The 215,704-nt window shown below is 41.5% G+C and overlaps 6 protein-coding genes and 1 pseudogene across 22 annotated transcripts; 2 read left to right on the top strand and 5 right to left on the bottom strand.

Annotated features, from left to right (window-relative positions):
• Positions 1-21,955: 21,955 nt before the first annotated feature.
• Positions 21,956-55,518, bottom strand: EXD1 (exonuclease 3'-5' domain containing 1). Of its 5 annotated transcripts, none has more exons than XM_064570644.1 (12): positions 55,087-55,518; positions 53,672-53,857; positions 48,500-48,568; positions 45,874-45,931; positions 45,446-45,567; positions 43,274-43,332; positions 39,401-39,487; positions 35,725-35,829; positions 35,568-35,648; positions 31,692-31,835; positions 30,824-31,015; positions 21,957-25,192 (listed from the first exon to the last, which is right to left on the bottom strand). In XM_064570644.1, the coding sequence occupies exons 2-12, from the start codon at positions 53,802-53,804 to the stop codon at positions 24,587-24,589; spliced, it is 1,656 nt and encodes a 551-aa protein (XP_064426714.1). In that variant the 5' UTR covers positions 53,805-53,857; positions 55,087-55,518; the 3' UTR covers positions 21,957-24,586. The 5 variants fall into 5 exon arrangements, with proteins under 5 accessions (XP_064426718.1, XP_064426714.1, XP_064426715.1 ...); XM_064570645.1 differs by having other exon boundaries at positions 55,317-55,518; XM_064570646.1 differs by lacking the exon at positions 55,087-55,518 and adding an exon at positions 54,313-55,067.
• A 260-nt stretch (positions 55,519-55,778) lies between these two features.
• Positions 55,779-127,289, top strand: CHP1 (calcineurin like EF-hand protein 1). 6 transcript variants are annotated; one of them, XM_064570657.1, is made up of 11 exons: positions 55,779-56,078; positions 65,207-65,279; positions 75,480-75,560; positions 78,963-79,090; positions 93,727-93,788; positions 97,023-97,145; positions 97,306-106,624; positions 108,331-108,411; positions 114,194-114,377; positions 117,359-117,478; positions 119,799-127,289. In XM_064570657.1, the coding sequence occupies exons 1-7, from the start codon at positions 56,012-56,014 to the stop codon at positions 97,357-97,359; spliced, it is 588 nt and encodes a 195-aa protein (XP_064426727.1). In that variant the 5' UTR covers positions 55,779-56,011; the 3' UTR covers positions 97,360-106,624; positions 108,331-108,411; positions 114,194-114,377; positions 117,359-117,478; positions 119,799-127,289. The 6 variants fall into 6 exon arrangements, with proteins under 6 accessions (XP_064426727.1, XP_064426725.1, XP_064426726.1 ...); XM_064570655.1 differs by having other exon boundaries at positions 119,654-127,289; XM_064570656.1 differs by lacking the exon at positions 114,194-114,377.
• NUSAP1 (nucleolar and spindle associated protein 1) lies at positions 106,572-183,599 on the top strand. Of its 6 annotated transcripts, XM_054513603.2 has the most exons (12): positions 106,572-106,624; positions 108,331-108,411; positions 152,106-152,174; positions 156,476-156,619; positions 157,525-157,684; positions 162,188-162,289; positions 167,356-167,465; positions 171,753-171,940; positions 173,986-174,143; positions 176,374-176,490; positions 177,596-177,704; positions 179,253-183,599. In XM_054513603.2, the coding sequence occupies exons 4-12, from the start codon at positions 156,518-156,520 to the stop codon at positions 179,344-179,346; spliced, it is 1,140 nt and encodes a 379-aa protein (XP_054369578.1). In that variant the 5' UTR covers positions 106,572-106,624; positions 108,331-108,411; positions 152,106-152,174; positions 156,476-156,517; the 3' UTR covers positions 179,347-183,599. The 6 variants fall into 6 exon arrangements, with proteins under 6 accessions (XP_054369578.1, XP_045756270.1, XP_045756269.1 ...); XM_045900314.3 differs by lacking the exons at positions 106,572-106,624; positions 108,331-108,411 and adding an exon at positions 145,791-145,924 and having other exon boundaries at positions 157,570-157,684; XM_045900313.3 differs by lacking the exons at positions 106,572-106,624; positions 108,331-108,411 and adding an exon at positions 145,791-145,924.
• Positions 129,465-130,250, bottom strand: LOC123861323 (large ribosomal subunit protein eL34-like; annotated as a pseudogene).
• On the bottom strand, positions 131,732-145,463 carry OIP5 (Opa interacting protein 5). 2 transcript variants are annotated; one of them, XM_045900319.3, is made up of 5 exons: positions 145,142-145,463; positions 144,827-144,893; positions 139,975-140,097; positions 137,020-137,101; positions 131,732-132,313 (listed from the first exon to the last, which is right to left on the bottom strand). In XM_045900319.3, exons 1-5 carry the CDS (start codon positions 145,461-145,463, stop codon positions 132,218-132,220), a joined length of 690 nt encoding a protein of 229 aa, XP_045756275.3. In that variant the 3' UTR covers positions 131,732-132,217. The 2 variants fall into 2 exon arrangements, with proteins under 2 accessions (XP_045756275.3, XP_045756276.3); XM_045900320.3 differs by lacking the exon at positions 131,732-132,313 and adding an exon at positions 132,335-134,254.
• Positions 161,983-167,357, bottom strand: LOC123861322 (heterogeneous nuclear ribonucleoprotein A1-like). Its single transcript, XM_054513605.2, has one exon. The coding sequence runs from the start codon at positions 166,621-166,623 to the stop codon at positions 165,949-165,951; it is 675 nt and encodes a 224-aa protein (XP_054369580.1). The 5' UTR covers positions 166,624-167,357; the 3' UTR covers positions 161,983-165,948.
• On the bottom strand, positions 181,226-197,276 carry NDUFAF1 (NADH:ubiquinone oxidoreductase complex assembly factor 1). 2 transcript variants are annotated; one of them, XM_045900318.3, is made up of 5 exons: positions 197,121-197,276; positions 192,981-193,629; positions 188,137-188,322; positions 182,163-182,237; positions 181,226-181,459 (listed from the first exon to the last, which is right to left on the bottom strand). In XM_045900318.3, the coding sequence occupies exons 2-5, from the start codon at positions 193,551-193,553 to the stop codon at positions 181,310-181,312; spliced, it is 984 nt and encodes a 327-aa protein (XP_045756274.1). In that variant the 5' UTR covers positions 193,554-193,629; positions 197,121-197,276; the 3' UTR covers positions 181,226-181,309. The 2 variants fall into 2 exon arrangements, with proteins under 2 accessions (XP_045756274.1, XP_064426722.1); XM_064570652.1 differs by having other exon boundaries at positions 181,341-181,476.
• Positions 197,277-215,704: the final 18,428 nt, after the last annotated feature.

Below are 215,704 nucleotides of genomic sequence, written 5' to 3'. Positions count from 1 at the left end.
CCAGAAAACCGTTAACACCAATCTGGCAAGGTCCACTATTTATAATTCATCACTGCTGTTGATTAGTCAGAATTCCTTCATCCTTTAGAGGCTACATATTTTTCTTTTAAAATATTTATTCCACTATTTTATGTAGTGTTGAGATCATGTTTGCATGATGGTGATTTCCAGAAACATTTTTTGAAATTCATGTATTTATTCCTCATTCTTCCCTAATCCCTATTATTCAGTCAGCACCTGCACCATAGACAGAGATGAATGAAAATAACCATGATATATTGTTAAGATTTTAGAAAAACTACACTATAATATTTAACTGACATCAGGGTGACTGGGTGGCTCTGTCGGTTGACCGTCCAACTCTTGATTTTGGCTCAGGTCATGATCTCAGGGTCATGAGATCAAGTCCTGCGTAGGGCTCTGCACTTAGTGGGAAGTTGGTTTGGGATTCTCTCCCTCCCTCTGTCCCTCTCTCCACTTCGGTGCACGCACGTGCTCCCTCTCTCTCTAAAACAAATAAATAAATCTTTTAAAAAAAGAACATTTAACCAAGGTCATATGATGAGAAGTGGTACTAATGCACAATGCTTTGATTTCCCTGTTGTCCTTAAACATGAGCAATGAGTCACACAATATTACTGCTGCTTGCCTTCCATCACAACTGGGCCTTTTTTCCTTCTTACTGAAGGGAGATTTTCTTTTCTTTCTTTTTTTTTTAAGATTTTATTTATTGGGGCGCCTGGGTGGCTCAGTCATTAAGCGTCTGCCTTCGGCTCAGGTCATGATCCCAGGGTCCTGGGATCGAGCCCCGCATCGGGCTCCCTGCTCCGCGGGAAGCCTGCTTCTCCCCCTCCCACTCCCGCTGCTTGTGTTCCCTCTCTCGCTGTGTCTCTCTCTGTCAAATAAATAAAATCTTTAAAAAAAAAAGATTTTATTTATTTATTTGAGAGAGAGCATAAGTGGGGGTGGGGGGCGGGGCAAAGGGAGAGGGACAAGCAAACTCCCTGCTTAGTGGGCTTGATCCCAGGACCTTGAGATCATGACCTGAGCCAAAGGCAGACACTTAACTGACTGAGCCACCTAGGCACCCTTGAAGGGAGATTTTCTTTTCTTTTCTTTTTTAAAGATTTTATTTATTTATTTATTTATTTATTTATTTATTTATTTGAGAGAGAGAGCATGAGCAGGGGGAGGGGTTGGGGCAGAGGGAGAAGAAGACTCCCTGTTGAGTGCAGAGCTTGACCCAAGGACCCTGAGATCAAGACCTGAGCCCAAGTCAGACGCTTAACTGACTGAGCTACCCAGGTGCCCCTGAAGAGAGATTTTCAATGTACATTTAACTTTCAGTCATCTGCCTGACTTTGACTTCCTAATTCCTCTTTGGTTATCAAGTTTCTTCTGATTTCATTTATAGGCTATCACTCCAAAGACCACTTCCTTTCCATCAGTTACAACTCATTAATATACCATTTTCTAAAATATCATCATTTTGGGGCACCTGGGTGGCTCAGTCGTTAGGTGTCTGCCTTTCCTCAGGTCATATCCCAGGGTCCTGGGATCGAGCCCTGCATTGGGCTCCCTGCTCAGTGGGAAGCCTGCTTCTCCTTCTCCCACTCCCCCTGCTTTGTTCCCTCTCTTGCTGTCTCTCTCTATCAAATAAATAAATAAAATCTTAAAAAAATATATCATCATTTTAAGTTTTCGTCATCTAATTCCAACTGCATATCTGAAAACAGGGTTTCCCTTATACCCTCAGGCATGACATGGGTGGCAGGGCACAGATAACACAAGATAAATCCATGCAATATCATTTCCCGTCTCTGGAAGAAATCACACATGCTTGTGATAAACACTACAGGTACCCTCTTATGATATATCTCAAAAAGTATGTGGTATACCCCTATATCAGTCAGGATCTAACCAGGAAAACGGAAACACTCTAAGTATTTGAAACAGATGGAATTTAATGCAGGAAATTAATTACATACTGATTGATGGAGGAGATGAGAAGTTAACAGTGGATGGTGAGGTAGTCCAGAGATGATCAACAGCAGGAATGCTCTACTACATCTAAGCTGGAGGAACAAAGAGAACAAGTGGTATTCCTGAGGCCAGGATCATTCTATAGAAACTGAAACCATGGCAGGCCTGGCAGGCTGGCAATGAAGCCATGGGTCAATGTTGGAGATACCACCGAGGGTGCAAAGGGGGAAAAGGCTGTGAATATCTGCGACTCTCCCTCTCTTTATCTTCCACCAGTGCTTCCCATTAGCCAGCACCAGCTGTAAAAAAAGCACAAGCATGGGGCGCCTGGGTGGCTCAGTCGTTAAGCGTCTGCCTTCGGCTCAGGTCCTGATCCCAGGGTCCTGGGATTGAGCCCCACATCAGGCTCCCTGCTCAGCGGGAAGCCTGCTTCTCCCTCTCCCACTCCCCCTGCTTGTGTTCCCTCTCTCTCTGTGTCTCTCTCTGTCAAATAAATAAATCTTAAAAAAAAAAAAAAAAAAAAAGCACAAGCAGGAGAACAGGGAAAGGGCAAGAAATGGGGGGCCTGGGGGTAAAAGGAGATTCAGAGAAGTCATAACACGTCCAAAAAGTCAAAGGGCTACCACTTGGGAGAAGGAAAGGATTTATTCTCCATGGCACCATGGGAGGATCAACATATGGAAAATTCAGTAAAATGAAGTTCAACTCAAAATAAAGATGAACATTTAAATAAACAGAACTATCTAAAAAGGGGAACAGTTTGCCTTGAAAAGTGGCAAACTTGGAATCCGTAATTCTGTAAATATTTTGAACTATTACAGATAGTATGTTTTCCTACAAGTCTATATGATGTCATTAAAAGCCACAGAAAAATGTTGATAGGATCTAGGTGGTAGGTCTATGGGAATTCACTGTAAAACCTTTTGACTTTGTTGTATGTTTAAACTTTTCTATAATAAGATGTTAGAAAAACATCCCTGAATTCAGTAAGATATCTAGGCCCACAAAGTGAGATCATCTTTGTTTATAAGTATATTTGTTATCCATTACTAGATCACAAATTACCTCAAAACTTAGAAGCTTAAGGCAGCAAACATTTATTACTTCACAATTTCTGAGGATCAGGAGTCAAGAGTCAGTTTACCTGGGTAGTTACGGTTCAGAGTTTGTCATGAGATTTCAGTCAGGCTGTTGGCTGGGGCAGGTTATCTGAAGGCCTGACTGGGGAGGATGCACTTCCAAGGTTACTCATGTGGTTATTGGCAAGATACAGTCCCTCACAGGTTATTGGTGGGAGTTCTAAGGTTTTTTTTGCCAGGTTGACATCTCAATAGGGCTGCCTGAGTGTTCTGACAATGACAGCTGTCTTACCTCAGAGCAAGTGACCAGAGAAAGAGTGCACCCAAGAAGGAAGCCACAGTATTAGACTTTTCAGTGAAAACGAATGTATACCAAGATTCTGGGAAGATGGCAGCAGCAGCTGTGGTGGCATAGTTTTTAGATCTGCCCAAATTCCCACACAAAAACAGAATAAATGACCTCGGAGCCTTGAAAATATTTGCAATAAAACTCGGTGACAAAGTATCCTGTGAACCTTACAAGCTGGTGAGGACAAACCAGCAAGAGCTTTTGGGATCCATGTAAGAAAAAATAGAAACAATGGGACATGTGACAGACCTAAAAAGAAACCCCTAAAATAGCCAGCAGTTATTCCTTAGAAAGCAAGGGCCAATTTGAGAACAATGACTGAAACTGAGAGGGTTTTGCCCACTCCATTAGCAAAAGAGTGTAAGGGACCCATAATGTAAAGGTTTATGTTGGCTGGAACAGCCTAGACCCTATATTCCAGAAAATAACCAACCATGCCTCCCTTCCTGGATAGGGTCACACACTGAGGGGAAACCGCTAGAAATGGAGTCAAAACTGAGCAGGACACGGACAACAAAAAAGAAGGAAAGAGAAGCTCAAGATCGAAGTGCGGCAGAAAAATAGAGTCAGGAAACCTCAGAAAGAAAATCACAATAGTTTTAACATGATACAGAAACAAGAAAAGAGGGAGCTCTGTGAAGTTAAAAAACCAATCAAATCAAGCCTCCTACCAAAATTTTAGGAAAACTACTTTCACGTAAATATGGGCAACAAAAAAGCATGCCACTCAAATCCCATACAAGTTCATTATAAGGAAAAAGAGAATAAAAAGCAGAATAACATCCCAATGAAATTATGAAAAAGAGACATACTCAAAAACAGAACAACACTCAAATGTAGCATTGCATAACAAGCTAAAAGTCATTAAAAATATTATACAAGAGGGGCGCCTGGACAGCTCAATTGGTTAAGCGATCCACTCTTGATTTTGGCTCATAATCTCAGGGTCATGGGATTGAGTCCTGTGCTCAGCACTGAGTCTGCTTCAGATTCTCTCCCTCTGCCTCTCCCCCTGCTCTCTCTCTCTAAAATAAATAAATTAAATCTTAAAAAAATATATATTACAAGAGGGGTGCCTGACTGGCCCAGTTGGTAGAGCCAACTCTTGATCTCAGGGTCTTGAGTTCAAGCCCCACATTGGGCATAGAGCCTACCTAAAAAATATATTATACAAGATAAAAAAGAACATAATATGAATTAGAAATATTTAGAAATGAGGGGCGCCTGGGTGGCTCAGTTGGTCTCTCTAATAATTAATAAATAAATAGACAAATAAATAAATAATCTTTTTCAAAAAATTATTTATCTTTAAAGAAAAAGAAAAAAATACTTTGGGCTTCCAGGCAAGAAGACTTTGTGACATAAAATTAGAAATAATGTTAGGGGCGCCTGGGTGGCTCAGTCAGTTGAGTGTCCAACTCCTGATTTCAGCTCAGGTCATGATCTCAGGGTTGTGAGATGGGGCCCCACCTTGAGCTCCACACTGTGCATGGAGACTAGTTAAGATTTCCTCTCCTTCTGCCCCTCTCTACCCCATGAGCATGCATGCATGTGCTCTCTCTCTTTCTCTCTGTCTCTTTTTAAAGACTTTATTTATATATTTGAGAGAGAAAGAGTGAGCAAGAGAGGGAGAGAACATAAGCCAGGGGGAGGGCAGAGGGAGAGGGAGAAGCAGGCTCCCCACTGGCAGGGAGCCCATCTCGGGGCTTGATCTGAGGACCCTGGGATCATGACCTGAGTCGAAGGCAGATGCTTAACTGATTGAGCAACCCAGGCATCCCTCTTTCTCTCCAAGAAAGAAAGAAAGAAAGAAAGAAAGAAAGAAAAAGAAAGAAAGAAAGAAAGGAAGAAAGAAAGAAAGAAAGTTAGATTAGTATACTTAGACTTTAACAGAAACATTTTGTTCCAGAAAAAAATGGAGTAATATATTTAAGATACTAGAAGAAGGAAAATGCAAATTAAGGATTTTATATCCAGGAAAACTGACCTGTAAATATAAAGCACAGATAAATTTTTTACATCATGCAAGAATTCAGGGAAGGTTGCTTCCATGAGCCCCCGCTAATGAATCTACTCTAGAAGAGCTTCAGACAATCAAAATGACTAGAAAGTCATTGACATAAGAGCTGGTAGTAAACATTAATTATATGGTTTCTTATAGAACTAAGACTAAATGAAGGTTACAGTATGTAATAGCTACATGATCTGACAGTGTAGATATAATACAACTATTAAAAAGAAGGGGGAGATTGGGAAATACATGCAGAAAAATATTCTTTGATTTTAGTAATCATAATTTGGTGATGGTAGTGGTACTGGTATCAATATCATAAAACTTGTGCATGTGTAAAGTTGATAAAACAAATGAGTAGTTACAGGAGAGTCTCATTCTAACATCCCTCATGCCCTTAGGAACCAGAATTCTTTATGTGGAAGAGATACAGGTGTAATATAATTATCAGAATGGTGCTTACTTTTGGAGAGAAGTTAGGGACTGTGATTGAGTTGGGGCATGTGGGGGATTTTCTGAAATGTCTGCCAAGTTCTTTTGCATGACCTGGGTGGTTGCTACAAGAGTGTCCACCTTATTTTACTATGCTATAAAAATACATACCTCCTAGGGGCTCCTGGCTGGCTCAGTTGGAAGAGCACGCAACTATTAATCTCAGGGTTGTAAGTTTGAGCCCCACGTTGGGTGTAGAGATGACTTAAAAATAAAATCTCTTTTTAAGATTTATTTATTGGGGTGCCTGGGTGGCTCAGTCGTTAAGCGTCTGCCTTCTGCTCAGGTCATGGTCCCAGGGTCCTGGGATCGAGCCCCACAACGGGTTCCCTGCTCAGCGGGAAGCCTGCTTCTCCCTCTCCCACTCCCCCTGCTTGTGTTCCCTCTCTCGCTGTGTCTCTCTCTGTCAAATAAATAAAATCTTTTTTTAAAAAAGCTATTATCTCCTAATTTAAAAATAAATAAATATTTATTTATTTATTTGAGAGAGAGAGAGTGGGGGGTAGAGGGTAGAAGGGACAAAGGGAGAGGGAGAAAGAAACCCAAGCAGACTCTGTGCTGGTCACGGAGCCCAATGGGCTCGATCTCGAGACCCTGAGACCACGATCTGAGCCAAAACCAAAAGTCAGACACTTAACCAACTGTGCCACCCAGTCACCCTTAAAAATAAAATCTTAAAAAAAAAATGCATATCTCCAGGGCACCTGGGTGGCTCGGACAGTTAAGCATCTGCCTTCAGCTCAGGTCATGATCCCAGGGTCCTAGGATCAAGCCCCAAGTCAGGCTCCCTGCTCAAAGGGGAATCTGCTTCTCCTCTCCCTCTGCCCCTCCCCCACGCTCATGTTTTCTCTCTCTCTCTCTCTCTCTCAAGTAAATAAATAAAATCTTTTTAAAAAATGCATATCTCCTGGGGTGCCTGGGTGGCTCCGTAGTTAAGCGTCTGCCTTCGGCCTAGGTCATGATCCCAGGGTCCTGGGATCGAGCCCCGCATCGGGCTCCCTGCTCGGTGGGAGGCCTGCTTCTCCCTCTCCCTCTCCCCCTGTTTGTGTTCCTTCTCTCGCTGTCTCTCTGTCAAATAAATAAAAATTTTTTTAAAATCTTAAAAAAATGCATATCTCCTACAGTAATTATACATCTAAAATATTGGTTAAAGAGGGGCACCTGGGTGGTTAAATCAGTTGAGTGTCTGTTTCTTGATCTCAGCTCAGGTCTTGATCTCAGGGTAGTAAGTTTAAGCCCCAGGTTGGGCTCCAGGCTGGGTGTGGAGCCTACTTAAAAATAAATAAACAAATTTTAAAAATAAATAATAAAACAAAATATTGGCTAAAGAAATGTTTAAAATAATTTGTGGTTAATGATGTGCTTTGAAAAACACTGGCAGTTCCTCAAAAAGTTAAACATATAGTTACCAAATGACACAGCAATTCCACTCCTAGGTATATATACCCAAGCGAAATGAAAACTGTCCTCATAAAAACTTGTACACAAATGTTCATGGTAGCATTATTCATAATAAACAAAATGTAAAAACAACCCAAACATCCATCAGCTGATGAATGGATAAATAAATAAATAATATGGTACAGTGTGCCTGGGTGGTTCAGTCGGGGGAGCATGTGACTCTTGATCTTGGGATGGTAACTTCGAGCCCCACATTGGGTCTAGACCTTATTTTAAAAAATAAATAAATAGGGGCGCCTGGGTGGCTCAGTTGGTTGGGCGACTGCCTTCGGCTCAGGTCATGATCCCGGACTCCCGGGATCGAGTCCCGCATCGGGCTCCCTGCTCAGCGAGGAGCCTGCTTCTCCCTCTGACCCTCCCCCACTCATGTACTCTCTCTCTCTCACTCTCGCTCTCTCAAATAAATAAATAAATAAATAAATAAATAAATAAATAAATAAATAGGGTGCCTGGGTGGCTCAGATGGTTAAGTGTCTGCCTTCGGCTCAGGTCATGATCCCAGGGTCCTGGGATCGAGTCCCGCATCAGGCTCCGTGCTTCTTGGGAGCCTGCTTCTCCCTCTGCCTCTCTCTCTCTGTCTCTCATGAAAAAAAAATCTTAAAGAAAATAAAATAAAAATATGGTACATCTGTATGATACAAATATATATATGACCCTTGGAAATATCATGCTAAATGTAAGAAACCAGTCACAAAATACCGCAATGTGTATGGTTACATTTATATGAAATATTCAGACTGGTGATCGCTTATTGTTGGAAGAGAGGTACAAGAGAGAAATGAGGAGTAACAATTAATGGGTATGGTGTTTCATTTAGGGGAGACTAAAATTAGATTGTGTTAATGGTTACACAACCCTGAGAATACACTCAAGAGTGAATTGTATACTTTCAGTGAGTGAATTGTATGGTATGTCAATTTTATCGAAAGAGTTTGTGGTGGATATATTCACAGTAAGTGTTCATCAAACCATAAGTGAGTTATCTTCTGGTTTCATGATCCTATTCTAATTTTCTTCCTCTTTGTCTGCTCCCTCTTGGTATCTGTGTGTTTCTTTCTCCTTTTTGAATGTGATTCTCATTCCCTTTCTCTTACACTCTCTACTCAAACCCTGGAAAATATGGTACATGTCTATGACTTCAAAGGCTATTTACATGGTGATATCTTCCAAATCTTTCTAGCTCAGATCCTTTTCTTGCTCTGTATCCCCATATATCCAACTGCCCATTAAACATAGCCATTTCAAAATCCCAAATGCATCCTAAATCGCAAACATGTAAAATCCCACTTACCATCGGGTCACCATTCCTTAATCTGCCCTCTCAATGCATTGTCTGTAATGGCCAACTTTCAAAAAGATGTCCAAGTAAGAAACCTGGGAATCAACCAAGAATTCTCCCTCTCCTTTACTGCTCATATTCAATTGGTCATTTGGCTCATTCTACTATTCATTCTTAAATGTCTGTATCCCTATAAAAATTCAAGCATTCACCATCTCCCACCTGAAACAATGCAAGAGTTTTTATATGATTCTCCCTTATACTATTTTTGACCCTTTTCAATCCATCCTCCAATTTAAACCAGGATGATCTAAAATCTACTTTTCTAATCATCTTGGTTTCTTGTTCATAATTCTTCAATGGTTTTCTATGGTCTACAGTAGGATAAAACCTAAATTCAACAAGGCATATCCTCAATTTCCCCTTCCTTTGGCAGCGCACTTAAGATTTCTTTTGGGAATTACCTTTTCCCAAGTGTTGGCAATGTTGGTAGGACAATAAATCAAAGTGACCTGGATGGGTTGACATGAAGTCAATTATATTCTCTCTCAGGATTTTGAATCCTGAGTCAAATTATGCAGGGAAGGGGGAAAAAATGCATTGGCACTTATTCCCTTAGACAGTTGAATAGTTTCTGCTGCCCAGAGTTCTGCAGCTGTCCTTGATCTAATTTCCAACCCTGGTTCTCCAGCTTTCCCGTCAATTCTGTGAACCACTAATCTTTCCAATAAATTCTCTTTTTGTTCACAGTAGCCAAGTCAGTTTTTTTGCTTATGACCAAAAACCCTTAATGGACACATGGACCCCGTTTCTCAGCCTTACCTCTGACCAGTATACCCTATATGCTTTCCCCTCTCGCAATAGTGAACTCCTTGTAGTTCTCTTATCCAAAAAGCACCCTTCCCTACCTCTTAAGAAGCCTGTTGACACACATCTCAGTTCCAGGGCAAGTACTATCTCCTCTCCAAGGCTATTCTGTCTCCCATACTCCCACCCCCACCACCCATGCACTGGTACACCTTGAACATAACTATTATTTCAATTATAATATTTGGTACATGTCTCCCACGAGACTGTTCCTTGAGACTAGGGACTTTTTTTTTTTTTTTAAGATCGATTTATTTATTTGAGAGAGAGAGATTGAGGGAGAGAGAGTATGAACGGGGGAGGGACAGAGGAACAAGCAGACTCCCCACTGAGCTCAGGGCCCCAATGCAGGGTTCAATCCCAGGACCCCCCAAGAACACAACCCAAAGTCAGACGCTTTAGCGACTGAGCCACCCAGGTGCCCCAGGACTGTGTCTTTTTATCTCTGATCCCCCAAACCTACCCAGTGCCTGGATCCAAAAAGGCAGTCCAAAATGTTTGCTAATGAATGCAAAATGCAAAAATGAAGCCTGCTGTGTTGAACACCACAGTTCATATGGGTTTCACAGTGCGGTGTTCAATATTGTAGAGGCAAGTGGGTGTATGAGCTACTCATACGTGTAATATTTTCATTCATATTGTACTTTTTTTACATAACTATACCTTCTCAGAAAGAAGGACTGAGGAAGTTTCCTTGCCTCTATCAAAATTTGCCATGTTAATGGCTTCTTAAAAAGCAAACTATGGATGGCATCCGGACAAGTTACACAATAACTAAGAGAGCTTTTTCCCTGATCTCCCTCATTCCTGGAACTTGCCGCTTTGGCTCTTCCTGAGGAATGTTTTCATTAGAACTTGTTTCCATTACAAAGCTTTTATTTAAAACATTCAGGGTTTAGCCATCAGGTGGCTTTCAAGTTATAAACAATAAGCACTCTGGGGAATTTGAGAACTCCAGAATGTGGAACTTATCTCATCCAAATCAGACAGCCTACTGTTGCAATGTGCAGAGATGAGCAGCATCAGCCTGTTATTGGCCCTTCTGGTTTACATCACAATTAAGTGATCAACTGTTCCATATCTACCAGTTTACATTCTAGTTCATTGGGGAAAAGCGGGGGGGGGGGGGGGGGGGGGGTATTAAAATATTAGAAGTGGATGCCTCTGGGGAGAAGTGCTGAGGCTGGGAAAGGATGGGCAGGGGGATATTCATTTTCACTATAAGTTCTTCTGTACTGTTTATTTTATAACTATGTGCATATATTACTATTTCTTCTTAAATTTTGTTTTGATTTTATCTGATAATTCTAGCAACATATATTTGCTTCTGTTCATTGACATCATTTAACAGAATGTTATAATCCTAATGATTATTTCCCCCTCTACCCACTAGACCAGTGGCTTCTAAATGTTTTTAAAATAAATTCTTTTTTTTTTTAAAGATTTTTTTATTTATTTGAGAGAGAGAATGAGCGAGAGAGAGCACATGAGAGGGGGGAGGGTCGGAGAAGCAGACTCCCTGCCGAGCAGGGAGCCCGATGCGGGACTCGATCCCGGGACTCCAGGATTATGACCTGAGCCGAAGGCAGTCGCTTAACCAACTGAGCCACCCAGGCGCCCCCAAAACCATTCTTTTAATTTTTTTTTTTTAAGATTTTATTTATTTATCTGAGACAGAGAGAGAGCACGAGAGGGGGGAGGGTCGGGAGGGTCAGAGGGAGAAGCAGACTCCCTGCCGAGCAGGGAGCCCGATGCGGCACTCGATCCCGGGACTCCAGGATCATGACCTGAGCCCAAGGCAGTCGCTTAACCGACTGAGCCACCCAGGCGCCCTAAAATAAATTCTTGAGGCACAGTATATGTACAATAATATTAATACATGTACAGCTCAATGGGTTTCAACAAATGTATACGCTGGTGTAACCACCACTACAATCAAGATAAGTAACACTCATTCACCTGAAAAAATACCCTATACCTCTTTGCAATCAATTCTCAACTCCATCTTCTAGTCCCAGGCAACCACTGATCTGCTTTCTGTTACCTTAGATTAGTTTTGTTTTTACTAGTTTCATATAATGGAATCGTGTAGTATGTATTCTTTTGCATCTGGCTTCTTTTGCTCAGCAAAATTTTTTGAGAGTTGTTCAGGTTATGTGCATTGTAGTTTGTCCCTTTTTATTGCTAAGTACTAGTCCATTGTACGGATGTACCACTATTTTTTTTATATAGTTGCCTGTTGTTGGAACTTTGGATCCCAGTGTAGGGCTAAGAATAAGGCTATCAGGGCACCTCCGTGGTGCCGTGAGTTAAGCATGTGACTCTTGGTTTTAGCTCAAGTCGTGATCTCAGGCTTTTTTTTTTTTTTTTTAAAGAACGGGATGCTTCTTTTTTTTTTTTTAAGATTTTATTCATTTATTTCAGAGAGAATGAGATAGAGAGAGCATGAGAGGGGGGAGGGTCAGCGGGAGAAGCAGACTCCCTGCCGAGCAGGGAGCCCAATGCGGGACTCGATCCCGGGACTCCAGGATCATGACCTGAGCCGAAGGCAGTCGCTTAACCAACTGAGCCACCCAGGCGCCCAAGTCCTGATCTCAGGCTTGTGAGATGGAGGCCCAAGTCTGGCTCCGTGCTTAGCACAGAGTCAGCTTGAGATTCTCTCCACTTCCCAATTTGCTCCTCCCACTCATGCTTTCTCTCTTAAATCAATCAATCAATCAATCATTTTTAAAAATCAACTTTATTGATGCATAAATATCTAGGAGCTGAATTTCCTGGTTGTTTGGTAAGTGAATATTGGACCAGAAAATAGCCAGAACTGGGGCGCCTGAGTGGCTCAGCCGGTTAAGCATCTGCCTTCCACTCAGGTCATGATCCTGGGGGTCTTGGGATTGACCCCCTCATTGGGCTCCCTGCTCAGCAAGGGAGCCCGCTTCCCCCTCTCCCTGCTGCTCCCTCTCTCTCTGTCAAATAAATAAATAAAATCTTTAAAAAAAAAAGGGCGGGGGAGGCTCCTGAGTGGTTCAGTCGTTAAGCGTCTGCCTTCTGCTCAGGTCATGGTCCCGGGGTCCTGGGACTGAGTCCCACGTCAGGCTCCCCGCTCAGCGGGGAGCTTGCTTCTCCCTCTCCCGCTCCCCCTGCTTGTGTTCCCTCTCTCGCTGTGTCTCTCTCTGTCAAATAAATAAATAAAATCTTAAGAAAGAAAGAAAGAAAGAAAGAAAGAAAGAAAGAAAGAAAGAAAGAAAGAAAGAAAGAAAGAAAGAAAGAAAGAAAGAAAGAAAAGAAAGAAATAGCGAGAACTTTCCCAAAGTGCTTGTACCATTTTACATTCCCACCGGCAGTGCGTGAGCTCTCTGGTTGCTCCACATCCTCATCTGTATTTGGTGGTGTTAGGTTTTTTTTTCTTTTTAATTTTAGCCACTGCAGTGAGTGTGTAGCTTAATTTGTATTCTCTGATAATGAATGATAATGAGTAATACAGTGCTTACTGGCCATTCTTATTATCTTTTGTGATATTTCTGTTCTTTTGTCCATTTTTAAATTAGATTGTCTGAATGAATTATAAGATTTCTGTATATATACTGAAGGCAAATCCTTTGTCAGAATACATGTATGACAAATACTTTCTCCCAGTCTGTGGCTTGCTTTTTCTTTTTCTTTGAAGAATCTTTCAAAGAGCAGAACTTTTAGATTTTATATGATATCCAACCCATATTTTTTTTTTCTTTATGGTTTGTGCATTTTGTATCCTAAGAAATTATTGTCTAGGGATGCCTGGGTGGCTCAGTCGGTTAAGCGTCTGCCTTCGGCTCAGGTCATGATCCCAGGGTCCTGGGATTGAGTCCCGCATCGGGCTCCCTGCTTGGCGGGAGGCCTGCTTCTCCTGCTCCCACTCCCCCTGCTCGTATTCCCTTTCTTGCTGTGTCTCTCTCTGTCAAATAAATAAATAAAATCTTTAAAAAAAAAAAAAAAGAAATTATTGTCTATCTCAGTGTCATAACAATTCTCTGTGTTTCCTCTGACATTTTGGATAATTTTAGCCTTTATTATTTTTTTAAGTTTATTCATTTTTAAGTAATCTATACACCCAATATGGGGCTTAAACTCATGACCCTGAGATCAAGAGTCACATGCTCTCCCAACTGAGCCAGCCGGGCACCCCCTATAATTTTCGCTTTTACATTTAGGTCTATGATTCATTTTGAGTTAAATTTTTGTATGGTATGAGATAAGGATTGGCTTCCTTTTTTTATATGGATACCTACTTGTTTTGGCAAAGTTCTGTTCAAAAGACAATTCTTTCCCCCATTGAATTTACCATGGCACCTTTGTCAAAAAGAAAAAATAGCCTTATATGTGGGCTCTGTTTCTGGGTTCAATATTCTCTTTCATTGATTTTATGACCACCTTACACCAATACTACACTGTTTTGATTACTGTTGCTTTCAAGTCTTTTATTTTTTTTTAAGATTTTATTTATTTGAGAGAGCGAGAAAGAGAGAGCATGAGCAGGGGGAGGGACAGAGGAAGAGAGAGAAGGAGACTCCCCACTGTGCAGGGAGCCTGATATGGGGCTCCATCCCAGGACCCTGAGATCATGGCCAGAGCCAAAGGCAGCCCTTTAACCAACTGAGCCACCCAGGTGCCCCACCTTCAAGTCTTTTAATCAGTTATGCAAATCCTTCAACTTTACTCTTCCTTTTCTAAATTGTTCTAGCTTATCTAAGTCCTTTGTGTTTCCATATAAATTTTGCAATCACCTTGTCAATTACCACATAAAAACTTGCTGGATTTTTACTGTTACGTTAATAAATCCACAGATCAGGGGCACCTGTGTGGCTCAGTCGGTTAAGCATCTGCCTTCGGCTCAGGTCAAGATCTCAGGGTCCTGGGATCGAGCCCCACATTGGGCTCTCTGCTCAGCAGAGAGCCTGCTTCCCCCTCTGTCTGCCTGCCTCTCTGCCTACTTGTGATCTCTCTCTCTCTGTCAAATAAGTAAATAAAATCTAAAATAAATAAATAAATAAATAAATCCAAAGATCAATATGGAAATAATCGACATCTTAACAATACTGAGTCTTCCACGGTATATTTTCCATTTATTCACATCTTTAATTTCTCTCAGCAACATGTTGTAGTTTTCAATATACACAGGTCTTGCACATATTTTAGTAAATACATCTTTAAGGATATTTGTTTTTGGACATTATAATAAATAGTATTGTTTTTTAAATTTTAATTTCTGATTGTTCTTTGCTAGTATCTTTTGTATATTCACATTTTTGTATATTGACAGTCTATCTGTGACATTGCTAAATTCACTAATGGGTTCTAGTAGCTTTTTATAGATCCTGTAGTATTTTACATGCACCTGATCATGTCATGTAAAAATACAATTTTACTGGGGGGCCTGGGTGGCTCAGTTGGTTAAGTGTCTGCCTTTGGCTCAGGTCATGATCCCAGCGTCCTGGAATTGAGTCCTATGTCAGGCTCCCTGCTCCGCGGTGTAAAGTCTGCTTCTCTCTCTCCCTCTGCCCCTTCCCCTGCTTGTACTCTCGAGCACATGCCCTCTCTCTCTCTCATGAATAAAAAATATTTAAAAAAATATAATTTTACTTTTTAAATTTCTAATCTATATGCTTTTATTTTTCTTGCCTTATTTCACTAGTTAGTAACTATAGTATATGTCGAAGTAGTGAGATCATATATTCTTTCTTTGTTCTAAATCATATGAGGAAAACATTCAGGCTTTCAACATTGTAAGTATGATGTTAGTAATGGGGTTTTTTTGCCCCAATTTTAAAAATGTGGTAAAATACATATATAATTTACTATCTTGTTCATTTTACATGTTCAGAGGACTGGTGTTAAGTACATTCATATTGTTGTAGGCCTATGACTACCATCAATCTCTAAAATTCTTGGGCGCCTGGGTGGCTCAGTTGGTTAAGCGACTGCCTTCGGCTCAGGTCATGATCCTGGAGTCCCTGGATCGAGTCCCGCATCGGGCTCCCTGCTCGGCAGGGAGTCTGCTTCTCCCTCTGGCCCTCCCCCTCTCATGTGCTCTCTCTCATTCTCTCTCTCTCAAATAAATAAATAAAATCTTAAAAAAAAAAAATCTCTAAAATTCTTTTCATCTTGCAAAACTGAAACTCTAGAGCCATTAAACAGTAGCTCCCTATCCCTTCCTCTCCCCCGTCCCCAGCAACCACCATCTACTCTCTGACCCTATGATTTTGACTACTCTAGGTAGCACATACTTGTTTTTTGTGACTGGCTTATTGCACTTAACATAATGTCCTCAAGTTTCATCCATGTTGTAGCATATGTTAGAATTTCCTTTCTTTTCTTTTTTTTTTTTTTTTTTTTAAGATTTTATGTATTTACTTGAGAGAGAGAGAGCATGAGCAGGGGAGGGGAGGAGGGAGAGGGAGAAGCAGACTTCCCTGCTGAGTGGGGAGCCCGACCTGGGGCTTGATCCCAGGACCCTGGGATCACGACCCAAGCCAAAGGGAGACACTCAACCAACTGGGCCACCCAGGCGCCCCAGGAATTTCCTTTCTTTTGAAAGCTAAATCTTATTCCATTGTAGGTGTATATTACATTTTGCTTATCCATTCATCTGTCAATGGACACTTGGGTTGTTTCCATGTTTTAGCCATTGTGAATAATACTGTTATGAACATGGGGTACAAATATCTATTCAAAACCCTGTTTTCTTTCTTTCTTTCTTTCTTTTTAAGATATCTTAGAGAGAGCGAGCATGCACATGCAGAGGCAAAGTCTGAGAAGTTTGAGAGTCTCAAACAGACTCTGCTGAGCATGGAGCCTGACGTGGGGCTCGACCTCACAACCTGAGATCACGACCTGAGCTGAAATAAAGAGTCAGGCGCTGAACCAACTGTGCCACCCAGGCGCCCCCAAAATCCTGTTTTCAATTCTTTTGGGTATATACCCAGAAGTAGAGCAGAAGGATGATTTGGTAATTCTATTTTCAACTTCTTGAGAAAACACTGCACTATTTTCCACAGCAACTATACCATTTTACATTCCCATCAATATTGCACAAGTGCTCCAATTCCTGTACATCCTCACCAATACTTGCTATTTTTGTTATTATTTATTATGATTTTTAAAAGTAAACTCGAACTCACAACCCTAAGATCCAGTCACACAGTCTAGCAACTGAGTCAGCCAGGTGCCCCTATTTTCTGCTTTTTGATAGTAGCCATTCTAATGGAAATGAGGTTGTATCTCATGGTAGTTTTGATTCACATTTCTCAATAATTAGCAATATTGATCTTCTTTTCATGTACTTACTGGACATTTATATATTTTCTTTGGAGAAGTGTCTATACAAGCCTGTTACCCATTTTTGAATCAGGTTTTTGTTGTTGTTGTTGAATTTTAGGAGTTCTCTATATATTCTGAATATGAATCCCTTATCAGATATATGATTTATAAATATATTCTCCCATTTTGTGGGTTGCCTTTTTACTCTCTTTTTTTTTTTTAAAGATTTTATTTATTTATTTGAGAGCGAGAATGAGAGAGAGAGAGAGAGCATGAGAGGGGGAGGGTCAGAGGGAGAAGCAGACTCCTCCCTGAGCAGGGAGCCTGATGCGGGACTCAATCCTGGGACTCCAGGATCATGACCTGAGCCGAAGGCAGTCGCTCAACCAACTGAGCTACCCAGGCGCCCCCTTTTTACTCTCTTAATAGTGTCTTTTGATGCACAAATTTTTTAAATTATCACAAAGCCCAATTTGTCTATTTTTTTCTTTTGTTGCCTAGACCTTTGTTTGTTTAAGACCTTTGTTTTTTTTAAAAGCACCTTATTAGGTAAAGGAGTACTTTCCTAATCCTAGTTTGTTGAAAGTTTTTTTTCTTGCCATGAATTGATGTATAATTTGTCCAAAATATTTTTTAGTAGCTATTGAGATATTAATGTGATCTATCTCTTTTATTCTGTTAATATCATGGATTTAGGGGCACCTGGATGGCTCAGTCGTTAAGCGTCTGCCTTCAGCTCAGGTCATGATCCCAGGGTCCTCGGATAGAGCCCCGCATCGGGCTCCTTGCTCAGGGGGGAGCCTGCTTCTCACTCTCCCACTCCTCCCTGCTTGTGTTCCCTCTCTCGCTGTGTCTCTGTCAAATAAATAAAATCTTTTAAAAACAATATCATGGATTGTATTTTCATGTTAAACTACACTTGCATTCCTGGGATAAACTCCATCTAGCCATGATGTATTTCCTTTTTATATATTTCTAGATTCTATTTGCTAATATTTTGTTAAGGACTTTTGCATTTATGTTTGCAAGGAATATTGGAGTATAGTTTTCTTTCCTTGCAATATTATTGTCCAGTTTTGGTATCAGAGTAATATCATATTTATGGCCTCATAAAATGAGTTGAGAAGTGACACCTCATTTTTTATTTCCTGTAAGAATTACTAACATTGCTTCCTTGGAAATTCACCAAACTATCTGGGTATGAAGTTTGCTCTAGGGAAAGCTTCAAATTATGAATACATTTGTTTAATTGATTTAGGGCTATTCAGGTTTTCTATGTTTTATTTGTTTATTTTTTTAAAAGACTTTATTTGACAGAGAGAGAAAAAGAGAGAACACAAGCAGGGGGAGCGGGAGAGAGAGAAGCAGGCTCCCCACAGAGCAGGGAGCTGGATGCAGGGCTCGATCCCAGGACCCTGAGATCATAACCTGAGCCAAAGGCAGACATTTAACAGACTGAGCCACCCAGGCGCTCCTAGGTTTTCTATTTCTTCTTAAATCAATTTTGGTGATTTGTGTTTTTCAGTGAATTTGTGCTTTTCACCCAAGTTGTTCAATTTGTGGGCACAGAATTGTTCATAGTAGTCCCTTATTATCCTTTTAATATATGCATTATCTGTATTAATAATCTCTTTCTCATTACTGATATTGGTAATTTATGTTGTTTTTATCTTGCTCAGTATAAAGGTTTAGCCATTTTTTTAAAAAGATTATTTATTTGAGAGGGGGAGAGGGAGATAATCTCAAGCAGACTACCCCTGAGTGTGGAGCCTGATGCAGGGCTCAATCCCACAACCCTGAGATCAGGATATGAGCAGAAACCAAGAGTCGGGTGCTCAACCAACTGAGCCACCCAGGCACCCCAAAGGCTTAGCAATTTTTTTTAAAGGTTTTATTTATTTGAGAAAGCGTAAAAGTGAGAGAGAGTGAGAGAGCACAAGTGGGGAAGGGGGGAGGGGAGAGAGGGAAAGGGAGAAGCGGGCTCCCCACTGAGCAGGGAGCCTGATGTGGGGCTCAATCCCAGGACCCTGGGATCATGACCTGAGCCGGGGAAGAAGCTTAACCAACAGCCATCCAGGCACCCCAGGTTAAGCAATTTTATTGATCTTTTCAGCCAGTCAGTTTTGGTTTTATTGCTTTTCTCCACTTTTAATTTTATTGATTTCTACTCTTAACATTATTCATTTTATCTTCTACTTACAAGTTTACTATTCCTTTTCTAGCTTAAGGTAGAAGCTAAGATCATTGACTTTAGATCTTTGTTTTATTGTATAAGTATTTGAAGATATAAATTTCTTCTACGCTTAACTTTTTTTTTTTTTAAGATTTTATTTATTTATTTGACAGAGAAAGACACACCGAGAGAGGGAACATAAGCAGGGGGAGTGGGAGAGGGAGAAGCAGGCTTCCCGGCGAGCAGGGAACCTGATGTGGGGCTCGATCCCAGGACCCTGGGATCATGACCTGAGCCAAAGGCAGACGCTTAATGACTGAGCCACCCAGGTGCCCCATCTTTTTTTTTTTTTTTTTTTAACTGCAACCAACAGTAAAAGTACACCTACCCCAGGCACACAACCGAGGAAAAGAAAGTTTCACAAAACAAAATTTTCCCTTACTATGTGCAATGCACTCTGATATTTTCTATTCCGTCCCATTGTTTAAGAAATGCTGCTCATGATTGACTGAACTGAAGCATAAGGCTTTTTTTTGCAATGACTTATGTTAAGATCAGATTGCTGATTATGCCTTGATTACAGTTTGACAGTTCTGCCTGTTTGAGTAGGTGTATTAAATTGTAGAGTCACAGGCTCAAATCCCAAGAGTATGTGAAACAGAAGGTATCAAACTGTGTCTTAGGGTGAACCTACCAATGCCACTAAGATTCTTGTTTCATGTAACAGTAAACATCACTTTCCATGATATCCCTAAAGAGAGCTCTGAAGACATTTCCAAGATACACTTTATCATGAGTATATAGACTTTCATTTTATTTTAGGGTTTCTATGATTTAAATATTTTACCTATAATGTCCTTACTTAGAGATCGGGCACATTTATTGGGTTTCAAATGTCCCCAATATTTATGTTCTCATTAATCTTCATAATATCCAATGCAGGTAAGTTATAAAATATGACAGGAAATCTTTCAGATGTATAAATGAAGAAGTTAGAATTTTGAAAGTCAAAAGTATGCCATGTCTCTCAAGAAAAAAATCTAATGCTCTCAATGGTACATCATTATTACAAAAATTGGAGGTGGCAATATAATTGGTTAACACTTCTGGAAAGTAACTTAGCAAGAGCTTTAAAAAATTTTTTTGTAATAACAGAAACAAGAAAACCTCTATGACCTGCTGTTTCTATTTCTGCAATTTCACTCTAACAGAATGATTCAAAACATGGAAAAAGGTTTGAGGTAGCTTTGAAAAAGCATGAAATAAGGAAATGGAAACAAGCTGAATGTACCACAATATAGTTAAATAAACCATACAGCATTCTCTTAGAAATATTATACAGTCACTGGGGTGCCCGGGTGGCTCAATCAGTTAAGTGTCCAGCTCTTGGTTTTGGCTCAGGTCATGATCTCAGGGTCCTGGGATCGAGCCCCACATTGGGGCTTAATGGGGAGTCTGCTGGAGATTCTCTCTCTTTCCTTCTGCCCCTCTCCCCACTCGTGCTCACTCTCTAAACAAATAAATCTTTTTTTTAAAAAAAGAAATATTATGCAGTCATTGAAAATCTTTTTTTTTTTAAGATTTTTTAATTTATTTTTCAACAGAGAGACAGCGAGAGAGGGAACACAAGCAGGGGGAGTGGGAGAGGGAGAAGCAGGCTTCCCGCTGAGCAGGGAGCCCGATGTGGGACTCGGGATCATGACCTGAGCTGAAGGCAGACGCTTAACGACTGAGCCACCCAGGTGCCCCAGTCATTGAAAATCTTAACAAAGGTTGTGCAACAGCATAGAAGAACACTCATAGGGTAGAATATATTCACACATGTATGATTACAACGATATGGGGGGAACCTAGGCATAAACACTGGAATTAACAAAAATGTTACCTTTTTCTGTTGAGTTAGAGAAATAAGAGTAAATTTTTTATTTTCCTGTATTTTCTAAATTCTATTTAATAGTATATAAATTTTAAAATTAAACACCTACATAGTAAAATTAAATTCCAAATTAAACACCTACTGTTGTCTGTTAGGATAATGAAATGGAAAAATACATGATATAAAAAGCACAGTAAGTGTATTTATGTTATGATATGACTGTTTCAAGTGTGGGGGAGCACAGAGAGAAGAGGGAGGGAGGGAGGGAGGAGAGAGAGAGAGAGAAAAAAAAGAAAGAAGATTGAAAGAAAAATGCCAAAATACTAGGAAGGGTTGTATACTGTGGGATGATAGTTATTTTTTTTCTCTTTATTCTCTAAATTTCCTGTAAAGTATTTATTTGTGTTACTATTATAATAAATGCCTTTATGATAAGTATACCTCACTAATCACCCTGAGGCTCCCTACTTTGACCCAGGCCTCATCTCAGCTTGCTACTGGGACTTGCCTTGTGTCAAAACAATGAAAGGTCTGTAGGGCATTGAAATTCTATTGTGTCATGTTAGGATTTATCCAAGCCCACAGCGAGATTGGAGGCAAAGCTGCTGCAGTGACTTTCCATCATAAAGTTGAAAGAACACTGAATGGACCAAAAAACAACACTGGTTCTATTCTCTGCATTTTTGCCCAAGGAAGTCATTTAACTCCATTTCCTAATTCCCAAAGTAAAAGGGTCAGATTACTTGTAAGAAGCTCTAATTGTAGGTCATGTACATAAAGGTGATACCAGAAAAGTCAGACCGGAGTAGAAGAGATGCATGAAATTAGTGTAGACTGAAACAAGACCCCAAGAGCTTGGGAAACGAAGTAGTGTGGTTTATTAACTCTCAACTAGAAAATACAAAGTAAAGAACTCAGTGGTGTGGGGCGCCTGGGTGTCTCAGTTGGTTAAGTGACTGCCTTTGGCTCATGTCATGATCCTGGAGTCCTGGGATCGAGTCCCACATCCGGCTCCCTGCTCATCGGGGAGCCTGCTTCTCCCTCTGACCCTCTCCCTCTCATGCTGTTTCTCACTCTCTCTCTCTCAAATAAATAAAATCTTTAAAAAAAAAAAAAAAAGAACTCAGTGGTGGATTGGGACAAGAACCTAGGATTTCCCAAAATTCTGGGCAAAATTTAGAAAAGAAGTCTGCATAATCGCACAGAGTACCAGCAACAGGGCTTGAACAATGCATGAATTTTTCACTCTAGCTAAAACAGAACTTCATGGTAGGAGCTGGGTGCATACATGGGGTTTAGGTTGGCACTCCAGCCTAGAATGAGGATATGGAGCCCAGGTATATGAGTGTTTCACTGAGAAAATACTGTGAAGAAACCCAAAAGGCTCATTTAGTTCTGGGAATCAAAGTACCTCTCAACTAGCACTGTCCAAAAGAACTTTCTCAAACAATAGAAATGTTCTTCACCTGTGACATTCAATACTACATAGCCTCTGGGCACATGGGACTATTGAGTACTGGAAATACGGCAAGTGCAAATGAGGAATTGAATTTCTAATTTTAATTAATTTAATTTTAAATTTAAATAGCTACACATGACTAGTGCCTACCATATTGAGCAGCACAGCAAAGGCCTAACACAGTCCAGTGGTTTTTATTTCTTTTTTTTGTGTTGTTGTTGTTGTTGTTGTTTAAGTAGGCTCCATGCCCAGCGTGGAGCCCAACGTGGGGCTTGAACTCACAACTGTGAGATCAAGACCTGAGCTGATATCAAGAGTCAGTTGCTTAACCAACTGAGCCACCCAGCACCCTATATTCTCAAATATAGCCAACATACCTAATGAAACAAGAATTCCTTTTTTGAATATGAAGAATATTTTGTTTTTCTTTTTTTTTTTTTTTTTAAGATTTTATTTTATTTATTTGACAGAGAGAGACACAGCGAGAGAAGGAACACAAGCAGGGGGAGTGGGAGAGGGAGAAGCAGGCTTCCCGCTGAGTAGGAAGCCCGATGCGGGGCTCGATCCCAGGACCCTGGAATCATGACCCGAACTGAAGGCAGAGGCTTAACGACTGAGCCACCCAGGTGCCCCTATTTTGTTTTTCTTTGTAGCCTTTATGTATATATGTTGTGTATGATAATGTAATGGTTCCATAGGAAGTTAAATCAACTCTAGAAATTTCACAAGAATTCATGCCCCTTCCAGAGTAAGCCAAGATTAACCACATTCTGGGCTCAACCTGAAATGTATTCACCCAAGATGAACCACAAACCACCTTGGCCCCAAGTGACCTTCTAAACTAAGGACAAAGTGAGACACCACAACTGCACGGATGAGCTGACTGCTCTTGGACCCGCCCTCAACTTTAGTTTAGACTAGATCTGCATCCTGGAGTTTGGAAAGGCACAGCTATTTTTTCAGTGCACTCAGAATCGGCTAGTGCAGACAAGGATGTTCCTAATTGTAGGTTGTCCCAAAGTTTCCCATAAGTACAATAAATAATAGAGTCCTGTATGGGAGTCAACTTATACATTTTTAGGCTGGGCTCTAGACCTAGAAATCTATACATATTCCACCTTATTCCTACTGTGACCTAATGAAGAAAAGAGATAATCCAGTAGCACAACAGGTTTATTGGTTATTGTACACAAAAGAATGTGAGCAACTTGCAAGTATTCAATATAAAAAGGGCTTAGTACAAGTTGCCTTCCCTTCACCCTAAGAAAGTATACCAAACTGGGGCACCTGGCTGGTTCCATCAGTAGAAAATGCAACTCTTGATCTCAGGGTCATAGGTTCAAGCCCCACACTGGGTGTGGAGCCTACATAAAATTAAAAAAAAAAAATTTTTAATAAAAAAATGAAAGAAAGTATGCCAACTCCAAGAAAATAGAGGGGAATCAAACTTCAAGTTTACATAACAGACATACTCAAAAGAAGTACCTGCTTTGTTACAAAAATGGACAAAACTTTCTAAAAATAAATGGAATTAAAAGAAATTAAAACTGGGATATTGATTCCTGTAATAACATTAATTAGTGTTTGTCTATGACATAAGACAGACAAAACATCAAAATTCAAGACTAAAGTCAGTATTTTTTCAGCTTTTTTGATGTATAATTGACAAATTAGAGTTAGTATTTTAAAAAAAGAAAAAAAGTACTAGTAGTTATCAGGTGCCAATTTTTTTAAACTTACCCATACAAGTTTTACCAGTCCCTTTCAAACCAAAAAATACAACAAAAGTTTAAAAGTAGGGGCACCTGGCTGGCTCAGTTGGTAGAGCTTGCAACTCTTGAACTTGGGATTGTGAGTTTGAGCCCCACTTAGGGCATAGAGCTTACATTAAAAAAAAAAAAAAAAAAGTTTAAAAGTATAGATTCTTCCAGATACTAAGCCCAGGAATTTTCCCCTCCTCAAATCCTCTAAACCCAAATTATGAGAAATCATTCACTCTGACCACTCTGACCACTGGGAACATTTCTGCACAGTGACATAATCAAAACATTTACTTCTTCCATTATTTAAGTTATTCATTCCCTTCTAATAAAATTCTAGGCATGTAGGAGTAAGCAAAAGGATATAATTTTTGCTGAAGCCTTCCTTTCTTTGTGATTGAGGCAAAACTAAATTTACAACATGACAAACTTAAGCACTGAGGAAGGCCTTATTGGTAGAGGAAATGAGCCACCTTCATGGTCTCAAGAATAAGTCGCGCATCTCTAAGATAAATTTGGAGAGAGATTTATCCAAGATTCCGTTTTCTCCAAGGCTGGACAGGGAGGAAGTGTGGGAAGCACAGCTTTTCTAAGAGGATGAAAGGTGTCACTTGGAGACACTCCAGTTTCCTGAGGAAGGGAAAGAGACACTGAAACTTCTTGTTTTGTGCATTTTAGATCTTCCTTGTTTTCCACCATCAGTAACTGTTCTATCTCCTCTTTCAAAGATAAATTTGTCTGAAACTGCTGTCTGGGTATCTCTGACTCAGAGCAAATGAGTTTGTTGTTACAATCCTCACTGGTTTCTTCCTTCATGGAAGGTAGATGTTGAGGTTCTGTCGGAGTTTGTTTATTTTTAGATTCTTCTTTCAGCAAATTTACATCCTGATGAGATGTAAAACTTGGAGTTTCATCTAGCATAGAGTTTTTACAAAGTAAGGAAACCCCTACTTTCCCCACGGTCTCTGTCACTGATTTCTTTGGATGTAGCACTGTCCTTATTAGGAGGCCCCGTGCGTTCACCCTATATTCTTTTGCAGCTCTCTCTCTGCGCTGCTTCTGGAAGTCCTTGAGTTGAAGCAGTTCTTCTGGAAGCTCCATACATGTAGGCTAAGAAAAGAACAGGAAAATAAGTCTACTATAACTAAACTTCTGAATATGGTCCTTAAAATCACTTCTGCTATACTTAACAGTATTTAGCAAAGTGAGGATCAATTCAAATGTGTTCTTATGGCTCCCTCTAGCGTATTCAACTATAGTAGCATTATTTTCGATTAAGTTAAATATTTTGAATCCACAGTTTATGTGTGTGTGTGTTGTGCATTGCGTGTTAAAACATGTGTGTATGCATGTGTAAAGATTAACAATGAAAAGTAAGTGTCCCTTCCAACCTGTTCCCAGTTGCCTTAGCGAGTGCATCTTCTAGAAAGCAGTTTCATACGTAGCCTCCCACAGATAGTCTATGCATCTGTAATCATGTTTGTGTATATACATCCGTTACTAAATGTTTATCTTTTCATTGCATTGCATTTTTCAATTTTAGTTTTCCCCCAACCATTTATTTTTATAACTCTTTCTAAAAATTCTTTTACACAAATGGTAACATAGTATTATATATTCTTCTGCAGCTTGAATTTTTTTTTAATTTTTTAAATTTTATTTTTTTTAATTTTTTTATTATGTTAATCCCCATACATTACATCATTAGTTTTAGATGTAGTGTTCCATGATTCATTGTTTGTGCATAACACCCAGTGCTCCATGTAGAACGTGCCCTCTTTAATACCCATCACCAGGCTAACCCATCCTCCCACCCCCCTCCCCTCTAGAACCCTCAGTTTGTTTTTCAGAGTTCATCGTCTCTCATGGTTCGTCTACCCCTCCGATTTCCCCCCTTCATTCTTCCCCTCCTGCTATCTTCTTCTTTTTTTTCTTAACATATATTGCATTATGCATCTTGAATTTTTAAACTAAAAAATGTGTCTTGGATTTTTCCCTGTTAGCATTCTTATAGGCTGTATGGATATGCAATAATTTATTTAACTAAATCCATATGGATGGATAGTTAGTTGTTTCCAGTATTCTGTCATTACATAAATGCTATAGTAAAGAATATATTAAGAAAATATCCTCTTGGGGCGCCTGGGTGGCTCAGTTGGTTAAGCGACTGCCTTCGGCTCAGGTCATGATCCTGGAGTCCCTGGATCGAGTCCCGCATCGGGCTCCCTGCTCGGCAGGGAGTCTGCTTCTCCCTCTGACCCTCTCATGCTCTATCTCATTCTCTGTCTCAAATAAATAAATAAAATCTTAAAAAAATATATATATACTCTTTGTTACATGAGGCAAATAATTTTTCCCAGGTTGCTTGCCTTTTGACTTTCATCATAGTACTTTCACCACAGAAACATGTTAAGTCAAGTTTATTAATCCTTTATGAGTTCAGAGTATCTCTGAATTGCATAGAAAGGCATTCCCTCATACAACTCCATAGCAAAAACACAAATGGTCATCCAGTTTAAAAATGAGCAAAGGACCTGAATAGACATATTTCCAAAGAAGACATTAAAATGGCCAATAGGTATATGAAAAGGTGTTTGGGATCACTAATCATCAGGTAAATGCAAACCCCAAACACAATAAGTTATCACTTCACACATGTTTGGATGGCTATTGTCAAAATAATGGCAAGAATGTGGAGAAAAGGGAACCCTTATTCATGGTTGGCGGGAACAGAAATTGGTACAGCTACTATGGAAAACAGTATGGAAGTTCCTCAAAAAATTAAAAATAGAACTACCATGCAGTCCAGCAATTCCACATCTGGGTATATATACAAAGGAAATGAAATCACTATCTTTAAGAGATAGCTGCACTCCCTTTACACTGTAGCATTACTCACAATAGCCGACATATGGAAACAACCTGTTTACATCAACGGATGAATGGATAAAAAAGATGTGAGATAGATAGATAGATAGATAGATAGATAGATAGATAGATAGATAGATAGATAGACAGACAGATCTCACACACACACACATATACACATATACCCACAATGGAATATTTAGCCATAAAAAAGAAAATCCTGCCAGAAAATCCTGCCATTTGTGACATGTATGCACTTAAAGGGCATTATGCTAAGTGAAATAAACCAGACAGAGAAAGACAAATACTGTATGGTATCACTTATATGTGGAATCTTTAAAAAAAAAAAAAAGCTGATTTCATACGAACAGTATAGAATGGAGGTTGCCAGCGGCTAGGGGGAGGCGAAAAGGGGGAGATAGAGGTCAAAGGGTACAAACTTTCAATTACAAGAAAAATAAACTGTAAAAAAATAAATAAATAAATTCTGAGGATTGAATATATTGCATGTTTACTATAATAATTTGGTATTGTATACTTGAAAGTTGCTAAGAGCAGATCTTCAGCATTTTCACCACACACACAGAGTTAATTATGTGAGATGATGGATATGTTAATTACCTTAGTCTTGATAATCATTTCACAATGTATATGTATATCAAATCATCACAAGGTACACCCTATACACAATTAATTTTGTCAATTATTCTTCAATGAATGTGGGGGGGTGGGAAGAAAAGCATTCCTTACTGTGAAATAATTTTCTTTTAATTGTTTTTTCTAATAATTTTATAATCCCATTATTTACATAAATACTTGATCCGAGGAATTTATTTTGGTAATCCAACTCTGACTCTTCTCCCGTACAATGGTTAGTCAATTACCTATAGCCATTTTTTGATTATCTTTTTCTCATTAATTGGAAATTCTACCTTTATCCCAACGATATTGGCAGATATTTTCTTTTAAAGATTTTATTCATTTATTTGACAGAGAGATAGCAGGGGAAATCACAAGCAGGGGGAGCGGCAGGCAAAGGGAGAGGGAGAAGCAGACTCCCTGCTGAGTAGGAAGCCCAATGCTTGATAACCAGGACCCTGGGATCATGACCTGAGCCGAAGGCAGATGCTGAACTGACTGAGCCACCCAGGTGCCCCCATACTGGCAAATGTATATTGGATCTTTTTTTTAAGATTTTATTTATTGGGGCGCCTGGGTGGCTCAGTCGTTAAGCGTCTGCCTTCGGCTCAGGTCATGATCCCAGGGTCCTGGGATCGAGCCCCGCATCAGGCTCCCTGCTCTGCAGGAAACCTGCTTCTCCCTCTTCTACTCCCCCTGCTTGTGTTCCCTCTCTCGCTGTGTCTCTCTCTGTCAAATAAATAAATAAAATCTTTAAAAAAAAAAAAGATTTTATTTATTTATTTGACAGAGAAAGACACAGAGAAAGAGAGGGAACACAGCAGGGGGAGCAGGAGAGGGAGAAGCAGGCCTCCCGTGGAGCAGGGACCAATGAAGGGCTCGATCCCGGGACCTTGGGATCATGCCCTGAGCCAAAGGCAGACGTTCAACGACTGAGCCACCCAGGCGCCCCTATATATTGGATCTTCTGCTGGGTTCTCTACTATGTTCCACTGATCTGCCTACAGATGTACCAGTCACAAACTGTTGTTTTTTGTTTTTTTTTTTAACTAATCTCTGCACCCAGCATGGGCCTCAAACTTACAACCCCGAGATCAAGAGATTCATGATCTACCAACTGAGCCATCCAGGTGCCCCACAAATGATTTTTATTTAATGTACCACTTATATGACTTAATATCTGACAGGACTATTCTTATTTATATATATTTATCTTTATAAACACTATAATCACAGTTTGCCAAAATAATGCTGGTGTTAGTATTTTTCTTGGAATAGAGTTAAATTCAAAAGTAAATTTAGGAGTAATGTATAGCTAAAAATGCTTAGTGTCCCCATTCATTTAAGTCTGCTTTTATACCATTCAGTAATATTTTAATGTTTTCTTTGTATCTCACATTTCTTGTAAGATTTATTTCTAGGTAATTTATCTTTTTGTTACAATTATAAACAGATGTTTTCTCCCATTATATTTTCTTGCTGTGTATATGGATGCAAGAAAACTATCAATTTTCATGTTATATTTGTACCCATTTTATTAAATTGTTCTTTTGTTTGTAGTAATCTTTTCCCATTGATTTTCTACAGTTTTCAGTTGTATCATAGGCAAGTCATAATTTTGATTCCTCCTATTCATTTTTTATAGTTTGCCTTTTTTTTTTCCTTCAAATTTCATTGGCAGGATGCCTGGGTGGCTTAGTCGGTTAAGCATCTGCCTTCGGCTCAGGTCATGATCCCAGGGTTCTGGGATCAAGCCTCACATAGGGATCCCTGTTCAGGGGGGAGCCTACTTCTCCCTCTGCCTGCCACTCGCCCTGCTTGTGCTATCTCTCTCTGACAAATAAATAAATAAAATCTTAAAAAAAAATTTAATTGGCTAATAGCTTCAAAAAATGTTAAAGTGGTAGTGGTAATCACAATTTTTGTATTTTCTTGATACTAATGGGAATGCTTTTAGTGCTTCCAATCAAACTTTATGTAGACTTTTTTTTTTTTAAAGATTTTTTTTTATTATTTATTTATTTGAGAGAGAGCACATGAGAGGGGTTAGGGTCAGAGGGAGAAGCAGACTCCCTGCCGAGCAGGGAGCCCGATGCGGGACTCGATCCAGGGACTCCAGGATCATGACCTGAGCCGAAGGCAGTCGCTTAACGAACTGAGCCACCCAGGCGCCCAAACTTTATGTAGACTTCTTGCTTGCGATATGTTTTATCATGTATTCCAACTTTAATCAGTAATGTATATAGGATATTATCACATTTTTTTCAGCATTAAACAGTGAGAGCAAAATATAAAAAGTTATAAAACTCCTTGGTTTTACAATGATAAATAAAAGACATTTAAATTCTCCAATTGAACAAGGTATGCAAGGATTTTTATGTTGCTCTTTTTTTGCTAAACAGTGAGAGCAACATACAGAAAGGTTATATTTTTTTCAGCATATATGAGATAATAAGACTTTCTTTGTTCTAGGAAAATGGAGAGTTTCCTAACACTGTACCATGCTTGCAAGTAGAAATCAGCAACACATTAAAAGAAAAGTATAATACATCTAAGTAGGGATCGTATCAAAAATGCTATTATTTTATTTAGGATTTTGCTTCAGTATTCCTAAGTAAGAAGGGCTAATAGCAGCAATAGCAGCAGACTGCAACCTTTTTTTTTTTTTTTTGAACGATTTTACCTTTAAGCAATCTCTACACCCATCACGGGGCTCAAACTCATGACCCTAAGACCAAGAGTCACATGCTCCACTGACTGAGCCTGCCAGGTGTCCCCAGATGGCAACCTTTTATATAAGGGGCCAAACAGTAACTATTTTAGCTACAAATGATCTCTGTTGCATACTTTTTGTTAAAAAAAAAAAAATCCTTTAAAACCATAAAAAGCATTCTTCCCTTGTGAGCTGTACAAAAGCAGGCTGCGGGCCAGATGTGGCCTTAAGGCAATAGTTTGCCAACTCCAGGTCTATAGTTCTGTTACGTTGTGCTGGCTTCTTATAAATTAGTAATGAAATCTTAAATTTATCCATTCTTTGACAAAATACAACTTAATATTGTGAAAAAGTACTCAAGGAGATGAATGAAGCCCAAGCTATAGCCGCTTCAAAGATTTATTGCCAAGTCAGCCTCGTGATTTGCTGTAGCTGTGAAGAGGGGGTATCACTGTGCCCTCCACGAGCAATGGGGCAGGAATGGAAGTCCTAAAAACACAGCCACAGAGAGCCACACCTACCTCTGTGCCTCCCAGGCGATCTGCAGACCCTTCCCGGTAGGTGTTTAGGTACCCGTCCACAAGTGTGGTTAGGTCAGACATCATCTCATCCAGGAGTACCAAACGAAGGGGTAGTAGGTAGGTAGATTCCAGGGCCAAAATTTTCAGTAGGGAAGGTGAAAGAGGTCGTGTGAACCACACTTCTGGATTTTCCTAGAGATACCAAAACAATTTTCTCTGAATAATAATCAAAACTTTAAAGATAACTGTTTATCTAAGAGTTGCTTAACTTAAAACACTATTACCATCATTTTCTTCAATGACAGTATATTCTGAAAACACACACACACACACCCCTTATGTATGTATACATTTAGTGTGCTTACGTGAGAGGGAAAAGACAAGGTGACAGGGAGGGAGGGAGGGAGAGAGAGAGAGAGAGAGAGAGAGAGAGAAAGCTCAATCCATCGATCAATCGATCAGGGCTTCTCATTCAAAACTGAAGAGAGTAGACTTGATTATAGGACCAAAACTGTAGCCAATATTGTCATGACCTAAGTGTGCAGGTGAGGCTATTAGGAGCTAAGGAAAATTTATCTTACTTTGAGAGAAATAATTGGGATGGTTTTTGTTCCATCACCTTAAACAACGATCCCAACAAAAACCTCCCCTGGAGAATTGTAAATTTACTCCAGAGTACTTTCTGATAACCACTAAATCTGTATCCTGGCTTTTATCCACTTGAAATCACAAACAAACTTACCATTTGAACCAGCTAAAATTTTGGCAATGCTCATATGCTTACATACTAGCATATGTCTATATAATATGCTGATGATCCTGCTCACAAAACCCTTGGAAAAATTAATGGGACATCTTCAGTACTCACCTGAATCAATTTTTGTCTTTCTTCCAGAAAGGAGAGATACTTAGGGGCTACCTTAAGGTGTCTGATTAAACTCTCCTGTAAAGAACTGATGCAGTTTGGAAGAAAGCCACCTGTTTCCATGGAAAATTGAAGGACATCTGCTACCTGTGGCATAAAAAACAAAACAAAACAAAATAAAAACCTGTCTGTAGAATACATAGCTATCTCATGGCAGAAATAGCAGAAATATATTTAGAAAAATGTCTTTAAATACCATTCTCCCCAAGGACCCACATGATAGAAAATGCCATCAGAAAAATCGTTCAGTCAACTAATTCCGAAAAATTAGGAAAGAAAAAAAAAAGGATCATCCAACTTTAATGTATCTTTGTCTATTTTCTCTTCCACTCCTTTTGTTTGCCTGCCTTATGGTTATCTATTACTCTTTGGTGCCTTTAGGCAATGGGAAAAAGGAAGATAAATTTCAAGAATTATTTGTATTACTTATCAGCAACTCTGGCAAAGTTTTGGTAAGGAAAGCTAATACAATTAAGAATTGGAGGGGCACCAGGCTGGCTTAGTTGGTAGAGCATGCAACTCTTGATCTCAGTGTTGTGAGTTTGAGCTCCATGTTGGGTGAAGAAATGACTTAAAAATAATAAAATCTTGGGATGCCTGGGTGGCTCAGTCAGTTAAGCATCTGCCTGTTCGGCTCAGGTTATGATCTCAGGGTCCTGGGATGGAGCGTCACATCGGGCTCCCTGCTCAGAAGTGAGTCTGCTTCTTCCTTTCCCTCTGCCCCTCCCCCATGCTTGCGTGTATGCTCTCTCTCTCTCTCAAATAAATAAATAAAATCTTTAAAAAAATTAAGAATTGGACTAATTATTTATCTGTGTATGGTAGGCTAAATAATGCCCCCAGAGACACCCACATCCTAACCTCTCGAACACGTCAACATTGTTTTATAAGGCAAAACGGACTTTGCAGGAGTGATTAAGTTAAGGCTCTTGAGATAGGAAGATTATCTTGAATTATCTGGGTGGGTCCTAAATGTAATAACAGGGAGGTTCAGGGAGATTTGGCTACAGTCACTGGAGGTGATGGGGTGATGGAAGCAGAGACTGCAGTGGTGCTTTTTTTTTTTTTTAACAAACGAACAAACTCTTTATTTGAAAACAAACAATTCAGAATCAACTGACCACCTTTTCTAAAACTTAGAGGTTTTTTAAGGGGATTCTTTCCCAGAAAAAAAGAAAATTATGTCATTCCCCAAATACAAATACAATTTTTATCTTACTTTCTTTCTTGCATACACATTCACACTTCTTTATGCCAATATCATAGTACTATTAAAAGACAAATGTGGGGGCGCCTGGGTGGCTCAGTCGTTAAGCATCTACCTTTGGCTCAGGTCATGGTCCCAGGGTCCTGGGATCGAGCCCCACATCAGGCTCTCTGCTCCTCGGGAAGCCTGCTTCTCCCTCTCCCACTCCCCCTGCTTGCGTTCCCTCTCTTTCTGTGTCTCTCTCTGTCAAATAAATAAAATCTTTAATAAATAAATAAAAGACAAATGTGCTGTCACAACACTTCAACTTCAGGGCAATCAGTGGGCAGTCCTCTCTTACTGGGACCAATAAAAAGGTTTCAATAAAAAAAGTCAGTACTCTAGGGGTGCCTGGGTGGTTCAAATGGTTAAGCATCTGCCTTCAGCTCAGGTCATGATCCTGGGGTCCTGGGATCGAGCCCCACATCGGGCTCCTGGCTCAGCAGGGAGCCTGCTTCCCCTTCTCCCTTTCCCCCTCTCCCCAGTTCATGCTCCTCTCTCTATATATATCTCTGTCAAATGAATAAATTTTAAAAAAATCTTAAAAAAAAAAAAGTCGATACTCTAGAAAACATTCATGCCAACTCTCCTCATTTCCATGCAAAACTCAAAGTTCTCCAGACTTCTTGATTCCTTTAGCCCTCAATACTGCTCCTTCTTAACCTTCTACCCCCACGCCACTGCCACTGAGCAAACACCAACAGGGTCCTAAGCACTTCAGGAAAAATTAGTTTTGCCAAAACTAAACTAAAATAAAAAAGAATTCTATATACTAATATAACTATCTATCTCCCTCTAGTTGCTGGCCAGGGCCAAATGTCACTGGGTTTATGTGTGTTTTCTTGGTCCAGCCCACCAACTGACTACCAATTTGTGATTGCAAGCAGTGGTACATTTTCGAGTTGGCAGGAGCCACAAGCCAAAGAACATAGGTAACAGCTGAAAAGGCAGAGAAACAGACTTCCCTCAAAGTCTCCAAAAGAAACCAGCCCTGCTGACACCTTGATGTTAGCTCAGTGAAAATGATTTTAGAGCTCTGACCTCCAGAACTGTAAGAGAGTAAATTTATGTTGTTTTAACCTACTAAATTTGTGATTTGTTACAATAGCAATAAGAAACGAATACACTGTGTTAAAGGAAAAAAATTGGAAAAATTCTGAATTCTTGCTTCTTGTAATATGGAAATCTGAAAAGTGAATATGGAAAGATGTGCCAACGTGTTCATATGGGGTCTAATCAAGAAACCTAACGGTCTCAGGGAAACAATGAACAATTCTCTTACATTTTGGAGTAAGCTAGAAATAATATCTATATAGTGAAAAATCCTGAAAGAAGGCCCAAGAAACATGTCAACAAGAGAAGTGGCATAAAGTTCATTATGGAAAGATACATAAAGAGCAAACTTGAACTATATTTAATGACATAAAGTTGAACTTTTAGGAATTTCTGCTCAAAAATATTGGCGAGGGGTATAGAGATCACTTAAAATAATAATAATAAAAAAAAATAACTGGCTAACTCATTATTTTAACCCCTCTCCAAAGGCTCTAGACTTGTGTATTCAACATGTCCCCTTTGACTGGCATAAACCTAGAAGACTAGAAGAACATAAAGAAGACATAATGAAAGCTAGTGGTTTTACTATTCTCACAGCCAAACCAGAAACCCACATCAGCTCTAAGAGCTAGTTAGTATAGACTAAGGACTTCTCATTTCTCTAGGATTCTCTAGGGCAGAGAAGAATCATAGATAATCAGACTATTTTGGCCCAGAATAGGCTTTGGGGCGTATCTAAGACAACCTGCATCTCTGAGCTAGATGCTAACTAGCTATTAGTCTTAACTGATAAATATGAGCTAAAGGCACAGATTGTGACTGTTCACTTCACACTAACACTAAACACACAGATTGTGACTGTTCACCTCACACTACCTCATGTCAGACTTCTGAATGACCCAAGTTGTTCAAGTTTCTGAATGCTATAGAGTATGGATCTTGCTGCTTCTTTTTTTTTTAATTTTGAGATTTTTTTTTTTTTTTTAAGTAATCTCTACACCCAGTGTGGGGCTTGAACTCACAACCCTAAGATCAAGAGTTGCATGCTCTACTTACTAAGCCAGCCAGGTGCCCCAGAGCTTTCTTCTTATTTGACAAATTCCGGAGCAAAATGAGGGGAAAAATCCCTAATACTTTCTTTTTTTTTAAAGATTTATTTATTTATTTATTTGAGAGAGAAAGAGCATGCAAGCAGGGGGAGCAGCAGAGGGAGAGAGATAGGCAGACTCTTCGCTAACACAGGGCTCCATCCCAGGACCCCGAGATCATGACCAGAGCCTAAATCAAGAGTCAGACGCTCAACCGACTGAGCCACCGAGGCACCCCCTAAATACTTGTAAGTAACTTTTCTGTAGTGCTTTTATAGTTCATCAAATGTTCTCACCTATTGTATAGACAATTTACATGAAGAAGAAGGCAGGAGTGAGGCACACACACACACAAAGACTCAATCACTCACCAAATGAGGCCTATTTTCTATAAGAGCCACATATGCTGGACTGAATCCCTGCTTGTACCTGTGTGTCAAAGACATTATTCAGCAAAATTCCATACTGATGAGAGAGGCAATCAGAAAGCCAACGACAATCATGGATAACCTAAGGAATCAGAAGACAGAGTAATTAGATCCTGATTGCTAATCTTACTAGTGGGGGAATCAGCCTACCCACTCACCTTCAAAATTCTCTTGTCTTCTAATATCATCTGAAGTCCATTGTTGAAAGCACGACTTCCCAGAAGGAAAATGTCAAATAAGTAAACTCGGCTATTTGTGGCCACCTACAATAGACCATTTAGACACATATATTATAGGATATAAAAGAACTAAGGAAGGGGATCTGAGGATCAACAAAGATATGTGATAAAATATTTCACACCCTCACTTTTAAAGAAAACGATAGGCGAGCGCCTGGGTGGCTCAGTCGTTAAGCGTCTGCCTTCGGCTCAGGTCATGATCCCAGGGTCCTGGGATCGAGTCCCACATCAGGCTCCCTGCTCGGCGGGAAGCCTGCTTCTCCCTCTCCCACTCCCCCTGCTTGTGTTCCTGCTCTCGCTGTCTCTCTGTCAAATAAATAAATAAAATCTTTAAAAAAAAAAAATTAAAGAAAACAATAGGCATTCAGTGATTCGTAGGGAAAACAAGTTTAAATTGATCTTAAGAAAAGAAATTATCAGGCACCTGGGTGGCTCAGTTGGTTAAGCGACTGCCTTCGGCTCAGGTCATGATCCTGGAGTCCCTGGATCGAGTCCCGCATCCAGCTCCCTGCTCGGCAGGGAGCCTGCTTCTCCCTCTGACCCTCCCCCCTCTCATGTTCTCTGTCTCTCATTCTCTCTCTCAAATAAATAAATAAAATCTTAAACAAAAAAAAAAAGAAAAGAAATTATCATTTGTGATCTTTTCTTTCTTCTTTTCTCTTTCTTTCTTTCTTTCTCTCTCTCTCTTTCTTTCTTTCTTTCTTATGAGAGAGCATGAGCAGGGGGAGTGGGAGAGGGAGAGAGAGAATCTCAAGCAGACGCCATGCCAAGTGCAGAGCCTGACACGGGGCTCAATCCCACGACCCTAAGATCATGACCTGAGCTGAAATTAAGAGTCAAACGCTTAATCAGCTGAGCCACCCAGGTGCCCCTCATTGTGATTTTTCAATCACAGAAAGAGACAAGCTGGTGGATATAGCCTTTTGCTTTTTACAGTCCTAAATTTAATGTTTTACATCTCACCCATGACATTTTAATACTCAAAGGATTATAGGTTTAAGAGGAATGAACAGCATTTCATTGTTGATAACACAACATGCTATTTCTCTGAGTCTCATAATATGCAGGGTTGTGTTGGGTGTTACATAAAATTACTCATAAGAGAAGATCCCTGGGCGCCTGGGTGCTCAGTTGGTTAAGCGACTGCCTTCGGCTCAGGTCATGATCCTGGAGTCCCGGGATCGAGTCCCGCGTCGGGCTCCCTGCTCGGCAGGGAGTCTGCTTCTCCCTCTGACCCTCCCCCCTCTCATGTGCTCTCTCTCAAATAAATAAACAAAATCTTTAAAAAAAAAAAAAAAGAGAAGATCCCTGCTCTCTAGCAGTTTTTTTTTTTTTAGAAGATTTTATTAATTTATTTGAAAGAGAGAGAGCATGAGCAGGGGGAGAGGAAGAAACAGACTCCCCTGCTGAGCAGGGAGCCCAACTCAGGGCTCCATCCCAGGACCCTGGGATCATGACCTGAGCCAAAGGCAGATGCTTAACCGACTGAACCACCCAGGTGCCCCTCTCTAGCAGTTTTCAGTAGGCAACAAATAAACTGACACAAATGGTAGGATGTGAGACACTGTTTTTTTAGATCAATTTTATATAATCATGAGAATTTTCGATTGTTTCTGATCATAAAATTCACAAAGGCAGTACTATAGCTGGATCATCTACTGAGTCAGGGAATGAAGGCAAAGAGACCCTAATAGGTCTACAGAACCAGCGACAGGGCAGTCTGATGTCATCTTTGTCATTTTAGGAGCTAAGTGTTGATACAGCTACAATTGCCAGGTCTACCTGACACCCATTCTTGGACCTTTCATGTTGTTTGCTAGAACAGGATACCTAAAATAGTTACTCCTTGCTCTTTTTCTCTACCTCCTTAATTATAAAAACTTAATTTTTTCAGATTTTCAAAAAGTTTGAAAAGTAATTCTCTGCTAGATTGCAAACTCTGTGAGAGGAGAGATTATGCGGGATTCACCACTGCACATGCATCAACTAGAACAGAACCAAGCCCATGGATGGCTTAGACATTTCTTCAGTGAGCCAAGGCATGCCATACAATACTCCCTTCCATTTTTCATATGCAAACAATGTATATGGCTCTGATAATATGCATTCCAATCTATATCCTGCTTTCTTCCACTCAGAACTTTGCAAACATTTTTCTACATTGCACTCGTCATCAATTTTTGGCAGCTGCATAAGATCTATCAAATCTACAGTAATGTTTCCTACTGTTAACTACTTAAGTGGTTTCTGATTTTTTGCCAGAAAATGATGCCAAGATCACTAGGTTCTCACATATTTTTTTTTGTATTTTGAATTATTTAGGGTAGATACCTCGATGTAGCCCTGAGAAGTGGGCAGACTGCCAATCATAATAAAATATAGTCTCTCAGTAGGTGGAGGTAGGTCCCAATTCAAAGAACAGAAGACATTGGTTGGGGATTCAGTCTGCTTTCTTGGCTCCCCCACCCCCCTTAAAAACTGATGCTACTGAGTTTGATCCAAAGGTGGCTGCCCAACCTATAGCTATTTGAGGCTCACTACAAACTTCTTTTGACACAATGGGGACCCTCACCCGACAACTCCCAGGCCCAGGAAAATGAAAATGATGTGGCAGAATCCTGCTGTGGAACGCTACCAACCAGAAAGAAAGATAAAAATTCTTCATATATAAAAAAAATCTTCATATATATTTTTTTAAGATTTTATTTTGGGGGCGTCTGGTCATTGGTAGAGTGTGCAACTCTTTTTTTTTTTTAAAGATTGTATTTATTTGACAGAGAGAGACACAGCGAGAGAGGGAACACAAGCAGGAGGAGTGGAAGAGGGAGAAGCAGGCTTCCTGCGGAGCAGGGAGCCCGATGTGGGGCTCGATTCCAGGACCCCGGGATCCCAGGACCCTGGGATCATGACCTGAGCTGAAGGCAGACGCTTAACGACTGAGCCACCCAGGTGCCCCTACAGCATGCAACTCTTTTTTTTTTTTTTTAAAGATTTATTTATTTATTTATTTGACAGAGAGAGAGACAGCTAGAGAGGGAACACAAGCGGGGGAGTGGGAGAGGGAGAAGCAGGCTTCCCGCCAAGCAGGGAGCCCGATGCGGGGCTCGATCCCAGGACCCTGGGATCATGACCTGAGCCGAAGGCAGACGCTTAACGACTGAGCCACCCAGGCGCCCCCAGCATGCAACTCTTGATCTCAGGGTTGTGAGTTCAAAATCAATAAAGATTTTATTTTTAAGTAATCTCTATACCCAACATGGAAGTTGAACCCACAACCCCGAGATCAAGAGTAGCAAACTCCACTGACTAAGCTAGCTAGCCGCCCCTAAAATTCTTCACATATCTAAGGTGAGAGAAAAGAGCTGGGAAAGACCTCAAGCAGAGCCTGTGAGACAGCAATGATGGTTATAAAAGTGAACCTATGAACAGACAGAAGCTCTTTCCTCTTGAAAAGAATAAACTCAGTACTAGAAGAGTGAAAGACATTCCAAACAAGTTATAGGATAGTGACACTGAGGTGACATAAAGAAGACAAAATCAATTTGTCAGTGAATCCACAATTATTTCAAAATAAAAAGTTGAAAATATCTTTTACCTGAAGCCAACATAGTTTCCCATGACGACACACATTAGCACCTTCGGCTGCCACACTCAGGACACTCTGCTTCTTGATGTGGAGCATCTGGTGAGAAAAAGGAAGGAAAGCTCCAGAGAATAAATGTTGCGATTATGACATCATGAATGGCACAAGTAAAATGGCTAGCAATTAATAAAGTGGTTAATAGGGGCACCTAAGTGGCTCAGTTGGTTAAGCATCTGCCTTCAGCTCAGGTCATGATCCCAGGGTCCTGGGATCGAGCCCCACGTCGGGTTCCCTGCTCTGCAGAGAACCTGCTTCTCCCTCTCCCTCTGCCTGCCGCTCTGCCTACTTGTGCTCTCTCTCTGTCAAATAAATAAATAAAATCTTAAAAAAAAAAAAAAAAGCCCAAAGTGGATACTATGTTTTAAATGTACAAAACTGGACTAATCCAAAACACAAGTCAGCTTCTCTTTTTCACACACACACACACACACACACACACACACAGAGCACACTGAATATTTCTAATTTCTTTTTTGTTTTTGCAAAATTATAACACAACTGGAAAATAAATCATTCATATCCTAAATGCTAATAGAAGTTGAAAACTCAGGTACCTTGTGTTACCACTGATGCTACAGCAAAAAATTTCTATCTTTATGACCAGATTTTTATCTTTATGATCAGATTCCTCATGCAAAGAACAGTGCCCTAACACAGGGCAGTTTACTGTACCTGAAGGGAACTCATGTAGTGGCTGATTCCCACAGTTTATACTATTTAGAATGAGAGACACAAGAACTCAACAGGTCCCTTAAAGTCGTAGGTTCATTAAGTTACTCAAAACTGATATAGTGGTATTACAGGAACACATGCTGATCTTTGATTATAATCTTATCCTATTTCAAAACATTATATCATTCTAAAATCCTTAACCCATAATCTATGAAAATACCTACACGATACAAGATTCTCCCCATTTTACAGGTAGGTAAATTACTCGAGAAAGAAGGGCACGGTAACTTTCACTAGCACGATATCTTCCTTTAGTGAGCACAGAATATTTCTACATTGAGTATTTTCCATCAATGATGAAAAAGGGGGATTGAATTTCAGTTCTACCCTCAACCAACAGCAAGAAGGCTGTGGAACTGGGAACAAAAGCTGCACTTCTCTATTGACAAGAATTTCCAACTACCTCTTCAAATTTCCGGTTTCTTATCCCATTTTTCGTTGTTGTTGGGCCCTTTGAAGAATCTGTTGATATATAAAGAATTCTTACAACACAATTTAAAAATGGGCAAAAGGGGCACCTCGGTGGCTCAGCTCGTCAAGTGTTTGACTCTTGATCTCAGCTCAGGTCTTGAACTCAGGGTCATGAGTTTAAGCCTCATGTTGGGCTCCACGCTGGGTGTGGAGGCTCCTTAAAAAAAAAAAAAAAAAAGGCAAAGGAGGAGCACCTGGCCAGCTCAGTTGGTAAAGCATGTGACTCTTAATCTCAGGGTTGTGAGTTTAAAGCCCACATTGGGAGTAGAGCCTACTTAAAAATGGGCAAAGGAATAGAAATTTCTCCAAAGAAGATATATAAACATCCAACAAGTACATGAAAAATACTCTACATTATTAGCCATCAGGGAAATGTAAATCAAAACCACTGAGATACCACTTCACACTACTAATGTAGCTATAATCAAAATGACAGATAACAAGTGTTAGTGAGAATGTGGAGAAGTTGGAATCCTGCTGGTGGGGATGTAAAACAGTGTAGCAGCTTTGGAAAACAATGGCCAATCCTCAAAATGTTAAACACAGAGTTATTATATGACCCAGCAATTCCACTCCTAAGTATCTATCCCAGAGAAATGAAAACTATGTGCTAACAAAAGCTTGTACATGAATGTTCATAGCAGCGTTATTCATAATAGCCAGAAAGTAGAAGAACCCAAATGGTGAAAGGATAAAATATGGTATATCCATATAAAAGAATGTTATTTGGCAACAGAAATAAGTGAAATTTACTGATACATGTTATAACTCAGATCAACCATGAAAACATGCTAAGCAAAAGAAACCAGTCACAAATGACCACATATTGTATGATCCCATTTATATGAAATGTCCTAGGGGCCCCTGGGTGGCTCAGTCAGTTAAGTGTCTGACTCTTGGTTTCGGCTCAGGTCATGATCACAGGGTTGTGAGATGGAGCCCCTCCTCAGGCTTTGCACAGGGCATGGAGCCTGCTTAAGAGTCTCTCTCTCCCTTGCCTTCCGCCCCTCCCCCGCTCACATGTGCATGCTCTCTCTCTAAATAAAAATAATATGTGAAATGTCCTAAGCAGGCAAATCCATAGAGGCAAAAAATAGATTATTGGTTGCCAAGGGCTGGGGGACGGTGGGGGGAGGCATGGAGGTGATAGTTATGAAGACTAGGGTTTCTTTTGTTGGTATCAAAAATGTTCTAGGGGGGCACCTGGCTGGCTCCGGCAGTAGAGCATGTGACTCTTTTTTTTTTTTTTTTAAAGATTTTATTTATTTATTTGAGAGAGAGAATGAGAGAGAGCACATGAGAGGGGGGAGGGGTAGAGGGAGAAGCAGACTCCCTGCCGAGCAGGGAGCCCGATGTGGGACTCGATCCCGGGACTCCAGGATCATGACCTGAGCCGAAGGCAGTCGCTTAACCAACTGAGCCACCCAGGCGCCCGAGCATGTGACTCTTGATCTCAGGGTTGTGAGTTCAAGTTCCACATTGGGTGTAGAGATTACTTTAAAAACAAAACAAAAATCTTAAAAAAAAAAAGAAAGAAAGAAAATGTTCTAAAATTCATTGTGATGGATGTACAACTCTGAATATGCTAAAATCCAGTGAACTATACATTTTAAATCGGTGAATTTAATAGTATGTGAACTGTATCTTACTTAAGTGGTTAGAGAAAAAAGAATCTGTGGAAAGCTAACTCTCCCTTAAAGAAATGCATAAGCTTGCGTCTAGAAGCTTAATGACTCCCCTGTGAACTGTATGCTGGGCTGAATAGTTACTGTCATGTCTGAAATTCATAAATGATTATAGAGAAATTGCCTAAACAGAGCATGTAGAATGGACTTTTCAAAATATAGTAAAAATATTTCAGACTCTCCTCTAAAACTGCCAATGGCTTTCCTTCTTACTCAAGTCAAACTCAAACTCCTTACCACGTCCAAAAAACCCTACCCGATCTGCCTCCTGACCACTTCCATTTCCTACCACTCTCTTCACCGTGGTCCTGCCTCCCTGCTGTTCCTCCACACAAGTTAAGTGTGCTTCAGCTCAGGGCCTTTGCACTCGCTAATCATGCTTTTTAAAAGTTCTTTAGCTGAATATCTACATGACTAGCTCTGTTACTTCTTTCAAACGTCTGTTCCAATGTCACCTCTTCACAGAGATTTTCTCTGTCCACCCTACATAAAATAGGAACTCCTTGTTCCTCTACTCTTCAAACCACACTTTATTTTTCTTCATAACACTTATCACCAGTTGATAGACATTGTTTGTTTATTTTCTTGCAATAAAATGTAAACGCCTTGGGGTGCCTGGCTGACTCAGTCGGAAGACCATGCAACTCTTGATCTTGGGGTTGTGGGTTCATGCCCCACACTGGGTGTAGTGATTACTTAAATACATAAATAAATCTTGAAAGAAAAAAAAAACTCCTTGGTGGCTAGAACTTTGTCTTTATTATTATTTTACCCTAGACTTCAGAACAATACCTGACATTTAGCAGGCACTCAGATATTTTATTGGGAATTTATTAGGGAAAGCACTAATGATCTTATAGTAACAGAGAAATTTATGAAATATAAACATGATACCCATATGCAGACAATACTCGGAATGATCAAGGGCAATACTTACTGCAGCACCAAACTTCTGCTGGAATTGATCAATGACTGTATATGTCACCTCCTCTTCCTCTGCAGGAGAATGATGGTAATAGACACATTTGTCTTCCTTGGCAATAGAATAACCCTCCCACTCATTTTAGCCATCCTCATAAACTCCTCCTCTATTGCAGCTCAAAGGTCTAGTGTTATTTCATTATCACCTGTGTCAGCCCAACACACAGTGAACACTCTAGCATCCTGTTTCTCAAATGAGAATAAATAAAAGCCCCACCAATGATAATCTTATGAATTAGACTATTTAATCATTTCCTGTGAAAATCCAGTAATGTTTCCTTCCTCATAGATTTATGTCTTAAATATTTCAAGACATGCACTTTTAAAAGGATGTTCATAATAAAAGCAAATGGTTTAAAATAAATCAGTCCTGGAGATGGGCCATAGTTCACACTTTTGGAATTCTCTGGGTCCTTAATTATGGTTTTAAATCATGTAATTTAAGAGATTAGAAGTATAGCATACCATATAGTTTCTCTTCATCTCCAACTTCTAAAACTTAGGAGTGGCAGAGGACACAGTCCACGTACCTCTTTTTCTCTATCCATACTCACTCTCCTAGTGATCTCATCTAGTCTCAAGACTGTAAATATCATCTACTGGCGAATTCTTACATTTGTATCTCCATCTCAGACCTTTCTCCTCCTCTCTAGGCCGACATTCAAACTTCGGTGGACCTAAACTCCTAATCATCTTCCCAAAACCTGTTCTGCCCAGAATGGTTCCCAGGTCAGTTGAATAGCACTCCATACTTCAGGCTACTCAGACCCAAACCCCCAAAGTCACTCTTGATTCTCCTCTTTCACATCCACATCTAATACACGAGTACACTGTGTTGGCTACACCTCAACATACATCCAGAAGTCCACTACTTTTTACCAACCATACTGCTACCACTACGGTCCAAGCTACCATATCAATTTGCCTTAAAATTATTTCAATAGCCTAATAGGTATTCATGCTTTTACCTTCCTCCTCTCTCAGTATCCATACAGTATCTAGAGTAACTTTGTTAAAACAGAAGTCAGATCATGTTACTCTTCTGCTCAAAACCATGCAATAGGAAGTAGAAGTATTTTTTAAAATACCATTGATAATAGTATAAAATATGAAATACTTAGGGATAAACACAGCAAAAGATGTATAAGACTTATACACCGAGAAGTACAAAACACTGTTGGGAAATTAAAGATCTCATAGAGGGATATACTGGGTTAATAGACTGGAATACTCAATATTGTTAAGATGCCAATATTCCCCAAACTGATGTATCGAGTCATTGCAATCCCAGTAAAAATTCCAGTGGATTTTTTTTTTTTGGTAGAAATTGGCAACCTGATTCTAAAATTCATAGGGAAATGAATAGGGAAAAAATACCAAATAGCCAAAACAACTCTGAAAAAGAACAAAGTTGGAGAACTAACACTACCAGATTTTAAGATCTATCATCAATCAACAGTAAACAAAAACAGTCTAAAAAAACAAAAGAAATAGTAAACAGACAGTCTAGTATTAGACATCTACAATGACCTCCATGGTATGCCTACCCCACTTCATCTCCAACTACCTCTTTTTGCTCCAACTGCACTGATCACACTGATCTGGCTGTTCCCTCAAGATCCTGGCATGTTCCTATCTCAGGGCCTTTATATTCATTCTTCTTTCTGCCTAAAAAACATTTCCCCCAGATATCCACACAGCTCGATCCCTCATCTCCTTCAGGCTTTTGGTCAAATGTCACCATTTTTGTGAGGCCTGTCCGGCACACCCTAAAACTGTAAAACCACCCTCTTCACAGACTTCTCTTCCTTCTATTTTTTTCTCCTTAGCAGTTGGCACTAGCATATTATATATTATTCTCCTTTATCTTATTTAGTGTCTGTTTCCTGCACCAGAACTCAATGAGGGCAGAGATACCATATTTTGGTATCTCCAATGTCTGGCATATAGTGTGCTCTCAATTATTAAATAAATAAATGAATCACAATATTTTAACTTAATTCAGAGCCTAGAAGCAATGGCCTAGCTGAGTATTCCATATAGAACCTTAACCCAGAGTTATGCCAACTCTAAAGAGTTGTGAACCACAATGAAGAGAGACTAAACAATTCAGAGCCCCAGTACTCACCTGATGGGCTGTACTTGAGGTCACTCAGCGGAGAGGTGGTTAGTGCCTCAGAGGCAGGAGAAAGAGGCTCACGTATGTTCAGGTCTTCACCTTCACCCATCCTGGTTCTTTCTGTATTTAGACTACACTTACAAAAAACAACACTCAGATGAACTTGTTCTTTGTTGCTGATGCTTACACAGATTTTGCCACACATCGGTGGTAAAGAATCTGGACCTCCATTTCATAGAGGACCCACTCATCCACTGCTTTTACACTGATTTGAAGATAACATCTAAAGATGGAAGCAAATATCCATCTATTTCTTCTCATTTCTATTACCTTAGGTCATTTGAGGAATTACACAGCTAATGAATTAGAGGTAAGTCTTTCTACCCTAATGTGTACACTTGAGTAAAATCATCATTAAGGAAATTATTCCACCATACCTGACAGAAGATGCCTTTTCTCTCATCACACCTTGTTCTACTTCATCCAGTAGTTCCACTGTAAAATAACCAAATGGCTTCCAACAGTTTCCAATCTGAACCCAATTAACCACTCCCCTGTCTCCCTCTACCACAGTCTGACTAGGTACCACACACAGTAATTGGAAATGAAATGTTAGTCCATGGAGGCCTTCACTGGCCAGCAATAAAGAGCAGAAGAGCCTATCCAAAGTACTGAAGATGCCTAACATTATGTTCCTACCTAGCTTCGCTGGTCATTCAGGGGGATTAGAAAGCTCTCTACATGTTCCAAGGCACCTCGTAGTCACACAGATTGGTTCTAGAGATAGATTTTCTTTCCTATTCATTCCCACCCTGATGCATCTTCCCTCACACCATGTACTGTTTGGGGGTTTTCTCTCAGATCCTTCCCAGATCAGTCCCTTTCACTCTCACAGGCTGGTGCAGTAACAGCTCAGTGATGTGAGTTTTGCACAGTGGCAGTACCGTAGCCAATGAGGTTTATCCGAGGCGCCATGGTTGCAAATTGAAACAGTTCAGCAACATGAAAGGCAATAGCAGCTAGACTAGAAGTCACCACAGAAATATGAAACATTCCACAGATTCTGAAAAATTTTATTTTTAACCTAACAGTGCAGGGAATGTAGGGCAATATTGCGTATCATTGATTCTAAGATGCACATTTTAAACAACTCTGAAATCAGATATGATTTACAGTAAGTGCACGACAGTTTAATTGGCAGCTACTTTTTCTTTCTTGGGATGTAAAAGGTAATAGTATAATTTATAATTAACAGCATTTTAGAGTCAATTAAGTATACTTAGGTACTACTCAGAGAAGATCCACTCAGGGGCCACTATATTTCCAAATGTCTCTTTCCCCTGCATTATTGGGGTGTTGAATCTGGGGCAGAGAAAGTGAAAGTCACTAAAAATACTGACTAGTCAATTATTATTCTTCATTTTATTTATTTAATTTATTTTTGTTTCAAGGTTTTATTTAAATTCCAGTTAATATTCTTCTTCATTTTAATAATTCTAATTCAAAGTGCTTTTCAGGGAGAGTGGAAAAAGTCTCAATCCATGGCTGATTGAACCACAGGGCAAAGAAGGAGAAGGCTGTCCTTTGAACTAAAAATTATGAACAAAGGCCAAGTTTTGAGAGTCTAGAAAGAGATGAAATCCATGTATACAGTTCACAAAGCTGGCCTTCTTTGAAGTTAGGGAGATGGTAGTAGTGATTCCTTTGCTTCTCTTTACAAACCCATCCACAGCCTAGCTCTGATCCAGTGCAAAGGCTAATAGCTAAAGCACAATAAGAATTCCACTATGGGGGGGGGGGGCAGGGTGCCAGGTTAGCTTAGTTGGTAGAGCATGGGACTCCTGATCTCAGGGTTGAGTTTGAACCCCATGTCAGGGGTAGAGGTTACTTAAAAATCTTAAAAAAAAAAAAAGAATCCCACTACTACCACCACCCTCAAAGCCATTATAAAAAGGTGTTAAGGGACAAAGAGTGTTTATAGTAGCATACTCTGTGAGAAGGGACCCTTGGATAGCTGTCTGGAACTGTCTGCCTTGAAATAAGTCTGGATTGGCAGTCATTAATTTGGTGAGACTTTCATTTCTCTCTCAATTCTACCTCCCTCACAAAACAAAGTAATCTTTCAAGCAGCAGTAGACCTTGGTCTACAGGAGTCCTTTCCTTTCCTCTCTATCTGCCCCGCTGGTAAGAAATGAACAGCTCTAGAAGGTCCCAGATCTCCCGCTCTCCCCACTCCTCCACCCCACACTGATCTTTACTCCTTCTTGGAGGGCTTTCTGCTTTTGAGTTCTTCAAAGTAAGAACAGTTCTCGCTCCCCTTTTCTTTTATCCTATTTGGCTTGGCTGAAGCACGCTGACCAGAAGAGCTTCCATATCTACTCTTCTTGGCAAACAGTTGGACCTACTCTTGTTAAATGGTTTTTGCTGGTAGAAATGAAGAAGAGAGCTGCATCTTGCAATTCCAAAATTCAAAAATCTCTGAAAACTAAAAATTGTCTGTACCTCTTTTGGCAGCAAAACTGACATACTATTTATAGTCCTATTTTATTCCATTTATAATGATTATCCACGTTTCCCTGTAAGAAATGTGTTTTATTAGAGTGTTTCCCAGATCTGCTTGAGACGTTATATAATATAAAGAGTATACATTGTGTTAGATTTTCCAAAAATCCAGATTTCTGAATTCTGAAACATTTGGCCCCCAGGGTTCAGATAAGGTACAGTGAATGTACCGTGACTCCATAGTGTCAAATTCAAAAGACAATTCCTTGCTGTTCAGATTGCTAACTACCCACTGGCTGAGTCTCTAGTAACGAGTACCAGCAGTCCTCACACTGTAAAACAAAGACGATTAAAATTCTCTATGACTATTCTGCTCATAGTACCCACTGAAAAAGTAAGATAAAGGTCAATTCTCAAATACCAACTTAAAGAGTTTGTAAGTGCAATATTAAAGGCAATACAACATCTCATATTTTTGCAAATACTGGAATGAGGCAGAGCAGTGAGTTTACTATTACTGTAAATCCCAATACCCACAGTCATGGAACATGCAGCTCTCACCGTTCAGAATCTCATGCCCAAAAAACATCTTCACTCCTGGAACACTTCGACCAGTCTCCACATTCTTCACTGTGACAGAAAACAATTCATTCAGTTAATAAAAAGTAGTATTTCCCTAAAATTGTAAGAGAATAATGCCTCTCAAAAGTGCCATATCTAGGGGTGCCAGGGTGGCTCAGTTGGTTAAGCGTCCAACTCTTGGTTTCGGCTCGGGTCATGATTTTAGGGTCCTGAGATCAAGCCGTGTTGGGCTCTGCACTCAGTGCAGACTCTGCTTGAGGATTCTCTCCCTTTCCCTCTTCCTCTGCCCCTCCCTCCATTCACTGACTCTCTCTCAAATAAATAAATAAATCTTTTCTTAAAAGTGCCATATCTTGAGTTTTATAAAAAAATCCCCAAATTATTTTCCCCAAGAAATGAAGAGTCAATAATAAATTACAAAGCTATAGCCTTGAAACAAGTAGGATAAAGAACAGAGAGAAGCTCCGAATGGTCCGAGATGAACTTAAAGGGCAGGAGTATGAATTTAAACTTATCCCAAGACTATACTAAGGCCCTTGAGGCTCAGGACTACCTATTATATTTCTATTGATTTTTACTCCACCTAATTCCAGATAAAATTTTAAGGCAGCTGACTACTTCTAGAGTCCATACCCTGTTTCATGCCATGCTACATGCTCAAAAATACTGTCAAGGACAATAACCCAACTCCTGGCCCAAATATAGAGGCTCTTCTGTGAACAGGTAAGAGGTTAGGAGAAGTTTAGATGTCATATCTACAATATGGTGTCATTTCTCTAGATGTAAGTGCTCCCAGGGCTGTATATTTCCATATCACTCAGCAATCCAAAATAATTGTTTCACCCTCACTGTTCCACTGAATATATTCTTACTGAGGTCAAAAATCACAACTGCCTAGTTTTCTTTTCTTTGTTTTTTTTTTTAAGATTTTATTTATTTATATGACAGAGAGAGAGGGAGAGAGAGAGCATGAGCAGGGGGAGGGGCAGAGGGAGAAGGAGAAACAGGCTCACCGATGAGCAGGGAGCCGGAGGTGGGGCTTGATCCCAGGACCCCAGGATCATAACCTGAGCCTACGGCAGAGGCTTAACTGACTAAGCCACCCAGGCACCCCACAACTGCCTATTTTTCAAATCCAAAAAGAAGTTTATAGTCTTATCATCCTTGGCTCCCATGTATCCTTTGACAATACAGTTCTTTCCTTTCTTCTTTAGCTTATAGGACATATCTCAAGTTTAGTTCTTTTCCTACTAATTTCCTAGAGTTACCATACTGAGCACCGACTCAGAGCTAGGCACCATGCTAATTATTTGCCTACAATTAATTCTCCAGTAACATAACAAGAGAGGCATTTCATTATCTCTGTTATGTAGGAATGTGAGACTCAGAAAGGTTGAATAACCTTTCAAGGTTACACTGCTAATAAAAGACGGAGTTAGGATTCAAACCCAGGCCTCAGGTATTTTAATACGCAACTGTGAACCAATGTTACATTGTCTCCCTCGTTTGCTCCTTCCTGTCTCTTCAACTGCCTCCACCACCTCTGACATCCTGATCTCCCCATTTCTCCTTCCCTTTTCCTTTTCCTTCCTTCCTTCCTTCCTTCTTTCCTTTCATGTAAGTAATCTCTACACCCAATGTAGGGCTCAAACTCACCACCCTGAGATCAAGAGTCACATGCTCTTCGGACTGAATCAACCAGGCACCCCCACATCCACTATTTTTACAGCACAGATTATTTCTCTGACCTCTACTCATATTTCCAGCTAATAGCAGACTTACTCTAAGATTTTCAAATTGAAATCATTATCTTCTCCCAGTAACCAACAAACTTCCTCTTCCCATTTCTATCAACTAATAACTAATATATACCTAATCTTCTGAGTCATAAATGTAGTAATCATTTTCCATTGCCATTTATTTATTTAAGAGCACATGTTGCGGGGTTGGGGAGAGGGAGAGGGAGAGAGAGAATCTTAAGCAGGCTCCACATTCAGTGTAGAACCTGATGCGGGGTTCAATCTTATGACCCTGAGATCATGACCTGAGCCAAAATTAAGAGTTGGATGCTTAACTGACTGAGCCACCCAGGCACCCTTCCATTGCTCTTTAATTATCTAATTGATTACCAGGTTACTTATCCCATCTCTTACGTATTTCTAAAATCTGCCTTCTCTTTTCCATTCCTTGCTGAGCCTTAGCTCTGACCCCCATCTGTTCCCTTTATTGGATTCCTTGATTGTCAAAATAGTTCCATCTATGCTCTTTGCCTCCAGTTTCTCCCTACTTCAGTCCTTCTTTCACATTGCTGTCATAGTGAAAATACTCCCTGCCTTGTCCAAATAGTACCTAAAATTCGTAAACAAGTATAAAGAAATATTTTCAACTTCTTTACGAATATTTTTTAATCATGCCAAGATGAAATATCATTTTTTACCTATAAAACTAGCAAAAATTTAAGAAAGATACACATCAGCATTTTTTTTTTTTAAATCCAATGGTGGGGGCACCTGGATGGCTCAGCTGGTTAAGCGTCTGCCTTCGGCTCAGATCATGATCTCAAGGTCTTGGGATAGAGCCCCACCTCAGCTCTGCACAAGCATGGATCCTGCTTAAGATTCTTTCTCCCTCTGCCCCTCCCCCTCTGCTCACGTGTACTTACTCTAAAAAAAAGAAAAAAATTAAAAACATAAAAAGTTTAGCCATTAAATTGGAGTTTCAAGTAACATGAGAAAATGCTTTTTATCATGTTAAGTAAAAAAATACATACCTAACTGAATATGTCAACTATAAAAAATCTATGTAATTAAAGACTAGAGAGAAATACACCAAAATATTTCATTTAGACTGAATGCTTTGTTGAACAAGCATGTGGCATATCTTGTTTTCAACTCAATGCCATTTATTCAGGCTAGCAATGAGCTTAGTCTCCCCACAGACAGTGGTGGTTTCTTGGACCTCCAGGGCATCTCTTTAAGGGGACTGACTCAGCCGGGGGTAACACCCTCTTACCCCTCTTTCCTCTTCCTCCTATCTGTAACATGATCTTTAGGTTTGAAGCCATGAAGATGGTAGAGCAGGAAGATGGATAATCCTGAATCTCTGCCAACTCTGGGGAGACTCACAGCAGCCCTGGGACGCCTGCCTTCTTTTATATAACAGAATAAACTCCTACTTTGTTTAAGCCACTGGACGTAATCTGTTTCCAGCAGCTGAGCATGGCTCCTAAAAAACACAGCATTAACAATTTCAGGCAACGAGTTTTAAAACTTAGATGCCTTCCACTTAAAAATCTTTCAAATTGCGGGGTGTCTTGCTGGCTTGGTCAGTAGAGCAAGCAACTCTTGATCTCATGGTCATGAGTTCAGGCCCCACACTAGGCCTAGAGCTTACTTTAAAAAATATATATCTTTCGGGACACCTGGGTGGCTCAGTCCTTAAGCATCTGTCTTCGGCTCAGGTCATGATCCCAGGGTCCTAGGATCGAGTCCCACATTGGGCTCCTTGCTCAGTGAGGAGCCTGCTTCTCCCTCTCCCTCTGCTGCTCCCCCTGCTTGTGCTCTCTCTCTCTCTCTGACAAATAAATAAATAAAAATCTTTAAAAAAAATATATCTTTCAAATTGTTCCTCATTGCTTTCAGAAGTGTCCAAATGCTACAATATGTTAAGGCCTTCTCATCAGTCCCATACCTACTTCTCCAGCCTTAAGTCTCACCACATCCCCAGAAGGAAATTTACTTAGGTTTTCTGAATGAACCAAGTTTTCACGTCTCTACATTTTTTGTACATGGTGCTACTTCTGCGTAAAACTATGGTTCTCTCAAAGTGCGGTTCTCCAGCTGAGCGTCAACATCACCAGGAAACTTGTTAGAAATGTAAGTTCTTGGGCCCCACCCCAGACCTTAAGAATCAGAAACTCTTAGAGAGTGGCCCAGCAAACTGTTTTAACAAGTCCCCCAGGTGATTCTGATACACAGATAAAATTTAAGAACCACTGGCTTAAAACACTTTCTACTCTTTTTCCATCCAGTTAAATCTTACTCACCTTTGGGACACCTTCCCCACTATCCTAACCCTACCACTCCCAGATCTAAATTAACTGAAATTTTGTGTTTCCATAGCATCTTGTGCATCTCTCTATCAGAGAGGATATCACACTGCATTATACCTTTCTACTTGCTTATCTGTCTCTTTACCAGACTAAGTTTAAGGACAGGGACCATGTTATTCTTATCTATATCCCTGGTATCTATCACAGTGCCTGTGATACAAAACTATCAATAAATGATTACTGAATGAATTAATATTTCAAAAGTCTGGTGTAGTCCCACCCTGGCCCACAAAGGTCTATTTTAACCTATAATATGGCTTAACAATAACACTAATCTCTCAAATGCCATTTATACATGTTTCAATTGTGAACTTGAAACTTTGCCAGGTAAACAACTACCCTAGCAAGTCAATATTCTAGATGAATAAAAACTATATATTGGATCTTAAAGGTGAACACATGTAGGAACTAGGAGGATGGTACACCCAGAAGAGGCACGGAAACTCTGAGCTCCTTCCCATAGACCTTGACCTATGCATCTCTTCCACTTGGCTGTTCCTGAGTTGCATCCCTTACAATGAACAGAATTGAAGCTGGGAGGTGTAGAGGTTACCTTGTGACCATGAAGATAATGCATGATCCCTGAAGTGGCAAAAACCACAGACACCTGGTCCCTCCTGGCATCTTTGAGCCACTGCACTATTCCTTAGCAGCCTACCTCTGGACTTCTTTTTGCATGACAAAAATTAAACCCTGTCTTTGTGACTCTGTCTGTTGAAGCCAAAAGTAATTCTATCTAATAGAGCGGTTATTTTTAATTTCAATATGCATATAGTAAGAAATTATAAGAAGCACCCAGTAAAAAGAATCTATACACCGAAAATTTCCACTATCATGTCAATAAAAGTATAAAAGTGGGGACAAGCCCGCAGATGCAGCTATGTTTTCTGTTAGGGAAAACAGTATTCTAATCTTCCTCTTAACTCTTCCTTAGAATAGGAATGTCTCCCTCCCAGTTGCTAATGAAGCCCCCAGAGCCCTCACCCAAACTTAACTATTAATTTCTTAAAGGCAGAAGATAATGACAAATAAAATTAGACCTTTCTTCAGGACAACAATCTTGTTAGGGTCCACATGCTGGAGTACTCCCTCAAATATGCCACAAACCAACGTGAGTTTCACCCTTCTCCACAAAATCTGATTGAGGAAATGGTAGTCACTGCTGGGATCCATGCTATTTGATTCCAAAAGCAGTCTTCAAATAATCTTCTTTAAGTATCCAAACACTTGAAAATAAAAGAGATCTAGGATTTAAAAAATATTTTGGGGGAATGAGGTTATTTTCCCTTTCCCCATACCTGGAAGGGACAAGAAAAAGAAAAATATGAGAGTAATTCAGTTTTGCTCATCTTTTCAGAACAATAATGAGAAAAGGACTATTGCAAGCATCAACTCTAATTTATACATGGGAAACTGAAAGCCGTAAAACTTCAGGCACTGTAGGTTTGACTTCTTTGTCTATAAAATGGGGTAATACTACCTTTCATACCTTAGCTAAATGGAACAAGCAGAACATTTTAGAGGCCTTTAAATGGTACATTCATATATCTTTTTAACACCAACCAACAAAAAAAAGAGAGAGAGAGAGAGAGAGAAAGAAACTCTAAAATAACAAGTGAAAAAAAAAAAAACCTGATGCTGGCAAAATATTTGCCAATACTCGCTACCATAAGCTGCTCACCCAGAAATATCTACCATCTAGGGGCGCCTGGATGGCTCAGTCGGCTAGGCGGCTGCCTTCGGCTCCGGTCATGATCCCAGGATCCTGGGATCGAGCCCCGAATCGGGCTCCCCGCTCAGCGGGAAGCCTGCTTCTCCCTCTCCCTCTGCCTGCCACTCTGCCTACTTGTGCTGTCTCTCTATCTCTCTGTCAAATAAATAAAATCTTCAAAAATAAAAAAATAAAATGAGCAGGCTGTTCCTGACAGAGAAAAAAAAAAAATCTACCATCTAAATTCTTCTGGCCTCTTCTACATTAGTAACATTTCCAGAAATTGACACTGTTACCAACCAAAGCATAAGTGACTTAGAACTATCACAATTTATGCATGACCAATCCGGCTGCCATGTCAGTGCCTTTGAAGGGGGACAACACTAGATCAGACAAGAGCCGGTCAATCATGACAACAACTTAGTGAGACTAGAACCTTGGCCTCATGCTAAGTCGTCAAGACCGTAGGTAAAGCTTAAAAGTAGTTTAGGCACAAAATGACCGTTGTTAGAATTTGATTCTTCCCTATCTCAAACCCGTTATGCATAAAGCAACACTCAGAAGGGTGGGGAGGGGGTGAAAAGGCATTGAAGCCACAGGAAAGAACTGGTTCACGGAGGGGGCTGAATTAGTTAACGGGTGGCGTTTTAAACATTTTCAAGAAAACAAAAATATAAAAATAAAATGCAAAATTCCTCATTTTTAAGACAAAATAAGAAACTCCAAATAAACGGTGGGCCATACGCTAGGAATTCAATCTCGTCCACCGTCAGGTTATTTTTTCCCGAAGGAAGTTTGCGAAATCCTGTCCCAGTTTCAGCCAAATGGTGACTTCCTCGAGCTTCAGTACCGAACTAAAAAAGGAGGTACTGCTGTTAAGGAAGAACTGTCCGGTAGTTCCAAGCCGGCGTTGGCGGTTATCAAAGGACAGAGACGAAAGAACGGGAGAAAAGTACACGGCACTGAAAACCCACACCGAAGAGCGGACGCCAGCCTGGCGCAACCAGAGGTACCGGCTGTTTCCCGAGGAGCCAATCGGCGCGCGCCCCGGAGGCTGGCTCCCGAGCGCCCCCAGCGGCCAGGAGGACGGAGGACCTCCAGAAAAAAGGAGAAGGTGTAACTCCCGGCATGCAGTTCCCAAGAGACACACCCTAGAGTTGCCCCAAGAGACATTTGCTCTATTTTTATGGCTTCTCTCCGCAATCCCTGCCACCTGTGGGTGGGGTTTCCACTTTTAGAGTTCTGTGAGAAACGGGTTGGCTATGCTGCCTGCCTCAGGTTAGTTCGTTATAAAACTGTGGGTCGATGGCGTTTCCCTTTTAATTGCGGTCGCTAGAGCCAGAGTGGCATTGCCTTTTTAAGGCCGGTGGCATCACGCTTCCGGGGGCGTGGTCCGTTCTTAGGAATACCCGGCCCTGCGCTGGGCTGATTCATTCGGGGGCTGGAGCTGGAAGCGCCGACGTCGGCTCCTGCGCCGGGCAAAGCCTCGCTCCTCATTGGCTGGTTCTTGGGGACCGCCCTCCCCCTCTTGCCACCCCTGGGTTCCCTCCCGGGTCCGCAGTAGGAACACTGCTCTCTCGCATCTTGACCCCTGGGCCTTTTTCCTTTCCCTCCCGCCGCCGCCGTCGCTTCCGACGCCCCTGCTCCCGAAGGAGCTCCCGGTTCGGTGATGGGGTCTCGGGCTTCCACGTTACTGCGGGACGAAGAGCTCGAGGAGATCAAGAAGGAGACCGGCTGTGAGTTCGGGTAGGGGGTGGGAAAGCGGCCGGGTGCCTCTGGCTGGCCTCAGAACCGACGGCGGCTGTCGTTGCGGTCCGGAGTTGGGGTGCCCGGCGGTTGTCGGGTACTGGGCAGCCCCCAGCGCTGGAGCTTCGTGGCCGAGGGCTGGAGGACCTGTCCTTACGGCTACTTGGAGCGGGGCTCTGGCTCCTGTGGGGCTGTCCTTCCCCTCAGAGGCAGGAGTCGCGATCACCCTTAGAGCACAGGCACCGCTCTTTTCTCTTCCCCCTGCTCATGAAAGTCCCCGAACTCCTTTCTTTTATTTTCCTTCTCACTAACCTTGAATTCAGGAGCTCTGGATGGATCCTGTAGAAAACATAATCCGTTCCTGTGACGTTTCTGGGCAAGCACTTAAAATCACTGTCAACTGCGGGAAATCACAAATAAATTCTTTCCGCGACTGGAAAAATAAATCCAGAAAACAAGATCCTATATAGTAAGGCTTTGGAAGACGTGACCTGGTAACAGGAGACCTTTAAAGAATGAGGGGTCTGAGAATATGAGACTTCTTTCATTCTGAACCTATGGAGAAAAAAAAGCACGGATACTATGACCACCAGTTTTTTACTTACACTGAGGATGCTTGCTGCCCTAATTTCCGATCTATTGATTTCTACTATGCTGGCGTACTTTATGCAGTCGCTATGGAAATTGGATGTGCTCCAAAATCTCAGTGCAAATTTGTACTAGGAACTGATTTTTTATAGTCCAGTCTCTTCCTCGTTCACCTGAACCTAGGGGCCACAGGGCTTTGGGAATTCAGAAGCTCTGTGTAACATCACACAGTTTTGTATAGCCCTTGATAATGAATACACTATTTTCTCAGTAATCCATTATGACTCTTGTATTTTACATAAGTTATGTAACTGTTTGAGCTCTGTCTCTTCGTGATAACCTGTCTTTAATGTGATGAGGTGACCAGTAAGTAACTCAGGGGCCCATATGCAGGTAATGTTGAAGGGTGCTGGGGGAACTACAGAATTATACAGGCAGTGGTGGCCTGAGAGAAACTGAATGCTGTCCTGTGCTTTCGGACAAATTTAACTTTCTAGAATCTGCAATTTGGAAGGGATGTTAATCTAGCCCCACCCTTGTCAGATTGGTTTACTGCTTTTAGCATCCCCTAACAGATGGCCAGTAGCCTCTCCATAAATACCTTTAAGGATGATAAGCGCACCACCTACTGATTTTGGATGAAAGACAGAAAGTAGTTAGCTGGTTATAATGTATAATACTTGTTTGGCCACTTGATCTTATGGTCAATTGATGACTCATTCTGACTCTTTAAGAGTAGAAATATAGGCAGTTTGGAGTCAGCAAGCATTTTGTTAAATTTTGTGGTCATGACCTCTGGCCACACTTGTAAATATAAGAACTACTTTAGGTCTAAGGTGACACCAGAGTTAAAGCATTCATACTTAAAATAGAAAGTCACATAATGAAGTGCAAGCCATAGTGAGGATGGGAAAAAGCTGTTTTTGCCTCAAGATGAAGGGAGCACCAATCCCATTTGGGCTTATTTACATTTGACAAAATGGAAAGACCCTGGACTCTATAGGACTGGAGTTATTTTACTGTGGCTTGTGAAGGAACAGACCTACATACTCCTGGAAGACCTGTTTTCCTAGTTGCCAAAAAGTGCATCAAGCCTGAAGAAGATTCTCAACCACAACTAGTGCAAATGGATTTGTTAAGCCAGAAAGCCAAATGAGCAAGTAGTTACTGAATTTTTGCATTGTCTGTATTTAGTACTATGCTAGGTACTCAAAGCAGATGGTGACAAAAGATGCCCATAGAGATTAGGATTCGCATTATGACATAAGGTAGCTGAAATGGTGTGCCATGCACCTTAAGACTCTGGAAAGACTGAGTCTGTGGGCTGGTCTTGGAGAGGATAGGAATTGGGCTCTGATACAGGCATGGATGAATTAGATAAGTTAACCTAGGGCATTTTGGGTGGCTTCCAGGAGCATTCTCCCCCAGCCTGCTACAAAGTCATTCCTCTGCCCTGGTTGTTGAGCCAACCCTTTATCTGGTTAGTGTCCATCAGCAGAGTTGATTTTTTTTTTTTTTAAGATTTTTATTTATTTATTTGACAGAGAGCGAGAGAGGGAACACAAGCAGGGGGAGTGGGAGAGGGAGAAGCAGGCTTCCCGCTGAGCAGGGAGCCCTATGTGGGGCTCGATCCCAGGGCCCTGGGATCATGACCTGAGCCGAAGGCAGACGCTTAATGACTGAGCCACCCAGGCACCCCAGCAGAGTTGATTTTTATTTTTATTTTTTTTTTAAGATTTTATTTATTTATTTGACAGAGAGAGAACACAAGCAGGGGGAGTGGGAGAGGGAGAAGCAGGCTTCCCGCTGAGCAGGGAGCCCGATGTGGGGCTCGATCCCAGGACCCTGGGATCATGACCTGAGCCGAAGGCAGACGCTTAACGACTGAGCCACCCAGGTGTCCTCAGAGTTGATTTTTAAAGCAGTAATTTTAACACGATGCAAAAGGTTTAGAAGACTAAAAACAGATACCTGAGGGGGAGGTGGAGAAGTGGAATTTGTCCAATTTTCATCTGCTTCTTGTTCCATTAAGAGTTTAGGGAACTATCAATCAGAAACACTTCAAGTTAAGAACAAGTAATATGACATCTCATTACTCCCTTTGCCAGTAAGAAAATGTGGCATAATTGAGGAAAACTGACTTCATAGTCAATATGAAAGCTTTGCATTGGAATTGTTGATTATATTTAAACATATTTTCCGTAAGTCTAAATTGATTAGAATTCTTGCATGACTGGTTTAGCCAGTATTTGAAATGTAATCTCTCAAGTATTTGGCAGACTAATTCTAGGTAAGAATTACCTGTAAGCCTCAGTTTTGTCATCTGTAAATGGGAATAATAATAGTACCTACTTCATAGGATTCTTATGAGGATTAAATGAGATAAATCATTTAAACTACCTAGAATAGTGCCTGATATATAAGTATCAGGTAAGTGTCAGCTATTATTTTGAGCCATAGATAAGACTCATCTTACTGGGAAAATATTTGTATGTGCTAGTTATAAAACTGTCTAGGGCTATATAAGTGGAGAGGTGACAGCATTTTATACTTTTCCTATTTTCAGGGAGCATCGGACTAGAAATCCAGTCGTTTTCCCAACTCTATAGAAATAAAGCTTTTAAAGGAGTAGACATCTTAATGTTTTTAACAGTTTAAAAAACATTGTCTTAAAAAAATATTTTTCTTTTTTTTTGAGAGAGAGAGACTAACAGCGTGGGGGAGGGGGAGGGGCAGACGGAAAGGGAGATAGAGAATCTTAAGAAGGCTCCATGCCCAGCTCGGAGCCCAATGCAGGGCTTGATCTCACAACCCTGAGATCACTTGACCTGAGCCAAAATCAAGAGTCTGATGATGCTTAACCACCTGAGCCATCCAGGCGCCCCTCAAAACATTTTGTGTTGCATAAAACATTTGCTATATTGTCTTTGTTCTGTTACTTTCTTTCACACATCAGCATTTTCATATATTAAAGCCCAGCTGAATAAGTTATCACTGGGGGAAAATCACAACGGTCTTGGGAGTTTCTGTAATCTCCACTCTTAGTTCACTTAACTGTAGCAATAAACTGGCTGTGAATTACTTAAAACCATTTTTTAAAAACAGCCGCTTAATCTGTGAGAAACAATTCAAACCAATGGAGTAGTAATGAATGCCCATTCATTTAATTTAATTATTATTATTATTTTTTTACATTCATTTAATTTTAGTCTCTAGTTCTGGTGTGTGTCATGTGGTACAGGGATGGTGTTGAACAGGTTTAGGAAGTAAGTTTTACAGGCTGGTGAGGTTTTGTTTGTTTGAGAAGGTATAGTGATGATAGAACTAGTGTGGGTTTTTCTAGTTTCGACAAAGAGCACAAGCCTGGCAAAGGCAATTGCTTTGAGAATAATTTCCTGGACTAGAATGTACCCGGAAGTTCAGCTTCAGGCTCCTGCTATCTCAAAATGCAAGAACCCTTCATGGCCCTCACCTGCCAAGCCATGTTGCCTGAAGGTGCTATCTTCTGGCTCCTCTTGAAATGGAAATGTACTTATAACTAACACCTTTAGCTGGTTTGGGGTTAAGTGATTTGTAAAGCTATGTACTTTTCCCCCCAAATTACTATGAAAAATTTGAAATATATAGAAAAGTTAAAGTAGTGTATGAACATCCATATACCTTCCACCACAATTCAGCAGTTAACATTTTGCTTTATCTACATATAGATAAATATATATAGCTTTAGCTGTGTATTTACTTTATTTATATGTGTATATATATTTTTTGGTGAACCATTTAAATGGCAAATAACAGAACTCTTCACCTAAATATATCTGCATGTATCTCCTGAGAATAGGGGTTTTTCTTCCTACATAACCTCAGTACTATATTACACCTAAGAAAATTGACAATAATTTAAAAATATTATCTACCATTTAGTCCATATTCAAATTTCCCAAATTATGAGAAGGTGGTTTGTTCTTGTTGTTTTAATGTCTTTTAAGTCTCTTTTAATCTATAGCTTCCCTTAGAGACTAGGCCAGCTCTTGAAGCCCTAGGCCAGGGGAAACAGGAAGTGTTGGAGTGTGGAATGGTTGGGATTCAAGACTTCAACTTCTCAATCTTTTTTTTTTTTTTTTTAAAGATTTTATTTATTTATTTGAGAGAGCGAGAATGAGAGAGAGAGTACATGAGAGGGGGGAGGGTTAGAGGGAGAAGCAGACTCCCTGCCGAGCAGGGAGCCCGATGTGGGACTCGATCCCGGGACTCCATCCCGGGACTCCAGGATCATGACCTGAGCCGAAGGCAGTCGCTTAACCGACTGAGCCACCCAGGCGCCCCTTCTCAATCTTTTATCTGGAGTTACCTTTGGTTGTAGTAGTATGCTTTACCCTAGGTTATCAGTCTGTTCTTCTGTATTAAGATGTAGGATAAAGGCAAGGGAAAAATAACTTTTTTCTTACTCCCTTTTCATTTTATTCTTCCCTCAGTCATTCCTGCCTAGTGCTTGGTACTTCTCTGAAATGCCTTTGTCCTCTGAGCATGAGGCAGTGATACAGAGAGTTTTGTGGTCAGATTGGCAGGGTCTTTCAAGTAATCTTTCAACAGTATAAAATAATTATTTGCCCATTAGTGGAGAGAAATATAGCTTCATTCAAGACATGACCATGTCCACAGCCTTTTCTGTGAGGTCAACTCCAGAGACTTCCTTTGGGTTACGGAGAATTGGTGCAGGCTTGGGGCACCTGTCCTGTTAGCCTAGTACCTTTTGGTGAGAAGAGTTTACTGGAAACTTTTCTTGCCTTCATTTGTGGCAGTTCCAATATCTTTCTGCTCCTTGAAGTTGCTCTGAGCTCTACACCTTGGAGATTGCTTTATATTCTCTGTCATGGTGGATTTAGCACCTAGATTAAAGCTTGCTTTCCTCCTCCTCTTTCTCCTTTTCTTTCTTCTTTTTTTTCTTTTTTCTTTTTTTTTTAAATGTTTTATTTATTTATTCATGAAAGTCAGAGAGAGAGAGAGAGGCAGAGGGAGAAGCAGGCTCCCCGCCTAGCAGGGAGCCCGATGTGGGACTCAATCCCAGGATCCTGGGATCATGACCTGAGCCGAATGCAGACGCTTGACCATCTGAGCCACCCAGGCGCCCCTCCTTTTCTTTCTTCTTAATAAACATTAGTTCTGGGGACGCCTGGGTGGCTCAGTAAGTTAAGCGTCTGCCTTAGGCTCGGGTCACGATCCCAGGGTCCTGGGGTCAAGTTCCCGCATCGGGCTCCCTGCTTGGCGCAGAGCCTGCTTCTCCCTCTGCCTGCTGCTCCTCCTGCTTGTGGGCGCGTGCGTGCTCTCTCTCTCTGACAAATAAATAAATAAAATCTTTAAAAAAATAAACATTAATTCTGAAGTTTAGGACATAGATTGAGATTTGACCATATTGAGTTGTATTAAAAGTTGACATTTATTTGTACATTTGTCTACTGATTTCCATATAGCCTCCTTCCTCCTGGAAGATAGCAGGTTTATGGTTCATGAAAATTTGTGAAGCATTCCGTATGTTTTTTAAAAGATTTATTTATTTATTTATCTATTTATTTATTTGAGAGAGAGAGAGCGCGTGTGTGGTGCAGAGGGAGAGAAACTTCAAGGAGATGCCCCACCCCAGCTTGGAGTCTGATGCTGGGCTCTATCCCACAACCTGGGAGATTATTACCTGAGCTGAAACCAAGAGACCCTTAACGATGGAGCCATCCAGGTGCCCCAGGCATTCCATATTTTTAAGGAAACCAGCCATAAGCTGATCTTTTTTCTGAAATATGGGATGTAATACCATACCAGTACTTAGGGAATTTTTAGAATCATACTTTAAGAGGTTCTTTGAGATGATCTAGATTAGAAAGAGGTCTTATGGCTCATTTGTTGGTTGAAGGGGTTGGACTAGATGACAACATCCCTGCCAGTTTTAAAATTGTATCAATAGCTATACATACTTATATATACATATATGGGATTTCTAGAAGGATTCACAAAAAGCTGGTAATAGTGTTTGCTTCTGGCAAGGGAGACTAGGGAACTTGGTTGTTAGGGAGACTTTTTATTGTGTACACTTTTGTACTATCTGCATTTTTACAATGTGCATGGATTATTTTCTCAAAAAAAGGGGCGCCTGGCTGGCTCACTCCATAGAGCATGCAACTCTTGCAGGGTTGTGAATTTGAGTCCCATGTTGGGTGTAAAGATTACTTAAAAATGAAATCTTAAAAAAAAAAAAAACCTGGTATAAAAAGAAATACAATTCAATGTTTTCCTTGTTAAAAGGAAAGTAATCTGGGCGCCTGGGTGGCTCAGTTGGTTAAGCGACTGCCTTCGGCTCAGGTCATGATCCTGGAGTCCCTGGATCGAGTCCCGCGTCGGGCTCCCTGCTCGGCGGGGAGCCTGCTTCTCCTTCTGACCCTCCCCCCTTCATATGCTCTCTGTCTCTCTCATTCTCTCGGTCTCAAATAAATAAATAAAATCTTTAAAAAAAAAAAAAAGGAAAGTAATCTGAATATATAATAGTCTAAGTACTAAAAACTGAACCAGTGGACTAAATATCCTGCAATTATTAAAAAGGACTCCAAAGCAACACAGAATAATTATGAGTGAATAAATGAGAAGCTGTTCCAACTATGGAAAGTGTACAAGTGGCTGATATTAGGTGGTATATAAAGAAATGAAAACAGTGGTGTTGAGACTGTGAACAAGTTTTGTTCTTTCAAAAAATCTTTTGGGGAATGTTAGTCATTCTTTAACTGACTTATTTTTGTTAAACTAAAGGGAACTTTAGTTCTAGAGCATCCTTTGAGGCCAGAGGCCAGAGCCAGGCTAAACAGGTCAGGTTCCTGAAGAAAACGGCTGTAGCTGCCAGAGTCAGGAGAAAGGGAGAGATTAATTGTAAGTGCAGCAGTGAAGCTGCACCTTCCGGCTCACAGTGCCAGGATGATGACCCTAGTGGCTAACCTGGAGTGCTTCCCCGGTACCAGACGCTCTGTCAAGTGCTTTCTTCTCCTGGACTCCCGTAGTTCTCTCCGCAGCCCTTTGTGTTCATCCCTCACTAGGTAGGCGGTGGTGCCATGAATGGGATCAGCCTGTTACCTGACCCCCACCAGAGAGCACTGGCTGGCCCTGAGTGGGTCCACAGCTGCCTCCTCAGCACCTGGCACCTGCCGGCTCTAGGCTGGCTCTGGGCTGGCTCTGGGCTGGCTGAGATTGATTCTTCTTCTCCGCTCTCTTTGGAGAGCTAGTACCCAACAGCCCAGCTTGGGGTGAAATCTGATGCTGAAGAATTCACTGCTGCCCCTAGTGTGTCCTCTCATCCTAGCTCCAGGCCATTCACTTCCTGCTTCTCCTGCTGTGCCCCGGTTTACTTTGTCCCATTGTTTGTAAAACTGCGAGTAGATTTGGTTGAGCTGGGGGAGGAGGGCTACTATCAGAAAGCCTTCAGCCACCCCTTTAAACCCCTGAAGGTACAGCCTAGGACAAAGTCCACACTTACCACACCCTTTTTGGCTCTTGTCTTTTACCCTTTGATAACTCTCCTTTTTCTCCCCTCCTACTTCCCATCAGCCGGGAAACTAAACTATTTCCCAGAAATTCCTTTACGCATTTTCAAATTCTTACTGTGTACCTGCTGTTATTACCTCATTTTAATTGCCAGCTTGTGCTTGAGTTAAAAAATTAGGAGGAAAATAGCTTCCTTGTAGATATCATCTCGTGACAACCTGATCTTTTTACAGATTGCCTAATTTGCTTTCTGGGAGCCCATTCCTTTACTGGGAGCTCAGTGGAGCTCATGCAATCACAGAAAAGAGGCTGACCTGACCCTGTGATCTTTTACCTAAATGTCAGTCCTGAGGGAAAAGAAAGCCACGAAAGCTTGGTGCAGGAGCAAGCCAGATTTTAAAAATAGAATCTGTCCCAGGGCACCTGGCTGGCTCAGTTGGTGGAGCTTGTGACTCTTGATCTCAGGGTTGTGAGTTCAAGCCCCACGATGAGTACAGAGATTACTTAAAAATAAAATCTTTAAAAAGATAAGATAAAAATAGAATCTGCCCTAATCTGTACAAGTTAACCAGCCTGGCATTGCCAACCTGAAACATCAAACTAATTAATAGGTATGTGTTTTTAATCAAAGCATACATTTAATAGCCTCTAAGGTGACAAGGTGAGAAAAGTAAAAAAGGTTAGTTTTACAATTTCCTTTTAAACTAAATTTGGCTTTGTTTTGGTAAATCTTAACCACTTGACATTTAATACATAGTCCTAATGAAGCCTAGACTTCATTCCTGAGAGTCAATTTTGATTACTCTCAGTTTATTTATTTTCTAACTCCTTTCTTTCTTTAGCTTTTAAAATTCCTGTTTTGACACTCTAGAAATGAGTTAGAGTTGAGACATCTCCCCATTTTACTCTCTTTGAAGTGTATGGTGGGCTGGGGACCAGAAAGGCAGTTGACTTCTGAAGGGCCGTTTGAGTGGAGGGTGACTTCGCCAGGTGGGACTAATTTTGTGTTCTTTAGTTTCCCACAGTCAGATCACCCGCCTCTACAGCCGGTTCACCAGCCTGGACAAAGGAGAGAACGGGACTCTCAGGTAGGCAGTTCCCATCTTTATTTTCGGGCAATATCTGAACAGGTGCCTTTATCCCCAGGGCAGAGGTGATAGGCATCTAGAGTGCAGAGAGCAGGGACCAGTTCTTCACTGTCTTTGAACATCATGGATTCACAAGGAAGTTAAATAAGCGGAAGAATGGCATTACATTTATCACTAGGTACTTTCTGCCTTTACTCTTAACTCCGCTAAGTTTGGGTGGCCATTGTTCTGGTCCTTTTGAAAATCTCAGCTCTCTCTACTTGAGGTTTCCCATGGCCCTTTCCCAAACACGTTAGCTTTCAGGAAGTCGACCCATGGCAATCCAGGGTGGTCTAGATTGTTTTGCCCTCTCCTCTCATTTTCCAATCCAGCCCATAACCCTAAGGTACACCACTTTGTATGTATTAATGTTAGATAAGATGTTCAATGTTTTAGTCTACTTCTAAATTGAGGGCTCTTCTGCTCCTAGACAACAAAATATCTGGAGACGTTTTTGATTGTCATGACTGGGGCGTGCGTTGATGTCTGGTGTGTAGAGGCCAGGAATGCGGCTACATGTCCTATAATAGACAGGACAGCCCCCCCACAACAAAGAATTATTCTTCCCGGGCGCCTGGGTGGCTCAGTTGGTTAAGCGACTGCCTTCGGCTCAGGTCATGATCCTGGAGTCCCTGGATCAAGTCCCGCATTAGGCTCCCTGCTCAGCAGGGAGTCTGCTTCTCCCTCTCCCGCTCCTCCCTCTTGTGCTCTCTCTCTCTGACTCTCTCTCTCAAATAAATAAATAAAATCTTTATAAAAAAAAAAAAGAATTATTCTTCCCTAAATATCAAACATGCCAAAGTTGAGAAACTCTTGTCTAGAGTTAATTATATGACTTCAGAGTAATGTGATATTGTACCACTTCATATTTGTAATTGTCTTGTCATAGTCCAATGAAATCTCTCCTTACCATCACCTCCCACCCTAACTCTCAGTAGCAAGCTCAGCTTTAACTAACTAATATAGAATGAAGCTGTTAGCTTTTCTAGTGGCTGGCAGGAAAGCAAGAAGTAGTTTGGGAATTATTTAGAAGACTTAGCACAGTTGTGGGATGTGGTATAAAGGGGGAAGGAATATAGTTGCTATGCCTTTGTACATAATCCTCAGACAGAATAACTAGAGAATGCTGATAAATCCATAGGGCCATGTTTGTACAGGGCAAAATCTGCTGTCACTGGAAGCTGGGATGGACTCAAACCATGCTGTATAGTCATTAATGTCAACAACTATGGAATACCTACCATGTGCAAAGACCACACTGGGTGCTTTTTCTTCTTTTTTATATTGAGGCAAATATACATAATATAAAATTTACCATTTTAAAGTATACAATTCATTGGCATTAAGTGCATTCACAATGTTGTATAACCATTACTACTATCTAGTTAGAGAACATTTTCTTTTTTTTAAAGATTTTATTTATTTATTTGAGAGAGAGAATGAGATAGAGAGAGAGAGCATGAGGGGGGAGGGTCAGAGGGAGAAGCAGACTCCCTGCCGAGCAGGGAGCCCGATGCGGGACTCGATCCTGGGACTCCAGGATCATGACCTGAGCCGAAGGCAGTCGCTTAACCAACTGAGCCACCCAGGCGCCCCTAGAGAACATTTTCATCACCCGGATGGAAACCTTGTACCCAGTAAGCAGTCACTTCCTATTTCAGGGGCAGGGGCAACCACTAATCTACTTCTTTCTCTCTCTGGACATTTCATATAAATGCAGCCATACAGTAGGTGGCCTTCTGTGACTGGCGTCTTTCATTTAACATGGTGTTTTCAAGGTTCTTCAACAATATAGCATGTATCAATACTTCATTCCTTTTTATGGCTGAATAATATTTCATTGTATACATATACCATATTTTGTTTATCTGCTGATAAGTTGATGGGCATTTGGGTTTTTTACACCTTTTGGCGATTATGAATAGTATTTCTATGAACATTTTTGCGTGGACATACGTTTTAATTCTCACCGGACTTAGGAGTAGTATTGTGGGTCATATGGTAATTTTATGCTTAATTTATTGAAGAACACCAAATTGTTTTCCACAGAGGCTGCACTGTTTTACATTCCCACCTTCAGTGTATTGAGGGTTCAAACTTCTCTACATCCTCACCAACACTTACTGTCTTTTGATGCTAGCTATCCTGGTAGGTGTGAATGGTGTATCATTGTGGTTTTGCTTTGCAGTTCCCTGCTGGCTGTTGATAGTGAGCATCTTTTCATGGTTGACCATTTGTATATCTTTAGAGAAATTCCTATTTGAATCCTTTGCCTATTTTTTAACTGGTTTGTCTTTTTGTTCTTGAATTGTAAGAGTTCTTCCTATATTCTAGAAACTAGATCTTTATGAAATACATGATTTGCAAATATTTTCTCCTATTCTGTGGATTGTTTTTGTACTCTCTTTGTAGTATTCTTTGAAGCACAAAAGTTTTAAATTTTGATGAAGTCTAATTTATCTAATTTATTTTTTGGTCCATGTGCTTTTGGTATCATAGCTAAGAAACCATTGCCAAATCCAAGGTCATGAAGATTTTACCCCTATATTTTCTTCCACGAGTTGTATAGTTTTAGCTCTTCTATTTAGGTCTTTGATTCATTTTGAGTTATTTTGTATATGTATATATGTAATATATATATGTATATATATATGTATATACATATATAGTGTGAGGTTAGAGTCAAACTTTATTTTTTTTGCATGTGGATATCTACCTGTCCCTGTACCATTTGTTGAAGAGACAATGTAGATTTGCACTTGAAAAATTAAAACAGGGGTGCCTGGGTGGCTTATTTGGTTGAGCGTCCGTCCGACTCTGAATTTCGGCTCAGGTCATCATCTCTGGGTCATGAGATCAAGCCCTGCGTCTGGCTCTGGGCTCAGTGTGGAATCTGCTTGTCCCTCCCCCTCTGCTTCTCCCTCTACTTGCGCTCTCTCTCTCTCAAATAAATAAATAAAATCTTTAAAAAAAGAAAAGAAAAAATAAATCAGACTAGAAATCTTTTTTTTGTTTGTTTTGTTTTTAAGTAATCTCTGTACCCAATGTGGGGCTCGAACTCACAACCTCGAGGTCAAGAGTCGCTTACTCTATGGACTGATCGAGCCAGGTGCCCCAGAAATCTTTTTTTTTTTCTTTCAGCCCTAATACTTGAATAATTTACTTGAGTTTGGGGTTACATCTTCCTCATAAATTCAGATTTAACCATTGAGTAAAGATACAGAATTCACATTCATTTTGAGTCCTTTTCTTTGTGGAAATTGAGTGGTATGTAAGTGTGTGTGTGTGTGTTTTAATCACTTTCATTATGTGCTGAAAAACAATGGAAAGACTCTTATAAAAGGAGCTGTCTCTTAGGATGAAAACTTTGCAGGTGTCAGCTAGTATTTACCTGTTCATTAAAATCTAGCTAAGGGGGGTGCCTGGGTGGCTCAGTCGTTAAGCGTCTGCTTTCGGCTCAGGTCATGATCCCGGGGTCCTGGGATCAAGCCCCACATCGGGCTCCCTGCTCAGCGGGAAGCCTGCTTCTCCCTCTCTCACTACCCCCTGCTTGTGTTCCCTCTCTCGCTGTGTCTCTCTCTGTCAAATAAATAAAATCTTTAAAAAATAAAAATAAAAAATAAAATCTAGCTAATTGACTATCTGATGTGTGAGGCACTGTTCTCAGTGCTTGTTTCTACATATTCTTGGAGAAGAGGTGGGAGAAACTGATAAGATAATTTTTTATTTCATAGCTACCTGGATCTAACTGATTTTTTTGTATTCAGCTTTACAAAGCACTAGGTCCTAAATTTGTGCTTTGATCTCCATGTGGTGTGGATTCAAATATGGGAGAAGCCCCAGGCCACCTTGAGTACAAGAAGAAATTACCCCATTATACTACATAGTAAACAACGAGCATGTTAGATGTAAATCATTTTGTTGGACCACCCACTATCAGGGATTTCACTCTGGCTGTGCTTCCTGACGACAGCCATGTCTGCCTCTGGCCATCTGTTAGATTGTCTTACCCTCTTCCTCAGCCACATCTTCTTTTCTACTCCCTCCAGCTTTAGAGAATACCTGATGGACTCTTAAAATCTTCTATACTATAGTATGATAATGGCTCTTTCTAGCCTTTACTGCCAAACCCAGCTCAAGTCCTGTCTTGATCTTTCTAGAACCCATCAGGGTGCTTAGCCAAACGCAAGTGACCAATCTTTTGTTACCTGCAACAGGCCCCACTTTCTTAAGAAGGCTTTTAGCAGAAATAATTTCCTTTTTACATTTTCTTCACTTTCCTCTTCCATGATGCTCCATGCCTGGGCCTGAAGCCAGATCTGCAGAGCGAGAGGCATGTACCATCCATAGCATTTGTATTGCTTTGTAGTGTCAGTCCCAGTGGGAACATAAAGCAGAAACTATGGAAGGCTTAGGTTAGAACTGGAGCTTCTCCAAGGTGCTTTCAGAGATTTGCCCCAAACTATGTTTAATAGGACACTAGTTTTTTGGTCTACCAATAGGTGTTGTATACAAAGAAGAAAAAAAATTATCGACTAAACTTTATGCAAAACTTCGTGAGCATGGTTTAACAGGATTCTTTTTTATGGGATTTCCTGGCATCTTTAATATGCTCAAGTGAATTGGGCCTCTTCAAGAAGGGAATATTGTAAACAGTATTTGTCAAATGATTTGCAGTTTTCCTATAGACTTTCTTTTTACATGGATCATCTTTCAGATTTGTATTTCATAGAATATAAAAATATATTGTAACCTCACAAATCTTATTTTCTTCAGATGCTATTATTTTGGGTAAAATGTTTCTACCACTGCTGTTGAAATTGATCTTCCTGAAATGGGCATCTGTCTTTTTTTTTTTTTTTTTAAGACTTTATTTATTTATTTGAGAGAAAGAGAGCACACAGAGGGAGAAGAAGCAGCAGACTCCCCACTGAGCAGGGTGCTCCATGCGGTACTCGAGCCCAGGACCCTGAGATCGTGACCCCAGCCGAAGGCAGACACTTAACCAACTGAGCCACCCAGGCACCCTGAGCATCTGTCTTGTAAAGGGTCTTGCAGTGGTCCTTTGCAGGTCAGGTTAAGATGAGAATCTCATCAGCATCTGAATACAAAGATGATTTCTTTTGTTTAAATATCTTCTGTACGGGGGGCACCTGAGTGTCTCAGTCAGTTAAGTGTCTGCCTTGGCTTAGGTCGTGATGCCAGGTTGCTTGGGATCAAGCCTCACATAGGGAAAGGGAGTCTGCTTCTCCCTCCGCCCCTTCTCCCTCTACCCCTCTAGTGTTTGCTAGCGCGTTCTCTCTCTCTCTCTCAAATATAAACCTTTAAAGAAAAACAAATATCTTCTGTACTGATATAATGTATGATGTTAGAAGTCAGCATAATGATTACCCTTTGTGGAGGGGAGCAGGTAGAGAAAAAAGGATCCCCACGTTGGGTGTAGAGATTACTAAAAAATATAAATAAACTAAAATATTAATTAAATGCTGGGGTGCCCGGGTGGCTCAGTCGTTAAGCATCTGCCTTCGGCTCAGGTCATGATCCCAGGGTCCTGGGATCGAGCCCCACATCGGGCTCCCTGCTCTGCGGGAAGCCTGCTTCTCCCTCTCCCGCTCCCCCTGCTTATGTTCCCTCTCTGGCTGTGTCTCTCTCTGTCAAATAAATAAATAAAATCTTTAAAAAATAAATAAATAAAATATTAATTAAATGCTTCAAATAATGGAAATCATTTCCATGTTAAATCTAAATAATAAGTTATTTATTTCTATTATATCACTTAAATAGGGAACACTTTTCTTAGAGAGAGAGAGAGAAAGCACAAGCAAGGGGAGCGGCAGGCAGAGGGAGAAGCAGGCTCCCCGTTGAGCAAGGAGCCGGATGTGGGACTTGATCCCAGGACTCTGGGATCATGACCTGAGCTGAAGGCAGACGCTTAACCGACTAAGCCGCCCAGGCGGCCCTGGAACACTTTTCTTAATTGAATGTGTTCCCACAAGTATGTCCTTTTAACAGATTTTAATGTCCTCATTATGCATAAGTCATCTCACCATCGACCCTGGGGCCTGAAATATGAACAGTTAACTGAGGCTGATTTTCCAGGTACGAGAAGGAACCTGCATAGTGAAGATCAGTGTAGACGGCTGACACTTCTGGTTACTATAGGTCTCTCAAACATCCCTGTGCTTGTGAAGGTCTGGAAAACCACTCTTCACTGGGAATTTCTTGGCCACAAAGAATGCTGTTATATATGATTCTATTCTTAGACTTGTCTACTTCTAGGTGTAATATCTTTTCTTACAATATCTTTGAGGGGAAAAAAATATCTTTGAGGAAGATTTTCCTAGGTATACTATAAGGTAAAATATAATATTGGCATGCTTTTTTTATGAGTACACACAAATTTTGAACAAATCTTACTTGTGTGTAAACTGCTTAGAGTCTATATTTTTTCTCTATTAGGTTCGTGTTAGTGGACAAATTTAAGCTATGTTTTAGAAAAATTGCCCAGATGATCTCCATTCTACTATAGAACAACTAATAATAACAAACTGTATTGTTTAGCAGTTTACAAACTATTGTTTTGTACTCTTTCATTTTAATTTTGATACTATCAACAGTATTCCTCTTGGTCTTACAGAACTGCATCTAAATTCCAAGAGTAGAGTTAAGAAAAAAAGTGTCAAAGGACAAGTTTAGGTCTTACCGACATTGGAATTCCAAGACTAGATCCCTTTTGAGACTGAAGTTCAGGCTAGGTTGTGTACTCACCACTTGATATTAGACCTGGTATTTAAACTGTGCCTTTTCTCAGCTAAAATTACTCCAGCTTGTTAGACATTAAGCTGAGGTATGTGGCTATGCAATTCAAATGAGCCTTAATCTTCATTTAAAAGGGAGTAGTTACTGTTTCTTAACCTCTGTCAAAGAAGAGGAACCCCTTTGGGTGATAATGCGGACTTTGTATTACAGAACGAGTTATGTAATAAGAGCTTAGTACATGTTTGTGGAATCAAATAATCAGGACCTCATAATTTCCTTTATCTTTTACCATCTTTTTTTTTTTTTTTTTAAGATTTTATTTATTTGCGAGAGAGACAATGAGAGACAGAGAGAATGAGAGGGAGGAGGGTCAGAGGGAGAAGCAGACTCCCTGCTGAGCAGGGAGCCCGATGTGGGACTGGATCCCGGGACTCCAGGATCATGACCTGAGCCGAAGGCAGTCGCTCAACCAACTGAGCCACCCAGGCGCCCATCTTTTACCATCTTAAGCAATGGCTTCTTCTGGTTCATTCACTGATGTAAAAATTACTACCCGAAGTGATCAAGGAAGATTAGAATTCAGAGTTATTGTTCCAGAGCTTTACATTTAGTCCCAGGTCAGTTTTTTTTAAGATTTTATTTATTTGACAGAGAGAGACAGCGAGAGAGGAAACACAAGAGAGGAGCGAGAGAGGGAGAAGCAGGCTTCCCGCAGAGCAGGGAGCCCGATGTGGGGCTCGATCCCAGGACCCTGAGATCATGACCTGAGCTGAAGGCAGATGCTTAACGACTGAGCCACCCAGGCGCCCACCCAGGTCAGTTTTGACCTGTGTCACCACCAGATGTATTGAAGATGAGCTTCTTGAACTAATTCAGCACCATCTAAATGTTAAACCGTTCTAAGAGAAACAGAGTATTGAAGACTTCTGGATAAAATAGGGATATTGGGATGCCTGGGTGGTGCAGTCGGATAAGCATCTGCCCTTGGCTCAGGTCATGATCCCAGTGTCCTGGGATCGAGTCCCGCATCAGGCTCCTTGTGTAGCGGGGAGCCTGCTTCTCTCTCTGCCTGCCGCTCCCCCCTGCTTGTGCTCTCTCTCTGACGAATAAGTAAATAAATCTAAAAAAAAAAAAGATTAAAAAAATAAATTAATTAAAATAAGGATATTTCACTAGCACTTGGTAAAAGGGGGTAGAGGAGTAAGTTTTATCTCTTCTGTTAGTAAACGTCTTGAAGGCAAGAATCAGGTTCATTTGAGTTTTATTTTTCTTCTTTTTTTACTTCTTACCTGGAAATAATTTCAAACTTACAGAAAAGTTCCAAGAATAATACAAAGAACTTCCACATACCTGATACCCAGATTTATCAATTGTTAATATTTTGCCACATACCTTAGTGTGACATTCTTGTGTCAAAGTCAAGAAATTTCGTTTTGTTATAGTACTATTATATAATTCCATATTCTGTATGGCCTGTGTTCCATTTTTACCTATTGGCTCAGTAATGTCCTTTGTAGCAATGTAATTCCTAGCCTAGATCATTATTGAGTTCAGTTGTATGTCTTTTAGTCTCCTATGATCTGGAACAATCCTCTGCCTTCCTCTGTCCTTCATGACATTCATATTTTTGAGGAGTACAGCACAGATATGTTATAGACAGCTTTATATTCTTGGCACAGAATATAAACTAAGAAGTTTTTAGAAAACACTTTTTGAATATTTTTTGGGAGAGCATCTTTCTTTCAGAATGTTTAATATGGGAAAGAAGTAAGTGTGTGTGTGTGTCTGTTTATTTATTTATTTATTGGGGCACCTGGGTAGCTCAGTTGGCTGAGCATCTGCCTTCAGCTCAGGGTGTGATCCCAGGGTCCTGGGATTGAGCCCATAGTTGAGCTCCCTGCTTAGTGGGGAGTCTGCTTCTTCCTCGGCCCCTCCCCCTGCTTGTGTTCTCGCTCTCTTTCTAAAATAAATGAATAATTTTTTAAAAAGATTTTATCTATTTATTTATTTGAGAGAGTGAAAGAGAGAGAGCAAGGGAGGTTGGCGAGGGAGAGGGATCGAACCTGGAGGAGACTCCCTGCTGAGTGCAGAGCCTGGTGCAGCTGGATCCCTCAACCCTGGGATCATAGCCTGACCTGAAGTTCGATGCTTAACCAACTCGGCCACCCAGGCACCCCAAGAAGTGTGTGGATTTTTTTTTTATGATTTTATTTATTTATTCATGAAAGACAGAGAGAGAGAGAGAGAAAGAGAGAGGCAGAGGCAGAGGGAGAAGCAGGCTCCCTGTAGAACAGGGAGCCTGATGTGGGACTCAATCCCAGGACCCTGGGATCATGACCCGAGCCGAAGGCAGACGCTTAACCGACTGAGCCACCCAGGCGCCCTGTGTTTTTTAATCATTCTATTCTATTCTATTTCATTCCATTTTATTTTATTTATTAAGATTTTCTTTTTAAGTAATCTCTACACCCAACATGGGCCTCAAACTCAAGAGTCATGCTCCCCACCGACTGGGCCAGCCAAGCGCCCCAGAAATGTGGGGGTTTTTTGTTTTTTTTTTTTTAGAAAAAAGAACATGTGCTGTGACTTAAATTTAAATTTAGATTTAAATCCGAGTTGTGCCACTTACTAGCTCATAGCACTGGGCAAGTTACTTTATCTCACTGACTCTCAGTTTCCTCAACTTGAAAAGGGTACAGATAAAATGTTGGCCTGAAGAAATGAGATAATGTGTATACCCAGAGCGGCACATGATGTGTGTACAATGAATGGTGACTAATAATATTCATTTCAGCATAACTTCCAAGTTGTGAGAGGATGACTGCTCTTGCCACGTTCAAGGCTTAAATACTTCTGTGGTCTGAGTCTATGGAAGGCAAATGGAGAAAAGGCCAGAATCAGAGCAAGGAAGGATGGAAATCAATTAGTTGTCACACTTTTATTCTTTCCTTGGACATTGCCTTAAGAATTCCTTGCATTTCATAGGTGTTGTAGATCTTACCAAGGGTACAGGATTTTTGCTACTATATACAGGCTCTGTGGTGTTGATAGTTTGCATTGCTGTTCACTCTCCAAACTTAATAACTAAGTACAAAATGGTAATGTTCAAAGAATGATTTACAGGGACAGCTCAGTATTTGCTTGTTAGTTGTTTTATTGACGTAACTTGTGTGCTGAATTCACTGGAATGTGGCATAGTCAAATCTGGCTTCTTCCACTCCTGAGTTGGTGCAGGAAACACTTGGCAGCTGCTAAAGTGCTATTCTTTGCAGTTATTTGGTATAATTTGCCACAGAAGTAAATTCCACGAGGTAATATTCTTGCTAGGTTGTACTCTTGCATGACTGAATGAGTTTCTGCTAAGGGCCAGTAGTCTCTAACTCAAGGTGATTCTCTTGGCAGCCGAGAAGATTTCCAGCGAATTCCAGAACTTGCCATCAACCCATTGGGGGACCGGATTATCAATGCCTTCTTTCCAGAGGGGTGAGTCCCTGCAGTTGTTGGCTTCCTTTCTGAGGCAAATCTGGAATGTTATTGGTTGGGTCATTTTAAACCACGATCCTCCTGATTATATTGGGCATCCTTAACTTGGTCGTATCTAGAATATCTCTTCAAATAGGTATATGAGCCTATTTTCAAAATTCTGTCTTTAATCGCTGTTTAGCTTTAATGTAAAACTAAAATTTTTTAAAACTTTTATTTGGAAATAATTTCAGGTTTATAGAAAAGTTGCTAAAATTGAAAATAATACAAAGAATTCCTGTATTTCTTTCACCTGGATGCATCTATTGTTACATTGTTAACCTTTTGCCTCATTGGCATGTGCTCTCTGTCTCCTTGTGTTCCAGCCAATGAAATTTAATCATCATATACAGGATTATAAATTTTCTAGTACCCACATAAAAAAAGTAAAAAACAAGTTAACCCTGTCAATATATATATTTTATTTATCTAATGTATTTAAAATATTATCATTTAATATATAATCAATATATTTAAATTACTAATATATTACATTCTTCTTAATATTAAGTCTTTGAAATCTTTTGTGTAATTTACACCTACAACACCTATCAGCTGCTGTAATACTAATGTAAAATATTATGTATTTTATTTTTTCCTGCTTTATTGAGAAATAATTGTCATATTGTGTAAGTTTAAGGTATACAGCACAGTGGTTTTATGTATGTACATATTGTGATTATCACAGTAAGGTTAATGTATTTATCACCTTACATAGTTACTGTTTTTGTATGATGAGAAATTTTATAATCCATTCTCTTAGCAACTTTGAAATATACAACACAATATTGTTACCTATAGTCTGTCATGCTGTACATGACATCCCCAGAACTTACTCATCTTATAACTGGAAGTTTGTACCCTTTGACCACCTTCACCTGTTTCTCCCATTGTCTATTTTATTCTAATATATCAATCATATTCCTGTTTTAATCTCCTTTATAGCACTTTCCCCCTGTCCAGTACAGGATCCAGGCTGGGTCAGTTGTCATGTTTCTTTGGCCTCCTTTAATGTGGAACATTTCCACAGCCTTTATTTTTCTTTTACAACATTGGCTAAGGATACAGTCCCCTCCACCACACACACAGTTTGTCAATAGACTTGGGTTTGTCTAATGTAGAACTAGGCTTTTGATATGCTTCACTACCTAATACACTGACTTCAGAGTACTGAGTAAATATTTATCAATTTGATTAGGTACCTTTTTCTGAATAAAGCTTTATTATGTTATATTATTTTAAGTAATCTCTTCAACAGTTTCTTCCTGGTTCCTTTGACTTACTGTATGACCCAAAGACTTTAAAAAGTTCAGTGGTTGCCAATTTCTTAATAATGAGACTAAATGTCAGTGAAGATATTATCAGATAAAATGGAAAGAGGAAATTTTAGAACTCTAAACTGAGAGCAAAAGAATTTGCAAGTTGAGAATTTGGGCATTCAGTAAAGCTGAGTGACAGAGGCGGAAGACTAGCAGCTAGTTTGTGTGAAGATAGGAATTGAATCAAACAGACCTGCTCTCTTCAGATTTGTGTTGACCATGAGGAATCTCCTGCCCCCCATCTTCATTTTCTCCTTTTTCTCTCCGTGAACTGCCCTGTTTGTTTCAGGTGTGGTTTTTGTGCTGAAATCTTGCGTTTTTTTCCTACTTCCTCCTTAGCCCATGCAGAGCATTGACCCTGTTCGGAGATAACTTACACATCTATGCTTTGTATCCAAACCTTTGCAATGAAAAGTAAACCCAGTAGAGTCATTTTGCCAACATTTTTTTCAGAATTCCGTAGTAACCGTTGGTTATTAGAAAAAGCAGTTTGTGGGAAGCGGTTTTGACTGCAGTGTCACCTGCTGTCCTATGCAATGTTCTGCTGAGGACACTAGGCAGGTGTACATGAGGAAGCTGAGGCCTGCACTGGGCTACACTACTAAGCTCTCCGCAAGCTGCACTTCTGCTTCTTACTCTAATAAGATACAGATATTGAGTTTCTGGGTTTTTTGTTTCTTCTCTATCTAGTCTTCTGCAAGTGGAATTTTTTTTTAATGAGATTTGAAAGTGGAGCATTGATATTTAGTTTCCTTTTACTCAGACCAATGGCAATAATATTTGTACTCATTAATCTGTTGTTCTGGCATATGACTCAAATCTTATTCCACATTACTTGATTCCTCAGATCTACTGCTCCATTAGCAACCTAGCTAACTTGAAAAACTAACAGTCATTCTTTTGAGTACAGTGGGCTCATGAGCTAGCTTTTGAAATCCACCCTTAGAAAGTCTGATGTGTGTGTCTGCCTGGCATTAAGAGACCTGACATAGCACAACGATTCAGTGGTGCAATAAAAGACTGGAATCTACTTTTAGGTAGTCACAGGAACCACGCAACTTGTTCTTTCCATGATTGCCATAGATAAATAACTATGTCACACTGGTTATTCTTTGAAGTATGTTGTTCATTCAAGTTTTAGAAATAATCTTTCACAGGGTTACTGATTTGCCTGTGGCACAATAGAAAGATTTTTTCTAGTCTTAAGTACCAGAAAAGGTTTATACAAGAGTCTTCCCAACATTATGATCATGAGAAATCTATCCAATTGTGAGGGGATAATAAAATCATAATAAGTAACACAATTATTTTGCAGACATTTAAAATGTTTCAAAGTGTTTATATTGATTGAAGACATGCTTAAAAGTTTAAAAAAACAGGATAGGAAATTGTGTATGCAGTATGTTCACAATTATCCAAAAAGCATAGAAAAATGAATAAAAGAAAAGATATTAACAGTAATAGTAATTGCTAGAGCTAGGAGTGGTATTTTCTTTCTACTTTCCCCCCCAAATTTCCAAAAATGTATTTATTGCTTTTATAGCAAAATATTTATTTTAAAAGCTGCATTTCCATAGTATAATTCAACCTTAAAATATCACTAGGTGTATGTGAGTGCAGGCGAAACATGAGAGGTGGGCTGGGAAGTCATTGGGTTGACAGCTAATTTTTACTGCTTGTTATAGAGTTTGAAGCAGTGATTTCAAGTGCTGGCTTGCCTGATAGTGTAGCCCTAGTGCTACTTGAAATCCCTTTTGGGAAAAGAGCTACAAGGAACTTGAGTAGGTAACTCTGCTGAGTTCTGTTACCTCTCTAAGTCTGATTAATCATTTATAATGTGGGAAAAATAATACCTACCTCACAAGGTGGGGGTGATGCTTAATGAAGGTATTTTATGAGTCCTAAAGAATCGTGCATATGGGGAAAGACCTCATTAAATGGACTTTCAGGCCACTCTAGCTAAAACTGTTGCCAATATATTGGATTCATAAGAAAGAATCACCCTGATTGAGATGGTGTTCTGTTTATTCTGTTTCCCAATCAGAGAGGACCAGGTAAACTTCCGTGGATTCATGAGAACTTTGGCTCATTTTCGACCTATTGAGGATAACGAAAAGAGCAAAGATGTGAATGGACCAGAACCACTCAATAGCCGAAGCAACAAACTGCACTGTAAGGAGATAAAGTTTTCTGGCTTAAAATATTTGCTTTTATTTGCATTTACAAATCATTTATTTACTCATTCATTCATTGAGCAAGTATTTACAAGAGCATAGTGATTAATTATACGGACTGGGTTCGGATCCCAGCTCTGCTGCTTTTTAGCCATGTGACTTTGGGCAAATTATTTAAAATCTTTGGGCCTTGGTTTCCTCTTGTGTAAAATGGGATGTTAAGGGGTTTTGCATAAGGATGTTGTGATGATTAAATGAGTTAAAGTATGTGAAGTACCCGGCAATAAGAACTTAGCTGCTAATATTATCCTTAAAATTCATAGAATGCTTACCATGCACCAGGCAGTGCGGTGAATGCTAGAGCAACAACAGTGAATAAGACCTAGACCCATGTTTAAGGAAGAATGGCAGTCTCAACTGATCTTAGAATTTGATGGATACTGGATGTGACTCAAGTAGGCTTAGACAGCTGGCTTAGTGCAAGATTTAACTTTTGTCCCCATGCCTCTTGCCTCCTTTCCTTGGCTGTTTGTTAGATTTCCCTCTGCCCTTGTTGATTCATGTATGGGATTGCCCAATCCCTTACAATGCTTCTCCAGAAATTGAAATTGAATTTCTCTTTTCATTCCAACACAAGTTGAAATGGAAATGGAAATTGTATTGCATTGATTGAGCCCAGGCTTCTGTTGCAAGAGTGCACAGTGGTATACAGAGAGGTCTTCGAAGCCAAGTTTGCCTGATTCTGACATTAGCATAATAGAAATTTTCTTACTCAGTGTTGTCAGACCAGGGCTTAAATAATAATTGAAAAAGCCAGGTATAGCATAGAATCACAGAAGAGGATACAGGGTTTAATATTTTATTTTACCTTAAAATATTTATTTAAATTCAATTAATTAACATATAATGTATTATTGGTTTCAGAGGTAGAAGTCAGTGATTCATCAGTCTTATAATACCCAGTGCTCATTACATCACATTAAGTGCCCTCCTTAATGTCCAGTTACCCCATCGTCCCCTCCAGGAACCCTCAGTTTGTTTCCTATGATTAAGAATCTCTTAAGGTTTATCTCCCTCTCTGATTTCATCTTGTTTTATTTTTTTTTTCCTCTCTTCCCCTATGATCCTCTGTTTTGTTTCTTAAATTCTGCATATGAGTGAGATCATATGATAATTGCCTTTCTCTGATTGACTTATTTCACTTAGCTTGACACCCTCTAGTTCGATCCACATCGTTGCAGACGGCAAGATTTCATTTTTTTTTAATTTACCTTAAAATATTTAAAAACACATTCACTGTCCAATCTTTTGGTGTGGGACTAAGAGTTTTTGGGTTTTATCTGTTTTCATGAAAGTCTGCTTATGGGAGTCGTGTAACTTTTTATACAGAGCACATTTATAATGTATAATCTGAGGTTTCTGGTTGCAGTTTCTTTTAAGTGGAAAAAGAGCTTAAAGATACTCGTAAAGCATTCCAAAAATAGAATCTTTCTGTTGTTTACATTTTTCCTCAATCTCTTACACTTATTCTGCCACACTTTATGTTAGCAGCAGGTGTTTGTTTTCTTTTTCCAGTAACTTAATTTTGAGTCTTTCAGAAGTAATCGATCTAAATTTCACGAAACAGTAACTTTGTTTTCACGTACATGTTTCATTGTTTATTAATTATATATAGTTCTTATTAACAATACAAATAGCTTGTAGGGCAGTGTATACACCTGACTCTTGGTGAACATCCAATGCAGCTGGTGGAGTAGACACTTAGGTGTTGCCCATTAGCTACGAGTACGCAGTGTGCCACCACATCAGTTGGAACGATTTGCAAAGGGAGGGAGAGAATCGGTGAATCAAGTGAGTTGGTTAAGGAGAAGACCATTAAGAGACGTTCTGTGCTGTTATGAAAGCACAGAATGAAACTATGCTTGCTTTTCTAATCCAGGATTAGAGGAGACTTTAAAGGTCATCAGACCAAATCATACCTGTTACCTGAATTCCTTCTCTAGCATGGGCTCTACTTTTGAGGGTAGGGGGGACTCTACTTGTTTTTTTGTGGTTTTTTTAAGATTTTTTATTTATTTATTTGAGAGAGAGAATGAGATAGAGAGAGAGAGCATGAGAGGGGTGAGGGTCAGAGGGAGAAGCAGACTCCCTGCCGAGCAGGGAGCCCGATGCGGGACTCGATCCCGGGACTCCAGAATCATGACCTGAGCCGAAGGCAGTCGCTTAACCAACTGAGCCATCCAGGCGCCCTCTACTTGTTTTAAGTCATGAATTCCTTTGGCAGTCTAGTGAATCCTACTGACCCCATCTCAGAATCCTTTTTTTTTTTTTTTAATTTATTTATTTGACAGAGAGAGAGCAAGAGAGGGAACACAAGCAGGGGGAGAGGGAAAGGGAGAAGCAGGCCTCCCACCGAGCAGGGAGCCCGATGCGGGGCTCGATCCCAGGACCCTGGGACCATGACCTGAGCCGAAGGCAGACGCTTAACGACAGCCATCCAGGCGCCTCTCAGAATACTTTGAAAGCATAAAATCAAATACATAGGATTATAAAGGAAACCAATTATATCAAAATACAATTGCCAAAGTATTTTTTTTTAAAGATTTTATTTATTTATTTATTTATTTGAGAGTGTGAGAGAGAGCATGAGAGGGGAATGGGTCAGAGGGAGAAGCAGACTCCCCACCGAGCAGAGAGCCCGATGCAGGACTTGATCCTGGGACTCAGGGATCATGACCTGAGCCGAAGGCAGTCGCTTAACCAACTGAGCCACCCAGGCGCCCCAATTGCCAAAGTATTAATGCAACTTTGTGAGAGTAATAGATGTGCTTCTTTGTTATTTATTTTATTTAAAGATTTATTTATTTATTTGAGAGAGAGTGTGCACGCATGCATGTGCCCACAAGCAGGGGGAGGGGCAGAGGGAGAGAATCCCCAAACAGGCTCCCTACTAAGTGCAGAACCTGATGCGGGGTCCCATCTCAGGACCCAGAGTCATCACCTGAGCTGAAACCAAGAGTTGGACGCTTAACCAACTGAGCCACCCAGGCATCCCAATTATTTATTAAATAACAGGATGTAACATTGGAGGCTGTGGAACAGCTCTGTATCTTTTTAAAATTATTATCATTATTATTATTATTATTGAAGTATAGTTGACATACAATATAGTAGTTCTGGGTGTACCACATAGCTATTTGACATTTATATACATTATGAAATGCTCACCATGGTAAGTGTAGTTACCATCCATCACCATACAAAGTTATTACAGTTATTACTGATCATTTTCCCTGTGCTGTACTTTACATCCTTACATCCCTGTGAATAATTTATTTTATAACTAGAAGTTCTTCTTGATCCCCTTCACCTGTTTTGCTCATTTCACCCATCTCCCTTCTGACAGCCACGATTTTGTTCTCTGTATTTATGAGTCTGTTTCAAACAGCTCTGTATCTTGAACGTGGTGGTGGTGACACAAAACTACATAGGTGGTAAAATTGCTTAGAACTATACACACATGTGTGTGCTTACACAGAAACACACAGTGAAATCTGAATAAGCTTTGAATTGTACCACTGTCGATTTCCTGATTTTGATGGTATATTACAGTTATGCAAGATATTAACCACCAGGGAAGACTGGTGAGGGGTATATGGGACCTTCCTATGTATTTTTTTTGGTAACTTCCTGTGAATCTCTACTCCAAAATAAAAAGTAAACCAAAAAACGGCCAACAGTACATTGGAGAAAGCAATAGAGAAATACATTCATGTGCTTCTCTTTGCATATTTCTTTCATGGCATTTGTTGACATAAAATAGTTTTCAGAAAAACATTTAATAAAGTCTTTCTCAGTATCTTGTTGTATACAGTGGAGCAGTAGGTTAGAACACCCAAAAGGTATGAATTTGTGTTAGACCAGACAGAGGTTCCCAGTGGTATGTTGCGGGGCTCCTTTAGCTTTTTGTTTTTCTTTTCATCAGTGGCTTTCGTTGAAGCTGTAATAAGTAAATATATCAAGTTTCTGGTTGACTGTAAACTTGGAGGCATAGTGAATACAAGACACCACAGAATCAGAACCAAAAGAGATAATGATAGGCTGCAAAGAGTTGGACTAAATCTAATAAAATGAGTGCTGTAAGGGATATACTAGAGTGCTGCATTTGGGTCCATGTTTGAACAAGACCTAAGGGATAAATCTAAGATGCACCCACTGTACACCATGACTGCCTGGCTTGCAGCACCTTTAGCCTCACCTCAGGGTCATGTAATATCAGGCCACAGGAACAGAAATGTATCCTTTAGAATGAGAATAATGGTAATCCCACTCTATGCTAAAGAGAATACATTTTAGGAACCATATTTGATTTTGGATCCCAGAGATAGACAAAAGCACATTTATAAGAAAGTACCTGGAAGTTTGAGGCACTGAAAACCATAAATCATTATCATAAGGAAGATTTTTTTTATTATTATTATAGTAAAAAACACATAACATAAAACTTATCTTTTTTTTTTTTAATGTTTTTTTAATTTATTTATTCATGAGAGTCAGAGAGAGAGAGAGAGAGGCAGAGGCAGAGGGAGAAGCAGGCTCCCCGCCTAGCAGGGAGCCCGATGCGGGACTCGATCCCAGGACCCCAGGATCATGACCTGAGCTGAAGGCAGACGCTTAACCATCTGAGCCACCCAGGCACCCAAAACTTATCTTTTTTAAAAAAATTTTTGGTGGGCAGCAAAGCAAAGTTTATGGAGTGATAGTACAAAGCTCCCAAAGAGGGAGGGGACCCGAGAGAGTTGCCCTAAAATTTTTCATCTTAACCATTTTCTTTAAAGATTTTATTTAGTTATTTTAGAGAGAGTGCACGCGTGTACATGAGTTGCAGGGAGGGGCAGAGGGAGAGGGAGAAAAGCAGACTACCCGAGACGCACACAGCTCTACTCAGGGCTCCATCTCACGACCCTGAGATCATGACCTGAGCCAAAATCAAGAGTCGGGTGCTTAATGGACTGAGTCCCCCAGGTGCCCCAGAAGGAAGATTTTTTTTTAAGATTTTAATCAGTTTATTTATTTTAAAGATTTTATTTATTTGTCAGAGACCGAGAGACTGAGCAAGCAGGGGGAGCAGCAGGCCTAGAGGGAGAAGCAGGCTCCCCGCTGAGTAAGGAGCCTGATGCAGGACTCAATTCCAGAACCTTGGAATCATGACCTGAGCTGAAGGCAGTGGCTTAACTGACTGAGCCACCCAGACGTCCCAGATTTTAATTATTTTAGAGAGAGAGAGTGAGCACACGTGCAAGCAGGGGGAAGAGCAAAGGGAAAAGGACAAACAGACTCCATACTCAGGCTCTGTGGAGCCTGGAAAGAGGCTCAATCCCACGACCCCGAGATCATGACCTGAGCCAAAATCAAGAGTCAGATGCTGTTCCACTGAGCCACCCAGGGGCCCCTGGAAGAATTTTTTTAACAAAATATTTACATAGGAATTACAGGTAATTCCTGGTCAAGAAGAAAAGGACATCTAGTAGAATGCTTTTTTTTTTTTTTAAGATTTTATTTATTTTTTATTTATTTGAGACAGAACACAAGCGGGGGTGGGGGTTAGGGCAGACAGAGAGGGAGAAGCAGACTCCCCACTGAGCAGGGAACCTTATACAGGGCTTGATCCTAGGACCCTGCGGTCATGAGCTGAGCTGAAGGCAGACACTTAACCAACTGATCCACCCAAGCGTCCCGGGTCAATTGATTTTTGACAAGAGTGCCAAGACTATTCAGTAGAAAGAGAACAGACAGCCTTTTTAACAAATGGTGCTGAGAAAACTGGATATCCAGATGCAAAAGGGTTAATTCGGACCATGACCTAACACTATAGACACAGACTAATTCAAAATGGATCAAGGACCTAAATGTAAGGCCTAAAACAATAATACTCTTAGAACAAAACATAGGACAAAACCTTCGTGACATTGCATTTGGCAGTGATTTCTTAGCTGTGACACCAAAGGCACAGGTGACATAATTAAAAATCAAGTAGTTGGACTTCATGAAAATAAAATGTGTTCTTGTTTCAAAAGACAATACAAAGTACAAAGACATCCCGCAGAATGGGAGAAAATATTGGCGGATCATATATCTGATAAGGGCTTAATACCCAGAATATATAGAGAACTCCTAAAACAACAAAAACAACCCAATTCAGAAATGGGCAAGGGACTTGAATAGACATTTTTCCAGAGAAAACAAACAGATGGCCCACAAGCACATGAAAAGGTGCTGAACGTCAGTAATTATTAGGGAAATGCAAATCAAAACTACAACGAGATACTACCCTACACCCATTATGATGGCTACTATAAAAAAACAAACGGAAAATAAGGGCGCCTGGGTGGCTCAGTCGGTTGGGCATCTGTCTGGCTGGAGTCATGACCTCAGGGTTCTGGGATCGAGCCTGTGTCGGGCCCCCTGCTCAGCAGGAAGTCTGCTTCTCCCTCTCCCTTGGCCCCTCTCCCTCCGCTTGTGCTCTGTCTCTCACTTTCTCTCTCTCAAGTAAATAAATAAAATCTTTAAAAAAACAAAATAACAAGTGTTGTTAAGGATGTAGGGAAATTGGAATCCTCGTGCATTGTTGGTGGGAATGCAAAGTGGTATAACCACTGTGGAAAACAGTATGGTGGTTCCTCATAAATTAAAAATGGAACTACCATGACTCAGACTTCCACTTCTCTGTATGTTTCCAAAAGAATTGAAAGCAGGGTCTTGAAGAGATTTGCTATAGCCACATTCTTAGCAGTGTTATTCATAATAGCTAAAATGAGAAAGCAATTCAAGCGTCCATCCATAAACGAGTGGATAAGCAAAAATGTGCTATATACATTGAATGGAATATTATTTAGCCTTAAAAAGGAAGGAAATTGCAATATTCTACAATACGGATGAACCTTGAGGACATGATGCCAGTCACAAAAAGACAAATAGTGTATGATTCATTCCACTGATATGGGTACTTAGAGGTAGTCAAAATCAACAGAATATATAATGGTGATTGCCAGGGATAGGGGGAGAGGAGAATGGGGAGTTATTATTTAATAGGTATAGAGATTCAGTTTTACAAGATGAAGAGAGTTCTAGGGATGGATGGTGGTGATGATGGTATAACAATGTCAATGTATTTATTGCCACTGAACTGTACATTTAAAAAATGGTTAAGATGGGGGGCGCCTGGGTGGCTCAGTTGTTAAGCGTCTGCCTTCGGCTCAGGTCATGATCCCAGGGTCCTGGGATCGAGCCCCACATAGGGCTCCCTGTTCCGCGGGAAGCCTGCTTCTCCCTCTCCCACTTCCCCTGCTTGTGTTCCTCTCTCACTCTGTCTCTGTCAAATAAATAAATAAAATCTTAAAAAAAAAAAAAGGTTAAGATGGTAAATTCTATGTGTATTTTACCCCAATAGAAAAAAAGGAAAACTAGTAGGTAAAACAAATTGAACCCCTTGTGGTTTTTTAAAATTCCTGCATTATAGACCTTTCAAATCAGCAAGCAGTTAATAGTAAGAAAAGAAAAAAAAATTATACTTCTTTAGCTTTGTATTCCCATGGCTTGATCCAGATATTTTATGCAACACGTGGATTAGTCTTTTCTTTGTAGTTCATTTCCTTTGTAAATTGCTATGGTCTAAGTACATTAATTCACACTGACCTTGAGGAAAACATTCCAAACAGATTTGGTAGTTACTTGGTGTATCAGTTAGGATTCCTTTAGCTGACTCATCTGGATTCAACAATAAGAAAGTATTTTATCTCACTTTACAAATCAGGTGAGGCAAGTGTCAGAGTTAATTTTGGTTTTTTTCTATTGCTCTGCTCTGCCATCCTTAGGATGTGCTTCATCCAGAGGCCTGACTCCTTGTGGTCACATGATGGCTTTCATCAGCAACTAGGCTGTGTTGTTTCCCTGTTCATATCTGATGGGACAGAGACAGACAGCTGTGGATGAGAGTCTGTTAGGAAGGAAGAAGGTTTGAATGCCACAGAAATGGTGAACTAACTTTCCTTCCTTCTTCCCTTTCCCTTTCCTTTTCCTTCCCTTTCCTTTCCCTTCCCTTTCCTTTCCCTTCCCTTCCCTTTCTTTTCTTTTCTTTTCTTTTCTTTTCTTTTCTTTTCTTTTCTTTTGTAGGCTCTACACCCAATGTGGGGCTTGAACTCATAACCCTGAGACCAAGAGTTACATGCTCTATCAAATGAGCCAGCCAGGCATCCCCAGAAATGGCAAACTTTAGAATGAGATAAAATAATAGCAAAGTACTGTGCACGTTATACATAGTTTTTCCATTACTTTAGTCTTGGCTCTCAGACCAACTGTTACAGAGAGCTGAAAACCAATTAGAATACTGTTGCAGTCTATCTGTTGGGATCACGTTTGTGTGATTAGATCGATGAAACCAAAGCTACAGGAGGAGTCTTGTATGTCTACTTCTGTTTGTTGGTTTTCTCTGAATTTCCCACAGAGCTAAAGAAGCAGCAAGACAGCACCTTTTGGTGTAGACTAAGAGCAATTGAACATTGTACATGTAACAACATATTTGCCACTAAAATACATTTACCTTCCACATTTATCTGCTTAAAAATATGAGTTTCTAGGGGCACCTGGGTGGCTCAGTTGTTAAGTGTCTGCCTTTGGCTCAGGTCATGATCCCAGGGTCCTGGGATCGAGCCCCACATCGGGTTCCCCACTCGGCGGGAAGCCTGCTTCTCCCTCTCCCACTCCCCCTGCTTGTGTTCCCTCTCTCACTGTGTGTCTCTCTCTCTGTCAATTAAATAAATAAATAAAATCTTAAAAAAAAAAAATGAGTTTCTAGAACCAAATTTGATTATGAACCATCTTTTACATAGAATAGGAACTGTGAGAGCACACTTGATCCTATTTCTTTTTCATGCTGCAGTGAAAGTGTTAAGGGCAGCCACCAGGGCTGAACTGTACCTCTGTAGGCACAGGCCCAAGCACACATGGTACTACTGATCTGTTTGTCTCCGAGGAATGGTTCCTAATTGCTCTCTGCTTCGGATCAGTAAGGTTATAATGTCTTATATGAAAGATACCACGCACCTTACGGTGGTTTAAGGTGTGGTAAGGGAGAGAGGTCTATAAGCTTCCCTGTTGATGTTCTAATTGTCTTCTTAAATGATAGAAGTTTTTTTTTAAGATTTTTTATTTATTTGAGGGGCGCCTGGGTGGCTCAGTCGTTAAGCGTCTGCCTTCAGCTCAGGTGATGATCCCAGGGTCCTGGGATCGAGCCCCGCATCGGGCTCCCTGCTCTGCGGAGAGCCTGCTTCTCCCTCTCCCACTCCCCCTGCTTGTGTTCCCTCTCTCACTGTTTCTGTCTCTGTCAAATAAAATCTTTAACAAAAAAAAAACCCTCTTCATTATTTAAAAAAAAAAAATTTTTTTTTTAATTTATTTGAGAGAGCGAGAGCATGAGCAGGAAGAGGAGAGAGGGGCAGAGGGAGAAGTAGACTCCGTGCTGAGCAGGGACTACCCACCCCCACCCCCACGCGCGCCAGGATCCCACGACCACGACCTGAGCCGAAGGCAGATCCTTAACCAGCTGAGCCACCCAGGCGCCCCTGAAGTTTTTTATAACACATAATGAGTGATGCGGGAAATAAGGAGTCTGCATGAAGCTCTTTTATTTGGAGGATGAGGAATATTGTAAAGTGGAGTTAGGGAGAGTAGCCAAGAAGAAACAGTGAACAGCATATTCACAACAGTGAAGAGGTAGAGGCAACCCAAATGTCCATTGAAAGATGAAAGGATACACAAAATGCGTTATATACATACAGTGTAGAACATTATTTGACCTCAAAGAAGGAGATTCTGCTACATGCACATGGATGATACTAAAAAAATAGTAAGTCAGACAAAAGGATAAATATTGTTTGATTCTTCTTATATGAGGTTCCTAGAGTAGCCCAAATTCATAGAAAGTTGTCAGGGACTAGAGATTGGGGGAAATGGGGAATTACTGTTTAGTGGGTCAGAGTTTCATGGGGAAGATGAAAAAGTTCGGGAGATGGTTGTTGGTGGTGGTTATACAACCACGTGAAACTTTGTACATTGTAAAAGAGTCAAAATGGTAAATTTTACCCCCCCTCCTTTTTTAAAGAAGAATCAGTGATCAAAAGGTAAAGATTTGACTGAGATCATTCATTTGGTCTTTCATTAAGCAAATGTTTGAGCAACTACTGTATGCCAGGCACTAATTTAGTCCCATGATACAATGATGCATAAATCAGATAAGGTCTTTGCTTTCATAGAGCTTACGATCTAATAAGAGAAACAGACTACATGGAAAATGACAGATGGGGGTGCCTGGGTGGCTCAGTCAGTTAAGTGTCCCAACTCTTGATCTCAGCTCAGGTCTAGATCTCAGGGTCATGAGTTCAAGCCCCGTGTTGGGCTCCACTCTGGGCGTGGAGCCTACTTAAAAAAAAAAACAAGAAGAAAAAGAAATGACAGTTGAAGAAAAACTTTATGATTGTGGCAAGTCTTGTAAAGGAAAAGGATAAGGTGAGGTGAGAAAGTGGTTAGGGGTGCCACTGCATTAGAAGGAGTTGTGAGTGAAAGAAAGCCTCTCTGAGCTAAGAATGAGCCAGCCATGCAAAGAACAGAAGAGAGCTCTGGGCACAGGAACAACCAGGGTAAATGAGTACTTGGAATGTTCAGAGAACAGAGCATTACCAAGAAAGAGGTGAGTGGTGTGAAAAGAGGGGAGGGAGGTAACAGAAGGTAGGTGATATTTATTGAGCTCTTACTGTGTGCGCAGCACTCTTTAAAGTGCCCTTTGTGGGCACATGGGTGGCTCAGTTGGTTAAATGACTGTCCTCAGCTCAGGTCATGATCATGGAGTGCCAGGATCAAGTCCCACATCAGGCTCCCTGCCCAGCAGGGAGTCTGCTTCTCCCTCTGACCCTCCCCCCCCCATGCTCGCTCTCTCTCATTCTCTCTCTCTCAAATAAATAAATAAAATCTTAAAAAAAATAATAAAGTGCCCTTTGTGTGTAATTCCTTCAGTCCTTACAACCCTGTGAGGTGGATTCTGTTACCCTCATTTTGTTTACCCCTTTTAGGCCACTGAGGCACCGAGAGTTCAAGTAACTTGTTCACGTTCACATAGCCCGTAACCCCCAGAGCCAGAATTCAGCAGAGCCAGAGTCTTAACCAGTGTACCATATCGCCTTGACATCAGTGTCAGGAGCTCAGAGCAGAGGGAATCACAAGCAGATCACATTTGGGAATCACAAGCACTGGAAAGCATTTAATTAAAGCCATGGAACCAGAGATGCAAGAAGATAGCTCTGGATTGGGAGAGTCCAAATCATAGGACCAAGAATGGGGAGATAAAAGAGAGATGAGAAGAGTAAAGAGAGAAATGTTAACAAAATGGCTCAGTCATTTATGCATTTGACCATTCGTTTATCTTGGGGAGAATGTTTTTGCTGGTTCAGGGCCAGAACTGCCTGATAGGAATCCAGGTCAGTTAAGAAACAACTACTAATGCTGTGGTTTTTCTTCAAAGGTCCTATCGGGTAATCTCTGTATTTACCTTTCTGCTGATATCTTCCTCTGCTCACCATAGACTGGGTGGCTTAAACAACAGATGTTTCTCACATTTCTGGAGCCTGGAAGTCTGAGAACAGGGTGCCAGCACAGTCAGGTTCTTGGTGAGGGTCCTCCTGCTGCACCCAGAAGAGCCCCCTTTTTCTTACTGTATCCTCATATGGGGAGGGAGGTAGAGACAGAGAGGAGGAGAAATTTCCTGTCTCCTCTTTTTTTTTTTTTTTTTAAGATTTTTATTTATTTATTTATTTGACAGAGAGAGAGACACAGCGAGGGAGGGAACACAAGCAGAGGGAGTGGGAGAGGGAGAAGCAGGCTTCCTGCTGAACAGGGAGCCTGATGCAGGGCTCGACCCCAGGACCCTGAGATCATGACCTGAGCCGAAGGCAGACACTTAATGACTGAGCCACCCAGGCGCCCCCTTGTCTCCTCTTTTTATAAGGGCATTAATTCTATCATGAGGACCCCACCCTCAGGACCTGATCCAAACCTAATTACCTCCCAAAGGCCTCACCTCCTAAAAGCATCACACTGGGGATTGAGAGTTCCAAAATAGGAATTTTGGGGGGGATAACTGTTTCAAGGGCTCCTAGGTGGCTCAGTCGGTTAAGCATCTGACTTAATTTCACCTTAGGTCATGATCTCAGGGTCCTGGGATCAAGCCCTGTGTCAGGCTCTACGCTCAGCAGGGAGTCTGCTTAAGGATTTCTCTCTCTCTCCCTAAAATAAATACATAAATCTTTAAAAAAAAAATTAGCAGTTCAGGCTTCTGTAAATACCTTGGCAGAAGGAGATGTGTTTATAATAGTTACCTGACTAAAAAATTCAGAAACAGGGGCGCCTGGCTGGCTCAGTCAGTAGAGCGTGTGACTCTTGATCTGGGGGCCATGAGTTCGAGTCCCACATTGGGCGTGGAGGTTACTTTTAAAAAAATGAAAATAAATGGTTGTTTAAATAAAAAAATTCAGAAACAGATGTTTATGGGTTATATAGCAAACAGATTTCCATTCCGAAATCATCCTGAAGAGTGCTTAGTAGATAACACATTTTATGTATTTTAAACTTGACAACATATACAGGTATGTGTGTGTCTGTGTTCACTCTAGGTATTACTAGGGTGCCTGGGTGGCTCAGTTGGTTAAGTATCTGCCTTTGGCTTAGGTCATGATCTTCAGGTCCTGGAATCGAGCCCCACATCGGGCTCCCTGCTCAGCGGGGAATCTGCTTCTCCCTTTCCCTCTGCCCGTCTTCCCTGCTTGGGCTCGCTCTCTCTCTCTTTCAAATAAATAAATAAAATCTTAAAATAAAATAAACATATATTCCTTTAGGAATAGTAATGATCCTTATCTTCTTTCCTTTGCAATCTAAACCTCCTAAGCATGTAAATTCTCAAATTTGATAAAGTTAATCAACTAACCAAATTGAAGAAAACAAACATTAGAGAAAGTCTCCCAGTTCCCCTCTCTAGAATTTTTTTAAGTTTATTTATTTAAATAATCTCTGCACCCAATGTGGGACTTGAACTCACAACCCCAAGATCAAGAGTCACATGCTATACCAACTGAGCCAGCCAGGTGCCCCTCCCCCTCTAGAATTCTTTTTTTTTTTAAGATTTTTATTTATTTGCGAGAGAGAGAACAAGAGGCAGAGAGCATGAGAGGGAGGAGGGTCAGAGGGAGAAGCAGACTCCCCGCCGAGCAGGGAGCCCGATGCGGGACTCGATCCAGGGACTCCAGGATCATGACCTGAGCCGAAGGCAGTCGCTTAACCAACTGAGCCACCCAGGCGCCCCAAATTTTTCTAAAATTTTTACTTCAACTCTTAGGGGACTCCTTTTTGGCAGGGGAAGGGGTGGTTTCAACACTGAGATATTCATCCATGTTCTAATGCCTTTGTGCCTAGTATGAGCTCTGCCTAGAATCCCACCCGTCATCAGATTGGTCTGTCTTTCAGGACCATGTTTAAATGTTACTTGAACCAGAAAGGCATAACTGCCATACGTCTTGTTCCCTAGCATTTCATATGTATGATAACATTGCATATGTATTAAAGTGAGAGGTATGTTGCTCTCCTCTACTAGATCATGACCTGCAGAGGACAAGATCTAAATCTGTATCTTAATAACTAGAACAGTGGATTTTGGCCTTTTAGTATTCACAGCACCATACCAAAACCCAAAAACCTTAGTAGCATACTGTGATTCAGAGCCTCAAAACCACACTTCATTCAACTATAATTACAAAGCAGTCACTTCTTCAGTGTGACGATTTCTCACAGTTGCCAGTAAAATCATCCAATGGTATGACACCTCACCTGGTAGCTCTTCAGCAATGTGGCCCTGTCTGAATGATTTTTGCTCTTCTGAATTCTCTCATTTATCCTAGTTTCCAGAAGACTTACATATGTATTTAAGGGAGAGGAACATGGTAAAGCCAGGAGACCATCAAATTCTTGGCATTTTTATTTAAAAGTGAAGTTCTTAAAAAATAAAATCTTTAAAAAAAAAAAAAAGTGCAGTTCTTTACTTTTAGTGTTCCAGGAGAGAAGACAATTACTTGAAATTTGGCAGAAATTTGCCAAAATGCCATTTTTCCCAAGCACTACTTTGTGTAGTCAGCTCCTTCGCCTGCATGGCTCCTGTTCCTGGCTCCCTCTGAGTGGTGCACAGTAGACTTGGTGGGTTTTGTGAGATGACCTCATGTCCAGAACCACTTACAGATTTTTTTTGTTTTTAAACATTCTAAGGTAAGAAAAAGAACATCCAGTTGTTTCTTTTTATTAAGTTTTCTGATTTGCCTGAAGAGGGGCCCTATTTTATCAGGGTTAAGATGTCATCAATTATGAGATGCATTTCAATTTCTTAAATGTTATAATGTCTTTAAAAGCTCTAGAGGTCATGTCAGTTGCTCTTGAGAAACTACTTGTTGTCAGTTTCCTGTCTGGTGTTCTTTATGTATTTACTTCCTTGAAAAGGGGCAAAACACTGCTAATTTCCAGTAACTTCTCGTTTTCCCCTACCAGTTGCTTTTCGACTCTATGACTTGGATAAAGATGACAAGATTTCCCGTGATGAGCTGTTACAGGTATGTGTGACAGCTGCCGTGCATGTGGACAACTTGTTTGGGCTCTGTCTGCTTGTCCTTTTGGGCGGGAATTGTTCTTTCAGCAAGTGTTTATTTAACACCTGCCTGTGCAGAGTACCGTTTTAGATATAAAAGATATAGACCCTGTGGGAACGTGAAATGGCTCATTGAGTTCTCAAAGACAGATGTCTCTGCTATTTAAAAGCCAGTTTAATGTCTTTTAGGTGCTGACTGGCAGAGCTAAACTATGCAAGATGGTCTAAGTCAGATAGTTCCATTATTGTTATATCAGCTTATTGATATCCAGTATATTCTGATGACACTTAGGTGAATGCTGCTGTCCCGCCTGTCCTTGGGCTTGATGTAGGAGTCATGGAACTCTTGCTGGGCCGCTGTACAGAGCCAAGTGCTCACTGTCCTTTGTTGCTCCTGAGGACAATTCCCTGTCCTCCTACTAGCAGTGACTAGCATTTCATCCTCTTAGCATTGCCTTCCTCTTGTCTTCCTCACTTCCTTAAATACAAGTTCAGAGGGGAGAAAGTTCTCCTTTTTTCTTTTCTTTAATATTTATGATTCTGGAGGACTCTAGGAAGCTAATACATTCAGGACTTTCTGGGGGAGATTTGTCTATTTCAAGATAACACCTAAAAAGTAAAGTAGGGGGCACCTGGGTGGCTCAGTTGTTAAGCGTCTGCCTTTGGCTCAGTTCATGATCCCAGGGTCCTGGGATCGAGCCCCGCGTGGGGCTCCCTGCTCCACGGGAAGCCTGCTTCTCCCTCTCCCACTCCCCCTAATTGTGCTCCCTCTCTCTCTTTTTCTCTCTCAAATAAGTAAATCTTAAAAAAAAAGAGGTAGTAATAATAAAAGTCCTATTTGCTAATGAACTTCCAACTGGAACCCTGAGTGGCTCTGTGGAGTGCTGACTGGGCACAGAGGCGTGGCAGACAGTGAGGGCCACTGGTTGCTGGGACCTGGATCAAGCCACTTCTAGACCCTCTTGTCCTCGTTAACAGACTGGATGAGTGATTCTTCAGACAACACCACTCCTCTCCCCACAGAGCACACGTACTCAATACGGTTCTCTAATTCTAAAAATAAAACACTTCAGAGAATAATTGGACTGAGCTCAGAAGAAGCTGCTATTTGAGGATGGACTTGTCTAGTCAACCACACACAATCAAGGAAGATGGCAAATGGCTTGGCCATTCAGTATTTTTACCAGGATTGCCTCTTTTTAAATTTTTCTTGTTTTGAGAGAGAGAGTGGGGGGGGCGAGGGGCAGAAGGAGAGGGAGAGAGAGAATCTCAAGCAGACTCCATGCTGATCACAGAGCCCGAGGTGGATCTCCATCTCACAACCTTGAGATCATGACCTGAGCCGAAACCAAGAGTCAGACGCTTAGCCAGCTGTGCCATCCACACACCCCAAAATTGTTTCTTTTTATTAATCCTTCCATTTGCCTATCTTTGTACCCCTAAATGTACAACTTTCCATTTTCAAGAATCAATTTGTAAAAAGAAATAACCAGTATTGATGCAAATCAATATTTCAGGTCTTTTTTTCTTTTCAGAAAATCCTGTAATTTACTTTTTAAAAATCTATGTCAAGAGATTGGAGAAGGATGTAAAGGAGTGGGGCCTGTGAGCTGCTGGGCCAAAAAGTCTTTCTCTCCTATGGAAGAGCTCAGCTCTTACCTCTGAAGACAGAGGTGGCTGACTACAGTGATGTGAGGCATCACAAAAGCACCCTGGCCCCCATTTCATACTAACAGTCATATCACTATAGTTGCTTATTTTGCTTAAAGTAATAATTTTCAAAATATATTTACACCCTGAAGATGTTAGCAGAATTGCGGGGAGGAGTTTTTTGTTATGTGTGAAGCAAATTTGGTGAAACAGTGTTAAATTCTCTTGACTACAGTCCGTTAAATGTGCTTATTTTTCTAAAAAGAAGGGTTTAGTATTTAAACCTTCAAAGATCTTTATGTTTCTTGGCTGTCCTTTAGGAATAGCTGGGTTAATGCACTGCTTCAGAGAGGACTGCATTCATGTGGGATTCCTAGAAAGCCCTACCAAACTGACTTAAACCAATAAGGAACTAGTTTGCCTCATGCAACAAGAAGTCTGGGGTTAGATTATCTGGGTTGATACAGAACCTATGTGATGTCCAGGAACCAGGCTTCTGTATTCTTGCTCTGGCATGCATAACACAGAGGACTTTCGTCCCACAGTCCCTGGGATGGCTGCTCTACCACCAAAGCATCATATCTGTGTTCCAGACAAAAAGAATGGGAAGAGCATTAATCTCAGGAAACAAACTGAGGGTTGCTGGAGTGGTGGGGGGTGGGTGGGATGGGGTGGCTGGGTGATAGACCTTGGGGAGGGTATGTGCTATGGTGAGCACTGTGAATTGTGTAAGACTGTTGAATCACAGACCTGTACCTCTGAAACAAATAATACGTTATATGTTAAAAAAGAAAAAAGAAAAAGAAGAAGATAGCAGGAAGGGAAGAATGAAAGGGGGGAAATCGGAGGGGGAGACGAACCATGAGAGACTATGGACTCTGAGAAACAAACTGAGGGTTCTAGAGGGGAGAGGGGTGGGGGGATGGGTTAGCCTGGTGATGGGTATTAAAGAGGGCACATTCTGCATGGAGCACTGGGTGTTATATGCAAACAGTGAATCATGGAACACTACATCAAAAACTAATGATGTAACGGATGGTGATTAACATAACATAAAAAGGGGTGCCTGTGTGGCTCAGTCGTTAAGCATCTGCCCTCGGCTCAGGTCATGATCTCAGGATCCTGGGATCGAGCCCCGCATCAGGCTCCCTGCTCCGCGGGAAGCCTGCTTCTCCCTCTCCCACTCCCCTTGTTTGTGTTCACTCTCTCGCTGTCTCTCTCTCTGTCAAATAAATAAATAAAATCTTTAAAAAAAAAAACATAATAAAAAAAATTTACCAAAAAAAAAAAAAAATGGAAAGAGCAAAATGCAAAGGACTCTCCCCCAGTGAAGCTTTGCCTTCCTATCCAGTGACCTTGCCAGAGAGTTCTACTCATATCATTGTCTAGAATGGCCTAGATGAGAAGACAAGGGTTTCCACTTTCTGTCTGTACATTTGAGGACATCAAAGGAAAAGAGGGTGGAGGTGGCTTTTTCTTTAATCTTTTTCTTTAAAAGAGTCCTGCTGAACTCCAAGTCTCCTGTAATTCCTGGCTTTTGGTCCTGTAGGTGCTACGCATGATGGTTGGAGTAAATATCTCAGATGAGCAGCTGGGCAGCATTGCAGACAGGACCATCCAGGAGGCTGATCAGGATGGGGACAGTGCCATATCTTTCACAGAATTTGTTAAGGTCAGTCCATCACCTCTTGGTTTGAAAAAGTCTGAAAAAGTTTGAAAATTCTGTCACGTAGGAGGGAGGGAGAAAAACATTCCAATAAGAACTTGGGGCAGTATCCCTTCTTTTGACCGTCATAACCATAATTGGGTTTGGGGACGTTTTTTCCCCCCAGGTTTTGGAGAAGGTGGACGTAGAACAGAAAATGAGCATCCGATTTCTTCACTGAAGGACTGAGACCAGACTGTTGCCTGCTTTCTAGTATTTACGAACTGGAACTTGAGAGTCCTCCTGTCCACCAGCCCCACCTCCACCCCATCATTCCCCTTCTCCCAAAGTACTACTGCTGTTGCATGACAACCCCAAATATGTTCTGTCAACGTAAACTTGCCTTTGGTGTATAAACAGGGCATTACAGAATGGTACCCCAGTCTATTTCTGTTCAGTATCATTCACCAGTTATCTCCATTTCTAAATATCATCTCCCCTGGTTCGCTGCTGAAGGCCACATGTCCATCCCGTCTGAAACAGTGAGAGGCAATCCATGCCAAGAACCAACCAGCAAAGCTCTTTCACTGGATGTAGAAGACAGCCTTGCTGCCTTCCCTCCAGCCAGGCTTCGGCATGCTCCTTCGTCCTTTTTTTATATGTCCTTTCCTTCCTACTTCTCTGTCACTTAGTTCTTCAGTCTCCCTGCTCTTCATTAAGCTTCAGCCCCTCTCTTCTACTTGGCCCCCCAAGCTATGCCTGTTAAGCGTATTTCTGACTTGGCAGGATAGTGGGCGGGCTGGCGGTTTTTGTCTACCTTTATTCTTAAATGGGTCTCTGGGATGTTGCCTCTACAGGAGATTTTCCATAACCAACACTTCTCTCAAAAGAATGGTCATCTCTTGGTCCCCTGCACTCTGCTCTGTCATCAAAGGGCTGTTGGTTAGATGTTCTTGGTGAAAGGTGGCGGCCTTGGTGAGAGGTGTAGAGCCAAGGCTTCCACGTGGCTTGCCCAGGTCGCTCTACCTCTGGCCTCTGATTCTCAACTCACATAACTACGTAGCTACTCTTGTTAGTACAGTGTTGACTCTTCCGAAAAGAGCCATATGCCGGCAGGTTTGCTTAGTTTTCGGAAACCATCACCACCACAATGGCTGCCCTGACATTGTGCTTGGGGCCTTTCTCATGGCTTTTTGGTCAAGGAGCCCGGGCACTCTGAAAGCCTGGTGTATCCCCAAACTTATGCAGCATGGCTTATGCCTCAGTGTTACGTGCCCTAGAATGTGTTTCACGTCACATTTCCCAATTGGATGAGCAGTGTTAACGGAAGTGCCTAACTTATCCCAGTCTGAGAGATTTAAAGATTGTCCTCAGTGTCTTGAAGTTTTGCACAAAATTCTCAACGAATTTTACACTTGGCAAATGTTAGTGCTGGAAGCCATAGTCCACTCCTAGAAGAGGTCCCGAGCATTGAATGTATTATTATCATAAGCTGCCTGGTTACATTGACTTCCCAGCTCCTCTTGCAAACCACTACTCATCTCTTAGAAACAAGGAGTCTGGCACCAGTGGCACAAACTGAGGTGACACTTACAGGCCTTTGCATGAGCCAGAGCAACTTCTCTGCCTATACAGCTTAGTATAGACCTCAGTGAATCAGGCTGTTGTCCTCCTGTCTTTATGAGTCTCTTTGTCTATATATCTGCCCTTGGCTGATTTTCTCTGACTCCTTGCTTGCTCGCTTGGTTGTTTCCTTGCTTTGGAAGGCCTTGTTTCCTTGCTTTGGAATACTTTTGGCAGGGAATTGCTTAAAAACAAAAACAAGATGCTGCAAAGGGATTGGGAAGAGTGGGAAACAGGAGTGGCCAGGCCAGATGACTCAAGTATAAATGACTGAGGAATTCTGGATGAAGTATCAGTCTGACTTTGTGATCAAGTGATGTAATATAGGGAATGGATAAAAGGGAAGAATTTTCTGACACTCGTCTGTTAGAGAGGTACTTCAGAGGCTCCTTGACTTCCATATGTAAAGTTCCTAAGATATGGCTTTTTCCTCCTTTTGGCTGTATAGCAAACTGTTTTAATCCACGGTTGTGCCTTATTGTTCCATTAAAATTGTATTCTTTGATCCATCAATAAATACTTGTGGTTAAAACAAAATAACTTGGGTCAGTTTTGTCTTAAGTTTTTTTTTAAAGATTTTATTTATTTATTTGACAGAGACAGTGAGAGAGAGAACACAAGTAGGGGGAGTGGGAGAGAGAGAAGCAGGCTTCCCACGTAGCAGGGAGCCTGATGCAGGGCTCAGCCGATCCCGGAATCATGACCTGAGCCCAAGGCAGATGCTTAACGACTGAGCTACCCAGGCGCCCGTTGTCTGTTTTTTAAGAATTTTATAAAGCTCAGTCCCCTCCTTCAAGTTTGAAATCCCAAACCATGTTTCCCTTACTCAGGTTTATGTCTGGGCTGTCAAATGCATGTTTGCTCTGCTGCTGCCTGTACCTGTGATGTGGGGGTATTCATCTAGGGGCCAGCACTGAGTGCCCCTGGGCACAGGTTTCTTACCTTGGCCACTTCCCGCTCACTCCAGGTAGGATTCCATTTCTGTTCTTGACTCCCTGGCTTTTTAAATGTAGAAAAGGCCTAAAAATGGGGTATGTGTTTATTGCTCGTTATTAAGTCATCCACCCCCTCAAGCATGTGCAGCCTCAATGACTCATTATACCCACCTATCATTACATGGCTTTTCACATCTTCAAGACTCAGTGACCTGGGGAGTCTTGATCTCAGCTTGGGTCTTGATCTCAGGGTCATGAGTTTGAGCTCCACAGTGGGCTCCATGCTGTGTGTGGAGTCTACTTAAGGAAAAAAAAAAAAAAGACTCCATGACTACTTCATCTGTAAGGTGCAAATATCTCTCTTTAGGTTTAGGGGCATGCCACTGGACTCAAAGCAGTAATAATAGCTGGAATCAGCTATACAAATTCTAACGCGATACCCTCTTCTTTTCCCATCCATCTGCCTGAAAAGTCCATTCCAAATGACTTGCTATGGTGTTTAAGCTTTGTTTCACTTTGAGTCTGTTAGGATTCAGTGAAAGTGGCAACTAGATGAAGGACCAAGCAGTCCATTTTGGGAAAAACTGAATGTAACTGGCCATGGCCAAAGGAACAGCAGTCTTGTGACTAAAGTAGAGCATAATCAATACTGTAAAAATGTTATAAACATACTACAGCATTAAATACAATTTGAGGAAAATCCCCTTAACCAACTTGATTTCTCTTGTTCCTTTCTGGTCTATCCATGCATTACATATTTGAACATAAATGGAACATAACACAAGATTATATCAGCTTTAAAAAATTAATGTATTAGCAGAGAAAGTCAATTATCATATGGTTTCACTTATTTGTGGAACATAAGGAATAGCATGGAGGACATTAGGAGAAGGACGGGGAAAATGAAGGGGGGGAAATCAGAGGGGGAGACGAACCATGAGAGACTATGGACTCCGAGTAACAAACAGGGTTTTAGAGGTGAGGAGAGAGGGGGATGGGTTAGCCCGGTGATGGGTATTAAGGAGGGCACGTTCTGCAAGGAGCACTGGGTGTTATATGCAAACAATGAATCATGGAAGACTACATCAAAAACTAATGATGTAGGGCGCCTGGGTGGCTCAGTCGTTAAGCGTCTGCCTTCGACTCAGGTCATGGTCCCGGGGTCCTGGGATCGAGTCCCATATCGGGCTCCCTGCTCCGTGGGAAGCCTGCTTCTCCCTCTCCTACTCCCCCTGCTTGTGTTCCTGCTCTCACTGTGTTTCTCTCTGTCAAATAAATAAATAAAATCTTTAAAAAAAAAAAAAAACTAATGATGTACTGTATGGTGACTAACATAACATAATAAAAAAATAACAAAAATTAATGTATTCCCTATGTTACCTGTTCTTCCTAGCTTATATTAATGGTTACATTTTACAGACTTGATATAGTATTTAATTATTACCTTGTTTATTGTTTCCAATTTTATCTGTTCTAATGATACAATGAATACCTTTCTCCACATAGCTCTTTTCTTTGAAAAGATTTTACAGGAGTGGGATTACTAGGTCAAGGTTTGGACATGTACTTAAAGCTTTTGATATGTCTCCAAAGAAATGAATGCCAAACTGCCACAAGTAATTGAATTACTTTCTTTTACCTTCATTCTTCTTTTCAGAATAGTCTTTACTGTCATCTATTTTTTTCAAATTGCTTTTAGAATCATGTTATCAAATTCTGTTTTTAAAATACTAGAATATGGGGCACCTGGGTGGCTCAGTCGGTTAAGTAACCCACTCTTGATTTTGGCTCAGGTCATGATCTTAGGGTCGTGAGATCAAATCCTGTGTCATTCTCCACACTCAGTGGGGAGTCTGAGATTCTCTCTCTCCTAATCTCTCTATCCCTCCCCCACTCTCTCGTGCTCTCTCTCTAAAATAAATCTTTAAAAATAAAATACTAGAATAGATTGTGTTGATTAGGATTTAGAGCAAACATTCATTGCAGAGATGCCTCAGAGAGGACTATCTTTACAAACTGGGTTTCTTATACTATAAACCAGGTATTTATCCTGTTTCCCAAACACTGAGAGCAGAACTGCTTGGAAGGAAGTCATTACTGGACTGAAATTCCCTAAATTCACATTTTTAAAAAAAAGATTTTATTTATTTATTCATGAAAGACGAGAGAGAGGGAGAGGCAGAGGGAGAAACAGGCTCCCAACGAGCAGGGATCCCTATGTGGGACTCGATCCCAGCACCCTGGGGTCACGACCTGAGCCGAAGGCAGACACTTAACCATCTGAGCCACCCAGGGGCCCCTAAATTCACATTTGACTGAGCTTTGAGTCAACAAACGATTCAAACTAAAGATGGCTGGTATTTTCTAATACAGATCTGTGATCTGTTTAACATCTAGCTTAGTAGAAACTTCAGTTTAGAGATTCTTTTCCTCTACACCAAGGAGTGATGGGAGATTTACCTGTAAGTTTGTGAGGTACTGCAGGCAGTTTCTTCCCAGCTCTGGGATGGAGCAGACTGCAATGAGGAGCCTCATGTCTTTTAAGATGGAGTAAGCAACTAAGCTGACATCTTAACCCAAGGTAGAAGCTGATCAAAGATTTGGTCTTGAGATGCCAAGACTCAGTTTTCTTCTCTATTCTCTTCAGTCTTCTAAGCACTAGATTCTGACCTCTTCTCAAAACTAGAAAGACTTTGGTGACATGGTCTTGACACTTCCCACCACCCTTTGCAGTCTTAAATTATTTAAGAACTGAACCAGGTAGGTGAATTGTTATATCCTATACCTGAATGTGGTTGCAGAAATAAGAATTAATCAAATAAGTTCTCTTGGCTGCTATAATAGATATCAAGCACCATTAAACAGATTTTTAGTGTTTTATTCTGAAAATCTTACTCCCTAAAAAACACACACAATTACTTTTTTTTTTTAAGATTTTATTTTTAAGTAATCTCTACACCCAACATGGGGCTTGAACCCAAAACCCCCCGAGATCAAGAGTTACATGCTCTACCAATGAGCCAGCCAGGACAGCCTCTTCAGAAACAGGTTTTATTTTGCGTGTGTGTGTGTGTGTTTTAAGGTGGGGGTAGGGGTAGAGGGGGAGGGAGAGAATCTTAAGCCAGACCCCACACCCAGTGTGGAGCCCAGTGTGGGATGCAATATCACAATGGTGAGATCATGACCTGAGTTGAAATCAAGAGTCAGACACTTAACCAACTGAACCACCCAGGCACCCCAGAATTTTTTTTTAATTAAATTGATTTTTTTAAAAAGTTTTAAGTAATCTCTCTCTCCAATGTGGGGCTTGAACTCACAACCCCAAGATCCAAGAATCTCATACTCCCATCAACTGAGCCAGCCAGGCACTCCTAAGGAAGAATTTCTTATTATTCAAATGAGGAACAGGATATTGCCAAAACTAGTGCATTCCCTAGCCCTTAGTTGCTAGAATTGCTTAAGCGAAATCTTGAATGACCATTTTTGTCAGGAATCTTGCAGAATTCCCAAATTACAACAGAGGTTTACCTAGATGATCTAGAATTGCTGCCTATTGGTTCATAACATAATAACTAGGTTCTCCCTGTATATATAACACTATTTTACAAAAATACTTTTAGGGGCGCCTGGGTGGCTCAATCGTTAAGCGTCTGCCTTTGGCTCAGGTCAAGGCCCCAGGGTCCTGGGATCGAGCCCCACATTGGGCTCCCTGCTCAGCAGGAAGCCTGTTTTTCCCTCTCCCGCTCCCCCTGCTTGTGTTCCCTCTCTTGCAGTGTCTCTGTCAAATAAATAAAATCTTAAAAATGTATATTTTTATTGTGGGGGGCGCCTGGGTGGCTCAGTCAGTTCAGCGTCTGTTTTCGGCTCAGGTCATGATCTCAGGGTCCTGGGATCGAGCCCCACGTCTGCTCAGCGGGAGCCTGCTTCTCCCTCTCCTTCTGCCTGTTGCTCCCCCTGCTTGTGTGCTCGCTCTCTCTCTCTGTCAAACAAGCAAATAAATAAAATCTTTAAAAAATATTTTTTTATTTTTTGTTTTTGTGTGTGCATGTATTTGTTTTGTATTTGTTTTTGTTTTTAGGAACACACAGGTACATCTGCAAACTTTTTTAACATGAAGGGCATGATTGTTAAGGAGGAGGAAATAAATGAGAGATAAATGAGAAACAGTCTGTATTATCCCAGTTGACACTGTTTTATGGTTTTGTTTTTGGTTCTTTCCTAGTTGCCTGTGCCCTAGGAAGAAAAACATCTATAATGGGAAGTTATTTTTAGCTAGTGTTGGACTGATCTATCAGAATGTATGGCTGGAGCTGAGTCCTAGAGATAGAGCCTCTGCTATGCTAGGCAGTAAACCCTTCAGTTGCTGGATAGGGGATAAGTATGGGCGGGGGGGTCCTGAGTATAAGAGGAGGCAGAGAAGGGAACCTTGGGTCTGGGGAAATGGGAAATGCGAAGTGTGTAAGTATTTTAATATTTTAATAACTGAACTAAATATCAGTTGACCCTGCCAATATCCTGGATTGAAGACACTCTCCTTTTCCCATTGAATTATCTTGGCATCTTGGTCAAAAATTGGTCCTAAATGTAAGGGTTTGTTTCTGGACTCTCAATTCTGTTTTGCTGATTCTATATGCCTATCCTCGTGAATACTACACTGTCTCAATTACTGTAGCTTTGTAGTCAGTTATGAATCGGGTAGTGTAATTCAGACTTTTTTTCCCCAAAATTGGCTTAGCTATTCTGTGTCCTTTGTATTTCCTTATACATTTCAGGATCGGCTTGTCAATTTCTACCACATATGTACTAGGATTTTGTTAGGCATTGCATTGACTCTAATCAATTTGAGAATTGCCATCTTAATATTGAGTCTAACAAACCATGAACATGGAAAGTCTCTACTTTAGATCTTCATTTCTCTCAGTATGTTTTATATTTTTGGTGTATAAATCTTGGATTTGTTTTATTAAACTTTTTCCTAAGTATTTTATTCTTTTTGATGCTACTATGAATGCAGTTGTTAATTTCATTTTTTATATTAGTGTAGAGAAATAGTTGATTTTTGTATACTTATCTTGTATTCTGCAGCCTCACTAAACATAAAAATTCCAGTACTTTTGTTTTTGCTCTGTGCGTGCTCCTTACGATTTTCAACAGAGGATCGCGTCACCTGCAAATAAAGGCAGTTTTGTTTCTTCCAATCTGGATGCCTTTTGTTTGCCTTTTTGCACTGACTACACCCTCCAGGACAATGTTGAATAGAGGTGAAGAGAGCCTGTGTCCTTGCTTGGTTTCTGATCTTAAAGGGAAAGTATGAAGGCTCACCATTAAGTATGATTTTTTTTTTTTAAGTAGGTTCCATGCCCAAAGTGGGACTTGAATCACGACCCTGAGATAAAGAGTAGTATGTATGCTCTTCTGACTGAGCAAGGCAGGCTCCCCCATTTTAAGTGAAGGTTTTCCCTTAGTTGCCCTTTATCATTAGCTTCTGTAAAAATAAAACTCCTTAGCTTCATCCGAGGACTTTGGGAATTGGATCTCAGGGAGGTGCAGCATTAGGAATCCATATTCCTAGGAAGCAGCCCATTTGAGAGCCTTACTGGTGTTTGAGGACCTACATCTCATACCTGGGAGCCACCATTGGCACCGTGTAATGGCAACTTCTAATTACTCTACTTGCCTCTCCTGGAACAATCCCTTTATTTATTTTTTTTTAAAAGATTTTATTTATTTGACAGATAGAGCCAGAGAGCACAAGTGGAGAGAACGGCAGAGGGAGAGGGAGAAGCAGGCTCCCCACTTGAGCAGGGAGCCTGATGCGGGGCTCGATTCCAGGATCCCGGGATCATGACCCGAGCCGAAGGCAGACGCTTAACCAACTGAGCCACCCAGGCTTCCTGGTTTTTAGTTTCTTCATCTGTAATATGACCCAGTTGGATTAGGTAAGCTCTGTGATCCCTTCCAACTCTGAATATGTGAGCATACACTGTTTGAAAATACTCTGGCATTTCTTTTTTTTTTTTTTTTTTTAAGATTTTATTTATTTATTCATGAGAGACAGAGAGAGAGAGCGAAAGCAGGAACACAAGCAGGGGGAGTGGGAGAGGGAGAAGCAGGCTCCCAAGGAGCAGGGAGCCCGATGTGGGACTCGATCCCAGGACCCTGAGATCATGACCTGAGCCGAAGGCAGACGCTTAACCATCTGAGCCACCCAGGCGCCCCTGAAACAATCCCTTTAGACAGGATCCCAAGAGCCCTACAGCTGAGTGTAGGAAGCAACAAAATTGTCAGTTATAACGGTCTGACATTTTCCAGAAGAATCCTTAAACGAAAGAAACGAATTTGCTCTCCTGTATTGACCAGAGCTGGAAACGGCGGTCTGACGTTTGGGCCCCTTACGAATGGAAACGAGTCAGAGAGAATGAGATACAAATTGGAGCTATTAAATTGTCTGCCTAGGTGTGGTATTGTCCGGGGTTAAAAGCTCCCGGTCCGAGAATGAAATTATCAGCAGTATAGTTGAACCTAACGGTGTCTTATAAAACTGTCATGCGGCCTAGCCAGACTACCTTTCCACGAAGTGACACAGGTTCTACGGGAAATAATTTTACATTCCTAACAAGTGAATTACAAAAACGTTTTCCCCCCGTTACCTCAACCCTGGGACCCAATCCCACAAAAAAAAGATCGAAAAGAGTGGGGTCAGCACTATTGACGGACGTACATTCCGACCAGCCGACAGCGGGAAGACAATGCGCTTGCGCAAGTCGTTAACCAGTCAGGACGCCGCGGCAGAAGCGGAGGCGGGGCTTGTGGAAACGGCCGCCGCAGGGTTGGCGGACTTGGGAAGGAGCGAAGATGGCGGAGTGAGGCGTGCGGGTGGGAGCCGGCCGTTGGGCCGGGGGCGGGAAGGCCCCCGGAGTGTCCAGTGCTTCTCCTGGTCGGTGCGAGGTAAGCCGAGAAGGCGGGCGACGGGGAACTAGCAGGAGGTGGCGCGGCCCAGCCCGGCCGGGGAACGGGAGCGCGCGGAGCCCTGCCTGCGGCGGGCGCGGGCCTCGGCCTGGCGCGGGTTTCCTTTCGAGCAGCCTCGGGCGGCCGTACAAACCTTGCGGGGTGTGTCGCACCAACGCTTCGTCTTCTACCCACCTCTGTCCTTCTCAGTGCCTTTTTTGGCTGCCTTTGTGCTTTCGGCTTGTTCCCCGGTGATTGCACCCACGCGGGTGTGTATCTGCCAGCCGCTGCGTCGTCCAGCGGTTTATTTTTTAAAGAATACCTTTATTTTATTGATTTATTTATATTCCTCACCTCACGGCTTCGTGTTCGCTGTTTTGCCTGAGTCTCCGGTATCAATCGAGGCCTATTGGGGCCCTGAGTAATTTGTGTCCCTGGTCCGTTGACCTTGAGATTTGGTTTAATAGGTTCTCCCCCCGGGATTTTAATTTGTATCATTCACGTTCTCTTGCTACCTATTCATTCATTTCCCCCTCCCACCCCTCAAACTTTTAAGATCCGAGTAAGCATCTTTGTCCTTGTGTGACTTGGTAATTGCTTAATGGTGCTTTAATTTCGACTGACTGTAGGTCCCGGTAGAATTCACCGTTGTTGTTTTCCAGAATTAAAAGAGCCAGTGTACAATTTTTATTTATCATTTATAGAGATAGTGAGAAAGAGTTTGGGGAAATATTATTAGAACGTAATTTGTATAATGTGGTGGGGTTGCCAAGTATAATACTGTCAAGTCATTTGTATTCGGTTCTTGTATATTGGGTTTCTTTTTATAAATTGGATTTTTATAACCCCTGATTCGGTGTTTCAGTTAAATTCTTGGAAAGTTTCCTGTTACTAGGTTTCTGAATTAGTGAAGCCTATTTAGAATTGGCATGTTAGTTGGGTGCAGTTCCACTGATATGTCATAATAGGAATGGATATTTCTGGTATGCTCTTTGCTGGTCCTTGATTTAGCAAAGCTGGAAATACGCATAAAGAATAGCTGCCTTATAAATAAGACCTTTCTCTTTTGTCAGGAGTATTTTTTTCAGTTTCATCTAGAAGAAGAAACAAGATATGTAGGGCAGAGGAAAGGAACAGAGTATTATTCCTACCTTACAACAGAGGGGTGTGGTCATCTATATTAAAGCAAAGGTCTTTTGTGAGAAGAGGACCACAGCATCATCAGGTTCTTAGTGGGAAGAAAGTACCATAAAAACTTGAGAACCACTTATTCAAGAGTTTTGATATCTTTATAAAATTAGTGCCAGTGCAGGTAGAGAGTAACTTCTTTCTGACTATTCCTTTTGAATAGTTTTTGATAATGATTTTTTTTAAAGATTATATTAGAGAGGGAGAGAGCCAGAGAGATCGCAGGTGGGGGCAGGGGCAGAGGGAAAGAATCTTCCAAGCAGAGACACACACACACACACACCTACCTCTGACTGAGGTTGGAGCCCTACCTGGGGCTAGATCCCAAGACCCATGAGATCATGACCTGAGTGGAAACCAAGAGTTGGACACTTAAATGACAGAGCCATCCAGGTGCCCCATCGTGATGTTTTTAAAAATAGCTTGGTTCATTTGAATAGTTCTGCACAAAGAAGCATATAGCACAAGTGAGGGCTGTATCCTTACTATAATGTTGTTTTTATTTTTCCTTATTACAGGAAGAACATTTTCTTTGGCTTCCAGGTGCTTTTATATTCATCTTGAGAAGAAAGCAAAAATCAGAACTCAGGATTTGGCAAGTGAGTAATAGTCGCTAATGCTTCCAGATACTGTTTAAGCAGCTTGAAAAATAGCTAGATAGAAGTAGAACAATAAGCTTCAACAGAAAATGAACACCAAAAATGACTAGAAATTTTTAAGATTTTATTTATTTGAGAGAGAGAGAGAGCAAGCATGAGTAGGGGGCAAAGGGAGAGGGAGAAGAAGGCTCTCTGCTGAGCAGGGAGCCCAACGTGGGACTAGATCCCAGGACCCTAGGGTCATGACCTGAGCCAAAGGCAGATGCTTAACCGACTGAGCCACCCAGGCGCCCCATTGACTAGAAATTACTTACATTTAAGCTAAATCTTGTATTTTCAACAAAAGCAGTGTATCAAGTATAAAAAAGAAAAACTTGATCATTTGCCCAAACCAGTAATTTTTATTGGATAAAGAAGAAAGATACAGCTTTAATTAGATTGAAGATCAAATGATAAAATATAAGTGCTACTAGGCAAATTTTAGGATATATTCACTTGTTTTAATTATAGATAAATACTGATATTTTAATCTTTAATTTCTTTTGTTGTTTTTTGTTTGTTTGTTTTAAGATTTTATTTATTTGCGAGAGAGAGAATGAGAGAGAGCATGAGAGGGGGGAGGGTCAGAGGGAAAAGCAGACTCCCTGCCGAGCAGGGAGCCCGATGGCGGGACTCCATCCTGGGACTCCAGGATCATGACCTGAGCCGAAGGCAGTCGCATAACCAACTGAGCCACCCAGGCGCCCTAATCTTTAATTTCTAAAGCTTTTCACTACACCATTAATATTTCTAGGTATGAGTCTAGCCATAGTGTTGCTATCTTCTGAATTTACCACAGATGTAAGTATGTTCTATTGCTCAAAGAACAAAAAGTGATATGTGCTTTAATAATTGACAACTTTATCTGTAAAACAGGGTTTCCTAGGGCTGCTGTAACAAACTAGGTGACTTAGAACAACAGAAATATATTGTCTCACAGCTTTGGAGATCAAACATCCAAAATCAACCTTGAAGGTACTAAGGAAGGATGTGTTTCAGGCCTTTCTTCTAACTTTTGGTAGTTCCTTGGCTCGTGGCAGCATGACTCCAGTCTTCACATGGCATTCTCCCTGTGTCTGTGTCCTAAGTTCTATGGGGACACCAGTCATGTTAGATTAGGGGCCCACCCTACTCCAGTATGACCTCATTTTAACTAATTATATCTGCAATGACTGTATTGACTATTTTCAAATAAGGTCACATTTTGAGGTACTAGGGAGTAGACTTCCAATTTATGAATTTGGGGAGGACACAGTTCAACTCATAACATCTACTTAGTCATATACATTGATTGTATTACATGGAAATCATTCAATTACAGCTGCCTTAAGGATTAAAATATTGTATACCACTGATAAAGGTACTTAAGAATAGTGAAGGGGCGCCTGGGTGGCTCAGTCGTTAAGCGTCTGCCTTCGGCTCAGGTCATGATCTCAGGGTCCTGGGATCGAGCCCCGCATCAGGCTCCCTGCTCCGCGGGAAGCCTGCTTCTCCCTCTCCCACTCCCCCTGCTTGTGTTCCCTCTCTCGCTGTGTCTCTCTCTGTCAAATAAATAAAATCTTTAAAAAAAAAAAAAAGAATCGTGAAAATCATAGAGACAGAAAGTAGGATGGTGGTTGCCAGGGGCTTCAGGAAGGGAAAATTGGGAGTTATTTAATGGGGGCAGAGTTTCAGTTTTGTAAATGAAAAAAGTTCTGGAGATGGAAGGTGGTGATGCTTGCACAACAATATGAATGTACTTAATACCACTGAACCGAACACTTAAAAAGGGTGAAGATGATAAATTTTATATTATGTGTATTTTACCACAATAAAAACAAATTTTAAAAAAAGGTAAGTAAAAAAATCCCAGCTATACAGACAGTCCCTGACTTAATGATTGTTCGCCTGAACGATTTTCTGCCTTTTTGATGGTGTGATAGCAGTACACATTCAGTAGAAACCATACTGTGGTTTTTAATTTTTTTTTTTTTTTTAAGATTTTATTTATTTATTTGACGGAGAGACACAGCAAGAGAGGGAACACAAGCAGGGAGACTGGGAGAGGGAGAAGCAGGCTCCCCACGGAGCAGGGAGCCCAGTGTGGGGCTCAAAACCAGGACCCTGCATGACCTGAGCCAAAGGCAGACGCTTAAGGACTGAGCCACCCAGGCGCCCCCAGTTTTTAAATTTTGATCTTTTCCCTGGATAGTAATATGTGGTGTGATGCTTTTATGGTGCTGGACACTGGCAGCAAAGCACAGCTGTAAATCAGCCACGTGATCCACAAGGGTAAACACAACTGTTTTTCATTTTCAGTACAGTATTCAATAAATTATATGAGGTATGAGGTATTCAATAATTTATTATAAAATAGGCTTTGGTTAGATGATTTTGCTCAACTGTAGGCTAATATAAGTGTTCTAAACATTTAAGGTAGGCTAGGCTAAGCTATGAGGTTTGGTAAGTTAGGTGTATTAAATGCATTTTTGACTTAGGATATTTTCAGCTTAGGTTGGGTTTATCAGATCATAAGGAAGATCTGTATTACAATGTACAAAAGGAAAGGAATAGGGCGCCTGGATGGCTCAGTTGGTTAAGCGATTGCCTTTGGCTCAGGTCATGATCCTGGAGTTCCTGGATCGAGTCCCGCAGTCTGTTTCTCCCTCTGACCCTCCCCCCTCTCTCTCATGCTCTCTCTCTCAAATAAATAAATAAAATCTTAAAAAAAAAAAAAGGAAAGGAATAAAAGAAAAAGAAAAGGAATAAAAACGGCTGGGACAAATTTAGGTGATAGAGTCTTTATCATATGCTTTTAGAACAGAGGCTTTGTTGCTTGAATTTAGAACCTTAATTAAATCCAGGTAGATAGAGGGCAGACACCTGGGTGGTGCAGTTGGTTAAGTGTCCAACTCTTGGTTTCAGTTTTGGCTCAGGTCCTGATCTCAGGTCCTGAGATTGAACCCCACTTTGGGTACTGTGCTAATTGGGATTCTCCCTCTCCCCCCTGTTTGTGCGTGCTGTGTGCACACACACACACACACTCTCTCTCAAATAAATAAATCTTTAAAAAAAAAGAAATAAATCCAGGTAGATAGTAATAGAAACTTGACATTGGTATAGCCCAATATTAGTAACATCTAAATATCTATCTGCAGGAAATTGATGTAAATAAATGTAGGTGCTTCTGTACTTAAAGGGTAGCTTTGGGGCACCTGGGTGGCTCAGTCGGTTAAGATCTGCCTTCGGCTCAGGTCATGATCCCGGGGTCCTGGGATTGAGCCTCACGTTGAGCTCCCTGCTCAGTGGGGAGTCTGCTTCTCCCTCTTGCTCTGCCCCTCCCCCACTCATACTTTCTCACGTGCTCTCTCTCAAATAAATAAAATCTTTAAAAAAAAAAGGTAGCTTTAATTCTGATATGGAATGATCACTAATATACATTAAAGGGAAAAGCAAGGTGCAGAACATGGTGTATAGTATACTTTCATTTGTGGGGAGAAAATAAATCTACTTACACAGATGTTATGTAGCCATAGGATATCTAAAAGGATATGGAATTGGGTGATGGGCATTAAGGAGGGCAGATGATGTGATGAGCATTGGATGTTATAAGCAACTGATGAATCACTGAACTCTACATCTGAAATGTTACGATGTACATATGTACATCTGTTAATGATGTACTATATGTTGGCTAACTTAATTTAAATAAAAATAGATAAATAAATGGATATGGAAGAAACATTGTATATCCTATTGTACCTTTTCCTGTTAGTGCTTTTGTTACCTATTCAAGTAAATAATTTAAAATTTTCAAAGAAAGGAAGCACTCAATAATGTTGAATGACTGAGAAGTTAAATTTTTGCTCAGGCAGTGATTTTACATTAGTAGAGCCTATCCATATCTGGGGGCAGAAACTGTCCATTAGACCCAGCACTATTTTTTTTTTCTTTCAAGATTTTGTTTATTTATTTGAGAGAGAGCATGAGCGGTGGGGAGGGGCAGAGGGAGAGGAAGAAGCAGGCTCCCCACTAAGCAGGGAGCCCCACATGGGACTCGATCCCCAGGACCCTGGGATCACGACCCGAGCCACAGGCAGCCACTTAACTGACTGAGTCACCCAGGTGCCCTGACCCAGCACTATTTTAATAAGACACTTAAAAACTTAACTGGAATGATAAGTATAGCCATTGTGTTTTGTAAAATGCGTTCTGAATTTACATAGCAAAGTAAGAAAGGAGATTTCTTTTTTTTTTTTTTTTTTTGGATGTTGAAACCCCGGAGCAAACCGAATTTTTATTATTTTTATTTTATTTTTTAAAGTTTTTATTTATTTATTTGACAGAGAGAGAGAGAGAGGGAACACAAGCAGGGGGAGTGGGAGAGGGAGAAGCAGGCTTCCCACTGAGCAGGGAGCCTGATGCTGATCTCAATTCCAGGACCGTGGGATCATGACCAGAGTTGAAGGCAGACATTTAACGACTGAGCCACCCAGGTGCCCCTGAATTTTTATTTTTTAAGAAAGGAGTAATTAACTCCCATGATATATCATTCTTTCTGTCCTTCGAGGAAGCAAAGTGTATTACTTATTCAATGATGCATAACAGATTATCCAAAATTTAGTGGATTAAAACAACAGTAAACATGTATTATCTCGTACAGTTTATGTGGGTCAGGAGTTACAGAGCAGTTTAACACTGGGGCTTTCTGGCTTGGATTCTCTTCTAAGGTTGCAGTCAAGATTGGCTGGGGTGGCAGTTATCTAATTCCATGGTGGCTCTTTCACGTGGCTGATAAATTCATGCTGGTGGTGGAAAGCCTTTGTTCCTTCCAGTGTCGGCCTCTTCCAAGGCTGCTTGAATGTCTTCATGTACAACATCTGGCTTCTCCCAGAATAAGCAGTCCAAGAGAACAGTGCAGAAGTCACAGCTCCATGTATGTCTCAGAAGTCACTCATCATCACTTTCTCCTCATTCACTTGGTCACTCTTTTGAGACCAACTAGTGTACTGCAATATAGTCCTGACACTAACCATCCAGAGTTAATGCAGATCCCGCAAGTCAGAGGCCCTGTTCCCAACAAGACTGCCCTCACTTTAATCTTTGTGGGTTTTGTGGTGGTGGTGGTGGTGGTGGTGGTTTTTTGGTTTTTTTTTTAAGTAGGCTCCATGCCCAGCATAATGCTTGAACTCATGACCCTGAGATTAAGAGTCGCATGCTGGGGCACCTGGGTGGCTCAGTTGGTTAAGCGACTGCCTTCGGCTCAGGTCATGATCCTGGAGTCCTGGGATCGAGTCCCGCATCGGGCTCCCTGCTTGGCGGGGAGTCTGCTTCTCCCTCTGACCCTCCTCCCTCTCATGCTCTCTCTCTCATTCTCTCTCTCTCAAATAAATAAATAAAATCTTAAAAAAAAAAAAAAAAGTCGCATGCTGTATGTACTGAGCCAGCCAGGTACCCCAAGATTGCCCTCACTTTAAAAGGCAGCCACACTTAGGAGGATTCCCAGGCAACCTGCAGTTCTGATCAATTGGCTGCAAATTCAGGGATTCTCACAACCCTGTCAGAACCGAATTTTGGTTTCGTTGGTTTTCTCTGTTTTTCTATTCCCTCTTTTATTTATCTCTGCTCTGATATTTATTTTTTCTTTCGTTCTTGCTAGCTTTGGGTTTAGTTTATTCTTTCTCTAGTTCCTTAAGGTGTAAAGTTAGGTTGCTGATTTGAGTTTTGTTTTTTTTTTTTAAGATTTTATTTATTTATTTGACAGAGAGAGATACAGCGAGAGAGGGAACACAAGCAGGGGGAGCGGAAAGGGGAGAAGCAGGCTTCCCGCGGAGCAGGGAGCCCGATGTGGGGCTCGATCCCAGGACCCTGGGATCATGACCTGAGCTGAAGGCAGACGCTTAATGACTGAGCCACCCAGGCGCCCCATGAGATCTTTCTTTTTTAATGTAAGCATTTAGATCTATAAATTTCCCTCTTAGCACTGCTTTACTGCATCCCATAATTTTTGGTTTGTTGTGTTATTGTTTTCGTTTATCTCAAGGTATTTCCTAATTTCCCTTGTCATTTTTTCTTTGACCCATTAATTATTTAGGACTCCGTTGTGTAATTTCTTCTGGCTCATTTACTGTAAATTCCAAGGATTTAGAGTTTCCCTCCCAGGACAAAGGCCAAATTCTTTATCATACCCTGATTCATTGTTAGAGGAGACTGTAGAAGGGTGTGAATACCGGGAGGCAACAATAACTGGGGCCCATCTTAGAAGCTGACTACACCCAGAGTCATTTGAGGCAGGTCTGGCTAGCCCAAGTACTACATTAAAAATTCTGATTTCCCTTTCTGTCCTCCCAGGAAGTCAGATTTTCTAATACAAAGTTACTTTATTTGTATAATCAATAGCACTAAACAAGTGACCTCAAAGACCTAGAAGTGCCTAGTAAGTCATCAACTTTATAGGGATGTATTTGAAGATTTTGTAGATCAGTGTGTATAGTTTTGGTTTCCTCACTTAACTCTAGAACCTATTTACATGTTAACTAATGTTGGCTAAATGTATTTAACAGCCCTGCTCTTCATTCATTCAGCAAATTTTTATCAAGTGGTTACCTGGGTCACATGCTAGTCTGGGTGTTTGGGATTCATTGGTAAACAAAACAGTTTCCTTCCTGATGGAGCTTACATGTTATGTATTAAATATTTTATTTTTAAGTAATCTCTACACCTAGTGTGGGGCTCAAACTTACAACCTTGAGATCAAGAGTTGCATGCTCCACTGACCATGTCAGACAGGCACCCCTGGAGCTTATTATTTTATTTTATTTATTTTCATTTTTTTTTAAGATTTTATTTACTTATTTGACAGAGAAAGAGAGGGAACACAAGCAGGGGGAGCTAGAGAAGGAGAAGCAGACTCCCCGCTGAGCAGGGAGCCCAATGCAGGGCTCGACATGACCTGAGCCGAAGGCAGACGCTTAACGATTGAGCCACCCAGGCACCCCTGGAGCTTACATTTTAGACAGGACAGTAAATGAAGAAACATAATAAATACCTTATGAAGCAACTTAGATAGTGTTACAGGCTATGGATAAAAGGAAAAGTAGATAGGGTAAAGGGGAATGGTAGAAGTGTGTCTGTGGATGGGATGGAGGGATAGTATAATCTTAAACTGGCTCAAAGTAGGCCTCATTGAGAAAATGACATTTAAGTAAAGACGAGGTGAGAGGACTAGCTATGTGGATACCTGGGGAAGGGTCCTCTCACAAAGGGAACAGCCAGTACAAAGGCTATAAAGTTGGAGTATGCCTGACATTCCAGGAAGAGCAAGGAGTCCAGTGTGGTTGGAGCACATGATGGAGGAGGAGATAGAAATAGAGTTGGGGGGCACCTGGGTGGCTCAGTCATTAAGTGTCTGCTTTTGGCTCAGGTCATGGTCCCAGGGTCCTGGGATGGAGCTCTGCGTCGGGCTCCCTGCTCTGTGGGAAGCCTGCTTCTCCCTCTCCCACTCCCCCTGCTTGTGTTTCCTCTCTCGCTGTGTCTCTCTATGTCAAATAAATAAATAAAATCTTAAAAAAAAGAAGAAGAAAAAGAAATAGAGTTGGGGTCAGAAAGGATATGGTGGAAGGTGGTGTAGACCTTAGGGGGAATTGTAGGTCATGGTCAGAACTATGGCTTTCATACTAAGCTACTACTACTCATTCACTTTTCAGTAGGTCCTACAGTTTGTGATCCATATTTGTGTTTAGAGTGAATAAAATGAATGGTGACTGAGTGAATGTGAAATTGGGTATTATGGGTTTTTTGTTTGTTTTTTAAAGATTTTATTTATTTATTTGAGAGAGAGAGGGGGGATGAGCAGGGGAAGTGGAAGAGGGAGAGGGAGAAGGAGGGAGCCTGATGCGGGACTCGATCCCAGGACCCTGAGATCATGAGCTGAGCCAAAGGCAGATGCTTAACCAACTGAGTCATCCAGGAGCCTGAAATTGGGTCTTTTGAAGAGAGAACAGGCTTATGATATTCTAGCGTTATTGCCTGATATAAAGATATAGATGGGGGGGAGGTGGAGTTTATCTATGATGAATGTATGTATTTTTATTAGTAAGTATTCCTGAAGGCATTTGTTTATAAGACAGTCTAGATAGGTTCCCTGTTAGGAAAAGGTGCTCATCTTTGATGCTTATTTGGTTTACATAGAATTCTTTTTTTTTTTTTTTTTTTTTTTTAAAGATTTTATTTATTTGAGAGAGAGAATGAAAGAGAGAGCACATGAGAGGGGGGACAGTCAGAGGGAGAAGCAGACTCCCTGCCGAGCAGGGAGCCCGATGCGGGACTCCAGGATCATGACCTGAGCCGAAGGCAGTTGCTTAACCGACTGAGCCACCCAGGCGCCCTACGTAGAATTCTTTTAGCATATTTCCTCCTGGAAGGAACTAGCTTGTATCTTCTTTCCCCCTCAACATTACTACCAGTTATCTTGCCATTAGAATTGAACTGCAGGTGGTGCTTAGGTGGCTCAGTCAGTTAAGCGTCTGCCTTCATCTCAGGTCATGATCCCAGGGTCCTAGGGTCTAGTCTCAGCAAGGAGCCTGCTTTTCCCTTTCCCTCTGCTGCTCCTCCCTGCTTATGCTCTCTTGCTCTCTCTGTCTCTCTCTCAAATAAAATCCTAAAAAATAATAATAATAATTGAACTACAGAACAGTCTAATGGCTGGTGCAAGCTTTGAATTGGCCTGAGTAAGCTTATATAATGAAACAGCTCTGTTGCCCATGGTGTTCTAAAGGCCCTTCTGTGGATATTCTCTATTTTTTTACTCTTACTTCTGCTGCTTCTGCAACAAATGCAGATTCTATAATTCTCTTCCTCCTGATTTGATTCTGAATTAATTTACATTTGCCTTTAATTCCAGTATAGTTAACATGCAGTGTTATATTAGTTTCAGATCTACAATACAGTGATTCAGCAATTCCATACCTCACCCAGTGCTCATCACAGCAGATGTCCTCCTTAATCCCCATCACCTATTTCACCCATCCTGCCACCCACCTCCCCTCTGGTAAGCATCATTTTGTTCTCTGTAGTTAATAATCTGTTTCTTGGGGCCCCTGGGTGGCTCAGTCGTTAAGCGTCTGCCTTTGGCTCAGGTCATGATCTCGGGGTCCTGGGATCGAACCTCACATCGGGCTTCCTGCTCCACGGGAAGCCTGCTTCTCCCTCTCCTACTCCCCCTGCTTGTGTTCCTTCTCTTGCTGTCTGTCGAATAAATAAATAAAATCTTAAAAAATAGAATCTGTTTCTTGGTTTCTTTCTTTTTCCTTTGCTCATTTGTTTTGTTTAAATTCCACATATGAGTGAAATAATAAGGTATTTCTCTTTCTCTGATTTATTTCACTTAGCATTGTACTCTTTCGCTCCATCCATGTTGCAGATGGCAAGATTTCATTCTTTTTGGCTTGTTCAGCTTTTTGGCCTTTCAACTTTCATTCATCTTATAGCCGAATAATACTCCATTGTGTATGTGTATATACCACATCTTCTTTATCCATTCACCTATCAGTGAACACTTAAGCTGCTTCCTAATTTGGCTATTGTATGTAACGTTGTTATAAACATAGGGGTGCATGTGTCCCTTTGAATTAGTGTGTTTGTATTTTTTTTTTTTTTTGTAGATATCCAGTAGTGCAATTACTGGATTGTAGGGTAGTTTCATTTTTAACTTTTTTTTTTTTAAGATTTTATTTATTTATTTGACAGAGAGAGATACAGCGAGAGAGGGAACACAAGCAGGGGGAGTGGGAGAGGGAGAAGCAGGCTTCCCGCCAAGCAGGGAGCTCCACGTGGGACTTGATCCCAGGACCCCGGGATCATGACCTGAGCCGAAGGCAGATGCTTAACGACTGAGCCAATCAGGCACCCCTCATTTTTAACTTTTGAGGAACCTTCATACTGTTTTGCACAGTGGCTGCACCCATTCGCATTCCTACCAATAGTGCAAGAGGGTTCCTTTTTCTCCACATCTGCACCAACACTTGTTTTTTATTTTAGCCATTCTGGCAGGTGTGAGGTGATACCTCATTGTAGTTTTGATTTGCATTTCCCTGATGATGAGTGATGTTGAGCATCTTTTCATGTGTCTTTTGGCCATCTGTATGTCGTCTTTGGTGAAATGTCTGTTCATGTCTTCTGCCCATTTTTTAATTGGATTTTGGGGGTTTTTGGTGTTGAATTGCATCAGTTCTTTATATATTTTGGATACTAACCCTTTATTGGGTATGTCATTTGTAAATATATTCTCCCATTCAGTAGGTTGCCTTTTAGTTTTGTTGATTGTTTCCTTCACTGTACAGAAGCTTTTTATATGGATGTAGTCCCAATAATTTATTTTTGCTTTTATTTCCCTTGCTGTAGGAGACCTATCTAGAAAAATGTTACTGTGGCTGATGTCAGAGACACTACTGCCTGTGATCTCTTCTAGGATTTTTATGGTTTCAGTTCTCATATTTAGGTCTTTAATACATTTTGAGTTTATTTTTGTTAATAGTGTAAGAAAGTGGTCCAGTTCCATTCTTTTGCACATAACTGTCCAGTTTTCCCAACACCATTTATTGAAGAGACCATCTTTTCCCCATTGGACATTCTTTCCTGCTTTTTTGAAGATTAATTGACTGTATAATTGTGGGTTTATTTCTGGATTTTCTATTCTATTCTCTTGATCTATATGTCTGTTTTTGTGCCAGTACCATACTGTTTTGATTACCTACAGCTTTGTAGTATTTTTTTTTTTTTTTTTTAAGATTTATATATTTGAGAGAGAGCACCTGCGAGCAGGTGAGGGGGAGAGGGAGAGAGAGAATCTCAAGCAGACTCAGTGCTGAGCCTGACACAGGGTTGTATCTCACGATCCTGAGATCATGACTGGAGCTGTGATCAAGAGTCAGATGCCCTAACCGACTGAGGAACCAGGAACCCTTGGACATGTGTATCCCTTTTTTTTTTTTTTTTAGTTTTTACATAAATCTAACTTTTTTGTATTATGCTTATATATTTTTTTGACTTGCTTTTCTGATGACAATACTGAATTTGGTGTTATCGTTGGACATTTTCTTTTAGACAGCGTGTAATCTAAAATGTATTTTCTTTCTATGTGTTTTTAAATATTATTTTTAAACATGAGCTCATGCAGAAGTACCTGCCTTAACCTCCCTGTTTTTAATTTATTTTTTATTTCCAGGTATTCTGTGTTGTCTCCTGGAGTAGGTAGTCTTTTTATCCAGCCACTTTCCCTATTCCTGAAATGTGGATATCTCTTCTCTACATATTTTACCTCCATGATTTGGATCGGAAAAGGCTGCTTTTCTTTTTGTTCCACTTCTCAGATTCAACATTAAGAAGCTCCTAGGATGCAGTTGTCTTGCCAACTTCTCCAGGAAGAAAGAAGCAACTGACATGCATGTTCTGCTTTTTGCTTAATTATAAAGAAGTTATTTTGGAAGCTGAGGCTGATGTTTAATTTGAAACAGGTGCTTAGATGTTGGTGTTTGTGAATTCTTTACCTTTTGTTTCAAACAAGAAGACTAAATAAATAGCAAGTATGGATGACATCAGGTTTTTTTTTTTTAATGTCTTCCAGTTTCAGCCACTGTCATAAGCACAGTTGAATCTGCAAGGAGTAAATTCCAAATATGTGTTCTAATATGAAATGAAAGATATGCTTAAAAACTACAGATATTAAATATCTAAATCCTGACTCATCCTTTGAAGTACATTTGCTGGAAAAGAACAAAGATCCAATTTTGCAATAGAACCTTTGATGTGATAAAGAAGCATGAAGACAAGAGGATGCAAGGTTAACAGAGTCTCTGTAAAATACACATCTTTATATGTGTAAATCTACAGTTTGGATGTGAAGAGGGATTTTTCTCCTAGAGCAGGAAGCTTTTGTTGACTTCTGTCTCAGAAGTCTTTGGACATTTCGTATTTTTTAATGATTTTTCATTTTTCTAAGGAAAGACCACATTGTACATTTGCTAACCCTATGAATGCATGCTTGAGTTTACTGAAAGGTTGGAAAAGGAAACAAAACAGCTTCAAGTCCACTGGTGGAACCCTTTTCACCTTCCTCAGATGAGAGGCTCCTGTATTGCAAATTACTTCATTCTTTTTTGTAGACTCTTAACATAGCACTTGAGACTTGGTTTTCCATGCTGCTAAGGCAGGAACAAGTGGCTTAAGTGGTTTTTCTGTTCAGAAGATATGGCAGATCCTCTAGTATGACCTGCCTTCAACTTTGGGCATGAAGGAATGGGGAAAACAAAAGAGTTTGCAGATAATTCCTTTCTCCTGCGAAAAGGAAGCAAAAATGCTTTATGCAGCTCCATCTAACTTTATGGCATCTTACATTCTGTAGCTCCAGTTTTCTAAAAACATAAATAACTTTGTTCCTTTGATCCAAGATGGGTATTCAGATGTTTGGTTTATTTTTTTAGGTGAGGTGTAATGTTAGGCTGTAAAGGCTGGGACTCAGGTAACTTTCCCTGGTTGTAACCAAACACTTCAGTAGCAATGTTCCCAAATTTGTGGTTGATTTAGAAGAAATTTGGGGTCTGGAAAAAAACTCAAGAAAAATAGTTCAACAAAAATATGGATCTTTCTTCTTCTCCTTAAAACTTACACCATGTGATGAACAGATTATAATGTAAAGCTATTCTTGCTTCCAAATCTACAGAGGACCACTGTATGAATTGTCAGGTCTTTATATACGAAGAAGGAAGCTATGAGTCTTTGTGAGAAAGAATTTGAAACTTCTTAGATGCAATTAAGAACAAATTGTCTTAGATCATATCTGTGATTTAGGGAATTTGCCTAGGGTCATACATGCTGTGATGCTAAAAACTTAGGGCAGATTTACCAAAATTTAGCAGTGAGAGAAATGGCCAAAAATGGGAATTGTTGAGCACTCTTAACGATTAGTTAAATTGGTCAACCTCTTTGAATTGACATAAGAAAGCTTTTTAGTAAAATAATTCCATAATATAGATAAAATATAATTTCCTTTGAGGGCAAATACTGAGTGGTAAATCATAGAAGTAACTTTGGATAAAGGTAACTTAAATGTTTCTCTAAGTAACTTCTCAGCCAACTTCCTGATATTTTCTTTAACTATTTTGGAATTGTTAAAGACAGAACTGAGTTCCATTGGTATGTTGAGAATTGATATCTTTAGTTGTCTGTTATCCATCTTCCCCATGTCCTTTTTGCAGTGTTTTGGGTAGGACCATTTGGCAGGGGATAGGGACTTTATACCATCAGCACCAGTGAAACCATCTCTGGCCCATTTGTTTGAGTATGTATCAGACTCATCTTCTCCAGTTGCTTTGTATTTATTTCATAGCTAAAGGAACCACTGTTGAATGCTCTCGTTCAAGTTGTTCTTTGAATCTTTAATGGTTGTCACCAGATAGTATCTAACAAAATGGGTCTTTGTCAGTGTACTAGCCCAGTGTTTGCTTAATTATGCCTACATTTTCCCCCCTGGGCTATTTTGTCCCCTTCTTAATGGGAAAAGCTGTAATTTTAGGCAGGACTACACCTTGATCAGTAGCTGTGCCTACTTCCTTCTCTGCTCATCATGTCAGCTGGCAGTTTTTCTTTTAAAAAGTTAAACAAAAACGGGGTATGTGCAATAGAAATATATATATATGTATATTTTAATACTTGTGGACAAATGTTACAAGTTGTTTAAGAACAACAAAATCACCAATGTCTTCCATTTTGAGATGTGTATAGTTTTGTAAGCATTAGTGCTTGGTAGCATATTGTAGTGCCATGTTAGGGGTTAGTGCATGAGCCTAGTAATAATTTAAACTTCAGGATGAATTATTGATAATAACCAGTAGTGTAACATGAGTGGAAAATCGAGACCTTTTCTTTTTTCATAAATATCGGAATCATGATATTCTCCCTGGGGAAAGGAGATTAAGGCCAAAAACTCATTTATGAATAGAACTGTGGGATTACAGTGTGAAATACTGTGTTTGAGGATATTTAAGCTTTTTCTGAGGTAGCTGGAAACCAGCTGCCTTTGTGTCTTATGAAACCTCAAATCAAAATGAGGCCCCATTTCATGATTCTGCTTTGTTCTCTTAGTTTGAGATGAGATTGTTCTTATGCTGTTTTCACACAGTGTGTCTTGTAGGTTTATTATTTAATCCACTCCTTTGCATCAAGAAATTATTTTCTTATTTTGCATGTCTTACTGAAATGCTATGTTAGTCAAGTGCTTTTCTAATCTGCAGACCATTTACATTTCCTGTCTGTGGCATGCTAATTGTTATGGAAGAACACTGGTCAGTAGTTCAGTGTCCTACATTAATTTGTCACAGGCTTTTCCTATTTCACAGTCTGAATTGCGTGTTGATGGCATTCCAGACCTTTTCACAAGAATTGGAGTGTAGCTAGATGGAGCCTAAGCAGGTTGCCATGTAATAACTAACTCTTTTGCTTGGTTATAGTAAGCCACCTCAGGCAGCTTTCACTTTTTTCTGCTTGTAAAAATAAATGATTTTGTTCTGAAAGCATAAGATAGCTTTCTGTGGAAAAGAAACTCCTACCCCTAAAAGCTGCCTTGAGAACTTGGAAAGGGCAGTTTTTGGAGGTGATTTTTAAGTCTCAGTATTAGGAGAGTTCAGGATTTTTTGACACAGATTTTACAGTTACCATGATATGTAATGCAAAAGGAATGTGGTGTGTCTCCAGTACACAAGCAAGCTTAAACAAATAGACTCTGTAGCAGCAGATATCCAGGGACCCAGGTTTAGATTCTCAGAGTGTACTTTTTAAAGCAGTTGTACTCTTGGCTCTAGTAGTTTAGTGCCTGGGAGAATCTATTTCCAAAAAGCATTTAAATATTTTTAAAAATACCTCTGAAAAGGTAATGAATGAATGCAAAATAGCACAGTACATAGGAAAGGATATTTCCTATTGCAAAAAATAAATAAAAGCCATAAAACGAATAATAATTTTCAAGAGGTAGAATCTTTGTAGCAATAACAGTTTTGCATGTATAGTAAATTGTATTAGCAAAGTTGTACAATAGAATAAATATTACTACTTGAGTTGGTGAAGCTCTGGTGATGAACAGAGTTGCACCAAAGGAAGATGTTTTAGGCAAAGAACATATAAAAGGTACTTTAAAAGCTGAATGTATATGAATAAATCATGTGTGAGAAATAGCAACTTTTGTGTAGGTGTAAAGGTTAGAGACCCTGTTTGTTTCCTAAAGCAGAGGGGTAGAGCCAATGAATGAAATTTTTCTAGTGGTTAACCAGGAAACAAATGTACTCCTACCGATGTAGCCCCACTGAAGCCATCAGGTGGGGATTTTGCTTCTGATGTTCTTTTCAGCAACAGGCATTTATAGAATAGGCGACTTTGTGCTCTGTCACCTTTTCTTTTCTCCTTTCATTCTCTGGGTGCATTTTAAGAATGGAAAAGTGTGTGTGTGTGTGTTTGGGTTAAAAACAAACCAAGAACTTGGATAGCTGGCTTTTCCTTATGCCTCTGGTTAGTTTAGGGGAGTTAGAATTTAAAGATGTAAAGCAAAGGATTGAAGGGAATAGCCAAAGACAGCATGTTGGTTTTATAAACCTTGTCTGATGTACATGTGTTGAGGACTTTGGCATGTGACTCTTTAATAAGAGCCCAGCAAACTAGTTTCTTGATCTGAGGGATCTCACACCTCACATCAGGATATAATAGAGGAATGGAAGCTGACTTCTTACTCCCTTTTACCTTGTGTTCATTTTGGCCATTTAGCACCTTGAAGGTCCCTGAAAAGATTGGGTCTCTGTTCCCTTGTTTTCCCAGGGAAAAAACTAAAAGTGGAGCAGATTTAAGAAAATAGTGCCTCTTGAATATTTCTTATATGGCAACTCCAGAGGATAGGGAGAAGGCTATTATATTAAATGGATTATAGCTCCTCTTTAAATGTCCTACGCCGTCATTTGGTGTTAGAGACATTGGAATAACCAAGCAATATTTAGTCATCTGCACAATCATGAGGACACCGCTGTGTATTATAGTGATGTCAACAATTTAGTTACTTAAAGACTAATAACAGCCACGTTAATAGTTGTAAATGCTAAAATGTGCTACAAGTTTTTGTAGTCTCTACGTATGCGGTTATTACTTTTCAATGTTGTGGTCTCATGTTTACTCTTTGTGTACCTGTGATATGCAAAATATGAAGAGACCCTTGGCCTCCAGGAGTTTACATTCTCATGGTGCTGCTGGTGCAAGCAAATTGCTTCTAGTTTATTCAGAACATTGCTTGGCTATTAACCATACCCTATTTGGAAGAATTCCTTGGCTGATAGTTTTCAACGTACAAATCTATGCTGAATTTCAGGGCATTGATTTTGAGTTTACATTATATCAGCTCTGCTGTTCATAAACTCCTTTTCCCCAGGGGGCTGTGCAGATAAAGTTCATTAATGTGAATCAAACCATTCTGCCTAAGAGCATCTTCACCATCTCTATACACGTATGCTCTTCTATGCTACCGCTGTCAATAAATGGCCAAGAAAACTTAACTGCTCCAAAAGACTGTACATCTTTCAATTCTCTTTCTTTTCCCAGAGTTTTCACATCATTCTCTACCCAAAAGGGCCAGGATTCGCAGTTAAGCCTTTTGTAACTAAGTAGTGGTCCTGATTTTCACCTTTTTGTGTGTGACTTTGTACCTCTATTCTGAAGCAGCATTGTGATGTGGAGCACCTGCCCTGCCTGCATTTCTAAGCAATCACTTTATTAACCCACATTTTCAGTTGAAACTGCATGCATCCTTGTTATTTCCCCTAATTCCTCTGAATCAGGGGGTCTTTTCTGCATGTTTATTAAAACTGGGTCTGAATGAAAGTGCAAGAAATAGTGGCAGGCCCGGAATTCTGATTTTAGAGTACTAATATTCTAATGCATGATTGAAAATGTCCAGTGTTATGTGGTGGCTAGTAGATAGATATTATATATGCATTTATTAATGAAGCAATAGAGACTTAAACCAGTAGCCTGAATTTACTTTTTGGATTATTAGTTTTCATTTTCTAATTAAAGATTATCTTAACTTCCATTGAAAATGGGAGCTAGAAGATAAACAGGGGCAACCACAAGACATTCAAACTGTCAGGAATAGAGAGCATGACAGTGCTCACCCTCTAACCTCTTGCCTGGTTCCCTTAGTCCCCAAGCATGTTTAAAAACAAAACAAAGGCACAAACTAAGCATGTTGAATAAATAAGCTGCTATGGCTATAATAATCAGAAAGGTGCAGAGTTTCAGAAAGGGTAGGAAAGTAGGGAATTGCCAGTGTAGAGTATATAAAATGAAAGTATGGGGTTTGTCTGAGAAAATTTATGTGGCTTAAGTTAGGATATTTTAAAACTAGTATCTTGGAAGTGAATGGAAGCAATATGCCCGTATTTCAGATGTTGCAGGATTTTCAGATAACCAGTCAACTCTTCTGGATGCTACTGGTACCGACCAGCCATAAAGGTTCCCTGCAGCCAAGGAGACTGCTCCATTTTGTGGAAACAGTGCTAAAAGTATTGACAAATCTGTGGTTTGGGTTCTTTTTTGTTACTGTATTACATAAATGTTTTGTTTTTAAAATTTTATAGCCAGAGCTTTAGCCATTTTATTTTGCTCAGACTGCATAATTTGTTGCCTAAAGCTTCTGATGCCAGGTAAACAGGAGCAGGTTTTCCCACTTTTGGAGAAAAAAAGAAGAACACTTGCCATATATTTCCTTACTTGATGAAGAAAATAGATCAGTTTATTGTGGTAGCTTAAGATTTTTGAGAAGATTCCTGACTTTGAAATAAACCCTGTTAAGTGCAAATAATCATGACAAGTAATAATACAAATGGAATTCACAGCTGAGTGGTGTAAACAGTAGAGAATTCAGAGTTAGACTAGATGATTCTCATAGGCCCCTCCAAGGTTTCATGTTCTATGATTGAAAATTAATTTTTCTTAAGTCATTTTAACCTGTTTGCTCTGGGATTTCACTCCAAATGCCTCTGGGAATGTTTAAGTGTAAGTGGTAACTTTCCAGGAGTTCAGAACTGAATTAAACTTACAATCATTGCAGTGTTTAGTCTCCACTTAAGTACACAGGAAGTGAGATATCATTTCCCATTTGTAAATTTTCTCCTTGCCACTTACTGATTACATCTGCCAACCAATGAAACCAGTAAAGATACAAGGAAGGAGTTTCTCTCAACTCTGTTCCCATTATTCCACAAAGGCACATAGATAAAAAACCAGGTGTCACAGATTTCTCTAGGAACGTTTACTCCTAAACCTCCATTAAAATCAAAATAGATACCGGAAGGTTACTGACAATTTTCAAAAGGTTTTGTCTCCCTTGGTGATAGTATGCCATGCTATCAATTTTCCTCCCAGAGATAAGAACAGTATTCTGGCAATACATTATCATCAGTCCTTAAATAACAGTAATAGTCTTGGCACTTACCTTAAACCCACCCATCAGAGTTGTATTATATTAGAGTATCATTAACATATTTTGATTTACTCTCCTATAAGTACGGTTGTTGCTCACTGTTTTTACTTGCTGTTCTGTATTTTCTTCATTGCACCATTAGTATATAATGTTAAAAAGAATTTCATTGAATATTTATAAAGTATTACAAAAGGCAGCTTTTTAATCTATGCATCCTTGGGATTTCAGAAATTTTATTCTTTGATGTAAAAGGGAACTGCTATATTGAGTTGGAAACTCTGCACCTGTGTGTGTGTGTGTGTGTGTGTATTTTGGCAATAAAGCAGCATGGGCTGAGAATGCACTGAAACTTCACTGTGTTACTCATTACTTGGAATGGGTAGTTTTTTTTAGACTACTTTTTTTAAAGATTTTATTTGTCAAAGAGAGGGAGAGAGCATAAGCAGGGGAAGAGGCAGGCAGAGGGAGAAGCAGGCTCCCCGCTGAGCAGGGAGCCCGATGTGGGACTCGACTCAGGACTCGATCCCAGGACCCTGGGATCATGACCTGAGCCGAAGGCAGACACTTAACTGAATGAGACACCCAGGTGTCCCAGAACGGGTAATTTCTAATAATGCAGATTACTGAGATGGGAGGAGCCAAGCCAGAGACCTGGGCTGAGGTAGGCTCCAGATGTCAGAAAAGACCAAAGATCTGGGTGGTGGTACCAAGTCGTAGCAGTTTCTGCTGTAGTCCAAGGGACGTGGCAGCCATGTGAACAAAGGCATTCCATTTAAACTTAACGTCATTCCCACCTTTAGGGCCAACCTTATGCTAGGTATTAGCAAATGGGTTTTTTTTGTTTTGTTTTTTTAAGATTTTATGAGTGAGAGCACAAGTGGGTGGAGAGGCAGAGGGAGAAACAAGACTTCCCATTGAGCAGGGAGCCTGACGTGGGGCTCGATCCCAGGATGCTGAGGTTATCATGACCTGAGCCGAAGGCAGACACTTAACTGAGCCACCCAGGTGCCCCAAATGTTCAGTTTCTGATAAGGAAATAGCAAAGTACAATAATGTTTAAACTATTGCAGGGAATCCTTCCTATCTGAAATAAAGCATTTTAAATGTTTTTACATTGAATATTTATTAGCTAGCTTAACTAAAGAGGCTTAACACTATAATTGAGAAGAGAGGGACGCCTGGGTGGCTCAGTCGGTTGGTTAAGTGGCTGCCTTTGGCTCAGGTCATCATCCCGGGATCCTGGGATTGAGTCCTGCATCGGGCTCTCTGCTAAGCAGGAAGCCTGCTTCTCCCTCTGTGCTGGCTCGCTCTCTCTGACAGACAAAATCTTAAAAAAAAAGAGCGATCCTTCTCGATTCAGGGGAAAGTTTAAGTTTAAAGTAAAGTGGATGTTACAAACTTCCTTGGGATTGGCTATTGTCAAGTGGACAGGAACACAAGCTACGTGGTTTTTGTGGTACGATTACTAATGTAATAGTTCCTGTGATTTATGACTAATCATTTAGCACACGCTGATATACTCCACTCCCAGGTACTGTGCTAGATGTTAGGGTTACAAAAATAGAGATAGTTTCTGCTGTTAACTCAGGAGCTTAAAAGTTTACAACTCAACTTCAGTATGCAGTTTTATTGTTTTTATGACTGGAATTTTGAAAATAAGTTTTATTCAACATACATACAGTGCTAAATGATATCAAACTATAGCAAAGTAGACTTAGTATCTGTTAATATCAGACAATCATTGATGTTTGCTAGACTTTACTCTTACACCACCTAAAGGTGTCCTTTAAAAGGGTTGTTTAAAAAGTCAAGTATGCTGGGCGCCTGGGTGGCTCAGTTGGTCAAGCGACTGCCTTCGGCTCAGGTCATGATCCTGGAGTCCCGGGATCGAGTCCCGCGTTGGGCTCCCTGCTCAGCAGGGAGTCTGCTTCTCCCTCTGACCCTCCTCCCTCTCATGCTCTCTGTCTCTCATTCTCTCACAAATAAATAAAATCTTAAAAAAAAAAAAGTCAACTATGCGTGAGACTATCAATTAGTGTAACATTTATGGAAGGCATAATATCAAAATTGTAAATGGACATGCCCTTTGACTTTGCCACTTTTTTTTTTTTTTAAAGATTTTATTTATTTATTTGAGAGAGAGAATGAGATAGAGAGAGAGAGCATGAGGGGGGAGGGTCAGAGGGAGAAGCAGACTCCCCGCTGACAGCAGGAAGCCCGATGCGGGACTCGATCCAGGGACTCCAGGATCATGACCTGAGCCGAAGGCAGTCGCTTAACCAACTGAGCCACCCAGGCGCCCCTGACTTTGCCACTTTAATAATCACTCCTATCAGCACAGATCTGCAAAGATAGGTATAAGGATCCAATACAAGAATGGTCAGATTCTGATACATTCACATCACTGAATCATGTAGGTGTTAAAACAAATGAGGTAGTTTGCGTATGGGCTGGTATGGAAAGTTGTGACATTTATTGTGTGAAAAGCAGGTTGCAGAATAATGTGAAAGATAAAACTGCCTTTGTTTTATGTCTATATGTGTACATCTACATGCATAAAGATTATATTTATTGAGCACCTAGTATGTGCTAAGCACTGCTGTAATTACATTAGATGTATTCATTAACTCAATCTTCACTACAGCCCTGTTTGGGGTTTTTTTTTTAAGATTTATTTATTTATCTCTACACTCAATGCGGGGCTTGAACCCACAACCCCAAGATCAAGAGTTGCATGCTCTTCTGACTGGGCCAGCTGGGTACCCCTTGCTTTTTTTTTTTTTTTTTTTTTTTTTAACAGAACAAGCCTTTTGAATTATTACTCCAAAAAGCTTCATTTTTAAATTTAGCTTTCTGACTCTGTTCTTGTGCCTTCAACACTTTCACAAATGATTTTCTGCTCCTCAGTAAGGAGAGCACGCTTGATCCTGTTGTGAACACAGGTAGCACACCTGGAACCACCCTAGGCCCTGCTGACGTGTTTCCTCATTTTAGACCACCTCAGTAAGAACTACAGGTTTTCACAGCATGGACTTCTTGAAGTCAGCCTGGGCACACGCCACATGCAGATTTTGGGGCTTTCCCAATCTTCTTGGTATAAAGGTAAACGATTCTATTACCAGGGATCTGGGACAGCCTAGTTTTGTTAGAGGCTGTATTGTAGGACAGCCTTCAGTGGTATGTCAAACGCTGGACCATTCTGAATGCCTATGGATGCTGTCCCCAGAAAAGGAAAAACCAACCCTAGTTGTTAATCCCTATTTTACCAGAAGAGTTGAAATAAATTCTTCATGTTCATGGCTAATAAGTATCCAAACCACAATGTGAATCCAAATAGTTTGGCTCCAGAGCCTGCTCACTTCCCAGCATGCTATCCTATGCCTCTCAAAGATGGAAAGGAAGTGTACTTTGCACCCTTTATTTTTGTCTTACATCTATGTCTGAATTTTTTTTTCTAGAGTAAGCATGTAATTTGTATTTGGGGAAAATTTTTTTTTTTTTTTAAGATTTTATTTATTTGACGGAGACACAGCGAGAGAGGGAACACAAGCAGGGGGAGTGGGAGAGGGAGAAGCAGGCTCCCCGCAGAGCAGGGAGCCCGATGCGGGACTCGATCCCAGGACCCTGGGATCATGACCTGAGCCGAAGGCAGACGCTTAACAACTGAGCCACCCAGAAGGCCCTAAAAAAAACTATTTAAAACAGCCAGCTTAATTTGATGTTAAGTTCAAGCATTTAACTTCCCATTTAATTTTCTGCCAAATCAGCAAATCCAGAATTTAAGGGAAATAGCTACATAAGAACATACCCACAGACAATAAAAACCCCAGGATGATTCAATATAGTATTAATTTATTAGGTCCATTCTTTAGGAGTAGAAAGTAAGTTTTTCTGGTACTATTTGTTGCCAGAGGCTTCACCCTTATTTATGCAACTCAAAAGCATAAAGCAAATCAGAATTTTCTTGTTTAAAATATTTTCAAAGGGAAATGGCCTTTATGCAGTATAAAGTGGAAAGAAGAAGAAAATGGCTGCTAGCTACATCTGAACCGAGTCCACTTTTCTATGCCCCCACCACTTGGCTAGATCATGTCTGGATTGTGCTCTTGCCAGCCCCTCAGTGGTCTGCCTGCTGCCCCTATAAACCCATTCTCCACGACAACCATAATGAAGTTCTACAAAAGTGACACCAAGCCTGCCATGGGCCACCTCTGCAAATTCTTCAAGGGCTTCCATTGTTCTTGGGATAAAAACATCCTTCAGGAGGCCAGTAAGTCCTTGCACCCTCTGGTTTCTGGCCACTGGTGCACCTCCTGCACGTGTTCTTTTAAGGGCCTCTGCACAGGTTTCCCCCTCCATTCCCTAAATAACCCCTACTCTTTCAGACCAAGGCTGAAATGTCACTTCCTCAGAGCGGCCCTTCCTGACCCCCAGACCGGGTCCGTTACCTGCTGTATGTGCTGGTAGCTCTAGGTCCCTTTGCTTCAAGACAGAGTAGTCATTTCACATGTATTCATCTGGTTATTTGAATGTCCACCTCTAATGAGATATAAACTCTGTGCAGGTAGAGAGTGGCTTTTTGCTTTCTGCTTACCTTTTATCCTCAGAAGTTAGTATACTTTTATTAAATGAATAATAATGATAAGGTACTGAGCCTAAGTGGTACATAAAGCAAAACATGAAAAAACAGCATTTTGGTGAATGTTTGATGTTTATCATTCCTCTCATTACTACCCGGTTACCTCTCATTATTACCCAGTTTAGAAATGAAAAGAGAAAGACAAATTGTATATTATCCAATTAATTTATTGAGTATCACCTACAGAATATATATATATACCGATATTTTACGTAAGAAAAAAAATGGTTTCTCAGTCTTCACCATAACTGCTCCATGTAGAAATAACAGTAGTCAACATTAAATACAACTCTATTTTCATAACAACCGTGCATCTTTATATCAGACCACTCACAGGACATTGCCTCCTAATCAACCTAAATTTGCAGTAAAATGTTTTCAGAAATAAATATAATTGATAATCTAAAATAAGTTCTTAAGGCAAATAGCTATAAAACCTGGACAGAAGCTTCCTTAGTTTCTCATCTTCTAGAAACAGCTTCACAAATCGTTTGGAAAATCAGCCTAGAGGTAAGCATAATAAACCACAGTTCCCAGCCCTTCTTGAAGCTGATCTTTCTCAAGAATTGATCAAATAGCACCTGTTGATAGAAGATAGCAATAAGGCCTGAACCTGATACTTAGGCTTTAATTCTGGATCAGTTTTCTGGCTTGGGCTGGTCGGGAGTTACTTCTTTCAGAATCTTCATCAGTGAATGTAAGTGAGTATGTGTTAACATTATCTTCTCTTTCAGCTGGGAAGAAAAATGAATAGGTATCAGGGTATTTTTTTTTTTAAGATTTTATTATTTATTCATTTGACAGAGAGAGAGCAAGCACAAGGAGGCAGAGCTGCAGGCAGAGGGGGAGGGAGTAGCAGGCTCCCTGCTGAGCAGAGGACCCTGGGTTCGTGACCTGAGCCACTCAGGTGCCCTGGTATCAGGGCATCTTAAGCTTAACACTCAATTTGATGATTCTAGAAACCACTTCAAATTTAAACTAGTGATTGAGAGATGACAATGTCTCAACACACTACATAAATATGCTTGTTCTATTTCTGAAAGAACTTTATGCAACAAACCCAGAGCACAGTAAGATCCTCAGATACAAAGTTTCATATGAAAAAAGACCAGCCACTGCTGAGCATCACTCTTCTCTGTCTCCCTCCTTCCTACCCCTTTTCACCAGGTTTAAACGCCAAGTATTGGGAAGGAAGACAAGAATACGGTGGGGTAAGAAAGTTTGTGGAGAGCAGCATCAATAAGTCTTCCCCTCTTTTTCTAGTGGCAAGAATCTTTTTTCCCCTCTTTGTTCACAGTAACAAACGCCTTTCTTCAATATTCTGCTAATGGCCTTCTAGCCCTGGCTGTTGGGTTAAGAACCTGTGTTTGTGGTAATTAGGGAATTTTCAATAGTTCTTTCACCTAAGAATAGCTAAATCAAGAACCAAACTTAATGGTATTATTTAGCATACAACATGTGCTTAGTAAATAAAGTTATCATTGAATACAGAATTATGGATAACAATCTTCTGTTGAAGTCAACAAAAATCTTATTTCTGACATAATTTGCAAAAATCTTATTTCTGACATAATTTACACTAAATCTTTTTATTATCATCCAAGATAGAAGAATAATAAAAGTTCATCAGGAAATGCTGCTTAAATAGGTAACTCTAGAGCCTCTTAATCTTCTTGGAGTACCCCTGGATGTGGCGAATCATTTCTCTGTCGCCTTCAAGATTTTGTTCACTCTTCATTTTTACTATGATGTGTTGGGGTATGTATCTCTTCTGTGTTTATCCTACGTGGGCTTGTTGAGGTTTTGGATATGTAAATTAATGTTTTTCATCAAATTTGGGAATTTTTCTACTATTTTTTCTTTGAATATCTTTTCTACTTCTCTACTCCTTTGGTATGTATCCCTTTTACCAAAGAATATTTAGGTATGCTTGATGGTGCCCAAGAGATGTCTTAAGCTCAGTTCACTTTCCTTCATTCTTTTTTCTTCAGATTCCATAACCTCATCAATCTGTCTCCAATTTGCTGATTCTTTCTTTGGGCAGCTCAAATCTGTTGCTGAGCCCCTCTAGTGAATTTGTCATTTCAGTTATTGTACTTTTCAACTCCAGGATTTCCAAGTGGTTCTTTTTTATAATTTCTAACTCTTTAAGGATATCCTCTATTTGATGAGATATTGTCATCATACCTTCCTTGACTTCTTTAAGCAGTTTCCTTTAGTTTTTTGGACCTATTTATAATAGCTGCTTCGAAGGCTTTGTCTGCTAAGTCCGACATCTGGACCCTTTCATAGGCAGTTATAGATGCCTGCTTTTTGTCCCATGTATGGGTCATACTTTGCTCTTTGAGTGTTTTCTAATTTTTTGTTGCAAACTAGACATTTATTTGTAAAAAAAATTTTTTTACGATTTTAAGTAACCAACATGGGGCTCGAGCCCACAAGCCCAAGATCAAGAGTCACACATCCACCAATGGAGCCAGCCAGGCACCCCACAAATTGGACATTTCAAATAATATATTATAGTAACTCTGGATACTAAACACCCAGTCCTCAGCTTGTTGTCTACTTATCTGTTTTAGTGAGCTGGAGAGTATTTCACTGATATCTCTTTTCCCCACCATATGAGAGTCTGCTGTCAGTCCTCAGAGAACCCAGCCTTGAATATGTGCAGTCACCTGGAAGGACAGTGGTTTCAGTAGGTTCTCTTTCAGTGTTTCCCTGATCTTCGTGTCAAGTGTCAAGCTGTTCAAGCTGTTCGCCTTCACTAATTGCTGGGCTGAGTGCTCTACAGGTTTGGACAATGCCCTGGGACATAAATTGCTCAACAGTCTAATCCAGTTAAATTCAGGACCCCTCCCCCTATTTGTAGGGGTAGTCTTTAAAAGACTGGTAGCCAGTCTTTTTTTTTTTTTTTTTTTTTAAGATTTTATTTGTTTATTTGACAGAGAGATAGAAGAGCACAAGCAGAGGGAGTGGCAGAGGGAGAGGGAGAAGCAGGCTCTGCACTGAGCAGGGAGCCCGATGCGGGGCTCGATCCCAGGACCCTGAGATCATGACCTGAGCCGAAGGCAGACGCTTAACCATCTGAGCCACCCAGGTGCCCTGGTAGCCAGTCTTTTTGTTGTTCTTCTGACGCCAGGAGGGCTCTTCTTAGCTGTCTATTCACTGATTGTGTCTGGTAACCTTCAAATGAATCTATGGCTTAGCTTGTTGCTCTCATGGAACTACCAGCTTCCTCTTGATTGCTTTCCTCAAAATCTCTACTGTTTGGGGCAGCAGTTCCCTTGTGTGGCGGGGGGAGAGGGGCAGTTTTTACAGTCTGCCTCTTAGCCTGGCCCCTCCCAACCTAGGGGCCAGTGTCTCTCGGAATGACACCCTCGCTTTACAAGCAGAGTGCTGGGTATAGGTGCCCGCTTCTGTTCTTCTTGGCTTACCTCTGCCGTGTGAGACCTCTGGCCTACATGCAAGCCGGGGCGAGGGTGAATGGGCTCCTAGTACTTACCCTGCTGTGCCGGTGGTAGAACTCGCACCTACCAGTGGCCGTTTTTGACTGGAATAGAGCTTCTGATGAGAATTCCTGATAGCCTGCCCCTCCTGGGAAGATACCACAGCCCTCAACTGGGAGCTAGGGCAAAAAATGATCCCTGTGTTCTTGGCTACAGCTGCCCAGAGCCTCCCTTCCTCTGAGGTAGAGAGGCATGAGACAGAGGGAGCAGGCTCAAATGCCACCGGGTTTCACTGTTCTTACAGAAGTTTTGTACGTTTTCTTAAATAAATGTCTCCTCATTTGTTTTATGCCTTGAGGAAAATTTCTTACTGATTTAAAATGGTTGTTTCCTTTGTAATTTTATTCAGATATGGCAGTTTTGCCGGGGCGGGGGGGGGTTGGTCCATGGAGTTCCTCAGGCTGCCATTCTAGAAGTTATCTCCCATACCAGTGAAAATAGTTACTGACCCCTCTCATCAACTTGGTTGCTTAGAGCGAAGGTTGGCTCCCTGTAGTCACAGGGATACCCTGCTGCCCATTTATGTAAATTAAGTTTTACTGCAACACAGCCACACCCGTTTGTTTATATATTTGTCCAAGGCAGCTTTTGTGCTACAATGGCAGAGTTGAGTACTTGCGAACGAATGGTCACAAAGCTTAAAATATTTGTCATCTGGTCCTTTATAGAAAAAGTTTGCCAACACCTGGCTTAGAACATGGTTTCATGAGCTTAGTTAGCTATGCAAAACAACACCCCCTAAAATCATTCTTCCCCTGTCCTAAAAGATACTTAAACTTTGGAAAATAAATGCCATTGGTTATAAAATGTAAAATGAGCAAGGAATAAACTATTAACAATACTGAAAACAAAATGAACAATAAATTCTAAGGTTGTTCTTCTGCAGGTAGTGACGTTTTAGCCAAATTTCCACTCAGAAAGAGTCAGTAAGCTACCAAAACAAAGTTGCTTTCTTCAACTTCAAAACTATCAACCACTAGGAAAATCCATTTGATAAGAATTCCTAAATGATCATTTCACCACTTTCCTGAGACATCTAAACATGAAGTGCTTACAGAAAGGACAGATCTGGGGCACCTGGCTGGCTCATTCGGAGGAGCCTATGACTCTTGATTCGGAGTTGTAGGTTCAAGCCCCACGTTGGGTGTAGAGATTATTTAAAAATAAAATCTTTAAAAAAGAGAGAAAAAAAGAAAGGATGGACAGATCTAAGAAAGATGATGGTGTCCATTCCCAGCACAGAGGGGAGAGTAGAGGAAATCCAGGAGCTAAACAGCTTTCTTCCTCCTCTTGAACTGGACATTACACTATCTGGCTTTGTGTCACAAATTCAGTAAGGAATGCCAAACCAGGAATACAGGAGTATTGGAGTATTACACCATTTTATCACCACCGAATTCATTGGAATAAACTGCCAGGAGTTGTCTATACAGGCACACTTCATTTTATTGTGCTTTTTGCTTCATTGTACTTCAAAGATACTGTATTTTCTACAAAGTGAAGGTTTGTGGCAACCCTGGGTGAGAAAGTCTGTTGGCACCATTTTTCCAACAGCATTTGCTCACTACATGGCTCTGTCTCATTTTGGTAACTCTCAGAATATTTTAAACTTTTCATTATTATTATATTTATTAGGGTGATCTGTGATCAACAGTTACAACTCCCTGAAAGTTCAGATGATGGTTAGCACTTTTAGCAATACTTTTTAATTAAGGTGTGTACATTGTTTTTTTTTAGACATAATGCTATTTCACACTTAGTAGACTACAGTATAATGTGAACATAACTTTTATATGCACTGGGAAACCAAAATAATAAGTTGACTTGCTTTTTATTATGGTATTTGTTTTACTGTGGTGGTCTGGAACTGAACCCACAATATCTCTGAGGTATGCCTGTATTACAGGAAACATACAACCATCATGAAATTTTACCTCTGCAACTTTTTCTGGTAGAGACAAGTTGTGAATATCCATCTCAGAGGCATTTACTATGGCTTTTGTTTTTAACAGATAGCTGGATAGAAAATATAGAGAAAATATTAGTATCATCCTACAGATAAGATTATCAATGAACGAAACTTGACCTCTAAAGCAATGTCAGGCAAAGACAGCCTCCTTACAGATTTTCATTTCAACATTCATATTGTATTTTGTAGGAAAAACACATTCTCAATTAAGAAATCATCAGAGACTCTGTGTCTCATCTCACCCCTTACCAGCCAGGAATACAGGAGACAAAATCATCCCATGACAAATTAAAACACATAAACCAGGTCGTACAAATAACTAAATCACATAGCAGTTAGAAGAAAAGTTATCATATGGTGACAATGTGGTTGGTTACCTACCAAGTAGTCATTCCTAACTTCTTTCTTGTTAACAGAACCCAGATTTTGCTTTGTTTTGTTTTAAAAGATTTTATTTATTCATGAGAGACAGAGAGAAAGAGAGGCAGAGGCAGAGGGAGAAGCAGGCTCCCCACAGAGCAGGGAGCTCGACACGGCTCAATCCCAGGACCCTGGGATCATGACCTGAGCCTAAGGCAGACGCTTAACTGACTAAGCCACCCAGGCGCCCAAGAATCCAGATTTTGTTTAGGACAGGAGTATCTTCAATCCTAGCAGATGAATCAGAACTGTGCTAAGCCAAGTGTGGCAATCTTATTCCCTCCTCTCACATATTTGCTTTCCCACCTTAAGGCAATCATGTGACATAGTTCTGGCCAATAATAAGGACACTTTTGATGATAAAATGAGATCATTCCCTGTGTTCCCACTTCCCATATCCTTCTCCTGGTTGGGGATGCTATTGCCTATATATGTAATGCTTATAATTGCAGTAGATTCCAAGAGGAAAAGGCCAAGAGAAACAGAGATGCTGATCTAGAGCCCTATTGTGGCTGAACCACTGGAGGACTCCTGGAGCAGCCAATTACCCCACTCCTTACTTGTTAAAGCCACTGTCAATCAGGTTTTCTTTTACTCGCAACCAAATTCATTCTGATACACACAGACATAGATTATTATCTTCCCAGACTCATGCTACCTATACTTGCCTAATTTCTACTTAATCAAAAAGAATATACTGACCTTTGAGTCCCAACTCCTCATTTTAAAGATTAAGAAATTACTTAAAATCCTATTATACTTTAAAAATTTATATCAAAAATTTTTTGTTACAAAAAACTTAACTTCCCTAAGCAAAAATTCAATTACAGCTCAGCTGGAACAACTACTTTTAACTGTTTTTAAAGAAGATTTGAGGTTACTAATAGCACACATTTACAAACACTTTCCCCCCCTCTTTAAACTTAATTCTAGATAGAAATTATTTAAGAAGCGGGGCACCTGGGTAGCTCAGTCAGTTAAGCATCCTTCTTCGGCTCAGGTCATGATCCCAGGGTCCTGGTACCAAGCCCCAAATTGGGCTCCCTGCTCAGCAGGGAGCCTGCTTCTCCCTCTCCCTGCTGCTCTGCCTACTTGTGTTCTCTCTATCAAATAAATAAATAAACTCTTAAAAAAAAATATTTAGGAAGAAATTAGAAATTGGGAGTGAATTATCAATCCATCTCAAGTATATATTTCTTGTTGAAAATCTGCAATGAAGAAAGAAAAAAAGAAAATTTGCAGTGAAGAACAAATAGTATACCTAATGCATTTTGAACACCCTCATGAATGAAGGACGAGCTTTACTTATGAGTTTTATTATTTTGTCATATATAGCTCAGCTAGAGACACCGATCTAAGCACATTGAATGAGAAAAAGGAAACTTTGTTTAATGAAACAAAAATAAGCTTTGGAGTTAAGACAGATTAAAATCTCAGCTCCTCCAACCTCTCTGAGTCCCAGTTTTCTTCTATTAAGAACTCAGTGAGGTAAGCATACTGCCTGGCACAAACTAGGTCATCAGTGGCTGTTTTTGTTTTTTTGTTTTTAATGGTCCAGAAAAGACTATGATAGATGTTTCAGTTTGTTATAATAAACAAAAAAAGCTTAAGTGACAGTAGTATTAGGAAGATAAATATTCAAAGTACTACATAAGAAGAAACAACAAGTATGGTACTTTATCTGATTCTATGAGGCCACAGTCATTATTTTTTACTTTTCTTTGGGTATCTATCTGCTTCATTCTTTTTTGCAGACAAGATTTCACCACATCCACATGCATAACAGAAAATCGCTACCTTAAACCTAGATCTTTCATTTCCCAACTCTGGCACCAGTACCATCTACAAATGACTAGTGTCTCTGGGTCCTTATTTCAAATTCCTAGAATAGGAATTTGGCTTAGCTTAGGTCAGGTATTCATTCTTGATCCTATCACCTGGGAGTGGTATCACATGTGATAAAAAAAACAGGGACGCCTGGGTGGCTCAGTCGGTTAAGCGTCTGCCTTCGGCTCAGGTCATGATCCTGGAGTCCCGGGATCGAGTCCCGCATCGGGCTCCCTGCTCGGCAGGGAGCCTGCTTCTCCCTCTGCCTCTGCCTCTCTCTCTGTCTCTCATGAATAAATAAATAAAATCTTAAAAAAAAAAAAAAAAAAAACATGGCCACAAGGTCCCACTCTAAAGGGAAAGAAAAAGGGGCTGGGCACAAACCCAAAAAGTGCCTATTACCACATTATTTTGCAAAAAGCTTATCTTCCAGAAGTTTCTGTAAAAAAGAATATCCTCTCATCTATTCCATGGTAAGCTTATTAAGACATGGTATGATCATAAGACTTCTAAAATGAGCATAATGTTATGAAACTATATTTTGGTCCCACTGCCCATCTTTTTGTATAAGAGACAGTGCCTTGCTGTAGCATTTTCTTTGGTACGAACATTCTGCCTTTTCTGGAAACTCTTTTAAAATGTATTTGATAAAGAATATCTTAAGTCTACTCACCACACCATTTTGTCACTGGACAGGCAAAAGTGACCTCTCAAGGCAGCCAGGGCAGCATGGGTAGAATACAAATGGAAACCAATGGGAATCCCACAGGAAGTACAGAATAAAAGGTTGTAAGTGCTGGCATGAAAAATAGAATATGGGTAAGAAAATCAGAGAAGAAATATAAAATAACCAGTCTCTGGAACCAGTTCTCCTAAAAACTGTGCTATAATAGGACTAAGACTGAAGAAATGACATATTCAAGAAAGGTTAACTCAGCTTTTAATATAATTATATCCTAGATTATTATGGATGTACAACTGTCACTTATAGAATAATTTACATTTGAAAAAGCAGAAAAATCATACTAAAATCAGATTAACATTTTAACATATAAAACTACACATGACCTGGGACGCCTGGGTGGCTCAGTCGTTAAGCGTCTGCCTTCGGCTCAGGTCATGATCCCAGGGTCCTGGGAGCGAGCCCCGCATCGGGCTCCCTGTTCTGCGGGAGGCCTGCTTCTCCCTCTCCCACTCCCCCTGCTTGTGTTCCCTCTCCCGCTGTCTCTCCCTCTGTGTCAAATAAATAAATAAAATCTTTAAAAAAAAAAAAAAAACTACACATGACCATATAAATTAGCTACTATTAAACCAATTTCTAGCTTAAGAAAAATAATCAAGTTGGTTGGGGTTTACCAAGCAATTTATTAATAGAACTCAAATCAGGATTTTTCTTTTGCAAATGTAATAAAAAATTAACTTAAAAAAATACCCAGACAAAATGCCAAAAGAGAAAAAAGAAAAGAAATCCTATTACCCTAGCAAGCCATCTATTTCTTTTCTTTTATCCTCTGAAAGATTACTGGATGAGGAAACAGGTAATGATTCTAGTTATACCACTTGGGTAAGTCACTCACCATATCTGCTGATACATAAGACATATCCAAATACTACCAAGAAATATTTTTTGTTTTTTTAAGATTTTATTTATTTATCAAAGAGAGAGAGAAAGAGCGCACAAACAGGGGTAGCGGCAGGCAAAGGCAGAGGGAGAAGCAGGCTCCCTGCTGAGCAGGGAGCCCAGGACTCTGAGATCATGACCTGAGCCAAAGGCATCTGCTTAACTGACTGAGCCACCCAGGTATCCTAAATACTACAAAGAAATTTTTTTTTTTTAAGATTTTATTTATTTATTTGACAGAGAGAGACACAGCGCAAGAGGGAACACAAGCAGGGGGAGTGGGAGAGGGAGAAGCAGGCTTCCCGCAGAGCAGGGAGCCCGATGCAGGGCTCGATCCCAGGACCCTGGGATCATGACCTGAGCCGAAGGCAGATGCTTAACGACTGAGCCACCCAGGAGTCCCTATGAAGAAATGTTTTAAGAAAAAAATTAACTGTGGGCGCCTGGGTGGCTCAGTTGGTTAAGCGACTGCCTTCGGCTCAGGTCATGATCCCGGAGTCCTGGGGTAGAGTCCCACATCGGGCTCCTGGCTCGGCGGAGAGCCTGCTTCTCCCTCTGACCCTATCCCCTCTCATGCTGTTTTTCTCTCTCTCTCAAGTAAATAAATAAGTAAAATCTTTAAAAAAATAAATAAAAATAAAAATTTAAAAAAAGAAAAAAATTATGTTTCATCAGGCATGTACTGAAAACTTATTTTATTTATTTATTTATTTATTTACTCACTCTCTCACTCACTCACTCTGTACACGCACCATGAGGCTCAAACCAATGACCCCGAGATCAAGAGTTGTATGCCCTTCCAACTGTGCCAGCGAGGCACCTCCTAAAAACAATTTTAAAGTGGTTTGGTAAGGGGAAAAAGTATTTGTATAAATATACTATGCAGTAAAACTGCATCAATAGAGTATAAAAATCATATGACTACAGAGAAAAAGATTCATGTCAGTGTATACTAAAAAAGACCAAGCAATACAGTATCCCAATTCATTGGTAAATTAAGTCCCACACCACACATGTAGTACTGTGTTTTTGTGAATACAGTAACCAAAAAGCAAGCCATGAAATAAATTGCATTAATTTGAATTAATTCCTCTGTAGGAATTAATGGTATCAGACAAAGCACAGTACCTATAGAAAAATGTCTGATAGGGCGCCTGGGTGGCTCAGTTGGTTAAGCGACTGCCTTCGGCTCAGGTCATGATCCCGGGGTCCTGGGATCGAGTCCCGTATCGGGCTCCCTGCTCTGCGGGAAGCCTGCTTCTCCCTCTCCCACTCCCCCTGCTTGTGTTCCCTCTCTCACTGTGTCTCTCTCTGTCAAATAAATAAATAAAATCTTTAAAAAAAAAAAAAAGTCTGATAGATACTAATTTATGGCACAGGGCAAAAATGTGAAAAAATCCCCAAATTATGCTTATGTGTGCAATATAAAATATTTCATTGAATATTAGTCCACTAATGGCTCAAGTCCTTCAAAAATGAAGGTCTGCATTACCACACCAGGAAAAGAACTATGACCAGCTGAGTGCTTGCTGAAGGCAAAAGGGGATACAGATGGGTAGTGGAAGAAGGTAGTTACAAATACAGCTATGACCAAGGGACCAGTTACAGAAATGAGGACTGTAATTGTCATGAGTATTTCCTCTGTACTTTGTTATGAGTAAGTTTGTGTGTCTGAGTGTTTATCTCTGTTCTTCTCTTATTCCATTATATAAGATCATACTTTATATCATACTACTATATCAAACTATACATTCTATTTAAGTATTACTAGTTTTATATCACAGTATTTAAATTACAAGAGATCAAAGAGAAATGTAAACATCATTTAAGGACTTTAACTTCCTTTTCCAGAGAAGGGGTTAGTGTGTTTTCAGTTGTATGCATGATAGTTGTAACATGTTAGACAGAATTATGACTTTGTTATTGTCTTTATTTGGAGATTAAGTATGGTTTTAGGAGATGCGTGTGGGTGCCAAGTTAACAAGTGATGGTTAAATTTTATGGTCCACTTGACTAGGCCACATGGCACCCAGTTATTAGGTCAAACATTATTCTGAATGTGTTTTTGAATGAGATTAACACTTGAATCAGACTGAGTAAAGCAGATTGTCCTCCCCATTTGGGGACCCGCATCTAATCAGTTGAAGGTCTTAACAGAACAAAAGGCTGACCCTGTCAGGAATAAAGGGAAACTCCTCTTGCCTGACTGCTTTAAGCTGAGACATTGTTGTTTACCCCCTGCCTTTGAACTTGAACTGAAATGTAGGCTCTTCTTTGGTCTAGAGCCTTCTGGCTTTTGGACTGGAACTTACACTTTGGCTCTCCTGGTTCTAGGCTTGTGGCCTTGGACTAGATCTAAACCACTGGCTCTGCTGTGTCTCCAGCTTGCCAACTACAGCTCTTGGGACTTCTCACCCTCTATAAGCCCATGAACCATTTCCTGACAAATCTCTTCCTGCCAAGTCCCATGGCTCCCCTAATTCTAAAAGTACACAAATACTTGGGAATTTCCCTCCAGTGTTTTAGAAACCATCTAGATCAGTACTATCCAGTTGCGATGTAATATAAGCTATATAAGTAATTTAAAGTTTTCTGTCATGTTAAAAATAAATTCAAGGGGCGCCTGGGTGGCTCAGTCGTTAAGTGTCTGCCTTTGGCTTGGGTCACGATCCCAGGGTCCTGGGATCGAGCCCCACATAGGGCCTTCCTGCTCTGTGGGAAGCCTGCTTCTCCCTCTACCAATCCCCCTGCTTGTGTTCCCTCCCTTGCTATGTCTCTCTGTCAAATAAATAAATAAAATCTTAAAATAAATAAATAAAAAATAAATAAATTCAAAATGAACAGGTGAAATTAGTTTTAATACATTTTATACTACCCAATATATCAAAAATATTTCAGCATGTAATCAATATTTTTAAACTATTAATTTTTTTTGTATCAAGTCTCCAAAATCCAGTGTATATTTTGCACTCACAGTATTTCCCAATTCAGGATGGCCACATTTTAAGTGCTCAACAGCTACACGTGGCTAATGGTTACAGTATTGGACAGCATGTGTCTAGATGTCTTATCCTATTCTAAGAAAGACATTTGGAGAGCTTCTGCTTCTGGCCCCAAATAACCCAATTCCAAGCAAATCACTATTCTCTTCTTCCCTGTTCCCTTTGGGTGGAAAGAGGACACTCTGGTAAGGATAGCTAGGCTCTTTCAGTTGGGAAAGAGGAACTGCAAAACTCTTTCTGGTTACTGAGTAAAGCAACTAAGAATTCCTATGCCTTATTTAACCCTAAAACTGTGGTCAGAATGAATTGTTTTGCTGTAAAAGCCAATGCTCAAAATTAAGGAGCCTTCTAATACTAAAATCACTGAGCACTTCGTTGTCACTTGTAGATCACAGCACAGAAAGATGCAGTTTACCCTCGGTATTCAAGTCCCTAACATTCAACTTGTGTTCTTCCCCAGGTTCCCTAGATTACAGAAGAAATAGTCCTACCATGGCTTATTACAAACTCCAAGTAAAATGCAAATTTAAAAGTCCTAGTTATCTCAAAGGATTGTAGTTTATAATGATTCTCACTATACACCAAAAGGTACTTTTCTCCCTTTTCCCATACCAGACATAACCGTCTTAGCCTCACTTCACTTGCACAAGCCACTAGAGATGTGGCCCTCAGAAAGATCTTAAAATCTACACACAAATACAACCTTTCCATTTCATTAATACATCAAGTTCCTACAAGTCGCAAACAGGTAAAAGAAACATCCTTCAAATACACTGTAAGGACTGAATAAGCTTCTAGCGCAAATAAGAACAAACCATTTTCACCTTGTGCATGTCGGTTCTACGCTCCTCAGTCTTACTAAGTGAGGGACTAGAAACCCGTCGAGAACTCCCAGTACATACCTGCCTTTGAGCGAACCATCAATGCCAACTAGGAAGGGAGCTTCCAAAACCACGTTATTGGTGACTCCTAGGAAGACAAACACGGGTCAGAAGGAGTAACTGTGAAGCTCTGAAAGGGAAAACCTACCCGCTACAGATAGACTCATCATAGCCACAAAAATCATGAAAGGTTGCCCCCACCCCTGGCAGAGGGGTTGATTTCCTTCTAAATCTTCACCCCGTCTTTTTCACCACCCGCTCTCGACCATCCCGTGAGAAAGCTGGAACCCCCTCTCTGGCCCTCCTCCGCCTTCCTCAGACTCCGCCCCCACTCACTGGAGAAGACCACGGCTCCGAGGGACCGCGACAGGTCCCAGGCGAGGTGCACAGAGTCAGCGAGCACGGCGTAGCACTGTGCGCATTGGAACACGGCGCACCTCTCGGGCTGCAGCCACGACGGCAACCGCGGGCTGGATGGCGGCTCCTCCGTCCCCAGGCCTGCGGGGCCAAGCGGCGAAGACCCGTTCACTACCTGCGTGTCCCACTCCATAGAAGTCGTACAAGAGTGTTTGTCAGTTGTCTTCTTAGCGCCATCACAAAAATCACCCCGTGGAAGCTTTGCGTATCGCGAACGATGCCGCCTCGGCCGAGCCGCCATCTTCCCGCAGCCGCGCCTCTGTTTCGAACACGCACCTGGCCCCGCCCAAGCACGGTTTCTGCATCCTCATTGGACATCGTCAGCGGGGAGGGGGGGCTCTGCCCCACACACTCGGCCTGGACACGCCCTTCGGCGCCAAAGTGGTGTTGAGGGGCGAGGGGGATGGGTGGAGAATCTTTGTTTCTATTGGTCAACGCCAGGAAACCCCGCCTTCAGGGCATTTTTAACCAATAGAAGTGGAGCATTTTCAATTTAAACTCTCTATAAAATTCGGTTTAACCAACGCTTACAGTGGCGCCAGAGTTTTGAACTCCACTGCGGAGGCTGGAGTACGCGTCCTCTGCGTGGTCGCCTGGATGCAGCTTGCCATGGCCGTACCTTCCCTTGAGGAGCTGGACTCCTTCAAGTACAGCGACCTGCAGAACTTAGCCAAGAATCTGGGCCTCCGGGCTAACCTGAGGGTACGGAGCCGGTAGCGGGCAGGGCAGGGTGAGCGGCCTGCGGTAGACTTGGTGGGAAGGGACAGAACGGGAATCCCGGGGACGGAGCCACCTGTCCCTCCAACTATGCAAAAAACGGAAAGGGGGCCATAGCATTCACCTTATTTTGGGGCTGATTTGTTGGGGGGCTCACACAGGCCTTGACTTCAAAAAGGTTTGTTCGGCTTGATGTTATTGGAAGTACTCGAATTAATTTAGGAAATGCAGGCCCAGAAAACTCAGGGATGCTGTGTCTAATTCAGGTTGTTAGGCAGTCGCGGAAATAATTGCCTTGGCTTCTGGAAAATTCGAAACTAACAATTCTGGGAATTGTAAATGAATCCCAAATCTCTTAATACTTTATTGGAGGACCTGGAAAAAAAGGATGACTTTTAGAGGACCACCCCATGGACCAATTTTTTTTTTTTTTAAGATTTTATTTATTTATTTGAGAGAGCGAGAATGAGCGAGAGAGAGAGAGAGCACATGAGAGAGGGAAGGTCAGAGGGAGAAGCAGACTCCCTGCTGAGCAGGGAGCCTGACGTGGGACTCGACCCCGGGACTCCAGGATCATGACCTGAGCTGAAGGCAGTCGCTTAACCAACTGAGCCACCCAGGCACCCCATGGACCAATTTTTATAACTCAGCCCTGACCTAGAATGATTGTTCATTTATAATTACCATTGTGGTAGTGTTCTGTTTCAAAACCCGTAAGGTCTTTGACTCCGAGGCGCAAAACGATGAGGGGAAAATGTGGGGGTTCAATTTGGGACTGGGGTTTATATATTCTTTAGTGGACTTTTCCCACAAAATATTTACTGGTACTCTGTAGGGTGTGGTATTTACACAGTGAATGCCTGAATCAGGCATTACAAGTGTTTTTAAGTGAGTTAAAATTATCAGTGCCCAGGTACCTGTTAGGGCTTAATAGTAAAGGAGTGTATTTGGAGATACTTCTGAGCTACTACTTCATAAACAAAGCTTTAATTCCTTAGCTTAAATGCCTTAAGCTTTTTGCAATCTGGTTGGAATCTTATCCAAGACAGCATAGCATCCGGCCTGTGCTCGTTCCTGTACACCTGGCACCTTAGTCCATCTTTCTGCCTTAGCTAATTTTGACTCTTTGGCCTCAGATTCCCTTCTTTCGCCCTCTTTATTTGCATTAATAATTCCCACCTGCTCTTCAGAGTCCAATAGAATTATCACTGACTTAGCTCTTCATCTCCTCCTCTTCGGTCCCTTGGCCACGGGTCTGCCACCCCCGTAATCCCAGGAGCCCTATGTGCTTTTTAAAGCCGTTTAATTTCAGGTACTCTCTTTGAGCACTTGCAGGCTTTCACCTTGCACTCTGGTTATTTGTGTATTACGTTATCCTCTCCACTACAAGTTAAGTTCCTTGAACAAGAATCTCATCCATGCTCCTTGGAAGGTCTTTTCAACACTAAGTGCAGTACATTTTATTGGGAGATACTGAATAATTATTCTCAATCACTTGTTGGCAGTGCTAGAATAATGCTCCAGACGGTGGCAAGACAGTTACAGTGGAGGCTTCCTGATTTCAATGCTCTGGATAACATTAACGCCCTACAATCGTTTGGGTCTCTGAAGAGCTACTGCAACGGAGATCTTTTTCTAAAAGCCCCACCTGCTGTTCTCTTGAGGCACCTGATCTGGGTTAGCGGATTTATCCCCCGTTTTCATAGAGTAGAATAGTGCAGTCTTTCTGGGCACTACAGACCCCCTTACCTATCTGGCACACGGTAGGTGTCAATACTTATTGAGAGGTACTATTTTCCAGACAAAGTTGACCGCATGAGGCTTTGTTACAAGCAACTATAGAAAGACAGTTTTGAGACAATTAAAGAAAATTGAACTAGTTATTAAATTAAGGTATTGTTAATTTTGTTGGGTATAAGAATGGTGTTGCTGTTATGCCCCGACCCCACCCCCCACCTTTTTTCTGTACCCAACCAGCTGGCCCTGCCTGGAGAAAATGACCTAACCTTGTTGACTGAACTTATATTTATGACCATAAATTGTAAAATGAGCATTTGATCCCCAGATGCTTCCTTGGTAGTCATTAACTTTCCCATTTTTGAGGACACTTATTTCCTATGTTACCTCAAATTAGCTCCCTTCCCTCACTTGATGACTTTTGCTCATAGGTGATTGGAAAAATAGATGGAGTCAGCAGAGCATTACCTCATCTTTCCACCATGAAACCCTCAGGCCATCTCACCTCTGTCCCCTTATACTTTACCTTCTCCTAAGGGCAGCCTTGTCGGTTGTGCCGGGGATCCTTGTTCCCGCCTCCAGGGCTACACACCTGCAATTAGCTCCACTCCTCCATCAGTTTCTCCCACTCAGCTGGCTCATTTCCATAATGGATGCAATCAAGTCTTAATATTCCCCATCTTAAAAAAAAAACACAACAAAAACCTCTCCTGACCACTTGTTCTTCATCTTCTGCTCAATTTCTCTGTTCTTTTCCACTGAAATTACACTTACCAAGGCCACCAGGCTCTGCATCTTCCAAAGCTTGTAGTACATCTCTATCCAACCCTGCTATTCGGCAGGATTGAATCCTCCTTTTTGCTCAAACCACTTTCACCGCTTTTCACTCCCGAAATCTGACCTCTGTTTACCATCACCAGTGCTGCGGACCTGGGCCACAGCCTGTCCGCTGCTCTCCCGCCTTCACTCTGGCCTCACGGTAGTTATTCTCTTGTAATCGAGGCAATATTTGAAACTTAGAAGGCGCCACTTTTTCTGCTCAGTGCCCTCCATTGACTTGCCTCACACCTAAAATAAAATACTCCTGCAAATGTAATGTGAGGAACTTGGTTTGATCCTGATTTGGAGGGAATCTTTTTCAAAAGAAAACAGCTAAAAATTGAGGAAATTTGATTATGGGCTACATATCAAAGGATATTAGGAAATTAATATTTTTCCTAGGTATGATAATGCATTAGAGGTTATGTAGAATAGCTCCTTATTTTTAGAAGATGTGGCTGATGTATTTAGTGGGAAAGTATCGTGTTGGCTAGAACTTATCTTCAAATAGGTTGGCAAGAAACATTACTATAGAGCAAATATGAGACTGTATTAATGATTGCTGAATCTAGGTAGGGAGGATAAGAGTGTTTATTATACTATTTCAACTTTTCTATGGACATGACTTTTTTTTATTTGGGGCACCTGGGTGGCTCAGTCGGTTAAGCGTCTGCCTTCAGCTCAGGTCATGATCCCAGGGTCCTGGGATGGAGCCCCGAGTCAGACTCCCTGCTCAGTGGGGAGTCTGCTTCTCCCTCTCTCTCTGCTATTGCTCGGGTGCTCTTGTGCTCTCTCTTATCTCTCTCTCACACTCTGAAATAAATAAAATCTTAAAAAAAAAAATTTTAATTTATTCATTTGAGACAGAGACAGCATGAACAGGGGAGAGGGGGAGAGAGGATCAGGCTCCCTGATGAGCAGAGAGCCTGATGCAGGGCTCAATCCCAAGACTCTGGGATCATGACCTGAGCCACCCATGCGCCCCTGGACTTGACATTTTATTAATAAAAAGTTATAAGTAAGAACGCCGGGGTGGCTCAATCAGTTAAGCATGCACCTCTTGGTTTTGGCTCAGGTCATGGTCTCAGGGTCAGGAGATCGAGCCCTGCATCAGGCTCCAGGCTCAGCAAAGATTCTGCCTAAGTTTCTCTCTCCCTCTCCCTCTGCCTCTTGCCGCCACCACCACCCCCGCCCCACCCCCATCTCAGACTCTCTCCCTCTTTCTCTAAGATAAATAAATCCTTAAAAAATTAAGAAGGTACAAGGAAGAAATCCACACCTTGCCGTGACCTATACCCCTCTACTTGACCCAGCCTCTGGCTCCATCTTTGATCTCCCGGCCCCCAGTCACCCCAGTGTTCACATGCTCCCCGGCACTGGTGTCTTTCTGTCCTTCCAATTCACCAGCCCACCTCCGGCCTTGGTGCACCCTCTACTTGGGATGCTCTTCCCCACATCTTCACCTGCTGCCTCTTCTTGTTCACATCTCGGCTTAAAAGTCACCACCTCTCAGAGGCCTTTCCTGACCCTCCCAACTCCGGTAGCACCCTACCCCAGTCCCCAGTTTAATTTTCTGGTAGCCTCTGATGTCGTATCATTTATTTTGAGCTTCATTAATAGACTGCCCAGTAGTCCACCACTGGAGGTTCCTAGAGAGTGGAGACCTTGTCCCTCTGGTTCAGCACTGTCTGTCCAGCGCCTGGAACAGTGTGCAGCATGGTACATGCTAGCCGAGGGGATGAGGGAACACGTGCGGCTACTAACACGTGCGCTTCTGCTCGGCACTCTTGAGCATCCCCTGTAGCATTCAGCCTGCTTGATGCCCTTCCTTGGCTCTGCCACAGGCACCTTGTTTCGTCATTGTCGCGCGTTTGAGGAGGTTTCTGTGGTATTTTAAGTCTGGAAACCTGTACAATATAGAGCCTATGATTAACATTACTGTATGGTATACTTACAAATGTGCTAAGGTCTTATGTGAAGTGTTCTTAAAACCAAAAAAAGACAAAACCCAAAAGGGGTGTAGGAAACTATTGGTGACAGATAAGTGTATGACCGTGATAAAGATTTCACGGGTATGTATTTATCACCAAACACACGACATTGTGTATATTAGCTATCTATAGCTTTTTGTTTGTCGATCATACCTCAATGAAGTGGTTGGGGGAAAAAATGATCGAAGAACCAAGAATGCCTGAATTCTGCCCTGCCAATCACCCCCTTCACAGAGAAGACCCCAAGAGAGATTCAAGGAACAACAGTGGTAGAAAATATGCACCACCTTATTACGAGCTGGTATGGTGCCTGGGAACTTGATGCAGGGCATACTGGTAAACCAGCTGGGGGATGTGCTGCACACCCTACAGCCTCTCCTGTCCCCTGAAGCCCAAACCAAATCTGGATCCCTGCTGTTCTGTCCTGGACACACACCCAGTGATAAATGGTATGAGATGTGGTGGCTGGGCCCACAGTGAGAAGGAAATCTCTGGTTCTCAGCTGCCTGGCTGAATGGAAGAAGAGAAGACAACCCAGCCAATATGCTTGACCTTTTAAAAGCACAAGATAACCAATCAGATTAGTATTTCTCATTCAGGAAGGGAAGGTTTCTCAGGGTGAGAAGAGAAACTGAGTCCTTTTCCCCCAGGGGCCTGTAACCATCCTCCCCCCGAAGCCTGCCTGTGTTTGGCATTCCTGATCTGAGAGACCCCCACCATGTTCCATCAGCTGCCCAAGCCAGAAACCTGGGTGTAATACAGTTTCACTATTCCTCAACCCCTGTGTTCCTACTGATTTTACTTCCTAAAAAGATTTTGAATCTGTCCCTATTGCCTTAGTCCTGCTCTAGCTCAGGCCACAGACCTTCCTGCTTTCCTCTACCAGCCTCCCAGCCACTTTGTTGGCTTCCGTCTTTCTGCCATCCAGTGCATCCTGCACATCGTCCTGCTAGAGTGATCATTCTGAGCAGTGGAGAACTGGTCACCTACCGCCCTGCTACAGACTCCTCAGACGCTGCCCTTTGCTCTGAGGGTGAAGTTGCTACTCTTAACAGCCTTCCAAAGCCTGGCGGGATCGGCCCCTGCGCACTCTCCCAGTGTCTTCTCTCTCCTTCCCTGAACAGCTCCATGCTCCAGCCACACTGAACTTGAGTTCCCTAAACTCCATTCTTGCCTTCCCGTGCATTTTCTTTACCCCTTCCCTGTGGCCACCGCTGTCCCGTTCATTTTTCAGACCTCAGCAGCTGCAGACATCATGTCTTTGCTTAGAACTGGTGTGGCCAGTTACCAGCTCTAGTCCATCCCGGCAGTCCGGACCTTGGCCAAGCCCACCCGTGTTCTGCACAACAGCCTGGGCATCCTCATGCTGGCGCTTAGCCCAGTGTGTCTGTCGTCATTGCCTCTTTCCCTGTCTGACTTCCCCGTTGTGTGAAATTGGGGTGGCGGGCAGGAGGGGAGGGCGGCAATTCTGTCTTGGTAATCCGGAGCCTGCCCAGAGGACATTTGAGGAGTACAAGGACAGGAGAATAATTATCCTCAAAAAAGGGAAAGTTACTAACCTTTCTTTTTTGCTTTCTTGATTTTTGGCCCTACTGATAAACTCTTTAACTCTCCTGCAGGCAGACAAGTTGTTAAAAGCCTTGAAAGCCCACCTTAAACACAAGGTAAAAAAAGAAAATGATAATCGGGTAAGTAATATTTCTTTAACACCTGTTAAATACTAAAACAATTATATTTAATGAGTGGTAAACACAGCTAGTGATGACTTAAGACATGCTATTTATCCCTGAAGAGATCATTATTGGTAATAATAAATCCTTTGATAATAGTATTTGTTATAAAGAAACTGCCTAGTAGTGAGTAACCTGTTGAATAAGATGTTCTCATAAAAATGCAAAGGTTAATTAATTACTAGTTGCCAAACCTTACAAGAGCTAGCTTGGTATCAGCAAGGAAGGAACAGGATTCGAAGCCCCAAAAATCCAGGTTAAGTAGCATTCTGTCATTTCTTTTTATGTGATCTTGCAAAACTCAAATGCCTTAATTCTCAGTTTCCTATTCTTTAAATGGAAATAACCTCTCCTCTGCTGAATTGAATGTTATGGGGCCTGTGAGAGTGGCTTGTGGTGAACTGGAAACCAGAGTGATGGGGGAGGGGCTGTCGTGGCTGCCTTAGACCGAAGGTTTTCAAAGGGCCTGACCTAGTCCGTGGATGCTGCGTTAGGGCCAGGATTCTAAACTCGAAATAGAGGAAAATCCAGAAAGGCCTTAAGGCCCTGGGCTTTGAAGAGCATCCATTATCTATCTGGAAATGAAAGTAAATATAAACATGAATTCAAAATCCAGCCCCACCCCCATCTTTATCATCTCTATAACTATATTCCAAGTTATAAACATTTAAAACTGTTAGTTAATATTCAAAATTCTTTTGGGGTCCCTGGGTGGCTCAGTCAGTTAAGCATCCAACTCTTGATCTCAGTTTAGGTCTTGATCTCAGGATCATGTTTTCTAGCCCTACATTGGGCTTCATGCTGAGTGTGGAGCCTACTTAAAAAATAAACATGAATAAAAATTAAAAATGTAGGCAAAATCCTTTTGATTCCAGGTTTGATTACCTTAAAAAAGGATTCTGAATTCTAGCTTTAAGATTTTACATCAACTAAGTCTCAGTCTCTATATAATTCTTTTAATGATTAAGGGTACATGATTAGTGCCATTTGAAATCAAGATTTTAGTTTGGATGGTAGTTAATAGAGTAAAATCATCTATCATATTCCAAATTCAACATCTCAGGGGCCATTCCATTTTGGAAAAATTTCACAAAAGCATGATGATAGTCCAAATTCAGTCAGATAAAGAATTCCTGGGGTGCCTGGGCAGCTCAGTCGTTAAGCGTCTGCCTTCGGCTCGGGTCATGATCCCAGGATCCTGGGATCGAGCCCCGCATCGGGCTCCCTGCTCCTCGGGAAGCCTGCTTCTCCCTCTCCCACTCTCCCTGCTTGTGTTCCCTCTCTTGTTGTGTCTGTCAAATAAATAAAATCTTAAAAAAAAAAATTCCTAAGTGTTGAATCTATAAATATTGAGCTTAGGGCGCCTGGGTGGCTCAGCTGATTAAGCGTCTGCCTTCGGCTCAGGTCATGATCCCAGGGTCCCAGGATCGAGCCCCACGTCGGGCTCCCCACTCAGTGGGGAGTCTGCTTCTCCCTCTCCCTCTGCACCCCCCCACCATTGGCTTGTGCTGTCTCACTCGTGCTTGCTCGCTCTCTTTCGAATCTTTTTTTTTTTTTTTTTTAAGATTTTATTTATTTATTTGACAGAGAGAGACACAGCGAGAGAGGGAACACAAGCAGGGGGAGCGGGAGAGAGAGAAGCAGGCTTCCTGCGGAGCAGGGAGCCCGATGCGGGACTCGATCCCAGGATCCTGGGATCATGACCCAAACCGAAGGCAGCCACCCAACGACTGAGCCACCAGGCGCCCTAAATAAGTACTTTAAAGGTGTCTGCGATCCAACGATACATGTACCACGAGGGCGTCACGTGTATAGCGGAAGCAGTTTGTCTTTCCTCCCCCCTGACTCTCCAGGGAGTTGGGAAATGTGCTCCAGATAGCCTCTTTGTACTCTCCTGTATCCCCACCTTTGGATTTGTTTACCTGTTTTCACCTGTCATTTGCTGACCTTCTTTGGGGTGAGTTCACAGGTGCATCTGGATGTCCTTTACCACGCTTGTCTCCTTGTTGCTTAGCTCCTGTAAGTTTGCTTGCCACTCTTCATCCTGGACCTTACATCATTATCAAGTGTTTCACTTTTGTTCTATTTTACGTCTGTTTAAAACCTGCCATTCTCTAAGCCTCCTTATTCTTGGACTTCCAACACATTTATATTGTGGTTCTCATTGCAGGATATATGGGAGAATGTATGAGGAGCTTTTTACAAATGCTGGTATATAGGCCTCACTAAATCAGCTCTCAGGGGGTGGGGTCCAGGCAGCGTCGTGAGATGGAGTGAAAAATCAGGATACAAAGCACTCTAGCCACCACTCCCACATGCGGAGCGCCAGGTGTCAGGGCCGTGTGAAATATTGGAAGGCTTCTCTGTAAGGAAATTGGATGGCATCAAGCTAAGGCCTCTGTCTTCTGGCATTCAAGGATTCCCTTGCCTAACAACCTCCTCCCCACCTAAGGATCCTAGTAGATCAGATCCTGCCAGATAAGACCCTGCCACACATCCAAGCCCCTGATGAGGTCTTTCTTGTTTTCTGAACTAGGATAGATAGCCTACAGTCACCAGACATCTGAGGGGAAGCCTGCAGTGTGAGAGAGCTGAAGATAAAAAGGTGACCCTAAAGGAGACCCAGAAAACAAACAAAAGCTTTAAGGGGGGGGAAAAAAAAAACCTTACAAAAAACTTAATGATTTATCAACTAGAATTCAGCTACACAGACACGGCACAGATGATTCAATTAAGGTTATATAACAAGCTATAAATGTTAACTTAGAGAATAGATGACAGACATTGAGCAAGAAAAGGAGGACAAGAGGTGAAGAGAAGTATAAGGATTCTGTACTTGGATTTTACAGGAGGTTTTGTGTAGGTGTGGGACAAGATGTAAAGGTTTCAGAATCCTTAGAGCAGCAAAGGTAACTAATAGAATGAAGGGGTACAGTGCTCTCAGGAAGAAGATGGGAGAGGAGAGTGGGACCAGTGAGCTAAACTGCAGCCCGTGCTAGGCTCTGAAAACAGCTGCTGCAGATAAACGCGTGGCCCACCAACAAACCGCACGTCAGGAACCACCTGAAGCGAAGCCCCAGAAATGGGAGGGCCGGCTTTCCACTAGAATCTCTTCAGGATCTCCTAATTTTTTTAGCCACAGGTGTGTAATATTAGTTTATTTCTTGATTAGAATTTATGTGTAAAAACACCAAAAGCAAATCAAGCCTCTCCTTTATAGTGAAGACAGGCCTTCCTCATACTCATGATCATTTCTCACTTATTTTTTTTTCCTAGTGCTTCCATAGTTTCATTTTTACATGCAAATCTTTGACCCATCCGGATTGTGTTTTGGTGTGGAAAAAAATCAGGCTTCATTTCCCTCCCCCCACCACAGAGAGAAAAAAGCATAGTTCGTTTTCTCTGCCTCACGTGTTGAATCGTGAATCTAGTCTTTCCCCATTAGTATGAAGTGCGACTATTCCCAAACAGTTAGTTCTTACGTAAGCAAAGCTGTTAGGGACATTCTGATACTTATACCAACTGTTCTGATAACGGAGCTCTTTACTTTTAGTTTGTGGTCGTACAGGGTGTCATTCTTCCCTTACTCCCTTATTTTGGCCTTGGACAAGTTACTTTAGATTCTCTAAGCCTCAGTTCCCCCCACCGAACTGGGGATAGTGTTAATACCTTTCTCATAGGCTTTGAGGAATAAATGAGATAACCCATGTAAATACTTAGCCCAATAAATTTTTTATATTAGCTATAATTATTAGAGCATACTGCCTAGTACTATGCTTTGTGTATATTCAAAAAATTAATGCTAATTTGCTTATTTACTCACATTAAGAAAACTTGGAATGCTTTCCTAGCCTAGTTTTTAAGCTGGGGTTGTTAAATGTGATTCTTTTCTTTCTTTCTTTCTTTCTTTTTTTTTTTTTTTTTAGATTTTATTTATTTGTCAGAGAGCACAAGCAAGGAGAGTGGGAGAGGGAGAAGCAGGCTTCCTGTAGAGCGGGGAGCCCGACGTGGGGCTCGATCCCAGGACCCTGGAATCATGACCCGAGCCAAAGGCAGTCGCTTAACCGACTGAGTCACCCAGGCACCCCTGATTGTTTCTTTTCAAATGCTCTAAAATTCTTGTCCTGGTCTATACCTTTAGTATAAGAGTTTTAAAATTACCTTTTGTAAAATGTTTTTTATTCAGTTTAAATTCTGATTCTTCCTGAACATTATAACTCTAAAAATAGGACATGGCAGATGAATGCCTTTCTTTTCAGGATGGAAGTCAAACTTCTGCATCGTCTTGTGACGAGGCTGAGATGCAGAGTGGCAGCCAGGAACAAGCTGAGAGAGAGCCGGTTGGCCATGGCACCAAAACCAGGAGAAGGTGCAGGACGGTCCACAGGAACCCTGACTCCCAGGTGAATGGATGTCTGCAAATTTTGACCACCACCTGTGCCAAAATGGGTATATTCTTAGGAAATTTTCTCTTTGAATTTCCTTATGACATCCAGTGGTTGTAAACTGTGTGTGCTGTCCGCTCCATGAAAGCAGAGACCCGAGTCTAGACTGGTCATCACACAGAGTGAGAAGCACTCACTGAGGATTGAGCACAAATTAAATATTGGTTGACTAAATATGAAAGAATTAAGTGCTCATTTAAGTGAGGGCTAGTAAGAAGGAAAGAGAAGGGGCGCCTGGGTGGCTCAGTTGGTTAAGCGTCTGCCTTCGGCTCAGGTCATGATCCCGGAGTCCTGGGATCAAGTCCCACATCAGGCTCCCGGCTCGGCGGGGAGCCTGCTTCTCCCTCTGACCCTCTCCCCTCTCATGCTGTTTCTCTGTCTCTCTTTCTCTCAAATACATAAATAAAATCTTAAAAAAAAAAAAAAAAAAAAGGAAAGAGAAACTAACATTAGTAAGATTTTTTTTTTTTTTTTTTTTTTTTCTTTTCAACTAGCCTCAGACCTAGTGATCACTCTTCGGTTGGTCATTCAGCATAATGATCAGGTGATTAGCCAGGGGCTTCCCTCAGTTACTTTGAGAGGACTCTGATTTTATTCTTTTTTATCCTCTCATTCAAATGTAACTTTACAAGACACAGTCCTAATTTTTATTTTCTAACTCCATATAGTCCCTAGGAGAGCTAATCTTGCCATTTAAGCTTCTCAGTGGCCCCCTAGTATGTCCTATTCCCAACTCTGCCACCCAGAAATCTAATTCTCCTAGTTTTCTTCCTTTAGCCCCTTTTCAGTGTGGGTGTCTGTCTTTGGAAGGCAGTGGTGACTTTTTATCATTTAAATTCTTTATTCCCTTTTAACATTTGTAGCAGGATGATTCAGAGATAAAAATAAGTGATCACGCTGAATTGCAGAATCAAGAGAAGCAGGAAAACCAGGATCTCAGAACAGTTGCAGAAGTTCCTTCACCACCAGATGAGAGCCAAGGAGAGGAGAATGCCGTTTCCTCAGGAAAAAGAAGAATAAATGGTATGCCAAAATAAGAACAAAACGAAACCCTGAAATTCCTAGGGGTACCCCTGTGCGTTCATTTTCTAGGACTGCCATAACAAAGTACCACAAACTAGACGCATTGTCCTCAGGTCCTGTCAGGGTTACTAAAGGCATCCACCTCCCTTTCTGAGGAACACCATTCAACCCAGACACCATGCTGTAGAACTAAGTGTTCTATAATTACAGCAGAAGTTAAGACCAAATACACTAGCCCATCAAGTCCTCTCTAGTACTGTTGTGGAAAAACCGGCAGAAGAGTGGTAGCTGGGAAGTTGAGGGAGGTTGATCTCCATGTGGATAAAACCTGGCCTCTCCTCCTCCCCATCAGCTCCTTCTGCCCCGCTCCAGACACCGGGGCACAGAGCTGTGTACCCGCTCCTTCACGACCGCAGAAAGGGGGACGCAAAGTCTCCCTTCCTGGGGGGTTCTTAGTCTCTAACCTTCTAAAATCCTCTTCCCTAAACTGTGTCAACTAAAAGTCTGTTTCAGTGAGACCAGAAAACTTCAGTTCCCCCAGACCTAACAGGACTGGGTGCTTTATGATTTCATTCCCCGGGAAGCGTGCCCACTGCCGCGGTGTCTCGTGTTCGCGTCCCCGCTGCAGCCCCGTCTGCACCCCGGAGGCGGCGCCTGATGGGTGGAGAGAGAGGGGGACCCACTCCCGTGGCCTCTCCGCAGTTACGCGCAGAACCTCTAATGCTGAGCCTTCCCTCCTTCCCCAGAATTTGGAATGTCTTACCAAATGTAGAAAGTTGCTGGAGGTACAGTTTCTGATTCTGACTGAGCCTGCGAGCCTGCAATTTTTGATCAACACCCTGGGGGACTAAGATGCATATGCCTCATAAGCCCACTTTAAAATCATGATTTAGAGCAAGATAGAAATGTGACGAAGAGTCAGAAGTGGGGGTGGGATTACCAGTGTCTGCTGTTGCACCCATCATTTTGTCAGCGAGACTTAGCTACAGGACCCAGTTTCAAGGGCGTGGGGAAACAAGGGGGGACGCATTGAGTTCCCCTAATGAAACACAAGCTATTGGAAGAACAAAAATAGGATCACGTAGGTTCTGGTAAGAGGTGGTTTTTTTGGTTTGTTTTAACTTTTTATTTTGACATAATTTCAGACTTAAAGCTGCAAGAACAGTACCAAGTGTTGCTCTGTTCTTGATTTCCGAAATGTTAACATTTTGCCACATTTACTTTGGTCCTTCTCTGTTTATATACACATATGCATCCGTATAGGTGTGTGTACATTTTGCAGAAATGTGCTCCTTGCCCCCTAAATAATTCAGCGTGTGTTTCTTAAAACGCAGGTTTTAGGGGCACCTGCCTGGCTGACTGAGTTGGTAGAGCATGCGACTCTTTTTTTTTTTTTTTTTTAAAGATTTTATTTATTTGACAGAGCACAAAGCAGAGGGGAAGAGAGGGAGAAGCAGGCTCCCTGCCGAGCAAGGAGCCCGATGTGGGACTCGATCCCAGGACCCTGGGATCATGACCCAGGCCAAAGGCAGCCACTCAATGGACTGAGCCACCCAGGCGTCCCAAGCATGCGATTCTTGATCTCAGGGTCGTGAGTTCAAGCCCCATCTTGGGCCTAGAGCTTAAAATAAAACAAAAAAACACAGGACTTTCTCTCACAAATGTATGGAGTACAAAAAGCTCATTGGTAAGGATTCATAGTCCACATTGCAAATAACCTTTGAGAAACTACCATTTGTCGGGGCACCTGGGTGGTTTAGTCGGTTAAACGTCTCCCTTCAGCTCAGGTCAGGATTCCGGGGTTCTGGGATCAAGCCCTGCATCGGGCTTCCTGCTCGGCCGGAGGCCTGCTTCTCCCTCTCCCACTCCCCCTGCTTGTGTTCCCTCTCTGGCTGTCTCTCTCTCTGTCAAATAAAATCTTTAAAAAAAAAAAAAAAAAAAAAAAATACCATTTGTCAAGTGGTACTTAGCATAGTATCAGAAAATAATATCCACAGTTCTCTGAAAAGGGTTAATATTACAATACTCTCCCCTTTCAAACACCTGTTTGTGGCAAGATTTGTTTTCATATATACTTAAAACAGTATATCATAATATACTATATGCAAAAGCAGATAAGAGAATCCAGCTGTCTTTAAGTCGGACATTAAGTAATCGGTGAAAATATGCCATCTTCTCACTATTTTTGTTTTAGAAATTTTAGCCATTTTTCATAAATGTTTTTGTTAACATAAACAAGTACATTGTTTTTTTAGTGTATCAAACATTTTTTAATGTTTTAATTGTAATATCTACTGGCACATATAGATAGAATGTAAACAAAAACGGGGGGTCCTCCATAATTTCTAAGAGTATAACATCTGAGACTAGAAGTGTGAGAATTGCTTATCTGTTCTATAGATGACCTTATTTGTTTCATGAGTTACTCTCTTTTTTAGTTAAAGAAAACTTTTTTAATTTTTGTCAGCGAGAGAGAGCACAAGCAGGGAGAACGGCAGGCAGAGGAAGAAGCAGGCTCCTTGCTGAGCAAGGAACCCCCTGCAGGACTCGATCCCAGGACCCTGGGATCATGACCTGAGCTGAAGGCAGACACTTAACTGACTGAGCCACCCAGCCACCCCTTCATGCGTTACTCTATTCATATCCATTAAAGCAAAGGAAAATCTTGGCCCTTGGATTTCGTTGTCATGTCTCTTTAGTCTACATTAATATGGAACATTCTTCAGTCTTCCTTGAAGTCTTTGAGGATTTTTTTTTTAATGTTTACATTTTTTAATACAGGCCAATTTGGGGGGTCCTCAGCCTTGATTTGTCTAGTATGTGCTGAGGGTTAGATTTAGATCCAGCACCTGTGGCAGGGATCCCACAGAGTAATCCTCAGTGCCCGCCCCCCAGAAGGCACAGGTGGTGGCTTGTTAACAGGTGATCACCCTGCTAAGTTACTCGTTTGGGAAGTTGCTTTTTTTTTTTCCATTTGTAATAAGTATCTGGTGAGGCATGATTCTGACTCCATCAGAATGGAACTTTACCTTTCTGGTTTTAAAGGCAAGTTCCAAGCAGAAGCTCCTGCAGCCCCTCCTGCTCTACCCAGTAATTCTTTGATGTCTTATGGATGCATTGGGAAACCTGTAGTATGAGTGACATGATTATAAATAGTAATTCTTGAAAACCCACTTGGATTTTTTTTTTTAAGATTTGATTTATTTATTTGACAGAGATACCGAGAGCAGGAACACAAGCAGGGCGAGTGGGAGAAGGAGAAGCAGGCTTCCCACCGAGCAGGGAGCCCAATGCGGGGCTCGATCCTGGGATCATGACCTGAGCCGAAGGCAGACGCTTAACGACTGAGCCACCCAGGCGCCCCCCACTTGGATATTTTTAAGTAGATTGCCTCAAGTTGAAAAAGATAACAGAATGTTGTTGTAAGTGAGGGAAAATAGCTAGTACATACACCATGATTACAGCTAGATTTAAAGAATAAAAACCAGTATGGAAACGGAGGACCTGAGGAAATATGCCAAAATGCTCATGGTAAGGATGTTTCTTAGGTTGGTGGGATTGTGTAATTTTTTTTTAAGATTTTATTTTTAAGTAATCTCTACGCCTAATTTGGTGATCGAACTTACAACCCTGAGATCGAGTCACATGCTCTACCAACTGAACCAGCCAGCCATCCCAGGATTGTGTGATTTGTATCATTCTAGTTACAATAACCTGTTCATAGCAAAAGTTTTGAAAAAGTTCTTAAATTTCTTTTATTTATTTATTATTTATTCATTCATTTGAGAGCATGAGCCAGGGGCGGGGCGTGGAGAGGGAGAAGCAGACTCCCCACTGAGTAGGGAGCCCAATCGGGGCTTGATCCCGGGACTCCGGGATCATGACCTGAGCTGAAGGCAGACGTTTAACCGACTGAGCTACCCAGGCACCCCTTAAATTTCTGATATATTTATGTAACTTCTATACAGGAAGCATAAGATTTCTTCCTGCTTGAAGCATATGAGCTAAAATTGTAGTGATGCTATAACTCATTCTTTGTGCTCATTTTTCCCACCACCTTGCAGACCTCCTCACATGAAATACCTTCATGTTAACTTCTAGAAATTTGGGGCGCCTGGGTGGCTCAGTCATTAGGTGTCTGCCTTCGGCTCAGGTCATGATCCCAGGGTCCTGGGATCGAGCCCCCCATCAGGCTCCCTGCTCCACGGGAAGCCTGCTTCTCCCTCTCCCACTCCCCCTGCTTGTGTTCCCTCTCTCGCTGTGTCTCTGTCAAGTAAATAAAATCTTTAAAAAAAAACCCAAAACTTCTAGACCTTTTTTTTTCTTTTAAGTTTCATTTATTTTAGTAATCTCTACACCGAATGTGGGACTCAAACTCACAATCCTGAATTCAGGAGTCGTACATTCTGACTGAGCCAGCTAGGCACCCCCAACTACTAGACGTTTCTTAATAGGAAGAACTTGTTTTGAAATCTTTGATTAGTTCTGTACCTTTCGATTCAGGTAATGAAGATTCAAAGGTACCTTCAGAAAGAAAGAAGCCTCTCTACACAGATGGGTTTTCCAAACTTGGAAAAAGCAAAAGAAATACAAGCACTACTCCAAGTAAGTTTTACACACACACAAACAAAGTAATAGTTGGCGCTTGCAGGCTAATGCCGAATAGGCAGGGCGCAAGGACAGCTAAAAGCTTGAATGCTGGACCTGGGCCCTGCATCCTCCTCCTCACTTTCTAGCTCTGAGACCAGGGGCCTCTTATCCTCAATAAACCCACTTCCTCAGCTGACAGTGGGAGTGAGTAGACTACCGATTTCATCAGGCCGATACAGACAAACCTGATGTTGCCCCTCCAGTTCCAGATCACCACCTGAAGCAATGACTGCAGTAAAGTGAATCAAATGAGTTTGTGTCCTCAGCATGGAAAAGTTATGTTTACGCTGTACCGTTAGTCTGTTAGGTGTGTCATAGTGTTATGTCTCAAAAAACAATGCACATATCTGAATTAAATAATTTATTGCTAAAAAATGCTAACCATCATCTGAGCTTTCAGCGAAGTGGTCATCTTGTTGCTGCCGGGGGGTCTTGCCTCGGTGTTGATGGGCCTCTGAGGGATGGGGGATGGTGGTTACTGAAGTTTGGGGTGTCTACGGCAATTGCTTGAAATAAGACCACAGTGAAGTGTGCCTCCGTGATCGACTCTTCCTTTCAGGAACCATTTCTCTGTAGCGTGCAGTGCTATATTGACAGCATTCTACCCCCAGTAGAACTTCTTCCAAAACTGCAGTCCATCCTCTCAAACCTTGCTGCTGCTTTATCAGCTAACTTTATGGAATATTCTAAACCCTTGGCTGTCATTTCAACAGTCTTCACAGCATCTTCACCAGGCGTAGATTCCATCTCAGGAAACCACTTTCTTTGCTCGTAAGAAGCAACTCCTCATCCAGTACAGTTTTATCCCGAGATGGCAGCAAGTCCGTCACGTCTTCAGGCCCCACTTCTCATTCTAGTTCTCTTGCTGCTATTCCCACCACATCTGCAGTGACTTCCTCCACTGAAGCCTTGCACCCCTCAGAGTCATCGTTGAGGGCTGGTATCAGCTCTTTCCAAACTTCTGTTCGTGCTGATATTTTGGTTTCTTGACATGAATCACAAATGTTCTTAATGGCATCTGGAATGGTATATCTTTTCCAGAAGGTTTTCACGTTTGCCCAGGTCCATCAGAGGAATTACTATCCATGGCAGCTATAGCTTACAAAATGTATTTCGTAAATAGGACTTGAAAGTCTAAATGACTCTTTGATTCATGGGCTGCAGAATGGATGCTGTGTTAGCATGAAAACAACATTAATCTTGTACATCTCCCTCAGAGCCCTTGGGTGACCAGATGTATGGTCAATGAGCAGTCATATTTTGAAAAGAATCTTTTTTTTTCTGAGCAGTAGATCTCAACAGTGGGCTTAAAATATTCAGTAAATTATGTTGTAAACATGTGCTATCCAAGTTTTGTTGTTTGATTTATAGAACACAGGCACTGTAAGTGGTATAATTCTTAAGGCCCTAGGATTTTCAGATGGTAAATGAGCATTGGCTTCAACTTTAAGTCACCACCTGCATTAACCCCTAACAAGAATCAGCCTGTCCTTTGCAGCCAGGCATTGACTTCTCTGTAGCTATGAAAGTCCTAGATGGCATCTTGAAATAGAAGCTGTCTCATCTACATTGAAAATCTATTGTTTAGTATAGTAACCACCTTCATTAAAGATCTAGCTCTTCTGGGTAACTTGCTGCAGCTTCTACATCAGCACTTGCTGCTTCACTTTGTACTTTTATGTCCTGGAATAAACATGAACCTCATGAACCAACTTCTGCTAGCTTCCAACTTTTTTTCTGCAGCTTCCCGAACTTCTTCAGCCTTCATAGAATTGAACAGCATTAGGGCCTTGCTCTGGATTAGGCTTTGGCTTAAGGGAATGCTGTGGCTGGTTTAGTCTATCCAGACCACTCACACTTTCTCCGTATCAGCAATAAGGCTGTTTTGCTTTCTTGCCATTCATGTGTTCACTGGAGTAGCACTTGTCCTCTCCTTCATGAACTTTTCCTTTGTGTTTATAACTTAGCTAACGTGTCCTAGTTTTCGGCCTATCTTGGCCTTTACCGTGCCTTCTTCACCAAGCTTAATCATTTCTAGCTTTTGATTTAAAGTGAGAGACATGCAACTCTTCACTTCACCTGAAGACTTAAAGGCCACTGTGGGAGCAGTCGAACACACAGCACTTACTAACTTTGCCAGCTTATTTGGGCACTGCTTGTGATGCCCCAAAACCATTTCCATAGTCAAATCAAAGATCGCTGATCATAGATCACCATAGCAAATATGTAACAATAAGGAAAAAGTTGGAAATATTGCAGTAATTACCAAAATGTGATACAGAGACATGAAGTGAGCCAATGCAGTTAGAAAGATGGCTCTTGACAGGGTTGCAAGAAACCTTCAATTTATAAAAAGAAACAAAAAGAAACAAAAAAACCCAGTATCTCAAAGTGCAGTAAAAGAAGGTATGCTTGAGACTATTTTTCTACCTCTGATCACCTAACCTAGCAACCAGGACATGGCACAGTAAATCTCTGAGAATGGATGTCTATAAAGTACTTGGTACAATGTCCACCTTGTAATTTTTTTTCTTAAGTACTCTCTACCCCCAACACAGGGCTTGAACTCACGATCCCAAGATCAAGAGTCACATGCTCTACTGACTGAGCCAGCCAGCCCCTAAATTTTTTTTTCAGTAATAAGTTTAAGGGATTCCATATTTAAACATGTAATTAATTGTTCTATATTGCCTGGTACATAGAATGTTGAGTGTTATATATTTATAGTACTTAGAATGCTGCTCAGCATATATTAGAAATATATATAATCATTAGAATTTTAATTTTTAAAAATTCAACTTCAATTATTTTTTAAAGATGTTATTTATTTGACAGAGACACAGCAAGAGAGGGAACACAAGCAGGGGGAGTGGGAGAGGGAGAAGCAGGCTTCCCGCAGAGCAGGAAGCCCGATGCGGGGCTCGATTCTAGGACCCCAGGATCCTGACCTGAGCCAAAGGCAGACGCTTAACAACTGAGTCACCCAGGCGCCCCTCAATTTTTTTTTTTTTTAAGACACATTTATTCAGTATCATGATCAGACCATTACATTTAGCAATCAACCACATGGGTACAAAATAAAAATCTACATTAAAATCCTTTGTTGGAATGCTTTACACTTTCCACAGAACAGAAACTAAAATAACCTGTTATACAATTAGTCCTCAGTTTTTGCCCATACACATGAGCATTGCCTAAAACATGTCTTCTTTGCAGCAGGTAGGCCCTGCCACCACTGTGCTTGGCTGAGTTCACAAATCTGTTGTAACCTGTAGCTTTCCTCTCATTTCTCTGTCTCTGCTCTCCTGCTAAGCTGTGTTTCCTGGCAGTAATTAAAACCTCCTGCCACGGCCGTAGCTCCTGCTGCTGCTGGAACCACCACAGCCACCTTGGTTTCGTGGTTTGGCAAAGTATTGGCCTCCACCACCATGGGGGCCAGAGCTTCTGCCTCCAAAATTTCCTCCATATCCAAAATCTGAGGATTGATTGTTGTAATTGCCAGAATCATCATAACTTCCACCACCTCCAAAGTTGCTTCCATCATTACCAAATTTGTTATGGCCATCCCCACTGCCACCATATCCACCACCACCCCGACTGCCACCAAAGCCACCTCAACCACTGAAGTGTCCTCCACGACCAAAGCTATCATTCCCACCAAAACCACCTCCACGACCACCACCAAAGTTTCCAGAACCACTTTGACCTCTTTGGCTGGATGAAGCACTAGCCATCTCTTGCTTAGATAGGGCTTTCCTTACTTCACAGTTGTGGCCATTCACAGTATAGTATTTTTGAATGACAGTCTTGTCTACAGCGTCATGGTCATCAAATGCTACAAAAGCAAAACCTCTCTTTTTGCCACTGCCTCGGTTAGTCATGATCTCGATCACTTCAATTTTCCCATACTGTTCAAAATAATCCCTTAGATGATGTTCTTCAGTGTCGTCTTTAATGCCACCAACAAAAATCTTTCTCACAGTTAAGTGGGCACCACATCTTTGAGAATTTTCTCTTGGGACAGCCTTCTTTGGTTCCACAACTCTTCCATCCACATTGTGTGGCCTTGTATTCATGGCTGCATCCATCTCCTCCACAGTGGCATATGTGACAAACCCAAAGCCTCTGGAGCACTTGGTGTTTGGATCTCTCATTACCACACAGTCCGTAAGCATTCCCCATTGCTCAAAATGGCTTCTCAGACTCTCATCGGTTGTTTCAAATCTCAAACCTCCAATGAAGAGCTTCCGCACCTGTTCAGGCTCTTTGGGAGACTCTGACTTAGACATGACGGCGGTGGGAGGGGAGACTTTAACGATGCTTACTCGGCAGCATCCACGGGCAGAAAGGACTCAATTATTTTTTTAAAGTGATCTCTACACCCAACATGGGCTTGAACCCACAAACCCAAGATCAAGAGTCATACACTCCTCCGACTGACCAGCTAGGCCCCCCAGAAATATTCTTAATCAGAATAGCGCAGAGCAGGGATCAGCCAACTCCTGCCAACCCTGGCCTGTCTTAAAACCCTTAAGCTAAGAATGGTTTTTACGGTTTTAAAGGATTGTCTAAAAAAAGAGAGATTATACCATATGTGGCCACAAAGATGAAATAAAACATTTACTGTCTGACCCTTAACAGGAAAGGTTTGCCAATCCTTGGTATAAAGCTTTCTAAGCATTATAAAATGTCAAATTTATGATTAAGTAAAGGCCATTTGATTAATTGGTGAGGGGAAAGGACAAATCTGTTCATTCTTATTCTGTGGACTAAACCACAGTTAGCAGTGAAATGGACAGAGGAGAGATGATAAATGTTTGATAGTTGATAAGATGAATATACTTTGTCCCTGAGTTTCCACAAACTGAAAGATACAAAATGGAAGTTTTAGCAAAGATGATGTTTGATCCCTGAATGTCAGGGATGCAGAGAGGAGAATAAGTATTAACAGAAAGACAAAGGGAAGGTGAATAAATGGATTTGTCTTGCTATTAATTGTCATATTTTGGGGAACATTCCAGACTTTAAGAAGCTTCATGAGGCTCGTTTTAAGGAAATGGAGTCCATTGATCAATATATTGAGAGAAAAAAGAAACATTTTGAAGAACACAATTCATTTAATGAACTGAAGGTATGCTGATAAAATTATGTGTTTTGGGTTTTTTCGTTTGTTTTTTTTAAAGATTTGTTTATTAGAGCAAGCATGAGCAGGAGGGGCAGAGGGAGAGGGAAAGAGAATCCCAAGCAGACTCTGAGCTGGGCGTGGAGTCCAACTCCGGGCCTGATCTCAAGACACTGATCACAGCTTGACCAAAACCAAGAGTCAGATGCTCAGATGTGCCACCCAGGTGCCCCTAAAATTATGTTCTTACTGGGACTGAACTATGTGATTTTATGTTTTGTTTTGTTTTTTAAGATTTAATTTGAGGGATGTCTGGGTGGCCCAGTCGTTAAGCGTCTGCCTTTGGCTCAGGTCACGATCCCAGAGTCCTGGGATCAAGCCCCTCATCGGGCTCCCTGCTCGGTGGGAGGCCTGCTTCTCCCTCTCCCACTCCCCCTGCTTGTGTTCCCTCTCTCGCTTTGTGTCTCTGTCAAATAAATAAAATCTTAAAAAAAAAAAAGATTTTATTTATTTGAGAGAGAAAATGAGATGGCACTAGCAGGGGGAGCGGTAAAGGGGGAAGTAGGCTCCCCTCTGAACAGGGAGCCTGATGCAGGGCTCGATCCTAGGACCCCGGGATCACGACCTGAGCCAAAGGCAGATGTTTAACCAACTGAGCCACCCTGGTGCCCCGAATTATTTGATTTTAATGTCAATACCTTAGCTAATACAGCCAGCTTTCTATTCTGCCAGTGGAACGGATTTGAGTTTAATATATCTTTATTATCTGAAATTGCTTCCCCCACCATAAGAATTTTCAGAACCCTCAGAATAAAATCGGGAGTCCTCACTATAAAGAACTAATTCCAAAATGCCAGTAAGTTGTTCTTTTCTCAGGCTTCACACATGGTGCTTATTACTTATGTTGAGGCTAGACTGATTATGGGTGAAGCCATTTTCTTTCTCTCTCACCTAAAGGAAAAAGGAACGAGTTGCACTGGCCAACTTAGGGGCTACCTGCTAACTGAGCTCCTGGGGGCCCTTCAGTCCAGGTCCTGCCTGACTCAAAGTCCCTTCGAATAAGAAAAGGGGAGGAAATCAGCCCCACGGTTGAAATAGAGCACTGAGTTGACAACATCCTGTTATTACCTTACTTGGTCTCTGGTGTTCAAGGGGTGCCACATAGAGTACTGGGGAATATTTATTTTAGAATTTCATAATACATTCCATGTGCTTATTTTTCAAAAAGACTTGGAGGCAGTCTTTGGTATTATAACACATAATATAAGTTGGTTTGAAAGGGGCAGAATATGAGCACTGTTAGCAGGGACGGTATCTGCTGTGTCAGTTGAGTTTCACATTTTCTGATACAAATCCCAACACAGAAACACACTAGGTGACAAGTTCTAAATATATATTTTTTAAAAAACATACACCATAAGCTTCTTAGCAAGAAGCTGAATCTAGAGTAGTAACATTCATTTGAACTCTTTATAAAGCCACTGCTAACCTCATTGAAGACACCGTTTATCAACCAGCTGACAGCGACAAAGCCAAGCCGTGGCATTTGAAGGCTGCAGATTGGTCCGACAGCTCGGGTGGAGAATCAGAGAAGACATACTCAGTATGCCCATAATAATGCTTGCTTAAATATTAGCAAGGGCTAGGCATCACTCTGCTGACAGCTGAATACCTGGACAAAAGGCCCATGCTGATGATTTACAGGAAGTAGACCTCTAGTTTCTTTTTGTCTTCTTTTTCCTTTTTTTTGCATGAAAATGAGCTAGGAGTAAATATGCCTGCAAGCAGGGCCACTCATTTTCCTTACCATGAAACTGAGTCTACTTAAATACGTGATTGAAAGTCAAGTTTTCTATACTACATAATACGGGTGAGTTAAAGGCAAAAATTAGGGCAGAACAAGTGCCTCAACCATAAACTTGAGTGTAGCTCTGAAGATGTGTTAAATAATGATTAGGTTATCTTATTTTTCCCAATACCCCACCTGAATGAATTTAGTTCTAAAATCACCCCCACTCCCCACTAAGGAATAGATCAGATGGGTTATTTGGTATGATCTATTTGGAAATTGAAAAATAAAAAATTACAGTGACTTCACCATAGCTAATAGGAAGTTTTTCTTGACAGCTGACATGTTTTGGGATTGGTCATTGGACAGTGTTAGATCATAATAAATAAGCAGAGATCTTAGAATCATCTTGGCCACGACCTGTCTCTCCTTGACTTTCATTAGAACAGGGAGACCGATTTGATTTAGTTGCCAAATGGTCCTCTATAAGCATCAGAAACACAGCGCCCCAAGATGCCGCTTTATCTTGCCAACAGTGGGAATGATGAATTTTTTAAATCTTTATTAATATAATATGAAAAAATCCCAATTGAGTTGGCATTTCTTTGATCACTATATGTTTATGTGTTGTTATTGGCTGGGGTTTTTTGTGAATTTGCTTTTTCTTAATTTTTACTCATCTATTAGCCATTTATGTTAATGCTATATATTCTATATTATAAATGCTTTCCTTCAGTTTATCTTTTAACTATATTAGTGGTGTCTTTTGTCTTATGAAAGATTTTTTTCTTAATTTTATCCAGCTTTTCCTTTTAAGGGTCTGCGTGGTTTTTTTGTTTTTTTTTGTCACACCCTGCCTGTTTCAAGATCATAAAAATAAGCTCTTATATTTATTTGTACTGCTTTTATTATTTTCACCTATATTTAATCCTTAACCGACTTTTGTATATGGTATGATTGAGCTCTTTGCTTTGTTAGGATTGAACAGATTTTTATTGCTAAAAGAGAGGAATTGTTTACATACATTGCTAACAAAACAAGTTAGTACGGCTTACCTGAAAAAAAGTTAGATGGATAAGAGCTAGTAGACTCATTTCTGCATTGTAAATAGTTCAGAACAAAGATGCAGGGTTGGTCCTGACACCAAGTGAACTGTGAGGAGACACAGCATGGAAAGTGGGAATCTTGGGGGAAAGACAGAAGGCAGCATAAAAAGTGTGATTAAATAGAACAGTGTGCTTAAATACATATAACCTGGGCTCCCACCTCATGGTATAGATGTGCATTTACTAACTATTTTAGTAAGTTTTAACTTTGTGTCACAGTAGAATCTCTTCTGCTTGTATGTTGAGAAGTTGATATAATTCTCGGAGTGCTTGTATTTCCTATGATATAATCAGAATTTTTCTGTCTTTTGGCTTAGCCTTGTCAATTTCAGTAATCCCACCACTGTTGTACCTTTAACAAAGTTGTGTTTCTTTTACTTACAAGAGCTTAAACCAGTGATAGGAAGACATTGTTATTCTTTGTGCCCTGACAATATCTAAAAAATGATAACCTAAGTGGACCCTCCCCAGCCATTTCAAAGGGAGGGTTTCCCTCCCTCCCTCTTGTTTTTTTTGTTTGTTTGTTTTTGTTTTTAAAGAAACTTTAAGAATCCATGGAGGGGGTTGTAGGGGCAGGGGTGGAATTATTTGTAGATTCCATGTGCTAATTACATAATAGGTGGTTCTCTGAGTTTGTATTTAATAAATAGCTTATCAGGGGACGCCTGGGTGGCTCAGTTGGTTAAGCGGCTGCCTTCGGCCCAGGTCATGATCCCAGGGTCCTGGGATTGAGTCCCACATCAGGCTCCTTGCTCAGCAGGGAAACTGCTTCTCCATCTCTCTCCCTCTGCTTGTGCTCTCTGTCAAATAAATAAAATCTTTAAAAATAAATAAATAATAAATAAATAGCTTATCATGTTCTCAAAGATACTATATGTCCAAGAGAAGCTGTTGATCCTCCCTTTCTCGCCACAGTGGACTTTTAAACCACATTCTTTTTTTTTTTAAGATTTTTATTTATTTGTCAGCACAAGCAGGGGGAGCAGCAGAGGGAGAGGGAGAAGCAGGCTCCTCACTGAGCAAGAAGCCAGATGCAGGACTCGATCCCATGACCCTGGGATCATGACCTGAGCCGAAGGCAGATGCTTAACGACTGAGCCACCCAGGCGCCCCTTAAGCCACATCCTTTAGTCAGAAAATACCTGGGTTCATGGCAAGCTGGGAAAGGCTCTCTGTAACACAGGACTCAGCACAACCAGAAGTTACTCCTAACTCGGTCACCATAGCAATACAGGTGCCAGGAACTGCCCTGCCCACCTGGCAGGTAGGAAGATGAGGAGGCACTGAGAAGGAAAGATAACGGGGGGTTAAAAGTGGGGATGGAACAAGGGCATGAACGGGGCTGCTGTGGAGACAGTGCTAAGAAGCCCAGCTTGAACATAGTGCCGTGTCTTTCTGCAGAAGCAGCTGGTCACCAAGGGAATGGTGGTGACTCCAGTTCCTCTCCGGGGAAGGCTCCCCGCGGCTTGCACTCCCACCAGCCAGCGCCACTCGCAGGGCCGGCCCCTGGGCACTGCAGGCCGGAGCACCTTGTGTGGGAAGGGCTCCGCCAAGCGATCCGTCCTCTCGGCTACTAAGATGAACGTCAGGTAAGAAGAGCTCCAAAATATAATCAAGTACAAGGTCTCAAAGCTTTACTGCTTCCTGTACATTTCAGGCGGGCGACATCAAATATGTTTTAATGTTGATGAAAAAGAAGGCAAAAGAGGATCAGAATGGAGAGAAAATAAATGGATGGTTTTTATAAGCTGTAATCTTTTTTCTTTAAATTTGCATTGAGTTTTTTTATCAAACTTCTCTAAGCTCACATTTGGTTCGTAAGTAAAGATAGAAGGTACATACGGATATTCATTTTATTAGTTTAATGTATGCCTATAAAGACATGTAAAGAGAAATTTTTCCATTGACTTAAATGTAAAGTTGAGCTAAATTCCTACAGAAAATATCTCGATGCAGTGAACTTAATTGACACGTCCTAAGTGTAACTTTTGTAACGCACTGGGTACAGTTACCCAGGCCCCATTGACCCCTCTATTTTCTTTGCTTGTACTTCTCCTGACACAGGGTAGCCCCCAATTATAACTATCCCAGAGGTGAAGATCTTCAGGCTCCTTTAATATAGAAAAAAAAAAAATTTTTTTTTTAAATATTTTATTTATTTGACAAAGAAAGACACAGCGAGAGAGGGAACACAAGCAGGGGGAGTGGGAGAGGGGGAAGCAGGCTTCCCGCGGAGCGCGGAGCAGGGAGCCCGATGCAGGGCTCGATCCCAGGATCCTGGGATCATGACCTCAGCCGAAGGCAGCCACTTAACTGACTGAGCCACCTAGGTGCCCCTTAAGATTTTTTTTATTTTTTTTAAAGATTTTATTTATTTGACAGAAGGAGAAACAGCGAGAGAGGGAACACAAGCAGGGGGAGAGGGAGAAGCAGGGAGCCCGATGCAGGGCTTGATCCCAGGACCAACCCTGGGGTCATGGCCTGAGCCGAAGGCAGACGCTTAATGACTGAGCCACCCAGGCACCACTAAGATTTTTTTAAGTAACCTCCACACCCAGTGTGGGGCTTGAACCCACAACCCTGAGGTCAAGAGTCGCATGTTTACCAACTGAGCCAGCCAGGCACCCCCCTTCTCTTTTTAAAGGGCGTTTGCAGCATCTAATAGTGTTGGTGCCTGGTAACACTTCCCCAACACATGTAATTATCTGATGTAGTTTTTAGAGCTTAAAAACGCCCTTAAGTTTGGAACTCTATTTATTGAGTTAGCGTGGAGTCTGAGGAACCTCTCCATGGCAGTTCGGACTGTATGTAAGAGTACTGAGGAACACCATGGTCGGGGTGACTCCTCGCCCCACTGCAGTGTTCACAGCAGCCTGGACTTCACCTAACATGCAGTTGTCTTAACCGGGTTGTACGGTATTCCATAATAATTTTGGGTCCTGATACAGGATCCCTACCACATTTTAGTTTTAAGTCCAGAAGTTCTCTTCTGTTAACCCCATCACCACCACCATCATGTACATTTATGTCTGTCCTTCCCGAATTTCACTGAATCTAAGACACCATCAATTGGAGACTCACCATTATTTTATGAACCACTAAGAAAAATCATTGCCAACTATAATGTGTTACTAATTATGAAACCTATCCCAATTTCAGATGTTAAAATGCATAAAAAATATGCATCATAATCAGTGGAATAAATTTATGGCAATTTGCTAGGAGAATGGGCTTATGTACCATTTAAATGAATGACCATCTACTAGGAAGACGTAAGATCCATTCCCATATTTAGCATAGCAGTGTCCTGTTCACTGATTGGCCATCACCAGGAGGAGAAAGAGGGGAGTGCTTAGAGTACCTCCTAAACTGTAATTTGAGCCCCAAAGGCATTTCCTTGGAGCTCTACCTTGTTCTGCCATTGGCCAAGACAAGGAAAGCAGAGAAGACAAAACCATATTTTACAAATCAAGTGCTGTAAAATGTTTATTCTGCAAAAAAGGTTCCTTCACATAACAAGTACATATCGAGCCCTTTCACTGCTTGGGGATGGGCAGGTGGTTTTGCTTGTATGCTTGATATAAGTTACTCTTCACACAAACACTCGTGTTTGGTACTCCACTGTCCTGTTCAGGTTTTCAGCTGCTACCAAAGATAATGAGCATAAGCGTTCACTGACCAAGACTCCAGCCAGAAAGTCTCCACATGTGACCATCCCTGGGAATACCCCAGAAGGCCAGGCTGTGCTCGGGACAGACAAGTTAAAGACCACAAATGGAAATTCTGCTTCTGGTAAAACAAAAGAAAAAACTCCGGTTCATCTTTAAGCCATCTAACCTCCTGAAATTATTAAGTGTATTTGTTTACTTAAAACCTCTCCATAACTATAAAAGCAAAAGCAAAAATTTCACCATAGCATAGTTTTCATTTTATATTGGTGAGGAAAATGCCAGAGACACAAACAAAAAACTGGTATCTGCCTGAGGACTCCATCTTATCTGTAAGGAGTCCTAAGATGGTGACCCTCCCTGAAGATCATTCGGTCCTTCTTAGACTCAGGGATTAGGAGGAGGATCACAGTATTCATTACAGCCTCTGATTGGTCCTCCAGGACTGAAACTAATAGGATCCCAGAGTTTGTGGGATAAAGGCCACACTATGGACTAGATTTAGGATCCCAGAGTTTGTGGGATAAAGGCCACACTATGGACTAGATTATGTAAGCCAGAATAAGCTATATGGATACTCTGCTACACATGGCCTACTTAATCATCACCTACAATCATTAGGTGGTTTTCAAAAGAATACTGCAGTAGCAGTACAAAGTTTAAAATATATATATATATAACGAGCAGATTGAGGCCTATATTAGAACTGAGTGTGTCACAATTCTCCTGAGAGTCCTATCGAATACATGAGGCAAGAGCCTTGATCGCATAGAAAGGCTCACCAACTCCTGAGACTAGAGCAATCCAGTAGGGGCTTCAGAACAGTGTCAGTAATAATCTGTGTGGAGTCGATGAGGGTTTCTTCATACCTTAAAGACAGAAGAGTGAGGCTGACAGCTACATTTTAAGCGAGTCCAGATGTGGGAATAGTAATTTTATGTGATTCTTCCTCTAAATGAGCTCTCTCATTCCCAGCTTAGCCCTTAATCTTAACGCCACCAGCAAGCAAACATTCCACGTAACCTTCTAAATCTTCCTATAGTAAGGCAAGAAAGGGGCCTGGACAGAGGGCAGTGCCACAAATGGAGTGGACTTGCCTAAGATAGGACGATGTTATTTTACAGAGAGCTGGGGTCACTGACTAGACCACTTACCTCATAATGAGGAAGGACTCACAAATGTTCACAGATAACAACATGAGGCAGAAACTAAATGCTTACCATATTGTGAGCTTTCTCATGGTAATTCAGGGGTGTGCCCAGTTGGGATGGGATAGTTTTTTCCCCCAACTATCAGATATGAATCTTATGTAAAGGAAATCAAATTGTATGATTTTTTTTTCCCTATGATTTGCTTCGTTCACTCAGTTTAATGTTTCAAGAATCACCCATATTGATAAATGAGCTATAAAATTTGTTCATTTTCACTGGTATGGATATACTTCAATTTGTGTTTTACTGGTCATTGACTACGTGAGTATTTCCAGCTTTTGTTGTTTCAGTGGTCATGACCATTATTAACCACGTCTCCTGTACACGTGTGAGAGCTTCTCTAGAGCTCGGAGGGACTGAGGTGTAGCGGGTCTGCAGTTACTGGACAGGCTGAATTGTACCTATTGAAACTCTGCTCGGCATGGTGGACAGCCCGTGTTCCCCTCCCTGCCGGCACCAGATAGCCACACAATGGGATCACTTTCAAACAGGGGTTTTGTGCTTTTCTCATTGAACCAAGTGGCCCTAGATTTTGGTTGCTTATTCATATATATACACGCAAGTGCTGATATTCGACAATAGCCTGAGTACAGCCTGTGATGGGAAAGAATTAATAAAATGTGCCCAATATATGGTGCCAACTGGCAAAAATTTGGCTTACTGAGTCCTGTCACTCTGGTATATTTATGGTACAAAAATTCACATTTTTAAATAAATGCTTTTATAAATAAAAACCAGAGCCACAAATCTTTTCATTTATATGTGATGAGGTTCCTTGCAGGCTTTGTATCTGTATGACTGAAAATGTTACTACTAACATATTATTAAAGGGTAAATATCAGGGACATGGCCTGAACATTTACCCATCAATTATTTAAACAGGATTTTCAACTCCCAGGTGACTCTAGGAAATAACCTAATCCTGAGACTTTGGAGAACTACTCACAAGGGAAGCAAGTCTCAGTGGTTAGCTTTCCTTAGTTATTCTTTTCTCCCTTTTCCTTTTTAAACCTTCATGTTTGAGACTGTCCATAGAGATCATATTTTTAAGACTGAGAAATGGTACTTCAACAAAAAACTGTATAGGCCTTTTTTTTTTTTTTTCCTAATTAAGCCCTGGGGTTTTGTTTCTTGGTTTCGTAGTTGTTACCCCATTCAAATTGACAACTCAGGCAGTACAGACTCCAGTCTCCAACAAGAAGCCAGTGTTTGATCTCAAAGCAAGTCTGTCTCGTCCCCTCAACTATGAGCCACACAAAGGTACGTGCAGACGTTCTGAGATACAAGATGTGCCAAAGACTTAGGATTAAGTAGTTCTACATCTGAGGATGTGAAAAATTCTAGTGCCTCAATGGAAAGCCATACTTGGCCACCTAGAATTTCTTCCCCCTGGGTCCACATGACCCATGATTTAAAAGACTGTCCACTAAGCAAATACTAAATAATCAATTCACTTACATTTTTGTTAATCAAAGACATAACTTCTAATCAGTGTTACAGCAAAGAAATAATAAAATTTCAGGCAAAATCAAGAAACTTGGAAATTGGTCTGTGGGCAAATGAATATTTTCTTTACTACTTTCAAAGGATCCCAGGCTGGAATCCACCTGTCCAACAACCTGGGACATTTACTGGCTATATAAATGCCCATATAAATTGGGCCTATATTAAAGTATCTGTATATCCATTTAAAATACCAACTCTAAAAACAAAAACAACCAATACTTCATGTGATCTTTCAGTAATTCTAGAATTGCTTTTTTTTTTTTTTTTTTTTAAGATTTGTCAGCACAAGCAGGGGCAGCGGCAGGTATATGGAGAAGCAAACTCCCCACTGAGCAGGGAGCCCGACGTGGGACTTAATCCCAGGACCCCGGGATCATGACCTGAACCTAAGGCAGATGCTTAAGGGACTGAGCCACCCAGGCATCCCTAGAATTGCTTTAAAACAGTAAGAATTCCTGGGATGCCTGGGTAGCTCAGTTGGTTAAGCATCCGACTCTTGATTTCAGTTCATGACATGATTTCAGGGTCATGAGACTGAGCCCGCACCAGGCTCTGTGCTCAGTGCAGAGTCTGCTTGAGATTCTTTCTCCCTCTCCCTCTGCAACTCCAGGACGTGTGTGCACACATGCTCTCTATTAATAAATCTTAAAAAAAAAAAACAAAAAACTTATTTTTAGAGGAAAAAAATACGATTTATATCATTTATATTTGTGGAATAGGAATTAAACTAATAGAAATATGATGGCAAATGTCTATAAAGTATAAATATTGATAGCAAGCAAATAGCCTCAGATGAAGAGAATAAAATTGGGAATGTAAGTAGAAGAATCTTCTTAAATCTTTGTCTCTCCTAAACTAGGCAAGCTGAAACCATGGGGTCAATCTAAAGAAAATAATTCTCTGAAGGAGCATGTAAACAGAGTTAGCTTCCACAAGAAAACTTACAAACAACCTCCTCTCCAGACTAGGTGAGTACATAATTATCCAGTTCTATAGTAATTTTAATTTTGAAAGACTATAAAAGCAAAGCCTCTGAGGTAGAGAGGTTCAGTAATAGCGGTGTTTAAGGAAAGGGTAGTTGGGGAATCACATAAAACTTCCTGAAGATACATGTGCCTAGGCGCCCCCTCCCCCCACCGTGGTTTTTAATTCAGGAATTGGGAGGCGAGGCCCAAGCAGCTGCATGGTTTCCGAAGCTCCACAGGTGATACAGAAGAGTACCATGTTCTCACAGGACCTACCAGCCCAAACAGTGTACCTGGATATCCCTCCAGGCGCCAATCCAAGGGCCCAAGTGTAAATTCTTCAACCCCAGGGAAACCAGGCTTATTAGGCTTCAAGGCCCTACCCAGAAGAAATCCCCAGATGATCCTTACAGGCTTCCTTCTGTGTGAAAACCAAAGCCAGAGCTTGCTGTGGGCTATAGCTGGTCCTGGTTGAGTTGATTCCCTGCATGAAACCATCCTGATACAGGATTACCCATCATGTGACTTGCCTATATCCAGCTGCCACCAAGACATTTACTAACTATATTTGCTATTAAGATTGTTAACATAGGGGCGCTTGGCTGGCTCAGAAGAGCATGGGACTCTTGATCTTGGGGTTATGAGTTTGAGCCCCACATTGGGTGTAGAGAGTACTTAAAATCTTTAAAAAAAAAAAAAAATCATTTGACAGAGACACAGCAAGACAGAGGGAACACAAGCAGGGGGAGTAGGAGAGGGAGAAGCAGGCTTCCCGCGGAGCAGGGAGCCTGATGCACGGGGCTCAATCCTGGGACCCTGGGATCATGACCTGAGCCGAAGGCAGACTGAGCCTTCAACTGCGCCACTCAGGCGCCCCCCCCCCCCTTTTTTTTTTAACATAAACCTAGCCTTCCCCCACCCCTCCTACCAATCCCCGATCCCTTCCAGAAACATACAGTGGCTTAGGTCAGCAGACCCTAGTTCTAGCACTTCACCAGACTATAGGATTTTTGAGCTGACATCTGATTTCCAAAGGTAGAGATTTCTCATTTAAAACAAATTAAGGAAGGCACTTGGGTGGCTCAGCTGTTAGGCGTCTGCTTTCGGCTCAGGTCATGATCCCAGGGTCCTGGGATCGAGCCCCGCATTGGGCTCCCTGCTCCACGGGGAGTCTGCTTCTCCCTCTCCCCCTGCTTGTGTTCCTTCTCTTGCTGTGTCTCTGTCAAATAAATAATAAAATCTTTTAAAAATATATATATATAAACAAATTAAGGTACCGAGGTGCCTTTTGTTCCAGTTCCATGCTTAATTTTAGAATGCTACGTTAACATTAAAAGGAAAATACCACTTTCTAGCCCTTTAACACAAGTGACTTAAGAGATGTGGCTTCCATAGACAGCCCACTAGCTAGAGCACAGTGTCCTATAAGAGTGTGTTTTGTACAAGTATACTGGATTTCGGTTTAAGCTTGGACATTAGTCTGACAGGTACTTAAAGTGGACTTTTGTGGAGCTTCACTAGACCCTAATGTGTACCTGTCCCCCTCTTTAGGGAGGAAAAACGGAAACAACATGAGCAAAGACGGAAGGAGAAGAAAGCAAAGGTTTTAGGAGCTCGAAGAGGACTCATTATGGCTGAAGATTAATTTTTTAACATCCTGTAAACAGTATTTTATTCTGAACCCTTTCTTTATTGTAAATATTTTTCTACTGTCTTTCCCACTTTAGTCAAAAGACTTTTTTCTGCTCTTTGTGTTCACTATCTACGTAGTGTTGGTGGTTCTCTTCACATACTACATCCCTGGAAAGTTGTTATTGACCTTAAAGCTCACAAATTCTTTGAAATGGTTTTTATCTAAGTCTCTGTACAATTCAGTTTTCTAATGAGACTCATCCTATAGATTCTTGACCTAGATTTTTAATGTCAAGTTCCCTCTGCTGACAGAACTGGAATCCTCTTCCAGACAGAAGCATTAACCTGATGGTAGGTAGTTCTACCACAACCTTTAGTAGAACCTAAACCACTAACAAGCTGAGAAAGCCACCTCATCCTCCTCCAGAAGATCGAGTCGTCTTAATGAAACAGGGAACCAAATGGGTTGGTAATGGCGTAAATATTCTACCTAGGTGAAGTGTTTTGTTACCTATGCACATTTGTTCCAATCACTTGATGGAATAGCCCTCTGTCACTCACTATATTCTTAAAAACTCTATAGCTCATTCTAGCCTTAAAAATATACAGGGTCATACTGAAATCTGAGGATTGCTGCTGCAAGGATTAATATGGTCTGTCAGAGTTACATCTTACTTTATGGAAAAGACTAGGGTTGCTTAGCCTCCTAGCCATGTTTGTTGCACCTCAGCGGAGCTTCAGAGCTTTGTACTGTTTAAGATTTTCATAAATGTTTTCTCATGGTGGTAGATTCTTTGTAAATAAATTCATGATTGAGTTGACCAGCTAAGATTAAGAAGTTTACTTATACTCTGTTCATCCTGTCCTGACCACCTCTTCTCACCCTAAGAAATGACCATGTTTTCCTCTTGTATTTTTCACAGCACATGTCCAACTCTGTTATACTTACTGTTAAACATACACGAGCCCACAGAACATTGGCATACTCCCGGGTGCTGAATAAACCCAGATTTTGCTATTGAGAAGCAGAGATCATATCAATTAAACCAGCATCAAATAAACTGCAGCTAGAAAGGCAAAATGATCTAATCATTTTGGAAAACAGGTTGATGGCTTCTTAAATATGTCTACCACATTACCCAACAATGGCATGGGTCACACTGACGCACATGACCTTCTACTCCTAGGTATATACCCAAGAGAAAGAGAAGCACATGTCCACACAAGAACTTCTAGGCAGATATTTACAGGAATATTATTCATTGTAGCCAAAAAGTAGAGAACATCCAGCTGTCCATTAATAAATTAAAAATGATGCACTAAAAAGGAATAAAGTATTAATAAAATGTTACAAGATGGATGAATCTCACAGATCTTATGCTAAGTGAAAAGAACCAGACATAAAAGGTCACATATGATTCTCTTTGTACAACATATCCAGATAAGCTAAAACTATGGAGAAAGTAGAGCAGTAGATACCTGGGGGTGGGGGTGTTAAGGTTACTTCTAGGACAGATAGAAATTTTCTAAAATTAGCTTGTGATAAAGCTGACAAGTCTGTGAATATATTAAAAATCACTGAATTGCATAGCAATCTCCTTTCCTTAAATGATGGATTAGAAAACACAAGAAACTTACAAGGAATAGAGTAGGAGAAAGACATCAACAGTCATCTTGAGGACTCCTTGCTTTGGCAATGCCTATGTGTGTAGGGGAATTGTTCCTAATGAATCATTTTAACCCAATCCAGTTAAGTTCTTTACATGATACCTCCGCATCAGGACTTGTATTAAGTTACAGCTTAGAACCTAGGTTCATGCTATGCCTCCCTCTGCAGCCCCTCTTGACAATAGCATTTAGATTTGTCCCAGGGAATACATACCAGCCATTGGTTGGAAGCCATGAAAGAAGTACTTTATTTTGTCTCTGTCATCATGGATAATACTACTTAGTTTGGTAGTACAAAATTACCATCTCTATTTAAAAAGTCTTGGGTTAAGCTCTGGAGAATTTTCATAGGCGAATTCTTCTGTGTGGGCTGGATCTGTAAACACTCCAATAAAATCTATTTCTAGGAAGAATGGACCATCCACTTTATCAGCCAGAGTGAATCCAATAGAAGAGATCTACATTTAAAATAAAACTGATCAAAATCGCATATACTGATATTGTTCCTGGAGTTTTCAAGTTCCATGAGGTGATTCATATAACTGGGTCTTTACACTATCAGCCCTGAGCAAGTATGCCATAGTTCTCCTATGCTATATAGCAAATCATAAGAGGAAGTGCAGGGATGATTCTTCTTTCTACTTTCTCTTCCTCTCTTTAAAGTAGTGCCACTTGGGGCGCCTGGGTGGCTCAGGTCATGATCCCAGGGCCCTGGGATCAAGCCCCACATCGCTCAGCGGGAAGCCTGCTTCTGCCTCTCCCACTCCCCCTGCTTGTGTTCCCTCTCTCGCTGTCTCTCTCTCTGTCAGATAAATAAAACCTTAAAAAAAAAAAAGTAGTGCCACTTAAGACTGGTTAGGACAGCATGGATGTCTAATGGAGGTTCCTTGAAGCCCTCCTGAACTGGAATACTGTTCTCTTATTTTAGAGCTAAAATAAAATGTAGGCAGGCTGAAAAGACCATAGTGAAAGCTCTCCCAGCGGGGGGTTTGGCTCACAGAAGAGGTCTGAAGCAACCTCTGCGTGGAATAACAGGGGAGGCCTTGATAAGAATTTTCATCTTTCATTTGCCAACCCTCAAAAATGGACTGAAATCATCCTCACAGGAGTTTTGTTTTACTAAAGTTAACAGTTCTGAGTCAAAGTACAGGAAAATGTTACCTTGTCAAGCAGAAGCTGGTACTGGGCATCCCGGATTCTTCCTTGATTAGAGAAGAAAAATTTGGAGAAAGGAATCTGAAAAGAGAAACCATTTACTTCAGAGCTAAAATATAAGCAGCTGAGGCATTTGTATGGAATTGCAATGATAACAGTTTAATTCTAACAATTGTAATATATGCAGTTATGACAAGTGGCTAGGCATTTGGATCATAGATATATTTTTTAAAAAATAATAAGTATTAGAAGAAAACAGATGAAAACCTTTCTAAGCCAGAAATCCCAAAGGAAAAACAATAGAGTACAATTTAACTTCTGACAGCAAAGACAAAGGATAAATTAGGAAAAAAATATTTGTAATATTTATGGACAAAAACTAGTATCCACAAAGCTTTCACAGGTAACTAAGATTTAACAACCAACGGAAACATGGGGAAGGGGAGAAACAGGCACACTTGTATACTACTGGTAGGTGTGTAGATTGATACAACTCTTAGAGGATGACCTGCAACTGGGAGGCAGGAGTCCACCATGGCCCCAAGATTTCCACCTTCTGTGTCCACACACCTTCCAGGTATCCACCCTAACCTCTGCCGCTGAGAAGGGACTCTGCAAATGGAAGGTCCCAAAGCACCTGACCTTAATATAGGGAAGATTATCCTCTGTAGGCCCAACTTAATCACTTGGGCCCATAGGTTGACTGGCAAGAGAGGTTAAAACCATCTCCTTGGGGGCAGATTATCCACTGCTGGCTCTGAAGACAGAAGAAGTGAAATGGCAAAGACTGCAGGCAGCTTCTAGGAGCTGAGAGAGGCGCTCAGCTGACAACCAGTACAGAAACCAGGATGTTAGTCCTACAATCATAGGAATTGAATCTGGCCAATAACTACAATGAACTTGTAAGTGGATCCTTCCCCAGAGCCTCTAGAAAGGAATACAGCCCAGGTGACACCTTGATTTCAGACTTCTAAGGCCCTGAGCATTGGACCCAGGTATACTGAGCCCCAACTCATGACCTATTGAACTTTTGAACTATGAGCTAATGAACATGGGCCGTTTAAAGCCACTAACTTTATGGTAATGTTTTATGTAGAAAACTAATGGCAATATTTAGCAGATTATGAAATGCCATAACTTTGACCTACCAATTTCACTTATATTTCACTTATATGTTATAATCTCTGACACATAAAGATGTAGCTTTTTCTAAAAAAAAAAAAAAGGAAAAATAGGAGTATGGTTAAATTATGGTGCATGCATACAACTGAATACTACGCAGCTATTTTCTTAATGCAGACCTACACAGGATACAATGGGAAGGAAGACCTCTACAATATATTAGTGAAGAGGATCTAGACAAGAATCCACAGTATAAACACAAATTTTAAAAACCCCTCAAAAAAAAAAACTAATAAACTTTTGGCAATTGGGAACAACCCAGTATCTATTATTAGAGGAATCAACTATGGGATTTCCATATAATAACAAAAAAATAGAGAATAACTCCACATAGTGATATGGAAGCTATCTAGGATTTCAATTTTATTTTATTTTATATATTTTTAGAGGGGTGGGGGGCAGAGGGATAGAATCCTATGAAGGCTCCATGCCCAGCACAGAGCCTGATGCTGGACTCAATCTCATGACCCTGATATCACGACCTGAGCCAAAATCAAGAGTCGGGCGCTTAACTATTGAGCCACATAGGCACCCCTAGGATTTAAATTTTAAAAATAAGCACAGAAGATGCATAAAGTATGCTATTTTTATTTTTGAGTAAAAAAAAATTGGAGAAAATAAGATTATGTACTTACATTTGCTCATCTGTACATAATGAAACTGCCAAGCTACAAAAGAAAATACTGAAAGTGGCTACTAGAGGGTGGGCAGGAAAAGGGTGGAGAGGGACATGAGTGGGAGTGAGACTTCTCACTGTACATCATTTTAGATTTTGATTTTTGAACCATAAAATAAAAATGTTTAAAAAAAAAGTTGTGGGGCTCCTGGATGGCTCAGTTGGTTGCGTGTCTGCCTTCGGCTCGGGTCATGATCCCAGGGTCCTGGGATCGAGCCCTGCGTCAGGCTCCCTGCTCAGCAGGGAGCCTGCTTCTCCCTATCTCTCTGCCTGCCACTCTTGTGTTCTCTTTCTCTGTCAAATAAATAAATAAAATCTTTAAAAAAAAAAAATTGTGCTGTTCAGATTATCACCAAAAGCACTGGACATAAAAACAAACTCAATTCAAAACTCAGATTCCAACCCACCACTATACAAGATCACATTGCTTCCACAGCAGATTAAAATACAGTCATATCCAGGGTCACCTGGGTGGCTGTCAGTTAAGCGCTGGACTCTTGGTTTCTGCTCAGGTCATGATCTCAGGGTGGTACGCTGCGTAGAGCCCTGCATCAGGCTCCCTGCTCAGCATGGAGTCTGTTTGAGATTCTCTCTCCCTCTACACTCCCACTCATGCTCACTCACTCTAAAATAAATAAATAAATCTAAATCAATCATAAATACATACATATATATGGTCACATCCTATTTCACCTACTCTCTGCATTCCTGTCAAACAAACCCAGAGGGGACCCCCCGCAATCCGTTTCTCATTTTGCATCCTAGTTTAGCACTTCATCTACCTCATTATTCAAAACATATTTTGGAGGGGCCTCTGGGTGGCTCAGATGGTTAGGCGTCTGCCTTCGGCTCGGGTCGTGATCCCAGGATCCTGGGGTCGAGCCCCACGTCGGGCTCCCTGCTCAGCAGGAGGCCTGCTTCTCCCTCTCCCTCTGCCTGCTGCTTCCCCTGCTTATACACACTCTCTGTCAAAAATAAATAAAATCTTTAAAAAAAAGAAAACAAAACATATTTTGGAAATGGAATCAAGGCTACCTACTTGTCACGTGTCACATACTGCACCATCCCCTCAAACTAATCTCTTCTTTTTGACACATGATTCTCTAAGACCGCTGTCTACACCAAGGTAGTTACCTGGATTTTTTTAAGCTGGATAAAAAGAGCTAAGAAGGAACATTAAATCTTGTATAAAAGAGGGGCGCCTGGGTGGCTCAGTTGGTTAAGCGACTGCCTTCAGCTCAGTTCATGATCCTGGAGTCTTGGGATCGAGTCCCGCATCGGACTCCCTGCTCAGCAGGGAGTCTGCTTCTCCCTCTGATCCTCCCCCCTCTCATATTCTCTCTTTCTGTCTCATTCTCTCTCTCAAATAAATAAATAAAATCTTTAAAAAATAATAATAATAAATAAATAAATAAATCTTGTATAAAAGAAAAGGAAGCACAATTGCTCTTTCTCTACAAGTGACGTAAACTATGTAATTTTCCCATCATTTTTCTGTTTTCTCTCTATAATCAGAGTAAATATTTGAGCATCTCACTTCTATTTACTACAGGAGAATTATTCATGAACAAGTAAACAGCGATTAGTAACTCTTAATTAAAAACCTCTTGGGCGCCTGGGTGGCTCAGTCGGTTAAGTGTCTGCCTTGGCTCAGGTCATGATCTCAGAGTCCTGGGATCGAGCCCAGCATTGGGCTCCCCACTCAGTGGGGAGTCTGCTTCTCCCTCTCCCTCTGCCCCTCCCCCCTGCTCATGTATGCGCTGTCTCTCAAATTAATAAATAAAATCTTAAAAATAAAACCTCTTGTGACCACACTTAATGGTGGTGAGCACTGAGTAACGTATATAAATGTTGAATCACTATGTTGTACACCTGACACTAATATAACACTGTACCTCAATAATACTTCAATTAAAGAAAAAATCTCTTCCCCAACACTTTTCCTCAATAATTTAAAGAGAGCTGTTGCAAACAACTATTTTTTCCAGACAAAGATTAGGACTGTATGTATTTTCAGGGAAGAAAGTAATTGTTAACAATGAAATGGTAATACTACAGAATAATTTGGCAATGTGCAAAGGCCTTAAAAATATATCATTTATTCTAGGAATGTTCTTTCTAAGAATATATCCTAAGAAAATAAGGATATTTACTTCAGAGTTTGGTACAACAGTGAAAAATTCTGAAAACAATTTAAATGTACAATAATAGAGAATGAACTAGGTAAATTCTCATCTACTTATACAGTAAAATATGCAGAAATTAAAAATGATGTAAAAATATATTTCAGCAGAAAGTTATATATAAAATTCAGTAAACAATATATGTTATAAAACAGCACTGACACAATACCATTTTTGTTAAGAAATTTTTTAAAAAGTATAAACAAAAATCCAAAGGTACACATGAGAAGTAGTTTGCCTCTGGGTAGTGGCACTACATTTTTTTTCCTTTTTGCTGTTTTCCAAATTTTCTATATGAAATCCTTGTTTTCATAATTCAGTATATATATTATTTGTATACAAGTGTTACATGAATTTTTTTTATGTTTATTAGTGCACAAATACGCATCAAGTGCCTATTATATGCTAGGCACTGTTCCAGGTGCAGGGCAAATAGCCATGAATAATACAGACAAGGTCCTTGCTCTCAGAATTTATGTTCCAGGGCAGAAGGGTAGAAAGTGACAATAAACAAAGAGACAAGTGAATGAACAAAGTAATTTTACCTAGTAATTAGTTCTATGAAAAAATTAAACAGAGGGGCACGTGGGTAGCTCAGTTGGTTAGGTGTCTGACTCTTGATTTCAGCTCAGGTCAGGATCTGAGGATCGTAGATCAAGACCCATTTCAGGCTCTGAGCTCAGCAGGGAGTCTGCTAGAGAGATTCTCTCTCTCTCTCTCTCTCTCTCTCTCTCTACCCCTCCCCACTCCTCTCTCAAATAAATCTTAAAAGCAAACCAAAAACAAAAACAAAAACAGGGTAGTGTTACTCAAAGTGACTGGGTTAGAGGGTGCAACTGTAGCTGCAGGTCAGGCATCTCGGAGGTGAATTTTGAGCTGAGAGGTGAATGACAGGAAAGAGGAAGGTGAAGATATGGGGGAAGAGCATATCAGCAGAAGTACAAAGGCTCTGAGATGGAGGTGAGCTTGTTGGGTCTGACACACAGAAAAGGGGCTAGTATGGAGGAGGGAAGTAGGCGGGAGACTGAGGATAAAGACAGGGGTCCAATACTGTAGGCCCAGTAGGCCATGTTAAGGAGTCTGGGCTTTATTCTAAATGTAAGGGGAAGCCACTGGAGGGTTTTAAGCATGTGAGTGATGTAATGTGCATTATGCCTTAGATCACTCTGGCTGCTGTGTGGAGAGTGGATTTTAGGAGGCAAGAGAACAAAGGACATCAATAAAGAAGCTGCTGTAGTAATCTAAGGGCCTGGACTGGGGTGACAGTGGGAGAGATGGCCAGAAATGGTCAGACTCTGGGTGTATTTCAGAAGAATAGGTGACAAGATTTGCTAACAGACTGTATGTGGGATGAGGGAGAAAGGAATCCACAATGACCCTTAGGTTTAAGTCTAAGCAGAATGAGGACTTTCTTTTGAGTTTATGGATTAAAAACCTTTCAGTAGGTGTAAAAAAAGACTAGGCAGTTGAAATTCATTCCCTGAATTTCTACTTATTTTCCTCCAAGTTAACATTTTTTAACTTCTCAAAGCTTCTTCTGACAAAGTACTTCATTACCAAGGAATAAAAATTTCATGATTGTGAAATATGAAGCATTTATTGTTCTTAAGGGAGCCTTTTTAGTAGAGTTGCCTGGAAGAGGGGATATGGCAGAAACTTAAGCATCTACTTGAGCCCAGAGCAGAGATGTACCCATGACTTAGCATGGAACTGGCCACATCTTTATAAAAAAACATTTACTGATGTATATAAACTAACATTTATATTAATGAAAGAAAAAATCAATTATATAAATCTCACCCCTAGGTCATCTTCCTTCTTTCACTTTCCACACCTTCCAAGAGGGATTAATAAGGAAAACAAGCGAAACAAACAAACTACAGTGTAACCATGATCTCAAGACTTCATTTTCATACACAGTAAAGACTTGTGCTGTTACCTTGACTTCCTGCCAATAGGGCCCCCCACGGGTGAACATGAAGTAACTGTACATCTGATTCTTCCTCTGGATTATATCCGTGTCCTCTCGGATATTCACCATCCAAGGCCGACCATCTCCACGTACACGGAGATACAGAGTGTTGAACTGGGACCAATCATAAGCCCTCTTTCTCTCAAAAGGGCCCTATGGTACAGAAACGAAAATTAATTTCATCTCATTTTCCACTATTAGCAAAATGTGAGTCATCATCTTTTGCAGCATCAAAAGGATCCACTAGGCATTTTTTTGTCTTTTTGGCTTTCCACCACCATAAGGAGGCAGATAAATCTGGTGATTCTTATTTTAGTACAAAATACTGACAGAGGGGGCGCCTGAGTGGCTCAGTCAGTTAAGCGTCTGCCTTGGGCTCAGGTCGTGATCCCAGGGTCCTGGGATCGAGTATCACATCAGGCTCCCTGCTCAGCGGGAAGCCTGCTTCTCTTTCCCCCACTACCCCTGCTTGTGTTCCCTGTCTCGCGGTCTCTCTCTCTGTCAAATAAATAAATAAAATCTTAAAAAATATATACACTGACACAGTTTTATGTTTCTAAGGTAATATCCCAGACATGATTGGCCCAGGACAGTGTTGACATGTGGTAGGCACTCACTTGTATCAATGAATAGAAACAAATTACTGTATGTACCTTTTTCCCCCCCAGTCCTATGGAGCAATGGATTCTGAGTGGGCATGACAACTGCCTTCCCATAAATCAGAAAACTATGAAAGAGCTCAAGTTTTAAAACTGCTGTTTTATAACAATAGCTAACATCCACTGAAAACTTATCTTAAGCACTGTGCAGGCATAATTTCATCCTCACAGCCCTGTGAGATAGGTACTATCGTATCATTGTGCTCCATCTTACAGATGAAGAAAATGAGCACTCAACTAGGAAGTGGTAGATCCAGTGCCATTTAACTCCAAAATCTGTATTCTTAACTAACTAAAAACTGTCTCAGGGAAAGTGGAATTTAGTGTTAATTAACAAAGGTGTTTATTTATACCAGTCTCAAAGATAATCTGATTTCAAGAATAGCAGTGCTCACATATGAACTATTATTTACTAGCTGTATAATTTTTTTTCCAAAGATTTAATTTTTTTTAATGTTTTTTTATTTATTTATTCATGAAAGTCAGAGAGAGAGAGAGAGAGAGAGGCAGAGGCAGAGGGAGAAGCAGGCTCCCCGCCTAGCAGGGAGCCCGATGCGGGACTCGATCCCAGGACCCTGGGATCATGACCTGAGCCAAAGGCAGACACTTAACTGTCTGAGCCACCCAGGCGCCCGCAAAGATTTAATTTTTTTATTTTAAAGAGAAAGAGTGAGATACCTGGGTGGCTCAGTCAGTTAGGCAGGTCATGATCCCAGTGTCCTGGGATCGAGTCCAGCATTGGGCTCCTTGCGCAGCAGGGAGCCTGCTTCTCCCTCTGCCCCTGCCTGCCACTCCCCCTGCTTGTGTGTGCACGCTCTGACAAATAAATAAAATCTTTAAAAATAAATAAATAGAGTGTATGCACACACCAGGAACAGGAGTGGGGGGTGAGGAAGAAGAGCAGAGGGGGAGGGAGAAGGACAAGCGGACTCCACATGAGCTCGGAGGCCCATGCGGGGCTCAACCTCAGATCGCGATCTGAGCCAAAACCAAGAGTCCGTCGCTTTACCAACTGAGCCACCCAGGTGCCCCAACTAGCTGTACAACCTTAGACAAGTTACTAAATCCCCCAAAGCCTCAGTTTCCTCATCTGTAAAATGAGAATGACCACACCTTAGAGTTTTTTATATACACACACACACACACACACACACATATATAAAGTAGCACAAGGACTGGCAAGGCACACTTAATAAATTTTATAACCTATTTTCAATACCCCACAGTGTGTATCTAGCTGTAGAATTATTTTCTACTGCAGAATGACCAAATCCATTCTGTGGATTTCAGGCACTGAAAAAAAAAAAATCTTTGTAAGCAGAGGTCTCTCCAAGAACACATACCTTTCTTTCTCATCATTATCTGGAGAGAGGGAGCCTAAGACTATTCCTAACATTTGCCTTTCTCCTTAGAGCACAATATCCAAGCAAACATCCAGAGGCTGTGGACAAGGCCAAGGACAAGGCATGGGGGCCTGTCCAGGCAGCCCTGGAACAACAGCTGGTCAGCAAATTTGCAAAAAGCCATAGGTTGGCGGTAAGACAAAGGAGGCAACCAAAGTGACTGTGGAAATCAGTGTTCTGATTGGAAACTCTAAGGCTAAAGACAAAAGAAACTATATACCGACACTGTATTCTGGCTGGTAAACTCGTTTCTCACAGGGTTACAGGTTAAAAGTTCTGAAACTGGGGTGCCTGGGTGGCTCAGTTGGTTAAGCCACTGCCTTCTGCTCAGGTCATGATCCTGGAGTCCCGGGATCGAGTCCCACATTGGGCTCCCTGCTCAGCAGGGAGTCTGCTTCTCCCTCTGACCCTCCTCCCTCTCATGCTCTCTGTCTCTCATTGTCTCTCTCGCAAATAAATAAAATCTTAAAAAAAAAAGTTCTGAAACTGCTTTGTATGTACACTGGAGTCAAATTAATAGGTAAGCTGATGGTAAATGATGGGAGTCAGGTTTCTCACTATTACAGAGGGAAATTATAGATAAGCAAGAGGGAGAGGCCCAGAATGAACCACATGGCACTGGATTAGAGTCAGAGCGCAGCATGAACTCATATTTAGTTTACTACAGATATAGAAATAATTGCAGACGTGTTTCCACTGGGTTGGTACACATCCCTGTATTTCCTGCTGTGTCCACTGAGAGGTCCTGGAAGTAATGTCTACCCAGTAGCAACAAGCATACCCAGCGCCCAGATCTCCAAAAAAGGGAACCAGGGCTCCTTCAAGAAATGGCTAATTCTAGGGTTGGGACAGAGAAAATACAAGATGTGCTTAGAGCATCTTGCAGTGTAAGAAAGTGCTAAAAAACAAAAAAAACGCAGGCATGGCAAAGGGACAAAAGCCAACCTGAAAGACCTGCCAATGGCCAAAGCTAGAACTATTTGAGCAACAAAATAAATAACATAGTATTGGATTATAACCGGAAGTGCGAATCCATACAAAATGACTGCCTAAAATAAATGTGGGACAGGAAACAAATCTTCCTCTCTGAAGAATCCCAAATAATTTATGTAAATACCACCCTTTCAGGAGATACAACTTAATCCCATGCCCTATCCCGTGCCTTGAATGTAGGATGCACTTACCAACTTGCTTCCAAAGAACAGAGTATGGAAAGAATAAAAAAAAAAAAGTAACTTAATGGAGTACCCTGGCAAACACTATCTTAGCTAGGTAATCACGGTGAACACATCAGTGTTAAGTTGGGTTGCTAGCATGTACCCCTGGTATGAGGGATGGGAAGGGTACTTCAACTCTGTGGTATTCTTCCTAAAAACCCAGAAACCCAGTCTTACTAGGAGAAAAAACATCAGAAAATCCCAAATTGAGGGTCATTCCACAAAATACCTGACCAGGATTTCTCAAATCCTCATGAAAAATAAGACTAGAAAACTATCACAGACCAGAGGAGACTAAGGAGCCTAAGGAAACATGACAACTGGATGTAATGTGGTGTCCCAGATGGGATCCTGGAACAAAAAAAGGACAGTGGAAGAACTAGTCAAATCCAAATAGTGTCTGGAATTAGTTAATAGTACCAATGTCAGATTCTTAGTTGTGACAAATGTACTACAGCAACATAAGATGGCAACAGTTGGAGAAGATGGGTGAGGGGCATATGGAACTTTCTGTACTATCTGTACAATTCTTCTGTAAAACTGAAACTATTCTAAAATAGAAAGTTTGGGGGCGGGGCGCCTGGGTGGCTCAGTCAGTTAAGCGACTGCCTCCGGCTTGGGTCATGATCTCAGGGTCCTGGGATCAAGCCCCGCATCGGGCTCCCTGCTCCGTGGGAAGCCTGCTTCTCCCTCTCCCATTCCCCCTGCTTGTGTTCCCTCTCTTGCTGTCTCTGTCAAATAAATAAATAAAATCTTTAAAAAAAAAAAAAAGAAAAGAAAGTTTAGGGGCGTCTGCCTTTGGCTCAGGTCATGATCCCAGGGTCCTGGGATCGAGTCCCACATCGGGCTCCTTGCTCGGCAGGGAGCCCGCTTCTCCTTCTGCTTGTGCTCTCTTCTCTCTCTCTCCCCCTCTCTGAGAAATAAATAAAAATCTTAAAAAAAAAAAAAAAAAAAGCCACAGGCTAACCCTACATCTTCTCTAAGGAACCCTGGCCATCACAGGGTCTGTGGTCTATTAGAGAAGATGCAAATCTGGGGCGCCTGGGTGGCTCTGTCGTTAAGCGTCTGCCTTCGGCTCAGGTCGTGATCCCAGGGTCCTGAGATCGAGCCCCACATCGGGCTCTCTGCTCAGCGAAGAGCCTGCTTCTCCCTCTCCCACTCCCCCTGCTTGTGTCCCCTCTCTCGCTGTCTCTCTCTGTCAAAAAATAAATTAAAAATCTTAAAAAAAAAAAAGAGAAGATGCAAATCTCCCCAAATCATTGTTCAAATGTCTGACTTCTCAGGGCCCCTCAAACATAAGAATGGCCCCACCCTGGCCCAGAGTGATGCCCAGAAACAAGTACCCCCTGGTCAGGAACCACTTCCCCCTTATGCTTCTGCTTTACACCTGTGCCCAGTCATTACTTAACCCCATGCCCAGACGGCCTGCCAGGTGTGTTCATTTACAGAAACAAAGCCATGTGCTCTGGTTCGTGCTACAGTGGAATTCACCGCAGGTCACTAGAAAACAGAGGCTCTGGGGCTTCACTCACCCTTGGACTCCTGGCTACCATTGCACAGTACCCACTGCGGCCACTTTCCCCATCCTTAGGCGCCTCAGAGCTCAGGGTTCCATACAGCAGTGCACTCTGATTATTCTTGCCCATTTTCAGGAACACTTCACTTCTGCCTCCAATAGTCTTATCAGAAGTCACTATCCACTTATCCAAATCTTCTTTTCCACGGAACTGCCAGACAACCTTGGCTTGTTCCAGCAAGACCTCATGCAGAGGGCGGCCTTCAGGGCCTATCCAATGATTCACAAGATCATCCTTCAAACGCCTAAAATGGTCCTTTATTTCATCTTTAATTGCTTTATCAAAACTAACTTCAGGCTTCTCCTCAGGAGAGGTCATATCCAAAGCAACTTCTCTCTGGTGATGTCCTTGCAAATCCCCTTCAGAATTCCTCTGAGAGGAGGTTTTGCTAGGAGCAGCCACGGGTTTCTGAAGACTACTAGAACAATAGTCTGCAAAACGAGTACCCAAAAATGGACATGAGGCACTTGGCTTGGGACAATGTCTGAAAATATAAGCGCCATTCAGAAATCTGTGAACCAAAGCCATGGTAAGATAAAGTCCAAATGTAAATTTCTCCCTGGGCTATGAGGGAAAGAAGCTTCAGCAAATAGCCCAATTCCACCTAGAACAGAAGAGACATTGAACAGTTACCAGGGTAGCAATGAATGCATCACAATTTCAAATGCAACACAGATCATGTATTGTGAAATTCAGGAACTTATTTTCTAGTTCTGTCAACATTTACCCAGGGCCTTACTATGAGCAGAATATTGTTTGCACTGTATGTAAAGCATCCCTCTGCCTTGTGAAAAAATGCAGAAAGGGAAAGAAACACAGGCCCCATTCATGGAGTTAATTACTGACCCTAAAATAATTCAATTATGCACTTCAAAAGGTTGTGTCGATCTTAAAATTTTTTACGCTGGGTTTTTAAAGAAATCATTGATTCCTAAAATAGAATATTCAACTAATTCACTCCAGACCTAGGCTAACTGACATTTTAGCACTTCGTCTACAAAAAGAGGGACTACAGTGTGCACTACATATGGAGTCAGAAAACGTGCCCATTTATTAGGTTATGAGTATTGTGAATATTGGCAATTTCAGGCTGTTAAACCTAATCAACCTCTTTATCCTCAGGTAAAGCTATTAATCTTTTGAAGTCTCCACTTCCTCGGGGGTAAGGCTGTGTTAACATCTCCTCTACCTACCTGAAGGGATTCTTCTGAAGATCAAATGGAATGAATGATGGCTATAAGAGCATTCTCTGATCCAGTAAGTCTGATAAACCCCCAAGATTCTTCATGTCTAACAAACTCCTAGTTCAAGGTCCACACTTTGAGTAGCAAGGCTTGGACTATCAGTTACTATCTGAGCTCCTCAAATCTAGAACCTAAACAAAAATACCAATACCATCACATTTAAATGCCAATCTTAATATTCTCAAACCACCTGACATATATTATCTGACTGAATGCACACAAGTCTCCTGTAAGACAAATCAGGTAGATATTTCCTTTTTCTAGAAAACAGATACCAACAGGTGAAGTGATTTGCCTAAGCTGACAATGCTAATCAGTATGGAAGCTCGAACTAGAACCCTAGCCTTAAGTCCTTCTACTACGTGCTGCTGCCTCTACATCAGCAACACGGTCGCCTGGGTGGCTCAGTCATTAAGTGTCTGGCTTTGGCTCAGGTCATGGTCCCAGGGTCCTAGGATCGAGCCCTGCATCGGGCTCCCTGCTCAGCGGGAAGCCTGCTTCTCCCTCTCCCACTCCCCCTGCTTGTGTTCCCTCTCTCGCTGTGTCTCTGTCAAATAAATAAATAAAATCTTAAATAAATAAAAAACAACAACAAGAAAACATCAGCAATAAGTTCTATAGCTCTTGTAAAATAACAACTTTGGCTAAACAGTCCTCTCTTCTACTTACTCCAGCTAGCCCTAAAAGGAATAAAATATGCAATGCCAAGTTCTTTGTTCTCCTGTTTTGGCCCAAAGACCAGGAGAGAGGAAAAACAAACAAAAATTCACCCACTAGTCAGAACATGGAGCTGAATGAGGAACTAAACAGTACACTGAAAACAAAAACAAAAAGCCTCAAAAATGCCAAAATCCAACAATCTGGCTTACCTGCCTCAATTGCCCAAGAGTCTACATCAAAATGGCCCCCGGACCACTAACTAAAACACAAAAGTGCTCATCCTTCTAGAATGCCCCTCCTCCCTCATGCCCCACATTAAATGGATCCCCACTTTCTCTCTTCTAAATCACTGTACTCTGCTTCCTTCCTCCAGGCTTGCAGCCACCACCTCTACCTCATCCCTCCACTCAGCATCTAAAAGGGCCTAAAACACAAAACTGATCATTTATCTTCTCTGACTAAAACCCTTCCAGGGGGGTGCCTGGATGGCTGGGTCAGTCGGTTGGGGGTCTGCCTTTGGCTCGGGTCCTGATCCCAGGGTCCTAGCATCAAGTCCCGCATCGGGCTCCTTGCTCAGCAGGGAGCCTGCTTCTCCCCCTGCTTCCCCTGCTTGTAGGCGTGTTTGCGCGGGCTATCAAGTAAATAAGTGAAATCTTAAAAAAAAAAAAAAAAAAAAACACCTTCCAGGGCTCCCTCATGGTTTTCAGAATAAAGCCCAATTTTCTCCACAGGGTCTCTTAAGACTCCTCCAGATCTGGCCTCCATTCACCTCCCCAGCCTCACCTTAGTCACATTCCACTCTCTACTCCAATAACCATAACCACTTGCAGTCCAACAAGTGCCAACCCCCCCAGTCCCTCTCTGGGTTTCAGGCCTTGGCAGATTGCTGCTCCCAGGCCAGGAGTGCCCTCCGTGGATTTTACCTAGCTAACTTATCCTTTGGTACTCAATTTAGACATCCTTTACCTTCTGCATTTCTAACAAGCTCCCAGGTGATGCTCTCATCATTGGCCCACTGCACACTTTTTAAGTAGCAAAGTCCTAACTCATCTCCCGGACTCTGATCTCTACCTCTCCCAATCCATTCTTTGCCTGGCAATAAAAGGGATGTGTCTAAATATAAATGCACTCCGCTTATAATAAGTCAGCAATTCCTCCCCCAGAAATTCAAACTCCTAAAATAGTACACAAGGCCCAACTCCCTGACCTAACTTCTACTCACATCCATGGCCAATGACCTGAGCTCTATTAAGACCAATGGTAGAGGCGCCTGGGTGGCTCAGTCAGTTAAGCCTCTGCCTTTGGTTCAGGTCATGATCCTGGGGTCCTGGGATCCAGGGGGAGGGGGAGGGCAGGGAGGTCCCTGCTCAGCAGGAGTCTGCTTCTCCCTCTGCCCCGCCAAAAAAAAAAAAAAAAAAAGAATGGAACCAGGAAAATTAGTTGATCTGAGGTCCTGGAATCATAGGTAATATTTCAATTTCCCTCGCTGCTTGTGCTTAATTAATTTTACCTGTACATACAAAGGGATTTGGGAAACAAATGATAATCCGATAAAATGTAATTTGTACAATCATAAAAATGATTCTCGTGAACCCCACCCGCAGGCTACACTAAGTGGCAAATAAGGAGGAATCAAAATTGCATATATACTAATATTACAAACATAAAAGTGTACCGACAAAAAAAGATTTGAGGGAGGAAAAAAAGAAAAAAGCCTTAAAGTCGTATGTAGGATGATGGGATTCTAATATTATTCACCGTATTTTCCAAGCCCTCAGTAGTGCTTCTCTAATAATATAGCTTGAATTATAAATTTTTGTTCCGTATTTTTACCAATAAACATAAAGTAAAACCCATCAACTGGATGACCCCGGGCTGAAGTTGGTCATTTTTGACCGCAACGAAACCCACGGCGCTAAAAGAGAGCAGTCGTCAAGACTTTATACCAGGGCTGACCACGCGCCGAAACCGTTCCAAGTATAGTTCACTGACTCCTCACAACTGCCCTGAGGTACTGTTATTATTCCGATTACAGAGACGAGGAAAAGGAGGTTCCAAGAATAAATTACTGGAGGTCACACAGCTAGTCAGAGGCAAAACCAAACTCTAGAGCCCCGGTGTTTAACTCCCGATCTGATTCGGGGGAGCGGTGCGGACCATGCCGCGGCGAGGCGGCGCCCTCAACCCTCACCTGCTAGGGCTGTTGTCCCCCGACAGCCCGCCGGCGCCCGCTGGCCTCTCCGCCGGCGCCCGAGAGGGCCTTCCACCCGGGTCCCCGCTTTTCCCGACCGGGTCCTCCGCTTTCCTCGTGTGGGTCCATCTGCTTTTCCAGTCCGGCGCCGAACCAAGCCTTGGCGCACGAGAGTTCCGGCCGAGGTGCAGGCGGGAACAGAGTAACAAGGTTCCCGGGGTCCGGCGAATTGAGGCTTTTGGTCGACTAGCCTCCCAAAGGGCTCGGCTTCCACCCCTCCTGATCTTTTCTGCTCTGTGCGAGAAAGTGGGGGAGAATTTAGAGAGGATCCTTCCCTTTCTGCATCCCTCCTTCAGGCTGCCATGTCCACCTCGCATCTTTCAAAGAGGACCCAAATATTACGAACGTCCTTTCACCCCGGGGCGCCAGGGTTCCCCGGTGCCGCCACTCCCCGCAACCTCCTAAGAGGGGTCCATGGCCTCAGAGGACTCGATCCCCTGGAATCGCCCCCGTGGAATCTTAGGAGACCCACCAGGCACCTGGACAGCAAACCGTCCTTACTGGCCTCGCCCAGTCCCGCCCAGTGGGGCCGCCCACTCCGCAGGACTTATATTGTATCTTGTGCACACCTCAGTTTGAGCATTTTCAACATTGTATCTTAAGTATTCATTCACTTCCCACTTCTCTGCCACACTGTGAGCTTCTTGGGTCCAGAACTGTGCTGTTCCTCCTGTCCCCAGCAATTAGCACTGCACTAGCAGGAATAAACTCTCAGCAAGTATCTGAATGAATTGTAACCCCTGGCAGTTAACTCCGTTCTTCTCCAAGGTTAAGGCCTCACCAAACACAATTGGCTTTTCCAAGTTTCCTCCACCACTTGTTTCCACGCCACCACCTCTTCTTTCTTGAAATTCTGCTTTTGACTTTTCTAGACTCTACACTTGCCTAGTTCTCTTACCTTCTAGAATCTTGCCCCAGCTGCCTCCTCCACTGACTCTCTTCCCACAACCTTAAATTCGGGTTGTCTCCAAAGCCCAGACTGCGCCTTCCTCTTTTCTAGTTTCAGATATGAGTTATGTACAATTTTATCTCCTTCTGTAAATCCCAGCATACAATTCCAATCTCTGGACAGCAGTTCCAGCTGTGAGATACAGCATTGGCATCTCAAATTAGATTATGTCTGAATCTGAATGTGTATTTACCCTAACTCCTCTTATGTTCCCTGTTTCTGTAAATGCCCACATCCTTCTAAGCTGGAAATCCTTGCCTTAAAACCTCTCCTTAAGGGCGCCTGGGTGGCCCAGTTGGTTAAGCGACTGCCTTCGGCTCAGGTCATGATCCTGGAGTCCCGGGATCGAGTCCCGCATCGGGCTCCCTGCTCGGCAGGGAGTCTGCTTCTCCCTCTGACCCTCCTCCCTCTCATGCTCTCTCTCATTCTCTCGGTCTCAAATAAATAAATAAAATCTTTAAAAAAATAAATAAATAAAAATAAAAATATTTTAAAAAAAAACAACACCTCTCCTTAAACCTCTTCTCACTAACCCTAAATCTACTGAGTTCTCTTTGCTATCTTTGAGCTTTCACTCCTTCCCTTCAAACCCATATATCCCCCGATAGCTGTTGCCCTTATACAAACTGACATTCAGTCTACTGATTGCCCTACTCTGGACACAACAGTTTGTCTTTTTCCACTTTAAAACGTGGCACCCAGAGCTGAACACCAAATTCCTCTGGCCTCCAGACATTCCACTGCTCTAAACCCTCCATAATCTCCTACTCCATCTATGCTATTCATACTTATCCTCAGTTTCTCAGCCCAGCTGGTATCTGCCTAAACCACACTCATTCCTCCTCATAATCAGTTAACGTTGTTTCTGCTCAGCATTTCTCCCTCTTCTGCTTCCCAAACGGTTGGTTGCAAGGATTTATGACTCTCTTCTCTTCCCACTTTAGCTGATTGGTCCAGCGGTCAGGTAGATCAGGTTATTCCCAGGGTTTTTCTGAAGTAAAACTGGAAAATAGTCCTTTTAACCCTGATGGCTCCTGCGGAGCTCATGAGCTAACTGGTAACACCGTGGGGTGGGGGTGGGGGGAATGGATTGCAGCTAGAGAAAATAAAATCAAGGTGCAGAGAGAAACAGTAATGGGAGGATAAAAGAAGACCCGTTCAGCATTTATATTGCCAGTTCCAGTTGTTCCTGAGGCCCAGTTGCATCAATTATCTTCCCATGGCTTGGCCATTTAGTCTTTCCCTGATTTCTAAGCACCAATAAATTCTTTTTACCTAAATTAATCTGAGTGGTTTCTACCACTTGCAGCCAATAGGTAGGTCCTGATTGATACACTGACTCCACCTATTCTGAATACACCTTAAATCCCGTCTTTTCCTTAAAACTTTCCCTAATAGGTTCATCTCATAATGATTGCTCTCCTTCTGACACCCTATAATATTTATGCTTTACATTGTGACACTGGCACTTAATTATGTTCAAGTGAAAACTAGATTATAAACATGACTAAACTGCTCATTCATTGTTTTATGCATACAAGCCTTTTCTCTTGAATAGGAGGGTAAAAACCTTCAAAGTAGTGATTTTTGTCATATACTTTGAAATATATTTTTACGGGGGCACCTGGGTGGCTCAGTCATCAAGTGTCTGCCTTCGGCTCAGGTCATGATCCCAGGGTCCTGGGATCAAGCCCCGCATCGGGCTCCCTGCTCGGCGGGAAGCCTGCTTCTCCCTCTCCCACTCCCCCTGCCTGTGTTCCCTCTCTCTCTGTGTCTCTGTCAAATAAATAAAATCTTAAAAAAAAAAAAAAATAGGGACGCCTGGGTGGCTCAGTTGGTTAAGCGACTGCCTTCGGCTCAGGTCATGATCCTGGAGTTCCAGGATTGAGTCCCGCATCGGGCTCCCTGCTCGGCAGGGAGTCTGCTTCTCCCTCTGACCCTCCCCCCTCTCATGCTCTCTCTCTATCTCATTCTCTCTCAAATAAATAAATAAAATCTTTAAAAAAAATAAAATAAAATACATTTTTTCGGGGCACCTGGGTGGCTCAGTCAGTTAAGCATCTGCCTTTGGCTCAGGTCATGATCCCACGGTCCTGGGATTGAGCCCCCCATTGGGCTCCCTGCTCAGTGGGAAGCCTGCTTCTCCCTCTCCCTCTGCCTGCCGCTCTGCCTACTTGTGCTCTCTAGGTCTCTGTCAAATAAATAAAATCTTTAAAAAATATATTTTTTTCCTACAGTAATCTGCACAATTTTAGACACAGAGTGGGTACTGCCTAAAGAGCTAAACAAAAGAGAAATTTCATGAAAACCTTCAGGAAGGGCTGTGGTGACAGAGGTCAGCAAAAAATATTTCAATATTATTCGAAATATCATTCAGTAGTCTCATCCCTCAGTGGAGTCCAATCAAGTTTGAGGATGATGAGGGTATGAGCCAGGCCAAGGAACTGAAGTATTTCAGAAAGGAATATTACCTAATGGGAGTTTGGGATCATGGTGGTGTCACTACAGATCCATGGTTCACTCTCTGCTTTGCTAATCCAGGAACTTAATTTTATCTGTTTACTCAGAGGATTACTTCATGCCAAGCAACTTCACAGGAGGAGAAATAACAAGCCAGAATGTCCATTTGTTCATCTACAACAAAGAATGGGCCCGATTTGAGAGCCGAGGCCATCGACCCAGGACAGTCCCTCCTGATGGGGAAGCCAGACTACTAGGTGAGAAGGGTCAAATAATTAGAAAGAACTGAGAGTGTTCAAGCAGATTTTCCATGAAACAAAATAAACGTTCTATTCTTCTTTTGGGGTTATTCCTATCTGCAGCATGAAGACCAAGCATTTTCTGGTGCTACTTTAATAAATTTCTGAACACAGACATGTTCTTTGTCTTTTCTTCTTTTTAAAGATTTTATTTATTTACTTGAGAGAGAGAGTGAGAGAGCACGAGCTGGGGGAGGAGCAGAGGGAGAGGGAGAAGCAGACTCCCACCTTGAAGCTCAATCCCAGGACCTGGGGATCAGGACCTGAGCCCAAGGCAGATGCTTAACTGACTGAGCTACCCAGACACCCTAGGCATGTTCTTTTTCTATGGCTTTTTTCTTAGTTGACTCCTTTGCAGGTAACCCCAGTCCATCCCCCACCAACATGTGAGCACGACAGTTGCCTCACACTGAGGCAATTTTACTCACTCTCCTTTACAATCCCAGTCACAAGCCAGGAGGCTCTATCACAGTCCCTTCCTGACTTGGATTTGGGAAAGACCTGCTGCATCGAGCGTACCATCACAAATGTCCTCAACCTGAACTGCTTCTGGCTAAACCTCATTTGCCAGGGTGCAAGAATTGGACAGACTTGATAGCTCCAGTTTCTGACTGGCATTCCCAGGCCTGATCCTAGTATTCAGTTGAGCCCTGAGGGGAAAACTGCTCATTGTTTCCTGATACTCGTTCTTTCTTCATCTTATTGCAATAGAATATTTACCTGGACAGGTGAATAAAGTTTACATTTCCCCACCTATTTTTGCAGTTACCAATGGGAGTGGAGCTGTCTTGTGATAGTTGCAAGGAGCTCTCCTTAAAAGACAGCTGTCGGGCGCCTGGGTGGCTCAGTTGGTTAAGCGACTGCCTTCGGCTCAGGTCATGATCCTGGAGCCCCGGGATCGAGTCCCGCATCGGGCTCCCTGCTCGGCAGGGAGCCTGCTTCTCCCTCTGACCCTCCCCCCTCTCATGTGCTCTCTGTCTCTCTCATTCTCTCTGTCTCAAATAAATAAATAAAATCTTAAAAAAAAAAAAAGACAGCTGTCATGTGTCTTCTCCCTTTCCCCTTTGCTTTCATATTAACGCGTAGAACTCGGAAATGACAGAACTCCATCTTGGACTATGAGGATGAGGGCAGCCTCCCACAGAAGGAGTAGAAAGAAGGAAGGAGCCTGGGAGCTCGAGGACTTTGTGGATGAGAGCCACCAAAACAGCCCTGGATTGCCTACATCTGGACTTTAACATGAAAAATAAATTTTTCCCTACTTAAGCAACTGCTAATTAAGGTTTATCACCCACAGGTGACTCTAATCCTAAATAATATATTCCAGTTTGGGCTGTAAGTATACAGCTTAACCAACTTTGGGTCAAGTTTCTCTTTTAATAAAAATAGCACATCCAGGTGGACCAATGAGAAATGTAGGCAAATAAAGAGACCTCCTAAATCCATAGAACTTTCTGTGATGATGGAAATGGGTTAAGATTTTTGTTATTTATTTGAGAGAGAGAGAGAGTGTGTGTGTGAGAGAGAGAGAGAGAGAGAGAGAGAGCATGCACAGGCAGGGGAAGGGTAGAGGGAGAGGGAGAAGCAGACTCCCTTACTGAGCAGGGAGCCCAATGCGGGACTCAATCCCAGGACCCCGGGATCATGACCTGAGCCAAAGGCAGATGCTTAACCGACTGAGCCACCCAGGTGCCCCTAATTTAATTTTAAATAGCCACATGTGGCTAGTGGCTACCATATTGGACAGAATAGTCCTAGATAATGGAGACAGAACTATGAATTACTCTGGAATCAGTCAGCATGTGAAAGCCCGAGATTAATAAGCATGATATGGGAAGTAGGATTAGTATAAATTTTGCCATAGATTGAACCTTCCAAGGATCATAATATTGAAAAGGTTAAAAGTGGTTATACATTAATGTTGGTCATACTCTCTGTGAGAACAGTTTAAGCAGCTTGCATAGAATCTTGATTTTAGAGGAGTAAGGAGCAAATAGGAGAATTAAAAGAAATGCAAATTTATTTATTTATTTATAATTTATTTATTTGAGAGAGAGCAAGCCAGAAAGAGAGCACGAGCAGGGTAAGAGACAGAGGGAGAAGCAGGGAGTCTGGTGCGGGACTCGATCCCGGGACTCTGGGATCATGGCCTGAGTCAAAGGCAGATGCTTAACTGACTAAGCCAACCAAGCACCCCAAGAGATACTAATTTAGACAGAAAATCAAATTTTTTATTACAAGAGAGATGATAATATCAGTTATGTACAACGTACCAGGCATTTTTCTAAATGTTGTTCTTTCTTCTTTGAATTAAACATTAACATGTTTAATATTAACATTTAATATTAACATTAAACATTAATATGTTTAATATTCAAAACAAGCCCATGAAGCAGCTACCATTATCATTGTACAGATGTGGAAACTGAGGCCCAGAAAAGCTCCAGAAATAGAACTAACTGAAAATGGAAGGGGAGAAGTAACAAGTCATAAAATCATAAAATTATATTGTTCAAATGGAGATCAGTAATCAGGTTTCACCAAAGTTTGTATGTTTTTTTATTGTGATAAAATCTATATAACATAAAATTGACCATTTTAACCATTTTTTAAGTATATAGTTCAATGGCACTAAGTCCATTCGCATTGTTGTACCATCCATCTCCAGAATATTTTCATCTTCCCAAACTGAAACTTGGTACCCATTAAACATTAACTCTCCATTCCCCACTCTCCCTCATCCCTGGCAACCACCATTGTACTTTCTCTCTATATTAATTTGACTACTCTAGGTACTTCATATAAGTAGAATCATACAATATTTGCTCTTTTGTATCTCACTTATTTCACTTGGTATAATATAATCAAGGTTCAACCTTGAATATATTAGCATGTATCAGAATTCCCTTCCTTTTCTGGGGCGCCTGGGTGGCTCAGTCAGTTAAGCTTCTGCCTTCAGCTCAGGTTATGATCTCAGGGTCCTGGGATTGAGCCCCATGTTGGGCTCCCCACTCAGTGGGGAGTCTGCTTGTCCTTCTCCCTCTGCCCCTCCCCCTGCTCGTGCATTCTCTCACTCTCAAATAGATAAATCTTTAAAAAAAAGAATTTAAAAAATAATCGCCTGCCTTTTCAAGGCTGAATAATGTTCCATTGTATGTATTTACTACATTTTGTTTTATCTATTCATTCCTTTTTAAACATTTATTTATTTATTTATTTTAGGGGGGAGGGGCAGACGAAGAGGGATAATCTCAAGCAGACTCCATACTGAGCACAGAGCCTGACACGGGGCTTGATGACAACCTGAGCCAAAACCAAGAGTTCAAGCCACATGTTGGGTGTGGACACTACTTTTAAAAAAAATTTAGGAATCACCTTACTGTCTTCTATAGTGACTGCACCATCTCATACTCCCACCAGCAATGCACAACCATTTTATTTTCTCTACCTCTTCAACACACTTGTTATTTTCTGTTTGTTTTTTTATAAGAGCCATCCTAAAGTGTGTGAAGTGGTATCTCACAGTGGTCTGATTTGCATTTCCCTATTCAACTGTTTGTTTAAGTATAGGAAACCCCATGTTTATTCATTAGCAGTGGGGAAGGGGAGGCTGAAGGGAGGGAAATTGATCAAATCAAGAAGGAAGTATATCAGGCAACAGAGAGAGTGGGGGCATTACGGGAGGGAAATAAAGGCAAAGGGTTGAGGGAAATGATTATTTAGGTTAACCCAGCCAGGTCTGTGCCATCTTCTTTCTTAGCCTCCCAGAAGCTACTAGGTGGTGGGCTTCACCAGAGCTTAACTGTAGCTTTGTTCATAACAAAACTGAAACCAAATTAGAAATGGAGACAAGAGAGGGCAGTTTATCTATTTGTAGACACAGGGCAGCCAAACACCCAGAAATAATATGACAAAAGAAACAAAGGGAAGCAGATCAAGAACTGGCCACTACAAGGAGAGGCTCCCTTACTCAAAGTGAAATGAACCTTAAAAGCACCATTTGGAAACCTGGAACCAGAGGACATTGAAGCTTCTGTGCATCAGGACATGAATGAGTAAAGCTCTGCAGTCACATACGTTGCAGGGAGGAAAGAGGCAGAGGTGTTGTCCAGCCCTGGCCAACCTTAGTAGGTAGCAGGACCTTGATCGAGTTTCCAATTAACATTAAGTGAGGGGCACCTGGGTGGCTCAGTTGGTTAAGCGTCTGCGTTCGGCTCAGGTCATGATCCCGGGGTCCTGGGATCGAGCCCCGTATCAGGCTCCCTGCTCCTCGGAGAGCCTCCCTCTCCCTCTGCTTCTGCCGCTGCCCCTGCTTGTGCTCTCTCTCTGACAAATAAATAAATAAAATCTTTTAAAAAATAGTAACATTTAGTGAGATAAAATATGTAAAGTGTTTAGCATAATCCTTGGGATTTTTAAAAAAATAGGTATTTTTAAAAAGCTAGATATTACTGTTGAACTCTGGGACAGTGCTCAGCAAGTACATAGTCTAGTGCAGGGCATGGCACCAAACAAGTGACAGCAGCACAATTCGAGAGGCAGGTGCCACGTCCAGGGGTGGCCCAAAGAAGGGTGTCATGAACACTTGTGGGCCAGACACTGAACTGAACATTTTCCCTTTTAATCCTCACAACGATCCTGTGAAGTAGGTACGAATATCATACCTATTTCACAGGTGAGTAAACTGAGTCTTGGAGATGTTAAGTCACTTGCTAGTCGCAGGCCTGTCACAGCTGGTGAAGTGGTCGAGCTGGGATTCAAACCACGTCTGCCGGCTCTCTACAGGGTACATGCTCATTATCCACACTCCTCTGTATTGTATCTGCTTATTTACTCACCTTGGGGAGCAGTTTCTAGAGGGAGGACATGAGTACTGAAGGATAAGGCGTGTAACACGCAGATGAGAGGAGGAAAATCAATCCACGGAAGGAAGCACACAGGCCCAAGGCATGGAATTACGCAACAGACATTACATCTAGAAAAATGTAAGAGTTCTGCTTGACGGAATGGTGGCAATTCCTACTGACCAAATTCACACAGAGTTGAGCCTGGATCCAGATATTTACTATATCATGTCTCTTATGCCTTACCACAATCTTGTAAGGCAGATACTTTTTCCCTCTTTTACCTCTGAGGAGAATGAAGCTCAGAGAGGTTAGGTGACCTAACTACATTCACAGAAGCAGGGGAGTGACCCGAATGCCAGTCTGCTAACTCTATGCACTTCTTATGATTGCAGGGTGTGGGGAGGACAGAGAGAGAAGGAAGCGGTTGAGCAGTTTCTCAAAGAGCTTTTTTTACTGGGACCCACAGTAAGAAATGAAATGTGTTATGACCAAGTCAACTATTAATATATTATTATATATTAATATAAGGTAGAATTTTCTAGTGTTCATCAAGATCCAGTTTTTCTATCCCTCCAGGCACACTGGAGGATTACACTTCTCTGCCTCCTTACGATTAGGCAATCATATGACTAGTTAGACCCTTACTCTATACCATATATGAATCAAAGACCTAAATGTGGGGCGCCTGGGTGGCTCAGTCTGTAAAGCGCCCGACTCTTGGTTTGGGCTGGTTCAGGTCATGATCTCGGGGTTGTGAGATGGAGCCCTGCATTGGGCTCTGTGCTCAGCGTGGATTCTGCTTAAGATTCTCTCTCTCCCTCTGCCTCTGCTCCTCCCCCTGCTTGTGTGCACTTTCTCTCTCAAAATAAATAAAATCTTAAAAGAAAAGATATAAGGTTATCCTTATGGAAACATCCCATTCACTCCCTGGCATTCTGACATGCTTTCTTGAGGGGTGTGTGTGTGGTGTGTGTGTGCGTGTGTGCGTGTGTGTTGAATATGGGAGACAATTCAGGGTATATACATATCAAATACAGACAGCCTCTTTTATATGTGCTGAAGCAGGAACAAAAGGTTATGAATCATGCAGCTATACTGAGAGAGGCCAGAGATAGGGCTGACTTCATAACATCTGAAAATCAGTTCACACTTAGCAGAGGGAACACTTAAATGCAAGGAAGCCCAGGTCTCACTGGACACGCACAACTTAATCATGCACACAGGCTGATGGTGGTAGATATTACCTTGTAGTCTCACACAGCATTTTCTCAAACCCCCCTGTGCCCCTAGGCCTGGCTGTCAAGCCAGTCTAACACTGCTGGGAGAGGTTACATTATAGGATAATACATGTTGCACGATCCTGTTTTTGGATGTGTTTACCTATGTGTCCCAAAAGGTCTGGAACAATATATACCAAATTGGTCCTAGGAGTTATTCTTGGGGAATGAGATTGGGAGAGAAGGGGTATGAGGATGAGAGCTGCTTTTTTGGAGGGAAATACACCTCTGTATTTGGATTTGTTATTTACAATGGGCATGTTTTAATTTTGTACTTCAAAACATAAATTTAGGGGCACCTGGGTAGCTCAGTCGTTAAGCGTCTGCCTTCGGCTCAGGTCATGATCCCAGAGTCCTGGGATCGAGTCCCACATCGGGCTCCCTGCTCAGCAGGAAGCCTGCTTCTCCCTCTCCCACTCCCCCTGCTTGTGTTCCTGCTCTCTCTCTCTGTCAAATAAATAAATAAAATCTTTAAAAAAAAACCACATAAATTTAAAAGGACCTGCAAGTGACTGAAACACGCCTCACTTTCTACCCCCAACTCTCCAAATTATACTTTACAAATTATACTTCACTCAAGGGAACAGAACCTAGATGGCACTTACTGGCTTCCAAAAGACACCTGCTGAATGAATAAAGAAAGAGCCTGGAGTAGACATTGAAAGAAACTTTGGCCTTAAGCTCTGCCCTCCACACATTAGGAGTTGAGCTTCTTCCTTTCCTTTTGATTTCATTTTTTCCACTTTTTCCCTCCTCCTCTTTTTCCTCTTCCCCATGTTCTTCCTCTTCAAACAAACAAACAAACAAACAAACAAACCACAAAGAAACCCCACACAGCAGCAACAACAGCATAGTGCAGCAAAGGAGTTTTACCATGCCATCCTCTAGTAGTAATACAGAAACACGCAAGTACACGAAAGTAATGGGTAGGAAAATACGATTTCATACACACAATGGGGCATTAGGGGATGACTTTAAGTTGAAAGGTAGAGTCATCCAGTCCAAGGCAGAGAAGTAAGGGATAGGGGAGAAAAAGGAAGGAACTGGGCAAGAAAAATACGGTGTTTGCCCGGGGGAACACAGAGCTCAGAGTCTCCCCAGGCTGCCACTCTCTTCTCTACTCAAAGTCAGCTTGCTTAGTTCGTCACTGAAAAGCGACCAGACTCTGGGGAGACCAATAACCAAAGACGGAATGGTTTATAAGACTGACTAACAACCTACCATGAGAAGTATGTTTACCAAGAATACTTGTGTCAGCCAAGCAATGTAGCCTCTTCCCATAAGGGAAAGCCTTCTGGAATTAGGAGGCTGCTTGGAGAACAGGGGCTTCAATGCAGATGGATTTGGGGGCTATGAAGTGACATTTTCTCCAAACTGTGGAAGTCTGGAATGTCACTCGTGGGCTCCCAGGAGAGTGTGACCAGGGTGATGGACAGGATGTGGTAGCTGCTCAGGGCCCCCCCCTGCAGCTCTGGAAATGCATTAGAAAACTCTCCCTTGGGGTGCCTGCATGGCTCAGTCTGTTAAGTGTCTGACTCTCGATTTCAGCTCAGGTCATGATCTCAGAGTCATGAGATCTAGCCCCCGTCGGGCCTGTGTCTGGCTCCATACTCATCAAGGAGTCTACTTCTCTCCTTCACCCCCTCCCTCTGCCCCTCCCCCTGCTTATGGGCGCGCATGTGCGAGCGAGCTCTCTCTCTCTGTCGCAAACCAATCAAGCAAGCAAGCAATCTTTTTTTTTTTAAAAGATTTTTATTTATTTATTTGAGAGAGAGAATGAGAGACAGAGCACGAGAGGGAAGAGGGTCAGAGGGAGAAGCAGACCCCCCGCTGAGCAGGGAGCCCGATGTGGGACTCGATCCCGGGACTCCAGGATCAGGACCTGAGCCGAAGGCAGTCGCTTAACCAACTGAGCCACCCAGGCGCCCGCAAGCAAACAATCTTTAAAAAAAGAAAAGAAAATTCTCCCTTGCCTAGCCCCACTTCTGGCTACTGTGTTTATACCTCCCTACCCCATCTTGACCACATTTATGATCTTGCCCCTCCACCTGCTTTACACTAAAATTATTTCCAGTGTGCTGGTTCCTGATTGCTCTAGGTAAGCAGGCTGTAGTTGCTTGTCTGCCAGACCAGGGAGAGGCACAGAACTGCTGACAGCAGTTAAGAGCACCACCCTAGAGTCAGACATGTTCCATTACTAACTAACTGTGTGGCCTTGGGAACCTCTCTGTGCCTCACTGTCCAGAAGAACACAGAGATGTGACATCCAGTAAGGAGGACTTGCTGGCCCAGCTGATGGCCTCTAGTTTTCAGATACTTCAGCATTCGGCTAAGCTACAGAGAGATCCTGTGCTCAAGGTCACAGCCTTCCCACGTGGCCTACATATAATGAATGATTGAGGCAGGGCGATAAAGGTCTGGCCATTTCAGCCCAGTGTGGGACAACTGACCATCTATCTTGGCTTCGGATTATCCATGTGATTGGTTGACACTGTTGTCAGGTACACACTGCAGCTCAACTTCTCCCACTTTTCCCTATGGTTGTCAATTCCCAGGGACACTCCTTAGTAAATATCCTGCACACTAAACTCTATCTCAGAGTCTGCTTCTTGGAGAACCCAACAACAATTGATGCTAGGAGTGACCCAAGAAAGCAGGCAATAAAAGGATGTTTAGAAGTAAGGTCACTAAACACACAGTTGGAGATGAAGATCTGGTGGTCCAATTGTTAAATATATTATCATTGGTGAATAGGGATAGTATGCTGGCAGAAGGGACCGTACTAGCTGGTGGGATGTATCAGATAAAATAGAGGGGCCAGAGTAATTATAAGAATAGTGAAATTGGGTCACTGTGACTGACAGCCAAGTGTGAAAGCCAGAGGGCCCCCTTAATGGCATATGAAGAGAGCTTCATCACCTGTAGTGGGAGGGTAGGGAAAGCTGAGGCCCAGGATAATCATCAGAATAGTCTAAGATACAATGATGTTAAACTCCCAAGCAAGGCAAGCTGGCTAAAGATCCTAGCTGGGAAATAATGGGAACATGACATGTGGGATGGAGATATCTGATTGGTGCCCCTGAAGATCTTGAATTCCCAGATTCTCCTAAACCCTGAATGTGCAGAAATGGCCCATCATCCAGTGCTTCCCTCTCATTTGTAGACAGTGCAGAAGACCAGACCCTGTAAGACTGCATGTACCCTTCTCAAAGTCTGCTCTTACCTCCCTCCTGGATACTAGGCTGATAACCAGGGTTAGAACACTACATAACCCAGTGAGGGACGTATTGGGCCTCATAAGAGAGGGACTCATTATGGGACTATCCCCCAAAGGAGCTGCAAGAACTAGCCACACATAAAATGGCAGGAGCTGGGAGAGTAGCAAGGGACTGGATTCTGCAGGTGCTTGATCAAGAGGAACAGATCATAAAATTGGGTAAGGGAGAATTTATTGATTTGGAAGCATTCTCCCGAGATATAGCATTTATCACTCTGCCAAGGACCCAGGAAATGGTGCAAATTTGCTACCAGAATGGCTCTTAGAAGCATGAAAAACTACAACCCACACAAAGGGGAAAAAAATCAGAATTGCTAAGACAGTGTAGGAACAGATTTAAAAACTCAGGGAAGCTCAATGAAGTAGATGTACTGTAGGAAGACTGGAAATCCCACTGAATGATTATGTTCCATCGGAAGATCAAGAGGATACTCCACTTACCAAGGCCATAGGGAATGAGATGGTAAAGAGGAGTACCAGCATCAATGAAATTTCACTACATGCTAAAAATGCAGGCCAGGATTGACAGTAGGAGAGACCATTACAAAACATTTTGGCTCACAACAGTAATGGGGTGATAGAACTTGAAACAAGAGGCCAGGTGGCAGCACTTAACTACCAGAAGTCAGGTAGATACAATTACTCTAATAGCAGAAAGGGCGGAGTGACAGCCAGGGAGGCCTGAACCTCAGAGACTTATGGAGATGGTTAACAGAATACAGCATCTCCAAGAGCTAACAGGGCTAATCCTCAATTTTCAATCAGAAGAAATCAAAGTTGGGTGATCAAGGGCCTGAAGGTAGTTGCCCCAATAAAAAGTGACATCCTTCTCCCACCTTTGGATCTGAGGCAGTTTTCAGACCCTGAACTCATTAATTAAGAAAAGCTCCAGGGCGCCTGGGTGGCTCAGTTGGTTAAGCGACTGCCTTCGGCTCAGGTCATGATCCTGGAGTCCCGGGATCGAGTCCCACATCGGGCTCCCTGCTCGGCAGGGAGTCTGCTTCTCCCTCAGACCCTCCCCACTCTCCTGCTCTCTCTCTCTCAAATAAATAAATAAATAAATAAATAAATAAAATAAAATAAAAAAAAAAAAAAGAAAAGCTCCAGTGTTGCGTGCAACTGATGAATCACTGAATTCTACCTCTGAAACTAGTAATACGGTACATGCTAATTAAATTGAATTTAAATAAAAAACTAAAAAAAAAATAAATAAATGGTCTGGTAACCAAAAGAAGGACCTTGCAACACCGTGGCAAACATAGGGGTGCGTGGGTGGCTCAGTAGGTTAAGTGTCCAGCTTTTTTTTTTTTTAAGATTTATTCATTTATTTATTTGATAAAGAGCACAAGTGAGAGGCAGAGGAAGAAGCAGACTCCCCGCTGAGCAGGGAGCCCGATGCAGGACTCGATCCCAGAACCCTGAGAACATGACCCGAACCAAAGGCAGGCACCCAACCGACTGAGGCACCCAGGCACCCCCTGCTTGTGTTCCCTCTCTCGCTGTGTCTCTCTCTGTCAAATAAATAAAATTAAAAAAAAAAGATTTTATTTATTTGTCAGAGAGAGAGAGAGAGAAATATGAGAGAGCGTGCATGTGTACAAGCAGGGGGAGCGGCAGGCAGAGAGAGAAGCAGGCCCCCTGCTGAGCAAGGAGCCAGATGCAGGACTAGATCCCAGAGTACTGGGATCATGACCTGAGCCCAAGGCTCTTGATTTCAGCTCAGGTCTTGATCTCAGGGTCATGACTTCATGCCCTGCATTGGGCTCCATGCTGGGCTTGCAGCCTACTTTAAAGAAAAAAAAATCCCTTATAATCTTAAAAACAAAACAAAACAAAAACATGGCAAACATACACAGTAATGGTTTCTCCAGTACTTCTCTCAACGTTCACACACATACATGTATTTCCACTTTCTTTTTACCTTTTTTTTTTAAGATTTATTTTTAAGTAATTTCTCCACCCACCGTAGGGCTGGAACTCACAACCCCAGGATCAAGAGTTGAAAGTTCTACCAACTAAGCCAGCCAGGTGCCCCAGTAGGAATAATTTTTATAGTAAGAAAAAATATTCTATTTCCCCAAAACTGTTAAACAATCATTATGGGAGACGCTTGGGTGGCTCAGTCAGTTAAGGTCTGCCTTCAGCTCAGGTCATGATCCCGGGGTTCTGGGATCAATCCTGCTTCTGCTCCTTGCTCAGCGGGAAGCCTGCTTCTCCCTCTGCCTGCTGCTCTCCCTGCTTGACAAATAAATAAAATCTTTAAAAATATCATTATGATAAAAAATTCATACTCAGCGTAAAAAGTTCAAACAGCACCAAAGTGTACAAATTAAAAAATAAAAATCTCCTATCTCTAACCATCTTCCTTCAGCCCCTCCCGAAACAATTATAGCTGGCATTTATTGAGTGCTTACTCTTTGCCAGGAAGTACTCTAAGCACTTTTTAAACACATGTTAACTAATCTAAACCTTGTTACAACTCAAAGAGGCAGATATAATCATTACCCTTATTTTACTAAGGGAAAACTTGCACAGGTCAGGTTCTCTGGGAAGCCAACTCAAGAGGAAATTTAGAGTATAGTATGTTTATTCATTCAATCTAGACACCATTTACTCTTGGGGCGCCTGGGTGGCTTAGTCGGTTAAGCGTCTGCCTTCGGCTCAGGTCATGATCCCAGGGTCCTGGGATCGAGTCCCACATCGAGTCTCGCATCGGGCTCCCTGCTCAGCGGGGAGTTTGCTTCTCCCTCTCCCTCTGCCCCACCCCCCCACCCCGCTTGTATGCACTTGTGTGCATGCTCTCTCTCTCAGATAAATAAAATCTTAAAAAAGACGCTGTTTACTCTCAATATGGACTAACTCCAGTACATGAATCATTAGAAGACTTGTTGAAGAAAGAGCAAAAGCAATAGATTTCACTCAAATAAAGAACATACCTTGGGGCGCCTGGGTGGCTCAGTCATTAAGCATCTGCCTTCGGCTCAGGTCATGATCCCAGGGTCCTGGGATCAAGCCCCACATTGGGCTCCCTGCTCGGCGGGAAGCCTGCTTCTCCCTCTCCCACTCCCCCTGCTTGTATTCCCTCTCTCGCTGTGTCTCTCTTTGTCAAATGAATAAATAAAATCTTAGGAAGAAAAAAAAAAGAACATACCTTGGGCGCCTGGGTGGCTCAGACGGTTGAGTGTCTGCCTTCGGCTCAAGTCATGATCCCAGAGTCCTGGGATCGAGTCCCGCCTACTTCTCCCTCTGCCAGCCACTCCCCCTTCTTTCTCTCTCTCTCTCTCTGTCAAATAAATAAATAAGATCTTAAAAAAAAACAAACAGGGCGCCTGGGTGGCTCAGTTGGTTAAGCGACTGCCTTCGGCTCAGGTCATGATCCTGGAGTCCCGGGATCGAGTCCCGCATCAGGCTCCCTGCTCGGCGGGGAGGCTGCTTCTCCCTCTGACCCTCCCCCCTCTCATGTGCTCTCTGTCTCTCTCATTCTCTCTGTCTCAAATAAATAAATAAAATCTTTAAAAAAAAAAAAAAAAAAAAAAAAAAAAAAACACTTTTTTTTGGGTTTTATTTATTTAAGTAACCTCTACACCCAACATGGGGCTCGAACTCAAGACCCCAAGATCAAGAGTTGCATGCTCTCCCAACTGAGCCAGCCAGATGCCCTAGGACCTATCTTTCTTAATTGCAGTCAAGTATACTGACAATATTATGGTCTCTTAACATGGAGCTTGAACTCACAACCCTGAGATCAAGAGTCAGAGGCTTAACCAACTGAGCCACCCAGGTGCCCCTATTATGTCTTTTTAAAAAATTTTTTAGAGAGCAAACGTGCAAGAGTGGGCAAGAGGGGGGAGAAGGTGGGCAGAGGGAGAGGGAGAGAGAATCTTAAGCAGGCTCCACTTTCAGCATGGAGTCCAAAGCAGGGCTCTGTCTCACAACCTTGATATCATGACCTGAGCTGAAATCAATAGTCGACATGTAACCAACAGAGCCACCCAGGCACCCCTGGTCTTCTTCTATGAACACATTTAAAGAGGGTCCTTACAGAAAGGCACCAAACTTCAGGGTGGCTAGAAATAGGGGAACTAGCCTGGTCATTTTGAGTCATTCTGGCCATGGGAGAGAGGTCTAGGGGTTATATCTTAGGAACAATCTTTTGGAGTAAAAAGGTAATTGGGCCTTAGTTTTCTCTAAATCCTGAATGCCTTTTCAAGCTAACTGGCAGCAAATTGGACATCTAGGTATGTGTTTAGTTCCAGGGATTCCTTTAAGTCTGTTATTTTCTTTTATTACTATTTTAAGGCATGCACATTTGTGATATTTTAACTTACTGGAGAAAATAAAATTTAGACAGTAAAGGAGAAAAGAAAAAGGGAGCCAGAGAGCAAAAACTCATCAGCTTGCCTGTGCCCAGTAATGTCCAGGGAAGACTGGGGTCTAACTCCCAATTTCACTACCAGAACAAAGAATTTATGACTCCCCAAAAGTTTTTAGAACATTTTCAAATTATTATTGCGAATGTTCCCTACCCTATATTCCAAATCCCACAAAGAAATCACTTCTGAAATTGCCCTTTATTTTTTAGAAGTAATTTCTATGCCCAACATGGGGCTCAAACTCATGACCCCAAAGTCAAGAGTCGTATGCTCTACGGACTGAGCTAGCCAGGTGCCCCTGAGGTTGCCCTTTAATTAATTTGACCTCAACAAGCAAAAAACTGAATTTATTTCCTTCATACACCAGTCTCCCAAACTTCCTTTACACTTGTGTTTCTTATCTGATGAAGGGCCCATTCACCACCAGCTTCCTAAGCCAGGATCTAAGCATCATTTGTGCTAGGGACCTCACCTTACCCCCTCTCCCAACTAATACTCATGTCCTGGGAATTCTACCTTCCAAATTATCCAGAATCCATCCACTTCTCTCCATTTGCACTGCCTCTTCATTAGTTTGGGGCACCATCATCTTTTGCCATAATGACACCAACAGCCTAAGTGGTCTCCTCACCCTTAGGCTCCCTCCCTTCTAATTCATTTGCCACACCGCACCCAGAGTAATCTTTTTAAAACATAAATCTAATAACGTCGTTCTTCGTTTAAAATCTTTGAATACTGAAGTTCAAACTTCTGAATATAGATTATTAGGCACTGAAGGATGTGGCCGCTTCATCCCTCCACACACCATATTCTCTGTTCCATAATGAACTTTCAGTTCCCCGAACCCAATTTTTTCAATTATCTACGGGCTTTTGCCCACGCGGTTCTCTGCTTGAAACACCCTTCCTTCTACTCTTCTTTTGGGTAACTCGGATGCATCCTCCAGGTTCCAGGTCAGGTGTCACTTGCACAGCCCAAGTAGGTAGGCTTTATTCCGGACGGGTGCCCTCTGCGTGGTCCAGCCGACTTGTGTCTTCCAGGC

The sequence above is a fragment of the Mirounga angustirostris genome, unplaced genomic scaffold (genome assembly GCF_029215605.1).
Source record: "Mirounga angustirostris isolate CCGP_5_RB_7025 unplaced genomic scaffold, mMirAng1.0.hap1 SCAF_9, whole genome shotgun sequence".
Classification (NCBI taxonomy): Eukaryota; Metazoa; Chordata; class Mammalia; order Carnivora; family Phocidae; genus Mirounga; species Mirounga angustirostris.
Note: the sequence above shows the minus strand (reverse complement) of the source record. Positions and strands in the feature narration are given on the sequence as shown.

Coding starts and splice junctions, on each gene's coding strand:
- EXD1 (XM_064570644.1), bottom strand. CDS start 53,804: ATGGATCCCAGCAGTGACTACCATTTCCTCAATCAGATTTTGTGGAGA. Junction 39,488..43,273: donor AGCAGAAGTTTGGTGCTGCA/GTAAGTATTGCC, acceptor TTTTCTCACCAG/ATGCTCCACATCAAGAAGCA. Junction 31,836..35,567: donor ATAATGTCTTTGACACACAG/GTACAAGCAGGG, acceptor TTTATGCCACAG/GTAGCAGATGTCCTTCAATT.
- CHP1 (XM_064570658.1), top strand. CDS start 56,012: ATGGGGTCTCGGGCTTCCACGTTACTGCGGGACGAAGAGCTCGAGGAG. Junction 65,280..75,479: donor GGAGAGAACGGGACTCTCAG/GTAGGCAGTTCC, acceptor TTCTCTTGGCAG/CCGAGAAGATTTCCAGCGAA. Junction 75,561..78,962: donor AATGCCTTCTTTCCAGAGGG/GTGAGTCCCTGC, acceptor TTTCCCAATCAG/AGAGGACCAGGTAAACTTCC.
- OIP5 (XM_045900319.3), bottom strand. CDS start 145,463: ATGGCGGCTCGGCCGAGGCGGCATCGTTCGCGATACGCAAAGCTTCCA. Junction 144,894..145,141: donor CGGAGCCGTGGTCTTCTCCA/GTGAGTGGGGGC, acceptor TTGTCTTCCTAG/GAGTCACCAATAACGTGGTT. Junction 137,102..139,974: donor TCCAGTGACAAAATGGTGTG/GTGAGTAGACTT, acceptor TTTTCTATCCAG/CTATCTGTTAAAAACAAAAG.
- NUSAP1 (XM_045900313.3), top strand. CDS start 145,820: ATGCAGCTTGCCATGGCCGTACCTTCCCTTGAGGAGCTGGACTCCTTC. Junction 171,941..173,985: donor GCTACTAAGATGAACGTCAG/GTAAGAAGAGCT, acceptor TGTCCTGTTCAG/GTTTTCAGCTGCTACCAAAG. Junction 176,491..177,595: donor CAACTATGAGCCACACAAAG/GTACGTGCAGAC, acceptor CTCCTAAACTAG/GCAAGCTGAAACCATGGGGT.
- LOC123861322 (XM_054513605.2), bottom strand. CDS start 166,623: ATGTCTAAGTCAGAGTCTCCCAAAGAGCCTGAACAGGTGCGGAAGCTC.
- NDUFAF1 (XM_045900318.3), bottom strand. CDS start 193,553: ATGGCTTTGGTTCACAGATTTCTGAATGGCGCTTATATTTTCAGACAT. Junction 188,323..192,980: donor TGGTAGCCAGGAGTCCAAGG/GTGAGTGAAGCC, acceptor TCTGTACCATAG/GGCCCTTTTGAGAGAAAGAG. Junction 181,460..182,162: donor ACCAGCTTCTGCTTGACAAG/GTAACATTTTCC, acceptor TTTTAAATGTAG/ATCTCTTCTATTGGATTCAC.